This window comes from Rattus norvegicus, chromosome 7 (assembly GCF_036323735.1).
Source record: "Rattus norvegicus strain BN/NHsdMcwi chromosome 7, GRCr8, whole genome shotgun sequence".
Classification (NCBI taxonomy): Eukaryota; Metazoa; Chordata; class Mammalia; order Rodentia; family Muridae; genus Rattus; species Rattus norvegicus.
In genome coordinates, this window is record NC_086025.1 from 29,555,688 (window position 1) to 29,813,187 (window position 257,500).

At 44.7% G+C, this 257,500-nt stretch overlaps 2 protein-coding genes and 4 long non-coding RNA genes across 14 annotated transcripts in view; 2 read left to right on the plus strand and 4 right to left on the minus strand.

Moving 5' to 3' along the window:
• Positions 1–15,294: 15,294 nt before the first annotated feature.
• Positions 15,295–121,926, plus strand: Cdk17 (cyclin-dependent kinase 17). 4 transcript variants are annotated; one of them, NM_001108082.2, is made up of 17 exons: positions 15,295–15,630; positions 62,702–62,848; positions 66,291–66,455; positions 70,871–71,004; positions 72,108–72,233; positions 75,869–75,925; positions 76,684–76,798; positions 77,673–77,767; positions 78,189–78,251; positions 80,151–80,274; positions 84,863–84,983; positions 87,525–87,622; positions 88,102–88,207; positions 89,081–89,123; positions 89,950–90,040; positions 91,017–91,094; positions 91,639–93,409. In NM_001108082.2, exons 2-17 carry the CDS (start codon positions 62,731–62,733, stop codon positions 91,674–91,676), a joined length of 1,572 nt encoding a protein of 523 aa, NP_001101552.2. In that variant the 5' UTR covers positions 15,295–15,630; positions 62,702–62,730; the 3' UTR covers positions 91,677–93,409. The 4 variants fall into 4 exon arrangements, 3 of the variants coding, with proteins under 3 accessions (NP_001101552.2, XP_006241315.1, XP_017450324.2); XM_006241253.5 differs by lacking the exon at positions 15,295–15,630 and adding an exon at positions 60,935–61,539; XR_001838688.3 differs by lacking the exons at positions 15,295–15,630; positions 91,639–93,409 and adding exons at positions 93,766–93,865; positions 94,186–121,926.
• Positions 99,989–162,476, minus strand: Elk3 (ETS transcription factor ELK3). 5 transcript variants are annotated; one of them, XM_006241265.5, is made up of 5 exons: positions 162,061–162,476; positions 135,271–135,479; positions 116,063–116,860; positions 107,102–107,224; positions 99,989–102,697 (listed from the first exon to the last, which is right to left on the minus strand). In XM_006241265.5, the coding sequence occupies exons 2-5, from the start codon at positions 135,475–135,477 to the stop codon at positions 102,599–102,601; spliced, it is 1,227 nt and encodes a 408-aa protein (XP_006241327.1). In that variant the 5' UTR covers positions 135,478–135,479; positions 162,061–162,476; the 3' UTR covers positions 99,989–102,598.
• A 619-nt stretch (positions 162,477–163,095) lies between these two features.
• Positions 163,096–170,792, minus strand: LOC102548950 (uncharacterized). The gene is made up of 3 exons (XR_355389.5): positions 169,193–170,792; positions 168,414–168,508; positions 163,096–167,253 (listed from the first exon to the last, which is right to left on the minus strand). It is a non-coding gene; the product is annotated as an uncharacterized LOC102548950 (long non-coding RNA).
• A 45,034-nt stretch (positions 170,793–215,826) lies between these two features.
• Positions 215,827–232,914, plus strand: LOC134479659 (uncharacterized). Its single transcript, XR_010053235.1, has 3 exons — positions 215,827–224,948; positions 229,560–229,713; positions 232,633–232,914. It is a non-coding gene; the product is annotated as an uncharacterized LOC134479659 (long non-coding RNA).
• A 412-nt stretch (positions 232,915–233,326) lies between these two features.
• On the minus strand, positions 233,327–250,257 carry LOC134479660 (uncharacterized). The gene is made up of 2 exons (XR_010053236.1): positions 234,798–250,257; positions 233,327–233,808 (listed from the first exon to the last, which is right to left on the minus strand). It is a non-coding gene; the product is annotated as an uncharacterized LOC134479660 (long non-coding RNA).
• A 6,991-nt stretch (positions 250,258–257,248) lies between these two features.
• The window catches only part of LOC120093554 (uncharacterized), a 12,626-nt gene continuing 12,374 nt past the window's right edge, over positions 257,249–257,500 (minus strand). For both annotated transcript variants that reach the window (XR_005486852.2, XR_005486851.2), the window contains one exon: positions 257,249–257,500. This exon is cut by the window's right edge and continues 76 nt beyond it. This is a non-coding gene — a long non-coding RNA (uncharacterized LOC120093554).

The following is a 257,500-nucleotide window of genomic DNA, read 5'->3' on the forward strand; positions in this document are numbered from 1 at the left end:
GCCGCAGAATCTCGTTATTTTAACATACAACAGACGCCTTACCGGGCACCCAGGAACTGCTAGACATCTTGCTGGGCTGGGAGGATTGGGAGATGAACAAAACAAGGAATTCAGAAATGCAAATATGATTCTTAGAAAAAAAGCTGCCCCACACCCCACAAGCTCCTAAGGGCTTGTTGACCATTAAAAAAAGAAAGAAAAGAAAAAAAAAGCAGCATCTATTAATAATGCAAAATGTTTTTAAAATATCATGTACGTTGGTCTTTTGCCTGCATTCATGTCTGTGTGAAGGTGCCAGATCTTGGAGCTACAGACAGTTGCGAGCTGCCATGTGGATGCTGGGATTTGAACCAGGATCCTCTAAAAGAGCAGTAAGTACCCTCAACCATTGAGCCATCTCTCAAGCCCCTACGATGCAAATGTTTGAAGCCTTGGACTCTGAATGGGGACAACCATTTCTGATAAATATCCCCAAGGTGGAGCCCAAGTCGCCATCGTAAGATTTGGGGGGGACTCTGGGTTTAGAGTAAAGAGGGCAGGATTCTTTTAAAACATGGCCCCTTCCCCCAAAATATTTCTATTCATTTCCCTTCCAATGAATTCCACCCCCCCCCCCAATATTCTATCTTTACCCGTTGGCTGAGAATCATGCTTGCTCCTCTTATTCTTAGCTTTTCACCCACACCTCTCCTTCTACCCCATATTGCGGGGTTACAGAGCCTCTGCACTGCAGCCACAGACCTGTGGGCTCCTCCGCTTCAGAACAGCTACCATTTCTGTTGCTCAGAGAAGAAGAAGAGGAGGAGGAAGGGGAGGAGGAGGAGGAAGAGGAAGAAGAGGAGGGAGGCAGGCCATGATCACATGGAGAGAGGGGGAAGAGTCAGAGGAGAAGAGTAAGAGAGTGAGAACCCCTTTTATAATGAGTCAGGCATACCTGACTGTTGCCAGGTAACTGTGTGGCAGAGCCTAGACAAAATGTCAAAAGTACCTGTCTCACAAGGCTGTTAGGAAGATTAAGTGGAAGCCAGGTGTGGTGGCTCATGCCTGTAATCCCAACACTCGGGAGAATGAGGCAGGGGGATCACTGAGTTTGAGGCCAGCCGGAAGAGTGAGCCGTAGGCTATGGTATGAGAGACCAAAGTGTCAAGATACCAAAACCAAAAGGAAAACCCGTAACATCAGCAGAGGAATTGGGGAGCTATCCGTGTCGGTCCAGTTAGTTTATATCAACAGCTGACATAACTATTTTGAGATTCTCTATTTTCACATCCAAATGGCACACAATCTTTTCGAATTCTGCTTGTTTATTCTTTCCAATATTCTGTTTCATTTTAATATATGACTCACTCTCATACCTGAAATACTAAAAGAATTTTTTTTTAAATATCTTACGTTCGGATCTGAAGGTACGCAGTTATAGTGTTGGAACTTGAAGGTTGAGGCAGAAAACTTGAAGTTCAGTACTGACTGGACTTGGAAACTGTGTGTGTCTGTCTGTCTGTCTGTCTGTCTGTCTGTTGGGCATGCTAAAGGCTCTTGGTATCTGAAATGGGAAAGAGCTACTTCTTCACAGTGAAACCGCAGTTGCAAACCCAACGTTGAGGCTACAGTGCTTGTGCAGCATTTGGCCGCACACCCGGTTTTTCTGCTTCGATGAAGAAAGCAGTTCACTGCCTCGCTCTGAGTCATAGCTTACACATCACCTAACACAGCACACCAGTCCCTGCCAACAGTCCCAGACTGAGTCTGCCTATAGCCACAGAAGTCACTGATTGCTCCAGACCCTAGACTTGGACTTACTGCCACTGAAAGAGACTCGCCTCGAAATGTAAAATTCATACCTCGAGAAATTCTTCAGGGAAGGGGTGGTTCGTTGGTTTATTGAGTCACGTATTTTAAGGTTCCTGCTTTTGTTCCATAGAGAAGGTCCTGAGTGGCTGTTTGGGAAACTAATCTGGGGAAAAAAGGAGTGTTGGGAGTGGGGGGAGACAGACAGAGACAGAGACAGAGAGAGAGAGAGAGAGAGAGAGAGAGAGAGAGAGAGAGAGGGGAGAGACAGACAGACAGACAGGCAAAGGAAGGTAATAAGCCAGGAGTACTTTTCGTAAAGTTGTCACCATGAGATTGATAAGACAATTTACCCAAAACTATTGTCACACTAGGGAGATACTAGTTCTATTGAAGACCGAGGAAATATGTCTACCTTTCAGGAGACTAAAGTCAACAGACATTAGAAAAATGTAGCATGCCTCTGAAGGTTTAGTGAGGTTTGACCTCAAAATGCAAACCCTGTCTGCATCTTAGCCTAGCCCTGATACAGACACAGATGCTACAGACTTTGCAAAGATGGCCTGAGTTTGTAGATGTGAAGATAGAGGGAAAGATGCAGCCCCAATAACGTAAAAGAGCTTCTTTTTAAAAACAAAACAAAGAGTTTTAGAGAATGCCATCGTGTCTGGACCCAGCCTTCCCTTTTTGCTGTTATTAAAATTGGAAGATTCCAGGCTTGGTGGCATTTACCTTTGACCCCAGAACTCAGGAGACAGAAGGAAGCAGAGCTCTATAAATTCAAGGCCAGCTTGGCCTACACAGGGAGTTCCAGGCCAAAAAGGGTAATGCAATAGCTTTTAAAAACTCATATTCTAAAACAAAGGACCAACATATTACCATCTAAGAACAGACCATGATTTCTCCTCATGTCAAACAAGAACTGTCTTGATATAGAAAATCACTTGAGGAAAAAAAATTTTTTTCTTCTGTATTTATACATCTGTATTCCTTATCAATTGCTTAATTTGTGTGAATACGCCAGGACAAGGAGTATAAAGTTCTTCTCTGTGAAGCAAATCTATTTTCAGTGAGATCAGATTAAACGTATGCCAAAGTTGAAGAGACATTTAGGACTATTCTCGTGAGGATTTGTTGTGTTATAGCCATTATATTTCCTTGGTGACCCATCCCATATGCACCTAGGAAAGTTATTGGGAATCAAAATAAAGCAAAACAAAACAATTTAAGAAAGTAACACTCAACCATCAGCTTTCTGTGAAAACAATGTCCTTTTTTCCCAAATGCATGCCTCTCAAATTCTCCCCAGTATGAGGCCCCACCTGCTGGCACCTGTACCAATTGCCAGCTGCTTAGAGTGCCCGCCTGCCACCTATGGCGCCTTGGTCCTGCTTGTTTTTCTTTGATGACAGATGTCCTGGGTTCAAATCCATAAGCAGATTTAAACATCTTAAATAACTAAGAGTTGCCTTCAACTGGGGGGTGTCACTATAACCTGAAACCAAAGCCCGGGCTTTTCTTCCTGTGTCATTTTGCCATTGTCTGGACTCTGTGTGTAATTCCTTCAACTTGAGTTGGTTAAATTCTGGTAGGTATAGTGCGGGGACAGACTCTATGTCTTAAAGAAGGGCGTGTGAACAACCTAAAGCTTTTCATTGAGAATACTGGAGGATTGAATGGATAGAACAACAAGAGTTGAGTTGAGATTTTTTGACTGTTAACAAGGAGTTCCCGTTCGCCATCTTGAAGGCAGAGTAAACTGTTTGAACTAGGCATGCTATTGATATAAGGACAGCTGGACTCCCTCCGAGCAACGTTAGCTTAGAACAACAGCCGTCTGGGAGAAGAGAGGAAAACAGAAGCCCCACAGGAAGTCAGTGGTTTCTAGAGAAAATAGCAGTCACAGTGTTATAGTTTAGACCTCCAATGTCTTTCAAAGGGCCACGTGGTAAAGTGCCCCCCTCATCCCACACCCCACCCTTATCCCCACCATCCACCCACTCACTCCCCACACATACATACCCCATGTTATTGGTAGCTGAGGCATAGTGGTCCCTGGAGCCAGGCTCTCAAAGGTGTTGGTGAGATTCCTCTCTTTCCCTTCTTTCTTTCAGTCACGACTATGAGGTGAATGATTTCCTTTCCCACAGGCTCAGAGCATGGTGTTCTGCCACCGACACAGCAACAGAAGCAATCTTTCATAGAATGAACCTTCAATACTGTAAGCCATCATAAACCTTCCCTTTCATAAATCATTTCCTCAAGGGTTACTTGCCTATGAACATGGCAGCATCTAGCAACAGAGAAAAGGAATTTGATGAACTCTATAGTAGTTGACTGGGCAGGAACTCAAGCATGTGATAACGTTTCCCTAGCAACTGCCCAGCATACTTTGGGGAAAACTTCAGAGACGTGTGGAAGAGGCCCTTGAAATGGGTTAGAGTTGTAGATAGTCAATGATTGAATCATCAAGACTCTCAGAAAGTGAATAAATGTTTATGATCACTGAAGAAGGTAATATAAATCTACTTGTGTGCTCTCGAAACATGTAAGCATGAGAGTGCTGGGCGTGGTGACACGGACCTGTAATCCCATCAGGCTGGAGGGAGAAGTCAGAGGATCAGATGCTCCAGGTCAGACTTGTTAACATCCCTAGTTCGAGGCCACCCTGGACTACATGAGACTCTATCCGTAAAAGACAATAAAGTAAGACAAAATAAAATAACTAAACACAGTACAGTAGCTAAAAAGAAATACTCAAAAAGAGGAAACTACTGTGTTGGAGTAGAAGAGTTATGGGTGACTTTATTTAATCTCTTTTTAGGAATTCATGTTATGATTGAATAATTTTTAAAAGCATTTACCAGAAAGGAGGCAAAAGGAGAAGATGTAATCGATAATATGTAATAGTCTATAAGAAAAGTAAAAACATTTATTAGAATCTCTCTTTCTCTCTCTCCCTTTGGTCTGTTTTTCCTCCTTTACTAGTCTTTCAGAGTTGACTTTCAACCTTCTTCTATTTCCTCCTGTTGGTTGCCCTTTTTAAACAAAACCAATCACTTCCCCTCAGGCTAAATGATGGTCCAGTTTGAGACTCTAGTATTTTGCTGGCTCTGAGTCTCTTGCATGAGCCCTTCAGACTTGCCTCCACTAGAAGAGTTAGAAGTATCTGACCCACAGAAGGAGATGCCCAGTTTTAAAACAGCAGAAGGCGTGAGTCAGATGCACAAGGAAAGCTAGTATTACCCGGGGAAGTCAATCGATGAGAATGAGTCCGTTTGATGAGTGCTGGAAACTTCGATGGAAGTTGGAATGGAGTATTTAACAGACTTATGAACAGCATTAACTTTATTTATTCCTGAAGATAATTTTAAGGTAGGTTGTTAAGGATTTATGGAGACTTCAGTATTGTGAAATAAAATGCTTAGCCTTGATAATAAAAAATTTTAGGAAGCGCAAGGCCCTGGGTTCGGTCCCCAGCTCAAAAAAAAAAAAATTTAATACCTGACTTATTAAATATAGTACACTTGACCCAAATTCTATGACTGTGTAGCCACTACTGTGCTTGTTTACAAGGGTGTGAGCAATAAGCACACAGCTCTTTTAAATTTTTAGTTTTCAAAATGCTGCTTGGTAGCCAAGACTCATGAAGAGCGCCTACCCCACGCATACTTTGGCAAAGGATTCAGAGGCTCTGTGGAAAGGTCCTGGTCTACCTCACCTCCCTTTTCATTTTCTGTTTAACAAACCACTTATATAAAGAGACGGGGGCCGCCTCTCACTTCACATGTGATTCGCTTGCTGCTTTTAAATTTTGAATTATATTTAATAACTGAGTTACTGTTAAAAGAAAATTGGTGTCTGGAGCAAACGCATCAGGAGAGATAAGGAGAACTACAAATAGGCCTCCTGCCTTGCGAGTTCCCTTTGGTGTTGGGGTATTTGCTCAGCGCATCCCATGCTGTGAAGCCAGGGGTGACCACTGTACTGCTGCATTCCCCATCACTCTATGCTATGTTCTTAGAGTCACCAGGTGACTTGTCAACGTAGTTGGCTTTGATCTTTCTCCTTCCTCCATCTCTGCCAGCTTTAAGTTGCCCTCTCTGACTCCAAAAACACGTCAAAATTTCATCGTAAGACCTTGGCTTTCTCTAAACTGTAGCTGGCTGGGTCTTCTTTCTTGATATACTCTAAATCATTGAGGATTGATGCTCTCTGACTTTTGCTTACCAGGCTCCGTATGTTGAACACAAGTTGGTTCGAGGAAGACTAGGATGTAGCTAGGCAATGGAGGTGGTGCACTCCTCTAATCCTAACACCTGCAAGCAGAGGCAGGCACATCTCTGAGTTCGAAGACAGCCTGGTCTACAAAGTGAGTTCCAGGACAGCCAAGGCTTTTATACGGGGGGAAAAAAGGCTTGAATGAAATGGCAAGTGGCACTTGAAAACTAAATGTAAATATTGGGGAACTAGAAAGTTACCAAACCAAAAATGGCACGAGTATTTCTGGTAAGATTAAAGATGCGTTGTTTTTCTTGAAAATGTAATGTATCTAGAAAGCAGGTAAAAGGTGCTAATATGATTTATTCTCTGACAACAAAATCCATACAGATTACATGTTTTTTCCTTTTGTCACACTAGCTATCATAGATCCTTCACGTTCTGAAATTTAATGCTAACATTATAATGGAAATATAAACATCCATATATTTGTCTGAATGGAGCTGCTAATCATCCCAGAAAATGTTTATTTTCCCCTGTTTCTTTCTTGCTAAATATTATAGTACTTCTCCACAGAAGACAGATTATTTCTCTGGAGTATTGTAAACTTAGATCTCTGCCTTCCTCAATGCATTTTCCTCAAAGTATTTTTCCACGACTTTTATAGTCATGATGTGCTGGGGTGGAAGGAAGAACGCTAACATTTATTCATTGCTCGCTAAGTGCCAAATACTGTGTCAGGCACTTTTATATTTAGCATCTTGTGGAGAAGCCTTATAGAACACATGCCTGTGCTGTGTAGTAAGGGGCTGAGGCTGAAGATAACTACCTTCCTCCGTGTCTCACAACAAGACAGTAGAGCCCAGATCTAACCCCAAGGCACGCTTCGAATCCTGTAGAATTTCTATTGCATCACACTAAAACCTTTGCGAACACTTGTGCAAGCGGAAAAAGAAGGCCCTGGAGTGTTTTCTACATCCTGCCTGGGAGTAAACAGCATTAAGAAGAAACAAAGCAGGAAGCATAGAGAGACAACCGAGGACTGAAACAATATAACAATGGCTCTACTCACAACAATGCGAGTTATTCAAACACAGACAAACTAGATTTTGACAGACAACATTCTTTTACTTTTTGATCACCATAAAGACATTGTCTTTCAAACAACAACAACAACAACAACAACAACAACAACAACAAAAAGAGACTCTATAAAGTGTCTTCCTAAGTCCAGGTGTACGAGAGATAATAGCGAAATATTCAGCATATCTGATGCCTCCCAATCAAACTAGAATTGGAAGATAGGTAATTTTATGAGCGCTAGAAAATAATTCTAATGGTAATTGTCCAAATAGTCCTGGGTATCAGAAGTACTGGGTACTAGAACAGGGTATCCTACCCCATGACAATTCCCTCTTGGATCTCAGGGAGATACCCCATAGATCACACAGATTATATACACTTCAGGTCAGAACTATAAGCAGCCCGACTACTTATATTGCATAAATTTATGCAGTGAATGTCACTTCATACTGTTTGGATGGTTGCCACACTGAGGAGATCTCAGGGAAGAAGCTAACACTTACCAACACAAATCTGCTTTAACTAACCTGCTGGACATCTCAGCTCGGTATTTTATATAAGGTTAAGTGGTTTTCAGATGTGCCGAACTCACAACTGATCACTGCTCTACACTTTTGCCCTGTCGGGAGGTATCCATCAGAAGAATGGAACCCAGTAGGTAGCTTTTATTAACCTCTTCTTTGACCCTGAGCCTAGAGACCATCTACGCATTAAAGCTTCCCTTTTCAGTGCTGCCAGAACACTCAGGCTTGCACGGACAGGTCAGACAACAATGTTTTTGTTTTGTTTTGTTTTTATAGTAATTTTCTTGTTTTTAACAGTTCTGTCCAGGCATGATCACATACCATAAACTGCACACATTTCAAGCGTCCTATTTGATATCATGAAAGTATCAGCCGGATCTTTTTTTTTTTTTTTTTTGAGATTTTATTTATGTGAGTACACTGTAGTTGTCCTCAGACACACCAGAAGAGGGCATCAGATCCCATTACAGATGCTTGTGAGCCACCACGTGGTTGCTGGGAATGGAACTCAGGACCTCTGGAAGAGCAGTCAGTGCTCTGAACCGCTGAGCCATCTCTCCAGCTCTACGGTCATTTTTTAAAAGGACAGAGAAGAACACATTTTATAATGACTGTGAGTGAATGACTGTGAGCGTCTTCATGCCCTTTTGTAATCTTTGCTTCCTCTAGACCCAAGGAACTTCTGATTATTTTTTGTCTCCTATAATTGTATAAAAAACGTAATCATATGGGAGCTTGAAAGATACTGCAGTCAGCAAAATGCTTGACTTTAAAGCACGAGGACCTGAGTTCAGTCCCTTGAATTCAAACAAGCAATCAAGCAAGCAATCAAAGAGCTGAGTGTGGTGGTGACCAGCTATGGTTCCAACACTGGGGATACAGAGACAATGATGGATCTACAGAACTTGCTGGTCAGCCAGCCTAGTGACCCTAGTGCCTTTTGCGCCAGCAAGAGACCCTGTCTCAAAGAACAAACGAAAACCAAACCAAAACAAAAGAAAAAAAAAAAGAAAAAAAGAAAAACAAAATAAAAACCCCAGGGAGACAGAGCCTAGGAAATGATATCCAAGGTTGTGTTTTGGCTTCTACATATGCACATGCAGCCTCTCACACATGTACCTGCATACACACGAACATTTATACACAGACAAAATGTAATCATATAATATTCTTTTCTATTATTGATCATCTATTTATCTATCATCTATTTATCATATCAATCATCTGTATATCTATCTACCATCGATCCATCTATCTATCTGAAATCTATCTCTTATCTACCTTGTACTTTGCCTTTCTTTCCCCAGCACAATGGATTTGGGATCCATCTACATTGCTTTACTTACTGATAAGTCAATTATTTTTCTTCTTTTTTTTTTAAAGATTTATTCATTTATTATATGTGAGTACACTGTGGCTATCTTCAGACACACCAGAAGAGGGCATTGGATCTCTTTACAGATGGTTGTGAGCCACCATGTGGTTGCTGGGAATTGAACTCAGGACCTCTGGAAGAGCAGTCAGTGCTCTTAACCGCTGAGCCATCTCTCCAGCCCCTTCTTTTTCTTCTACTTGTTCTTTTCACGTAGCTTTCTTTTGTCCATTTTTGCACTTCGCTCTCCTTTATCCAAATTACTTCCTCTAGGTTTCAATATTCTGATAGTACTCATGGCATAAACTCAGGGATGGGAGAGACTTGTGGTCTCTGACTGCCCTGCACTTTTTTCCCTCTTTGCTTAATAGCATATTTTTTCCTATCCGTTGGCTGTTTTCATCATCTTGCATCTTCTACACTACCCCTAGTTTGATGCATCTCTTCTGATTACATGATGGACACAAGACTCAAGGTTGGCATCAGAGCCACTCTTAGAATTTTCTGAATGGAACTTCCTCCCTTTAGGTCGGAAACTGGCACTAGTCCCCTTTTAGACTATTTTGATAAAATACCTGTGGTTATCAGCTTAAAAGGCTTTTAAACTTTTTTATTTATTCATTTTTTTTTGCCTTATGGCATTGAATATTTTCATCCATGGGCATTTTGTTCTGTTGTCTTGGGCCAGGGACAGCATAGTATATTATGGACAGAGCACAAAGCGAGGGAGGCCTGAGCACTTCGTGGCTGTTAGGAAGGAGGGGGCGGAGAGATGGGATATCAATATCTTCTTCAATACTTCATTCCAGAAGGCCCCACCTCATAAGGGCTTCAACATATTAAAGTACTAAAGGCTGAAACCCGAATCTTTGATCTGTGAGCCTTTTCGGGCACTTACTCAGACCGCTGCTGAAACTGTGAGCTCGTGACTCCAGAGTGCCTGTGAAGTTGTAAAGAAGTGGGGTTTGTTCGCTGACACAGGCCTGTGGTCTCAACTGCTCTGGAGGCTGATGTAGGAGGATAGCAAGGTCAGAGGCAGCCTGGGCAACTTAGGAAGACCCTGCCTCAAAAAAAAAAAAAAAAAAAAGTTGAGAAGTGAGGCTGGAAATATAGCTCAGTGGTAAAGGACTTGTCTAAGGTACGAGGCCTGATGTTTAGTACTAACATGAGTGAATCAACACCAGAAGGAGAGGCTCGTGAGAACCAGAGCAAATGTGTTCCAAGGCTGACTTCATGGAGTTGGCCGACAACGGGCCGCTCATCCCTAGCTGTTGGAACTTTAATTAAATGAGGGCACTGCATCCACTTTCCTACTTACCAGAGTGGCTAATCTTTTCTTCCTTAGGGAGGGGCTCTCTTTCTGTTATCTGCATGCTTGTCCTTCAGGTAATACATGTTTTTTTTTTTTCTTGATTTCAGGGGTCTCGATGACGGCCTTTGACTGAAGCCGGCTAATTTGTTTATCCTCCTGGATACTGGCGTTTCTTTTCTCTGAGGTAGGACCCCAGATGTAAAGAGCTACCCATACCGAATCCATGGGTTGGCTGACCTAGTTCGGAATGAGCCAAGGGTCCTGATGGCATTAATCGAGCTGTCTCTGAAGCTGAGACTACCCTTGGCCCAAATCTCCTTCCAGTAAATATTCACGTGGCATATGACAGAACAATTCACGTGGCGTTATGGCATTGTCTTCTTTAGTCCTTTTAACCTGGCAGGTACTTTCATGGTCCAAGTTCATATGTGGGAAAGCTCTTTAGTAATCTATGGACTTGTCCGACTGGCACGATTGGAAGAGGTTGGAGCTGCCTGGATCAGCTGTAATACATAATTGCTCCAACAGTGCTTCAGGCTAGACCTCTGACCTGCTCAGCTTCAAGTTCGCTGATCTTTTGCGTGACATTTAACGCTCCTGACGTTTGTAGCTTTATTGCTGAAAAAAAGTATATTTGTAGAAAAAATAACCATAATTAAAAAATATATATATTTGTCTGGTTTGATTCTTTTTCTCTTTTTCACCTACTCCCTCAATTTCTTTCCCTATAATCTCTCTAAATACCAGATACTTTCTCTAGTCTACTCTTCACCCTTCTCATCAACTTTAAATGCTCCTGGATCATCGTGAGCTTGGGCATGAAACTTAGTTTACTGAAAAACAACTTTTTTTTTTTTTTTGATGAATGCTCAAAGATTAGAAGATTTCCAATGAGTCTGTTATGAGAACACACTGAGACGAATTTCAAGATGACAGACCACAGACCACTGCTGTTCCTTGCTTCGTCTCATTCTTAAAAAAAAAAAATGAAAAAAAAAATTAATGTCCATTGATTATTTTCTCCTGGGAAGATTGCCGACCGCCATACCATCCTTCATTTACCGAACAGGGAAAACCAGTGCGCATCCTTTTCAACCATATTTAGTAAAAGAGAGGATTTGGGGATGGAGAGATGGCTCAATGGGCAAAGCGCTTGCTCCAAAAAGCTTGACGACCTGAGTTCAGATCCTCAGACCCAGAGGCAGGGGCTTCGAATTCCAGCACTTCCGAGTTGGAGATGTGAGGGTCTCGGAGGCTTGCTGGCCAGCCAGTCTTCCCATTCGCTGAGCTGGGCTGTAGTGGTGTAAGCCTTTAATCACGAGAGGCAGAGGTAGACAGATCTCTGGGTTCAAGGTCAGTGCCAGGACAGCCAGGGCTACCCAGAGCATCCTCTGCCTTGGGGTGGGGGATGGGGTGGAGAATGACAAAGGAAGAACCTTGTTTGTCTCTGGCCTCCACAGGGGCAAGCCAGCAAGCTTATATGCAAAAGTATAACACCCAATAAAACAAAAGGGAAAGAATTTGTTAAAGCTGGCATCACTTTTCAGGGGACTCTTAGATAAGTTCTTTTGTTTGAGGTCTCCTGAGGCTCACACTGACCTCAAGCTCAATTTGAGAATGAGTTTTTTGTTTTTTGCTTTTTGTTTTTTTTCCAGAGCTGGGTACCGAACCCAGGGCCTTGCGCTTGCTAGGCAAGCGCTCTACCACTGAGCAAAATCCCTAACCCCGAGAATGAGTTTTGCATTTCCTTTTTTTTTTCTTGCCGCCACTTCCCTGGTATATTCCACCATGCCCTCAATTTTAAATTTATTTTATTTTCTTAATGGCCCACTTCTGATTTTTGTCTAAATTGAGTATTGTCAGTCTAGGGAAGGGGAGAAAGAAGAGAAAGCAGAGAGGACAAGCTATTTGATCTCCCCTTAGTCTTGGTACAGCCTTGCAGCCTCCTAAAAGCCAGGAGCCAAACCTCTCCAAAGCATTTTGTCAGTAACTAAAGACCAATTTCGTTTCTGCCTCATTTTATTCCATGTTCAATGCCTTTTGACTCTCTCCCCAGTATTTTCATGTATGCCCCAAGGATATTCCTTCTCTGTGGTCAAAGCAGCCTGGCATACATTAGCCTTACTGGAAAGAAAATTATTTTTAATCTCAGAACCTCTCCCAGCTTTCTGTATATAACTGTGCACTGTGACTTTCTGGAAGAGACAAATGTGGCATTTTCCAAGTGGATTTGAACTTGGAATTCTTCCACATCTCTCTCCTTCCCAAGTAGCAGGGAGATTTAAAAAAAAAAAAAAAACCTGCTTAACATATTTAACTGCAGTTTGGAAAACATTCAGAGTTTAAAAAACTATTCTACATTTAAAAATATTTTACAAAGCTGGGTATAATGGTGCATACCTTTAATCCCAGAACTTGGGTGGCAGAGGCAGAGGCAGAGGCAGAGGCAGAGTTTGAGGTCAGTCTGGTCTACAGAGTGAGTTCTAGGACAGCTAGGGCTACAGACTATAGAGGTCTCCAATAAATTTAAAAAGGAAGGAAGGAAGGAAGGAAGGAAGGAAGGAAGGAAGGGAAAAAAAGAAACAAAAACAAAACCAACCAACCAAAAAACCCCAAAGTATAATCCCTAAAAATTTCATATCAGCATTTACTAGCCTCTGATCATCTTCCTAGTTTTTCCTCATCTTAAACACCTCAAGCGGGGCTGGGGATTTAGCTCAGTGGTAGAGCGCTTACCTAGGAAGCGCAAGGCCCTGGGTTCGGTCCCCAGCTCCGAAAAAAAGAACCCCCCCCCCCAAAAAAAAAACACCTCAAGCATCCTGCCACCTCCTTCCTCAATCTCATCACCATCGATGTTTGAGCTTGTTTGTCTCTCCTGTTTATGCATTAACTGATTGGTTCCTTAAGTGATCTGCTTATATATTGCTCATTTCCACTGACAGAGTTCAAGGGCAAAACTACCTTCACCTCTGAGTCTTTAAGGTCTAGCATGGTACCTGGGCCAAATGATGCAGTTAGCAATGTTTGTTTTTAAATGAAAGAACAAATAGGTCAACCAAATAATCATCTAGATTCCACAGGTCAGATTTCTTCTATGGTGCTATGGTAGAGAAGATATTTCTTGGGAATTTCGGCTGAGGCAAAATAATCTTTGATTTCTAATGGGCTAATTTCAGTCCAGCGATGTGAAGGAAGAATTCTAGATGCCGAAACTCAGGCTGCAATCATGTAGATTCCCTTTTTACTATTTTGAATATTTACTAAGATAACCAAAAAAAAAAGTATACAATTGCTTTTTAATATAAGGCAAGCATGTGAAAATATTTGGTATGAAAGTAGGTCATGTATTAAAAATATTTTTTCTTTAACTTACAAAGAACTCTGAAAATGTTGCTAATTCTTACCATATTATAAAATTGCTTGAGTTAGTTTTTACACATGTAAAAAATTATTAGCTGCTGTTTAAAAGTGCATACTCTTTTTTTTTTTTTTTTTTTACTGGAGCTGGGGACCGAAACCCAGGGCCTTGCGCTTGCTAGGCAAGCACTCTACCACTGAGCTAAATCCCCAACCCTGCATACTCGTTTTTAAAGGGACGCATTGTAAATATGGTCATTCTTACATGGTAAATACGTGTTAAAGTATTTGTAGAGAATAACTATTATTAACTTATAGTTCTGGTAATATTGGAGACACAGGAGAGATCTGGTTGACATGTATGAACCTTGGGAGTTGCAGAAAATACATCCAGCTTCGTCCAACAAAGTAGTAGAAAGAAGGTAGCAGAAAGTATCTTCAAGGAAAAAGTACAGCAATCTGAAAAGATACTACTCAGAAGTCCTTAGGAAATAATGAGATTTGAAATTGGACTTAAAATATATTGTACACTTCCTGGTGTTGAGAACGGAAGAACAAAACATAACAAAAAACCCCAACCTTCACCCTAGGGGCCTTTTATATGGTTAACTTTTTCTTGGTTAGGGTGTCCACATCCGGGGCCCCATCGTCTTCTTTCTGTTCTCTCAGTATCTCCCTCTGGAACTTAAGTCTGCTTTAACTTTATGCTTCTATCCCTACTTGTGGAAAGAAATGGGCCAGTGTCACTTTAGTTTGTCTACACATCAGTTGTTCCTACCTGGAAAATAAGAAAGCAAAAGGATTTACAGAAACTGGGCCAACCTCTTTGACTCGCCTCCTTCAAGCAACAGAATCTAACTCACTGCAACAGTATCTCTTTCTGGGTCCTATAACATAGTATTGACCCTCTCACAACACGGTTTTATTCTAACCATTTTAGTTTTTGTTGTTGTTGTTGGTTCCCCCCCCCCCCCCCCACGGAGCATACAGCCAACAGTGTAATAACATTTAAAAACACTGTGGTTGAAATCAAAGTTTCGTGCGTGGGTGACTACGCACTAGCAACGCACAACCAGTCACAGAACAGGAGAAAAGTTGGGGCAATCCACCGAGATATTTCTTTGTGGGTCATTTGACATCAACTCTCGAAAGCACTTTGGCAGGCATCCTGTGTACAGTAGCGCCTGGAATACTTCAGTGTTTTACAGTTGCGAGGGGGACAGTGAGGGATTGATTTATTGTGATCGGTTCCTCACCAATCGTGGTGGACAGGCACAGTGCAGCGTTCTGTCCACCGACAGGGTCTCCCTGCTCTCCCGATGAGTTTGAAGTGAGGCTTTGGGCGCGAGTTCCCTGGGAATACCCCCGCCCCGCCCAGACCACGCCCCGGCCATAAGCCCCACCCCCAAGTAAGGCCCCGCCCCGCCCTGTCGCCGCCGCCGGCAGGGGTCGCGCTGCCCCAGGCGAGCCGTGCAGGCGGGGGTGGGGAAGCTCCCGCAGCCGGTCGCTTTTCTCCGCCGCCGCTGGTTGGATCGTTTCAATAAAAGTCTTTTTTTTTTTCTTTTCTTTTTTTTCCCTCCCCGCTCTTGCTCGCTCCGGGGAACAGGCGGAGGCGTTAAGCCGCAGCCTCCGAGCGAGAGAAAGCAACGCGCACGCAGACGAACGAGAGCGGCAGCTGCGGTCTCCCCAGCGCCCGGCGGTCCAGCAGCCCGCGCCCCGCCGCCTCGCTCCTCCCCGGCTCCGCTGCCCGGAGTACTGGGCCGTCCGCGAGGCTCCGCGGCCCGGGAGCCATGTTGAGCGGGGGGCTCGGCCACGCGTGAGGCGGCCGGCGGCCCTCGCGGAGCGGAAGGCGCGAGAGGGGGAGGCCTGAGCCTGAGGCGCCTCGGCGCGTCCGCCGCCACCGGACCTGCATCCGCTCGTTCTGCGCGCCCGCCCGCCCGTCCGCCCGGAGCCCGCGATCTCCGCACTTGCTGGTGAGTTGGCGGCGGGGCTGGGCAGGGATCGCGACGCCTGTCAGCGGGCGGCTCGGGTGGGGACCGTGTCGGTCGAATGTCCACGCGCGACGTGGGCTGCGGGAGTGCCGAGCTGATTGGGGGGCCTGGGGGGAGGGGCTCCCGTCGCCGCCGCCGGAGTTCGCGGCGGATCGGGGCTCCCTGGGAGGCTGGTGGCCCCGCGGGGCGGCGGGAGGGGAAGAGGCGGAAAGTCCCCCCGAGACACAAAGGTCCCCGGGGTCCGGGTGGAGGCGCGGGCGGCGGGAGTGGGCGAGGACGCGGCGCTGCGGGCTCCTTGGAGACGCGGGAGGCTGCGCGCGGGTGGGTGGGCAACTCCGCGGGGGAGGAGCCCTCGCGTGGGGGATCGGGTCGACACAAAGCTCCGGGCAGCCCTCTTGCTGGCGGGTCACACCCCTGAGTGTCGCTCCAACCGGAGGCGGAGGGACTGTGGGAAACCCAAAGAACCCGGGAAGAGGGGGGTGGGGGTGGGTTCCACCGTTGTCTCAGCCGCAGTTGCTTTGCTCCGTGTTTATGTTCGGTGCTTCTGTTCCCCATCTCAGCTAGGTGGCCCCAGTTTTCTCCCCCACAACACCCCCGCACTGCCACATCGCCTTCCCCTGTGGTTCCCCACTCATTCTCTCCCCTACTTTTCACCCACTCCTTCTGGGGTAAGCGGTATTTTGCCTTCAGCTAGGGGAACGTTTGCTAATGACAGGATGCCTGACTTGTTCTGACCCTGAACTGCCTTGAACTCTTCTCTCTTTTCCTCCCACCCTTTCCTTTCTGGGATCTTCTGTGTCACGTGGCCATTAACAATTAGCTTTTCTTCTTCAAAAATGGCAAAAGCATTTAGCTGAAATCTGTGGCGCCTTTCCCTTCTGTGAATGTGGCCATCGAAGACGTGTCAGTGGCCCTGCTTTATCGCCTCCTAAGTCAAATTGATTCTTAAGACACAAGTCTGAAAATTTTGTTTTGAATCTTTGCCATTCCTTTGGCCAGCAAAGTGTATTTCTAATAGCGGACCCCCTGTCACTTAACAGGAAATGCTTGACTTAAAGGGAGACAATTCTTGCCTCCCAACTTTTACTGTTTCTTTTTTCCTGATCCTTTGTTGGACTTCTTTTTTAACAGTATTTGTGCAAGAGTATCAAAGTCACAGATTTGAGTGACTGTTCGAGATTGACTTTGTTAACCACCGAACAGAAGAAGATCTCTGATAAGTCGAATTGACCCAAACCTTTGAATCTAGAAATATGTGTAAACTGAATTTTATGAGAAAAAAAAATTTGCTAGTGGTAATAGAATAGGTTTTATTTTGTTCTTTTGTGAGTGTGAGGAGTTGGCTTATGTATTAAATGTAGTGTCACCTGATTGATGAAGTCATTTCAGTTTTTGTTGTTCTGACATCTGCATAATTCCATAAACAGTGGGTTCAGACAAAAGAAAACAACATGACTAAGGACGTCTTTAATTTTAATTTTTTATTTTTAATGTTATGAGAGTGAATACAGGAATGTGAAGAGTGCTGCTCTTTTATCTGGCAAGCCATCTCATAGGCCAGAAGCATTAACTATTTGAATGCTGCGCTTCAAAGAAATATTGCTGACTCTTTGATTTGAAGCTGCTTTAAAATTCCAACACAAGTGCCAGCAAGATGGCTCAGTTGGTAAGGCTGCTCGTCTCAGGGCCTGAATTCAATCCAGGGGAACACATGCAAAGATGGAAGGCAAGAACCCCACAAAGTTATCCACGATTCCCACATGCATACACCACACACATCTCATCATCTTCATCCTCATCATCATCATCATCACGTCCGTTGAGTAATAAATAATAACAACAAAAATACCTATTTTAAAATTCTTATGCAAGCATAGGAGTTTCAACTATTTTTACAATGGAAATGAAAATATGAATAGGAAGAAAGTAAGAGTAAAATCCGTTTATTGTAGGTGCAGTAATGTTAGTGTGGCTGTAAGGACATTCACATCTAACAACATGCTGTCTTTCAAGTATCGACACTAAAATTTTAGGCATTTCAGCTACAGTCTGCATTTTTCAACTTCTTCTCTCCCTGTCAGTGTTTAGAAACCTTTGTGAAATTAGCAGGTCACATTATTAATTGATGCTTAATATACTTATCAAAACCTGTGTACCTTTCTTTTCACCCCTTTTAGTACCTACTTAGATAATAAAAATTTGTGACACCAAGAAAATGTATGCCCAATCAGTGTTTATGAATTGTGGGTTGTTCATTTTTTACCTCTATTTTTCTAAATCTTCACATTCCTTTTACAGCCAGGAAAAATGTAGAATTAAAGTCTTGTTAATAGCATATTTTTTGTATTCCTAAAATAGGGTTTTGTCAAATATGTATTCCCATCTTCGGATTCAGGCCTAAGGAAGTAACTTTTGGTGTTAACTGTGTGACATAGTGTAACCTGCCCTATACAAGTTGGATATCAAAAGAACAAAAGAGATATGTGCACAGTAAGGAAAGATGAAATTAGAGGACTTAATTTAGTATGTTAGCTTTAATGCTTATACGTCATTGATTCTACAAAAACTAGAAGACAGAAAATCTTTTGTCCTGTTCTGTTGCTTACAGCGGTGTTGACTAGAAGCTGTGTTGGCTGCAGGGATTTGAAGGTCCGTTTCGATACATTTAGTTTTCAGATACTATGTAACCCTACCATTGTGATGGGAAGGTGCAGGGTATAAGATCATTTGCTTGGCTCTGACAAGGCCTGTTTTCAACCCTCAACTTCCAGCAAAACTGTTTCCTTTTCCTTCCATGATGAAATGGGGCTGCGAACTGAAAAGCAGTGGGATACCTTATTGTGAAGAGTACAGAAAAGGATGGTGGCAACAGAGGAAGCTATTCACAAAGGGAAGACCATGTTGTCTTCTAATATTAAAAAGCTGTCTGAACACTGCATTGCTTTGCCTGTTTCCTTTGTTATTGTCTCATAGTCTTGGATACTTACAAGAGATCACAGTCAGTATCTTTATTGTTGTTCTTTAGTCTTTGAATAATTATAACTTCATGTTCTGACATTCTTCTACATGGGTTTTTTTTTTTTTTTTTTTACTTCCAGAGTAGATAATTACTGAATAAATATATTTCTCTGTTGGCAGGAAAAAGCTATTATATGTTGAACTCTACTTACAGAAATAGGCTCTATGTTCTTTCAGAAACGATCTCTCCTTTTTGTACATGCAAAGGAAAAGTAATTTTGAATTATTTTGAATTTAAAGGTTATTTTGGCTCAAGCTTTTTAATAATGTATTTGACACATCTTTTTATAAAAAGGATGATGACATTTTTAATTTTTAGGGTTGATGTAATGGTATTTAAAATGTGCTTTCCGTAGCACTTGTAAATGCTAGAAGATTCATCCCATAGGTCACTAGCGGATTCAACTTGTGATGTTGCCAGTTTCTTTGAACTCTTTGGAGAGAGGACTGATTTGACTGTCTTTTATGGATTCTTCTTGTCTTTGGTGGGCTTGTTGTCCTTTTGCTCACAGTATAATCACTCGGTGTTTAATTTTGTTCGCATATGCACATGTGCGCATGTGTGTTTACATGTGTGTTTACATGTGTGTTTACTTTTGATGTCTGCAAAATATTGACCTGGAAAAAGGAATTGTGAAAAGCCTGAAAAAACTGTTTTGGGGTATAACTTTCTCATTCTGCCATGTTTTGCTTCTCTCTGCTGGCCAACTTGGAAAATCAATAAACCACATCTAGCAGTAAATCTAATGTTTTGTGGCCTACAGTAACATACCACCCCAAACACTTGTTTTTGGGAAGCTGATTTTTAGATCAGATCCACAGTGTGTCAGGATAGCTTGCCTAGCAGAGGACACAGTTAACATTTAATGACTTTGTTTTCTCATAGTTCATATTGTATACTGATTGATTGCATGGCCTCCAAATTCACGTGGTGGAGACCCATAACCAACTGGTTAAATGGTTTGGAGATAGGCTTGGGGGAGCTAATGTAGATCTAGTGAAAATTTTCTAAAGAATCTTCAAAAATAATTTTTGAGAAACCTCATCTTAGACCACTTCATCTTCCATAACAAAGCACCACCTACTGGGTGGCTTTTTAAAACAGTGTTTTCTCCTTACTTTGCTGGATTCCTGAAGTCTGAGGTCATAGTGCCAACTTGGTTAAATTTTGGTGAGGGCTCTCTTTGTTTGTAGATGCTTGTCTTAACTGTGGTTTTCTGGCTTTTTGTTTGTCGCCTGCAGGTGGAGAGGAAGGATGAGAGAGAAAAAAGGGGGGGGGTGAGGGGGGAAACGGAGGAATAGAACAAGGGAGAGAGGTTTTTCTTCTTATAAGGATGTAACTACTATTATAAAGGCCTGCCCTCTGGACCTTGCTTAAATCTAACTAGATACCCCAGATCACCTCTAGAAGCCATTGTACTGGTAGGTGAGAGTCTTAACCCATGAATCTGAAGCCACTCAGACGTTCAGTATATAACGCAAACTGTGAGCTCCTCAGTTGTGCCTGGTGCCGCACCAGACACTAGTGTTTGGTTAAGTCCTCACAGGAAACCTATTGTAGTGGGTAAACCTTTTTTTTTTTTTTTTTTTTATTTCCTAATAAGGAAGCGAAGGCCTTGGGTTAAGTAATTTCCCCCAGGGTCCTACCACTGTAGTGACCCAAGATCCAGTTTAAGCATTCAAAAATGCTGTGCTCATAGTGTCTCTACCAGGATGGAATGCTGAGCAGCTTGCTAGCTAACACAGAGGCAGTGGTCAGTCAGAGAAGAAGGCACAGGCAGTGTGTGTACAGACCGTTCCACAGTCCTCCCCACCCTGGTATCTTTTGTGGATGCTTTAAATGCATTTGCTTTCTTTTCAAAATGTCTATGTTCATTTACATTGACTTTACAGAGATTGGAATTATTGAATTTATATCATTTAACTATAGTGCTTTCATTATTAGAGCATAGGCCATCTGTTTTGGCCAGCTTTATACGCCTGTCACAGAATACCTGAGGAAAAGAAAATCACCCTACAGGGGGAGGCAGTTATTTTGACACTTGTTTCAGAGGTTTCAGTCCGAGGTTATTTGGCTCCATGGTTTCTGGGCCCGTGGTCAGGCAGAACATCATGAGGAGCACACATGCAGTAGAGCAAAGCAGGTAATCTCCTGTTGTGAGGCGAGTAAAGGGAGACAGAAGGAGGGGCCTGGGATAGAGTATATCCTTCATGTTTATGTCTTCCAGAACCTGCCTCCTTACCTAGTCCTTCCTCCTGAAGTTTCCACTGCCTCCCGATCACTCTCTAGGTTATTAATTTATAAATACCTTATCTGTTTGTGAGATCAACACCTTCATGGTCCAGTCGTCTTCCAGACGGGGCCACTGTCTGAACACGGTTGCATTGAGAACTGCTTTTAACCCTTGAGGTTCTGGGAATATTTAGGAGCCAATCCATAGAACCATCAAAGTGAAAACTTCAACAAACACACGCACCACCTATTGTTTTTTTATCTTGATATAGCTTACTGTAAGCAAGGTAGAAACTTTGCATATTTTTAATCAGATATCCACTGAGAATAGAACTATAATATTTTTCCTGTTGAAAATTGATCTTTAGGATAGAAAAACCTATGAATTACTATTGTTAACATACATTTCTTACTTAATGTAAAGAATAGAAAATGTTGTTTCCTGAAAGGTGTTCCATTAAGGTGAAAAGGAAATTTCCCCCCATTAAGGCTAATAATAAGAATCATTTAGCTAATCATATTGGTACTTACCTGCAGTCCCGGTACTGAGGAGGGGGAGGCAGGAGGATTATAAGGAACTTTAAAGCCATTCTGAGCTATACATTGAGATTCTGTCTCAAAAAAAAAATTAAAAAAGACAAGGCTTTGTGCTTGGAAGTGTGTGTGAGGGAGTTGGGGTGTATATGTGTGAGCATGCTCCCATGCATGCCTAGAGGTCAGAGGTCAATATGGGGTGTGCTGCTGTTCTCTACTTTATTATGGTTTTTCTTCTTTCCTCTTTTTCTTTCTCTGTTTCAAAGATTCTCTCATTGAACCTGAGGTAATTTTTTCACCAAGGTTGGCCAGGCAGTAGGCTGAGTCCCCTGCCTGTCTGCCTCTCCAGCACAGACTATAGACAAGGGCACTGTGTACAGCTCTTCACATGGGTTCTAGAAACCTGAACTCAGGGCCACGTGCCTAGGGAAGCCTTTTATGACAGATCTTTCTCTCTAGCCCTCTCTTTTCATAACGTGTTTTTTTTTCCTTTTATGTACTTGTTACTGTATGTTCAAGAATTTTCAGTTTTATAAGTGTAAATAATGAAGAAAATATTCGAAAGTATCTTTTCCCTGTATCCTAGATTATGTGGTCATTTTGTTTTTCTCGAAGCATATATCTAATGTTGCGCTGTTTTTCATTGATGGCTGATAGTTGTTTTTAGCACACATTAATATAATACTCACTAATAAAAGCAAAGGTTGATTAGATATTTGTGAGAAATTACCAACCAGCAAATGAAACTGAGACAGTTCTTTTTAAATAACGTGTGTTTTATTTTTTTCCTGTTTATTTTTTTTAAAAGGATAGGGAAAATGGCAGTGTATATTAGAGCTGGCTTTCAATGGTGAGGAAACGTGGGTGTTGATATTATAATGCTGGGAGACTTGGAGAGAACTTCTCAGTTTTGAGGCCAAAATGCCAGTTCCTGTGACATCTTCTTTATTCTGGTCTGACAGGGTTGTGGTGATTACGTTATTTGGAACATTTATGTCTACTGTAGTGCTGACTTTGTTCTGCTGTAGGGAATGTTTAAGTCTCTCCTTTGACTTCCTGCTCTGTTTTCCTTTTCCATGATCTCATCCGCACACCCAGTATACATTGTTCTCTTCAGTGGACTGGGAGCACTGGGGAACACCACACTGATATATTGTTCAGTTCAGTGGACTAGGGGGTGGGGAGACTGGGGAACACCACACTGATACATTGTTCAGTCCAGTGGCCTGGGAGCACTGGGAAACACCACACTGATACATTGTTCAGTCCAGTGGCCTGGGTGCACTGGGAAACACCACACTGATACATTGTTCAGTCCAGTGGCCTGGGAGCACTGGGAAACACCACACTGATACATTCATTGTTCAGTTCAGTGGACTGGGGGGAGGGGAAACAGGTCACTGAGGTTGTAAAGTACTATCAGCGTTGCTGGCCTGGAAACAATAGAGTAATTTCAGGTTTTGAATATTGGAGAATACCGTGTTGGCAGTGTTTGTGTGAGAGTAATCTAGAAACCAGTTATAGGCCAACTTAGAGGGGTAGTAATTTGGCATTTTGAGACTTTAATTACATGTGAGCTGTACTGACTTGTTAGAGAAAATGAAGAGAAAAGGCTTGTGGTCCTCAAAAATGGTTGTCTTTTAGACAAACTAAAAATAACGAAACTCGCATATTTCTACATAAAATACTTAGTTCTAAAGATCTAAAAACAGTAGTCAGTACTAGTAATTTTGTTTAACTGAACAACTTTGATTTTTGATGAGGTCTAGTTTTTTAGGTGTGTATACAATGCCAGACTTGAATGCACGACATACAGAGTTGTGTCAAAGGATTGAACGGGGCTTTAATATTGTTCCTGCAACAAATATATTTGTTTTCCAGTATAATTAAAATTTAAAAAAAGTTTCACTTTTAAAATTAAGGACTGTTAAAGCTGAATCTTAAATTACACCTGTTTTGGTGTAGGTTTGTTGTAATTAATACATTTATTTTACAAACCAGTGGTTATGGTCTGGCAACATCATGTTTAAACATGTAACATTTAAAAATGAACTTTCCCAGTTTATGAGATTTAGAACTTTTCAAATATCTCAACTTATTGTATAGCCTTGATTCATTAACTTTTCTGTCATTTTTTATTTCAAATTTTTTTCATATTTTTTATTCTGTCATTTTTTTATTCTGTCATTTTATATCAAAATTATTACATGTATTACTTCAGAAATAATGGAGTGAGAACTGTATTTGGTAATATAATAGATCTGATCTGTTCAGGTTGATCAGTGATTTATAAGGACAAAGATCAAAATAGTATGGGATTTTTAAATTATTCATACCTCTTGGGTTTTTCTAAAATGTTTCACTGCTCTTGCCCAGTGTGAAAATTACTCAGTGTGCGTGAGTGTGTGTGTGTGTGTGTGTGTGTGTGTGTGTGTGTGTGTGTGTGTGTGAAGGAATGCAGGATTAAGTCGTCTAGGATAATCATTGTTGTTTCACTTCCTCCCCTCTCCTCTCCCTCTCTCCTTCCCTGTGTGTGTCCGTCCGTCCTTCCTTCCTTCCTTCCTTCCTTCCTTCCTTCCTTCCTTCCTTCCTTCCTTCCTTCAAGACAAGGTTTCTCTTTATAGCCTTGGCTCTCCTAGAACTCTGCAGACCAGGCTGTCCTCAGATTCACAGAGACCCACCTGCCTCTGCCTCCCAAGTGCTGGGATTAACACTGTGCACCACCATGCCAGGATCATTGCTGCTTCATATTCAGCAGTCCAGGAACAAAGAGGGCATTAACCTTGTGCAAGCACATTTTGGAGTAAGTGTTTCTGTAGGGCCAGGCAAATTTCCTTGCAATTGATTCCCTTTCCTTAGCCTTGTGGGTTTCCCCTTGTTTGGCATCTAAACATTTGAGACAGTGTTTATTCTTGCTAATGACCCCTGTATGCCACTCTCAAGGCCTTTAAAAAACAAAATAGAATAATTAGTCATGAAACTAATTTAAAGACAAATTGACCTTTCCTTTTATTCCTTGTCATGAAATCTGCTTAGATGCATGCTGTTAGGGTATTCCTCTTAATTATCTTTTGTTCTAGGCCAGCGGATTTAACTTGAACTTCAAAAATATTCTTGTTGATTAGAAGCAAAAAGTAGTGTGTGTGTGTGTGTGTGTGTGTGTGTGTGTGTGTGTGTGTGTGTGTGTCTGTCTGTCTGTCTGTCTGTCTGCCTGCCTGCCTGCCTTCCTCCCTCCCTCCCTGCCTGGCTATATCTGTATATGAGGGTAGTCTCCATCTCTCTTCCAGAACAACTGAATCAAAATACCTGGCTTGAATTTCTAGTGTTCTATGTAATTCTTGGTGAGTCTTGAATTTTAACATCCTATTAAGAGAAAAAGCTACTAATAATAATGCAAATTGAATTTAGAATAAAGACAAAATGATTTAAACTACATCTTTCAGTCTTTCGTTAACTCAGAACCTTCCAGTTTTGCCAGCTTTTGGTGAGAGAGTTAGGAGCCTTGCTTATGTGTGGAGCTGTTTTGTTCTATTTTCGTTCTTTTGACGTCACATAGTGGACCCTCCTGCTCTTACCAGGTCTTCCTGTGGCTGTCTATATGGTCTTAATTACTATGCTTCTGAAAATTAATTTTGAAATGCACAATAGTGTAGAAACTAGACAGTCTGAATCCCCCAGTGCTCTTCAACTTCAGATAGTCCCAGTTGTCTTCCTTTTCACAAATAGTTTTGTATTTTTAAGATAACTTCTGTAACATAACATTTTTGTAAGGTAGCAGATAATTCTTAAGGCTGTGATTTTTACTTTTTACATTGATCTGTCAAAAGAGGTTTAGCTATTTCATAGTGTTTGACAAATGCTTCCATTTCATATTTCATTTGTTTTCTCCCCCGACCCCCCATTTGTTTTAGGGCATCTAGATATCCAGAAGTGGCCATCTCAAATGGAAGCTTAGTATTTTTCTGGTATTGCCTACTGTACCACTATCACCAGTGACAACCCATGTTAGTGACACTGGTTGTTACAGCCCATCTTGATTAGATTGAGAAATAGGAGAACATTAGTAAAGACACACCCAGGGATGTGTCTGAGTGTTTGCAGAGAGGGTTAGATAATGAAGGCCGTGACCTAAGGAATGGGTTTAATCCATTTAGATTGGTTTAGGCTATTGGGCCATAGTGGACCTATGGTAAGTCATGCCTAGTTGGAAGAAGTAGGCCTCTGGGGGCATAATTCTGGGTGCTATGATTTGCCCTGACCACTTCCTGTTACATGTGCACTCTGGTTCTGGTCTGCCTTGGTGTGAGCTGCTCCATTACACCCTTCCGGTTGTGATCTAAATAAACTTCTGAAACCACGAATTTAACTCTTTACCCTCCGAAGTTGTCTATGTCAAGTATTCTGTCACAGTGATACAAAAATCCAGCCTATGAATAGATACAGTGATTTTTGTTGTGGCTTATCGAGTAGAGCACATGCCATGGAAGTGTGAGGACCTGAATGCGAGTCCTCAGACGCCCTGTGAAGCCTGGCACTGTAGCTTGCTTCTGCGATCTCATTATGACTGTGGTGAAGTAGGAGCTGCAAACAGGAGTCCCAGGAAGCTTGCAGGCAGCTGGTCTGATGTCTGCTTCTTCTCTGTGTCACACAGGGAAAAGGTGACTCCTGGGGTCCTCTGACTTCCACACATGTCCCATGGCACCACACCATGCATCCAGGAACCCATACGCTTTCATACATTGGCTTACAGTCAGGTATCCTTTGTATGAGGTGCAGGGATGTTGGATTTTTTTCTTCAATCCTGGAACTCTTTAAAAAAAAAAACAACTTACATTTTGTTTCAAACTGACATGCACCCATATGGATTCCTGGGGCTCTGAAATCAGCCAGGCTAGGCTGCTGGGAAACTCCAGGTCAGGGTGAGACTCTGTCTTGGATGGACGGACGGACGGATGGATGGATGGATGGATGGATGGATGGATGGATGGATGGATGGATGTCTAGGCTTGTTGGCAAGCTGCAGGCCAGCAAGAGACTTGGCCTCAACAATAAATAAACAGATGGGTGGATGGCAGCCTGATAAACCATACCCAAGGTTGCCCTCTGGCCTCCATGGGCCATCACTCAAGTACATATATGTTCACTCACATGCATGTATATCAGCACACACATAAGATAGTGTTGTTCTTCCACACAGCTCTTGACTACAGTGGGTATGAAGAAAGAAAGGTACCTTGTGAGGGTATTGAAGATGAAGTCAAAGAGAGACAAAAGAGACATACCCCAGTGTATTAGTTATTTTTGCTGCTGTGATAAAGTACCAGGACCAAGGCAATATACAGAAGGAAGACTTTATTTGGGGTCATGTTTCCAGAGGGAGAGTTCATAATGGTAGGGGGACACACGGTGGAAGCCACACTAGGAAGGTGAGAGATTACACCTTCAGTCACATGCAGAAAAGCAGAGAGCAAACTAGAAGTAGGGTCAAAATGACGAACTGTGAAGCCCATCTCCTCTGCAAGGCTATACTTCATAAAGGCTCCATAACCTCCCTGAACAGTAACATCATTAGCACTAGACTACGCGTTCAAACTCCTGAGGCTGTGGGAGACAGTTTCTGTTTAAACCACCATACCCAGCAAAGAGCGTAGATTTTATTCAATTATTGAAGTAAACTACATGTTAAACCTTTTGTTTGTTTTCGTTTTGTTTCATTTTCGTTCGAGACAGTGTTTCTTTGTGTAGCTCTGGCTTGTCCTGGAACTAGCTCTATAGACCAGGCTGGTCTTGAACTCACAGAGATCCTCCTGCATCTGCTTCCCAAGTGCTGGGATTAAAGGTGGGTAGCACCACTGGCACCTGGACGTTTTCTACAGTGACGTTCTTGGGAAGGTTTTATGAACAGTTGCCGACAGGCCACTTGGTGGACTTGGTGGGCTAGATACGGTATTGTGACATGTAGCCATTCAGAAGCAACTTCAGTGGTCGCATTTCATATTGACAATGCCATGTTTGCTCCAGCTTACTCAACTCAGAGACGTGAAGGTTATTTTACTGTCTCAGGAACACTTGGAGAAGAGTATTTAATTTGCAGACACTTTACTTCTTAATCTTTTATTAAAATCATGTTTCCCTGTTAGAAATCGCTGTTACCATTTTTTTTGAGGGGGGTAAACAATAGATTTACAAAAATATAGACGTGATGGGTCCTTTTATTCAACTGTAAATGGCCTACTTTATGATAAGGAATACAAATTCTGCGACTCTGTGCATGATTATCTCCCTGCTAATACAGATATTGCTACTCTGCCTGAGCAATACCGCCCATTCAGTACTGGCTCAGTTAAATTGTATTTGGGACCTAAAAATAAGCCCGTACGCCATCTGCGTGCATGTGAGTGTTTTAAATTCAACTTGAGCTTGACTCGAAATACCTTTGCTGCATTCAAGTTTATGAGGAATGTTTCCGACACGCGATATAAACACATGAATAATTTATGCCGGAGACCTGCACACAGTTAGGTAATTTTTGTATTGACAGCCCCCTCGTATTTCATTCTGTAGCTGTGCTGTGCTCTCTTCCTTTGGACTGTGTGGTTCTTAGCTCTTCCCTATGTTTTGCTTTCATAGTGTCAGATAAGCAACTGTGTATGTGTTGATGATCAAAGGTAGCTTCAGAGGGTTGTAATCCATATGGAGAATGCTGTTTTTACTCTCTCTGCTTCTGTCTGTCTGTCTGTCTGTCTGTCTGTCTATTATCTGTCCGTCTGTCTATCTATCTATCTATCTATCTATCTAACCAGCCCTTCTTGAGGAAATGGCTGAATTCTTGGTCTGGGGGAAGAAGTGAAAATTTCAGGTGACGCCATGGCATCTTAGAGTGCCGGCATGTAAGAAATCCTTAACCACCCTGAGTTATTTGTTAGCTCCCTGCTGGGAGAGTCTACAGTGGCCAGTACCAGGATAATGGGGGACCAAAATAAATTGGTATGCAGCTAGCCAGAACCTAAAGTTATACTGTGAGTTTATACTGATAAAAATCTCTGCAAAATTCCAGTCCATAAATGAAGCATGTGTAACAGTTTCTTACTTCTTTCTGTTTTTGTTTTGTTTTTGGTTTTCAAGAGAGAGTTTCTCCATGTAGCCCTGGTTGTTGTGGAACTCAGTCTGCAGACCAGCTGGCCTCTAACTCGGAGGTCTACCTGCCTCTGCCTTCCAAGGGATGGGAACAAAGGCACCACATCCTGCCTGATTCCTTACTTCTCAAGTGTAAACTACACATGGCACTTTTCTCTAAAGAGTGCATGATAATATTTTGGGGGGAAGAATAACTTGGGTAGAACAAACCCGAGAAACACTAGTCAGTCAGGTGGTCAAAGCTAGCTTCAACAATTATAAGCGTGTTAGTGATATTTTGTTGTGAGAATATACTTTGTTTTTGTGATTTTTTTTTTCTGTCCTGCACATTATAACCCTTGTTTAATTGTAAGAAAACATTAGTCACATTCCAATTGAGGAACATTCTATACAGTGCTTGAATGGTGCTGGTCAGGTTGTTTATGTCATCATAAATGGGGAAGTCAGAGCCTGTCATAGCCAGGAGTAACCTAAGGACATGTTTTGTTGCAGTACATTATAAACTGAACAGGATCCTAGAACTGAAAGAGGGCATTAGATTACAACTAAGGAAATGGAATTAAATGGTGGGCTTCACTAGCTGTGACAAAGGTGCCCCTCCAGTGTAAGATATGAAGAGCAGAACGTTGTATATGGGGTGCAGGAGAACTCCGTGCCCTACGTTTGCAAGTTTTCTGTGAATCTACAGTGATTCTAAAAAGCTTATTTAAAAATGGTAAATGCTTACATCTTTCCAATAGATATTGCCCTGTTGCCATCTGGAGCCCTGATCTGTCTGGAGCCGGACTTCCGGAATTTGCTAGTTTGGTAGATGAGAACTGGTGGAAGGAATTCAGACTGCCATGTTGTTCATCTTATCAATGATGTGGATAGTTCATTTCATAGGCTTATGGGGCGTCGTCCCCTCCCCCATCCACAAACCCTTATGACCTTCGGTTTTCTTCAGGGACCCTGGTCTTTCTTTCCCTTTTGGCTCTGTTCTCTAGAAGATCAACCCTTTATGTGTGGTCTGAACTTCAGCTGGTTTGTTTGTTTTTTAAAGATTGTTTATGGACTTTACACGGTGATTTTTTTTCTTTTATGTTTACTATTTAAGTATAATTAGGAAATCTTTCATCACAACCAGTTTTTAAGTGAGTTGTTTGTTTTTGCCCTCTGTAGTAAAGTTTCTGTTTCCTTTAAGTTTCTCTTTGTTATTTGGGAGTTTGAAAAGTACACAGAATAGAGTTTGTTCATATTCACCCCACCAACCCCCGTCAACTTCCTGTTCCTCTATGTGTGTGTCTCTCTATGTCTCTGTTTCTTAAATAACCCACTGAGTCCCATTTCTGCTGCCGGCGGGTGTGGTCCACCTACTGGAGCAAGGTGGACCTACCAGGGCCACACCCTTAAAGGAAGTGACTGCCCCTCTGCCAGCAGGCTTCACCTGTCGGCAGCCTGCCAGCCAGCAGCGGGGCACTTTCTCTTTACACTTTAGAGTTTAAGTTCCAAATACTTCATTTAGTACTTTGTTGTCTTTAGCACTTACGTTCTTTATTATTAATGTCACATCTGTGTATTTGTGGTGGCAGGGAAAAGAGGGGCGCCAGGGAGGTCAGAGGACACCTGGGAGAATGTTCTCTCCATCATGGCAGTCCCGGGAACTAGCTCAGGTTATCAGACTTGCTAGCAAACCCTTTTGCAGAAGAGCCATCTTTCCAGTGCTTCGAAGCATTTGAAATGTTAATGCATTTATTCTTTATTTAGATTAATCTTTAAATTATATGAGTTGGGGGGTAGGGAGGGTATACACACATGGGTGCAGGTACCCCAGGAGGCCAGAGGCTTTGGTACCCCTGAAGCTGTAGTGACCGGGTGACCGGTGGTCGTGAGCCACATGACATGGACGCTAGTGATTGAACTTGGGTCGTCTACAAAAGCAGAATGACCGTTGAGTCACCCTCTCTACCCCGTGTTTTGTGTTTTTTGACATAAGATCTAATGTAGCTCAGGCTGGCCTCTAAATCATAGCAGTCCTCCTGCCTCAGCATCCCAAGTGCTACAACAGGCTTAGATCACGGCATCTGGTTCCGTTTATTCTCCTTGGATAGGCCTTGTTAACATTCTGTAGAAGACTTGAGGGGGAAACTCTCTCAGTTGCGAATCACGTTTTATACGTGGTTTTACAGTTTCTTTCACTGTTAAATTGTACCGTATTTCCTACCTAGTATTTTTCCTCTGTTGATTACTACTGTGGGTGATTATGTATTCTATTTTTCTGTATTGTGTTTCTCAGATTATTTTTCCTTTCATGAGTAAATTTGTCTCTGATGTGTTTCCTATCTTTCTTATAAGTCCTCACGCATATCCATTGTGACATTGTTAGTGTATTTGATAATTAGGGATTTAATTGGTGAACCAATTAACTCTTTTATTAAGACATGGAAGCTAGTTGTGCGGTTGGATGGTGTCTAACGTAGGGTGATGATCTAGCATAACCTTCTATGAAGGTATTCATATTTTCCAACAGGGCTTGTAATGAATCCAGTATTGCTGAGCTGAATTCTTAATAGACATTCGGGAAATTGTCCAGTAGCGCTGTAGGAATGTTTGCGCCTGGAGAATGGTACCAAAAATAGGCTGTTGCGTTTATTACTTATACCAGTAAAGGAGTGCGTCTTTACAGAACTGGGTGTGTCTGTGGGTGGGGTGGAGTAGGGGATGGGATGGTGGGGGCAACATGGCAAAATGATTGGCGTTGACTGTCGGGAGGCTGGTTTACAATTCGTAGCTCAGTACTAGGCCAGATTGGAATCCCTAGGCCAGCTTAAGGATCACGATGAAGTTTAAGTTTTGACTGACACAGGCAGCAAGGCGAGCACGCTGTGGGGGAGGTAGTCCAACCGCTGGAATGCGAACAATCACTTACTGCTATTTACTGAAACTTTGAATAGTCTGATGTCAGTTTATGTGAGCTTTTTGGGAAGTTCCTGAAATGAACAATGAAGTTATTTGAAACTCTTTATCTCCCCGTTGGAGGTTTCCTGGAATAGTGAATATTTGACTGCAGACAGATGACTTCCGGGGGTTGGTGTAGCCTGACTTCAGTGTAGACAGTTTGGATTGTTAGTGACCACTCCGAACCAGTACAGACTTGAAAGTGTGTTTATAAAAAGTCAGCCTTTTGGTCCCATCTATAAAGACCTTTTTGATCGGTTCTTTGATACTGAACTTCTCCCCCTCGGCAACAAGGTCCAACTTTAACCTGGCACTTCTGACCCCCAAGTGGGCAGTTGCATATGGGTTTGTAGCCAGAAGAGTTCAGAATCAGGGGAAAAATTAGGAAGTTGTTACATAGATGCTTTTTTTTTTTTTTTTTTTGGTTCTTTTTTTCGGAGCTGGGGACCGAACCTAGGGCCTTGCGCTTGCTAGGCAAGTGCTCTACCACTGAGCTAAATCCCCAACCCCTACATAGATGCTTTTGAAACCATTTGCCTGGATGGGTTTGTCTAAGAAGGAAACAGTAAGAAAAAATTGTGAGCTTTAAGGGTTCTAGTATTTAATGGTTATATTGGGGTGTGTGTGTGTGTGTGTGTGTGTGTGTGTGTGTGTAGCTAATAATGCAGAGAGAATGACAGTATAAAGCTGATAGAGTGGTGGTTGGATGTTAGGAAATGTGCTTTTAAAATCTTATTTTATGTGTACTGATGTTTTACCTGCATGCATGTCTGTGCACTGTATGCGCGTGCAGTGCTCAAGGCAGACAGAAGAGAGCAGGGTCTCCTGGGACTAATGTTAGGGACGGTTGTGAACTACCATGTGGGTGCTAGGGTTAGACTCTGGTCCCCTGGAAGAACTGCCAGTGTTCATAACTGCTGAAGCATCTCTTGTCTCCCCCCAAAAATGTTTTTAAGAATGATGAAGAAGGGTTGGGGGCATAGCTCAGTAGTGCTCACCTGCCTCGCCAACATGAGTGTCTGAGTTCGATTCCCAGAACCTACGTTAAATTAAAAAAGAAGCCAGGCCTGGTGTGAGGTGTCCCTTTGTAATCCTAACCTTGGCGGGTAGAGATGGTCAGATCTCTGGGATTCATTGACCACCCAGCCTAGCCTACTTGGCAAGAACCAGTTCAGTGAGAGACCCTGGGGCCAAAACCAAGGTGGATAGCACCTGAAGAACTGATAGCTGAAGTTGTCCTCCTGCCTTCACATCTACCCCACATGTGTGTCCATGTGTACATACATAGGCAGCATGAAGAAAGAGAGGTCAAGCACTCAAGCAGGGAAGGAGACCCGAGGCTGCAAGTTTAGGTTTGCTGAGGGGATCCTTTCTCTAAGGCTTCATTTTGAAGGTTAAGTATGGGAGGGCATGTTGGTGTATGTGTGAGTGTGCTTGCACACACGTAGTCAGTTGTGGTTTGGGTAAAAGGTCATCTCTAGTTGGAGGTAGGATTTAATTAGTGATTAATGGGGAAGGGTCCAGCCCATTGTGGGTGGTGCCCTCCCTGGGCTGGTGGTCCTGGGTTCTGTAAGAAAGCAGGCTGAGCAAGCCAGGGGAAACAAGCCAGTAAGCAGCACCCCTCCATGGCCTCTGCATCAGCTCCTGCCTCCAAGTTCCTGCTCTGTTTGAGTTCCTGTCCTGACTTCCTCTAGGGATGGACTGTGATCTGGAAGTATGAGCAAAATTAACCCCTTTCTCACCAACTTGCTCTTTGATCGTGTTTTTGACCCTGATGTTTGTTTCAGCAATAGAAACCCAGATAAGACATCCTACCATAACTCTACCTCAGGTAGCAGGATGGGGTCACCTTCTGAGAACCATTTTGCTAGTAGGTAGGAGGCTTGGCTATTGTCCAGGCGCCTGTTGTGCTTCCACAAACTAGATAGGGTCAGTCAGTTACTCAACATGGCTTCCTTTTTATGTGTGTGTGTCAGCAGTGTGCATGGTTCATGGCGCTCTCTCTCTCTCTCTCTCTCTCTCTCTCTCTCTCTCTCTCTCACACACACACACACACACACACACACACACACGTCATTCAACACCTTCTTCTACTGTATACTTCCAAAGCAGGAGCATCAAATGTACATACTGCCACAGAACATAATTCTTCTTTGATCTCACGTTCTTCTGAGGTTGTTGTTGGTTCTTTCTTTAAAGGGGGAAGAGAGCACAGTTTTCTCAGCATCATTCTTTGCTCTCCTCAGTGTCCCAGCGAAGGAGACAAGAATCAAGTGTTAGGTTAGGCTTACTCTAAAACCTACTCTCAAGTTCTGCTTCTTCAAATTTCTTGTATGCTGTAAAACTTTCACCATTACTGCCAGTTACAAATGTTTGTAACTAACATTTCACCAATGGGAGGGATATGTTAACTTCTCAGATTTTAGGGTCAGCTGAACAGGTAATGAGAAACAATTCTAGGCTTGTGGAGACAATTACTAAGCTGATTTCATTTAATTCTACTTAGAAAGTTCAGCCAGCCAGAAGTATCTTGATCAGAGTTCTGGTTAGTTTAAGCATTACTCCATCCATCCATCCATCCATCCATCCATCCATCCATCCATCCATCCATCCAGGATAGGGTCTTCCTAGGTAGCCCAGGCTACTCTCTCATTATCTTGTTTCCAGGCTAACCTGCTCCACTTCCTGAGTTCTGGGATTACAGGTGTTATCATCCTCAGCTTCAAGTAATTCTACATGTTTTTCCTGTGTCCTCATAGGACATTTTTCTGTGTATATTGAAAAAGCTTTACTTTTAATATACATGTAATATTTGGACATCTTTGCTTTATTTTATACTAATCTGACCCACCACTTCACTTTTCTCTATTTAACCTTCAGAAGTTTCCTAAGAAAGTAGAATTGGTACCACAGGGTACAAGTAAATTAAAACTGGAAACAGAAACAAAGAGTTGTGGCTGTTGAATTTAGCCAGACACAAATTTTCTTCTTGCTCTCTTGGCCTTTGTTATAGGCCTTGTGGAGGAGTGCGCCCATTAACTGCCGTCTTGTTTGCTTTCTCCCTCTCTGTTTTAAGGTTGGTATGTGAACAATTCCTAATTTTCTGCTCAGCAAGTAATGTGGAAGGTTTGAGCTCACCCTGCTCCGAATCATACCCACATTTCCCAGAGTGAGTGTCGCTCTGTAGTTTTAAGGGCAACTGACACAGTCTTTGGAAGGACAGTCCAATTTCTTTAGAACATTACAAGCGATCTTGTCCTACTGAAAAGCGTTACCAGAAGACTGGAGAGTGGGGCTTCCCGTGGCTGAGGTGGGTTGGCCGCTCCTCAGCAGTTTATCTCACATAGGCTTTACTAAAGGGTTAGTCTAGCAAAGGCACCATCACTATTGTCAAAACTTACCATGCACAGTTGTTCAGTCCAGATGTGTCTTAGAGACAAAGGGTAGGTAGAAAGCTGTCTACGTGGCTTTCTTTGTTCCCTCCAGTGAAACTGACATAGGAATCTTGAAAATAGTTTTTGTGAGATGTACTTTAAAAATATATATAGTATTGTTAATTAAAAAAATGTGGATTCGTGTTTTATTAAATTTTTTAAATTAGGAGTTTTGTAGAGCATGTTTTAATCACACTTATCTCCTCCCCTAACTCCTTCCAGATTCCTCCCCCTTCCCTACCCACCTGACCTTTGGTCCTCTTCTTTTTTTTTTTTTTTTTTTTGACCTATCAAGTCCAATTTGTGTTGCCCGTCGGATGTGGAGGAATCCATTGGAGCACGGTGGTATCAGGGTGACACTCTTAGAGAAAACCCAGTCTCCTGTCCCTGGCACTTTCAGTTGTCAAAAGGCTCCTTGGCTAGAGGCAGGACTTCATGTCAGCCCCTCTCAGGCTGGGTTTGGTCTGGCTTAGAATTAGTTCCTTATCCAGTAGCTGTAATATGGCCTTTAAAGTATGTAAACATGTAGCATTGCTTAATTTTCTTTATTAAAATTAGGCCCTCTTTAATCTCTTACTGTTAGTGTTTAGAAGTGATTAAATCTATTCCTAAAAGATGCATTATTTTTTGTTTGTTTTTTTTGATACAGTGTGTCACTTTGTAGCTTTGGCTGGCCTAGATCTCATTATACATTTTAAATTATGTCTGTTTGTGTGTGTTGATATGTAGGTATGTGTACATGAATACTGGTGACTACAGAGGCTTGAGGTATCAGATCCCTTAGAATACTTAGCTATGATCCACCAGACATAGGTGGTAGGAATTGAACTCAGGACCTCTGGAAGAACAGTGTGTGCTCTTAACCGCTGAGCCATCTCTCCAGTCCCTTAAGAGGTAATTAAAAGAATGACTAGATTTCGTCAGATATGCTTACAACATTATATCATAAGCAGTCTTTTCAGCTTTGTAGACCGACATGCTTTAGTTTGTCTTAATGTGATACATACTCTAGGAACGTTCATGCGAATTAGGAGTTAGACTAAATTTAAACATTGTGCAGTGAACGGGGCCTGGTAGCACAGGCCAGTTTTACCGGCTATTTAGGAGGCTGAGGCAGGAGGATCATAAGTTCAAAGCCTGTCCAGGTGTATAGTTGGAGATCAAGAACATTCTGGGCAACTTAGTAAGGTTCTGTCTTGAAATAACAGGCAAAAGGAAAGCTAGAGAAGGATAGCCTAGTGTTTACCTAGAGCGTGCAAGTGTCATCTTGCTGCCGGGACCCAGGAGGATGAAGCCAGTAAGTGAGGGGACTAAAGTCTCACGTGCTGGCCAACTTCATTTAGAGCCTCAGGCAAATTTATACTTTTGGGGTTAAGAAGGGTCACCTGAGTTAAGTTCTCACGCTGTCCAGCTGTATACAATCACAAGGACAAGCTGCAGCTGACAAAACCTGTATGTCAATAGAGACAGTGTTGTGGCTATTCCTGGTTGTCAACTTGACTACATCTGGAATGAACTACCATCCAGAATTGGAAGGCTCACCTGTGATCCTGATCTTGAGGCTGGGAGATGCAAGTTTCTGACCTGGATCTTGAGGCATAGTGGCTATGAATCCCTGGAGACTAAGGCAAGGAGATCTGAGTTCAAGGTCACCTGGGACAGAGCAAGTCCCAGATCCAGGCGTGGTGGTGCACACCTTTAGTCTGGGCCACATCTTCTGCTGGAGACCTACATATGGACACTGGAAGAAGGAAGATTCTCTCTGCTTTGCCCGCTTGCCTTGTGGGACTGAGCAACTGCTGGATCCTCGGACTTCCATTCACATCTGCTGCTGAGCATAGTTGGGGAGCTGGACTACAAATTCCCTTACTGTGTAGAGCCTACCCATAAGTTCTCTGACTAGAGAGCCCTGACTAGTACAGGCGTGTAAGGGCTGGTTCCAGCATTTAGTTGAATAACAGCGCAAGCAGTACTGAGGGATCTGAAGTAAACCCATTGCTATCATACCTGGAGGAGCAGCAGAACACAGGCAAAGAACACTTCCGGGTTTTGAAGAAACGGAAGTCACAAGACTTTTGTCTTGTTTTCTTAGTTTTCTCACAAGCACTCAGAATTCTCCTCATACGACTCCATTCCTGGACTGTGTTCCAACATATAAGGTTCCAGGTTTGACAACTAGTACTACCAAAAAGTGTATAGCTATACATGTAGATATAATGAGAAAAAAGTCTGGCCTGGTGTCTGTCTGTCTGTCTGTCTGTCTCTCTCTCTCTCTCTTTCTTTCTCCCCCCTCCCTCCCTCTCTCTGTCAGTGGTAGAGTAGCTAGCGGGGGCACGAGGATTTAGTTTTAAATGTTTCCATCCTTAAGTAGTTTATAATATTGTGAAAGCTTTCATTTATACAGCCCAGTTAAATAAGTCAGTCCAGAAGACCAGATTTTGGATTTGAAGATTGGTTAGCTTTAGAGAAGTGGGTTTTCAGTGGGTTTTTGTTTGTTTGTTTGTTTGTTTTTTAGTCGGAGACTTTATATATACTCTTAACCCATTTTTATAATTTTTACTCATTAAAAAATTCATTTAGGGGTTGGGGATTTAGCTCAGCGGTAGAGCACTTGCCTAGCAAGCGCAAGGCCCTGGGTTCGGTCCCCAGCTCCGAAAAAAAGAAAAAAAAATTCATTTAAAATTTTCATGAACTGTATTTTCCTTCCCCCAACTCTTTTCCAGATCCTACCCCCCACACCATGCCATTCATAGTCTTTCTCTTTCTAAAAATAAAAATAACAAAAAGCCCCCCCCCCATACATAAAAGCAAAACAAAACAAAAGCAAGCAAAAGAAAGACAGCGCTCCTTTGTGCTGGCGACCGTTGCTGCTCCGGGATGTGGTCGGGATGCCCAACATCAGCTCCACTGGAAAGCCGATTCCCCTCTCCCTGAAGGGATCAAGTGCAGGTAGCGCCTTGGTTGGGAGTAGGAGTTTGTGTCCACTTCCTCGCCTCCTCCTGTGCAGGACACGTCCGTGCTGCCATAGTCTCTGTGTGTGAGTTCCCGGATGCATCAGCCCTGCTGTGTCTAGAGACCTCCTGAAGCCCTCAGTCTTTCTGTTCCCCCTTTCCCGTAGATCCCTGAGCCTCGAGGGGAGGGATATACACATGCCACTCGAGGCTGAGTACTAAAGTCTCTAACTCCTGCATGATGTCCAGTTACAAGTCTCTGTGTTATTACCTCCCAGTACACGAGGCAGCTTCTCTGCCGAAGGGTCAGGGATACAGCGATGGACAGCTCTGACGATGTTGTTAGGAGTCGCTCGTCCACACTTATTGAAGACCCTTAGGAGCTTTTGTGTACATGGGTTGTGTCCGCTTGATTATAAATGAAAACAAAAAATTTAAATAATAAGGGGATATAACTTACTGGAAAATAACAAATATTAAAAGCTCACAAATATTTTTTTAAAAAAACTTTTAAAACCATATAAGAAGAGTCCCATTATTTACTTCCATGGAAGTCTCAGTAAAATCTAAAGCCAGCTAAATTGCCACCTCTCCGGGCGTACTTTTGCGTTCAGTCCATTGAAATGGTTTATGGAACGTACGTTGTAGAAAATCCTACTGTGTGACTGCGGGAGAAGCATGGGAAAGCGAAGACATTCTTAGCATTATTATGAAAACTGCTTGACCCCCGTGCAAAGATTTCCTACTCTGTGCTTTAGAATCTTTGCTTTAGAGGACTGGTTCTCAACCTGTGGGGCATGACCTCTTTCCGGGTCAATTGATTCTTTCAACAAGGGTCACCTAAGACCAAGACACAGGCATTTCCATACAATTATGAAGTAGCATAATTTTTATGGTTGGGGGTCACAACAACATGAGGACCCGTATTAAAGAGTTGAAGCATTAGGAAGATGGAGAACCACTGATTTAGAGCAAAATGAAATCAATCCTTACCCTCTTGACTTGCACACCCATGGGCCTTTTCTGCCCTTTAGTAGCCACTCACTACACTTTATTTTTGGAATTGACCGTCATAGAGTAAATACATTTAGTTCTGTGTAGACTCGGTTTGGATGTGGTGAAGCCTCCTAACTATGTAACTCTGATTAACCTGAGTCACATTCTTTGACTTGGGATGTATTTGCTTATGTAAAGTTGGAAGAGCAATAGCAATCTATGAGATTTTCATGGCAGTAAAATAAAATAATTAGCATACATTTGTGAACCATATCTCTCTGGTAATAATACTACCTGAAATGTTACAATTTTTGTCACATGTATTTTGGGGTATGTGATGGCATTCTTGGTTGTCAACTTGATTATATAGAACTAAAACCCTTAAATGGAGGACGTACCTGGGAGGGAGTTTTGCTTAATTCGAAGTAGGAAGATTCACTTCTAATCCTGCTCTTTGAGGCAGGAAGACACCTTTAATCTGGGCCATACCTTCTGCTGGAAGCCTACATGAGGCCATGGGGGACGAAAGCTCTTGCTGCCTGCTCTCACGTTGACAGCAAGTCCATTCCTTCACTGGTGTTAGCGCTTACTTCTTTGGGATTCCCACTGAGACATACACTTCCTGGACAGAGCAACTAGTGGATTTTTGGACTTTGTGTCAAAAATCTGCCATTGTTGGATTACCTAAACAGTAGCCTGTAAGACATCTCAATAAATCCCTTTTCTATATGTAGAGAGAACTTCTTTTATAAGTTGTTATTCTAGAGATCCCTGACTAATACATGGTAATTTGGGTACATCTGTAAAATAATAGGCAGTGATTATAGTGTGTGTCTTGTTTGCAAGTTACTTCAGGAAAGTGGTTTATTTAAAGTTATCTCCCCTTTTTTGTGTTTTTGTCTAGTACTTATATAGGCCCTCCAGCAAAGTATCTTTCATCTCTAAGGTGCTCAGAATATGTGGCTAATAATTAGAAACAGGAAGTGGCACTGTATGGATGCATATGAGGCCGAGTTCACAGGGAACACTAGTTCTAAGTAAAAACAAACTTGAAAAAGCAAAGAAACCAGCTGATAGTTTTATATTTATTGACTTTCTAATTTATTTTATTATTTATATTTTAAAGAGATTTATTTATTTTATTTATATGAGTACACTGTAGCTATCTTCAGAGGGCATTGGATCCCATTACAGATGATTGTGGTTGCTGGGAATTGAACTCAGGACCTCTGGAAGAACAGTCTGTGCCCTTAACCACTGAGCCATCTCTCTAGCCTGTCTTTTTTTTTTTTTTTTTTTTTTTTTTTGTGACAGAGTCTCTCAATATATACCCCTGTCTTGCCTGGAAGTCACTATGAGACCAGGTTGTTCTTAAACTCACAGACAGCTACCTGTTTCTGCCTCCCGTGTGCCACCCCCGTGCCTGAACTGTGCTGAATTCTATAACTGCTCACAGAAAGAAAAGGTTATAAAGGACCCAACCAGTTCATGCTTGTTCACTGAGCAAAGGTGTGTGCTAATTCTGTTCTCTGCCATCCTATTCTAGATGGTACTATGTGGTGGTCAAGTCTCTGGGCTCTCAAACGACTTCTCTGCTAACTTGTCGTAACTTGCTCTAGGCTTTTAATTCTTCACTTGGTAAGTTTCTTATGTATAAAATGAGGATAATTTCAAAAATATTATAAACCATTAGTGGTTGAATGAATTAATATGTGTGTGTGTGTGTGTGTGTGTGTGTGTGTGTGTGTGTGTGTGTGTGTGTGTGTCTTGAACATTCTGGCATATAATACCACCCGGCTGCTTTCCCTGTTACAGAACACACTGAAAAGTGCATAGACATTATTCTGTTGATAGTTCTAACTTGTAGCACTCCCATAGAGATCATTTTTTTTAAAGTGACTCCTGAAAAGTTGTAAGAGGAGAAGTTCGTTTGTTCACCTCTTGGCTCTTTAAATCATGTTTTATCACCTTGACTTACACCAGAGAAAACTGATAAAAGACCAGACCTGACAGTCTTTATTCTTCCTAAAATCACATTTGAAATGTCTTTTAATAAAATTTGTAGGTGCTTGTATGAAAAATTAATGACCATGAAAGCTTCTAAATTTAACCTAAAAATCGTTAGCATGAGTTGTGTGGAATAATAGCTTTATCTTAATTTTTTTTTTCTGCTTATTTTGTGAGTTTGGGAGAGCTTGCTGGAGTGCCGAGTGTGTTTGAGGACAGTTAGAATTGCTGGTTGTTACTTTCTGCTCCACTTGGAATCTCTAATTCAGGTTGTCAGGCTTGAGAGCAAGTTTCTTTGTTTGTTTGTTTGTTTGTTTGTTTTTGAACCCTCTGAGCCATTTCCACATACCCTATAATGGGTTTCATGATGACATTTTCACACATGAATACAGCGTTCCTTGATCATCTTGTCCCTAGCTCTCTCCTTCCAGTCCTCCTTTATGAATGTATTTTGGTTTTTTTTTCAGACAAGGTTTCGACCGACTGTCCTGGAACTCACTACGTAAAAGAGGCTGGCCTCACAGAGATCCTGCCTCTGCCTCCTGAGTCTGGAATTAAAGGTGTGCACCACCCCGCCTGGCTTAGATTGTTAGGGCATTTTCATTTCCCTCTTGATTTTTGCCATTGCCCTCCGGACACTACCTTTCATTCCTCAAGGTGCTTGAAGAGTTACTTTGTTACTGATCTCTGTTCTCATCCCCTCATGGTCTGATGATAAGAAAGTGTGGCAGTTCCCTTATACTAAGACTTTAGAGCCTGAGATAGGATGTATTTTGGAGAAAGTTTCATGGGCTCCTGGGAAGAGTGTGTGCTTCAGCTTTGGAGTGGAATATCCCGTAGGTGCGATGTTAAATTTTTTGTATGTAGTATAATTTAACCGAACTTTTGTTTTGTTTTTTTGTTTGCTTTTCACTCTGGCTTGATCTGTCCTTTGAGGAGAGTGGAATATTAAGGTCACCTATATTAACCGTAACTGGACCTATAGGTCCTTCTGTCCAGTAATTTATCTTATGGACTTGGGTATGCTAATATTCAGTACATATATATTTGCAATCATTGTATCTCTTTAGTGGAGCTTTCCTTTCATTAACATAGAGTGACCTGTGTATCTTCTGACCTAGCTGGGCCTTGAACTTGGCCTAGTCGGTTAGCAGTCTAGTTACTTGGGCTTGCTTTTAAGTTTTCATTTACTGCAAACATCTCCTCTCCATTGACTTTCAGTCTGAGTGTCTTTGCCGGTGGGCTGAGGCTTTCTTTTTTTTTTTTTTTTTTTTTAGCAGACATCAAAGGCTGTTGTTTGTGATCCAGTTTGCCTTTTTTGTTTTTATCTTTTTTTTTTCTTTTTTCTTTTTTTTTTTTTTTTTTTTTTCGGAGCTGGGGACCGAACCCAGGGCCTTCTGCTTGCTAGGCAAGCGCTCTACCACTGAGCTAAATCCCCAACCCCTTGTTTTTATCTTTTAACTAGACCATTTATAGTTAGAGTTGCTAGACCAAGTTTGTATGAATTTCTTTGTTCTTCACCTTAAAACTTGGCTGGCTTACGTTTATTAACCGTGCGTGATCCCCGTCCCCCCCAATCATACACTCTCCCAGTACAGTTGATGATTTCCTGAGCTCTCCCGAGTGCTGGCTTAGTGATCACGAATTGCCTCACGCTCACAGAAGGTCTCTTGGATTTTAAAGGTTGGCTTTGTTTGATGTAGTAACCTTGGGTGACAGTTTTGTTTCATGACGTGGCCCATGCCCTCCTGGCCTTTGGGATTTCTGCCGAGTCTGTTCTTCCGATTGTTTGCCCTTCTAAGTCATCTGACACTCCTTACTTGTGGCTTTCAGGATTCTTGTTCTTCCTTTGTTCTGCACTCTTGGCGTCTTAACTACAGTAGGACATGGGGGTTTAGATGCACTTGTGTTTGGACGTCTGTTTCATTCCTGAGATTTCTGACATTTTCTGTTGTAATTTCATTGACTAGATTTACTGCGTTGCTAGCCTGGTCTTAGCTCACCGTTCCTCACGACTGATTCATAGGTTTGGCCTCTCAGCACTGGCTAAGAGTCTTGGTCTTTAATGCCGTGGCCATTTCCGATCGCTTGCTTTTTAGATCTCTCTTACCTCTCACTGTCTCTCTAGCTCTGTCTCCCCATCCATTTCCTTCTATCTCTTTCTCCCCATCTCACCTTCTCCTTTTTCCTGTTTATACTTCAGTGTTAAAATTCCTTGGCCTTTTGTCTGGCCTTGGAACTTTTTCTTCTAAGAGGTCTAGCCTCTTGGTGGTTGGCTTGAGTTTTGGATTGATTTTGAATTTTTAAGGATTTCATATTGTCCCACCAGAATCTTCCTCTTTGTTGAACTTCTCATCCAGATGTTTAGATTTCTCACTTAGATCTTGTATTGACACCTTTACTTCATAGATTGGTTTATGAGTCTTCTTTAAACTCAACTTTAGAATTCTTAGCATTTAATCTGTTTCACTGCTTGTGGATTCAGTTATTAAAGAGTCACACATCTTTGGAGGAGTAAACTTGTCTTGCCTTTTTAATATTTATCCTTCTATTGTGATTTATCCAGATGTTGAAATTGATGTCTTCTCCATTTTATATTACAGCCTTGTCATGGTTTTTGAATGAGAATGGCCCTCCTAGGCTCTTATTTGGATGCTTGGTCCCTAGTAGGTTGGGCTGTTTAGGGAAGGATGTAGACCTCCTAGAGGAGGTGTGTCACTGCGGGCAGACTACCAGTCATAGTCACTGTCTTCTCTCTGTCTCTGTCCCTCTGCCTCTTGTCTCTCCTTCAGCTCTTAGCTACTGCTCTAGTGCCTTGCCTGCCTGCCGCCATGTTTTCTGCCACAGTAGTCCAGGACTCGCCCTCTGAAACTATAAGCAAACCCCCAGTAAATGCTTTCCTTTCCAAGTTGCCTTGGTCATGGTGTTTCTTCACAGCGATAGAACAGTGACTAAGATCTTAGGTAGTGGGGCTGGGGATCTAGCTCAGTGGTAGAGCGCTTACCTAGGAAGTGCAAGGCCCTGGGTTCGGTCCCCAGCTCAAAAAAAAAAAAAAAAAAAAAAAAAAAAAGATCTTAGGTAGCATCCTGCACAAGGGCCCAAACCTCAGCACTCTTCAGAAAAGAAAAAGCAAACCACTATTACAGTAACAACAAAAAGAAACCGGACACAGAAATACGAGAAAAACACGTTAAAGTGAGCTATCATTCTACCCATAACTGTCGGGGGGAAATGGCAAAAATGATGCAAAGTAAGCTCTGATGTTAAAATGTATTACAGAACTGATCTGAGGAGGGGAGGGGAGGGTGCAGCAGTACAGCTGAGTAAAAGACGACAAAGAGCAGGGAGCGCATGTGAGGAAGACGCAACAATGGTGATGGAGCTCACCCTATCAAAGCCAAGTAGAAGGTAGCTAGGAGAGAAATCTATTTTCTTCAGAGGACTTAACCCTGAGTTTGTCAGCTACACACACCCCAGGGCAGGCCTCAAGTTCAGCCTTAGTTGAACAACACAAACCATTCTCCATGTTTTGTCATTTTGTTTTTAAGAGATCAAGAACACGAAGTTGTGTGGTGGGGAAGTGGGAAGGGAAAAGTGTGGTAAAAACATATCATGAAATTCTTAAAAGTAAAACCACTATATAAACAAAAATTTAAATAAAAAGAGTGAAAAGAAAGAAACCACGTAATCAGAGACCTTTTCTTTAAAAATCCTCTCATATTAGACTAAGCCGTGGCTGGAGGCTGGGGGCTGGGGACTGGGGGCAGATTGGGTTGTCACTGGAGTCTGTTGTTTCCCATGTTGTTCTCACTGTAGATAGAAGTTGGTATTGTGTAGTCTGAGGGTCAGGCCATCAAGGGACTGCACCCATGTAGATAATTCCCTTCTCTGTGTGCCCCACTGCCGGCCCAAAGGAGCTGTTTGGCCTGTTGGCAGGCAGATTCTCGCTCGCTCCAGAGGCCCTTCAGTTTGTATAAGGGCGGTCCAGCTTGCCAGTGGCGAGTCTGCTACAGTCGGTGATGTGAGGAGCACAGTTTCTGTACTGCAGGGAGAGAGCTGAGGGTCTCACTGATACAGCCCAGCAGCAGACCACTGTGCAGGAGGAAGGACACCGTGGAAACTGAGGAATACGTCAGATATGGCCTCTACACTGCCTGTCCCACCCAGCAGCAAACTGTCAGTAAGGCAGTTCTGGAGGCCAAGCCCAGAGCTGCCTCCATCTCCAGTGTACGGCCAGGTCCTTACCACAGAGGGCAGGCCCACCAACACCTCATCCTCCGCAGCCTGGGATCTGTGCTGCTTAAATATTTGAGCTGGTTCAAGCCTTACCCTTCCCCATCCTTATTTCTTTTGCTACTTCTCCTACCCAGATGCAGTGGCTGCCGCCCCTTGTGTTCGTGTCTGCGGTAGATAGACAGACACAAACACTAGACCTTGCTGTTGTAGCATTGGCTTCTACCCACTGGGAGCCCAGGTTGGAGCTGGGACAATTCCCAGTGTTTCGGTGCACCACCTCTGTTTCTCTGAGCCCTTTCAGTGTCTGGTCACCTCCTTCTTATCTCCAGTGGTCTGTACTTTCCTCAAAATATAGCCCTTCTCATTTATACAGTGCTACTGGGGAAACTTTGTCTTCCATTGTACTTCTGAAGTCTAAAACAATATCTAGAGTACCTCAACTTCATTCTCATTGAGAGAAAAACTGTCTGTTAATGGCTCTAGATACTTATAACTTGTAAGTAATTTTTTTAGAGTGAATGCAAATTTTAAATTGTATTTTTTTCTCTACTGGATTCAGAAACAAACAGATATAATTTAAGAAAAATGCTTTCAAATTGTTCTGCTTATCTCTCATATATCTGCTTAAAGGTTACGGGGACTACTGCATAGCCTGCAGGCTGTCTGGTTAACTTGTAGGGCATTGCATGTAGTTCAGTACTGAGCCTGCTTTTGGTTGTCTGAGGTACACTGTTCTGGGTCAAGTGTCAGGATAGCATGCCATTAATATTGTTCCATTCCAGGTCCAGTGCATCTTTAAGTTTAATTCTTCTGCTTACAGAAGAGAATAAATAAGAGTAGAAACCTGTCTCCATATTTCGTGCCATTGAGGATATGGGGAAGTAGAGCAGTACTTTCGCAGAGGTGGAAGTCGCGTCATAGGCAACGCACAGCAGCGCTCTAGGTTGCGCTTGGCTGGAAGGGGATGCCCGTAGCAGAGCTCCTGTTACCGTTCCGTGCCGAGGTTAAAAAAAACGATCAAGTCTGCATCAGGGGGAAAGGGCCATGTTTTCCCTTTTGCTTAAAACAACAACAAAATGTGCTTTTGAAAGCAATTAAAACCACAAAAAAAGGAGATTGACATCTTGGGGAGGGATTTTCCTAATTCACAGACCTCTGAGGTCTTCTAACAGTGTTGTTACTGCGCCTAACTAACACCTTCTCTTCTGATATGTGGGTAAATAAGACAGTTCTGGTCATACTACTCATGAGTCTGGAGAACTTTGGTGCGTGTTCTCTTCGTGCTTGGACACCCATCCTGATCCTGACTTGTATCCTGATCATGTTTGAATCACAGTTTCAAAGGCTATTGTACCAAACAACATGATAAAGACAGACTGACCTTGTAACATCAGGTCAGACTTATGGTATTTTTACTACTATATAAGGTAAGCAGTAAATACTGTATTTCAAAGATACCCATTGTAATCATAAAGTTCTTGAGATTCATAAGTTAATTTTTTTTGGAAAGGAAGTCCTTGTGGGATATATCTTTATTATATTAAAGATGATGGACAGATAGGCATATTACAACTTCAAGGAATATTGAGTTTGGTTTCTTTTCCCCTCTTTATCCCCCTTTCTACTATATCATTTAAAATCGCAGAGATCTTTGATGACTTGGTCATCAGCATTGCAGTAGAAAGTTTAAAACATGCTTATTCTTCGATTAAAAGATTTGTTACATGTTTAATTTTTTTAACTGTTTTAGATAGCGTTAGTGACAAAGGGCAGTGATCACCGGGGACATTATTTTCAAAGTGAGATGGCTCAGAGGTGAGATGCTTCTGTCCAGCCCGCTGGCCTGAGCTCAGTCTCTGAGACCCATAGTGGAAGACAAGGGCACCCACAGCTGTGCTCATCACTACACACATGCACACGTAAATTAGGGGAGTAAAGATAACTATGTGAGTGAGGTGTAGTCTCCAAGTCAGTATATGGCTGTTCCTCTGTAAGACTGCTGCCTCCAGCATATTGAATGCTAACCCTCGAAGAGACTTCTGTCTAGTTTGACGTTCATTTTTTTTTCCTGTTAGTTGTTCATACGATGATATTTCTACGGCCGAATCAAGCACTACCTAAACCAGTGAAGTGTTAGTGCATACAGAGTCATTCCTGTGAAGAAAGTCTTGGAATCGGATTGAGGAAGACTTCTGAAAGTCTGCAAAGTTCTAAACACCCAAGAGAGTTTGGGATTGGTTGTTTCAGGCCTGCCTTCAAGTTTCCCCTTCACACTTAAATCAGCTAGAAATGGTGGGTGTTTGCTGATGTATAGTTTATTTATGTAAGGAATTCTTATTGGGGACCCAGGCTTTCGTCTAAGAAAGCACTGACTGGTAAGCACATTTGAATACTTCATTATTCTTTTTAAAAGGTTTAGGATGCGCACACACACATACATGCACACACACATGCGAGTGATACACACTGTGTTTTCCTGAACTACCAACTATATTAGTAGGCTGTCCTAAGTTAGTTGCTCACTAAATTCTTATTTTTAGTGACTATACCTTCTATCTTGCATTTTTTTAAAAAAAAATCTGACTTAAAAATTTAACAGTAAGACTGAGGTATCTTTTTTGAGAACTTTAGCGTAGACTTTATAGCAGAATTGGAATACTACATTGATTTTTGGAGTTAGTACACCTTACAGTTTCTGCAACTATTTGTGCTGATTTTGTTGTCCTTTTGGGTTTTTTTTAAGGACTTTGTAGTTTCCTAGGAGTTAGGGACTTTTATATTCCTTTCCATCACCCTTCTGAATGGTTTTAACCATTCAGAAAGGGAAATAGGCTTCCTCTTATATTTTCTTCAGCTGATTTTTCTAGGGTAAACTTGGACTTCCTTGCCTCTTGACTGAGTATAATGGCTTCATATAGAAATATAATATTTCATTTTTGAGTGCATATTAAAGCAGAAAACACTTCCATTGCTGGAATATAGAAGGAGGCTATTTTCTATTTGTTTATTTTTCTTAATAAGTCGAAGAGTGGAAAACACCCTCTAGGACCAAGTGGTACTGGGATTGGCTTGCACTCAGACTGGGAGGCACAGTGCCCAGAGAGGGCTCCGAAGCTGTTTTGCTGGCTGCCCGCTCTGAGCAGCTGACTAACCAGCTGCCGAGCACATTGATCTCGTCATGACTGCTTTCATCTTAGAGCAGAGCAAGTTAACACAACTTAAATGGAAGCCACATGAGAGGCTCCTGACCTCAGGGTAACCTCCTTTCTTACCTTTGAAAGAGAGGAGTGTTCTTGTCACTTCCCAGTTCTAGCCACAAGATGCTTGGGAATGGATAGCCACATAAAAAGAGCGTGACATTTCAGCGATTTCTGAACACAGGCAGATCTTACACGGGATCTTCTCGTTTTCCTTTAGTGTAAAAGGAGCATTATTCTGAGCCTGCTGTTACATGTTGAGTAGAGAAAGAGTTCTGTTCTTCCCTCTTCTTCTTCCTTTTTAATCCTTACTCTAGTCTTCCTGGAGCTGCTGTAGATGCAGCTGGTAAATTAGACCTAGGACTGGTCTAAACCTGCCCTTTCCCTAAAACAGTATGCAGAGGAGCAACAACTCTTTTCCGATAACAAGCCATTGTTTCTTGGTGTGTGTGTGTGTGTGTGTGTGTGTGTGTGTGTGTGTGAGAGAGAGAGAGAGAGAAAGAGTGTGTGTGTGTGTGTGTGTGTGTGTGTGTGTGTGTGTGTGTACCTGAAACTGACATTTGGTTACTTCCTCATTGCTCTCACGCTGTGGAGATGAGGTCTTATGAAACCTGAAGCGTACAGTTTGGTCAGCCTGCTGGGTCCTCACCCCCGGGTTCCGTTACAGTTGTCTGCTGTGCAGCTGGCGTTCATGCAGGCGCTGGGGATCCACACTAAGATCTTCACATTTGCTCAGCGGAGTTACCCACTGAGCACTGCGCCCCAGCTGTGATGCACGCATTCTTATACTCATAGGAGTATACTTCTTACTTCTATTTCTTGTTCATATGTCCCTTGTTCTTGCTCTTGGACTGTTCCTTTACTCGCTACAAAGGTTTAATTTAGTTTTTCTTTGTTTGCTTCTTTTTTGAGACAGAAAAGCACTCTGTAGTCCAGGATAGCCTAGAACTACCCAGGATAACCCAGACTACCCCTGAAGTCACAGCAGTCATTCCTCCAGCCTCAGCCTCCCGACCGGCATTATCGGCACGGGTCACTGTGCCCAGCTCTGCACTTTCTTTTGTAGGCACTTCGACTTTGTTCCTTCTCTGACTTGCCTGAGAGTGTAGATCCTCCACCTCCAGAACGTTCTGAGTTGCTCTGTTGAAGAGCAACTGAAAATGGTGGTCAGTTTCCAAGTTATAAGTTATATATCTACTTTCCCCCATTAATTATTTAATTATAGAGTAACTAACTCTAATCGCTCCTAATTCATTAAGCATAACTCACATTTATTTAGTGGTTAATAATAAATTCAGGGGCTTATAATGTGATTATAATTAACCATAGCGTTCAAACTGCTGTTTTACTTGCTTAAGTTTCCCTGGTACCGAAGAAAATGGTATGCCAAAGATCTGTGCTGGACTCCTGAAGGACATACTTAGAGAAAAAGAAGAAGAATAGAAAACATTAAAAATAGGAAGGAAAGGAAATAAGATTAAAAAATACATGTAGGTGGTTGGTTACTATTGATGTTTTGTTGACTCTGTGGAATTAATCTATTTTTACTTAGAGGTAGAGAGGCACCCAGATATTTCTCTGAAGTTATGTGAACTTCAGTTATCTATCTTCTTAATAATTGATGGTGCCTTCCTTTGTTTCCTGTTGCTGTGATAAAACATTGACCAAAAGCAATTTTGGGAGGAAAGGATTTATTTCATCTTGTATTTCTAAGAAATGGATCAGTCCTAAGGGAAGTCAGGGTAGCAGCCTGGAGGCAGGAACTGGAGCAGAGGCCATGGAAGGGTGCTGCCTACTGACTTGCTCTGCATGACCTGTTCAGCCTGCTTTCTTATAGAACCTAGGGCCACCTGATTAAGGGTGGCCCTGCCCATATCAGACTGGGTCCTCCTGTATCAGTCACTAATTAAGAAAATGCCCTATAGACTTGCTTGCAGTCCACTCTGTTAGGGGCGTTTTCTCAGTTACTGACAAGAGTTTGTGTCAAATTGACCAAAACCTAACCAGCACGGATGTTGTTCAACCACTTACAATTTTGGCTAAGCACTCATATAAGGCCAGTGATGTATACTTAATGTTTCTGATTCCCTTAAATACCTGGTTGAAATTATAATTGAGAGAAATATTTTTATGTGTGTCTATGTGCATGTATATGCACATGCATGTGAGTGCTCACAAAGGCAGACAAGGGCATTGGATCCCCTGGAGTTGGTGTGGGTGCTGGGAACAGAATTCTGGTCCCCTATAAGATCAGTTCTTTTCACCACTGAGCCATCTTTCTAACCCTGTTTTGTTTTTGTTTTTGTTTTGTTTTGTTTAAGAAACAAAGTTAAATTTTGGCAGTCCAATATTAGTGTTATGTAAGCCTAGTATGTGTTAATGCATGCCTGTAATTTCAGCATTTGGGAGGCTAGGGAAAAAGAATTGAGTTGTAAGATGAGCCTGGGCTACTGCTACAACCGGAGAGCTTAACCTTAGAAAAGATGAAAATCCTTTGTGAATTTCTCTAGGAACCACTAAAGGGGTGATGGTAAACGACAGAACAAGCCTATAAAACATCTGACAGCACAGAAGTACGCTACGGGGTGAAAAGGAGGAGGCAGAGGAGGAGGATGACAATGATGACAAAGATCAGAGAATGGGACAAACAGCAAATAGGAAGATATGCAGTCGTGCAGTTAATGCAGAGAGGGAAGATTCGTGCTAGGGACATAGCTCATTGTTGGAGTACACACTTAGCGTGTACACAGTTAACTGGCTTTTAAACTACGACTCTTTATAAAGAATAAGTGGAGCATTTACAGTAAAACGAGGGGAAATCACACCATGTGACTGTAACCCAGAGAAGGCTAAAGTGGCTGAGCTCAGATGAGCGGAAAATGGGGTGTCTTCACAGCATGGACTTCAGGGAAGCAGTGAGAAACCACCCAACAGCAGAGCGGCCTCAGAGTTATCCCTAGTAAAGAAGCAGCTGCAGCAGAAACGCAGTTCAGAATGACAGAATGACGTCCTAAAGAAACCGTTTTGAAGTAGGGTCTCAGGCAGCCAGGGCCAGCCTTTAAGCGCTCATTATATGGCTGCTTGGACCCCAGCACCATGAGCTTCAGTGTTGTTCAGAGGTGCAAGGCTGAGCAGAGTCTTGTGATTTTTATTTTTATTAGCTAAAATAGCTTATGTAAGTAGACTTTTATGGAACCTTTGACTTACTATGTGGAACCCCTCTTAACACCCTTGTCTTGGAATTCTAATTATTATATTAATTATTATTATTATTATTATTATTATTATTATTATTATTAATGCTTATTGGTGACATATTTGATTCTACTCAAAACTAGAGGGGTTATGAACTCTGACTGTGTTTGAAAGAGTGTGTCTGTGATCCATTCTCATGATTGCCTTAACATATAAGTGTATTCCGAGGTTATATTCCCTTAGCACTACAATAGTCTATGACTGTGAAAAAACAAAACTTCACTGACTCTTAAACGTCTGTGAAAGGACCCCAAACATGCAGCTTTCTTGTATAGCGTTTTCTTCTTGCCAGTTTTTGCAGTAACGTTGTGATCCGTAATTGGTGATGCCTTAGGTTTTGTACAGGATATGCTTAAAATGACAAACACTAACTGTTAACAGAGAACGACAACCTTTCAGCCAGTGAGAGTACAAAGATGAATAAGGTTTAGATTAAAGGGAAAATGGCTTAGGTATGAAAGTAACGCACTACCTTTCACTAATCCTCATTAATCTTTTTCTTTGGTGTAGGCCGAGTAGGTGGGAACTTAGGGTTTCTATGCAGATGCCAGATTAGGACTTACTCAGTTTTTCCAGTTCTGATTTTGAATTTCTGATTTTGTTTTATACGATCTATAAAAGGTTATTTTTTTCAAACCTCATTTTTTTTAAAAAGTGTTTGCTCTTATTTTAGTATTTAGTATTGACATAATTACTTCAGAATTCATAAGAAAAATACCAAATGTTCTTAACTAGATTTTTATTAACTAAATATTTGCAAACCATTACTGCAAGTACATAAAAATGAAGAAATAAAGTCATGCAAGTGGTTCTGGCTATTAGTCCGATTTTTAGTAGCCTCTGACACAGGCTAAATTTGTGCCCTGTCGAGCAGGAGTCCTACAGACTGTTTGGAAACTTTGCTCCGTCCCTTGTTACATTCTGCCAAGAGAAAGTGTACCTGGGAGAAGTAGGAGAGGGCAGAGGGAGAATCAAGAGAGCCTTGTCTACTTTTCCTCTCACTGGCAGCCAGAGAGCTCTACCCTGGCAGGAACAGAGTGGCAGTTGGTTCCAGTGCACAGCCTCTGCTTGCCTACAGACCATCCTCTTCAAAGCTCCGTTTAGATGAGCCAGTCATGTGCTCCTCAGAGAGCTGCGTGTGGTCATTGCCGAGCGAGCCCCTTGGCTTGAGCTCTTGGCTTCTAGTGTCCTGCTAACAGCTCCCTCCTTTCAGGGGTTCAGTTCGTAGGGTTTCTGTTTGAAGGCCCAGAGTTGTAATAATTCCAACTACTTCCTCTTTGTTTCTTTCAGCTCTGTGCAATTCCTGCTTCCATAATAATCTGCCTCTTCCCCTTTTTCCTTTTCAATTCTCCAGTTCCTGGCTAGCGATTTATATTAAACTCTTGGGGCTGATGAGATGACTCAGTAGGTTAAGGTAGGCGCCACCCGGTCCCAGAGATCCAATGGCGGAAGAAGAGAACTGACTTGTGTAAGTTGTCCTCTGACCTCCGCAGGTGTACCTGCTCACATACTCACACACACATTCACACATACATAAATGTAATAAAATATTTAAAAAAAGGTTAAATTATAGGTGTGATACTTGTCTTTTTATCAAAGCCCGACTCATAAATTTGTCAAAATGCCGTTACCCACAGAGTGCCAGGAACAGTATGAGGCTGTCTTCCTGTTGTAGTGACCGAGGCTCTGCACAGTGGAGACTCTTCTTTCCCTTCTGTCACCCTGCCAGCTAGCCTCTCCTGTGGCCCAGAGGTGTCTGAGCTCGGTGTCATAGTTCTGTTGTTTGCTCTTCTGCGCTTCTTATTGCAAGGGCAGTGATGCTGGCCTTGCTTGTTCTTGTTTCTTCTCTACCTCGTCCTTAATATAAGATCTCTGCACACAAGGTCCACAGTGAAAGTTTTGGCTGCTGAGCATGCCTGTGGGCCCTTCTGAAGGGCAGAAGGCACCTGCTAATGGGATGGACCTCACTTAAACACCTGGCACCTAAACTTCCTCACCGGTGGAAGCCAAATCCTGAGGTCCTAAGTCATATAAACATCCTCCAGAATCCACATCCCTGAGGCTTGACTGGGCCTCTCCACCTCGGTGGCTCCTGAGATCAAAGCTGCTCCTCCTTCCTGGCAGTTAGTTCCTCACCAGTTCGTGTAAGGAATTCCAGAGAAGAATCACAGCAGTCTGTCTGGATGCAGTAAACTTTCTTAGGTTTCCGCCTCTTAGGCTTTCCTTTCAAATAAGTCTTCCAGCTTTCCCTTTCTGATCCTCGATTAACTCTGTGTTCTTTGATGTATCTGGAACCTTCCCCAACTGGTTTCCAGGAGCTTGAAGTTGTAGGAATTACATCTTGGCACACACACCCTTGCAGATTGCTCCATAATGATCTGTATTATGCACTTAATGTCTTTTCTGTTGGGCTCTCCATTAAGATGGGTACCTCCGTCTAACTATAAATAAAACAAGTTTGCCATTACTGTGTTGGCTTCCTGGTCCTGTTGCAGAATGTTTTAGATATTTCAGGTTTGTGTTGGCTCACAGTTTTGGTGGTCTCAGTCTGTTACTGGCTGCCCCTTTCTTTTAGGCTTATGGTGAGGTCATCCATCCTGGTGGGGACACTTGGTGAAGGAAGACTACCTCATGGCCAAGTGTGAAAGAAGAGAGAGCAGGAGAATGGTTGGTGCTATCCTTTCTACAGCACGACCTCGGAGACTTACGTTCCTCCTACTAGGCCCCACATCTCAGTTCTGCCCACCCCACCCCAACCCCAGTAGAGCCAGTGGCTTGTAAATTGCTAGGCCTTCGAGGGACCATTTAACAACCAAACTAGAGAGAATTACTTCTCAGTTCCTGCTTTTATTTCTCTTGTTGATCTGTTCATCTACTAACTAGATAACTTGAATCACAAATTTTGGGGTCTTAGGATTCAACATCTCAGTTCTGCCCACCCCACCCCAACCCCAGTAGAGCCAGTGGCTTGTAAATTGCTAGGCCTTCGAGGGACCATTTAACAACCAAACTAGAGAGAATTACTTCTCAGTTCCTGCTTTTATTTCTCTTGTTGATCTGTTCATCTACTAACTAGATAACTTGAATCACAAATTTTGGGGTCTTAGGATTCAAAGGAGAATTTCTTTGAAATTCTCATATGTCTGAATAATAAGATATATTCTCTCTTCCATCCCCAGTGCTGGGTAAACAGACCAATGCCTTCCCTAACCCAAGTTGCTCCCAACTACCTGGTAACTCTACAAGCAGGGGTATCTGACATCTCTGACCTCTGCCAGCATGTGCACACGGCCCCTCAACAGATAGATGGGAATCACATAATTAAAAATAATAACAAAAGCAAATCTTAAAGGAAAAAAAGCCCCACTAAGTCAGTAGTAGCCTGAGATTATAGTTACTTGGTAGCAGGATTGAAGAAAGTAAGCCTGGCCTTTTGACCTTGATCATTAAAGTGTGTCGTTTATTCCTTCAGCTTTTTACTGTTAACTTTTAATTATGCCTGTCTATTCCCAATATTTCATAAACTTATTACCATTGTTTTTGCTAATTTACACAGAATTATGGTAGTCACAATTCATGGCTCATGATGTACGTTACATGTTGTGAAGATATTGTTTATTCTTTTTCAGTCAATAGAAACATTATATACATTTATCTACTAAGTCAGTGGTTCTCACCCTTCCTCAGGCTGTGACCTTTAGTACAGTTCCTCATGTTGTGGTAACCCCAACCATAAAGTTATTTTATTGCTAACTGCAATCTTACTACTGTTATAAATTATAATCCACGTGTTGAGAACATCTGATCTGAGCAGTATCTTGATGTTTAGTTTTATGAAAGTATTAACCATCCAAGGCTCTGTCTTGATAAAGACATCCGTCCGTCTTGGGCAGGGATGTTTCTTGGATTTTGCTGTTATGCTTTTCCTCAGATTTCCTCTTCCCCTTGCTCTGCACGGGGCCCACAGGTCAAGCCTGTGTTCTGTGCTGCGTTTTCATCACCACGACTTTCTGGTTTGGAACCCCACACATACCCAAGTGGCTTCCAGGTCTTGAAGTGATTAGTCAGCAGTGAAGTGCATTTGATCCTCAATACCAAAGAAAAGGAGGAGAGCTGTATCTTTGAATTACAATGGAGGGATTTATATTTTCATCAGAGTTCCGTAAGTGGTGATTGCTTCTAAACTGAGCAAGTATTTTCAAAACAATTTTTTTATCTTTCAGTAAACTCCTGCTTTTATGATTTAAAATTACTTTTTGAAAATAAAATTAATAATAAATTTTACTCTTTATGTGTACTGGTGTTCTTTCTGCACATAGATCTGTGGGTCATAGGTGTGCCCAGTGCCCTTGGCTGGTTGGGATCTGCAGCCTCGTAGGTGGGGGGTGGAAACTGAATTCAGGTCCTCCTAACCATCGAGTCCCCACAGTAGCTCCTAAAGTCATGGTTGTTTGTTTGTTTGCTTGCTTTTAAGCCAAAGAGGATTTGGCAAAATGGGTGTAGCTGGAGCACATAATTAAAGGGAAATTTGTTAAATTTGTTTCATTTGTAAAGTGGGGTCCCGATGTTCCTTGTCCTGTGCTACTTTCTGGATGTGCTGTTCTCATTTGTCTCACCCTGCACAGTTACAGTCACCCTTTTGGTTCTGTCCCGTGAGACTGTGATGATCAAAAGCATCCAGTGACTTTCCTAGTAGATTATTTTCTGAATTCCCTGAAACTAAGAAGCTGTTTAAAACAGAATCCCCTTTGTGGGGATTTATCATCTGCCAATCAACTGATTATTCATGATGAGAAAGTAACCGCATTTTGAAGATTTTTAAAGTCAGATTTTAATTCTATTTAAAATTTTAACCTACTGACTAGTAAATCATATATCTGAAAATAGCTGCTGAAAAATTTGCTTAAAGAAAATCATAAACTTCTTGTAGAAAAAAAAAACATTATCTTTTAAAGTCCTGAGGAGTTGGGGTTGTGATTTGTTTAACTTATTGGGGGCTATGCTTTTAGAGAAAACTGACCCTTCTCCTGGAAGCTGAGGCTTACCCTTGACCAGGGGTAGACCGTGTATGGCTTCCCTCTTCCCACTGGATCTCTTGGTCTGCTTTAGGCTCGTACAGGTTTTGTGTATGACGCCGTAACCATCAGAACCAAGTGTGTAGCTGCTCCACTGTGTCCAGCAGACTCTCTCCTCCTAATCATCTGCCTCTCCTGGCTCTGACGCGCTCTCTGCCTCCTCTTCCACAATGAGCCTGGCACATTGAGTATGGCTGTTCATACTGTAGTCACTTATTCCCCATAGCCCCTCTCTCTACTTTACCTGGCTGGCTGTGGACATGTACTGAAAACAGGCTTCTCTGATGAGATGCTTCAATCAGTGTGTACAATGAAAGGTCATTAGGCGTTGGTTTAATACTGTGTCCACTTAGCAGAACACGTCTCGCCAGGCTGATGGTTACTGTAATCCACTGGGCAGTACTGATGGTTATTTCCTGCTTTGAGAGCACGCATCACATCTTTCAGCACTGTGAAAGCCAGCCAGAAGAGATGACGCTCCCGGGACACTACCAGTTTGCTTTCTCCATATGGCTGGCGTCTTCAGCAAGAAGGTCTTATCTCAAGTTTTGGAGGACAACCAAGAACACTGGCAATAGTTCGTAATGCTTGAAGCCTTTTGGGCCCTGGGGGTGCGTGGCACACTTGGCATGGTACATGGGTGAAGAAGGACAGAGGACAACTTGCTGGGCTCAGTTCTTTCCTTCTCTCACATGAGCTCTGGTTCAGGTCATCAGGCTTGGCGTGGCGGAGAGTGCCCTTACCGGCTGAACCGCCTCACCAGCCCCAAGAACTTTTTGGTTTTCATGACATGGTTTTAATGCTGAGGTTCAGATATACCTATTTGCTTTTGTCTATTTTTTTGAAAAAACACAATTGGACTTTTGATTGGGACCATATTGAATATGTAGATCCCCTTGAATAGTAGAAAAGTCTTAATAGATTTATCTTCTAGTCCATGGAAAGGGGATATATTTTCATCTACATACATTTTTTGAGCTTTATTCAACAGTATTTTTTAGCTTTTAGCATATACTTGTTATCTCATTGGATAACTCCAAAGGATTTATCTTTTTAATACTTTTTAAATTACTATTATAACTGTTTCCCTTCTGTGTGTGAGTGTATGTGTGTACTGTATGTGCACATGTGTGGACATGGCCTGGAGGTCAGAGTTCAACCTTGGGCATTGTTCCTGAAGAGCCTCCTAGCTTGCTTTTTGAGAAAGAATCACTTGAATGCCATGGCTTGTGTGTGGCAGTAAGGACAACCCTGGGGGTCTTTTCTTTCCTTTACCCAGTGTGTCTGGAGGATAAAATCAGTCACTTGGCTTGGCAGCAGATCCGCTGCAGATGTGAGCCACCTCACTCTAGTTGGTATGTCTTCTAAGTCAGTATAACATTTTCAAAGAACCAAATTCTGTCTTGTGTATCTCCACTGTCTTTCTTGTATCCTTCTTTTAGTTAGTTTTGGGTTTAATTGGATCTTTGCTTCCTAATTCCATGAAGTGTACCATTTGGATACTAATTCGAGATTTTCTTTTTGATGTAGACAGTAGAGCTAGAAGTTCTCTTGACACTTAGCTGTACACCGTAAGGTTAGGTGTATTGTATTAGTGTTTTCCTGTGTCTCAGTGTGTTCTGTGGTCTGTGTGAGTTCTTCTGTATGGTATTAGTTAGGGTTGTTTTATTTTGTTTTCACATATTTGTAAGCTTGTAAGCTTTCCTTGTTTGATGCTTAGTTTCATTTTATTAGATTCAGAAAAAGACAGACAGAGAAGCGCGCGAGCATACACACACACACACACACACACACACACACACACACACACACACACACACTTCTGCTAGGAATATATCTCAGTAGTAGAGCCCCTGCCTAGCCTATATATACATGTCCCTGGGTCTAATACTAAAAAAGGAAAACCATGTTTTCAGTTTGTTTTGTAGTCTTGCGGTCTGGTCTGCAGTATGTTCTGCACACTTGAGAAGAGCTGGTGTGTACTGTTGTCAAGTAAAGAATCCTGCATGTGACTTAGGTCCTGTAGACGTTAAATGTGCAGTGTTTCCAAGGTCTGTTTTGTGTGCTCTTTCTAACACTTGCTGTAAGTTGGCTGTTGAGGTTTTCGGTTCCTCGTCACCCTCCTTTTACTTTGCCCTGGAAGCCCTTCCTTCCTGCTGTTCCTGTGTGTGTGTTGGGGGGGGAGGTCTGTTGGGAGCAAATGTCTTAATTTCTCTTTCATTTCAAAGTAAAGTTTTGTGGAATGTAATATTCTTGTTTAACATTTTTTTCTTCTAATATTTCAATGTGCTGTTCCTGGCCTTTTAATTTCTAAGTATCATCAGCCGTAATCATGTTTAGAAACCCTAGTGAAGATTAAATAGCCCCACACTGGCTGCCTCATGATTTCTTTCCTTGGGATTTCTATGTCTTTAACGAGAAGTATCTCGGTGTGGATCTCTTTGTATTCCTGTTGGTCTTTGTGTATTCATGTCTTTGTCATCAGAGCGGGGAACTTTGAGGTCAATGTTTATTTTTAAAAATGCACTTGACTTCATTTTGCTGTTTTTCTAGAACTTACAGAGCCCTGGTATTCATGCGTGTACTTGTGTGACAGGGTCCCAGATGTCCGTTGCTCTCAGCTTTTTATTTTATTTGCTAGGATTTTCTTCATTGTTTGTAGATTATGAATAAGTGGATCCTTTCCTGTTGTGTGCTATTACTCAAATGCACTCAAATATAATAAGAAGTTATTTGTATCTCTCAGCTACTTAAGCCCACCAAGATCTATTTAATGCTCTGTGTTAGCACATTTCCCTAGAAATCTCCAGCGTTTCCACTGCTCTTTTCAATCTCTAGAGGTCTTTTTCTTGGGAACCAGGAATTCTGTATCTATTAATATTCCCACTTTCCACCCTTCCCTAGGCTCTGGGACTTTATTTTAGTTTTGTTTGTTTTGTTTATGATTTTGTTTACGGTTATGAAGATATTTTTACAACCTTGTTTTCATGCCAAATGTATATTTTACATTTGCAGCAGAACTCCATTTGGACTCATCACTTCGTAGGTGCTCATTAGCCACATCGGCCTATATTTTGGATAGCCAAATTCTGTATGGTATTATAATACAGCATCTATATGTAATTGATCTGTGCTATCTGTGATTATTTTATCCTCCTTTGTCCTTCTAGAACAATAGGCAAGACTTGTGGCCAGCATAGTTCCTTCAGGATTCTGCAACGATACGTATGCTTGGATAGACAGGAGGGACCATATGAGTACGTTAAGAGACAATGGTGGTTGAAGTGTTGATAGGCTTTTGATCTGCTGTGGGGCTGAGCTTCGCGTGGTGCCTAGCCTGTACGAGGCACTGGAAATCATTATCTGGTGTGACTGAGTCTAAGGTTTATAGAGATACTCATCACACATGCAGTATTTCAAAGGCTTATAGATTTTTTTTTCTCACAGATGAGGTTTTCCTCAAACGATGTAGGACCCAAGCCTGCATAGTTACTCCTCTGCTGGGCCTGTCACTGGTTTAACCTTAGAAAGAAAGGCTTCTCTGGTGTCTCTTTTGTTGCTCTTGTTCTGTCAATTGACTTCTGAGAAGGCCTCACTCTGTAGCTCCAGTCTATCTGCGAATTCACTGTGAGGCCCGTACTGTCCTGGAACTAGCATCAGCCAACCTCCCAGGTGCTAGGACTATAGTGGGAGCCATCTTGTCTACCTGTAGCATAAAGATTTAGAGAAGCAAAATGGTAGTTGGAAGTAATGGAGTTTACCTTGACTCTCTAAGGTAGAAACAGATATCCTGCCTTAGTTGCTGACTGTCACAGCAGAGCTCTTTTGAAGGTGCAGCTACAGGAATGAAGCAGATAGATGACATTTAGGACATGTCTGCAGTTGGCACATTTAGGGCATGTCTTACAGTTAGCACGTTTCTTTGGAATCAGGTTTAGCATACCAGGCTGCTTCCCATTGCCATCTGTATATTACCTTGGCTAACACACAACCGAAGCTTCCATTTAGCCTATGATGGAATAACTTTAAGTAAACTGAAGTCCTGCTGAAACTATTAGAAATACCCAGGGGAATGAGAGTCCATTTTGAAAGTATGTAAGACTCAGTCTGTCCAAACTTCAGGAGGGCAGGGAGGGAGACACAGTATTCTTCATTTGCTGAGTTAGTTAACAGCCTTTGAACTGTTCACAATGGAAGGATAAAGTTTGAGCAGGGCATAAGAGAAGAGCAAAAAGCAACCGGGGACTGTACAGAGCCTCCACTGCCCTGTCTTTATTTTTATTTGTATATTTTATTTTTAATATCTTATATATGTAATTATTACATATTTTACTTAACAGCCTCCGCTGCTGTTATTCTGCCCTAGATTTACTAAGTCCCCTGAAGGACCTTACTGTAGCAGGGACAGTAATGTGGGAGTGGGTCAAACTGTCAGTGTTCGAGGTCAGTCCCCAGCAGTCTCTGTCCTTCACCAGGTTGTATTTAACTGCTGATCTGCATCTGCTTGAATATTCAGCTAGGGACAATAAATAAAGCCTCCGTGGAGGAAGACAGCTGCATGTGGAACCTCTACGTTCCTCCAGTTTACCTCGTCTTCATGTAGTGTCTGACAGCCTGTAAGCTATCCACACATCAAAGAGAGAGAAAAAGCCAGCAGCAGAAGCAGCCTGACGGCTTATACAGACTGAGGGGTTATAGACAGGAGTGCCCATTAGCATATTCATGAAGATAGATGCTGGAGCTAGAATGCTGCCAGAGAGCTGGGATCTGCAGAAAAGAATCAGGTGGGGGTTCTATAACTGAAGAAATGGGCAGTGCATCGAGGAGATGGGTTTAGTCCCAGGCGAGACACAGCGAGGAGGATGACCGGTAAACGGGATGGTGAGTTCCCAGACACTCAGCACAGACTTGTCTGCTCGGTATCAGGACTGACCCAAGCTCTGCTGTGGTTGCTTCTTAGACTCCCTAAACAGTATGCTTTACGATTGGAGCTTGGCGATGAAGAGAAACGATGCTAGATTATAGCTGCAATGCTGCCTTTTCACATGTGCTGTTTCATGTTTTAGTATGATGTTTTTAAACTTACAGTAAATACATACAAGGGAGTGATCAAATACGAAGTTATCTGTTATAATTTGTATTTGTGTTCTCCAGACTTCCAGCAGCAAACCCTTTCTATGAGTCTCCTATTTAGTAAACCTAGAGTATACCGTAAGAGTGAGAGGTTGAGCAAAACACAGATGGAAAACATACAGCAGGATTTATTTTAGCACCAGGGCATGGTAAAGGGCTTGTTTTTATCTAGGATGGCTTGCAAGGCGCTCCGGTAAGTTTGCTTATTACATGTAGGTCATAAAGAGCCATTAGAAAAGACATTATGGTAAATTATTGAGTTGCGTAAAGGGGCAATTGACTTGTTTCTCACTTAGTAATGCTCCTCTAACTAATAAGACAGGAAAAAGACTGCCAGTTACATTCGATGTCTTGTAAATTGTTACGTGCATCCTGATTTCAGAGATGTTGAAATTAAAAGAAAAAGTCAATATTAGCCTTACCTCTAAGTCTTTAGTTCTGTTGCTCGGTGTTTGATGGTTCGCTCAGGGAAGTTCTTTGAGCATTTTCCTACCTTGAAAATGGGATAGGCCATGGATCTGGCTGGTTCTGGATGGTGGTTGACACTTGTACATAGACGTAAGCATCAAAGTAACAGCCACTTGGAGTTTGCAGAGGGCAGCAGGGTCTAGGGACTTTTATCCCTTCTGACCTCTTCATTCTTAAGGTCTCACTGTTGAGTTCCATAAAAGTTTGCCCTCTGTCGATACAGCATTAATAGTGCTGTTAACAAGAGCAACTAAATAGAGCACTAATCAGACTATATAATTTTGAACAAAACATTTAGATTCTGAGATATTTGCTGGAAATGAGAATTCCTTAATAGATCGATTCCCATTTTAAAGATAAACTCTAAGCTCAGAGTGACATTTTTCTTCAGCAATAAAATATTTAAAACTAGAATTTTTGTTTGTTTGTTCTTTACCTTCAGAATTTTTCAAGCCATATCCAGCTGATAGGATGAAAAAGTTTAAGAGGAGACTGTCCCTCACGCTCAGGGGAAGCCAGACTATTGATGAGTCCCTGTCGGAGCTGGCTGAACAGATGACCATAGAGGAGAGCAGTAGCAAAGACAACGGTAAGTCTCTGCAGGGGAGAGCCTTCGTTACCTTACAGACACACTTCCATCTTCTCTCAGGTAAGTTGACGATGCTATTTTTGTTTATCCACGTCTTTGGTTTCCTGGACTCCTCTCAGCTGGGAATGGCCACCTCACCCAGGAGTACCTTTATGTTTTGACTAGCTCTCAATTTCTTACATATGCTATAAAATTAGACTGATTGTTAAATAACTATTGGTAAATTATCATTTAAATATTTGTATTAAGTATCCTGAGTTACTGAAGGATAGTGAGGTTGTGAAGGTCCTGTCCGTGGCATTATTATATAGTCTTAAGCATTCTAGGTGTGTATTGGCTGTCTATGTATTACAAGGATCATCAGGTGTGGAAATTTGCTATTTTCTTATTTTGTGTCCCACAGTGTGACCAGAGTATTGAGAACTCCTGTGACAGAGACAAAATCATTGTTTCATTTGACAGTGCTTTTTACAATGCAAAGTAGTAGCGCACACATTTTATTGTAACAATGTAAAGAGTTTATTAAATTGAACTAAAATGTCAACTTGGTGAAAGTTTTAGAACACTGTTGCCAAAATAAACCGAGGAATGTCCCAGTGATCAGGAGGGAGATAAAAACAGCCAGCAATGAGCGAGCCATGATTTTCCATGTCTGGGGAGTTCCCTTGCCTGAGCTTGAAAATCTGGTTCGAGATATCTGGCAGTGGCCAAAGCCTGATCAGCTGCTTCATTGCAGGGGAAGGCTTGTGGGGTGAGAGACGCAGTATCGTCGTGCGTGTCAGCAGCCATCATATGGGACTGCAGGTGCACAAAGGCACTGAAGTACTGCTTCACCCATGGGGAGAAGTCGGTTTATCCAATGCAGGTTTCACAGACCTTGCCTTTCTTCCTCAGACAAATCATTGCTTGCCGAACAATGCCCATCTTGTTGGCAGAGTCCAGGCGACCTTGGGTCTGTTCTCATGGTCTGTCCTGGTTTTCCGATGTTTTCCTTGATGGTCTGATTTTTGACAAGAACAGAGAAAAAATTTTGACAAGAGCTCAGTCAGAAATTTAAGACAATAATTTGGTTATCATTCTATATAGGGGGCAAAAATTTACATTTGTCTCAACTCTTGAAGATGATTTTGTAATATTTATTCCTCTTTTAAGAGAATCTGCTCGATACACAGAGCAGAATTCTGCTATTCTCAAAGATTCCCATTGGATCCTTGGTGGTTAATAATAGTTGAATCCAGCTTGCTTATTCTTGTGCTAGAAATTCTGGCCAGTGTGCTTGCCAGTGATGTTCAAAGATAGAAGAGGCACAGTGTACCTCACGGTCAGTGACTTCTGGAATGCATTCCTATGAGTATTTGATTACCAGACAAACGTTTTCTATTAAAACTGAGTCATGGACGATGCACTGACATTTTAGAGCTACTTAATACTAATGGAGTGTTTTCTGGAATATTTTGGTAATTACTTTAAAACCTGATTAATTTGTAACAAATGATGAGATGTTAAAAATAACCAATATTTTGGAAATGGTGTAAGTTATTTATTTGTGACAAACCATAGGAAGGAAAGACTAAGAAAGGGTGTTCCTCCTCATCAGAGTGACCTGAAGTCGTTCAGAGATAGACCTTAACTACCATAGTCACTTGCTGCTTATTCTCTCTGTGTAATGTGGATTTCATCAAAAATGAGTCTCTTTTTGCTCATGTCAATGCCTAATGGCTGTACTAAACACAGTTTTCCCCTTGGAGAGTTTAAGTCTATTCGTTTTCCCTGTTTTGTTTTTAGCACAAGAACTACGTAACGTAGGCTGCACACAGAGATAGCGCCCATGGCGAAGCACTCTGCGAATGTATGTAGAGCGTGCTATTTACAAAGCTTACCCAAAACAGAATCAACTTACAAAGCAAAAGTGCTTTGTCCAGTTTGAAACAGTGAACATTCTAGATTAAGAAATAAGTGAAGTAGTTTGTTATTTCTCCGAGTAAACTGCCTCACACCAATTTTTGATATCCTGTCTCTAGTTTGATTGCATGGGTGGTCAAGACATCTGTTATGCTTGCGTAATATGAAGACATGTATACCGTAACATAATGGACAAGTACACACTTGCAGGGTTGTAATTCTGTAAACATCTTAGAAAAATTAAATGCACGTGGCACTTGTGGTTATCTACGATACTCCTCCCAACTAGAATCTGAGAGGTTTCTGTACTTTTAATAACCATATCACACTTTAAAGGCAAACTTAAAATGTTGTGCTGTAATTGTAACTCACAGTGCACTGTGCAGCTGTGATGTTTGCACAGTGACTGGTAGATCAAATCTAGAAAAGAAGAATCTTGAGTTTTACTTACTGAATTGGTAGTCAGAATGTAAAAATAAGCTTAAAATTGATAATCTTGGCCACTTTACACATACCGGCCCTAATTTAGAGCAGCTTTATTTAAATATAAATTGAAAATTTATAAGTGGAAGAATAAGAAAGTATTCCTAAAATATTTTCTAGGAAAGATGACTAGAAATTTTTAAGTTTTTATTTTTATTTACTTATTTATTCATTTATTTATTTATTTACTTATTTATTCATTCAGTCAGTCAGTCAGTTAGTTGTTTGTAGTGTGAGAATTCGACTTGGGGACTCACACATGCTAGGCTATCACTGTATCACTGAGCTATGGTCCCAACCCTGAGCCTTTAGTCTTTTTAAATTGTCAAATTAATTTATTTCTTTGTCTCTAAAAGCCTAGCATAGAATTACCATATGGACAAGCAGTTTCACTTTTAGGAATGTACTCAACGAAATTGAAGTAGGTATTCAAGCAAAACACGGCTAAGAGACTTCCTCATTCATAGCTGACTGGTTATCAAGTATTATCATCCTGTAGGGTGTCTCTGGTTGTTTAAAGGTTCTTATATAACAGGATTCCATATTCAGGGCAGTAATCTCAGCCTCCGTACGGATGCACACTCAGTATTTCTGTTGTACTCACTCACTGACACACCTTTCTGAATGTCTAGTAGTAGAGGTACAGATGAGATGCCTTTTGGTAAGAATTACGTGTGTTATATTCTACGGCATATTTAACGTTGTGTGCGACAGACACATGGTAGTCACGTTAAGACAGCACATGGAGGACTGGTTTGCAAATAATTTTAAGATGTGAGTAATTTGATAATAAGAAACCTGGGGGGGGGCGTATTAGTAGCTGTTAAACAGCTTTGGTCACTGGACCAACCTAAAATGTTAAGGTCTTTTCTATAAATGTGTTTTCATAGAAATCCTTTCTAACTGTTGCACTTTGAATGAGTCGCCAAAGAAGTGAGCTTACCTGTAAACGATCTCTGTTACAGCCTTGTGTTTTGTTCTGTTTTCTTAACCCTTCTCTTGTGATCCTGACTCTTGGGATGGCTGTGGAATGATTCTTGGATGCCATGAACCACAGAGCCCATTGTGAAGAATGGCAGGCCGCCAACGTCTCACAGCATGCATTCCTTCCTCCATCAGTACACAGGGTCCTTCAAGAAGCCCCCACTGCGAAGACCCCACAGCGTTATTGGAGGAAGCCTTGGTTCCTTTATGGCAATGCCCAGAAATGGAAGCAGATTAGGTAACGTGCTTATTGGTTTGCTGTGTTTAACAGTGTGCTTGGAGGACATGCGCGCTGGCGTGAGTGTATGAAGAAAGCCGGCCTCTTTCACTGTCAGATCTCCTCCAGTCATGTAGAGCCCAGGAAGGAAGATGGGGTGCTAACACCGCAGAAAGTGATGCTTCCGTGTCTGTTCATCCAGAAGAGTGGGTACCACTTCAGCGTGCTTCGGGTCACGACCGCATTATCACAGTACAAGAAGTAGTTACCAGCTGGCTTGTTACTCTTTTGCCTTTATGTGCTTTTGAAATATCCAGGAAAGATACCTGCGAGTTTGTGTGTATTTTATGTCTCGCGTCTTTTTTGATAGTGGAGAATTATGTTTTCATTTTAGAAATCACTTTAAATAGAGCTGTTTCATTACCCCATTAGATAGATGTATTTACTACAGTTCCCGAACGTCTTACTCCACCGTTTGCTTTATTTCTTGCTACAGTAGGTTACTTCCGGTTCTTGTCCCTAATTTTAAGACTATGAGCCTCTCTACAGTGTGGCTTCATCTGTGAGAAATGTGCCTTTATCCCTGTCAGCACAGCACAGAGAGTGGCGCCGGAATCATCAGCCTGGTTCGTGAGAGATGAGTGTCATAGTCAGAGAGACGAGTTGTTAAACATAGCTATGGTTGTAGTTTATATTGCACAGCTTTAGAGTTAAGCTAAGTTAAAAGCCAAAGGTAATGAGTGCTCCAGAGTCCTTACCCCCTAACTGATTTCCTGTTACGGTTGTCTACTCTCTGCGATGATGTTATTTGCATCATGTGTCAGTACTGATAACACTGTGTGATGGTGCACCATTGCATATGTCTGGACAGTGCAACCTGTCCAGTCATACTGTGCCAAAAATCTGAAGCCAGTCACGAGGGAGTATTTATCTTCAAAAAATCAGGTCTTGGCTTGTAATTTTGTTGGCAGTGTAGTCAAGAGTTAGTTATGTTTTAGGTTGTATGGACTGGAGTCTGTTGAATATTCTTTTTCTGTGTGTAGTAACCCTTTAAAATTGCAAGAAACGGGGTTGGGGATTTAGCTCAGCGGTAGAGCACTTGCCTAGCAAGCGCAAGGCCCTGGGTTCGGTCCCCAGCTCCGAAAAAAAAAAAAAAAAAAAAGAAAAAAGAAAAAAAATTGCAAGAAACATTTCTAGTTCAAGAGCAACATAAAAACATCTGTTCTTGAGACTCTTGGTCTCGAGTTAAGAAAGTAGCATTGAAAATGTTAGTAATGTTGATTGGATTTATCAGTGTATTGTGTCTTTGTCAGTTTACTAGTAAGTGGTACAAGCTTGACTAAGCAAGTATTCTCTAGTTCTTGATACGCTTCCGGTTTCCTCAAAGTTCTTTACCCTACTACAAGTTCGTGAGGCTCTGACATCAGCCTTCACTCTCAGACCTCACTTGTACTCTGAAGGAAACAGAAACAGTCGTGCTCATTACCGTGCCTGAGTCTCCTGGCCGAGTCAAACGGTTCTCAGTGTTTACCCGTACCTGAGATGGACACCTTTGCTTGGCAGTCCTTGTGGGACAGGGCTGGCTGGTTTTGGTCGCTTGTTAGTCCTGGGGAACTGAATCTGCTGCCTCATTAAGGCTTGCTTCAGAAATGCTAAGTCACTGAGCTCGCATGGCCTTTCCAGTTGGTCTAGGCAGGTCTCGAACTTGTGCACTTGCTCTCAGCAGAGTTTTGGTACTTTAGAGAGCACAGACTTAGTTTTGCCGTAGATACCCAGCGAGTAATGCTTGGAACTCAAGGCAGCGTCTTGCTGTAGCCTCAGCTGGTGTCTTCTGCTCCATCCTGTGCCTTAGTTCCAGGTCACAGGCATGCGCCACCACTTCTGTCTTGCTACGGATGGGTAGCAGCTTTTGAAATACTTTAAGACTGTCCTATGAGTGAGTTCCATTTTTGTATTGACCTAGTGATACATTTAACCAGAGAATAGGTGTAAGAAGTAAAAGACCAGGCAGGTTTCCACCCCAGCTGTGCGCCTCAGCTGCCTGGTCTAGAAGCCGGTTACTTTTAAGGCTCTAACTCCCGGCATCTGGAAAATGAGTGAAGTTACAGTAATTCTCAAGAACTCTGTCAAGGCTGTAATTTTATTCAAGTCTTGATAATAACTTGAATTATTTTTCTTGGAACAATATTCATAGTTTGAAAATGTAAAGGGATTTCCCTCTCCTACCTCTGCCTCCCTAGTGCTGGGGTTAAATGCTGTGCCACCATGCTTGATGGATAGCTTGCTCTGTATTGCTGAAACCATGGTCAAAAGCAGTTTGGAAAGAGGGTGTTTTCTCTTTCTTTCCTTCTTTCTTTCTTCCTTCCTTCCTTCCTTTCTTTTTGTTTTTGTTTTTTGACATACATGTCACAGTCTGTCACTGAGAGGGAACCCAAGGGAGGAACTCACGCACGGCAGGTACCTGGCGACAGCATTTGAAGCTGAGACCATGGAGGGTGCTACTTATTCCCTTGCTCCAAGTGTCTTGTTCAGCTTGCCTTTTCATTCACCGCTGGGTCCTCACATGTCAATTATTAACCAAAAAAAAAAAAAAAATCATCACATGCTTTGCTTGCAGAGCAGACTAGTGGAGGTGTTTTCTCAACTGACTTTCCCTAGTGACTCTAACTTGAGTCAAGTTGTCAACCCTTCGTCACCTTGACAGACACATCACTACTAAACCCTAACCTTTCATGTTTCCCCTAACGTATCATACTAATGTAACCATTATATAACTCTAAAACATATATATCTTTGAAAGTTTCATGGTTTTAAAAGATATTAAAAAAACTTTAAAAAAAATTCAGTCTTTAAAGTATCTTAAAATCCAAGGTCTCTCCACTTGAGCTTCTGTAAAGTAAAAAAAAAAGTTACACATTTCTTGTTCCAAGAGGGAAAAGGCACGACACAGTTACATTAAATCGGATGACATCCAGCCTTCAACAGTGTTAATGAAAGCTCATAGCTATGTTCAGCATCTGGGACTCACTCACTCACGATCCTGGGGCTCCCTCAGACTCGACAGCTCCCCCAGCTTTCCTGTTGTGCCGACCACAGCACAAGCAGCTAACCTCACAGGCTCAGGTTGATACATTTAGTGAGAGAATAGGTGTAAGAAGCAGAAGACCAGGTTTCTACCCCAGCGCCATACCTGCTGTCCTTGGCGGTTTTCCCACAGTCCTGGGCTCTCCAGGACTTTGGAGTATCCATGGTAACTGGGCTGTACATTCAGCATGGCATGCTCCTCGGGGACTCTCCACACGGGGCTGAGCCCCGGCCTCTCTCCAGGAGTCCTTCAGTCCTAGGGTTTACACCGCAGCAGCTGAGACTGCACATCCACCAGTAGCCTACCCTGGCCTCTCAGAGTGCTAAGCCTCAGCCAAGCCTTCAATCCTGCAGCCCTCATGCTGCCAAGGCTAGTAACACATGGGGGACCATTACACATCGCCAAAACTGCGTGCCAGCTTGAGATGAGGCTTTGGCTCCCTCTGGACCACAGCTTATTGCGGTGACCCCGAGGAAGCACTTCCCAGATTTCACCTCCGTGGTGCTGAGGTCTCTTCATAATCACAGCTGCTTTTCACTCTCAGCTGACAGAAGCCACAGACTCTCAATTCAGAACCTTAGAAGCCCGATGAAGCGTTTGCCTCCCTCTGAAACAACACGCCAGGCCTCCACCACCTGTGTTCCTCCACCATCTTCCCTTCCAGCTCCCAGTGAATTCCCCCACCAAGCTTCCAGCACTAATGGCTTTTCCAGTTCTAAAGTCTCAAGCGTCTTTCCCCAAAACAACATGGTCAGGCCTGTCACAACAGTTTCCCACAATCCTGGTACTGATTTCTCTATTAGCTTGCTTTGTAAGAAACACCATAATCAACTTGAGGAGAAAGGGTTTATTTGGCTTACACATCTCTCTCTGAGGGAAGCCTGGTCAGGAACTCAAGCAGGGCAGGAACCTGGAGTCAGGAGCTGAGGCAGAGACCGTGGAGAGGAACTTTACTAACTGGCTTGCTCAGTCTGCTTTCTTACACAAGTAAAGACCCATAGTGGTTGAGCTCTCTCACAACAATCACTAATCAAGAAAATTCCCCACAAGCTTGCCTGCAGGGCAGTCTGATGGTGGCATTCTCTCAGTTGACTTTTCCTTCTTTCCAGATGACTCTAGCTTGTACCAAATTGACCAAAACCTAACCAGCCCACCTGGCCTGAGATTTCTTGTTTCTCCTGTAAGGCATTTATGTTTTGTTGTTAACTGCTTGCATTCCAGCACATAGGTGTCTTTCAGTACTGTGATTTCTGTTTGCCGAGTGTCTGTCTTTTATTTGTAATGTTAATGAAGTATACTGGATAGTAAGAGTTTCTTTTAAAGGTGACCAATGCCTCCTTTTCTGACACAGATATTGTTCATGAAAATCTGAAAATGGGATCAGATGGTGAGAGTGACCAAGCTTCTGGGACATCATCTGATGAAGTCCAGTCCCCTACAGGTGTTTGCCTCAGAAATCGTATACATAGACGGATCTCGATGGAGGTAACCAGTGAAGAAAATGGAAAGATAACCTTTGTACAAATATTTGTGTTTGTGAAGAAACACACGGTGCCCATTTGAAACATCATGACGGCAAATGGAACGTAGACGAGAGCTGTTTCTTAACCTTAGTGAGCTGTGGTCTGAATGTTTGTTGTTTCAAATTACTGTCCCAAGGCAGCTATCCATTAACTACAGTTCACATTCTGTAATAAACCTTTCCTTAGCCATCCTTTTTGGTGCTCATCCGAGCACCTCCTTGTTTATATATGTATGCTTTAAGAGGTGTAAATCAACTAGGCCCAGCTCGTTTTCTTACTTGGCTGGTTTCTCCTTTGTGGTACACTGTATTTATTTATTTCTCCATGTAAGAAAGAGCTGGGGACTGGAGAGACGGCTCAGCAGTTCAGAGCCTTGCCACTCCTACAGAAGAACCCAGGTTCAGCTCTCAGTGGTTCCAGGGGACCCAGTGCTCCCCTCTGGCCTCTGAGGGTACAGGACAGAGATGGCTCCCATGTACACATGCTGACAAAAAAAATCATGCACATGAAGAAATACTAAAATCAACCCTTAATAATTCATTTCTTTAAAGATGTATGTTATAGTTTTATGGACAGAAGTTCTGTTATGGCTGTTATTATTTCAATATACCCTGTAAGTTAAAAGCTTTCTGTGAAGATACTGAACACACTTTAAAAGAAAATTTTAGGGGGCGAAAGTGATGGTTCTGCAGGTGACAGCGCTTGCCAGCAGGCCTGGCAACCTGAGTTCGGTCTCTGGAGCCCAGGTGGTGAAGGAGAGAGCTCACTCCTTCCTGCAAATGGTCCTCTGTGATCTAAGAGATCATGTTCTATGGCAGACTGCTTATTTCTGCATGGAGAATAATTTCAAAGTAAAGTTCCACTTAAATTTGCTAAAGAAACGATTGAGTCTTTTTAAAACTATTTATACAAACCTTGTTATCCACCTTTGGTTATAATGAGTGTCTTTGCCGTAAGTGACCTTGTAACCGCCAGCCAGCTTCGGTTGTCTGTCACTAAAGAATAAGGGGCCTGGGCCCATGGCTTCCCACGCCTAATGCCCTGCTCCCTTATCTATCCGCGTAGGACTTGAATAAGCGGCTGTCGCTGCCTGCAGACATCAGGATACCCGATGGCTACCTGGAGAAGCTGCAGATCAGCAGCCCGCCCTTCGACCAGCCCATGAGCCGCAGGTCCCGCAGAGCCTCCTTAGTAAGTTTCCGCCTTGGCTGCGCTGTGAGGAGCTTGCTTGCTTTTCTGGATTGTAACTCCTTTTTCCTTCTTGTCCTTTTGTCCCTTCCCTTCTTCTCTCCCTCCTCTTCTCCTTCCCTTCCTCCCTTTCTTTTCTTCCTTCCTCTCCTTTTTGCCCTTTATAACTTTCTCAAACCCCAGGTTTGCATGCATCAGGCAAGCGCTCTACCAGTCGGTGGCACCCAGCCCTGAATTTTATTTTATTTTTATATGTATTTTTATATGTGCTTAGTTTTAGCACATTATTGGCTACTTACCGTCATTTCTCATACTTAAAGGGTGTACTGGAACAGAACTTGAATTACAGCTTACTTTTGAATGTATCTGCTGGCTAGATGTGCAGCCAGACGATAATGCCAGACTTTGAGCAGAGGACTCAGACTCTAGCTTTACAGCTCAGTGTGTTTGTGGTGTTGTCACACTGTGTGGCCATTCCCCAGTAAATACATGAAAGCTTTAGACACTTTCCTCTTTACTTAAGACACCTCATTCCTCAACTTACCCAGAAGCCCCGCTCTCCGATAGCAAAGATAGTTTTACACACATGTCATACTGTGTCAATTATACTCTTTTCGTAGTATGATTTTATATCTGAGCCTTATTATTCGTAAACATTTCATATTGTTTCTGAAGTATTTAATACTTTATTTTTATCGAGAGAGGGTTTTGCTAGTCTGGAATTGACTGTGTCAATCAGGCTGGTCTCACATCCCACTTCGCTCAGCCCCCTTAGGGGCTGGGATTACAAACCTGTTCTACAACACCCGAATCTGTTTCCTGTGTCCTCTCACTTAATCTTTTGAGCTTTGTGTAGTTGTGAATATATGTTATAGAATGTGCTTATATGGGGGTTGGGGATTTAGCTCAGTGGTAGAGTGCTTGCCCAGGAAGCGCAAGGCCCTGGGTTCGGTCCCCAGCTCCGAAAAAAAGAACCAAAAAAAGAAAAAAAAGAATGTGCTTATACAAATATGCTAGACGTTTGTATATTATATGAAGCCTCTGTACTATTATAAATTTACAGCCTGTCTGTCAGTGTGCAAACGCACTTCTGTTGTCACCTCGTGTTCAGTGTTAAGTCTGAGCCTATCTGTTTTGTCGCATGTAGTCGTGGTCTGCCGGTTTTCATTGTATGGTGCACAGTTGTTAACTGTCCTTCCTTTCTGAGTGTTACACCCTGTCATCCTCGTGTCATGGTCTCCAAGCTTGCTTTTAGCCTCTTGTCATGTCAGCTTCTGTCACCATTCCTGTGTGGATTTTGGTTCACTAGATCCAAAGTAAGCTGCAAATCTCCCATAGCATTTGCTACCTAACTTTCAAGTTATGCTATTAGAGGTTGGCTTACTATAAGTTGTAACTTATTTTATGTATAATATTTTAATATTCGTATGCCTTTGTTGTAAGGGTCATCTCACCAGGAATTTGCTTAGATTGTGAAAACTTATTTCTTGAAGTAATGGAGTCACAAAATAAATTATTCTCTTGGAATGAATTACTATAAAAATCTTTTATTTGTATACAGACCAAATTATGGAGTCTTGACAGTGTTATAAAATGTAAGGTTCTATAGCCATTTCCAATAGTCTGTATGATGTCTGTTAGTTTTTTATATCCTAACATAGTCCAGGGTAGACTGAGTATGCATTGTTAACTCAGGATAGCAGGGATGGCGTCTGTCTTCTCCGTGTTCTCAGCACCTGGCAGTGTCCTTGGCAAATGTGGAATAGATGAGCCTTGTTTCTCGTCCTCTGAACGATTTCTGTAGGAGAGTCAACACGCTGCCGACTGATTAATAAATCTGTCAATGTTCGACAGATGCCAGTGCAAGCAAAGTTTTCTAAAAATTACATTTAAAACTTTACCAATTGCTATTTGGACATAGTCATTGAGTCCACTAAGTTGAAAATTCTGTGAGGGGCTGGGACTAGTGTGTCTGATTCTCTGAATCTGATGGCCACTTCACTGGTATAAGTCCCTCTGTCTGAATTTCCTGGCCAACCACGTGGATGGAACTCAGTAATGTCATTTATTTTTTGTATACTAACTACTTGTCCAAACATAACTGTAATAATTACAATTTACCATTCACTTTTTCTTCTAGATATATGTTTATTTGTAACTGGCATATTCTGTGTATTTATCCGGTACAGTGTGTCATTTCATTACCTGGGTACAGTATGCTTTGACTAGAGGAAGCACCATATTTATCAACAAGGATCTATATTATATTACAAATATCTGTATTTATATTACATATCTGACATTTACAGTTATTGTTGGCTATAGTTTTTTGTGTGTATATATGTATTTAAATGTGCATGTGTGTTTGTGAACTTGTGCACATGGACATGTATTTGTGTGTGTGGTATGTACTAATAATGTCACTATATTTCATTCTCTAAAGAGCAACTCTGTAATATCAATTTGGATGCATCTGTTCCACTTTGTTCCACATGTACTTGGAATTATAGTAATTTCTAAAACATTTTCTTTATATAGCCCTCATTTTGTTGATAGTACTTTGTATTATCCTTATAGCAGACCTCAATATTTTTGTCATAATCACTGCTGGACCAAATGTTTCCAGAGTATGGTAGCATTCACTCACTCTAACAAGATGAGTGAAAAAAGAAGTCACTATTCCTGAGAGGAAAATGTTTAGCTTACACTTGACATTTTCCCATGAGCTATTTTAAACTATTTCAGTGATGTTTACTGTTTTGTTCATAGTACTTTGAATTTATTCTCAATGTAGTGTTGCTCTTTCTGTAATAGGGAACAAGAAAAATTCACTGCCATTTGAATTAAAATATCTGAATTCTAAGGATGCCCATGTATAAATAAAGCATTTTGGTATAGTTTCTATGACCTTGGTAATTAGCGTTTTACATAAACTTCTTGCATAAAAAAGAATCCAGAATCCAGCTGTCACACAATGACGTACCTTATATAATCCTTAAATGTTTACTGCATTTTCTAGACTGAAACTTAAAGCTTCACTTGTATTGGGAACATTTCTGTTGTCATTTTACCCAATGTTTTCATAGTAAATGTTTTGATAGTAAAAAGTAAGGCCTTAATGTCATGCATACGGTAGACAGAATGACTCTAAAACTTTTAGTATCCTATTTTTTTTTTCAGAAAAATACCGTATACATACAAAAAAAAAATCATTAAGGGTGGAAAAAAAAACCCACTAAATCATTCAATAATACCACCTGTGACTAAAAATTGTGGTTTTCTAAAACCACATTGCATGGTGTTGTAATGTGTCTTTTAGCATGACATGTATGCATCATTGTATCAAAACTCTGAGAACAGTTCTTGTGAGGAACTTCTGCAGACTGGTCAGGGTTTAAATGCCTGTGATACTTAAAAGTCTTAGAGGTTTAAATGTTCACCAACAGAAAATTAGCCGGTTCTTGTACAGACTATTTTAATTATAAACTTTGATGTTTTTAAACCTTCTGATGTTTTAACATCGCATGTATTTTAAAACTTGACAACTGTTCAATAATTTCTTACTTGTTAGAGTTAGAAGATAAAGAAGAAGTAAAGTTTTAAGACTAGATGCTAAATTCCGAATTGTTTGCTTTCAGTCAGAAATTGGGTTTGGGAAAATGGAAACCTACATCAAATTGGAAAAGCTTGGAGAGGTGAGTATACTCTCTTATTTGTAAAAGTAAGGCATTTTCTTATTATTTAAACTCTCAATTAGGCCATAATTTTTTCCAACTTAGGAAAATAAAGGTTCTAGATACCACCTAAAAGATTATATACCTAATTCTGACAAGAACCAGAGGAAATTCCGCAGGCTCTGGCTTCCTCGAGCTTGCTTGCTGCTTCTGCGGGAACTGCTGTTAGTTTATAAATGGCCCGCCTTCCACAGCAAGGGAGGGCAGGAGAACAGTAGGCAAGCCCTAAGGGAGCTTCTTACAGGAGAGCCAACATGCTCAGATTATTGAGGAACATGAAGGTCTGAATCAGGCTTTCATAATTGAACATCATCATTACGTCTTTATTGCCAGTGCTCAGCACCCTGTGGTTTTTATGTCTCATGACCTAAGTGCCTTTGATATTAAATCCATTGATCCGGTTGTTAATCTGAAATAACACAAGAATAAATATTTTGGAATCACCATAGTATGGTAGGGATACGGATTTTGCGTGCAGGGAACTAAGATGATTTTTCAAAAATAAGACAGACTTTAATGTGCTTAGAAGGTAGAAACTGAGGCTAAGGCCCTTTGTACTATTTTGAGCAGAACCTTACTGTGTAGCCCTGGCTGCCCTGTAGCTCACTATGTTGGCCAGATTGGCTCCCTCTGTCCCTCAAGTGCTGGAAGTAAGACATGCTGTCCCATGCCTGGCAACTATCACGTTTTTAAAATGTTCCTCAAAATATATTTTATAGGGCACATATGCAACGGTATATAAAGGGAGAAGTAAGTTGACAGAGAACTTGGTGGCATTAAAAGAGATCCGCTTGGAACACGAAGAAGGTGCACCCTGTACAGCTATAAGAGAAGGTACAGTATTTCCATAGAACTTTGGGTCTCAGTCATGTTAAGAGTACTGTTTGTAAAACGGGCTCAGTTAGAGACACACTCAGTCCCTGGAAGTCATTCTTGGATCTTTCAAATGTTAGTTTTTAAAACCAAAATACTCAACAGAAAGGAATTAGTCAATTGTATTATTGTCTAACTTAGAGTGAAATGCTTACGAAGCCGTTAAAATCTCTGACAGATAAATATAGACTTAAGAAAAATTTCTATATCGTTATGGCAACTATAAATTAGCGACATCAATAAGTTTAACTGAATATAAGAAACAAATAGCATAGAAACATGATCATTTTGTTTTTAAAAATCAGTTTTTTTAATTGAAAATAAATACAGCACATACAATGTATTCTGATTATGACCCCCATGCCCATCACCCACCAGGTCCTCCCCACTTCTTCACTCACCCAGATCTACACTGCTTTTTTTTTTTGTCTCATCAAAATACCAGTAAACATTTAAAAATAATAAGATAGAATAAAAATAAACAGGGAGGAAAAAGAACCAAAACGAAAGCACAAAAAGCATGGAATAAAAGGCACGCTGTGCTCTATATGAAAGTTGGCGTCAGAATTTCAAACAGCGGACATGAAGTTAGGAGATGCCTGGTTGTACCATCGGGGAGTTTCAGGAAGTACAATCTCAGACCCACACCACACAACCAGAGAAGGAACCCCCGCTGCCTCCACCATCAGTCCTACGCCTTCACTGCCTCCACTGTCAGTCTTGATTTCAACTTCGAACTTTATCTTAGACACAGTCAACTTTGGTTCAAAACTTGGGGTTCTTATAGACTGGCTATCATAGACTAAATAATTCCCTCTCTTGTCTTGTTTCCCAGTTTCACTGTTAAAGGACTTAAAACATGCAAATATAGTAACGTTGCATGACATCGTTCACACGGACAAGTCTTTGACTCTGGTCTTTGAGTACCTGGTAAGCATTTAATACAATTTAGCATTCTATTTTGCTTTGATATAATAGAACGTTGGATCTTTCAACAGCCTCAGGGACATTGTTGTTTAAGTATTGGTGCTTAAATGTGGTGTGATGAATTCTGTATGATTCCTTGAAAAGCAACTTCGTTCTAAAATTAACCTCCGTTGGGCTGGGCAGATGGCTCCATGGATAAGGGTGTTTACCACCATGACTGACAACTTGAGTTCTGTGCCTGGAACTTAACATAGAATAGAATCAACTCCCTGGAGTTGTCCACGGATCCCCGCACGCATGCCGTGGCACATATGTGTGCACCCCCAACATATAAATTAACGTTTTAAAAAAGAAAGCTCCCCAGTTAGCCAGCCATGCCTTCCCAAAGGCATGGTCAGCTGAAGTGCCGTACGTGTCTTTCCAGGACAAAGACCTGAAGCAGTACATGGACGACTGTGGGAGCATCATGAGCATGCACAACGTCAAGGTAGGCCTGGCCTGGCGCGAGGCGCAGCGGGCTGTATGGCCCGGGCAAGTAGGCCGGCCCCGCACGTGATTTCCCGTTGGTGTCTAAGCATAGTTAGTCAGCGTCTGCTGCTGGATGTACTAAGCTGTTAAAAACCAGACCCTGTGGGGTGCTGCTTCCTTTCCAAGGTCTCTTACATTTTGACATTTTCTTTGAGAGCAATCCTTTATATGTAGGATGGATAGCCAAGTATATTCTGGATTAAAAAGCCCTTAAGATAAATGATAAAAAGCCCTTAAGATAAATATAAATGGTGGGTTTGTACTGTGAAAGGTCCTTTTTAAGGATAAACGTCACTAATATATTTAAAGTAGCATTTGAAATAGTCAACTGGACAAGGTCAGAAACTTATAGGTATCTTGATAGCTGAGCTAGAAATATTGATCTGTGTGATGAGAAGAAAATGGGTGTGTTCTCTTAGCATTAGTTATCTAAGAGGTGACGCTGGGGAAGTTTGCTAAGACACCTACTGCTGGATGAGACTCAAAAGTTACTTAAATAAAATTAGTTTAACATGGCTGAATTTTCACAATAGACGTCTTTGACCAGACTGGCATACCCTAAATTTATCAAAGACTTATTTATGCAAAATTAACAGTTCCTGGAAACTTATTTTGGAAGAAGGCACTGTGCCGTGTGTGGTTGAGACATTTCTAATTCTGTAAATAGTAAATTTAACTTTTTTTCTTTAAATAGTAACTCGGTGGATCCAGAGGAAAGCCAGTTTCTGTTACTAACAGAATGCTCTGAAAACAGGCAGAACAGGGCTTTGAATGGATTTCCATGTGTTCTAGGAGGGTTTTTTTAAAAATACTTTATTATATTTTATAAGATATTATGAATAACATTTGTGAATTTTTGTTCTGTTAATTTTGTTTTCTCTGCTTGAAGCAATAATTTGGAAACAGAATAGAGTTTAACTGTCATAATTGACAAAGGTTTGCAAAGTCCGTGCATGCGGCCGCATATGGCGGCTGTAAGGTGGAAAGAAAGTGTTTTACTGTCTGTCTGTTAAAATCACACTTCACGTTTCCCACGGATAGAAAGTTCAGATACTGAGATAATAATTGTGGAGTTTTCAGAACAGAGCAGTGGCAACTCTGGAAACAGCGTCTAAGAATTCTTTCAGGCCCTTCCGCATCCTCTGCAGTGGATGCACGCTGCGTCCTCTCTATGCAGTCTCTTTCTGCTAACCACAAAGAACCCAAATGCTTTCCTTCTTCTAAAATACATAGAGCCCTTGGCCATTAACCTTACAGTAGTCCCTTTTCTGTCATTCAGAGTACAATAGTGCCAGGGCCCCTTTCTGAGTCACAGTGGAGCTTGAAGAGTGAGTAGGAAGCGCTCAAAGTCAAGTGCCCAGGCAGTGCGGGGGAAGCCACTTACTCTTACAGCAAATGGCTTGCCAGGGCTACACAGCACCTTTCTCTTCTGATAGCTTGGCTCTTCTGAAAAACCACCAAATATGGTGCCCTTTTAAGTTGATGCTGCCCCAGATCATCAGGGAAGTGTGTGTGTGTGTGTGTGTGTGTGTGTGTGTGTGTGTGTGTGTGTGTGTGTTTCTTAGAAGGAGGAAATCAGTGGCGGGGTTTGGGGGTTTGGTTGGTTGTTACAATAGAATTTTATAATCAAACTCTAGGCCCCTAACCACTGAACTTATGTTGTTCAACATTTTATTTGTAGTATTTATTTTCCTGATTATCATTAGGTTAAAAGCTAATCGATTAAGTTTTACATTGAACAGTAAACAGTCAAATTCAGAAAATAGCCGTAAGATGAAACTATGTCACTTTAACTGGCTTTACTTGATTTCTCTTTGTAGTGAGACCCGTTAAGACTGCTTTTCATTTGTTTCTGCAGCTGTTCCTGTACCAGATTCTCCGTGGTTTGGCATATTGCCATAGAAGAAAAGTGTTGCACCGGGACCTGAAACCACAGAACCTCCTCATTAATGAAAGAGGAGAACTAAAGCTGGCTGACTTTGGTATGGAGAGACAAGATGTTCAGAAATAACTTGCAGGTGGCTAAGCGAGAAAACCACCATTGTCACAGTGCCATCCCTTTTCTGTGGGTTTTGACGTGTTCTCTGTAGCTCAGAGATATGTGATAGAATTTAGGTGGATGGTTCATTGGTGACAACTCTAACATGCGAGTGTTCCCTAGCATGGTTAGACCTCTAGTAGACTTCCCAGGGTCTCAGTGGGATTCCCAGTGTGAATTCTACTGTCGCTCCCTGCTTTTTCCTGAGTCACTCTTTGCACTGAGGACTCAATACCAGTAGGAGGTAGAGTCACCCGTTCCTCTGCGTGTTGGGGTATCCAGGGCAGGGCCACGTGTAGTCTTCACTGCTTACATTTTTAGGGGAAAGTGTCTGTTATACTTGGGATACGTGATACCACAGTACCATTTGTTTTCCTAAATCTTGAGCCTAGAGTATAAGTCTTTACAGTATTTCTTGTGATAAAACGAAGACCATACATAAACCACAGTGGCCTCACAGAAACAACAGTAGTCGAAAGAGGAAGATTATTAAGGGCTGCTTTTTTTTTTTTTTTAAAGAAACACCATTTTACTAGGAAAATTTGGACCAGTAGACCAATTATTGAGACTTTGACATTTGGTTTTCTGAAAAATGAATTGTCCTTTAGTCTGAGGTAGGCATCTATCTGTTGATATTTCATGGGTGTAGCTCCCCTGACACTTGTGGGAGGTGTTCTCTCCACAGATTTCCTGTTCCGCAAGCTCCTTCTTCTGCCCCCTCTTGGGAGACGATCCCTGAGCCTTAGGTGCGGGACTGTGCTGTGGATGGGTCCGTGGGGACTGTGGAGCCATGGCAGGGGCTGTGGTATAGATGGATCAGTTGATGTGGGGCCACGTGCTCACTTGTTCTTTGCATTTTGATCAGTTGTGCGAGTTTTATATTGGAATCATCTGTTCCAAAACAGTTGGGGTTTTTTTGTTTTTGTTTTGTTTTTTGTTTGTTTTTGTTGTTTTTTGTTTTTGTTTGTTTGTTGGAAGTTTTGAGCTACCTTACTTCTGTGGGTATAAGGATAAATAGTTGTGATGCAATTAGCAATTGTGCTGGCTTAGTAAAACGGCAGCTACAGGCTCTTCTTCAGGATCCAGATCATGGTAATAGGCAAGGGGGAAGTCTCCAGAGACTCAACTCTAGAAGAAAACCGCAAGTCACTAAGGAATCTCGGGTGTGGGAGAAATCATCTTCCCCAGGCAAGAGCCTTGCTCCAAGTTACCCAGGACCAAGTGATTGTGGTCATATATGTCCAAGTACCATTATATGAGCTGAACAGACTATGTTTATATATTTAGGAATATACCTATGTAGACGTATGTGTGCGTGCATGTGTGTGTGTATGTGTTTTAAAGAAAAAGAGGCTCTGGATTGAGATCTGAGAGAGCAAGTGTCAGGAAAGGTGTGTAACATTGGAGGAGTTGGAAAAGGAAGAGGGAACAATGTGATTTGTATTTTCATTTCAAAAAATTAAAAATGAATTGCCATTTTAATAAAAAATTAAGTTAACATATTTATCTATAACTCAGTATATTAATATAACACAAATATATAAAAAGGGAAAACAACTAGAAGTATTTTTGTTGATATTATTCAAGTTTTCTTTCTTCTTTTTTTTTTTTTTTCGGAGCTGGGGACCAAACCCAGGGCCTTGCGCTTGCTAGGCAAGCACTCTACCACTGAGCTAAATCCCCAACCCCATTTATTCAAGTTTTCAAACAAAATTTAGTATTTGAAAATTTGGACCTGCTACTTTGGCCATATTTACTAACTTGTTAGAGACAACACAGAGAGACGTACATGTGAACTGTGGATACTTTTAAGGAATACATAGCTGTTTATAATACATATCTCAAAGATCAGTATTTTCCCAATTACCAGGAAATGATACTACAGAGTGTGCACGGATAAACATGTAATTACAGCACCAGGCAGAGCAGTGGGCTGCAGTGGAAGCAGGAGCAGGTCAGCGTGGCACTCCTTTTACCTACGTTTTACTAAGGCCGCGGTCTCTCCGGCTCTAGCACGGCCACAGACGATGGTTCGTGGCTTCCCTTCAGCAGAGGCGCTAGGGTCCTCCTTTCTCTCTTGGTCTCTGTGTGATTTATTCTTGTCATATGTATGCAAGTGATTACAAATTTGATGTGCTGCCCTGTATATACCATGTATATCAAAGAAAATATGGAATCCAGTTATCCTTTATTAACATGACATTTAAGATAATAAGAATAGAAGACTTTTTTTTTTTTTTTGCCTTGGAAAGTAACTTTTTATAGAGATGATATTGCAGACAGCCTATTGTGACTGGCGAGCATTTGAGGATCGAATTGTTTCTGTTTTTGAATCAGGATCTCACTGTGTACTTGCATTGTCCTCAAACTCATGATCATCCTGCCTCAGTCTCTTGAATTACAGGATTGTAGGACAGGGTCGCTGCACCTGATTGTGTCTTAGTTTTAATCTGTAAATAAATACTTTAAGTTTTATCCCTTTTGGGTTACAGATACAGTAAATATCAATGATCCATGTAAAATAAAAACACTTCTTAATTTCGAGATGCTTACTCCAGATCTGAGAACTAGACGCTGCCCCTGGAAGGTTCCAGTCCCCCAATATGTCACCCACCATTTGACTGCTGCTGTTGTCTGCTTGGTGACTTGACTAGCAGCTCCGTCTATCCCTTTAGCTAATCTGATTTTATAGGATTTGACAGTAAAGTCCAGTAGCATGCTCTTCGCTTCTAGGAGTAAACCTTTTATATTGAAAGAACATTTTTAGAGTTAGCTTTGATTTTTGTGTTACATGCTTATAATTTGAATTATTTTAATAAATAAATTATGTTAGCGTTTGGGTTAGGACTGTGTGAAACATTTCACAAATAGGAGATTTTTTTTCAAGCGTTTTCTTAGTAACAAGTTAAAAACATGCCCTGGCTATTCCTAGATATTTGTTTATGTAGGACTTTTGTGGTTTGTTTGAAAGGGATTTGCTGTTGTCTACCTGAGATTGAAGCAGACTATTTCTTGAGCATTGTTTACGGTATTTCCCCTATAATCAGCCCTGCTCCCCTCCCCCCTTCATGCCAAGCTGTTTTTCATGCAGCTCGCGTGGAACCATGCAAAGGGTGTGTCACGGGCCATGGAAAATTTTTATCTGAGAATTCTTTGAATCTAATACTTGAACATTTTGCTTTTAACCTCCAGAAAGCAGATCTCACAACACAGTCATCAAGTTTCTGGTCCTTGGCTTGTGTTGTTGTTGTTGTTGTTGTTGTTGTTGTTGTTGTTGTTGTTTTTGTTGTTATTGTTGCTGTTGTTGCATAGTGAGTACATAATATGGCTTCAAGTAATGAGTGTTGTTTAAGTTTGAATATTTCCACTGTTGGTTGACCCCCGCCCCTTGGTGGTATTGGGGATCAAAGTCAGAGAGAGCCTTGAATATGCTAGGCAAGCACTGTCTCTCCACCATATCTCTACCCTTTTGACTTACTCTCTATTCCTTTGAAAATTCCAATGTTACTACTATCAATGAAATTCACAAAAAAACAAGGTCACCATGGTATAGTGACTAAAAAAAACCAAGGAAGAGGAATCAGAGCTGCCCTACATCTTGCTAATTACTAAAATGTGTGGAAGAATAATTTGTTGGGCATGACTAAATCAAGCTGGCATGCTACGGTAAATTTAAATAATGTCAGCATTATACCAGTTTAATGAAATGTTGAATTACTGTTTATGACATTTTTCTTCCTTAATATTTTTTAATAAGATATGTAAAGTTTTTACATAGCAGCAATCTTAGCCTAAGTGCTATTGTTACTTGAAGCAAACTGTATGGTAAAAATAGGGATCTGTTTCTTCAGATCTAAACTCAGTGACCACAATCTAGAGGTTATGGGGAGCTAATCCTCTACCAGTGGCAAAGCAAGAAGGTTGGGAGCCGACCTTGTGTTTCTGGACGCAGTGGGGTCCACTCGAGGCTGACAAGGCAGACTTTTCTCTACAGCAGTCGGTATTATCCCAAAGTATCAAGGCCTCATTCTGAAGTTATTCATATGCCTTATGTCATTACAAAAGGAAAAAGACCGCTCCAGGGAAATCACCAAATAGGTCCAAGGAAATCGCCAGTAAAATCCAACCGGTCCTATACTAATGATTTTTGTGGTTTTAATTTAAAAAAAAAAATAGTATAGCAAATAAATGTGTCATTTGAGTTAAAAAAGTGATAGGTAGTTTTTATAACTGTAGCAAACGAACCGTGCCTCAGTGTCACTGACCGTTTTGGGTTAACTCTAGTCGGAAATCATCCTGGCACCATGACTCCATCACGACCAGCTTAGTTTCCCGTTGTATAACTACTGTGTTCAGTTTATATAATACCGACTTGGCCCAGAGCTACATACACTCAACAAAATTTGTAGAACCACTGTTTCGAAGTTGCAGGATGCATCTCTTTGAATGGTCGTGTGACACTGGGGCTAAGACCTTCAGCGCGTTGATGGATCTTAGTATATTTAACTCTTCTCTTTCCTTTCTCTGTAAAGGACTAGCCAGAGCCAAGTCAGTCCCCACCAAGACCTACTCAAATGAAGTTGTCACGCTGTGGTATCGGCCCCCTGACGTGCTTCTTGGTTCCTCGGAGTACTCAACTCAGATCGACATGTGGTAAGTAGAGACGCCGGTGCCGTTTATAGTTTTAAAGGAGTTAGCCATTAACGGGGCATACTGACAAATACTTATTTATAAAGAGTTAATATGCCTTTGAGCAGTGAGTAAGAATCGAGGCGTGGAAATAAAACTATTTAGATTTAAATATCAAGGCAACACTAACGACTCCATTAGACTAACCATCTCATTCACACTAGTAGCCTGTGCCTCCATCTCCTCCTTTAAGGAGGTGGGCACAATTGTGATAAAGTCCAGTAGATGCTGTTAAGACTGAATGGGCTAATGCGCAGAGAGCACTTGTGAAAAGAGTATGTGGTACACAGCGATTTCAGACAAGGATTGCGTCAGTGTGGAAAACATACCTACTTAAGTTGGTCAAAAATAATAGAATTTCAAAGACCTTTCTTATGCATTATGATGTCTGTATATGTGTTGCAGATATATGTACGTGTGTGTGGTGTGTGTGTGTGTGTGTGTGTGTGTGTGTGTTTAAGCGCACTCGCCTATACATGCATGTACAAATGGAGGCCAGAGGTCAACAGGAAGCACGCTCAGATACCACTTTTCACTTTAAGGAAAAGTTACTCATTTATTACTTCTCTGAGACAGTCTTTCACTGAGCCTGGATAGGCTAGCTGGCCAGCGAGACCTGGGCCCTACCTGCCTCAGGCCGGTCACGCTTGTGTGCATACAATCTGGACTCAGCCTCTCATGAGCGCTGTAGCCACTGAGCCACCTCCCAGTCAACAGATACCGTGACGCCCTTGTGCCCGGTGCTGACGTCAGCGTTGCCCATAGGATAAATTACATTTACTGCCTATAGGATAAACTACATTTACTGCCTATAGGATAAACTACATTTACTGCCTATAGGATAAATTCCATTTCCTTTATCCAGTAGTTACAGAGTTTTGTAGACGTCTATAAACTTCCTTTTCCAACTCAACTCAGCCTATTTCTTAATACAGATCTTGTCTTTTAGCAGCGTTGCTCTCCTCGCTGTTCTTCAAAACAAGCCTGACTGGGCTCACCACGGTCTGCCCACTTGGCTCTCCTTTGTCCCTGCAGGCTCGTGTTTGACAGTTCCCCGGGGCTGGCCATCAGTGCCTTCCTGGGCATGCCCTGGCCGTCAGAGGCAGCTCTTTCTGAATCATGGCTGTGTTCATTATGTTTGTACTCCTCGTGTCTTGATAAGTTAGTGCTCGTTTCTGCTACTGTCTTGAGCAATTACATAGAGTTTCATTTGTAGGACTTTTCCCCTTAAGTTCTGATAAGATGTCTAAGATAAAGTTTATAATTTTAACTAGTCTAATTGTGTGGTTTTGAGATAGTAAGTTTGTTACATTATTGTACAACTATCGCTGCCATCCATCTTTTTAGAACTTCAAGGCTTTTTACTCTCTTAAATTTTTTTTAAAAACTGAGATTTTACCTGTTAGGCAAACCATTCTACTGTTTTCATTTGGTCCTGGGAATCAGGACACTACTGCTTGTCTCTGAGTTTACCTGTCCCAAGCAGCTCATGCAAGTGAGGTCCTGCTGTATCTGTCTGTCAGTCAGTCACTGACGGGCTTACTCAGCCTTTCTCGGTTACCATAGCGTCGTTACGGTCCGTCAGCACTGCGTGTAGTTAAGTTTCCTTGGTCGTTGAGTGTGCACACCTCGCTTTGTTTACTTGTTCAGCAATGGGGACACGTGAGCCTCTTCTCTCACCACTGTAAGCGGTGCTTCCTTGACGGGTGGACAGTGTTTCGCCTCGTTAGTTTCTCGTGCTTATTACCCAAAACGGAGATTGCAGGCCATAGCAATTATATTTCAAAATGTCTGAGGGATTATCGTATTTCCTATAACAACATGCCATTTCATTTTCCCTGTGCTGTTTTCAGTTTTCTCTACTTCTACTGGCTGTGAGCTCTTATGGACGACTGTGTCGCAACCTTGCATATATCCTGTAGTTCCTAGATGGTGATGCCTGTCCCTTGTCCCCTCTCCCTCCCTTACACACAGTCCCCAGTGACAGCACTCTGCTGTAGTAACTGCTTCCTGCATCAGTCATGAATCACTCATTCCCTTCTCTCTGAGGAAATCATTCATTCCCTTCTCTCTAAGCAAATCACTCATTCCCCTCTCTCTCTGAGTGAATCATTCATTCCCTTCTCTCTAAGTGGATCACTCATTCACTTCTCTCTGAGTGAATCACTCATTCCCTTCTCTCTGTGCTGCCGTAGCCACCATTACTTCCCAGTTTACCACAGTGATAGTTAGCACTCCATTACTAGTAAGTGTTGTTTTATTTTTTGAGAGTCCTACATAAAAGAAGTCTAGAGGTTTTAAGTGGGGAAAAAGGATTAGTAATGTATAAATTGAGACTGTAAATTTAATAAATTCATTGGATTCAAAAGTATCTTCACAGAAGATTTTCTGGGAGCCCAAAAATTTTTCAGAAAGGCAATCTTGAGAAAACATATCTTCTGCTACCCAATGTGTAAATGGACTGATTTTTTCTCTCTCTCTTTTTTTAAATGATGTATTTTGAAGGGGAGTTGGCTGCATTTTCTTTGAAATGGCTTCTGGAAGACCACTGTTTCCAGGGTCAACTGTGGAAGATGAACTGCACTTAATATTTCGACTACTAGGTAGGAGAGAAGTCTTCTCCCTGTGATTCACACCTGCAGTTGCCTGGTTAACTTAGGACTGTGTCTGTAAGGCGTCCGTACACATGCGTCCCATAGCTGTCACCATAAGAACCGCAGTTGGCTTAGATGCTACAAGGGGAGATTTTTTCCAAGGTGACTCATTTAGCTTCATTTCATAAAGATTTCATGAAAGATTTGACCTTAGACATATTATTAACAGCTCTTCCTAGTGTAGGTGATGTCCTATGGATAGAAAGGGGATTTTATCATATTTAAGATATATTTGAATGGGCCCCAATCCACATGTATGTATGTAGTGTCCCTAAGTGTATACACACATACAATATTTTAATTTCAATTGAAAAGTTAAATCATTTAATAAGAGCATCATGTTTTTTAGGACAGTTCTTATGCCTGTTGATAGGGGTTTGCACACATATAATTTAAATGCTTATCATGAATTTATTCTTTTAATTCAGGAACTCCATCTCAGGAAACTTGGCCAGGTGTTTCTTCAAATGATGAATTCAAGAACTACAACTTCCCAAAATATAAGCCACAACCTCTAATTAATCATGCACCCAGGTATTTTTTTTTCTTTTTAAGTGGGAAGGGCCAGGCCCACGGGACTCGTCTCGTTTGGTGTCCTTGCACAGGAAGGGCTCGGGACTGATACAGGGCAGCTTTTCATTACTGTGCAATGTAACTTCAGTCAGCCTACCCCTTCCTTTGACATAGTAACAGCTTACCCCTTCCTTTGACATAGTAATTTTATAAATCAGCGGCCAAGAATCACCAAAACATTCGAATAGAATTGAGCTGTGAAGAGAATACAGAATGCACATATCGGAATTCTAGAGCTTACGTGGATAGATCCACAGAGGCCAAGACAGCACTGCTGCCTGGCGGCCATTGGCTGCGTCCCTGAGCTCATTTCTGTTACTGAAGTTTCCCTAACTCAATGCTGTACAGTAGCCATTGCTTAGCAGGCTGTGTTTATATAATTTTGTTGATGGCTTGTGTCTACTTTGAACCCCATTAATATATGTTGGGATCACTGTTGCAATGTTTTTACCTCTATGCTAGGACAGCGATATTCCGGTGAGCCTGCCAACATTGGCACACCGAATACTTGTACCCTTGTAGCCTGTTTAAACTTCCCCTGAGTAGAGCTTACTTTGGGGATAGAGTGCTAACTTCAAACGTTCTACAGTGTTAGTAATTTTTCTTAAATATTGAAATTTCGAGCGGCAGTCCGTTCATGATTTGTCCTGAAGCAAATGACAAGATGAGCTTTTTAGGGCTGAAACAGATCTGGGTCTTTGAAAGCAGTAAAGATGGCTATTTCAGGGCACTTGGATTTGGTAAATGGAAGCATTTGGAAAATAATTTTATCCGAAAAGTTTCTATCATAAAAGAATAAATGGACACTTGTTTTGGTTTATCTTTTGTTTCTAGGTTAGATTCTGAAGGAATTGAGTTGATAACAAAGTTTCTTCAGGTAAGCCACGTCTTATTTTGTGACGCTAAATGGATCATTAAGTGTCTCTTCCCTCAGGAAAATAGAATCAGTTGTACCCCTCAAATACTGTTAGCGACAATGGGATGGTTACGGTCTTTCGAGGCTGCTTCAGCCAGCTCACAGTCTCGTTCTTTGCGGCTGTTTCTCCGTCCTCTGCTCCCTAGTGCTTGCTGCCTTGCGGCATGCTGCCCTTTCAAGTAGCGCTCCGGTTTCCCCAGAGCAGGCAGAAGAGATGGCAGGGCGGGACTCGCCACATTAACTCCCCTACATCCCAAAAGCATAGGCTTTTCCCAAGTCTCCTTGGCCAGAACATTCACTGTAGAAACAGAACAACACAAAGAGAGTCTGGGAATTGGGGAATTAGCCTCAACCTGCAACAGTCATGGTTCGTGATTTATCTGTTGGAGCTGGAAGCATGAACATCTTGAATTTGCAAATCTAGGTTGTGTCATTTAGGAGACTTGCAGTGGGCTTTATCTGTTGAGATCGTTGGGCCTAAAGGCACTAACTGGGCGTGCTCTGTCAGTACACTGCAGTTCACAAAGGAAAAGAGCACTAATGATTGAATACTTCGGGAAAATACAAGGAATCTAATTTTTATGAGGAGGCTGAGCTAGGAAGTGTGGAATTGAGATCGAATTATCTTCATGCTTTGAGTGTGTTGGGAGGACTCTAAAGTGATGTTAAAAAATTGTCAAGTAATCAAGAACTTTGTTAAGTAGTTCTAAGTACTAATTTATCCTTCTTCAACTTTTTACGGTAATTTGACAGAAGGTTAATGAAATGGCTTTTTGCTTTTTCACAGTATGAATCTAAGAAAAGGGCTCCAGCAGAAGAGGCCATGAAACATGTGTACTTCCGAAGTCTAGGGCCGAGAATACATGCTTTACCAGAAAGTAAGAAGCCTCCAGTTCGTTCCTTCTACTCATTTGTCTAGGAGTGAGCATCGGGAGGTTTATAGAGTTTAAAAAGAGGTGGTTGTTGATTTTTATACCTAAGATTTTTAGTCCTTTTTTTTTTTAAATCAAATCATAATTTTTCCAAGGAAGTTTTTCTTGACTGGTTTTTCTTGTTCATGTCTTGTAATATTGAGTATATATATATTGTCTCTACTCAGTGAGAAATGAGTCATATTTGAGTGTGAGTCATTAATCTTCCTTGATTTAAATCAATATGCTGGCACCATCATCCTCAGCCCTAGTGTGGCTCAATTTCTTTGTTAAAAGTGGATTTCTAGATTGGATGGGTGGGCGCCATGCTTGCTGTGCAGTGCAGACCTGGTTCGGGTCCCCAGGCCCCTGTAAAAGCACTGTGGAGATTAAGGACGAACAGTCACTAAGCAGATGCTTCCCAGGTGAAAGTGATTTCCTTCCTGAGGAGATACAAAGAAAGTCCCCCTTTCTTGCAATTGCTCTGGTGACATTGTCCCTACGAAGTTAGTGAGTCTGTTATCAAAATCACCAGAGTAGAAAACTCCCCAGGCCTGAGGTAGCTATTTAATTTTGTCCATCCTGTCTTAAAGTAGTCCAGTGTTTAAAGTGGGCTGAGCAGGGAAGGAGGACAGCGTTTGGGAAGTCAGCTGTGAGGGCCATTCCTCAGTTCCCATTCCCTTTCACTAGGTAGTCCTTGTTAACCGAGGGTCATGGAACAGTCAGCAGCAAAGCCCATCAGAAAATCCACAGGACTTCTCCCATAGAGTTTGGCTTTCTGTCTAGAACATGGGGACAAATGGGCAATCTTTCCATGGGGCTATAACTTTTGGGGGCACAGTATGGATGTTTGATGTTGAATAATCGTTTTGTGCTTTTTGAATAATTATGGTTGGTCTAGATTTGTCATTAATATCTGGTGATTTCTGTCTGTTCATTTCAGGCGTATCAATATTCAGTTTGAAAGAGATTCAGTTGCAAAAGGACCCGGGTTTTCGAAATTCTTCCTATCCAGAGACAGGTGTGTTTGTCATAAACCATTTCACATGTCGATCATGAATTTTTTTTCGTGGAGCCAAGCTTTGGGTTTATAAATCGATCAGTAAAATTATTGATGTAAAAAAAAAAAAAACCAACAATGTACAGTGCATCCCAAAACTCTGTATTTTTAGAATTGCATATACTTGCTGTTCTGTACAATGTGGGCAGCGCAGTAAATCTTCAGAGAGAAATGTGATTCAGTCAAGTCAGGGATCCTGCGAGCTGCAGATGGCACAGAGACCTTTCACAAGTGACCTGGCTTGACCACTGCACACGCCATCCCTGGTACCCGAGGCAGAAGACACGGCTTGTGCTTACCTAGCCATCCGCTTCGTCACTCGGAAGCCTAGAAGCTGTAGACTGACCCCGTCAACACAGAGGCCCTTTAAGACAGTGCCGACCACTCTTACCGTGGAATAGTAGCGTTTGCTGGTGGGAATGTTAGCCTCCTAGAGTCACCAAATACTGTATGTGGGATAATCACTGAGCCTTGAACTGCCTCATGAAATGACTTTATATTTTAGGACATGGGAAGAACAGAAGACAGAGCATGCTCTTTTAAGTCTGGTAGCTTGGTCTCAAGCCCAGCCCCAGCCTTTCTTACCAGCCATGGACTCAGAGCTGAAGGCAGTCATTTCTTGTGCTGGACTTGGGATCTCCGTGTGTCTGCACTGTCCTCTTCCCAGTGGAGTCTTTTTATTTCAGACCTACAGATTGTTTTTATATTTCTTGTCACAGTGTGACAATTTTTTTTTTTTTTTTTGTACAGTTGGTTTTAAGGTCTTCTCTGCCTGTAGAGCCAGGAGGTTACAGCTCTCAATGTAACTGTGGCTGCAGATTTGTGCAGGACTGAGAAACACAGTGCATTATTTATTGTGGAATCATTGCTGCTAAATAACTACTGTCTGTTTATTTAACACAACAGTTGAATGCCTGAAGAAGTTGCAGTGGCTTTATTAGATGTGAACGCATCTGTTTCTCCTCACAAATTGTTTGACTGCTGCATTTCGTTGTTGTTTTGTTTTGTTTGTTTGTTTGTTTTTAAAAAAAATTAAACTGCAGTGTTTCCTGGAATGTATATTTAGCTTTGCTTAGCAGTAAAATAAGTGAGCCATCGTGAACACTCGAAGTTCGTGCTACTTATAATTTCTTAGGAGCATTGGCCAATAGAGTAGCTGAGAGAGGGACAGCACCGTGTGTTTGGGAAGCGTGTAATGTGAGGGGCTGAGCCAAGCAAATGAATAGCAGCCATTTTGGGTTCCCACATCAGACACCAATCAACTAAGAACACCAAGTTATCCATTTTTACCTATTCCTCACCTGAGAGATGTCTACTGCCTCTTCGTATGCCTACACTTGATTAACTTTTACACTGTGCTTTCAGTTAACATTTAACCGTAGAGGTCATTCAAACAGGAAAAGCCTTGCTGCTGTTTGTCTGAAGCACGTTTCTTTTCCTAGATACTACTTCATTTTGAGGAACAGTTTCTTTCACTTGGGGGCTGTGTATGTTTCAAATAACGTTCACTTGGAATAACCAGCTGAAAGCTGGACTCTGTCTTTAAATGGAGCCATGATGAATTAGAAATGAGAAATAAGAGCCCAGAGGACTGCCTTAGCATTGTGGGTATTATCTGCTCATCAGAGACACTAACAGTGTAACTTGAATTATGCATGTCCTTGACCATCACAGACACTCGGTGTTGGTAACCGTGTCTTAGGCATTCGTGTTCATCGTTAAGGACTATTGGTTAGTGCATCTTACAACTAGAAATCTTAATTGGTATACTTTGAAATGGTCATGTAAGTTTTTGCCTTATATCATGAAAATAGTTATAACTTAATTTTTGTCCTGCCATTCACTGTAAAACATTCAGGGTCCTCTCATTTCTGTTCAGGAAATCCTGTAGTTTATTGTTTGTTATTTAACAGTATTAAAGTGAGTTTTTGTATATTTTCATTTTAACTTTATTTGTGAATAGTGATTGTGGCATGTTTGGGGATGTTATTTTAATATTTCACAATACTGAAATTTTAATTTTTTTTTTTAAAAAAAGAAAGTTCTGGAAGAAACAGATTCATGTGTAACAGTGAATATTGGACCACTGCTGCTTTTCACGATTGTCAGCTGGTTTTATGTTAAGCCCCGTAGCCTAACTGCTGTTATTTCTAACTGACAGACATGTATTAATATTGTACTTTGAAGGTTATAAATATTATGTGAAAATTCCTTCCTTCGTTTTGAAATTTATAATAACTAAATCTCTGTGTTATATAAAATGTGATCTTTGTGGAGTCACCGTTCTTTCTTGGGGAAGAAAGCCGTGCACACCGGGGCCATTTTCCTTTTGTGGTATCCCTATAGAGTGAGAAGACGTCACTGCTGAAGGTGACAGCCGCCTCGCTCTTGCCCACCCTCCGGTTAGTCTCTCGTGATCTCCCGAGATAGAATTCTTTACTGGTGGAGTATCAGATTTGTCCGTTTGATTTGCAAACCGGCCTCAGCTGTCAGTGAGCTTGATTCTCGCGTATAAAAGCTTATAAAAAGTAAGGGGGCATGATTTAGAATTCTTTCTAGGGGTCCACGGACTTTAAGAAATTCAGCAAACAAATAGGCACGCATAGGTTGCTTTTGTCTGTTAACGTTTCAGCCCTATCCTGATCCTGGAAACTGCAGAGAAGAGACTTAAAACTCGGAAAGACTGAACCTGGAATTCTCACAAGCCCCTTAAACTGACAAGGCCTCCGAAGGTAAGAGGTGCTACGTCACGCAGCGTGTCCAGGGTCCTATGTTACCAGCTGAACTTGAAAGAATATTTACGTTATAATCCATCTTTCAGACTCATGACTGTCCATGTTGGCTTTTCTTTATGCCTTTATGGTATTAACGACATGACGATTACATTATTTATTTCCAGACGTTGAACTCACTAAAATATTCCATTTCTCCCTCCCAGCTTCTCATAACTATTAATTTACTCTCTGTATCTGTGAAGTTTCCTATTCTAGATATTTTCTGTCCTGGCAACCGTACCATATTTATATTTTACGTTTGGTTTATTTCTTTCAAGGCAATATCTTCAGAGTTTCTCTTCATGGCCGACTGACGTTCCCTTGTGACTGAACAGTGTACATGCTGTTGCGGTGAGCATTGGTGAACACACATGCTTGAGTTCCTGTCTCTATCTCTTTGGAGTGTGTGCATTAGAAGTAAAACTGCTGGTCAGACCTCACCAGCAGCTGCTCTATTAAATTCCTGGTAACGTGGGAGAGAGAATTCTTCATCCTTCAATACTCAGTCTTGTCAGTACCATCATCATGTCCCTTCTGACAGGCGCACACCGAAGGCCGCATTGACATTTACTCATGATTACCTACCTCAAGTGTCTTTTGTTTGTTTGGGTTTTGTTTTGTTTTTTTGCCTTTTGTAGACCTGCTTTAAAGAAAAGTTCTTCACGGAAAAATGTTGCCAGTTTTAATAACAGAGTCGCTTTGTTGAATTGTAGGGATTCTCTGTGGATTCCCAGTCTGCCCTTACAAAGCACATGATTTTCAGTACTTCCTCCTGCTCTCTGGTGACCTTTCACTTGCTCGTGGGAGCGAGGCCGAAGTGTCAGTGTCACTTCTCACTCACCTATTCCGTTGCCAGTGCCTTTGGTGTCAGATTTTACAAACCTATTGTCAGTTTTCTAAGACTGCAACTATCTGAAGTTTTAGTCTGCAAGTTCGGTTCATACAAATCCAGCTTCATTCTTTTGAATGTAAACAGTCGTTTTTCCATCACCACCATTTCTTGAGGAGGTGCCCACATTGAATGATCCTCACAACCTTATCAAAAACCAGTTTGCAGTAAATGCAAGGGTTTATTTCTGGACCCTCTGTTCTACTCCATCAATCCATACATCTATAGTCTGGCCATTCCAATTTTACCACAGGTCTTTTTTTTTTTTTTTTCCTCAGTATAGCTTTTGGGACAGGGGACAAATTTTGAAATGAGGAAATACGAGTTATCCAATAGATATGTCCAGCCTTTTGACAGTTATATATAAAATGAACTACAAACAGAATCTCACAAGGTTTTAGTTGCTCAGGATTCTGGGTTGGGTTATAGTCGTAGCCATCCTTGGTCCCATGCAGCAGGCAGGCTGCAGGTTGGGTGTTTTGAGAGCTTGAGGTTACCTAGCATCCCCCGAACCTCTCCAGGTGAGTTTAGAAGAAGACAAACAATAGGCCCACATTGGCATCTCAGTGAGGATTGCACTGAGCTTAAGTCCCGTCCCCAAAGGTGGGCACTGCTCTCTCAACGTTTTTCCTGGTCCACAAGTTCGAGGTGTTCTCTGTTTATTTAGGTTGTCTTTAATGCTCTCAGCAATGGTCAGTAGTTTTTAATGTAAAAGTATTCCCCCTCCATGGTTGAATTTACTTCTCAGTATTTATTGCTGCCGGTGTAGGTGCGATAGCTTTCTTAGTTTCTGTTTGATTTTTCTTTTCATTGCTAGTGCTTGGAAATACAGATAATTTTGTTTTGTTTTGATTTTGTAACTTCCAACTTTGTTGACTTTTTTGCCTTTTTAAAGGTTTGTTGCTGTTGTCCATTCTTTACCTCTACGTACAAAATTACATCATCTGTAGGAAGAAATAGCTTGACTTTTTCATTTATAATTTGGATGCCTTTTCTTTCTTCTCTGTTCCTTTTTTTCCCCTTCATAATTGGTCCTTTAGAGCTCCAGTGTTACTGAGCAGTGAATGAAGGCCAGTAACTTGTGTTCCTGGTCTTGGGAAAAGCTTTCAGCCGTCCGTCTGTCCGTCCACCCGTCCACCACCCCTGTAACTAGGTGGGTGTGCATTCAGCCCTTATGTTTAAGGAGCTTCCTTCTCCCTAGTTTCCTGCGAGCTTTTACCAGGAGGTTACTGGTCGGTCGGCTTTATAGTTGAAAACGTTCTCGCAGTCGTTTGTGATGGCCGTGCTGTTTTCTTCACTCATTACCTTGATTGATTTTTTGTGTTACATCAGCATTTCGTTCCTGGAAAGAATCCCACTCGCGATGAAGGAAAGTTTAAGCATCCTTTTATGAAAACATTTGGGACCAAACGTGTCTCAGATTTCAAAGGGGTTTTTTTGCCCCCAGTTTGGAATATTTATTTGCCTGTGGTAATTGAACATCCCCGCTTCAAAACAATAAATCTGAAATGCTGCAAAACAATCTAAAAATGTTTTGATCATTGTTACTCTAAAAGTTTCAGGTGCCAACACCCTTTAGGTTTTATATCAGGGACGCTTAAGTTGTCATTCTTTAAACACGCTCTCCAATTTGCTAGTATTGAGAATTTTTGCCTGTATTTATAACGGGTCTGGCCTGCACTCTGCTTGCAGCATCTGTCTCCATTTAGTGTTAGCATTGCTGGCACCTGAGGTGAGTGAAGGAGTGTTCGCCCCCTTCAGTTATGTGAAGTGACTTAAGATGGCTTAGTTCTCCTAATCCCATGCTGCTTTGCATCTAGCTGTTTTTTATAGTAGGCCATCTTGATGCCTTTCCTTCCTTTCTTTGTGTGTGTGTGTGTGTGTGTGTGTGTGTGTGTGTGTGTGTGTGTGTGTGTGTAGTTGTTTTGATAATATATATTACAAATATTAATTATTTTGAGTTTGTGTTGTCTTAAGAGTTAAGAGTTGTGTTATCCCCTAATGTCATCCCCTTTTATTATTCTGTCGGTGACTCTAGTTCTTAAATTTTAATCTAGATTCTTAATTCTTTCTTTGTTTTACATGTTCATTTGTATCAAAATGTTAAGTGGCAATACAAACTCACAAACTTGGTAGAATTAAAAAATTTTAATGTGTTCCTACACACGACGAAATGCGTATTTTCCTTCTGGAATGTTTTCTAATGCTAAGTTCAGACCCTGGGCCTCAGGTAGAAGGTTTGTTAGTCGAGAGTTTAGTTTCCACTTCTGACCTAAGAAAACTACTGACAACATCCGTCCATCCAAAACAAGAAGAATATAAGTAAATTACTGATTAAAAAACTACTTCGATGTGAAAAGAATATGAGTTGACCTACACGTGTAACTATATTTTAATAAACTTGATATTTTATTGAAAAAAAAAAGAGTTGACCTACGATGGTTGGAAGGCCTTTTCAAACTTTCCAGCTTCTCTCTAAGAGGCCAGGCTTTTCCTAATCTATTGGAAAACTAACATTCTTTTAAAGCTATCACTTGACAGACTAACATGTACTCTTGTGAGAAAGACAGGCGGACAGTTCTTTCACAGCAGTGGCTGTGCTGTCCCTACTGCGGTGCAGATACAGGATTGCCTGGGATACTGAAAGATGCTTCACTGGGCTGTGGACAGGACAGACAGACTTGTCTCCCTCAGACTGAATTCCTAGAACAGTGCTAGTGAAGCATTTCAAGTGCTCCAGCCCCTTTGGCAGCTGTAGTGACAGTTCTTAGTTAGGTCTTCCAGTCCCCCCACCCCCTGGGCTATTACATAATGATTCAATGAAAGGGCGGGGGTGTGGGCTATAGGGTCATTGTGGAATGGTGCTCATGCTTCTTTTGTTTTTATCTGGAAACACTGGAACTCGTTAGAAAGATTGCCTTGGAAGCATTCCAGCCATTTGGCTCTTCCAGACCCCAGCCAGCCAATCTTTCAGGACTTAGCTATCTGGGGACCCCTCCCCATCTTTCTGAGCTTATGCTTTATTGCTACTAATTATTCTATGTTGCTTTCTCGTACGATTTACTCACCCCGGTGTCTTCTTCTCTTGCCTACGCTTGAGTCTCCGCTCTTTCTTCTGGAAGTCCTTCTCTGTACCCTACCCTACTACAGATTGGTTTATGGGCCCTCCAGTTTTACTTCCCTGATGTCTGTTGTCCATGTACTTCAAAATATAAAAATACTTAATCATTTTTTATCATCACTCAATAACCCATAAGCCCTGTGAAGAAAAGGATTACTATGTCTTGGACTAGATAAGAAATAGTATTTGTTGATTAAGACACACGAAATCCTTGTTTGTAAGTAAAACTTACCACTTACATAACTTGGCCTTGTCTCCTTTCTTTGAACTAGAGATTAATGCAATCAGGAAACCTAAGAACTAACTCATAATCAAGTTGTTCTACCTCTACACACACACACACACACACACACACACAGAGATCTCACATAGGACTAGGAATAAAGTCAGTACAGAAGTCCAGGCAGAACAGTCTATAATTACTGGGAGTCTCCTAGGCAACAGTGGTGTGTGCTTGGTATGGTGTAAAGACATAGACTACTAGTTCTTAAACTTAAAAGACTTATCTTTTAAGCATATTGACCAACATCATGGCCTCTTCAATCAAAGTATAATTTTAAAAACTGACCAGCTGTTTCTTTGAGTCAGTTATTTAACTAGAGTTGGTCTCAGTTCCCTTTTGTAAAATGATGTATATTAGTCCTTCCTTCGCAGGGCTCTTCCCTCACAGGGCTTGGACTTGGAGCTCTGGACTCCAGCTGTTTCTTTGAATCAGTTACTGAAGTACCATTGGTCTCAGTTCCCTTACTTGTAAAATGATGTATATTAGTCCTTCCTTCGCAGGGCTGTGTGAGTTCTCTGGACTTGGAGCGTGGAGCAGTGCTGCACACTTGTGAAGTAGTGTAGAAATAGTTCCTATCAGTAACTGAACCTGTCACGTGATGGGATGAAAATGGGGCTTAGGTTCCACGGTCATTTAGAAGAAGGTACCAGAACTCAGTGGCAGTTCCGTATTGGGCGCCAAACAAGGGAGTTCTGATGCAGAGATGCCATGCCTGAAGGTTTAAACAAAGGGCACAGGACCACACGTGGCCTTGCATCTCCTTGGGTAGAAGCAATGTTTCTGCAGTGCTTCCTGGAAACACGGTTGGTTTTCAAATGCTTCTTCAGTAAGTGAATAATTCCCTACCACACCTACAAATATGTTATAGCTTATATAGCTATGGATGTACCCCTTTTAAAATTGTACTGACAGTTAACATCAGTCTGGGTCTCTGCTTATCTACTATTTCTTCCTTCCTACACACACACACACACACACACACACACACACACGCACGCACACACACACACACACACACACACGTCTTCTGAACCAAACCACCTGTTGACTGCACTGAGCTCATTGGAAGTAAAACAAAGAAGAATAACCTTTGCCAACAAGTCTGTAGTTCATACGTCCTTGTGTCAACAAAATGGCTAAAAGGAAAAAATTAGTTTCTCCCCTTTTCATTTTCTTGCCTCAGTATAGAGCAAATGACTGAACTTGGGTAGTGGTGGCAGTAGTGTGTGTGTGTGTGTGTGTGTGTGTGTGTGTGTGTGTGTGTGTGTGTGGTGCACAGACACAGAGACTAGATGACATCAGCTGCCCCACTCAGCACTCTGCCTTACTTCTTTTTGAGACCTAGGCTTCTCCATTTCGTCTAGACTGGTGACCTGCCGGCCTCGGGCTTGTCCCTAAGCCTCACAGTGCTGGACTTAGAGACCCATGCACAGTTATGCCCAACATGGGTGCTGGGGTCCTTCTGCTCCCTTACACACCAAGCAGCCACATGTCTTAAGATCAGGAAACCATCTGAAATCCATTTTACTATTCTCCCAATTCAACCTCAGTGGCAAGGAGTGTGTGTGTGTGTGTGTGTGTGTGTGTGTGTGTGTGTGTGTGGTGTACTGGGCTTTAGAGTCTCACACATGCTAGGCAAGCACTCCTCTACTGCACTATAATCCTTATGCACACAGAAAGCATTCAATGTGCCATGTACAGAGATAGGATTCTGTATTTATCCACCTTGTTAACGCAGAAGGAGCCATGTTGGAGTCACTGTAAGTAAATGGAAATGAACAAACCCACTTGCCTCTTAGCACTTTTTTTATTACAAAGTATTTATTCAACAAAACAATATGACAGTAAAAAAACGACACCCATGTGGCAGCGGAGGAAGCTTCTCAGCTGTAGGGAAGCTGCGCAGGGACTGAGTTCAGCTTCCACAGTGAGGTTCTAGAGCTCCAACGGCAGCTGCAGCAGCTGAACACTGATTAAGCAAGCATAAGAGCCGGGGATGCTTTTTGCAGCCTATTTTCTGGCTAAATTAATCCTGTTAAAAACACAGAAGACGGCGAAGCTGTTATTCTCCATCTTCAGTTCTCCCTTGAGTATTTGGACTCACCAAGAATGACACAGTGTATCTAGAATACAGGATAATCACAGTAATTGGAGGACAAGGAAACAGCAGGCAGACTTACAGTCACATGAACATTTCCAGCCAGCATTTATAGTTTAAAAGTCTACAAAAAGTCATTCTGTTGAGATTCCTGCACACTCCTTGTTCCTTCCTAAGAATCTTGCATATCAAACGCACCCTCATCAAGCAATTTTCAGCACTCCAGCCTGATGTTTCCGTAGGTGTTGAACCACTCCCACTCTACCCTCAGTGAATGCTGTGGCCCCAGGCCGCTCCCTGCCTCTCACCTGGTTCTGTGGGCCTGTCTTGACCGGAGAACAGCGGAAGCACGCCCTCTGAAAGCCCCTCCCAGCTCTGACACTGCGTTCAGTAATTATAGTCCCCTGAACCAGATCCTTTTTATTTTAGTACACATTTATTCTTTGCCATGAGGGAGTGGCAGGGTGTCTATTTATGGGCTTGGAGCTGTCTTCATGGCCTTACAGTCAGAGGCTTTTTCTCTTCTCTTAGTAAGCACACACCCCTTAGAAAGATAGTCCCATTCCGGTACTAAGTCTCAATTTGTAAGTATCTAAACATAATTTTAATTGTTTAAAATTCAGATTTTTTTTGCATAAACTTTTTTTTAGCCCCCTTATGATTTGTTATTTATCTATTCTGTTGAGGCACATTTCAAATTGTACTTTGGTTTTTGTTTTTGGTTTTTTTTAACTACTTGTGGATAAGTAGTGTTTCAGCTCACCTGATCTTAAATTGAAAGCACTTTGAGTCCATAGTCTTACATCAGGACTTCCCCTTAAGCACAAATGTGCTGCTACCTTCTGGGTTTTACCAGATGAGGGCCTGCCGCCTTCACAGCCCTGACCCACGGCACATGAAGCCTTCCCTGCAGAGCATCCGAGGAGCTGCTGCCTCGGATTCAGAGTGAGATTCCTGAAGAGTTTTCCTTTATCGGATTGCCTTCCTTCTCGCCACCAATTGAATACAGAAAGCAGTGTCTCTCGGGCGCTCATCTTGAGAAGCAAGGCTTTCAGTTCCTCCAGATCTTAGTAACGCATTTTGCTTTAATCCACCAAAAATTACCTATACACAGGAAGTATATCTACAGAAAGCTGGTATTATATAATCGTTTCTTTGTTTGAATTCGCCATCTGTGAGCATCTCTCCAAAACATTCTTAGTTTGTCTCCCAGCCCCCTCTTTGGGAGAGGCAGGGAGACAGATTCCTGGGGTTTGTACCCACTGCCTCAGCACATGCAGGGCACACATTCTACTGAGCTAAGTCCTCAGCCCTACAACATTAGGTTTTAAATATTAATTGCCGTGCCAGGAATCTTAAGAAACCTTAACTCCCAGCAGTGATAAGATCCCAGATGGCTGTGGTTGTAGGAAATGAAGAAGGCAGGGCTAGTCTTTAAATTAAACACAAACCTGGGAAGTCCCCTCGAGAGTTTGGCTGGCATGGACTTAACATAGCCTTAGCAGCCCAGACTTCTGCCGGGGGGTTAGAAAGGCCTCTATAGATGACTAAGCCACTGGCCTCTCAAAGTTCTCCTTTTAAAAAATGCACTTTGGAACATGTTCTTTAAAGAATGTTTATTGTCTAAATATGGCTTCGTTCATTCTTATAAAAACATTACTTGGACATTGTATTTACTGGATTTCAGTTCAAAAGAAGTCCTAAGGCAGTTCTTAGTGATAGAAGTACACTTTGATGGTGTCTACGTGAGAAAATAGCACTCTACTGAGAGCTGTTTGATGCCAATGCGTCCTTCAAACATTTCCTCTCAATACTAGAAATACACAAGTTCATGTACATAAAACTAAATGCAAAGGAAGGCACAGCTGGTTATACCGTGTATACAAGCAGAGCTCAGCATATGTAGATTTAAAGCGATAGAAAGCTTCACAGCCTTATTAGTTACACTGAAAACATTAAGAAAGGCTCCTCACTGTCAGTGTTCAACACTCCAGAGCTAACAGGATAAAAAACAAACATTAAAATCCACTTGATGCAAAACAGACTTCCATAGAGAGCTGAAATATATATATATATATATGTATATATATATATATATATATATATATATATATATATATATAAAACCGTCTTTTAAAATGGTGACATACATCTAGATTATCCGTGTTATGAAAAGTGCAAACCAAATTGACCGGGTTTCACGACGTCCTTCTCATGACACAGGTAAACTAGCCCAGAGGGACAAACTGGCATCATCAGTTCTGTGAGTCCTTAGTCGCTGACAGTGGCGGTGGCTGTCATCATGATTTCTGAGAGCTGGAGGACAGCAGTACTGGAGATGGGGCTCTATCCAGACTGGGGAGCGGCATGGGCATGTGACCATTGAGCAGTGTGGGGAACTGTGAGGGACAAGAAGCAGTCAGTTAGTAACTGTGCCAAAGCCATTAAGGAGCTTGCATTCCTTAGAATTACATAGACAGACCAATGTAAGTTGTTCTCTGAGCCCAGCGATGGGAGCTGGCTGCTGAGCTGTTTACAAAGGTTACATAGAGCAACAGAGCCCAGAAAATGCCCCCATTCTGTGTGTCTAAGGCCCCAACGTGTCCTTCACATGTTATGGTAAAGTTTATTCTACTAATTTTTAAGGTTCTACGCTAGTTTGCCGATTTGCCTTAAATATTGAGGGGTGAAACTGAAAACCAAGACTCTTTACAAATGGGTCAGTAATCTCAAATTGTGAAATTTGCTGTCAGTTTCCCACAGCACATCAGAGATGTCTGTCAGTTCTTGTTCAAAAATGAGGAGCTGTTACTAGTGCTGACTGCTCTGTTGACAGAGGGCTTGAACCTTGATTCCAGCACCCATGTCCTCTATCCGAACTATCCCAGTGCCAGATCTGTTGTCCTGGCCTCTGTACATTTTTCTAAAAGAAAGATGATCTTAAACTTTCCTGGAGGTGACAGAACACTTTCGTTGATCTAATATCCACTCATTCAGTCACCCTTGCCCAGGCGAACAGTGAGATCTCTTGTGTTGTTGGTAACGAAAATGGTAGCTGGCGGAACGAAAGCGCTGGATTTCGTAACTGGAACAAATACTTCAGCTGTGATCCCAAACGAAGAAGGGCGAGCAGAAGCAACCTTGCAGATGTGCTGCCCACTCACGGCTCGCATCCTGCGTTGCCAAGGATGCAGTGTGGCCGGCTGACCCCCCCCCCCCCAACCAGGTACTCTTGAAGCTTAATCCCCGTTTAGTCCAGGAAAGTTAAATATTAAACCTGAGTACTAAATATCAAACTGCAGGGCCTGGCACACGTTAGAGGTACAATAAATATTTGTAGAATGAGTAAATACTTTCCCCCCTGAACTATTTCGGTAACGTTCAACGCCTTTGCTTCTCAGGGGCTGCCGTTTCACTGGGTCACCAGGAACCCAATGAAAGGTTGGGTAAAGCCACCTTTGTTATCAACACCTTCATAAGTGAGAAAAACAAGTCCAAGAGCAGATTCTGGTTAGCTCAAGGTCGTAGCTCCTAAGCGAAGGCAAGTTTTATCTCCGGCTATTTATTTAATGGTAAGTGGCGTAGGCAAGGGTTTCTTGTCATTTGGGCTCTTTACATTTCGTCTGACTTTGTTTCTGTCGAGTTACCGGATCTATCCGTAGGCACTTAAACCTTTCTAACCACACCCTTAACCCAACTCATCCCATGTTGACTTCAGGTGAACTGCAGATACTCTCTGACCGTTTCATTGGTGCCTGTGAAAGAATCTTCTTTGGTGTTTTTAGCTCATTGCATGTGTTAGGATGGATTGCCGCCCACTCTGCGTACACTCATTCGCCACATTTCTCTTGATCAGCTTGGGTCCCCCCAACCCCAGAATGTTTATTGGCTTTTCTCTCACCACAACTGTAAAAGTGGGCCAAGCCAAAAAGTTACATAGAGCACATTCTCAGTCGGAAACCAAGTCTTCTCTGCCCTGTTTCCACACAGACCTGCCTGTGAGAAATGTCCCAGTGTGTTCGTAGGGCAGGCTCCAGATTCAAGCTCGTCTTTGGCACCTCCCTCCCTTTACTGAAGCATTTTGCAAATACAAAACCAGACCTCTCGCAGAAAGATTAGTGTCTTTGTCTGTTCTCTCCTTTGCTGAAATTCTGCCATATCTGCTGTAATCTGCTCAAAGCATGGTGTACACTCCCAACATTCAGGGGGCCGAGGCAGGAGGACTACTGTGAGTTTAAGGGCAGCCTAGGCTACAAAGCGAGTTGCAAGCTAGCCAAATCTACAGTGTATGACCCTGCACCAGCCACTCTCCCTCCAAGACAGCCCGACAGACAGATCATTGTCTCAGGAGATCTGTGCAGCAACACCCCAGCCCCAACCAACTCCTTCCGGAAGGATTTCAGTTCGCTCATGCAGGAAGCATGCCCACTCTGCTCTGTAGGTTGTCTGATCATTCATTCGACGACATCCAGTGTATGTAAATGAGGCTCACTGTTCTTTATGCATTTTGAAGGGGCTCAGTGGTAATGTGCATTCTGAGGAAGAGCTCGATGTCTCGATATTTTTCCTCAGAAGTCTCCTTCCTCCTGGGATGTTTGCTCTTTCCCATTTTTGAAACTGCCACCTCCAACTTCTACAGGACCCGTTGCTCTCTTTTATGAAAAGAGTCATATGTTAAAAGGTACGGAGTGGTTCCCCTTTGCACGTGGACCCAGCCATAACTTGAGAACTCCAGGCCACACGACCTGCCAGCCATCAGAGGTTGATGTTGCAACCCCCACTTCCAACCTCCATGGCTGTTTTTCGAAAGGCTCTTGGATTGAAAAGAGGTCTGTTTGCAGAAATTAAAATGGAAAACTCTTTGCAGATGGCTTTTGTGTGCAGTAACCTGCAGAATTCTAAATGTAAACTAGGAACCCTAGCCTGCACCAGTTCTCAGAATGTGGTTCCTACCCTACAACATTGTGAGAAGTGTGAACCATTTTTCAGACCATGCCCAAGACCCCGTGAATCAGAAGCCCCAGGGTGGGCCTAGTTAGCATCTTTACTTGACACACTACCCATGTGACCCACATGCATGCTGACTTTGCAGAACCACTGAATATGTGCCGTGGACATCTCCCGGCTCCCAGAGATCCTGCCTGTCAGTGCACTGTAGGAATGAACTCTTTACTGTTGGGAATCCTGGAATAGGAACAAAGTTCCACTGGCTCCTTGTGGCTTTCCTAGGAGGTCTTTAAGCCCCTGTACCAATCTGATGGCAGAACTCCCCAAAACCGTAGAAATCAGAAGCTGTTTTTCAAATATTCACTGAGCTCTGCAGAAGCTCCATGTTTTAGACTCTCTAGTGGTGCGGTCGGTCCTACCCACAAAGGGCTGATGTATTCACACAACTCCCTCCTGCTACGCTTCTACTAGACTCCGCCACTTCAGGTTAGAACGATAACAACATGTTCACTGTGCCTGACCAGAACTGAGCTAGGACGGGACAAAGGGCCAGGGAGAGAAGGAAACTCGATTACTCCCGGTAGTAGTCACATCATGACACCCTACTCCAAGCCTGCTAGGAAACCAGACGCAATCGAACCCTCTGAGGCCCCTCCACGCTTCCAATGAGATCCTAAATCCTATTGTGTTTACACTGTGTTCTTGCAGAGACGTGCTCAGCAAATACTAACCTCGCTAAGCAAAGTGGCCAACTTAGAGGACAGACGGGAGCTCATAACGTCTTATTGACGTGTGTGCTTTGGCATCATGTTGCTAGGCCTTCAGTAGCGGCTGGCATTATTGTGACCATCAACATGCTAGAAACTGGGAAATAGCACAGTACATAGTTTGGGGCGAGCCATCCTAGGGCAGGGTAAGCAGGCCGGGTAAGATCAAGCTAGACGGGCTGGAGAGATGGCTCAGTGGTTAAGAGCACTGACTGCTCTTCCAGAGGTCCTGAGTTCAATTCCCAGCAACCACATGACATAGTGGCTCACAACCATCTGTAATGAGATCTGTTGCCCTCTTCTGGTGTGTCTGAAGGCAGCTACAGTGTACTCATATACATAAAATAAATAATTCTTTTAAAAAAAGATCAAGCTAGACATTGAGGGACACAGAGCTGGCAAGGTGTCCACCTTTGCCTCATTCCTGCCCTGCCTGTATTCACATCCCCAAGGCTGTAACACCTTGAGTTGATGAGTAGCAATCTTGAGGCTCAGGAAACACTGATCTCCACGGGATAGTGAGTAAAGGCTTCCTGGAAGATTCCAGAAGAAGAATGAATAATGAAATGTGTTCGCCTAACTCAGGGAGGTCTTCATTTTTTTTTTTAACCGTGTGCTGCACAGTATTTTGTTACAAAATCTGAGCTTAATTATGACCTATAGAATGATGCAGGTAACGTGTCTACTCCAGTTTGCAAAAGCTGTTCACCGTTTTTTTTATTTCTCGATGTTTTTCATGTGGATACATTGGCTAGTTGGGTTCCTATTTTAAAGTCTTTTATTGAGCTTTTACGAAAATCATTTTTAAATATTAAATCGTTTCTGCAGTCAGTTTTCAGCTTTCTTAGTCATGTGGAAGTGTCCAGAACACAGAGTCTATGTTCGGATTCCTAATGTAAGCACTTCTTTTCTACCTCAGTGAAAATGTCTGTCTGAAAGGCTGTGCAACCCAATCCTTACAAATCCCCCTTGGAAACTTTAACTTAGTAGCTCAGTGGCAGAAGGTACCATCAGGGCCTTTGTGGAGTTTCGAGAAAAGCCATCCCTTGGATGACCTGTGTTTAAAAGCTCATTTGCAAAAACACTTACCTGGAAAAGTGTGTTTGGCCCTTGCAGCCTAGCGGGACTCAGCGGGGCGACCGGACTAAGGCTGCTCCAGAAATGTATGCTGGGGAGCAGCGGACTTGGGGTCAGAAGCAGTCCACTTGGCGTCTAGAAGACAAGGCAACAGGCAGGTCTTGATAGGGGTTCACCTAACACCAGCCATGACCAAAAGCAGCGGAGTGGTTAGGTGTGTGGGCCACAGACAGTGAGGCACGCCTTGCCTTCTAGGGAAAACTGGGCAACTTTAGTTCTGTCGACATGACTAGGAAGCAGTTTAATTCTCCTCAATACTAATTTCATGGGCAATTCTTAAGCAAGTTACCCTGCTTAAACAATCTGGTTGGAAAAGTCAGGTTTGTAGCAACGTGTCAAGCCGTTCCTTCAACCCCTTCCCCCTGCTACCAGGAGACACATGTCCAGACTGAACAGGATCCCTGGAAAGGACTTCATTTCTTATCAAACTTTTTGGCCACCGTGGATACCGATCACACCCAAAGTGTACAACCCCCAGGGGCACACACGTTTGTATAAAGGTCATCTCAGGCTTCACACGCCATTATCAACAGCCCTGTAATCATTGAAATTCTATTAGCGTGGATCGCAGCCGCCTGTTCAGAAGCCCCGAGCTGATTTCATGGACTTCACTCTGGACGTGGGGCCGGAAAGAATCCGTCGCCCTGGCAATGGGAAGTAGAGCGGTAGAGCCAGAACTCGGCATTTCTTAGAAGTGACGGGACTGGCATTTGCTTGCCCACACTCGGCAGGAGGCCTGGCCCACAAGCCAGCTAAAGGGCAGGAGAAACAACCCGCCCAGGCCAGTAAATCTGCACGGCCTTTATTCTCAGCAGAGCCAAGCTCTCTGGCCCAGGGTGTCTGCACCTCTGGTGACCAGAAGGAGCCCCTCAATGAGACTCTTTGTGTAAGAACACAGCAAAGGCGCCAGCATTAAAGACCGCCCCACGCTGGATGCTGCCGTGTTATTTTTTCCTAGAACTGGCCTCAGCAGCCTCAGTGGTTATCAAGAGCATTTGAGCTTAAACCTAAATTGAAAGGCTTGCTCTGTTCAGCGGGAGAGGGACAAACATCCAGGGGTCTTCCATCCAAAGTGCTGAATGGTAAACAAATTGAAACCAAGTTCTTTGAGTCTCTGGTCCCACGGCATTTCCTTCTACATACTGAATGGCCTGCGAGGTTACTAGGATAAATATGTGTTTTGAGTCAGTGCTCCATTTTTTTTTTTCCTACTTGGAGGCAATCTCACAAGTGTGCTAGGTCAGCTAGCCTCACGGTTGAAAATGAATGGCTAAGCATGATCTGCTGGGGTCCCCATGTTCAGAAGCTCTACTCGCTGGCTTGACAGCCTCGGCCGAGCAACCTAGCGTCTTTGGGCCTCAATTTCAACCTGTTAAATGGGAGGGGAAGGGAAATGCAGGCTGTTATTGCAGGGTTGCTGGGAAGACAGGCAACTCACCTGACACTCTTAATATATTACTATGCATTAATTCTATTAATTTTATGTAGTAATATAATACACATTATTTTATATATTTTATCTTCTATATATATAAGATACTATTTAAAACATAAATACATAGTTATATACAACACACTATAATATAAAAGTATATATAATAATATATAGAAGACCAATACAAAGAAATGTCACGTCTAAGTGACAAGTCATTTGTGAACCATTAATAAATATAAAATGTACCTGATGTACTCATTAAGTGGAATCTATCCATCCAGGGGAGAATTCTCAACTGGATACTGAAAAGTTCTCGTGGGTTGGGCCCCAGTCCACAGACCAGGTGATAATGAGATATTTCCGAGCCAGGTTCAAACCACAGTGTGTCACATGAACATTTCATAGCCAGTGCCAGAGCTTTCTGGTTCTTGTCAAAGTCTACACAGTCTACTAAACCATAAAGGGCAGCCTTTTCTCATCCAAGGCCAGACTCACACCTCTGGGCAGCACCTGAAGCATAGGATTTCTATTTCCATAGTCTATGGTTTGCATCCCCGCCTCTGGACCTGAGGTGCTCGCACATTTGTTTCCAGGGAATACAGGATGCACACAGAATGCAATGGCCTTCTGTTTCTCATGGTTACTACATTTGAAATGTCTTCTATAATATATGCAAATAAACATTGTGAAATGACTTCATTAACTCTTCCTCCCACGGCTGTGCTCCCCGGAGATCCTGCAGCCTTAAGGGAAGGACTGTTTGGGAACTTGGAAGGGGAGCCTTCCTAAAGAGCCTTGCCTGGGTTATTCCGGGACATTGCAAAGCTGTCAAGATGTCTCTGCCTGACCTCCTGGAGGGAGGACCAACTGCAAAGGGTAGACACCCTCCCTCCTCAGTCGTCTGACATCTGTGAGATTCAAACCCAGGACAAGTCTCACTTGGTACCTGTGGCTCCTCCCAGCACTTCTCAACCTGTCCCCTACCCTAAGTCCCTCCCTCCCAGGGGTTGGGCTTCACACACACACACACACACACACACACACACACACACACACACACACACACACTCCTATTCTAACCCAGTCATTGAGGCTACACTGGTCTCTTGGTCCTGTCTGTTGCTCCCCCTCCCTGTCTCTCCTCTCAGCGTCCGGTTTAGTCTGCCAGCCATGTTTAGCCTGGGCTCTTCCTTCTGCCTGCTTTCTCTACATCTACAATAAAAATCTCCTCCATACGTCAGGAGTAATCCCGTCCTCCTCCTATTTTATTTTTCTTTTTATTCATCTTCTCCTGAAATGACCTGCATGTTCAAAACCGAACTCATTTTTCATATCCACCTCTTCTTAAGACTTCCATTTCTGTTGGCAAGCTGTGTATCTCAACATACATACTGACTGAGATGGAAAATATTTGCAGAAACAAGAAGAAAATAAAACATGCTTTCTGCACACATGGCTGTCTCTACCTACCACTCAGCATCCCAGGCACCAAGACAGAAATAGTACCTTCCTTGGACTCATTTTCAACATATCTCTCCACTTCCTTCTGGGCTGTGTTTAGATCCAGTCAGCTTACCACCGGTGATACAACAGTCACCTGGACCAGTCTGCCTGCCTCACGTCCCCTATCCAGTACACAGTTCCACACAGTCACTCTAAAACACTTCATTCAAAAATCCATTCAGGTGCAGGGGGGAGGCCTCCTCAGCCACAACGCTAAATCCCCTATACTTATTAAACACCTTGTCACTTCCCTCTGTCAACCTTGCTGCTTGGCCTTGTTTCCTGGGCTTATCACCTAGGGATTCATAGACTTACAACTCTTCAGTCTTTCTACACACTCAACTTTGCTCACTCCCCAGGCACCGTTCCCATGGTTTTGTTTTTTGGTTTTTGGTTTTTTTCCCTTTTTTTTCGGAGCTGGGGACCGAACCCAGGGCCTTGAGCTTGCTAGGCAAGCGCTCTACCACTGAGCTAAATCCCCAACCCCCATTCCCACGATTTTAACCTTGCCTCAGGTTGGTGGCTGAGTGTGTCATGGCTTCCCTGATTTACCATGGTCCCGACCTATACCCTTTTCTCCTGCACCTTCCCATCATCTTTGGGTTCATTCCCTGGCTCACACTCACCCCTCGAGTTAGTCACCGAGTCCTGTGTCTGATAGTCTCAATCTCTCAGATCCAGCTCCTCTGGCTGTTTCTGTTACAACCCAGCATCTTCTGGTTAGCTGGAATGCTACACAGTATCCTAACTGGATACAGTGGCCCCCTTTGTATCTATGCCGTCACACAGTTCACACTGTCCCACACCTGCTGCCTTAATCTGCTCCCATCTGACTAAACTCCAACTCTTCCTCTAATACCCAGAGCTGTTCCTCATCCTTACCTCTTCCCAGCCCATAATGCTCCCCTCCCATCTGCCAGAAAAATCTCGGCTGCTCCCTCAGCTCCCCACCCAACTGTGACTGCCCCTTCCATAGCTACTCTCAACATGTCACTCCTCTGGGTAAGTTCTTCCCTTCTTCAACATTCTTTCTGTGTCTCCCAGGGACTCTACCAGCCAGGCTTGTACCCCTATTACCAACCACAGCAGCATACACGGGTGTGTGTGGTGTGTGTGTGTGTGTGTGTGTGTGTGTGTGTGTGTGTGTGTGTGTACATGTAAGCGCGCGCCCATCAGGTTTCAGAAATTGAGCCAAATGTTCTTTCTTGTGCTGCTCGGGTCTCCTCTGTAGGACATAACTGTCTTGTGTGCATGCATGTGTGTGTTTCCTCAGGGATAGGTCCTAAGGTTGTAAAAAAAAAAAAAAAAAAAAAGGTCACTTCTTATGTACTTTTCATGTCTTGCAAGAATTTATGTTCAGTGGTCATTTATTAACTCTCATGAGGAGTCCATGTTCCACTTGGCTTATGCCTCTAAAAGTTGTTAATTTCCTATCAAACCATGTCTCAACTTCTTGGGCAGAAGAAATTATATTTATATTATATTTGTCCCATATTCTTTACCTTCTGGGAAGGAGCTGTAAGTTCACAAGAACATGAACCGAGTCTATATACTAATCCTGGTATCCCCGGGGCAGCAAGTAAGTGCCTGGGAGTTCAGTGACTAGCTCCAAGTGAACTGATTAGCAAAGAGGCCAAGGAGAGAATGGGTGTGGCCTGCAGGGTGGCAATGAGTAGATGTCCTTGCTGGTGTCTTGAGTGGGTGCCGGAGACATTAGAAAATCATTCAGACTTCAGAAACAGGAAAGGAGAAACCCTAACACATATACCTTAAAAGTGGCATAGAGGCCACCAGACTCCATGGTAATGGCACTCCAGCTATTATTTTCAATAGCTGGGCTGGGGTAAAGGCACTTGCCAATAAGTCAGAGTTTGACCTCAGGGACTCACATGGTGGAAGAAAAGAACCATCTCCGACAAGTTGTCTCTGACCTCCATACATGTGCCATGGCCCACATGCACACAATAATAAGTGAGTGTGTGTGTATGTGTGTGTGTGTGTGTGTGTGTGTGTGTGTGTGTGTCTGAAGTGACTGAATCTCTAGAAAGCCATCGAGTTGTTTTAATTCAATAAAAACACAATTTTAAAGGCTTCAATAAAGGAATAGAATCCTCCAAGAGTTTTGTGCAGCTCCAGTCTGAGGTAATGAGGTAAGGAGAGTCTCTTCCATGCATCTAATAGAAGCACTGAGAGTGATGGAGGCAGACCGGACCACAGGCAGTCAATAGAAGGAGGAGACGGGCAGCAGGGGACCCCGGGGCACAAGGAGAGATGGCATTCCCTTTATTGTTTATTTGGTGCAACCCACAACTTGGGAGCCAAGAACCATCCTATCTTCTACTGAGAAGACCTACAAGGAAGTTCTCTGCCTGTAGAAAAGGTAATTTTGAACGGAGAGGGGGAAAATGTGTTTCTTCTGATGATAATGGTAAGAGGTAGGAAGACGGGAATCACCCCAGAAGTGGGGTGTGGGGGACAGGATGCCCACACTCTGGCACTCTGGTAAAGCTGTCTCGCCACCCCATAATAAAAAGGAAGTAGGCTTCAGCATTTCAAACCTAGCAGGCTGTCTCCACTCAGCTACTAATCCCAGGCTGCCGCTGAGCAAACACCCTGAGGCATGCATACTCAGACTATGATGGAGATGTGTGCCCCCCCCCCCCCCCCCCCCCGTGCTAAAACATCTCAGATTTCAGCATCTCGCAAAGCACAGGTGAGGTGAACAGGAGTCTTGGCATAAGTGAGAAATACAATGCCTTGGACTCCGAATTAACTTCACCACAGGGAGACAGGAGCGACGACGGGAACACAGATGGTGAGTGGCAGAAAGAGGGACAGATGAAACCAGTGTGCAGAAGAGTGGCAAGTTTCAGTTGACACCTCGGCTGCCAAGGTGCCTGGCTAGAGACCAGGAGGGCTTCACACCCCAGCTCCTTCCTCTCTGCCTTACATTCGGGAGCTTGTGCCAACAGGGACAGCAAGCGCCTTGCTTTTTCAACAACATTCAGGTGGGACCTCGGTGGCTGACCTCTGATGTCATCATTTCTCTGTACCTAGTTGACTTTTGCTTGAGTTTTTCAGCCCCCCTTGTTGGAGAAGTCCCTGCCTGGGCACTATTAATTACAAACTTTACACCAAGAGAGATGTCCTCAGCTCTGTGTAGCTCCTGTCGGAGGCTTCACCAGTGTTCCTGACGGGAGGTGGCCCTGGCACTTGGGGGGGGGGCACAATCATGCTGGCGCTTTCTTTTCTGCATATCAAGTTGAAGATGGAATTTTCAAATCTGGATGTGGACCCCCATGACATGTGCGGAAAAGGACAGTGATCGTGTGACATGTTTTGTCAAGGCTCCTCATTTACAGGGGACTGCGTTAGTAGAGCACACACTTCCTCTCTTGTAAAGAATGCTTACCCTCAGGGGAAAGGTCGAGGGGGCGTTCTCACAGAGCACAAGATGCTCCGAGCCACCTCACCAAGCATACCCTACAGGAGAAAGGAGTCTTTCCATGCGTAAGGGGAAGTCCTAAGGTAGGCCGGGAAGCCCATGATCCGTTCACCAGGTCTGTTCATTCTGTTTCTAAACCCCAAGACCCAAGAGGGAGCACTAAGGGTGAGTGGGAGAGCTAAGGGTGGGTGGATAAACTTCTGGGGGACCCCTGGGGCAACCTGTTGGGGGAACTTTACTGCTGATCTAAGTCTTCACTGACTTCAAGCATAGCCTAATCCTGTAGAACAGGAAGCTTATCATGATCGACCTGAGGGGTCTGTCTGGTCCACGTTAATCCACTGATGGCTGAAAAAAGGCATGTGTGACTGAATTTTACCAGATCTCTGCCCTTCGCTCCCTCTCTGTTGGCCACCCACAGCCACAGGAGGAGCAGGGGACACATTCCAGGAGCACGAAGTCGAAGTCTCTGGTGGCATTTAGGTCCTGAGGATTACACTATGTCCCCAAGGAGCCTCTTTTACTTCCTGTGTGACACAACTATCTCTCTCTCTCTCTCTCTCTCTCTCTCTCTCTCTCTCATTCTCTCTCCTCCCCCTCCCTTTCCCTCTCCCTCTCCTCTCCCTCCCCCTCACTCAGAAAGCCTGTGCCCCATTTTTGGATTTCTTGGTAGTCACTCAATGAGAGTGGCGTCCTCTCAGCTCGCCCCCCACATGCCTGAGGACACAGGCCCTCTGTTCCAGAAACCATGCTTCCTAAGCATTCTCTCCAGGTTTTAGGCCATTCCGGTAGGTTCTATCTCTAGGGATTAACTCTTTGTCCACATGTTAGGATCCCAGGTCAAGGTCCCTCTACTCCTAGCCCCTGCCCTGCCACTCCCAGTCCCCACTGAGTTCACAGTATCTAGGACCAAAGCCACAGTAGCAATTTTCCTTGAGATAGACAGGGCTTGGTGTCAGCCCCACTCTGCTCAGAGAAGGGAATGCAGGCTCATCGAGAGCACAGGTGCTGAAACCGGGGGTGACCTTGGCCTGACTTTAGACCGCTCTCAACCTTACAGTCATAAACACTAAGGCCAGACTCTCCACCTGACTGCTCTTAACTCTCCTTACTTGCCTGAGCAGCTACTTGAGAGGCTGATTTCTTGCCTGTTGCCAGGCACCCTTGCTTTGTTAGGGAATGCTAATTTGGGAGTGCATGTGCCCATTCCAACCTATCACAGGAGTCCTGGGCCTCTCCTCAGTAACGAGTGCGGCTCCTTCAGCCTCTTCACAAAAATAAGCTGTCACGTGACCCCTGGGAAGCCTCACAAAGCAAAGTAGCAAAGAATTGCTGGACTCTGGTCTGCAGACCCCACGGACTATTTATTGTCACAACAAGAGTGGCCGGGTCTTCTCCCCAAGGGATGGCAGAGACTTTTTTAGCTTCAGAGTGGATGCAAAGTGGGTCCAAACTCATTCTTCCTACTTCCGGCTTTGGATCCAGGTCAAGGTACTTCACCTCTGAACTCCAGTCACCTCAGCCAGGCAGTTGTAATGGCAAAGGTATCCACACCAGAGGGCGGGGGTGGGGCTGCCGAGACACAGGCCGCAAGGTGTGTGATGTTGTGGCAGGTGTCTGGCACACGCAAAGAGTTTGGTGTCTACTGTTGGGGCTGACGGGGACAGCTATGAGAAGGCCGGAGGCAGGGCTGGGAATTCCAGGCCCCTTGCAACATAACCCCGATTAGAGCCTCAAAGCTGCAGGAGGATAACGCCTGCCAGTTCCTTGGAGCTGGCTGGGTAGGGTAGCATGTCCATCATCGGAATGGATTGTTACCGTACAGCATCACGCAGAGAGCCTACTGCCCCACACCTCGGCAGCTGGGAAGGCAGAAGCAGACTCTAGCCCAAGGCTGCTAACTTCTACCACCAACATGCATCTGCTTGGATCTGGGACCACCTAACCAGTCTGCCCTGCAGCTGAACCAGACACCACCTGGAGGGACACTTCTGAAGGGAAAAAGGTCACCTTTACCAGGGGCTCAAAGCAGCTAAGACTCACACACTCCATGAGTTTTCCCTTCTTTCCCCATGGGACCTGAACTTCCCCACAGCAGCCCTGCTTTTGGTGGGGACTTTCCATCTATGTGTTGCCCCTTCTACGCCCTTGTGTTTCTTATTAAAGGTCAGTGTGGCCCACGCAGCGCCACACTGACTATCTGTGAGCATGAATTTTCTTATCAGGAAGCACATGGCGTATGATTGCCTCCCCCAAAAAATATGCCTTAAAAACCTCCTAAGGCCTAAATTGCACCCCCCCCCCATCCCCCAAGTGCCGTGTTCCTAGAGATATCCCCACCCTCCGAGCCTAGTTCCTCTGGTCACAAAAAGCAAATGTCCCTCTGTTGCCAGGATACCAAGCCTTCCCTCCTGTATGCCCCTCTGTGTACGCAGTAATGTTGGGGCACTGGCCAAGGGATATCTCTCAAGGAGAATAGGGGTGGTTCTTCCTGCTAACAGCTAGGATCATGGGGAAAGCGTTTGTTTACCTGTGCACTGAAGAAAGCTGGAGTGAGGGATCCTGAGGGGAGGGCTGGGCTGTTGAGGGCGATGGAGCCGATGTCGGTGCCGGAGAGCAACAGTTGGGGCGCGGAGATTTCCAAGCCTTTGGGTTTTTTGCCTTTTGGGGGAAGAGATGGAGACTTGGTTTTGGAGCCCGATGACAGATTTAGGGGCTCCAGAGAATCCGCGTCATGGCAGGCTGCCTCCAGGAAGAGGCTTCTATGTTCGGAAGGGAGGGGAGAGTTGGGGGACAGGGATGGGGACCGAGATGAAGAGGGTGATGCAGACGAAACGCTGGCAGCATTTGGCAACATTAAAGAGGAGATCTTGGCTGAAACAGACGAGGCCAGGAAAGCGGATGCCGCCGCGGCGGCCTCGGATGTGGAAGGCAGGGACACCACAGGCCTGGTGATGTGCTTGTCGGTTTTATTGGTCACAAACCTGATCACAGTCCTGACTTCTTCCACAGGGGGGCTGTCATCACATGGCTCCTCCAGCTTCTCTGTCTTGATGGCCTTGAAGGCCTCTGGAGCGTTCTGCAGGGAGTTGATGGTGAAGGACGAGTACAGGCCTGAGTGGATGTATTCGTTGCGGCTCGCGCTTTTGAGGGAAGACAAGCCGTGCTTGTGGATCTCTCGGCCTTCCGGGGACACCTTACAGTCGCTGTCCTGCAGCAGGAGGCTCTCCCGGCTGATCTCTACCGCGTGAGGATCCATTTTTAGGATATCCGGGAAAGAGACGAACTTGTACACAAACTTCTGCCCGATCACTTTCTTGATAATGTTCTGTGAATGCAAAAGCAGACATTGCAATGGGTAAGCCAGAGACATGGAAGGAGGGTACACAGGCCTGACAAATGCTGGCAGCAGCTGAAGCACCACCGATATTCCTGACGCCCACAGGGTGCCTACGAGGAATGACTCACGTTTGCATTTGCACTGTGGTCCTGCTGACCAGGAATAGTGACTGAGGTCTCCAGCCTACGGCAACTTTCTCATCTATTGTCTGTGATAATTTCGTAATAGCAAAAACTACCACTGAGTTAGCACTTAACTGTGTGGCTGGGATGATTCAGACCTTAGCACGGAAAATTTGCACAGTAATCCTACAAGCAGCTTTTGTCATTTTTGTTTTGCAGTTAGGAGAGGGAGCTAGGGAGATGGCCTAGCGAATAGATTGCAAGCATAAGACCTGAACTCCGGATCAGCAGTATCCATGTAAAAGGGTTAACAACGGGGATGCCTGGGACAAGCTAAGATGTCCAGGATGACTAGGACGGCTAGCTAGATCATCCTGAATCCATGAGCTCTGGGTTCAGCAAGGGTTCCTGTCTCAGGAAGTAAAGTGGAGAGTAATTAAGGAAGACCCCTGACGCAAGTCTTGTGCCTACATACACACATGCAGGCGTGTGCACCCTTGCACCACATATGCCCGCACATGCATGCATGCATACTACATAACATGCAAAAAAAACAAAAAGTCTTAAGAATTAGGAGATAAACTTTCAGTACTGCAGTGCCCCACATGGCCGAGGTTAAGCAAGAAGTGGCAACGGAGGACTTCCTTCACCCTAACATGGTACTGTCTTACCTGCCTCTGGGAACCAGGAGAATACACTGAAATACTAACAGGGAAGCACTCTTTGGGAAGCATCCAAGAATCTTAAGTTACCGCTACCTAGCAATGCAACGTTTTCTTCAGTCAGGCAGCCATTTCTGGCAAGAGAGCCACTGGAGAGGAAGAAATCGCCCGTTTGGATATTTATGGCATTTGGCTCATATTCTTAGTCGCTGGTGTCTGCTTCTGGCTCTTCAGCTAAGGTTCCATCCCTCCAGCATCAGGATATAAATGGAAAATGAAAATTGCTCTGAAGGCAAAAGTTTTCTCAGCCCATGAGCGAGTGGGTTTTATGTGGAAGGTTGTGTGCTGTTCTTAAGGCTAATTGGGCTGGGAGAGCTGTCCCTGAAGGACCTACCCAGTTCCATGTCTGTCTGGCAAATGCTTGCTGCAGGGCTCATCCTGTGGTTAACTTGCAGTCCTAAGTACTCTGGGGAAGAAAAAGATGGCTTCCCTCTGGCTCAAAAAGCCAGCATTATTCTATGAGAAAGAACCCTATAGGTTTCTTTACAAACTCCTCCTCCTACACCTTGTAAAAAAATCAATCACTTGAGGGAGAAGCATTGTATGGATAGAGTGCCCTACAAGTCCAGCCATCTGGTGTATAAATCCTACAGTAGCCCCCATGGAGGGAGGAAGGTAGCATCCTTCCACTGCCAAGACAAATGTGGAGCTAGAGCCACAGCCACAGACTGCCAAGATCTCCTGGCACTGAAGCCAGAGCCTTTCCACACTTCCTCACAGCGGGGAAGAAAGCACAGTACCCCCTGACAGAGACATCTCTGTCATTTCTGACCCTCCTTGGGTGCTCAGGGCTTGTTCTAGCTATGACCATGTTAGACTTTCCCGTCCTTTCCTACAACATCAGAGAACCTAGTTGCCACGTTCAAGAAGAAATTCCTCATTGTGGGATTTTACAAGAGGCATGTAAGGGAACCCCCTCCCACCATGAGCCCCAGAGAGAGCCCTTGTCCAGCAAAGCACACAGGTGTGCCTGTGCCAAGGGACAGGTCAGACTGAACCTAGTTAAACAGTCCCACGGCTGCTGTGCTAGGGTTCTCTGGGCTGCAACTCACCCCACCAAAATCCATGACTCTGGTCCCATGGTGACTCTAGCTGATCTCACCCCCATGCTGGCAAATCTTCAGAGGAATGGGGGGGAGGGGCAAAGAAAAGTTCCACCTGCTGCTGAGGGATGGTATCTCTCTTGAGGAGAGCGCCAGGCCTGGGTGGAGACCATGCCAGGAAAACCAGCTCCCCACAGGAAAAGACTAAATCAGGGAGTCCAGGGCCTGCATGACCCAAAGCTATTCCTGTTATAAAGGAGTATGTACTGTGGAGCCTCCTCTGCTAAAACTGCTGGTTCTTTTTATTTATATCCTATATATTACATTTTTATTTATATCCTATATATTACATTTTTATTTATATCCTATATATTACATTTTTATTTATATCCTATATATTACATCTTTATTTATATCCTATATATTACATTTTTTTCTTACTTATAGCTGGTACTTTCCTGTTTGGCAGAAAACTTTTTTTTTCCTTCTCAACCACTTTAAACACTCATCTCAATTGAGTGAATCTCTTAAGCCTAAGTAATTGCACAGATAAACCGTTGCTTCAACTGACCAGTCCCACAAACTAATTTTCTTTAACGGCTGGATCAGAGAGATGATTACTATATTTGTGAGTTAGCCAACAAGCAGCGAGGGACTGTTATAAAGTGTGTTTTAGGGTCCAATGATATCGCTCGGCGGTTAAGGGCATAGACTGCTCTGTGGGAAGACCTGAGTTAGCGTGCTAGCATCCATGCTGGGTGGCTCACACTTGCCTGGAACTCACATCCTGGAGGATCCGATGCCCTCCTCTGACTTCCTTAGACATCCGTACATGGGGAACATATTCACACAGGCATGCAGACATGAAGCAAAAGCCTTTGAAAAGCACTTTAAGTCTCTCCTCAAAAACTTGGTTGGGGTTTAAAAGCCAGTCATGGATGGAGAGCCGCCGGGCCCTGACTCACAAGCCTTCCAGCTGACGAAGGACAGGAAACTGATACAGACTTAGGACGGAGTATTACGCAACACCAAAAAAGCAAGAAGGGCAGAGACATGCTACGACAGGATAGGAGTCATCGTGCTAAGAGACTTTAAAGGCTGTCTATCATATCGTCTGTTTATATGAAATGTGTGGAGCAGAAAATATCCATCGCAGGCTGGCGTGGTGTAATCCTAGGACTCTGGAAGCCGAGGTGGAAGAATGGGAGGTTTGAGATCAGTCTGGGCTGCACAGCAAAACCATCTCAGAAAGCCAAAAAGAGGAAAGAGACCATTTAATCACAATGTGGATTACAGGTACCCAGGTGTATCGGCCATTTCCAGGAGACACTTTTACATCACTCTTTTCCAAACTCTGGCTCTTGTCTTCCCACCCCCTCAGCCACCATTTTTTTTTTTTTTGAGACAGTGTCTTATTGTATAGCCAGTCTGGAACTTGCTGTGTAGACCGCCCTGTCCTGGAACGCAAGAGAGATCAGCCTGTCTCTGCCTCTTGAGGACTAGAATTAAAACAATGTTCCACCACACCCAGTGCCCTAAAACCTTCTACATAGATGCTACCTACATAGAGACATGCAAACACCTCTACAATGTCACACATCCTTTGAGAGTTTCTAAAACTTCTGTCTCACCAGTTTGTGGACTCGGTAAATGCTAATCATGTATGTGTGGAACATGCTTTACCAGGCTAGCACTTCAGTGTTGACCTCAGGTAACATGTCTGGATGTCATGCCCTCCGACTGCTTAGCCAACTCTCATTTTCTCAATGGGTCTCCCATCCTTCTCTCTGGTCCAGCTCTCCCACGCTCCGTCCTCTGAGGGCTCCCTGGAACTGCAGCCTTTTACCCTCTGACCTTGCCCCACCCCGTCCTGTGCCCAGCCCAGAGGGAAAGTTGTAGAGAGGCCTCCTGCACCACCAGCTGGGGCTTTTCTCAGCCTTGTGCTGAGAGCCCAGCTGGGAAAGGGGACAATATCAGAGGACCTTTCCCAGAAATATCTTCTTGATACTACTGCAAGGCCGTGCTTGGATGAAGTCCTCATCTGTAGAATGGGACCGACCGACCCACCTAAAGCTTGCAGCCAGATACCCAATAAATCCACACGCGAAACACCGTTTATCAGCTTTAGCGTAACGTTCTTATTCTCTGCTCCCATTTAGCCAGTATCAACCCATTACCACTACCCACTCTTGGCCCGGATGACAATTTAATAGATAATATAGACCTCCTAGATGGCTGCATGCCTTCTAGAGTTTTTCACAGTTCTGGGTTAAATAGCCCATGGCTCAGCAGGCACATCACATCTGGTTTGTATATCTCAACCAAGCCGGGGAAGCATGGTGCTTTACTAAGTTGGACCCACACAAGAAAGAGATGTGAAGTTTACGGTATATATTCACCATGGAGAAAAGCTCACACGACCCAACTAATTACCAGGGCTGTGGGGAGGGGACAAGAGCACTGGCCCTCGGGGACCCATTACTAAATTGAGGAGTCTCGGGATTCGCAGCAATGAGGATCCCAGCCTGTGGCAGGGACACTGCACACTAGGTCCTGTGCAGAGGCACAGACAAGAACCAGACACCCAGACGATGCCAGCAGCTGCTTGACGCCTCTTGAGGCAAGAAATGTGCTGCCAGACAAGGAAGAATAGCCTGGCGTACTGACGGTGGCCACGGCTCCGAAGGGAGATCACCGGAGGCTGCTGGCCCCAGGGCCTGTCACCGAGGTCCCAGGCACAGGGAACCAGGAGCTTGAGCGCTGGCACACACAGGATGATAGGTTTCCGTGGGGCGCCTTCTCACAGCAAACGTTTCATACAAACTGAGCTGTGGCAAAAAAGGCTAAAGGAAGGCCACCAGCTGCCAGGAACACAGCCACCTTACAAGGGACACACCACCCAACCGCTTTAAAGATGGAGCTGTCAGGAGTCGCTGTGTAGACAGGGAGGTTTGATCCAACACCTCGTCGTGGAGAAGTAGGTTAAGTATTTCAGAGAACAGCAGCATTCTGACTTCCTATGTCTTTACATAGACTTTAGGTGAAAATTATAGTGCCCATGGATGTCCCCAACATTAATGAAATAATGTTAGTGTGTGTGTGTGTGTGAATTCATGCTTAAAAGAGAAATTAATCAAGATGAATAATAAAACGTAATAGTGATTATAGTATTTTCTTTCATCTGCATTTTCTACACAATACCTATTTACTATGTGTTACCTGAGCCCGAGTCACTGAAGTCTAAACTGGACGTTCTCAGCTAGGCCTCAATGACTCAATGACCACACCCCTTCCAGAAGGCGGCCGCTCTGGCTCCACAGGCGGTTACTAAGGTTAAGGCACCAGAACCCAGGCTTTGCCTTTCAGAGCAGCAGTGGGGCTTGCTGACAGGGACCTAGGAACTGGCTCCTTGCTGAGGAAGTAAGGTCCTTCTGAAGAAAGGCTCCTTCTCTCTCCCTGAGAGGAGGCTCGCATCCTATAACCACAAGCCTCCCATGCCCGTTCTGTCCATGCCTGGGGCAGGGAGGCACCTGCTTTGATGGGGACACCCCGGCATGAAGCACTGGGACCCCATAATCATAACCTCGACCAGCCATCTACAACCAACCTGTAAGTGTATACCACCTAAGAGGAGTGGCAGAAAACAAACATGGATCACACACGGCTCGATGTGGCTCTGTGACCAACACAGCGAAGACCAGCACCGAGGGACTGGCATTACACAAAATAACACTGGTACGGCAGACCTGGGTTCAAGCTCCAGCCTTTTTACTCAGTATAGCCTGGGAACGTTATTTAACTCCCACGGGCCTCAGTCTGCGGTCTCTGGAACGGAAAGAAAGATAACTCATGAGGTAGTTTGCTCTTAGGGGCTCAAATGCATCGGTACTCTGCTCACAGGGTCCTTGAAACAAGACCGGGCACAGCTGGATTCCGCGTGGCCAACAGTGATCATTGTAACACACTTCTATTATTTTGCTGCAGGCCCACCAGGAACCCTTAGCTGGCACCTCACTATGAGGAAGCCTGAGGAAACCTCACCACTCAAACGCCCATTTTACAGATGAGGGACCCAGTGCTTTGAGCCGAGTTCCCACAGTCTCCAGCGGCAGGGAGTGGCGTGTCTCCAAGTCACTGGCTTCCCAGCCAACACCCCACCATAAGTTCATCATCTGAGGTCATGTCCAGACTGGAGGCTGACTCATTCTCCTGACACAGATCCCGAAGTGTCCCCTCTCCAAAGTTAGAATATAATGCCTCCAGTAGGCATGCTCAACGTTTCCTTTCTTAACCAGCTAACTACCCACAAACCCGAAGAGACTCTTCCCTATGGAGTCGTCCATGCTCTGCAAAACAGAACCAGAGTGAGTCCAGTAAGTTGCCAAGTGTTACTGTATGTGAGCAGTGTAGGCCCCGTCTCATCTCGGCCTGAGGCCCATGGCTGGCAGGGGCTCTAAGCAGCAGGTCAAGTTCTATTGGAGTCAGCTCTGAATGTTTCAGGCCAGGTCGGGTCGCATTTGCCCCCAAGGAGCACTTATATAAAGGCTCCTTGACCCCATTCACCTGAGCTACTTTTAACAAGACAGCCTTCTCTACTCCCACAGTGTGGTGAACTCCCCCCCAGAACTCATGCCTCCTCAGAGGCTCAGAATGTGGCCTTATTTGGAAATAAGATCTCTCTGCAGATGAAATTGGCCAAGGGCGTTGAGATTTGGGTTGAGCAGGAAGTACAATGACTAGTGTCCTGTAAGAAGAGGACAGAGAGGGGCGTTCAAGAAAGAAGACCGCACAGATATAGACAGAAGCAGAGAATGGAAGATGCAGCTATGGGGCATCGAGGACTACTGGGAGCCGCCAGGGCTAGAGGCACAGTATCTTCCTTGAAGCCATTCAGGGGCCCAGCTGACACCTGACTTCAGAATTTTGTCATTCTTGGGGACAATAAAATTGTGTTACTTTGAGCTGCCAAGTCTGGGGTTATCTGCAACCGCAGCCTTGGGGGCCTTCTTAAAGTTGCCTCTGCTCAGCAGAATCATTGAGTGCCTAGTTCCACACTGGGTGTTGGTCTGGGCACAGCCCTTTGTCTAAATCTTAAGTTTGGAGCACACACACACACGCACACATGTGCACACACACCATCCCAAACTTCTAAGAATAACACACCCTAAATTTGGCTCAGAGTCGGCCTGCTCCACCAGCTCCCGGCCTCGAAGTTTTCTTGTGGTTTGGGTTAAGATTTCTTTGTTTTCTGGCATCAGTCAACTGCAACGTGAATCAGCTCGCCCAGTGTGGCCGCTTGACCAAGGGAGAGCTGCTCAGACTCACCTGAGCCACCGTGGCATCCTGAGGCTGCTAGAAATGAGGAACTCTTCTTCTTGCTGGTCGGGCAGGACACCCTTCCCTGGGAGACCCAAGCTTTATGCTAAGGGTATCTTTCTCCCCGGCTCTCTTTGCAGCTGCTTCTTACTGGGTTCAGCTCTAATTTTACCCTGGCTCCTTTAAACATTCCTCCAAGAGTGTTTGTCCTTAATAAATTGAACCATAAGACTATTCTGCCACCATAAGCCTTCCCGGACTGTGTTGGGGGAATAACTACGATGGTTCTCCATTTTTGAGTGGCCAACTCTAAACGATGCCAGTCAGCATGGGGACATCAGAGCCACAGATGGACAGAAATACACTCCCACCCTGTCTTTGCTGTATGGATTTTTGACATTCCATATTGGAGACAGAGCCTTGGGCTCAGTCTCTGGCGCTGTCCTCGTTTATTTTTTTTGTCTATTTGACACAAGCTAGAGTCATCTGGGACAAAGGAACCTTAAACTGAGAAAACGCCTCCATCAAATTGCCTGTTGAAAATCTGCAGGGCATTTTCTTAATTAATGATTGATGTGGGAGGGCCCAGCCCACTATGGGCGGTGTCACCCGTGGGCAGAAAGTCCTGAGTGGTACAGAAAAGCAGGCTGAGCAAGTCATGGGAAGCAAGCCCGTAGGCAGTGCTCCTCCACGGCCTCTGCATCAGCCCCTGCGTCCTGGTTCCTGCCCAGTCTTCCCTTCATGACAGAAGTAAACCCTTTTCTCCTTTTGGTCACGGTGATTTATCACAGCCATTGAAGGCACACTCAGACAAGCACCAAGCCAAAAGAGCAAAAAGTATGACATATAATAAGAATAGAAGTACTCTCTCTCTCCTTTTAGGATGCTTGCTTGCTAGAGGTGTGGGGCAAAGTGGTTTCTTCTGGTCTTTCTGGTGTTGGCATTTCCCCATGACAGATTTCCTCCTATGCTAAGGATGCCTGCTGGCTCCTTACTCACACTTTCTACAGTTCTGTGGTTACAGGAAGCTACCACAGCAGGCACTGTGGAAGATTATAGTGGTGTTAAGAAAAAAAACGTGGGGGAGTCACAGAGTGGGGGCAGTAAAGTAGATGCAGTGACGGGAGAGGGGAGGGGGCACAGAACAGGGGAGGCAGACGCCAAGCAGGGACTGGCAAGTTTCAGTCAGAGTTGAGCAGCAGATGTGGCCTGAAGCAGGCAGGCAAGATAGGCAGGGCTAATGCCGAGGCTAAAGGTAGGAGTGTTCAGAACCAGTAAGTAGAGGGAGGCCAGATGGTAAGGACAGTTTGGGGTTTTCCCAGGGCCATTGGGTAGTTACTGTGGTACAAAAACCTATCTCCTTCTTGTCTGTGTCTGTGTCTGTGTCTGTGTCTGTGTCTGTGTCTGTGTCTGTGTCTGTGTCTGTGTCTGTGTCTGTGTCTGTGTCTGTGTCTGTATGTGTCTCTGTCTCTCTGTCTCTGTCTCTCTCTGTGTGTCTCTCTCTGTCTCTCTCTCTGTCTCTCTCTCTGTCTCTCTGTGTCTCTCTCTGTGTCTCTCTCTGTCTCTCTCTCTGTGTCTCTCTCTGTCTCTCTCTCTGTCTCTCTCTCTGTCTCTCTCTCTGTCTCTCTCTCTGTCTCTCTCTCTCTGTCTCTCTCTCTCTCTCTCTCTCTCTCTCTCTCTCTGTCTCTCTCTCTCTCTCCCAACTTCAAACTCTTGTCTGCCTCATCTCTCCAGCCCTCAGTCTGGTCTCCTTCAGGAAGCATGCATTCTCTGGGGCGACCAACCAACACCTCCCATTCACAGCTAGCTCAGAGCACCTTCCCACACAGAGCTCAGAGCAATCTTTCCACTGACCACTTGAGCAATCAAGTCCTTCCCTTGGTCTACGTTAAGAGATACTGGTCAGTCATATGAAGGATGAAGACTCCAGCCTGGGCCTCCAGCAGTCTGCACAAACTACAAAGCTGAGGGCAAAACTTCTAGGGTGAATGCTTGACCCTTGAGTGTGTTATTTAACTCCATGCACCTGAGACTCGGTATTTCTGTCTCTAGAATGGGTCCATCACTGGCCACAAGGCCAGATGCCTTAGGAGTTAACAAATGTCCAATGCCTAGCACAGAGCCTCACACAGCATCACACACACACACACACACACACACACACACACACACACACACACACACACACGTGAGCGTCCCTCCTGGTGTTACCATCTGGGATAAGAGCTGAGCCTGTGAGGAAAGTGGGAAGAGGCAGCCCAGAGGAGCAGCTGGCGGCTGGTGGGTGGTGGGAGGTGTGATGTGAATGTTGGCAGTTTTTGTCAGTTTGTCTACACAGTCCCTAAATTTTCCCGCAGCTAAGAGCCCAGAGCAGGAATGCTGGTGCCTGCCAAGGGGGACTCGGTGTGGGCAAGGGCAAATGCAGCAATTTGGCGGGGCTGTGGGAGCCTCGGCATCTGAGTACCACGCAGCAGCCCCATCAACATGCTAAACTGTGCTCTCAAGACTGCCTCATCCCGTCTCTTAGCAACCAGCCTATTTGGAGGAATGTGGAGTGCTTCGGGGACACCGGACACCGCCTTGGAAGCATGTGCAAGACAGGAAGCGCCCCCAAATAACGCCTCCAACCCCTTGCACTCCCACGGCCTGCCACCTTATGCTGGTTACCATCTCCTGGGACGAGGGGGCCAGCTTAGAAGCCCTCCACAGCGGAGTTCGGCTACCAAACAGGTCTGTAGGCAGCTTCCAGGGCCAAGTTCATACAGGAAAGTCCTGCTTACACTGTTGGCCTCTGGACAAGAGCCCAGGTACCATCTGTTGTCCTCCAACAATCTGAGTGGCTGACATGGAACAAAAAGACACCCAGCAGAGGGCTCAGGCTCTCCATACGCAGGCCTAGGGCCAGGCAGAAAGGTTCCCAACCATACACGGAGCGCCCTGACAAAAGCCCAGATGGGCATTCGAGGAAGTTCCAGGGTCGAGACACCCGCTGGACTCATTCTTTCTCCACTCTGAAGATATATCATTTTACCTTCTCAGCAATTTATTTTGGGGGTTATTAAAGGATCCCACCAGGGCCGAGGCTTTTCGGCACGGCCAGCTGATTCCAGACACACGTCATTAATACTAACATTTTCTCGGCGCGATTGCATACCCCCATTTCAAACAAATTACTCAATTACGGCTAAGAAGGTGATGCATTCGACTTCCTGGGATTTGGTGCCCGTGGCTCTGGTCTTGACTGCGCTCCCCTAATTTCCCTCCAATTAGGTAAAGATCCCGAGGTACCCCTGTGAGGATCAGCTGGGAGGTTGCTGTGGAGACCGGAGGACCGTTCCTCCTATTGCCAGATCCATCAGTGACTGAGAAGGGAACTGGCAAAGTTTCCAGTCTCCCCCTGGGAGGAGCGCTCGCTCATTGCCAACAGCAGAGACAATAGGTCTGTTGGATGGGAAAGGATACAGATTTAATAAGCTTCCGGGTCTCCTCAGCTTCCCAAGAGCAGCTGCACCTAGAGGAGTGCCAGGCAGTGACACTTTCCTTCCCTGTCCCTGGGGTTGCGTGGGGGTAGGGAGTCGGAGGGGTGCAGGCCTTGGCTCTGATGTCATAACCGGCCAATCCACTCAGTGTGGGCCACGCTTTCTCAGTAACTGGCCAAGGGACCATCAGAGTGGTGGCATCTGAGGGTGAAGCCACCGATGCCAAGAAGCCCAGGAGATGTGGATTTTTATTTTCCGAAAAATTCAAAGTGAATCGCGGCTCCCTCTTGCTTTTCATACTTGGTTGGCTCTCTCGAGGAAGTGCCAAGCACAACATGAGGTGCTGCTCCAAGCTTCTCTCCCAGGGTCTTCTCAACCCCTTTCCCTAAATAAATACTCTGCACTTGGAAAGGTCAAACGCTCACACCTCCCATCTGTCCACACGATATTTGTTCTCCACTTGGATTTCCTTCCTAACTTCTCCCAGCCTGGCATCAGCTGAACTCAGGTTCAGCCCAGGAGCCCCTGGTCAACCAGTATCTTAACCAACCCCCACAACCCAGAAATCTTCTCTCTCCGTCTCTACTCCCCTTCCTCCCTCCTCTGGAAGGCTCATCAGCACTTTCCATAATTTAGAGTGTGGAACGGTTCATGTGTCTGTCCCCAGCCCCAGAGTGGCTGAACCACGCAAGGTGAGGGAGGGACATTTTCAAAGAAACAGCTGAGGGACTTGACATGGGAACAGAGGTGATGGAGAAGGATCTTCTTGGTGTCAAGCTGTAAACACTCAAGAGTTGTTAAGCAATTAATGAATGGAGCTGGGGTGGTGGTTCAGAGCTCTAAGAGTACTGACCTGGCTTTTCCAGAGAAATGGTGTTAATTCCCAGCGCCTACATGGCAGCCCCAAACCATCTGTGACTCCATTCCCAGGGACTGACGCCCTCTTCTAGGACCAGGTACGCATGTGGTACACAGATATACATGCACATCAAACACCCATGCACACGAAATAAACTCATTTTTTAAATGGATTGAAAGCAGTACCACCCCCATGGTTCCCGGAGGAGGGGCGTGGGGAGCAGCTACATTGACTGCTTATCAGTTCCTCCCTCCTCCCTCCATTTTAAACCAAGCACGCCTAGTATCGTGGAGTAAAGGTCAGCTCACTAACAACATCTCCAAAAGGCATCCTTTTATTTCTCTAAATATTTATTTATTATATATGAGTACACTGCCGCTGTCTTCAGACACACCAGAAGAGGGCATCTGATCTCATTACAGATGGTTGTGAGTCACCATGTGGTTGCTGGGGTTCGAACTCAGGACGTCTGGAAGAGCAGTCGGTGCTCTTAACCACTGAGTCACCTCTCCAGCCCTCGAAGAGGCATCCTTATAATTGCATCATCACGTTTAGCTTTCTGGGGTGATGCTTTAAAACTAACTGGGGCTGGGGAGGGGGCTACTAAACCCTTCAACTCATCAGAGCTGAACTGAGAAACTCATCCAGAGAAGAACTGAACACCAAGCTATCTCAAGAAGGTGAGTACCACCCACAGCAGTCATTCTACCGTCCTGCCATCCACTGCCCAATGTCCAATAGTCGCTCAGTGCTTAAGAGTTTCTGGCCAGGGGCTCCTCAGCCCTCGCCCATCTACCCTATCCTTCAAACCCGCCCCACTACAACCTTCCCAGAAGTAAAGCATGTCCCTCTGTCCTGGAATGGTACAGGGGTCTGCCCAGTAGCCTCTCCAAAAGCCTCGGGTGGGCTTTTGCTGGTGCTCACCATTGCAAACCCTGACCCCCACCCCCAGGTTTTCCTATCATAATGCGTGTGTCCGTGAGGATATCCAGAGATGTGCAGCTGGATGGTGTGGCCACCCCAGAATCTGAGCCCTCAGGCACGGTTTTCCTCTCATCCTCAGTCACCTTTCAGAGCCCTCAGTGTCAGAAACACAGTGTGACACACATGCCGTTGACTCTAGTGTCATCCCTGTTACAGCATTACGCTTTGGTTGAGCTGCATGGCGAGACTCAGTCTCAACGACAAATAATCACAGTAACGTGTGGTTCTGGGAGGAAGGAAGGCCTCTAAATAACCAACCTGTGTTACCTAACGCATTAAGACTCACAAACATGAACGGTAAAATGGCGTGCATTCCTAAGCATGTACGACGCAGAGGCTAACCCTGTCAAGTGCCGGGTGCACATCCTCAACTCCGGATCTTCGTGTGATCCAGGAAGGGGAGGTGCTGCTAAGGCTGCGCTCTGTGGTAGTGGAAGTGAAGCAGCTGCCCTCCAACCTCCTTGGTCCTGAATCCAAAATCTTGATTCTAAGGGAACTAGAGATGGATACCACGTCACTCCCTCTAAGTGCACCGGGAAGCGTGCTGGCTCTGACCCAGAGGGACAGGATGGGTGTAGAACTGTGGGAGAATTTTCAGAACAGCCTAACCGTGTAGAAAACGCTGACTGACAAAAGTCGCTGGCCACTCTCAGACACTGTACGGCAGGGCAAAGGGGGCCATCTTCCCATCCCCACACGCCCATCCCAAGGGTTGGTACAAAGGTTGATTTTCCTTCTCTGCATTCACCCACATTTTCTGCATTTTCAGTTTGGAAAGTAGTATGATCATCCACACTGTGACTCTGGCCAAGGCTTCATCTTAAGTTTCGAGTAGTGGGCACTGTGTCTAAGGTGTACAGGTGCCCCTGAAACTATTCTCCATGGGCCTCTGAATCCATCACCCTCAATATGCATAAAAAGGAGAGGGTACTTGCCTAGCATGTGAGGGCCCTGAACCCAATCCTCAGTTCTCAGAAAAAATGGGGTGTGCAGACAAAGCTGGAGAGATGGTTCAGTCAGTGAAGTGCTTCTGAAGTAAGCAAGAGGAGCGACCTCGGGTCTGGTCTCTGGTGTGTGTTTGCCATCTCAGGGCAGGGAGGTAGAGTCAGGAGGATCCCTGATGCTCACTGAGAGACCCTGACTCAAAAAGAGCAGTGGAGACCTGACATTGACCTCTGCCTCCACATGCATCCACCCACACACGTGCACACAAAAATGAACACACACAAATGCACTCAATAAATAAATCAATTTTAAAAGGAGGCCAAGGCCCGGAGAGATTGCTTTTCCCACAGCTGGATTCTAGCCCAAACATCTGGTCCAAAGGCCACACCATGCCCACCTTTCTGTTACAATCCGTGGGCTGGTGGATACGTGCTTTGAAGGGACACTGAGTAGAGCCCTTCACCCTGCCTGATGTCTTGAACACATAAAGTTATTTTTCTTCCATGTCTGGTTGTATGGCTTTTTTTTACACATTTCTTTTCTGCCCACTGTTAATGTGCTGGAACAAGCTAAAAATACAATGTATATAAAAATAATGCCATCCGCAGGCCTGTCTGCTCTGGTATAGAAACTTCCCTATCAGGACAAACCAAAGGATGCACATTTGCAGCCGCCAGGGAAGGGACGCACGCTAGAGAAGGCCAGAGAAGGCAACAGAGAAAGCTACCATGGTTTGCAGAGTGAGCCGACAGCCACAGAGTTAGCCCGCTCACAGGCTGAGTGTGAGGGAGGAGGGAGGGGGAAGAAGAGGACGTCTGACTGTCACACCGAGAAGCAGAAGGGACCAGCCTGAATCTGCCTGTAAAACAGAGCAAGACCTCACGTCCATGCCCTCGTGACCCAAGGGCTTCATATCCACAGAGGCTCTGATCCGAGCTGCCCTTCCAAGTGAGACGTCGGACATTTATGTCGACCGTGATGGCCAGCCTAATGTTGTCAGAGTTAAACTCGTTTAAACCAGTTTAACGGACGCAGCTCTCCAGAGGGCGGCTGGCAAAGCTGGAAGCGTTGGCCAGAAAATAGCTCAAAATAAATGATCTTAATGCCTCAGTGGCCATTTTCTTCCTGCGTTTCCCTCTTGGCTCTTCTGTTTCTCCCTTCTCTCTTCCCTTTCGTCGTCCTCCCTTCTCTTCCCTCCCCCATCCCCTCTTCTTTTTTCTAACTGTATTGAGACTCCGCAGTCGGCCATGGCTAGACTGTGTCCCCAGAGTTCCCAAGTTGGAAGCCGAGTCCTCAGTGTGGCAATGCCTTTTAGAGTCGGGGACTGTGTCCTGTGACCACACCTTTTAGAGTTGGGGACTGTGTCCTGTGACTACGTGGCCTGTCCCTGAGGGTGTGGGAGAGATGCTCTGGCAGGGATGGACCTTATGACAGTGGGTTGTTGTAAAAGTGTGAGTCCCATCTCAGTCTCCTCGAGCATGTTCCCGCCATGACGCCAGCCTCCTGTTATGACACGGCCGCCAAGCAGACCCTTACCAGAGCCACTGCTGTGCTTCTGAATCTCCAGAACTCCTTTCTTTACACAGCCAGCCTGGTGTGTTTCATAATAGCAACAGAAAACAGGCAAATGCAGAGTCTACTGTGACATCTGTTTGGACTTGTTTCCCCTTGATTAAAACCCTTGCTAATAAAAACTCCTGAGCTTAGAACAGCATATGGGCAGCCTACCTGATCTCAGAAGTGCCAAGGCAGAAGTGAATGAAGGTTTGTGTCCTAAGGAATAGCACAGGGCAGGTGGGTCCCCGGGCCCTGCCACCCACCGGCTGCATGGGCCTCAGTGATCTCCCAGCCAAATGCCAGTGTTCTGCTTTGTATGGGAGGTTTTTCTGGTGCAGAACCTGCCTAATGGAGGTGCCATCTAGTTTAAAAGAGACCACAGGAAGTGCTTTGGACAGGGCATTAAGCTCCTAACAGACAGATGGCTACAAAACTACTTTAAAAAAAATGTGTGTGGGCATGCACATGTTTGTGTATTATGAATTACACTTGTGTGTAGGTGTGCGTGTTTGTGTATATGTATATTGTACTTGCATATACATGTGTTTGTGTGCATACGTGTGTACTTGTCAGTGTATGTGAACTTGTGTGTGTACATGTGTGCACATGTAGGTATGTTTGTGAGTATGTATATTGCATTTCTGTGTTTATGTGTGTGCTTCTATGTGTCCATATACATATATATATGTATATATATATATATATATATGACCATGCATGTGCACATACACACACACACACACACACACAGAGTATATGTATATTTGTGTATATTTGTACAAGTGTGCACATGCATGCAGAGGCCAGAGGACTTCAGGTGGCATCCTTAGGAATGCCTTTGTGATAGGAACGTCCTTTGTGGCAGGGTCTCTCTTTGGCCTGGAGCCCACCTATTAGGCTAGGCTAGCTGATCAGTGAGCCCTGAGGACCTACCTCTCTCTGCTTTCTCAGCAGTGGAATCCTGAACCATTGTGCCCAGCCTTCCTCCAGGGGTTCCATGAGATCAGAGCCCTCTGCTTGCCGGGGATGCACCTTACTGTCCGTCTGTCCAACCTGAAACTGTTCAGTCTAGGGAGCACACGTGTTTGTCCAAACAATGGCTGTCAGCCACTAACAATCGATCCCCATTCCAGGACACAGATCCCTTCATGCTGATAGGACACGAGCTCAGGTTCAATGCCCAGGACTTGAAGAGGTGACTCTAGTCCCAGGCACAGAGGCAAGCCCTCTTTCTTTGACACCTGATTTAAAACAATAGAAAGGCCAAGTTTCCGGGCTCTCTGCCAATGGGCGAGGCAGACTGCTTTCCTGCCGGCCCCCGATTCTCAGGGCAGAACACAGAACTTGGGGAAAATGCAAAGCGACATGCCATCTGCTTGGCTTCTGGACAGTGTAATTAGCTGAGAAGTGCCTTTACATCTTCGTAGGACTGCATTAAGTCAGGATTAATTAATTGCTGTGTTAATGGGAAGCACCTTTAGCGCTCCAATGACATAATCAGATGCAATTAGAAGCACAGAAAGGAGCCCTTTATAATTAATGACGTCTTCACTTCCTGAAACATGTAATCCTTCTGTCCTCAATTCCAAAGAGGTTTGCAGACAGAAGGCACTAAATATAGATCCGGAACCAATGTTTAAATCACTTTAAAACTCACCTTTCCATAAGAGTAGTGAACCCAGAACAAAAGCTCACTTCAGTTTCTAGGATTCTGAGCCCTTTTGTCCGTCGGGTTAAACAGTCAGCAAGCATAGGTTCAAACAGTAATGGCCAATAATTACGGGTCTGATATATTTAACCTACACCGAACGAAGTTTGCCCTACCAAGCATACTAACTTGAATTAACTCATGCCAATTGTCCTTGCTCTGATTCACCTTTAAAAAACACTCTAGGAGCTGGGGAGACAGCTTAATGGTTAAGAGCACTGGCTGCTCTTCCAGAAGACCCAGTTCAATTCCCAGCTCCCACATGGCAGCTCACAACTGCTGCAATTCCAGTCTTAGGAGGGCCACCGCCATCTTCTGGCCTCCATGGGTACTGCATGCATGTTACACATACATATGCAAGTGAAACACCCATATACATTATATATATACATTATATATACATATACATGTGTGTGTTTTATGTATGTATATATGATATGTATATGTATATATAGTTATATAATTATATAGTTATATAGTTGTAGCACTCTGTCCCTCACCTCCATGATGAAAAAATGAGACTGGCTTTGCTTCTAATTCGGGAAGTTAATAACCAGCCAAATGTCACGCACCAAGCACAGATCTAAGGACTTAGCATGCAGAAGCTCAGCGAATCCTCCCAGAGACCCTGACTGTAGAACTGCTGTTTTCTGTTTCACAAACAGGGATGCCGAGGTACCAGATCCCTCACAGCAGTACTGTGTCCGGGGCCGAAAGTATAACTCAGTATTAGAGAGCTTGCCCAGCATGCACAAGGCCCCAGAACATAATACCCAGCACTCAGGGGATGAATGTGGTCCCCCAAATTACCATTTCCCTGGAAAGGCCTCTCTGACTTAACTCTTGACCAGAAAGAAAGACAGACTTTTAGACTGTAATTATTTTTTGATTGTTTGTTTTGTTTCTTGTTTTTTTGTTTTTTTGTTTTGTTTTGTTTTGTTTTGTTTTTTTCTCAGTGTAGCCCTGGCTGTCCTGGAACTCACTCTGCAGACCAGGCTGACCTTGAACTCAGAGATTCACCTGCCTCTGCCTTCCCAGTGCTAGGATTAAAGGCGTCCACCACCATGCCCCGGCTCAGACTGTAATTCTTATTGTCTCCAGAGGCAGTTGACATCTTAGACCTGCGGGCAGCCCAATGCCCACCTTCACCAAATGACATATGAAAGGAAGGGGGAGGGAGGATACAAGAACTGAGCCCGAGGAACATACCAAGGGTTCCCTCAGAATTCAAGCTATAGATCGCCAACCTTATCTCGTGTTCTCTGCGAGTCGTTTGTACACATGTTCACGCGCTGGCACGTGCACAGAGAAGCCAGGGGACAACCTCAGTCAGCATTCACCAGGTTCCCCATGTCAGCCTTTTCGTGAAACAGAGTCTCTACCTGGCCCAGGGCTTGGCAATTAGGCAAGGCTGACTGGCCAGTGAGTCCCCGGGATCCTCCTGTCTCCACTTGTCTGGCTCCGGGGTACCAAGCGTATTCCACCACACCCTGCCTTTGTCGTGGGTTCCAGAGATTAAGTTCACTAACCGTGCTGCCTCCTAGTCACTGCTTCTGTTTTCTGATTGGATGCACAGCACAAGCACATCTGGCCTCCTCGATGAACTAAGACAGGAGGCCCCTCCCTCCCCCTCCCCTGCACAGGCCGCCAAGGCTTGCTTTACCTTGTCGTAATAGTATCTCAGAGCCCTGCTCAGCTTGTCGTAGTTCATGTTTGTCTTGTTCTTGCGGAGGCCCCACAGTTTGGCCACTTCTTCAGCCTTGAGGAGTTTGAACTCGCCATCGTTAGACGTCCAGCAGATGAGGTGCTCATGTTTCTGGTCCAGCAGCAAGTGCAAAAGGAACTGCCACAGGGTGATTGCACTCTCCATACCTGGGAGGGGGGGCAGGAGGCAGGCAGGTCAGAGCTCGGGTCTGCAGGCCAGGGGCTGTGTGGGGCTCTGCTCCATGGCTCTGTTCCACAGAGCATAAGACAGAGAGAGGACTTTCCTCCCCCCATCCCAACGGACTACCAAGTCACACACAGGCTTTCTGGTCGCAAGTTTACAAGCAGCTTCGATCCAGGAACGTGATGGCAGTGCCCTGGAGTCCTGAAACTCCCTAATCACAAACCCGCAGAGACCTCCCTGTGCTGGGAGCTACTGGAATAAACTGACTAAAGGAATGGCTAGCTTCCTCTATTCCCGCCCATCACATCAACTGCATCTAGCCATCACTTGCTGGAATGTGGCCATGAGCATCTGCTAGGGCTAAGTGAAGTCACGCAGGGGCCTGGGGTCATGAAGCCATAACCCCCCCTTGGTTGAACTGTCCTTTCACCCTACCCAGCCAGCCTTGCATTGCAGGGAGGGGAACTCAGTTATTCTTTGCACTGTCAATGTTCTCAGGTCCCAGGACAGTGTTTGCATAAAGCAGACATCCAGTCAGTAGATGCTGGTTAAACAATCAGTTGTTGCCAACTGAAGGAAGAGACGGTCAATTTCCCAGGCACTTGTGTAGTCGCCCAAGCCCCACGGTCTCAAGCACACTGACAGGAAGTGTTTTTCCCAACCAGGAGAGGAAATCCCATAAAACAATGCTATCTTTCTCCTTTGCCTGTAGCACAAACTCTGCTATTCCTTCCTCCTAACATAGTACTCGCTACTTTTTAGAGTCCAGTGGACTCCCGCTTTTTCATATGAAAGCAGGTCAAGTGGGATCGCTGGACTGTCATGATCTGAATTTTGATCGCTTGAATATATTTGGAAGAAATTACCCCTTTGTTCTATTACACTTATTTATTGCGTGTGTGTGTGTGTGTGTGTGTGCACCCATACAAAACATGGCTTGTGTGTGAAAGTCGGAGGACAACTTGTAAGCGGTCCATTTTCTTCCACTGAGTCCTGGGGATTGAACTCAGGTAGTCAGGCTTGCTGGCAGGCACCTTTACACCCGCCGAGCTAGCTTGCTAGCCTTACCCGTTGATTTTACTAATGCCCGTGTAATTAGGAAATGCCTTCCTCCAGGTTAGCTGGTGAGAGCCAATACTGCAGGTGTTTTGATCTGGGCAAATACATGGAGCTGAGAATTGGATGCCGAGTCTGGGAGGCTCAGCAAAGATCTGAAGGTGGGGTTTAGGGGGGTCTACCTCAAGACACGCAAAAGTCAAGCCGTGAGGTGGAGACAAGGATGACAGGATGAGGAAACTCCATCTATAGCAAGGAGACATTGGGGTCTGTTTGGGATAGCCCAGGGTGACGACAATAAGGACAGTGAGGAAGATGCCTGGAAGACAGAATAGTGGCCATGAGGAGTTTTCTACAGTGAGTCCCCCTCAGTGCCTGTTTTCATGGCTTTGCATTGAACAGCTTCTAGGTGTCCTAGGAGCCAGAGCAAGTCAGGCAATTCCCTTCTGATAGACCTCAAACTGCCTGACATCTTTCTGTGTCTTCAGGCAGGTCCTACAGGACAGGAGAATTGCTCAGCGGCGAGCGCTTGGCCAGCATGGGCCCTGGGTTCCACCACAGCACCACAGGAAGCAGCTTTGGGATCCTGTCAGCAATACCTCCAGACCCCCCTCACACTCCCCCCAAGCCCCATTGCAGTATGAAAACCCCCAGTCACCCCTAAGGAGCATTCATTCCTGCTTCCTCACAGGCCCAGCCAGAAGAACCCTATTGTTTCTCTGAGCACCGTGGGTGCCACCCAGTGTCTGTTATAGAAGGTCCAGACTAAGAATGCGCTACAAATCTCCACGGGGTGTTTTATTTATAACTCTTTAAACGGGGTATCCATAAAGAGATCACCCTTCACCACAGTGGTCACTGGGTCTGTGAGAGTCAGCCCCGTTGCTGCTGACTTCAAACCACACCAGCAACTCTTGAGCTCTGAGAAGGACTCCTGGCAGGACGTGCAAGCCTTATGGCTCCAGTTCCTAATGAGCCCAAATAAGCCACACACGGTTCAAATTCACGGGTGTCTGCAGCCAAACCTTCTGGCAACGAGTTTTTAAAATATCTTTGAAACTTAGTGGTCACTCAGAGGAGCCTTCCTGGAGAGGCAGAGAGATGCCAGCCAGTTTGGGGTTCTGCAGAGAGGGAAGTGCTCAGCCTGCCTCTCTCGTCCTGGCTTTACTCCTTTAAGGGGCCAGGCAGCCAGCAGCACACTGAGATGGGTCCCTATAACCCTCAACACACTGAGAGTTGGGCTTAGTCAGTGAAATACTGGCTTTGAAGTGATGAGATACATAAAACTGACCTGAATTTTCTCAAAGCCTGGCACAGAAGTAAAATAAATGCCATCGTGAGCCAAGGATTCTCAGGACCATTTGTTACATAGCATCAACACAGCAAAAGCTAACTGCTACAACATCACACATATTTGTTCCTTCCTTCACCAGGATGCCCTTGGGAGCTCCAGGAGGTATGAAAGGGCAGAAAGGGAACAGGCCTTTGGTGGGGATGGGACACTCAGCTTCAGGGACTCCTACATTTCTGGAACATCCTGAAGCAGAAAGAATGGACCCACAGAGGGCCAAGGATAAGGACCTCAAAGTCACCCAACAACTCTTAGGACAGAGGCCAGTCTGTGAGGTGGCAAGCAGCAGCATGGATCACTCAGAGTTGCTGAGAGCAACCATGCTCCCCGGAGGTGACTAAGGGCTCAGGCTTCACGTGTGGAAAGCATCCACCCATCACAAACCTGCTCTCCTTCCGAGCTCGCGCCAGCCGCTGCTTCGCCCTACTCGACGCCCCAGTTTTGATGACTGACTCACACAAAGTTCCACTTTGGGTTGGAAGCCCAAGCCACACATTACTCAGTGGTGAATATCAGACATGGTTCTCTTTTAGCCAGCTCACAGTCCCACGGTAGAAATCATCCTGTAGGAGGGGTGTGTCACAGAAGCATAAGGCGGTTCTGACCGCCCCCCCCCCAACCCCTACATCCACATCAAGTGATATTACATGGAGCCACAGAGCCAAGACCAGGCTCAGGTGGGCCACTCCAGGAGGACACTACACTTGTGTCCTCCCCTCAAGGGCACAAGCTAGGTTTCTTTGACTCCATTTCTACTGTTCCTTTAATTATGGCCGCATCAAATGTTGTAACTTGTAGTTGTTTTCATATACAACCATCCAGCAGGTCACCCCACCTCCACCCCTAATATCTGTCAATACCAGTCATTTAGAATGTCCAGCAAGAGAAAAAGTAATGACTTATGTACCTGGAGGTGTGTTCTAAGAACTGTGACTGCTGTACTTAACTGTTTACTGTGGGATTCACCAGGAGGAAGAAGTCACGAAAGCCTTACAACCTGGGCAGGCTGTGGGCTCCCTTAGGGGAGCAACTGTTTGTACAGATACATTGTATCTATGAGACTGTCGCTGTCTTGGTAGCAGAGCTGGCTTTAAGTTACAGTGTGTCATCAGCTGACATTCATTTGGCTCGTTGCCCAGACGTGCTAGCTTCCAATGACTAGAACTCTTGAAAGCAATGCTAGAAATGTGATAAATGCACTGACATCCGTCCCCAGGTAGTCTGGGCTTTTAAATGCTCCTCCCCACCCCACTTTGGGTTTTGTTGGTTCAGGATGTATCCGCACGCACAAAGGGTACCCATCAAATCAGGATGGTGGGTAGTTTCCTCTCTTTGTTTTTGGAGCCTCAAACTTCTGTCTTTCAGAGCTCTGTAAGACAGACAATAGACTACTGTGAAGTATATGTTCCTAGGTCAGAACTTGCTCCTCCAGTTGTATACATTGGCCTCTGCCCCTTTCATCCAACCCTCCCACCCTCCCAGCCCCGAGCAACGACTACAAAGTCACTTTTTAAAGCTTCCACATATTGAAGAGAACACACAACACATTTGTTATTGTTTGTCTGATCGCTAATGAGAACATGCTTCTCTTGCCCTGCCCAGGATATATGGGATTTGATCAGGTATTTTAATGCCATCTTTTAAAAGATTATTATGAGGGGAGGAGCATGTGCACATGGTAGCACAAGAGCGCATGAATGGAAGTCAGGGGAAAGCTACACGTAGTCGCTTCTCAGGGATGAAGCGGGTTCCCAGACTTGCCCGCAAGCACATCGTCTGCTGGACTGTCTCACCAGGTTGAGTCTCCTCAGACTATAAATGTTTATGTACCGAATGTACGAATGTTGCTGATTTGCTTGTACACAGTACCCAAGTATCAAAACATCACATCACACCTCATAAATACATACGATTACCATGTCAATTAAATGATTAAAATAAAATAAAATGGCTTATTGGATCTGAAAAACCTCCTTTAAAGAGGCAGGAAGAAAACTGATGACTGGCCAAGTTGACAGCCTTCTTTTTTTTTTTTTTTTTTTTTAATTACACGTTTTACTATCATCTTTCTTCCAAGCAAAAGGCAAAGCTGGGTACTAAAGGCTCAGGCCAGGCAGCTCCTGACGGGTGAGACGGAATTCAGAAGCAAAAGCCGATGTTCTCTCCGCCTGTTCAGATTAACAGCTAGCTTCACACGTGGCATATGATGTTTGCCGAAACCTGTCCACCTCTCACAAAACAAGACAAGACAGGGCCAGCAAGACAGCGAGGCCCTTTCCTCAACAGCCTGGCATCCTGACTTCTATCCCCAAGATCCACATAGTGAAAGGAGAGAATCAAGTCCAACAAATGACCCTCTGGTCGCCACATGTACGCCATAAGATGTGTTCCCAGATACATACGTGCCCGTGGGGGTGGGGGGGAGAGCAAGAATAAGTAAATGTAATAAAAAGAAAAAAGAAATAAATTAAAAGCTGCGATGCTCAGTACATCAATGTAGGCTCTTTTAAATAAGATGTATATAATATATACTATACAGTATTATATATTATATTATATATTATATTATATATAATATATATTATATATTATATTATATTATATATTATGCTATAACTAACTGGAAACATCAATCTCTCCATTCTCTTGCTCTTGATTCCTTTGCTTTGCTTTCTTCTCTCCTCTCCTTCCTCTCTCTCTCTCTCTCTCTCTCTCTCTCTCTCTCTCTCTCATGCCAAGATGCTGTCTAGCTACTTGGAAAACATCAGTAAACAAAAAGACGTATGTCCGTATTGAGCTCACATGTCAGCAGAAGAGACAGGCTGTGAACAACAAAACACATGATGAATTAGGCACAGTGTGTTGAAAGATGGGGGTTATGGAGAGTCATTAAAGCTGGACGAGGGGCTGGGGGAGCAGGATGTGCATGCAGATCCAGGGCAGGGGTCCAGGGGTCAGAGAAGGCCTTGCTAAGACGGTGATAATGAAAACATTTCTTTGTTTAAAAATGGAGTTTTTGAACAAGGATTAAAAACCACAGTTGCCAGAGGGATATAAAATGAACACAGGTCAAAGATATTCTTCTCTTATTAAGTCTATTGTCTACTCACTTTGTCTATTAAGACAAAGGAACTAGGTAGGTTTTATAATGGCAGCAAAAGTCTTAATAATGGGGCATTTACAGATGAGGAATAATGAAACAAATAGGCAAACAGAGGCAAAAAAACAAAATGAGGGTGGGAGAGAAAAAAAGAAGCATTGTAAGACGGGCTGGGTATCTATGGACAAGAATTATTTCACAGCCAGAACCTAAATAACGAACAAAGCTGTAAAAAGCTTTCATAAAAATCAGAATTCTAACAGCCACAGGGGTCTTCTCCAGATCCTAGATGCCGCCCGACTTTACCTGAGCAGGGTTCTTTTCTATACGTTTAAGGAATACCCATGCACACTGAGAGGGCTACTCGGCAAGCGAGAAGATTCTGGGCCATCTTTGGGTTCATCTCTGAGCATTTGTCCTGCCTGCCTGTCGTGAGGGGTGTCATTCACCTTTCTGTACACGTATGTCCTCACAGGTAAAGTGATGGTGGTGGTGGGTTTAATGCGGAGGTGGTGAATGGAGATTAAAAAATCACTACCCTGCAGGGTTATTGTTCAACATTACAAAGTCGCTAACAAACTCTATCTGGGACAGAGCAAGTTCTATTTAAACAATGGCTGCTGTTACTTCTTAAACAAGGAAAGCTCTTCGCAGATGCTGCTGTGACGTCGGATGGGCTTTCCCTAGTTCAAAGGCACCATCCAGATGCTGTATGTACTTTGTCATTAGGCAGTGGCTTCAATACAGTCACCAACGTGAACGTTAAGGGACTGTGCATGTTGGCTTACAAGGTGACAGGGACTGTAACCATATACATTGTTAGGACTACAGGCAACACAGCACCCATCCTTCCCCGCTAGCATAAGGCCTCCAGGTTGGGCAGATCAGCAGAGAGCGACCCCTGCTGTTCATGCGGCCCCTGGACATGCTTTAGGTCCCACGGATCTCACAAGAGGCCAGGAGGCCAGGAAGTCAAGAGGATGAGAACTGCTGAGTTGGGCGAGGAGGATCTAGAATAATAAGTCTCTGTCTGTGGGTGACATAACCCAAGCCAGCTGATTAGCGCGACAGACAGAGCAAAGACGTGGAAGGGGCCGCTGGCACTGTGGAGGAGGGACATTTTTGTGGACTCCCCGTGAGTACTCTCCGCCTCTGTGTTTTCCACACTCAGCTTTTTACAGATGTAAGCATGAGATGTTTTTTTGTTTTTTTTGTTTTTTTTGTTCTTCCTCATCTCTCTTGCTTAAGAAAAACTTAGGGCAGAATGACAAAGGGAAAGATGCTGTAGACAGAACAGACTGACTACTCTTGCCGTCAGCCCCCACGTACCAGGACATTGCCTACTTGAACAGTGTGGTCTTTGGACTTTCAGAGGTCCCATCTCCCTGATATCCTCTCCTCTCAAAAACTCAAGCCCTCTACCTTTCATCTGCCACAAGGGGGCGCCAGATGTCCTCCTGTGAGCTGGCGGCACACTCCTCACCCACAGCCAGGCGTTTGAGCTGCTTCTTAGAAATCCAAAACTTCTTGCAGTCAACCATTGAACTAAGAACGGGGTCCCCAATAGAGGAGTTAGAGAAAGGACTGAAGGAGCTGAAGGGGTTTGCAACCCCATAAGAAGAAGAATATCAACCAACCAGACCCCCCCTGCACACACACACCCCCCCCCCAGAGCTACCAGGGACTAAACCACCATCCTGAGAGTACACTGGGATGGACCTATGGCTCCAGTTGCATATATAGCAGAGGATGGCCTTGTCAGGCATAAATGGGAGGAGAGGACCTTGGTCCTGTCAAGGCTCGATGCCCTAGTGTGGGGGAATGTCAGGGTGGGGAGGTAGGAGGAAGTGGATGGGTGGGTAAGTGGGGAACACCCTCATAGAAGCTGGAGGAAGGGAGATGGGATAGTGGATTTCTGGAGGAGAAACCAGGAAAGGGGATAACATTTGAAATGTAAATTTAAAAATATATCCAATAAAAATACCAAGAATGGCAAAAAGAGAAAAAAAGACAGAAAGAAATCCAAAATTTCACTTGCTTGTTCTCCCCCCCCCCCCCCCCCCCGTTAACTGACACCTGATGTTTCTGTCTGCACGCTGTTAGCTTTGCTTCTGGGATTGTACGGAGGTGTCAGCTAAGCAGGTAAAAGGATGCTCTGGTTGTCTTTCTTTCTCCTTTGACTTGAGACAGGCACAGGGTCTCATTAGGTAGCCCCTAGCTGTCCTGGAACACACTATAGACTGGGGCTGACCTGACCTGGAACTCACAGAGATCCGCCTGTCTCTACCTCCTGAGTGCTGCGATTAAAGGTGTGCCCCTGTTGTCTGAAAACAAGGGATGTTCCTGTCTCGCTGACATTTCTCCTGGATGCAGTTCCTGGTCAATGAGGAAGGGGTTCAGAGCAGTTCACTGCTGCCCAAGGGGATGGACAAAAGCCACAAGCCCACTGAAAGCAAGGAACAGGAATACATTTAGGTCTGCCAGAACCCAGAACAGGCAACTTTCAGGCATGCAAGGGTAATTTGCTAAGCACATGAGCACAGGACACCAACAAATTCTGAGGTCTTTTTGTCTTAGGCAGTGGTCGGTTCTCAGCTTTCCTAATGCTGCAACAGTTCTCAGGTCGTGCTTTTGTTACTTTGTTGCGACTTCATAACTGAAACTTTCTACTGTTGTGAATCGTAATATATAATAATAACAAAAATAAAAAAAATAACAAATGCATGTGTTTTCTGACAGCCTTAGAGAAAGAGTCATTCAGTCCCCAAAGAGGTCATGACCCCGAAGGCTGAGAACCTCTGGTGTGTATTTTTTTCTGGGACCAGCCTGACATTCTTACAATTCATTTTCAAGAAATATTTTAGTCATTGCTGCTGCCACAAGTGAGAAGGAACGGTATAAAGTCCTTCACGGGGTCCATGTTCCTCAAAGTTCTTCCCACGGGATAGCCAGGGTCTGTAATTTCATTTGTTCTGTAAACAATCTACAGGTCGCTCATGTTTTCAAAAGGAACGAGGGAAGAGCAAAGAGAAGCGGGCGCTGCTTGACCTAGTGATTTATCCTCTGAGACCATGCGAGACGGCTTGCCACGTCTTAAAACTGAATCTTCCATTTGAGGGGAAGATTTTCAGGAGAAATTACCGACCCGATGGCCACTCGGTCAGAATGGAATTGCAACTCACTGTGTATACAAAATGCCCAACTCTCCTGGAACTCTGTCATCCATGGCCTGCTGGTGGCCCACATACAAGGGTGTTTTCTTTGGAAAACTAAATGGATAGATACCTTGCCTCCACTGGGACAGTGTCTGTGGGCCACTCTGCTTCCTCCGACATCCGCAAATTCATCCACTTCCCGCCCCACCCTAGCAGGGCACAATCCAGCCCTATCTTATTCCACCTTTTCAGACCTCTCTAGACGGCCTCACACGGGTCCTCTTTGATCTCCAATGTGGCAAAGTCCCAAAGCTTCCTCAAGATACAATGTGTTCTTTCTGGGCCTGGAGAAAAAAGTGAACCACCTAGAGGATAAATAAATATCTAGTGTCTCAGAAGCACACACCTCTATGTGCCTCAAAGGTGCAAGTCACTTGTAATTGGGATAGCCAGGGGAGAGCTCGGAATAATAGCCCACTTGCTATCGGGCTGCAGCAACGCTCACGCACATATCTTATGATATCGCCTTATAGGAAGTAAGGCTTGGCCAAACAGGCTGAGTGTTTTTAGCCAGAATTCCGTTAGTATCCCCTGCAATTCCAACATAGCACACGATGGGAAAGCACGCTAAACGGCTGTATGAATGCTCCCAACTTTTTTTTTTAACCTTAAATTCTTTCTGGTGGAATTGAAGTGCTTTGGCTTTATGGATGCTTCACAAAAGCTAAAGATCCCAGCCATTTTGCAACCGCTCCCTTGGGAGAGATGCAGCATGGCCCACCTTTTCCAGTGTCTTCTGATCACCTGAGCCCTCTGTGCGCCATGACTCTCTAGGTAACCAACAACAGAGCCTGCAAGGTATCTTCGACGCCCAAACCTCCATTTAAACTCTTATTGAAAACATCAGACCACAGTGTTATGGGACAGCTCGATCAAAGAGCCAAGAAAGAAACCCAACTAGGCGCCTAGATTTCCCAACAGAGAGGCTGCAGCCCCTGGGTTGTCTACAGCTACCGCTCTGAGCAACAGTAAGTTCAGGAGACAGAGGGAGAAACCACAGCGCTTGTGAGGAAAAAATCATTCCAGGTAACCAACTGTCTTAACAAAACTTGACCGTGTCTGGAAAGACAAGCCGAGCTGTAAAGCGCAGAGGTTCCTGCGTGGTGGGTACAGCCGCCCCACCCCCAACCCCCTGCCCCAGGGATGGCGAGAATGTTTTTCTTTAAACAGAAGGCCGTTCCTTTCCAGACGTTTCTGGAAGAGAACCTGACCATTTACTTTCTGCGCTATTGTTTTTATTGTCCCGGGTTCTTTGCGCGACTCTTATTTCTGGCTGGCGGCACAGCCCCCCATCCGAGGGCTCTCCGGCTTGCTAACACTGAGCTTCCTCTTCTTCTGCAGGTTGCAGGCAGGAAACTGGAAAACGGACCACAGGAAACCTGACCCTCCCACATCTGTCCCACTTTGTAACTGCAGCTCTGGTTTCACTCGGTCTGTGTGTCAGCTCTATTTTAACCCTCCGCACGACGGGCCCGAACCGCTCTCTGAAAGAACAGCCGTGTGCCTGCGGCTCAGAAGGCTCCTGTAGGATTTTTGGCTTCTCCCGAGCAACCAATCCCATGAATTCAATCGCCTCTCCAGTGAGAGCTTAAGACGATTTCATAACATCAGGCACAACACAAGTCATTCTGGGTAAGTAGATTTACAGGCTGCCTGATGAGTTTTAATTTGCCAGGCTTTGATGCATAACAGGAAAGGGAACTGTAAATGTGCACCTCATCAAATAGCCGGTCTCATCGTGAGGTTATTCCAAGTCGTGTTTCCCCACAGCATCGGGATCTACCAGGCGGAAGGACATGAAATTGTTGTTCTTATGGATGGAAACTGTTAAACAGCAACAATCTCATATATTCCACCTAAAACATACAATATCACATCTAAAATAAATGTGAATACACACATCATCCCAGGCACAGGGAAGGAGCTTCTTGTGCATTTGACCCATGAACCCTTTTTGAGAACTCCCTGGGGTAAAATAGTCTATCCATGTTTCTTCATATAGATCTAAACGTGTGTATGTTTGAACATAGGTCAATAGGGTTTGTAGGGCTGGAGAGGTGGCTCAGTGGTTAAGGGCACTGGCTGCTCTTCCAGAGGTCCTGAGTTCAAATCCCAGCAACTACACGGTGGCTCACAACCATCTGTAAAGAGATCTGATGCCCTCTTCTGGTGTGTCTGAAGTCAGCTAGCTACAGTGTACTCACATATAATAAATAAATACGTCTTTAAAAATATATATAGGGTTCGTAAAGCTCTATGAGAAATCTATACGTTCCAAATCAAGACTCCTGGTCTGGGGTGCTGGAGAGATGGCTCAACGGTTAAGAGCACTCACTGACTGCTCTTGCAGAGGATCTGGGTTCAATTCCCAGTACCCACAATGACAGCTCACAGCCATCTGACACCCTCACCACCTGCACACAAGCAGGCAAAACACCAATGTACATAAAATAAAAATAAATATAGACAAAGACCCAAACCCCCACCCTTACAGGAGCCTTCCCTTTAAATGCTAATATTCAATGGTCATTCAGGCGCCCATGAGTTTACTGCATTGAGTACACGTGTCAAGCTTACACTCTCGGCCATCCCCAGCCACTGTGAGGCCATGACTTAAAAACATGAAGACAGGTAAGTGTGGACCCAGGAGCCAGAACAGGGAGACCCCAACCCAGGAATATCTGCTCCCAAGTCCAGGTCCCTAACCACAATGCACACGGTCACCCTGGAGCAGCAATTCTCAACATGTGGGCTGCAACCTCTTTCACTGGCGGGGGGGGGGGGGGCTAAGACCATCAGAAAACACGAATGTTTGCATTACGATTCTTAACGGTAGCAAAAGCTTTGCGAAGCAGCAGCAAAAATGATTTGGTGGTTGCTGTTCGCCACAGCGTGAGGAACTGTATTAAAGGGTCGCAGCGTTAGGAAGGCTGAGAACCACTAGAATAGAGGTTTGTTTCCCACATCCCTCTGCTACTAAGGCGGGAGGTGGTACAAAGGCAACTCGGCGGGATAAAGTCGGGACGTGTCCTTCATTTCCGGGAGTTCACCACTCTGTGACTCCAGGCACTCAGACCGGGTTCTGTTTGGTGAAACTGAACTGAGCCCAGGGGGCACAGGGAAGCAGAGGCAGGCAGATCTCACTGAGTTCCAGCCTGGTCTACAGAGTGAGTTCTGGGACAGCCTATGCTACACAGAGATCCTATCTCAAAAACTAAAATTAAATTAAATTAATATGAGACATGCTGCCACATTTCTTTTGGCCGGTTTCCTCAGTGAACAGAGACAGAGGAAGAGAGACAGAGTGGCAGGTTAATGAGGAAGGACAGAGAGTCAGAGAGAAAGACAGACAGACATGCCAGTTTAGCCCAACAGGATTTTTTAAAGACGGGGGGGGGGGGGGGAGATTGAGTCTAGGAGTCACACCAGACCAACAACTGTTAATAGGTGGGCTATAACCTAGCTCCGTTCATGTTTTACATCTTTTTAATACTTTTTTAAAAGAATTATTTATAGGGTTGGGGATTTAGCTCAGTGGTAGAGTGCTTGCCTAGCAAGCGCAAGGCCCTGAGTTCGGTAAAAAAAAAAAAAAAGAATTATTTATTTTGCTTATATGAGTACACTATAGCTGTCTTCAGACACACCAGAAGAGGGCATCAGATCTACAGATGGTTGTGAACCACCAGGTGGTTGCTGGGAATTGAACTCAGGACCTCTGGAAGAGCAGTCAGTGCTCTAAACCACTGGGCCATCTCTCCGGCTCTGCGCTTTTTTACATTTTTGAGTCAAAATCTGAGTAAGGTGCAGGCTGATCCAGAATTCTCTGTGGATTCTGAGTTGACCTTGAATTTGCAATGTACGTGCGTGACACAGCCTCCTGAGGAGCTGGGATTTCAGGCCTGTGCCACCAGGCCTAGCTCGAGGTTGGCTCTTAATGAAAACTCAGGACACGAGGCTCTGTGAATTCCAGAACTGAGACTTGGAAGGACTGGTCCTTTTATTTCACAAGGATTGTGGAACCTGACGATGGAAGCGAGACCTATCCCCAAACACCAACGGTTCGTGGTACTCAGAATTCAGTCAGGAGAATCGTTCCTTCGGTGGAGAACAGCCTAGGAGCCACTGGCCTGTGTGTGGTCACCCGTGGAAGGGACCTGGTACACAGAGCAGCCTTGGTAACTTTTCATCACACAGAGACAGACAGTTTAACTTACTAGAATCTCTCCGGCTGTCTTTAAATTTGCGCTTCACTGTAAAGAGGTGGGCACGCCTCCCCGCAAACAACACTGGGTGTCTTTCCTTGGCTGGGCTGGTAAACCTTTCTCCAAATTTCCTAGCTTACAATGTGAATAAGTCCAGTCCTGTGCATTCAGGGGGGACGTAGGGACCTCTATGCTTGATTTAAGATTAGGGATGGCTTATTCACTTTGATACTTGAAGATGGTTTTACATTAAAAAAAATAAACTAAGGGCCATCTTCTATGCTACTTCTGGGAGACGGAAAACTGGCGTCTCTCAGAAGACTTTTTTTGTGCTAAAGAGGCGACTGGTGGAAGTAAAAAACACAAGCCCCGTGCACTGAGATCATTTCTGCAGGACACACAGTGATGGCGGTTTTTCCACATCCAGCAACTGGGGCACTTCCTGCCAGAGCATCCTCCAACTCTCTCATTGTGTTGAAACTGTAAAACCTTTCTAAATCAGGACTTCCTTCTATTATGTCGCAGAGGCGGCTTTCTGGGAAGGGGGAAACTCCTGAGGCAAAAAGGTAGGAATTCTTATAGCACCACCCAGTGGAAACGTGGCGGGGAGGGGGGAGTTGCGGGGCAGGGGTTTGTGTGTGTGCAAACTGAAACATTTAGTAAAAATGGTCACGTCAGCTACTCCAGCTAAAAGTCCAGGCCCTGAGTCCCATTACTGTTCCTTTTCCATGGATGGCACCCTGCTTCCACGTGATCTCTCCCAGCCCATCTGCCCCCTCTTTCTCCTGTGCACACACAGGCCGAGCAGGGTCAGGAAGCAGGGTGCAAGCCCAGGAAGGAAGTGGTCCAGGTGTGATTAGGTACGAGTTGCCACCACTGCCCAATCCCTTCCTCTTTAAAAGACCTCAAGGGATTTGGGGCATGGGAAGTCTGCACAGCTGTGCTGGACATCCTAGATCTGATACAGGGACAGTCAGGCATTTCCTGAGAGAGAGAGGTACAGCCATCTGGATCCCTTCCTCTTCTCCTGGCAAGATGCAACCTGGTCTGACCACCTCTAACATTGCAGTTAGAGATTCCTGGAGACAGTTATTGGTCCTCTCCTTTCTCCTGGGTCCTGTCTCCATATGAACATGACTACTCTTGTCCTTCTGAGGCCTTTGTGGATGTCACAGCCAACCGACAGGTGGTTTAGCTCCCTGTTGTTAACTGCCATCACCAAAGCCCAGCTTTTCATGGGGATCTGCTTCTCAAACATGTGCATTAGTCCACAGTTTTCTAGGCAATGGACTATTCTAGCCATAGGAATCCTTGACCCCATCCTTCAAGATTCCTCCACAGAAACCCTGGCAAAGGGGAAAGGCCATGTCTAAGATTAGAACTTTCTTGTCTTCTCCATAGAAGTTAAGGCAATTTCTCAATGGCCAAGTCTGTCTCTGTCTCTGTCTCTGTCTCTCTCTCTCATACACACACACACACACACACACACACACACACACACACACACACACACACACACACCACCACCACCACCACCACCACCACCCCCACCAACATCATCAACAGAATAATCAGATGCCTGTCTCAGACAAACACCAGTTCTCCTAGAATAGCAATCTTTCTCCTGGGACTAACTCCACTGCAAGTATTTTAAAGCTCTTGGTTCTTAATGGTACCTAGATAAAGAGGTACAGAAAAAAGAAATCAGCTGGCTGATCTCATCTCTGTTCAGAAGTATACGATTATGATGAAAATGATTTTATATGGCACCTTGGAACTGCCGATATTTTTCTGGTAGTTCCAGGGGGCTTAGTAATATTATAATTCTTTTGCTATTGCTTAAGTAAACACTTGCCAGTGTCGCGACTGAAGCAGGTAGAGCTGACATTAGCTGGTCTCTGGTGTTCTTTAAGACAGTTCTCTCCTGAGGTTGGGGATTTAGCTCAGTGGTAGAGCGCTTGCCTAGCAAGTGCAAGGCCCTGGGTTCGGTCCCCAGCTCCGAAAAAAAAGAAAAAAAAGAAAAAAAAAAAAAAGACAGTTCTTGCCCATAAAATGGTTACGTGCTACTGGTGTTGATGAACAAGAGGAGGCTGGAGACATCGCTTTTGGATTTTTGAGAAGCGCAGAGAGCCCCTCACAGAGGTTATCTGTGCCAGGAGCTGGGTGCTTCTGGATTCTGAGGTGCTGATCATTCAGATCCAGTGTCACACTCAAAGCAAAGCTCTTTCATAGCTCAGGAGATGCAAATTCCAGGTCCAAATACGCGTACCTCAGTCTGCTCTGAGGATGTTCCTTGGCAGTGCAGCTGGAGTGTTCAGTGTGTCTTTGCCTGCTCATGTGGTGGACATGTGTGGGGGTCTGGTCACATCTTAAGTCAGGAAGGTGGCAACGGGCCCTATCCGCTTCCCCGACCAACATGCACACGTTTCTCTTGCAGCATGGGCGTTACGTCTCCCCAGATGTGATCTAGCAACTGTTTCTCGTGCACAGAACTTCTCCCAATGGTTAATGACTTCCAACAGAGTGCTTTTAACACGAAGTAAAAACCCAGTGGCACCAAGGTAAAAGTAAACCAGAGGCCACTCATGTGTGGGGAAACAACAGTAAGTGAATTAGGACAGCTAGTGGGACACATGTAAAATAACTTGGTATTCTTGGTAGATGCTGTTTTGTTTGGTTGGGTTTTTGTTTACTTCAAGACAGGGTTTCTCTCTGTGGCCCTGGCACGTGTCTGGAACTTGTTCTGTACACCAGGCTGGCCTCTAACTCAGAGATCCACCTGTCTCTGCCTCCTGAGTGCTGGGATTAAAGGTGTTCGCCACCACTGCCTGGCAGGTAGACACTGTTATTTATAAGGAGAATGTTGCAAAAATACACAGTGCGTGATGTCAAAACAGAAGCCTTCTCCAGTGTCTTACTATTAAAATCTTTCAAAAATGAATCATCCAAATTCATTAAGAGAACAGTGTCCCGGAAACTGCTGCCAACACCCATTCACTCACATCATTCAAAGCATCTAATGGCCGAGATAACAAGAGAGGCAAACATGGACCCTCATCCCCAAGCGGTTTCACCTCCTTGAACTCCTACGCAGGGATCTGCCATCCATGGGGTCGGCCCTTTCTGAAATACCACATACAACTTGACGCCGTATCTTTTCACCCCATGAATATTTTAGCTATAAAAATAGCAGCCACGTTCTGGATTTAGATTATACTTCCTCCTTCCTTGAGAAAAATGATCCTTTTAAAAAGTGAGATAGTCTAATCCCATAGCGAAGATTTATAATCTTCTACGGAAAGGTCTAAAAGTGCCTGTCTGTGCGCGCGCGCGCGCGCATGCGCACATGCCAGAGGCCAGAAGGCAACCTCAGGTCATTCTCAGAGACAGCACCCACTTTCTAGACTGAAGACTGATTGGTCTGCGAGCCCCAGGGTTTGGCCCGTCTCTGCCCCAAGCAAGTGCAGCCACACCCAATCTTTTATGTGGGTCCTAGGGATCAAATGAGGTTATCTTGGTTGCAAATCAAGCACTGTAAGTATTGAGCCGTACCCCCAGGACAATTTCTGCTCTTTAAGATCAGAATGCTAGGTCTAATGCTGCTGCTGCTGTCATTTTGATACGGCGTTCTTTTTAAGACAGGGTCTCATGTAGCTCAGTCTGGGCTTGGAGTCACTGCGCAGTCCAGGATGATTCTGAGCATCCCGATCTTCCTGTCTTCACTTTCAGAGCACCGGGATTACAGAGCTAAGCTACCGCGCCTAGTTAATGAGTTGCTAGGAATGGAACCCGGGGTTTCATGCGTGCTGGGTAAGCATTTTCCCAACTGCCTATGTCCTAACCCAACTCTCAACCTTCTAAGAACCACAGAACCCTTGGATCACTCTATTTGATTCCTGACTCCACCATCTTGGATACAACATATATATGTGTGTGTGTGTGTGTGTGTGTGTGTGTGTGTGTGTGTGTGTATGTATATATATGTATATGTATGTATATGTATGGTATGTATGTATATGTATGGTATATATGTATATGTGTGTATATATGTATATATACACATATACACATATACATACACATATATACACATATATATGTACATATACACATATACATATATACATACACATGTACACATATGTATATATGTATATATACACATATATGTATATGTGTATATACATGTATACATATACATACATGTATGTATATGTGTATATACATGTATATATACACATATGTATGTATACACACATATAATTTGATTAAAATAACTAGCTTTAAGGCAATTTCAATATTATGCACATATCACAAGTTCAGGAAAACTAAATAAGTGAGTTTAGCAAAACCTAGGGATACCAAGTGGCAGGCTGACCATTGCTTTTGCCTCAGCCATCAAAGATGAAGCATTGTCTGCCCAAGGCCATCTCTGAGGCGCTGGCTATGCACTCCAGGTGTGACCATGCACTTCTACCTAGGAGCATTTGAAGGCACAGTTCTAAAAGACAGTTTTTTGAAGAAGTAAGAGAAGTAAGAAAGAGGGGTTGGGTAGAGACAGACAGAGACAGAGGGAACCTAATGGTTTCTGGTCTAAAAGGCCTCTGAGGGTGAAGCTTGGAGAACAGAGATGGATGCCGACAGACATGACTTCCTTATCAACGCTCCCGAGTCCTCGATTCTAAGAGTTTGAGCCCCAGATCATACAAGTAAACTAAGGCGGTGGATGTCCTCGGTTAACCTTCCAGACAGCACTCAGTGCCTGGGTGCTTTCTTCATATGCTCGGAATGGGACTGGAGGGCATGATTGGGAACCCAAGGGTTCTCCTTTCCTGAAAACGACAGAGTAAATTCAGGCTCTCGGCTGACTTCCGATATTGAAACAATGATTCTTCCGGGTGGAGAAACTCAGTAAACAACATTCCCCCAGGCACCACCCTAGGCACAGAAGGAAGGCTCAAATCCCAGCCAGGCAGACTTGCTCCCCTATATCTGAGGAGTTGTTTTGGTTGGTCTCTTTTTCTAAGGTCACATTCTGCCCCTATTCTCTAAAGACTCAAGCTTCAGTCCAGCAGCCACGGTCTACCTAAGCAAGCACACATGTGGACCCCTGCACACCCTTCCACTAAATCTCTTTCATTTCTAAAAATAAATGCCAATACACAGAGCTTCTATTCCAGCCTCAAAAGTCAAATCTTCCCAACTCTGATTCGGGGATAATACAGGGACACTTCAGTTCCGGCTTAGTGAAGCCTAGCTGCGAGGCATTACTTCAAGTGGTAGATAGTCGTCAGACATCAACACTGCTCCCCCCCCCCCCCCGTTTCTGTTTACAGTATTCCTTAGGTGAATATTTTGGGTGCCCATGACATCATTTAGAGGATTACAAGCTACAGGGGTGGGCAGTGCAGTCTCCCAGTCAAGCCTTATATCTAATAGGGAACCAGCCCCGAGGTAAATCTTGACGCTTGTTTTGTTGTTATTTTTGGTCACTATTTTTCCTGATAATTAAGATCTCGGTGGCCGAGCTGAGGGATTAGCTGCTTGGTCAGACACTCTGGTTAAGCTAGACTTGCCCCCCAGCAAAGGGCTCCTTGGCAAAACCTAGGTGACACTAGTTAATAGAACTAGTCTCCCTCTGCCAGAACAGAAACAAAACAAACAAACAAACAAACAAAAAACCCAAGCTGGTCTTTAGCCCATCTCTCCTGCTATTTTAAACTCTAGCAGAAGCATCGCTGGTTTCCAAAGGTTATAGACAAACACTGTCTCTGCAGGCAGCTGTTCCAGGGGGAAGAAAGACTTTCAAGAACGAACAGGCAGGACTCCAAACAGGTTATCCAGGGCATCTGTGAGAAGCTTGTCGACCGAACTCTTCCACAGAGGACCACGGCGGCCACAGAGTGACCAGTTCTGACAAGAAAGAGCTCCGTAGAGCCTTTCGAACGGCAGCCGGCCATTCTCCCTCTAACACTCATCTGAAAATCAGGGCCCAGGCTGTCTCAATGCTAATAAACAAACCCGATTTCTGAACATTCGCTTTCCTCGGAAGTCTAATTAAAAACTGCAGCAATGTCAAAGGACACAGACATCTAACCAGGAGACCTGCCTGTTAGTAACTCAGTGGGGGTGCTTTCTAGTAAAGGGCTGGGTTTATACACAGCAAGGTCCCTAATCCAGCCCAGCCTCAGCAGATAAGGCTTTTTCCCTTTCTTTTGTTCTAATTCATCCACTGCCAGGTGTTGTACACAGTGCTGGGTAGGCGCGAGGATGACAAAACCAGATGCCGACCCGGAGAGAGCTCCCAGCGGGATGGGCGCCACAGATGTGGAACGCATCATGTGGCATGCACACATCTGCAGACCCCTCACTCTCTGAAGCTACCTGGGTCATGGGTCTGGACAATCTATTATCATATTGATATCATATATCTATTGATCTTAGTGTTTGGGTGATTAGGACTAATAGCCAATCTCCAGAAATACAGACCAAAAACTATCCAGCTCCTGGGTTCAGACAGTCAGAATTTGAGTAATGAGGAAAGCTGGAAAGAAAGCCACGAGAAGCTCAGGAGGCCCAGGGGACGGCTGAGGGCCAGCAGGTGTGACAGGTGAATTATAAGAAAGCTAAAGAAAGAAGAGGAGCGTAGAGAGGGTAGCGGCGAGACAGGCAAGGTATCATGTTTTCTTTCATAAGCAGAATGCTAATCAGAGGGCAAGAGAAGAGAAAGCAGGAGAACTATTGGAAAGGAGGACCAGTTGATGGGGAAGAGGATGGAGGAAGGCTGGAGAGGGGAAGGTGAGAATGGGACAGTGGTCCCTGGGCAGGGATATGACTCGATGAAACCAACTACTCTGTGTACTAAAGAGCAGCAAAAGTTAGTAAGTTCACCTCAAAAATAAAAATCAGGGGGTTGGGGATTTAGCTCAGTGGTAGAGCGCTTGCCTAGCAAGCGCAAGGCCCTGGGTTCGGTCCCCAGCTCCGAAAAAAAGAAAAAAAAATCGGTAAAGGATGATGGTTGATTATGATCCTCTGCAGAAGAGAGTCCCAGGAGAATGCCCGGTGGCAGGAGGCTCAGTAAGCCCGTGAGGAAAGGACCACATGTTGACCTGACTGGACACATCAGCAGTGCACAGGGCCCAACCCACATCAGCCACTAGGACCCCAAGGATGAGAGTGCGAAGGTTGTGAGCAACGGGTGAAACGCTCAGCTCTGTCCTGGAGCTCAGGGACAAAGGACAGAAGCTGGGCAGGTGGCACAGTCTTCCTTTGGGTCCTCCTAATCCAACACAGGGACAAGTGAGATCCGCATTTGTTCTTAGGTGGCAGCAAAAATTCTTAGCACCTTTCCACAAGGTCAAGTATGTCCTCCCCAAAAAGCTAGAGGACTTGGGATGCGAGAATCGAACCTCTCTATTTCAATCCATTACCATCCAGCCAGGGAAACTGAGGCACAGAATGATTCTACACCATCCCAAGAACCCAGTCAGTGTTAAGGCAATACTTTCATTTTTCCTATAACACTGGTAAAATATTTTTTACATCTGCTAAACTAGAAGACCCCCCTTCCTAAATAATGTGGAAATCCACATATCCTACTGATTTGTTTAACCAATCAAATAAAAGACAGTAGTATTTTTATCAAGGCATTCTGGAGTTTAAGAATCTGCTCGGCAGGGGTTGGGGATTTAGCTCAGCGGTAGAACACTTGCCTAGAGCGCAAGGCCCTGGGTTCGGTCCCCAGCTCCGGAAAAAAAAGAAAAAAAAAAAAAAAGAATCTGCTCGGCAGAATCACGACGCTGTCCCCACTGGGATAAAAAGCTAATGCTCAGGGAATATTTGGAAGTGATGGGAATACATTCTTTATTCAGAGAGGGTAGATACATGGATGTACACGATCATACTCAAGACCTCTGTGTTAAAAATGTGTGTAAGCTAATGACCTTTTTTGGTTTTGTTTGAGGCACTATGTAGTCCAGGCCTCAGTCTCAGAGAGGTTAGCTTGCCTCAATGGCCCAAGCGCTGACACTAAAGATGTACACACCATGCCCAGCCACACCTCTTCTCTTTCCATTAAGGTCAAAATGATGGCATTAAGATTGTTGCATTGGGGGTTGGGGATTTAGCTCAGCGGTAGAGCACTTGCCTAGCAAGCTCAAGGCCCTGGGTTCGGTCCCCAGCTCCAAAAAAAAAAAAAAAAAAAAAAAAAAAAAGAAAGAAAGAAAGAAAAAGGAAAAAAAAAGATTGTTGCATTGGTTTTTTGTTTGTTTGGTTGATTGGTTGGTTGGTTGTTTGGTTTTCCTTTCTATTACTGAGAGCCCTACCCAACCTAACCAGTCTTGAGACAATACATCCAGATACTTGTGTTTTACACCTACCCCATGATTTCTATCAGATTCGTGGTTAAATGGGAGCACCTTGCTCCAGTAGCTTTAAACATACTTAAAAATACTAAAAGCCTCTGAGCCACTTGGAGCATGTGGGTAAATTCATTTAACTACAAATGTGGTATCACAACCAATTATCTTTGTTACTTTTAAAATACACAAGTAAAACTCTCAGCTAAGTTATAAATGAATTCTACTTAACTTTTCAAGCAGGTTACTAATTCTTCCCAGAAAAAAATGTAACTTGCTACATATCAGCAAAGTAACCAGAGCTCATTCCTGGTAACAATGCAAATCACATTTGGCTGACATGACCACTGCAAAGTTTACTCTAAATGCTCCTGACCTTTGTGTGAATTTCCAGGAATGAGTACAAGGCTATTTTAATTCTGATCATGGAAAAGAATCACAGATAGAGTTAAATATTTGAAGAGCAGTTTCTTAAAAGGCAGAAGAAGCCACCATCTTTGGGGGCCTACAGGATTTGTTCACGGAGAGCTAAACACACAAACACAGGGTAATTTAATTTGCTAGCGCTGTGCTCTCAGTGGCAGAACAGAGAGTGGTCACGGTATCCCTGTCACTCAAAAAGCTGAATGACCTCAATTCAAACTGGCCACGGGCTATAGTCGTATTGAGCTTTGAAAAAGAAAAAATAAATTTAAAACAGCAAAGTTTGGAAAGTGTGGATCCAGCAAAAACAAAACAAAACAAAACAAAAGTTGAGTACAGCTGGCTCGACCTAAGGTGTACTTTTTCTGTTGAACCTCCATTCTCTTTCTTTATCTAGCATTCTGTTCTGGTGTGTGGTGTGCCCTCACTTCCTGTCACTACAGCTCGATACTCCACTGCAAATCATGACTCACACTTCAATCATACAGAAACTCATCAAAGTCCCAAATTTCATGGCACATAGGAACCCGGTCTTTCAAGAGGGCAGCATTCTTAAGATATTCCAGATGACAAAACACCAAACCAGTTCCCTCAGAAATCATGTCACCCTAAATAGAAGCTCCCTGTCTGGCAACTTGAACCTCAGTATTCATCATTAAAATGCACTCTGTGGGGGTGCTCTTTTAGAAAAAGTAGGACTGGACTCTAAATAAAACCTTCCAAGTGAGCACACATGGCACGTTTTAAAAGAGTACAAAAATACAAACAAAAGGTTAGCAGCGGGGTTTAGGGGGGTGATGTTTATTGTTGTCATTGTGGCTTTCTATGTTTTCCTAGAGTAATTTGTGATACTCTTCACAACCAAGGAAAATAGAAAAAAAAGTAACTTTGAGAAGACGTCTTGTGACTGGTGTGGTTGCAGCCTGCTCTAAGTCACCCTGCGAAAGCCAAGAGGAGCTTTGCCAACTACTACATTAAAAATGTCCGCCTGCAACATCCGAGGCTATGTGATGCTTGCGAGAGCCTTGGCGACACCCATGGACACAGGTGAGTAAAGGCAGGCTGAGGAAGCTGTCGCCAGCGCAGAATCAAGACAGACAGAGAGCACATTGCTTTTTATGCATGAGGAGGAGTCTGAGGTCTGGGAAGCAAAGAGGACAATGTCATTGCCTGGACATGCCAAGGACCCAAACCATCTCTTAGTAAGGGGTAACTTACCTTTAAAAAGAAAGAAGGCTACTCCAGGAAATCACATCTGTGGATAATTCTTTAATTAAGTGCTCTGGGCTTATCAGTAGGTTATGTGTTGTGACATCTGACAATGCTATCTATATAAACATATATTGTGTAGCATAGAACACCCAAAGTCCTGTATCTGATCGCTGGAAAGGAATATTTTAATTTATACACACTGCCTGGAAGTCCTTTAAGGCCAGTTTCAGGGAAAGACTTAAATTCCAAAAAGTTATGACAAACATAAATTTTAATGTATGACCTCAGGGTTGCACTTACTGTAGATTAGCCGTCTTGAATTAATTGGTTTCTTACGGAAGAGGACAAAGGGGGAGGTTTTAAGTAAATGCTTAGCTGTCCTCAAAATTCAAGTGCTTCCCCCCCCCCATCTAAATACTGCTCTGAAAGGCATCAGCTCTGGTTGTGTGAGAAGTCAGTGCTGAGGGAAGTTCAAAAACTCAACTTATGAAAGTTATACCGTCGCAATGTCAGCATCTGTCACTCTATCATTCTGTGGCGCAGAAAAGATGGACAGGAGGGAGGGACCAAGAGAGAGAAAAAGACAGACAGACAGACAGACAGACAGACAGAGTTGTCAAAGGAACAACTGAAGATGTTAATGCCCACTGGTTGAATGAATGCCGGAGAGAGTTTATCATCATCACTAAGGAGAAAGAACTGCTTGGTGTAAGCACCAGAGACTTGCAGATTATTGGTGGGGAGCTGTTCTGGAGATTGGTTGAGTACCTGCATCCCTCCTTTATGTCAGGTGGACTTAGCAACCCTGCAAGTGCTCCTTGTAGGAAGCAAAATTCCTCCTGGTTGAAAACCACAGAAGCAGATATCAGGCATCATCCACAACCTGGACTCTGATGCCCTCCTTCTGATCAAAGTGGTGATTCTCAACCTGTGAGTCGAGACCCCCCTGGGGAAATCGCACATTAGATAATCCTGCATAGGAGATGTTAACATGATGGTTCAAAACAGTAGCAAAAGTTACAGTTATGAAGCAGCAACAAAAACGTTATGGTTGGGGGTTCGTCACAACATGAGGAACTGTGTTAAAGGGTCCCACTGTTAGGAAGGTTGAGAACCACCGGGTTAGAAGGAAGTGTTCACAACCTTATGGAGTTCTCCTGCAGGATGATGCTAGTGCCTGGAAGGTTTCCCCATCAGCTGGAGTTCTGTGGTCCAGCAACACCAGCAGTTTACTGACCACCCACTTAGGACTAGGAAAGGTATGAGGGACATCTTGGAACTCTGGCCCACTGATGCACCTAGGGTGGGCTGGCTGGGTTGTTTTTAGGACATATTCACCGCAGAAGTCTTGGCAACATCTTGGAAGTCCTCAAGAGAGGCAAAATGTCCTCATCAAGAAAGAAGCCCTGTGCTTCCAGTGGGGTTCTCTAAAATTCTTTGCCCTTTTTAGTAACTCTACACATTTCTAGTCAACATTTAGAAACAGAGAGAGAGAGAGAGAGAGAGAGAGAGAGAGAGAACCAAAAGGAGGCCTGCTCTATATCTGGCATTGAATCCCTTTGCATGCTCTGGGGGTTTTGCAAGCAGTCATTACTGGAAGCTCTAAGTACACTTATGGACAGTCTCCCTAACTGTCTGACCTACATACCCTCCTAACACAATCTGTAATTTTATAATCCTCATAAATTCAAACTCATAACTGACCTTTTCCGAATAAATGTGTGCCACAGAAAGGGAGAGAAGGAAAGAGACCAGAGAATATTTTGTTGGGTAATAAGGCTCAGAAATCGATTTAGGTTCCCTAATAGATACCTGATGCCTGGAACACGCTAGGTTTCCCAGCTTGATCCGAACCCCCCACCCTCAACCCCTACAAAACCGAGGCACAGATGGGAGAGGATGGACAGGCATGTGTGTTTGTGTAAGAGTTGATTGGACAACAGAGAACAAAACAGAACATACACAGAACACACACACACACACACACACACACACACACACACACACACACACACACACACCCGCGGGCCCCCAGAGGAAAAGCATGTTTCCTTGAGAACCAAAATGGCCAAAGGGACTTCCAAATTTTTTGAGACTGTGCTCTAGAAAGACTGGCAGGGGTGGAGAAGGCACCTCTAAGTCAATAAAGGCTGTGACTCGCCTAGCTCTGCAGGCGGACAGTGGCTTGCACAAAACCCCTCCTGTGCGGAGTAGCGGAAACTCCCAATGAGATTAGTCGGGGTGTGTGTGTGTGTGTGTGTGTGTGTGTGTGTGTGTGTGTGTGTGCAGACATTACTTAGCAATGACTAAAGGGCTCTCTCTTCCTGCAGCAGCCAGTGGAAAATTCAAGGAACATTTTTCCCCCTGCAGCAGCAGGATCCCTTTAACCCTCTCCCCAGCCAACTCCAAAAACAACTCGGCCTCCCCCTCATACACACCCCCCGACTGCCCCCACCTTGGGCAGAGCAGTGTCGGGAGTTACAGGCGCGGCAAGGGGCTTTCAAAATGGGGAGGGCGGGAGGGGGCCGGCAGGGAATGGGGGGGGGACCCTCGAACACTACAAAGGAAACTGTAAAAGGCACAAATACATAAACCTGAGAAGCAGCAAGCCACAGTTTCTTTGTGAGCTCCTCAGTGAGTCATTTTCAAGATGCTGTCTGCAGCCGGTTTCAAAGCGGAAGCGCACGGCAATTAGTCTTGCCGTTTCCAGACAAGCCAGAAACTCTCCCGACACTCTTTTTTTTCCCTTCTAAAAAGCCCCTTTTGCAGTTTCTGAAATAGCCTTTCTTGCTTCCACCCCCACCCGCCGCGTAACTGCAGCTTATCCTCAGAATGATTCGGTTCAGAAAACATAACAAAACAGAGACCATTTAATATTTTTTGCCTTTCCCCCCCACCCACCCATTTAATCCCCACTCTTTAAAAAAAAAAGTTCCATTAACATTATAGGCCAGCAGGCAGTTGGAATTTAAAGAGCTGAGAGTTTCAAGATCATCCCTTGCCCGGCCCATCTCCCCATCTCCCCAATCCGAATCTGGACTAGCCTTCTCGGCCGGCTTTTAAATGACCATTTGACTGGGCGTGCGCCTGGGGCGGTGACCTGGGCGGGGGTCACCTGCCCAGCGAGAGTGGACCTAGCCCCGGGCCCAACATCTCCATGGCCCAAGTCCCCCGCTCCCACTTCACCCTGTGCCATTCCCTGGATCTGAACACTCGCGCCTCGGTGCCCATCCTGAAGGGAACCAGACCGCAACCCCGGCTGGAGGTCAGCGACGATCCAGCCTCCAGCCACACAGCTTGCTACGGCCACCATCCCCAGTCCCAGAGCCCCGGAGCCTCGCTGCAGGGAAACAGGAGCTTGCACTCCAGGTGTCCCCTTCCCCTGGCTTCCCAGAGCAGCCCCCAGGCCCGAGCTCGAGCTCCCCGGGTGGCGCCGGTGGCGGCGGCGGCGCGCAGCATCCTCCCCCTCGGGGACGCACCCCCATCCTCCCCCAACACAGTCCACAACCCACCCCACAGCGCCCACAGCCCCACCCCCACCAGCCAAAGAAAAGAAAAGGGGTAAAAGGAAAAAAAGAAAAGAAAAGAAACTAGCCCGAAGAAAACTTTGCAAGCGCCAGAGCAACAGGCAAACAGTCCTGCAACCTACCCAGATGTGGGGGAGCGTTTGGGAGTCTTCTTGGGGAGATTTCTAGGAGGACCCGGGCGAAAGCCCCCGACTTTCCATGCTGACAGGCGTCTGCAGACGGTCTGTTGCTCTTGTAATGAGATCCTGATTTTCCCCCCTCTTTTTTTTTCTTTCTCTCGCTCCTCTTTTTTTTTTTTTTCTCCCTCCCCCCACCCCCCCTCTGGTGTGTGTGAGAGCAGGAAGTTGGAGCAGTCAGGCCGAGCCTGCTCACTTCCTTTACTGCATTATTCCCCAGGCGGTGTGCAGTCTGTGTAAACAGGCTTTTCCGCCCCGCGCCGTGCGCCCCGGCCGCGGCTGTGCGCCCGGGCTGCCCGCCCAGACCCGCGCATACCCCCGGCGCCGGGCCCCGCGTCCGCCCGCACGCCCCGCGCGCCCCCGCGCCGTGCCCGCCCCGCTTCCTGCTCCGCCACCCCAGGGGAGGAGCCTGGGGACCCGCAGGCCAGGCCGCCGCCCCTCCACTCGGCAGGGGCTCCCTTGGCTACTGAGCCCTCGGGTCCCTAAGTTGGACATGACCCGGGGTTCGTGCCCTGCTGATGCTGCTCCGAAAGGAGGTCCCTGGCCTGGGCGAGCTGTTCTCTACCCATAGGTATAGAAGAGTTTGGAGACAAGAGAGTTCGCGAGTGGGGTTCAGAGCTTGGATACTCTCTGGGGACCCGACTGCTTTCATTGTGGACCGGAGATGAGGGTGAAAAATGTAGGATGTGCACAAAGGGAGATGGAGTTTTTCTAGAGATGCTGTCGGATAGAGTTACTGTTGGGGACATATTTAACAGCAGCACTGTAATTAATATTAATAGTAATAATTTGAAGGCAGTTTTAAAGTTGAGGTCCTCTTTGGGGAAAAACTTTCTTAAGAGCCACAAACTAGGCGCTGGGTGTCTTAGGCTGGGTGAAGCGGCTCTAACAGGCACCACCGTGCCTACTTAAGAGCTCCAGGTGGCTCGAGACTGGGGAGGGGCACCCTGTGGTCTCAAGACAACCTCCCCCCCCCCCGCCCCCGGGGCACTGGCCAGGATCTGATTGGAGAGTTGGGCATTGCTCTGAGGATGCAGAAGGGAATGAGTCTCTTATTAACAAACCATCTGGTTGGGTATTTAGCTCAGTGGTAGAGCGCTTGCCTAGCAAGCACAAGGCCCTTGGTTGGGTCCTCAGCTCCGGGGAAAAAATAAATAATAATAATAAAAGACTCCAATAATTAAAAAAAAAACATCTACACAGTTCTCCCAGGCCCCAGCCTTCCAGAACCTTCCAGTCCCATGCCCTCACTCTTTGAAGCTTTCAAACCAGTGGTTTTCAATCCAGAATGTTCAACATGAGGGTACAGGGCTCATTTAAAACCCTAATTGCCCTTACGCCCTCCCCTCAATGTGTCTGGTGTGATCGTAAGCTCCCCAATAATAGAATCACATTGAGGTAAGGGGTGCTTTGAAAACTAGCCACAGCATACGCATCCCAGACCACCACCCAGTCTCCAGGTCAGGAGGACCACATTCTGACATTTCCTTGCCTTTCCCCCCTCACTTCTAGCACTTGCTATCTCTCTGAAAGATTACTTGTTTATGAGTTATCTTGTTACTCTTAAAGGTTCTAGATTGGATTCAGGGATGCTAATACTCACACCCCCCCCCCCCCCACACACACCTGCAGGTACCTGTCGGAAGAGGACCAGGCTCCCCAGTACTCTGAGAAGAGACAATGGTGTGGGGGGAAAGCAGGTCAGGGTAAGATGTGAAACAGGAGGAATTATGGGGAAGGGGGCTGTCTATCAAACCCTGATTTTCCACAGCTAATTTTCTACTTTGGAGACTTTCATTTAAAATCAAGTTGGCTTCTCCTGTCACTCAGCAAAACTGAGACTGTGTCCCTATAGTGTCCAGCTGTTGGTGTGAGCTGAATGCCGAATGTAAACTTCAGAGAATCATCCAATTCAGAAGCTCACACACTTATGAACACATGTTGCTCTTTATTTTAGAAAGTATCCACTTGAGAGAAGCTCCTCTGAAGGGGCTACTTGCTGTAGGAGCCTACCTGTTCCAGAAAAGGCAGAACTATTGGGGCAGTGAGAAAGTTGTGGTCACCAGGGGTTGGGGGACAGCCATGAACTGCTCCATATGAAGCTATACTGGTGGGTACCTGTAATCACAAATTACCATCAGGAATGAGCCATGAGGTGAACCATGGGTTTCAGGGGCAGTTTCATCAAGAAAGGTTCATCATGTGTGAGTGGTACAACACTCTCTTGGGGAAGATTGGAGGACGTCTGTACAGCGGCTCAGAAAGCAAGCTCTAGAAATGAGATGCTCAGGTCTTCTTAGAGATTTAGCTTGGGGGTAAAGTACTTGCCTCGCTTGTACAAAGATGTGAATTCAATCTCCAGCACTGAAGAAGAAGAAAAAAAATTCAAAAAGGGAAAAGAATTGAAGGTAGATAAGAAAGTATGATTAGTGTGGGAGAGGAAATCAACCTAAAACATTCTAGAACAAAATAATTATTAGACACTTGAGCATTAGTCATTCTGGAGAGAATGTCTAGCCATCATTACTTTGAAGAGGTTTCAGTATTTGGGGTGCCTCAGGGATTGGTGTTTGGGAACGGAGAGGCAAACGGACTGATGGAAAGGCAGCCCAGACTGGGGAAAGTGTTCACTGAAGGACCCTTCCGGCTTCACTGAGCCTGGACAAGCAACAGTTTCTACCAATTTCTTTTTTCTTTCGGAGCAGTGAAAGCCAAGTTTACTTTAAGACAGGCTGCATTATGGACTAGGGTTTAAAAATGTTCATGGATTTCATTTCAAAGCACATTTAAAGGAGTTTCCTAGACTTGTGGGTAGCCTTTCAGGAGCTGGCCTTCCCCACTCCTTGCTGTTAGAGAACTTGCTGGGGATGCTGAGAAGCATAGATTTGGACCGTGTCAGAGTCTACGGCCTGTTCCTGTGTATCGAGGCTGAAGAAGACTCTCTTTTTCCTTTGTAATTATAGTTTGAAAAAAAAATAACAAGATCTGCCAGGCTTAAGCGGAAGAATTCACCTCTTTTTAATTGTAGCTTTGAAAATAACAGCAATAAGATGTACCTGTTTTAAATGTCTGGTTCAGTCCTGTCACGGTGTGCTTGCTTTGTTAGGAACCTAATCCCCACAATGCTTTCATCTCGTAAAACTGAAATTCTGTAACCATTAACCAGCCTTCACCCTCACCCCTACCCCACCACAAGCCGTTGGTAAGTCTCCTTCTACTTCTTGCTTCTGTGAATGTGATGAGAGGCTTCATGTAAGCAGAGTCATTCAATATTTGTCTATCCTCGGCTGGCTTGTTTCACTTAGCATAATGTCCTTCAGGCTAAGACTGAATGCTTGCCCAAAAAGTATGTGTACAGCGCTGGTAGGCATTCGAGTTCGTTTCCATCTCTGGGCTACTGGGAATAATAAGAATTTATTTACTTTTCTTTATTTTTACCATGCTAGGGATCACGCCCAAGGCTTTGTGCATATTTGATAAGCATTTGCTTATCTCCGTATAGGGATTTATCCCAAGCCCAAGAATCTATATTTTTAAATGGTTGAAAGCAAAAATTTTAAAGAGCAGCATCCTGTAACATGGGCACGCTGCATAAAATTCTATTTTAGGGGCTGGGGATTTAGCTCAGTGGTAGAGCGCTTACCTAGGAAGCGCAAGGCCCTGGGTTCGGTCCCCAGCTCCGAAAAAAAAAAACCAAAAAAAAAAAAAAAAAAATTCTATTTCAGCATCCAAAAAGTTTTGTTGGGAGATAGACATGCTTATTCGTTTGTACGTTCATTGTCCAACATTGTGTTTGTTCTACACTGGAATGGACTGAAAGCTGTGACAGAGACCATATGGTCTGTGCAATCCAAAGCATTTACTTTCTGGTTCTTTACAGGAAACAGTTGTCTACCACTGGTTTAGCCGGAGGAAATTATGCATCCTCTTTTGTTGTTGTTTTGGGTGAGTGTCTTAACATGCTTTGTGTCTCACGTTTGCTTTGCGGGGACGGTTTTGAGACAGCATTTCTCTGTGTAGCCCCTGGCTTTCCCAGGCTGTAAACCAGACTTTCCTCGAACTCAGAGATTCACCTGCCTCTGCCTTTTGAGTGCTGGGATGAAAGGTGTGCACCACCACACCCAGATGCCTTTTGATTTTTGAGGTAGGTTCTGGCTACAGAGCCCAAGTTCACCTCAGAGTTCTGATTCTTCTTTCTGCCTCCGTGCTGGGATCATGAGTATACACCACCATGCTGACGGTGGCTTGCCTTTTAAACTGTATCCCTTCTTCCGCAGAAAGCCCTTGCCTTGTCAGATAAAAATCTCAGCAGTTTTAACAGCCTTCGCATCCAAGAATTTTATCGTCAGGGTAACCCAAAAACTGTGCTTCATTTAATTCTTTTTTTTTTCTTTTCTTTTCTTTTTTTCGGAGCTGGGGACCGAACCCAGGGCCTTGCGCTTGCTAGGCAAGTGCTCTACCACTGAGCTAAATCCCCAACCCCCGCTTCATTTAATTCTTCTGATTAGCTGAGAAATAACTAGCTCGCCCAATCACAGCTCCAAGATGTCCCCTCAAATGTCTGTTCATAGTCTCTCAACGGACCTGAGCCTCCTGACTGGCCCCTAATTCCAGTTTCACATCCCAGCTGCATGCACAGGGCCTCATCCCTGGGAGGCTGATGTCAAACCTAGGAATCTGTATTTCTCTGAAGTTCCACCCAGATCACTTTGTCCTTGCAAACACTTGTAAAAGTCTTGCCCATCCTTCACTCACCTCAAATCTAGCCTCCTCCAGGCAGCCTTCCAGCATCAACCAGACGAAACATGTCTTTTTACCCACAAGCTATTGTGTTTGGACCTGGTGGGGACAGACTGAACAATTTGTTCCTACAAGTCCAATTTGTCTCTGCCCAGTAGGTAGATTCCTAGAGTGGGAAATGGGACTTATTTTTGCTCTTGTAGATGGTAGCCATCACATCTGAGAAATTGTTCCCCTCCTGTTCACACTCTGTTGCCAGTCGTGATGTGTGGTCTAACTATCATCCACTGATCTGTGGGATGTGTGTAGTAACACTCAGCCATTCATACTCAGGCTCACTGTAATGATCCAGACTTCATAACGTGTCTCCTCCTGCTGTGCTGGTCCAAAGCGTCTCACCTGCATCGAAACAAAGGTAGCACAAAGCCTGTTGTATGGTACACAGCTGCAATACCTGGAACCAGGAGGCCAAAAATAGCTGTCTTTTTGCTACTTTGTGGATTCTTTTTCCCGGGAGGCCAAATGTAGCTATCTTTTTGCTACTTTGTGGGTTCTTTTTCCTTCCACCCTTCTCCACCCCCTTTTCTTCCACCCTTTCAACCCTCTAACACTAGATAAGAGAGAAAAAGACAGAGAGGAAAGGAAAGAGATCCCTGAATAAAGTCAGAGGTCAGAAAGGGGGCGATGTTATCATTAGACTACTTCCTGCTGATTAGGGGTGTCCAGATCCTTGGGGCAAGTTTGATCTTTACCATCAGGATACCTAATTTCTTCTTCTTGTTGTTTCTTCTTTGTGCATGGACTACTTAACAAACCTCAATCAACAGCAGCCAACTATGACACCCAGTACCCTAGCATTTACATACCCTCTGAAAAGTCCCCACAATTTCCAACATCACACAACACAGAAACTATCCGAGCTGGCAAAATCACATCCCTGCTAGAGTACGAGACAAATCATAGTCAGCTGTGGTCAATCTGAAGCAGCACCGTATCCTACTCCCAGGATTGAAACAAAACCACATTCCTCTTTCTGTGGGTTTTGTTTTGTTTTGTTAAGAAACACAAATTCTTGAACTGAAAGATGGCTCAATAGTTAAGAGCACTGACTGCTATTCCAGAGGTCCTGAGTTCAAGTCATAACAACCACATGGAGGGGAATCTGATGCCCTCTTCTGGTGTGTCTGAAGACAGCCACAGTGCACTCATATACATTAAATAAATAAATCTTTTTTAAAAAAAGAAAAGAAACCCAAATTCTCATTGCAGCTAGTGAGGGGCAGATGGATCATGAGTCTTAGGAGCCAGACCTTGTTTCAACAAAAAAAATATATACACCACATACACATACATATACACCACATACACATATGTACAAATATATTATGCATTATACATTACATATTACACATTATACATATACATATACATATCAAGCACAGGTAAAGCGAAGCATCAGATCCAGAGACCAGCAAAGGATTCGACTCATATTTGACTAGAATTGTGTGATTATGATCAACTAGGAAATAACATTTTCAACTATACCTTCCTGCACATACCAGAACAATCTCGTTAACTATTACGATGTTTTGACTTCTGTTTTCTGTCCATGTCAGCACAAATACCCAAGGATGAATTCTTCAATTGAATGCATCTGAAAGAGAAATTGTTAGGTTGATTCCATTATCGCTCTGAGTTACTTATATGAGTCACCCTCCTATGAATCTATATGAATCTATAACCTTATCACCTACTCAAAAAGTGAAAATTTAGCTTTTTTTTATTTATTTGCTGTGCGTCTGTGCGTGTGTGTGCATATGTGTAGTTTAGACAACATTTTAAGAGTCAGTTCTCTCCTTTCACGAATCAGGGTCTCTCTTGTAGAATCTCGTATTGCTCTGAAGACGCCAGGCCGATGTCCCAGTGAGATTCTGGCAGACTCGCCTGTCTCTGTCTTCCATTTTACCAGAAGAGTGTCAGGATTACAGGACACGCCACGGTATTCAAATTTTTACCTGAGTTCCAGAGATTAACTCAGGTTATTGGGCTTACAGAGCAGTCACTTTTACCCGGCTGAGCCTTCTCCCCTTTTACCCAGCCAGCCACGTCCCTGGCCAGGCTAATTTCCTTGTATTAACCTAGAGTTTATAAGGCCAGGAATGGTGCGTGATGAAGTTTTACCATAGATGGAGTGGTACATGTGAACCGCCTTCAGAGGGAGAACAGCTAATGAGAGGGTTAAAATAATTTCAGATTATTAAATGTTTAAATCAGTTAGTACTCTGTACTCTCAGCGCCCCTCCCCCTGCCCCGCCCCCAAATCTACATTCATTCTTACCATTAGGAAGAAGGAAGAAAGAACATGCAGCAATAGAGTATTGCAAATCCCTGAGCTGTGAATCACTGCCACCGTGTCCAGGACAATAGAGAACCTGCCCCGACTAGTCAAAATCACTTCCTACATGACAGAAGTGTGGTAAGCCCAGAAAATCGCAAACGGGCTCAGCCCTCAGCGATGCTGTGCTACCCGGGCTAACAGCCGGTTTGGATGGGTAAGACAAGAAGATGGAGGATTTTTCTCTTTTGTTTTGATCCTAGAAGGTGTCGGATCAGGCTTTGCAGGAAACCACAGTCTCTCCCACCCCCACCCCCGCCCCGCCCCCTCCTCTCTCCAATTACCGGAAGCTCAGGAAATGCCACGGAAGGCAGAATGTCATGCCGTGGGTTCAAGGCAAAGATGGATCAAGTCTGGTTAGAAGTTTCAAGACCAACACTTTAACGATGGAAAAAGCTAAGGGGTTCGAAGTTTGGTATCCCGTCGCGCTTCAAAGATTCTTCACACTCAGGTGACATCAAGCAGTTATTTAGGATGATTCAGGAAGACCTCTGGGCCAACCAGGCTGGCCCAGATGACGGGCTTCCGAGCACAAAGTCCAGGCTGATGGAATCCTTCCTCCGCAGCAGCCTGCTGGGACTGGCTCAGTTGTCCACGGTGGCAGGAGCCAAGGGAGACGATCCAAAGTAAAGAAGTCACTACCCCGTGAGACGTAATAGGTAGAACCAGGCCCTGCTCTTTGGGACCCAGCACAGAGGTGAGATGAGAGCGTTTTCTTTACGCTGACATTGTAGAACCTGGTCTTCTTGTCATTTGGAAATAACTGGAAATAACTACAAAAGAGGGAGGGAGGGGACTCAGAATGAGGACTAGAGTTTGGATCCCCAGAACCAATGGTGAAGAGACCTTACCATAATATATAAGGTGGGAAGAGGCGGAGGAGGCCACCTGATGCTAAGTTTGGGCCTCAACACATTCATACAGAAATTCACCTGCACACACGTGGGACTGTACGCGCTCACGCACGCGCGCGCACACACACAGACACACAGACACACAGAAAGAGGAGGTGGACAGACAGACAGGCAGGCAGACAGACAGACAAAGAGATTTGAAAATGAAAAAGAAATAACTCTGAAGACTGTTTGGGGAAGGCAGTTATTGAGTTCCCACGACTGCGTATGTTGGCTAAGTGATGTCATAACGTTGCCTCAAGCCCTCTTCTGTACCTGAGACACAGACGCAGCTACAGCGTGAAGGAGAAGAGGATAACAAAGGCCACTCTGTAGGCTGCCCGAGGGTTACAGGTGAGGGTGCTAGGCTGATACTGTGCTATTAAATGAACTCCCTTCCTAAGCCACTGGGAGAGGTCTGAAGGCAGAACATTGTAGGGAGTGAGTAAAATTCTGAGTGAATGTATGTTGTTTGTCATGGGCATGGCAATGGCAAGGTCCCGTGCCTTCGATGTACAAAAAATGGCCTTCCCTGGCCCATGTGTGGATATGATACTATGTGCAGAAAGTTATCCTCCATAGTCACATACACACGCGCACACACACACACACACACACACAACACACACACAACACACACACACACACACTCACACCATGTTTATGTTTATGCCTTGAGGACCTCTCCCCTGCAGACACTGCCCCTACTGAGATAACTTAACCCCACCTCCTTGTTCAGCTGTATGCAATACCCACACATCCTCACTCAATTGTATGCAATTAAAGGCTGAGTTTCTGGGTCACTGGGGCTTCTCCATCCGACAGCTGAGATCACCCAACCTCAGCTTTCCTGTGCCTGTGTGTCTGTCATTTCTTTATTCCACTATCACCCTTAGTCAGGGCTCAAGGACCCAAAGAGATCCCATGCAAAGAGATGACAGGAGATGCTGGGGTGAAATAGAGACATGACCTCTTAGAAAGGGTCAATGAATGCTCTCAAGAGGGTGAGCCTTGGCGATATGGCATTCCTTGAATAAATACCAGGAGCAGGTACTTAAGACGTCATTATTGGAGATTACGTGTAATATCCACACTCTAAATAGTTCCATGGAATTGTTGAACTCCATGGAGACCTGAGATTATTAAATCCTGCTTTACTTCAACCAAGGAGCAAAGATAAAAGTTTTGAATTAAATGTCACCCGGTTAAGGAATAAAGGAGTTGAGATTAAAATCCAGGGTTTGGGGGTTTCTACCTAAATCTAAATCTTTTCTTTTTTGCCATTTTGTGCTATATCACAACAGAAGACATGAATGCAAAAACAAGGGTTCTGGTTCCAGCAGTAACTTCTATCGTCTTTCTCAGGTTCAACCTCTTTCCCTATAAAAGGAAAAGCTACATTTTCCATAGGCTACACCACCCATCCTCTGCCAATAGAGGATGCCATGTCCTATGTTACCAATTTGGACTCCATTAGCCAAAGCCACATCCATGGCTCCAGGTTCAGTTCTGACTCAGGTTCAGGTCCCCCAAAATACCAGACCCCATGAAGGCCCCAGAGTAAGGGCCCCTGACTCCCATCATGAGGACAAGATTGATGTGATCTTGGGCTGTTCTCCATGGGGCTGCTGTTCTTCCAATACTGTTTGTACAAATAGTGTTGGGAGAAAACAAAGTTCTGGTAGATCTGAAATTCTGACCCTTCGGGGTGGGGCCACCTCTGAGGCAACCCTGAAGTATATGAGATAGTACCAGAAAGAGGATGAGAAGTGAGCCCCTTCCCCAGTAGAATGTCCAAATCCCGTCCCCCCTGGGCCAGTACACACCTTCCCTTTGGCACAGCATGTCCCATATAGTCCCTGGCACACAACAGCTGCTCACTGACCAATGAGGATGAATGAATGACCTGTGGGACAAGTAGAGCTTGGGAACTTGCAACTTGATGACTCAAGGGGAGGCACCACTGAGTCATACAAGGTATTTCCTGTGGGGCTTGCTGCCCTCCAACCTCAAGTTGCTGGAGCAAGTGACACTCCAGTCAGGTGTGGTGCAACTCGCAATCCTTCGACTGTGGATTCGAACCATCTAAAGTGCCTACAGCACCCCCATGTCCCTGTGTCCTATATAGAATGGCATCTAAGTTCCTAGTGTTTGATGTCATCTTTGAGTATTTATTTATTATTTGTGACTCTTCCTTTTTGGTGCTGGAGTTCAAACCCAAAGCCTTGTACATGCTTAGCTGATTCTCTGTCATTGAACCTGGGTTTTTTTTTTTTTTATGTTCTGTATGGTTTTTGTACATGCACACATTAATAAATCTGTTGTGGACTTCCCCCTGTTAATCTACTACGATTTTTATTTTACTGACTATGGCTTTGAGTCCTTCAGAGGGAATGTTTCAATTTCCTCCCATTGGGAACTGGCAGTGATTTAAACTATAGAGCAGTGGTTCCCAACCTTCCTAACACTGCGACCTGTTAATCTGGTTCCTCAGGTTGTGGTGATTCCCCCAGCCATAAAATGATTTTCATTGATAACTTTATAACTAATTTTGCTACTGCTATGAATTGTAAGTATCTGTGTTTTCCAATGGTCTTAGGCGACCCCTGTGGAAGAGTCATTTGATACGCACCCCCCCCCCCAAAATGCGGTCTCAACCCACAGGTTGAGAACTGGGTGCTCTAGTTGGTCCACATAATAGTTTGGAAAGGAAATAGGTTAAAGGTCAAGGGTGAGACGACGGAAGCTTCGTTTAACCCTTGTTTCAGTTCTTCGCAGCAAAGCCTAATACACAGCATAAACATCATTCAGATCAGCTCCTCTAAGGGCAGTAGATTGGTTTTACAGTGGTGGCGACCAAAGGCTTAAAATCCATGAATTAACATGTCAGCCACTTTAGCTGCTCATAACTCTATGGGTCAGAAATATTGACTGGTTCAGTTGAGCGACTGTGCTGCTAACTGAGTACAGATTACTTCCTTACCAGTGTTCATCTGGTGAATTAAGTGGGGTTGAATAATGCAAGGTAGTCTCTCCCATATCCAATGGTTGGTACAAGCCATTGTCTGAACCTCCTTTTCCTGATCTTTCAATCTCAAGGAGACTAGTTGAGGCTTGATCTCATCTCATTCTGCAGTGATAGAAGCCCCTGTAGACGGAACCTCTGATTGCTTGGAGCAGTGCTTCTCAACCTTCCCAGCGCTGAGACCCTTCATACAGTTCCTCAAGTTGTGATGATGATGATGATGATGGTGGTGGTGGTGGTGGTGGTGGTGGTGGTGGTGGTGTGTGTGTGTGTGTGTGTGTGTTTCAGATAGTCTTAGGCAACCCCTGTGAAAGGCCATTTAACCCTCAACATGGTTGTGGCCCATGGAGAACCACAGGCTTAGAGTACCTCTTGTATTGCGTTCTTTACACCACATTGCATCATGGGACTAGCCCTGACTTAAAGGGACTTCCCTCCTCTTGAGATATTACACCTCTTAATAGGGGAAAAGCAAAACTGGGTAGCACAGACGGACAAGCAAGCAATGACAGGAGGATTCATGGCCATCTTTGCAGAGGGTCATGTAATCTAAGGTAAGCAAGGTTGAGTTACCATGACCAAGACATACATAGGTTAAATGCTTTTGTCAGGCTCACAGAGAACCAATGTCACTCCCAGAGTGGGAGCTCAGGTCTCCTGATTTTCAGTCCAGGGTACTTTCCAGGGCTTCGTCCAGTGTGACCTCTTAATTTGTCCCAGCCCAGTGACCAAGCCAGTCCATTGAGCCATTTCACATCTCAGGGTTTCTCCTTCTGCTTAGCCATATGGTACAAATGCAGACTTAGAACAGAGCACCGGAGCCCTATTGCCGAAGCTGGCTGCAGCATGGTTGATTCTAGGAAACTCCTGCATCGAAATGGGGGTTCCACTTCCAGGGAATTCTTCTAGATTTACAGCCAAATCTCCCTTCATTGAGTTCTGTTGTAGGCATTTCACTAAATAGAGCTTTAGTATACGTGATTTTTTCTTCTTCGTACAGTATGTCTGTGGTACACCCTGGAAGATGTCTCTCAGGTGCGGTAGACACTACAGTGATCTGCTCAACTGAATTGCCTCTTAGAGTTTCAGCCCCAGCTCCTACACTGGATGGCTCACAACCACCTGAAACTTCAGCTCTAGGGGCGGGCGATCGGACCCCTTTTCTAGCCTCCGAGGGCATCACGCTCATGTGCACAAACACACATACAGATGTGCACGCATACACATAATTTAAACATGAAAAAATAAATCTTAAAAGCAAACCCTGTTCAGTTTCAGGGCACCACGAGACGCCAGCTCTCCTATAAAGTCCCTTCTTTGGGAAAAGCCAATGCATCCCGACTCGGAGCTGTTCTGAGTGTTTCTTTCTGGCTTCTCCCACACTTACCAGCTTGTGCGTTAATTCAGTGTTTCTGTGCTCACATCCTCTACAAGGCCGTGTGCCCCGAGGGCAAGAACCAAGTGTGCTCATCCTCCTGTGTCCAGGGTGTTATATAACAGTAAAAGTCCACATTTATGGTTTCCTGAACTTGTGTCAGTTAGTTTTCATCTGTCACCATTACTGGGGTGGTTTGAATGAAAATGTCCTCCATAGGTCATAGGGAGGGAGTGGCATTATTGGAGGTGTGGCCTTGTGGGAGTGGGTACGGCCTTGTTGGAGGAAGTGTGTCAATAGGGGTGAGCTTAGAGGTTTCAGAAGCTCACACAGGGCCCAGTGTCACTCTCTCTTCCTGCTGCCTGCTGATCCAGATTTAAAAAAAAAAAAAAAAACTCCCAGAATTTCTTCAGCACCATGTCCACAGCCATGCTTCCCACCATGCTAACAATGAACCAAACCTCTGAACTCTAAGTCAGCCCCATTGAAATGCTTTCTTTTATAAGAGTTCCCGTGGTCGTGGCATCTCTTCACAGCAGAAGAGTGACTGACTAAGAGGCAGTCAACTGCTCGAGGCAGTCAACTCAAAAGAAGTCTTGCTTTTTTCCTCACAGTTTTTCAAGTTGCGGTTCGTGGGGAGTTGGCCCTGTGGCTTAGGGACCTGAGGCAAGCCAGCACATCATCGGAGGGAGTGTGCAATGGAATGTTCTCAGCACTAGCTAGAGAGCCAAGGAGAGGAGGTGGAAGGGCCACTCAGTCCCTGTCAGTTGCCTCACAACCCTTTTACTATCTCAATCTCCTTGAAGGTTCCAGCATCTCCCAATAGCACCACCATCAGGGCAAGACTCTTAACATCTTAGTCTTTAGAGAACCATTCGAAGTCCAATCCATATCAGAACTAACTGTCGAGCTAAATTTGGGTCTAGGGGATATTTCCAATTTCCCGAGCAAAATCAGCGAGCTTTACTGAGACTGCCGCATGTCTTCCAGAGTTTCTGTGGAAGTCATTTCTATTGTGTTCACCTCCATTAGGGGGGCTGCAGGCAGAACACCCCTGAACGCCTTGCCTTAGATCTGTCAGCAGCCACAGCTAAGCACATAATGCACTTGCTTATGTTTCTAGTCATCCCGTCCCCTTGCTCTGTTTTATTTTTGTTGTTGGTTGGTTGGTTGGTTGGTTTTTTGAGACAAGGCTTCTCTGTGCAGCCTTAGTTGTCCTGGAACTCCCTCTTGTAGACCAGGCTGACTTCAAACTCAGAGCTCTACCTGTCTCTGCTTCCTGAGTGCTGGGATTTAAAGCAGGCTCCACCATCACGCAGCTACCTCGTTCTATCTTTGATAAGAGAGAGACGTCCGTGCATTCATTCACTTGTCAGTGCGTTCACCTGACAGGTGCTAATTGTGTACCGCCTTTGCAACAAACATTATTCAACGACTGGCCTCCACCGGCAAGGTATTTAAATGCTCGGGAATGACGACGTAGACATTGGACATATGATACAAACCCAGACTAAATAAGAACCATGAGAGGAATGGGCACATTGACAAGCTAGGAATTGACCCGCCATTGCCGGTGGGCAGTGTTACCTTTCTGAGGAGATGGCACGTGGACCAAGACCTATTGGATAAGAGAGTCACCCTTAAGAATGTCCAGGAGAGATTTCAGGAGAGGGTAGCTTCGTGGGAAAACACCAGAGAAGTGGGATGAGAAAGCAGGGAAAGATAACACTGGAGGTTAAGCCAGGGGCAGCTTTTGTGGTCTTGCAGACATGGAAGGATTTTTGATTTTGTTAAAAGCAAGATAAGAATGAATCTAGCAGGGGTTGGGGATTTAGCTCAGTGGTAGAGCGCTTGCCTAGGAAGCGCAAGGCCCTGGGTTCGGTCCCCAGCTCCGGAAAAAAAAAAAAAAAAAGAACCAAAAAAAAAAAAAAAAAAAAAAAAGAATGAATCTAGCAAAGGGTTTGATGCAAAGTACAGACACGATCTGGTTTGGTTTGTAATTTTTTTAAAAAGCTATCTAAAAATAATCTTGACAGAGGGGTGGGCAGAACGGAGACCTGGAGAGATAGCTCAGCAGTTAAAAGCACTTCTTGTGTTTCCAGTAGAACTGAATTGGGTTCCCAACATTCACATTGGGCAGCTCAGAAATACCTGGAACTTCATCTCCGTGGGAGCGCACACGCTCTACTGGGCCCTTCAGGCACCGGTACTCACGTGCACTGCTGCATACGTGCGCGCGCACGCACACACCACATCACATCACATATGCACATAATTAAACAAACTAAGTTGAAGGCCCAGAGAGATGGCTCAGCCCTTTAGAGCACTGGCTGCTCTTCCAGGTACTGGGTTCAATACCCAGTACCCACAAGACAGTTGACGACTATCTATAACTCCAGTCCCAGGGGATCTGACACCCTCACACAGACATACGTGCAGGCAAAACACAAATGCACATAAAGTAAAAATAAATTATTTTTTCAAAAATGTCAAGAAAATAAAATGAGAGAACAAAGGCACGATAAAAGATTATATTCTTGACGGGGTGTACTGGCAACTTAGAGCAGGAGCCTGGCTGAAGAGATGAGGAGAAGACCAACTGTTCTACGCCATTTAGCCTCCGTTCTTTCTGCTCTGGTACCATTACAACACTCTCTGTACCATGAAGGGGTTTCTTAGAGATGCCACTTCGTAGCCAGAGCCTCCACAGAAGTCATACGTTATACTCTGGAGTCTCCAGAATTGACCAGGAGCTTACCAACCTCCTCCTGCTGTTCCTTTTGACTCTGTCACACAAGGACAGCTCTACTGCTAAGCCATCCCTGTGGAACTCTGGGGGCACTGTCTGGGCCCAGGAATGCCTGGTGGCCAAGGAGGTTGTGGGCAGGGGTGGGTGACACCGTTGGTCTACCAGCTGCCTTGGTTCCCACTCCATTCCTCTGTTGTAGTCACAGCATTTTATCGTCTCGCTATGATTCCAAGCTGGGAAATTAACTCTCTTTGTTGCTGTTTTCAAGTGGATTTGACTGTAGTGAAAGAACTGAAATGCCCCGGATGCCTGCCCCCAACCTTTCTTCTGAGACTACTCTCTGGTTCCCAGTCCTTCAGCCCATCTAACCTCCAGTGGACAAGGCCTCTTCCTCCTGGGGGTTGGGGGTTTTTCCCATGCCTATCTAACCCCTCCTTCAACCCACAGTTCTAACACCACTTCCTGCTAGAAGCTGTCCCTGAGGGCTGTCTGCCAGTCTGTGTATGTGCCCTGATTAAATGCATTTAAAGCACCAGCGACCTTTCCTTCATAGGATTCAAGGCCGTCGCACTTCTGTGCTTAGCGAAATGGGAAAAACGTCTGAACCGCAGCACGAGTTGGCTAATTGGTCGTCTGACTTTTCTCATTTTTAAAATTGGGCTCCCCTCCTTCTGCCGTGGTGGGGTTGGGGTGGGAGAGACTTCAACTTGCTCTTAGAAGGTATCGGCCTCTTCCGGTTTAAAACAATCTGTTTCCCCTCACATAATCAGCTAATTCAGAGATGAAAATTCCTATCAGAGTGGCTTCCTGGCTTCCCTCCCTCCTCAGGCTCCAGGGAGGGACCTCTAGCTGCAGGGTCAGATGGTGACTGAAAGAGCTTTGGGCAGAGATTGGGTGGGCTGGGAGCGGTCACCTCTGCTTCTGCTCTGGGAGAACTCAGCACCTTCTTCTGCCTTGCCCTAGATAGGCCTGCAGCTTGGCCTTTCTGGCCTTCGAGCCCCTAAGAAGAGTCTCGGCCTCTGGGAAGTGTGGGACCAGCTTGGCAGTCAACCTTCAGCGAAGCAGGCGCACCGAGAGAGCGTGTGCTAACCACATTCGCGACCCACCAGCTTTTCAAGACCAGCATCTTCAGACGGCTTGAGAGAAAGAATCTAAGAGCAGGGTTCCTCAACCCTGTGGGTCGTAAACCCCAGAGGACTGAGCAACGGTCTCACAGAAATCACCAAAGACCACCAGAAAGCACAAATGTTTGTATTAGGATTCGTAACCGTAGCAAACTTGCGGTTACGAAGTAGCAACAAAAATAATTTTATGGTGGGGGCGGGGGTCCCCACAGCATGAGGAACTCTATTAAAGGGTCGCAGCATTAGGAAGGTTGAGAACCCACTGAGCTAGAGGACTTCTTTGTCTCCTACAGACCATGCGCAGGCCGAGAGCAAACAACAATCTAAGGCTCTTCTCGTTGGAGAGACTGGACTGCGGTTGCCCCGTGGGTTTATGGGATGCCATAGTTAAGAGAATTTAACTTCTCAGAAGACAACGGAGGTCAGCTGACCTCCCCACTGCTACCTGGATACTCCCCGATCCCCGAGGCTTGCTCAAGGGACCTGAATGCTGGGCTTCCAACCTCTGCCTTTGTTCCCTTTCCCTTAGACTTCATCTGCTGAATTACATGACAGTCTTCTGCTGCAAGAGACCTCATGCTTCCTCTCCCTGTAGAAAGGCAAGCTTCAAATATTAACTACCACCACCTCCCGCTCCCCATGTCCCCTCTCCTCCTCCCCCATGACCAGCAACATCCCATACACGGTAGTTTTTCTTCTCTTTCCCAAAGCCTGTCTTTAAGATTGACCCTAACAGCTGAGTAATGTGACCTCTGTTTCCTACCTGGCATCCACCCTCCCTGGACCCACCCACTCCAGGGTCAGGGTTGTCAGGGAAACAAAAGCCACCTCCACTTGCAGCCAAGCTCCTATTTGGCGATCTTCAGGCCTCTTAGTCACACCACCTACTTCACAGCTAACAGTATATTTTATCTCACGATTTACTTGGATGAGTTCATAGAGCCACAGAATGTCAAGGTTGCCAGGGACTACTTAGTACAGTTCCTTTATCTCACGAGAAGGAGCTGTTATGGTTCCTATAATACCCTTCAAGATTTGTGTTAGGAATCCGATCCCCAGACAATACCTCTGAGAGTTTAAACTTCCCTGAAGTGACCAGGTTGGGAGGGCTCTGTACTCAAGGGTAGATTTTTTTTTTAATTGAGAAAGTAAGTTCTTGAAGGAGCAACTTTCTCCTCCCACCTCTCTCTTTATGCCATGATATCATGTAACAAGAAGACCTATATCATATGCTGGCACCTTGATAGTGGCCTCCCCAGTTTGCAGGAACATGAGAAATACATTTCTATTGTTTATCTATTATCTTGCCTGTGGGGTTCTGTGATAGTGGGGACAAAGCAAATAAACAAATGGACACACACACACACACACACACACACACACACACACACACACAAAACACGGAGTAAATGAAAAGCCAGACCCTGGGATAGCTAAACCATCCTCATTTATGTTCCAAGTCACCCAGATGGCAGGTTTGGATCTTAAACCTCCAGTCTCCTCTCTTCCTGTTTTTATTACTCTTGTCCAAGTCACTGTCTTTGTGAGTGGCTGCTTGCTTGAGATCTCATCTGCCTTCGGCTCTTAGAGTAGAATTTGGGGTGTTCCAAAAGAACTGGTTACCTCAATAGGTCAGGTGACAAAAGCAGACCTTCCTTGTCTTTGGATTTTTTTCCCTTTAACCTGGCAGATGAATATAGACTGTGTCATTTTTAGAGTGGAAATGACTTTGATTTTTATTATTAAAAAACTATACCCTGCCATTCTATATAAAATTGTAAAGAGCCTATCTACCATGTTCTTAATGTTTAACCCAGTGACAATAAGCACTGAGTTCTTTTGAATTAACATTGATAGGAAAACTTTTTTAAAAAATCACATGTGATGGTATCACCCAGAAGGAACTATAACTCATACTTTAGTGTACATGCCTACAATTTGCTCATATTGCATACACACGATTCTTTAAATTAAAGTAGCATACTTCTGGAGCTTCCTGTGGTCTGCAGATTGTATCTTGGGTGTTCTGAGCTTTTGAGCTAATATCCACTTCTCAGTGAGTGCATGCCATGTGTGTTTTTCTGTGATTGGGTTACCTCACTCAGGATGATATTTCTAGTTCTATCCATTTGCCTATGAATTTCATGAAGTCATTGTTTTTGATAGCTGAGTAATATTCCATTGTGTAGATGTACCACATTTTCTGTATCCATTCCTCTGTTGAAGGGCATCTGGGTTCTTTCCAGTTTCTGGCTATTATAAATAAGGCTGCTATGAACATAGTGGAGCACGTGTCCTTGTTATATGTTGGGGCATCTTTTGGGTATATGCCCAAGAGAGGTATAGCTGGATCCTCAGATAGTGCAATATCCAATTTTCTGAGGAACTGCCAGACTGATTTCCAAGCTCAAGAAGAAGAAAGACCAAAGTGTGGATGTTTCAGTCCTTCTTAGAAAGGGGAACAAAATACTCACGGGAGGAAATACAGAGACAAAGTATAGAGCAGAGACTGAAGAAAAGGCCATCCAGAGACTGCCCCACTTGGGGACCAATCCCACATATGGACACCAAACCCAGACACTATTGCAAATGCCAAGAAGTGCAGGCTGACAGGAGCCTGATATAGCTGTCTCCTGAGAGGTTCCACCAGAGCCTGAAATACAGAGGCAGATGCTTGCAGCCAACCATTGAACTGAGAACAGGGTCCCCAGTGGAGGAGTTAGAGAAAAGACTGAAGGAGTTGAAGGGGTTTGCAACTCCATAGGAAGAACAACAGTATCAACTAAACCACGAACCAAAGAGGACACATGGAACAACCATGTGTTGCACGTGTAGCAGGGATGGCCTTGTTGGACATCAATGGGAGGAGAGGCCCTTGGTCCTGGGAAGGCTCCATGCCCCAGTGTAGGGGAATGCCAGGATGGGGAGGTGGGTGTGAGGGGGCACCCTCACAGAAGCAGGGGGGAAGGGGATGGGATATGGGGTTTCCAGAGGGGAAACCGAGAAAGGGGATAACATTTGAAATGTAAATAAATAAAATATCCAATAAAAAAATAAAAAATAAAAAAATTATAAAAGGTAACATGCACGCTCAGAACTCCCTTTGTAGATTCCTTTAACAAACCCTCCTAAATGAGCAAACCAGTAGTGGCTCATTCAAGGTCACCTTGGGGACTGCTCTCACTTCGATGATTTATTATTGCTGATACACGCAAGGCCTTGCCTTCAAAGTGCTAATTGTCTCAGTACGAGAGCAGACAATCATTCTCTGATGAAGTCCATTCTATAACAGTGTTTGGATAATGGCAGGAAAGTTGAGTGTTTCTATTTTAGATCAAAATAAAGTTTGAAAATAAAACCATGTAAAGTTCTTAGGAAAAGTGGCTCATACACTAGCTTTGGCAATTAGTCCCTGAAAGGAGTTTCCAAAATGCTTCCCGAAAGGGTGCACAGAGAAAAGATCAGGCCTTCAGAGGGGCCTCTCAGTTGCTGGCTTGCATCTAAAGCAAAAATCCCGGTGGTCGAGTTATAAAGAGAACCCTATTGGTTTATAATGTTTTCACCATGCTGGATGTTTGTAGGAAATGGTACAGTTTGGGTTCAAGGGAAGTCATATTCTCTCTGAGCAACTGTTGAAGCTTTAACTTGTCCACGATGGCTTTGCCTCGACTGCTTCTGGCCAGTCTCCTTAAATTTGGTCTTAGTTCAAGTTCAGGAGGGAAGTGAGCCCCCCTGATTCCTGCCATGCACTTCCGGACTCCTATAAACATGTGTTGTCAGAGTAACCATAATGACTTTTCACACTTGTTTAAGAAAGAAGAGTTGGGGGGCTGGGGATTTAGCTCAGTGGTAGAGCGCTTACCTAGGAAGCGCAAGGCCCTGGGTTCGGTCCCCAGCTCCGGAAAAAAAGAACAACAAAAAAAAAAAAGAAGAAGAAAGAAGAGTTGGGACTGGAGAGATGGCTCGGTGGTTAAGAGCACCGGCTGCTCTTCCAGAGGTGCTGAGTTCAAATTCCAGCAACAACATGGTAGCTCAGAACCATCAATAATGGGACCTGATGCTCTTGCCTTCTCATACAGAGATATACATGCAGATAGAGCACTTACATAAAATAAATAAATCTTGAGGGGGGGGTAGGGAGAAGTTAGAGTGATTTCTGAGTTCTCTTTAGTAGCATATGTTAATTATACCTGAAGGAACTCTGGCCAGCAGGAGTACAACAAACAGCTCTGTCAGGCTCTGCCCTTCTCCCCTAGTCTCTCTGCCTTGCTAAAAACCATTAGATTGCATTCCGAGAGCTAGACACCGAGGTCTATTCCCTTATCTGGCCACATCCTCCTCCTGAGGCTGACTACCAAGGTCCAGCTATCATAGTACGGAAGCCCAGCAATCCAAAGCCCTCTTTGGTTCATCTAACTAACATGCCCAGTCAAAACTAAACACCCAATTCTCACACAGAGTTCCCCCTTATAAACCACCATTGTCCTGTGGGCCACATCTGTCTCCTCTCTATCCAGAGGCCATCCTTTGTCCCCGGGGAAAAGTACTCCTTCCCCTTCTCCCTTGTTCCCTTCCCCTTCTCCTCCCTCATTCTCCATCTCTTGTCTTTGCTTCTTACTCTCTGTCTCTTATTGTCCCTCTGGGGCAAATAAATTTCCTTTGTGTTGAGAACTTGCTCTTGGGAACCCTGAGCCCATACAGAGACCTCTTACATATGTGATATTGCATTTTTCGGCTTTTCCCAAGTCTGTCTGATGTATCATGGATGTGTTATTCCCCATGGCCCCAGCCACTGATTCCTACCTTCTGCTTTCCAGTCTAGTTTTTCACTTTTGACCCTTGATAAGCATCATTTTTTATGAATAGTCTATCAGATGTCACAAATGTCCACGGGGCCCAGGTGAGTGACAGGTAAGTGACATCAGCAGGTGGGAATGCTTACATGCTTGGGAAGCAGCAAGTGCCTGGCTACCTTCATGTTGGGAGGCAGTAGGGAATAGTGGGGACTGGGAAAAGCCTGGGAGATTAGCTGACATTTGACCCGTCAAACATAAACTCATGGCTACTTACAACTTTTTTTTTTTTTAAGTCAGGACAAGCTGGAGAATTTGTCCGTCTGTCTGTCTTTCCTCTCCTGTTTGTTTGTTTGTTTTTTGTTTAGTGTCATCAAAGATTTCTAGTCGTGCTCTAGTCAGTAGCTCCTAATCTGGAACTAGGCCGGGCAGTTGAGTTTCTGCCTCTACCATATTTACCTGCCACTGTGAGCAGAAGATGAGACCCTGTGTCTTAGTTTTTCTCCTCTGTAGAACGAAAGTGACCATAAATAATACTACTTACATCATAGGTCCTTGATGAAGGATGAGGAAGTCAGCATGTAAACACTAACACACTCTTACACACACATACACACACACACTCACTCACACACACAGTCACACTCACTCACACACACTCACACAGAGTCACACTCACTCAACACACTCAAACCCACACACAGTCACATACACACACACTCAAACTCACACCCCCACAGTCATACACGCTCACACATTCACACTCACATTCACACTCATAACTCATTCACACACTTAAATTCTCTCTCACACACAGTCACACACATACACTCACACTCACACCCCACCCACACAGCCACACACTCACACATACTCACACACGCACTCACACACATATACTCACACACACACTCACACTCACACATGCACTCACACACACTCACACAAATACACTCACACTCACACCTCCACCCCACACAGCCACACACTCACATTCACACTCATACACTCTCATGCACTTAAACTCTCTCACACACACACTCACACACACTCACACATACTCACACACGCACTCACACACACACTCACACAAATACACTCACACTCACACCTCCACCCCACACAGCCACACACTCACATTCACACTTATACACTCTCACACACTTAAACTCTCACACACAGAGTCCCACTCACATAGCTACACTCACACTCACACATTCTTGCTCACATTCACACTTCTATACATTCACGCACTTAAACTCCCACACACATTCACACACTCACACACTTAAACTCACACCCACAGCCCCATACACAGTCACACACATATACTCACACATACACACTCATGACCATAGACATCTTATATACTCACATATACTACAAATACACACTCATACACACACATTCATACATTCATACACATACTCACAGATATACACACACTTACATAGTTTAAATCATATACACACACTCATACACACATACGCTTACACTCACACATACACTCACACACTTCATTCACCATTACACTCACATTCACACACACATATACTTACACACCTATACACACGCTCACTCATACACTTATACTCACATACACTTACACACACACACACACACACACACACACACACACACACACACAGAGCCTGTAAAATAAAAAGCTTCTGTATGGGCTAAACAAAACATGGTTTTACTGCTCTAGTCTAGAACCAGGAAAGGTTTGAAGAACCAAAGACAGTGTAGAAAATCAGACTCACCATCTCAGCCTTTTTCCAAAGCACACAGACATGTGTAATGATCTGTAAAGGTCACAGTGACCCTTAATAAGTCTCCAGTTTAGTAATAGGCGCACTGTCTCACTAGTCACACAGCCTGCCAACAGGAAGGGGGCTTTTCCAAGGTGTCTTGGCCGGGGCTGTATATGCAAGGCTAGACCTTCACATAGACAAGTATTAGGTCCATGCCATCTTGGCCAACTCTGCCGCTGACTGGGTTACACTAATCATCCAGCCTCCCCTGGGGGACCTCAGATTCGGTGTCCTGACCTGGCACCCTGATCAGCTATTTAGTATCCACACGGAACCAGGTGTTAAATATCTTATTTACCACCCCACCCCCATGCCTGGGAGCAACAATGTTTCGGATTTAACCAATAAAAGGTTTGTTTTTCTTAGACTATTATCCTCTCTGAGCCTTAGTTTCTGTATCTGTAGAATGAGGATGATATTAACAGCTGTCTGGTGAGTTGTTATAATAAACGAAGAAGCCTGTAACCTAAAACCTGGCATCCCCCTCACCATCCCCATCTACCATTAGGCAAAAGGCATGAGCTGGGGAAACCCTTCTGAAGGGATGCTGACCAGCCGTAAGCAGGGCTCTGGCAGGCCTTGCCCTTCCCCCATTCCCCTACCTTGCTAGAGATGTTAAGTTACATCCCTAGAGCTAGTTACCAAGGTCTATTCCCTTATTTGGCCACTTCTTCCTCCTGAGGCTGACTGCTGAGGTCCAGCTATCAAAAGCCCCACTTTGGGTTGGTCCTGATGAACCAAAGCTCCGGGATCTCCATGATGCACAGGAACAGTGGGACATCTGAGAGGAGTTCCAGGGAGGGTCCAGTGTTGATGGCGTAGCAGAAGAGGCCCTCAAGCCAGACCCATGACTCATTACAATGAATGTTTGTAAAGAAAGCTATGTGGCCAAAAGGGTGGACTGTGTGACACACCATGACACATGGCAACTTCCAGGGCAAGAAGGAGGGTTTTGTTTTGTTTTGTTTTTGTATTTTTTGGGGGGGTTGTTTTTTTGTTTGTGTGTGGATTACAAAGGTGGAGGGCAGATATTGAAGGACAGGGAAATGAATGTGGTTGGGGGGTGAACGATATGAAATTCACAAAGAATCTATAATTACGTTTTAAAATAACTGAAAATAACCATATTGTATTTGCATTATATTTAAAAATAAATATAAAATGATAATTAACTTCTTAAAAAGACCCCTTTGGCTCACCTGATCAACATGCTCAATTAAAATTAGACACCTTATGCTTACATGGGACTTCCCCCTTTACCTTTATAAACCGCCATTTTCCTGTGCGTCATATCTGTCTCCTGTCTATCCAGAACCAGTCCTTTGTCTCCCCCTCCCCAGGACAAATATCCCCGCACCCTCTCCCTCATTCCCTTTTCTTTCTCTCTTATTCTCCATCTCCTGTCTTTGTCTCTTATTTCCTGTCCTCTGTCCCTCTGTGGAAAATCTCTGATGTGTTAAGAACTTGGTCCTGGGGTCCCTGAGGCCATACTGTTCCTTCCACTTTCCCCACTAGGAAGACAGTCTGGGTCATGTGAACACACTAAGGCCTATGGACTTCATATTATTATGAAACAAATATAAACAGCCTTAATGAATTATATCTCAGCTTCTACATAAAGCATTGAAATGGAATTATTTAAGACAAAACTTTCAAGTGAACAGACTACATCTTGACCCTTCTCGTCACTGCCAGGACAGCATCCCTCTAAATTCAGGGCCCTGCCCATCTTGGCTATTGCTGTGCCTTGGTGTGGCCAAGATAAGTGCTCCTAAGAATCTGTCGAGTGGCTATGCAGGTGCCATGGATGGTGGAAGGGGAGACAACCCAGGCTGAGGGAAGAGAAGACAAAGCATGTTAGGCCAGAGCTTGGAGCAGGGTAGCAGGTACCAAGAGTCGGCTGGAAAGGCCATAGATCCATGACTCTGTTTCTGGAAAGGTACTATGGGAAGAGTGATGGAGAGCCAAATGCAGTAGTCTCCATTCAGACAGAAGAAAATGGGGTCTTGGTGTTAGGAGATGATGGAGCGAGTTCAGGAGTGTCTGCTTGGATGCTTTAAGGGTCTCCCACTCAGGAGCCCACTGGAGTCTGCGCATTATACATCACTGAACTCAAGGTATAGTGGCCTGACATGATCCCACACAGCTGTGGTGGTTACTGCCATATTAAAATGCCCCACGTGACACAGAGCCACCATCTGACAGAAGTGGCTGATCTCCTACAGTATGTTTATGAGGTATCTGGTGTCCTTTCTGATGAGGTGGGGCCAATGCCTTGCTGCTAAATATATTTAAGCCCACCCCTAACTGTCCTTAAAACTTAATTCAATGCCCAGCATCTCATATAAAAAATGTGCATGAATGGATGGATAGTTGGATGGATGGATGGATGGATGGATGGATGGATTGGTAGATGGATAGATGGACAGATGGATGGATGGATGGATGGACAGACGGGTGGGTGGGTGGATGGTTGGATGGATGAGTGAGTAGATGGATGGAATCAATAGTTGTTGACTATATGTAAGGGGCAGGAATATGATCTTTGTGTCCTATCTTCTAAGAATGCAGACCTTGCTTTCAGCAAAACCTCCTCATTCCATCTCAAGCAGCTTGAAACCCGCTTTATAACTTGAGATCACCCCGTTGGTATACCTGGAGCTTTTACTCAATATTCTCCTATCCCTCAGAGCTGTACACAAAAGCTTTCTGTAGTGAGGAGCATATCTCAGGAACAGGCCACGGTTTGCTTTACATACATAAGTGAAGAATTGGTCCCTGGTTGAACATAATGGTGGTCGTTTATTCTGGAAAAGACAATTCAGAAAAAGATATCCCTTAAAGAGCTATAGCAGCCCACTTGGAACTTCTCCACGAAGAGACTGTGAAAGACACTTGAGCTTAAGAGATGCTTTGAGGGGACAGAGGGTTCTTTAATTTCCCACAGTGGCGGCATCAAAGAAGTCTAACTGTTCCTGAAATGTGTGATCTGGTCTATCTCAGAAGTTATGGGTGCTCTTTTTAGTGCCTAGCAGCCCCCATTAAAACTATGTTAGAAGTGTCTTTGCAATTCTTTGTTACAGTTGCAAGGCTTTCAGTGTCCGGGAAAGTGGAGATAAATTCCCTCTGTTTAAGATGTGCCCTGCACAGACCACAGACCTCCCTTATTCTCCTTTAGCTCTCAGCAGGGAGACTGATGACTGATAATCTCTCTCTCTCTCTCTCTCTCTCTCTCTCTCTCTCTCTCTCTCTCTCTCTCTCTCTCTCTCTCCAGCTCCCCTAAGGGAGCCATTTTGGTTCCACACAAAAGGTTGGGACTGAGTGGAGGAGAGAAAGAGATTCTGAAGTTACTGTCTTTGTGTCGTGTTGGATTGCTAAATTTCAGATCTAGCAGTGCAATTGTTTCTTTCTGTTATATCTTTGCTTTTCCTAACCTTAAACCCAGAGTCACCATGCAGCTCCCCTTGGGAGCACAGAATACAGGCTGTGGGAAGGGAAATTCCAACCACCCTGGAACCTTTGGAAAGGACCAGGTTCAACTCCCCAAATGTTCTTAGGAGTGAAACTCAAAACCCATCCCCGGGCTAAACTGGGCAGCCCAACTAAACCCTTACCTTAAAAAGGGGGCACTGAGCTCTGGGCTTGTTTAAGCCCTGCTAACAAGCTCCCAGTTACCACATGCAGATCAGGGCGAGCTCCGACCCTCCCCAGAAATGACCAATGGAAAAGAAAGAACAGACTCCCGCTAGGCCAGGCAGGATACAGTCTATGGAAAGAGGTTGTTTTTGTCTCCATTGCCATAGAAAACACATCCTCTTGACTTACTGAGGAGGGAAACAGTTATGGTTGCCCTGCTGGAGGTTACCAAGGTGAACGGAGCCAAGATTAAAATCTGCCAGCCCAGAGATGCTCTGAAACACGGAAAGGCCCGGAGAGGAAATCTAGTGTGCTATTGGTAAATTTTTTTTGGACGCTGTTTACGTTTGAACTTTTCTGTTTTCCTGTCGAAACTTCCGTACCCGCTTCCTGAGTCACCACGAAGGCCTGGACAATGCGGTCCCAGCGCTGCGCTAGGACATGGGCAGGGCCCCACTTCCTCCTTCCTGCAGGGATATCCTTTCCTATAGAAGAGGTAAGAATGCAAGGTTCATGTGAAAATGTTATTATATTCCTTATCTCAGTCATTTCGGCCTCTGCCATTTGGCGACAGTAAGTCCGCCTGGCCACGTTCACAATAGAGGTCGCCCCTATTCCTCGCTTTGGCTCTTGCTGTTTTCTCAGCTGAAGAGGGCAAACAGGCTGTTAGAAATGTTGCTTGTTTTCCAGGATCTTATCAGGGGTTCATGTCTAAGGCCAGACACAGAAGGGAGGGCTCCATTTCTTTTTTTCCCTTCCCTCTCACTCCCTTCATTGTTTTTCATCGAACTGACAGGAAGTGAGAATCGTCCTCACCCCCCCAAGCCCCCGCCTGTCTCTCTGGGGGCGCTAAACAGATTCTATTCTGTTTTTCAGATATATCCCCTACCACCACAAGGTGGGGGACATTTCTGTTTACCGGTGAGATGAATGCGTCCTACATTTACACAAAGGTGGTCTCTCAGGATAGGAAATGAGTCCGTTTTAAGTGGAGACCTTTGGGTGTGACCACGGCTAGCTGCCTTATGGAAATGCTCAGTTCCACGGAGGAATGAAACCCCTTGCCCAGAGTTCACATAAAACAGCAGTTCCCACTTACAACTGCCTGGCAGTGTAGGTTGAACGTTGGTGTGGGACACAGACAGAAGCCACAGCCATATCTTAAGAATTCTAGTAATTGTGGCCGACCCCCTCCCTTCTACCTAATCAGGCCCAACCACTAAAGTTGATCTGACAGGATTGAGGCTCAGTCCAGGTGCTCCGTGTCCTATGGCAGTGACTCCAGATGATAACGTTTTAAGAGAGGTAGTCATTTCACATGTAAAACCTTAACACGGGAGTTACATAGAGCAGAGGGTCCTCGCTACTCAATATTACTTCATCTTGGTGCTCAGACTTAGACCCTGGGAAGCTGATCCTCAGTGGAGTCACGACACAAGTCGTTCCACTTAGATTACCTTCAAGAACACCAGGGTCAGAACGCAGTATGGCTCCACTAGACAGTAGGTGAGACTTTGCCAGACTCTATCAGCCAGAGCCCACTGCTCTGTCTCTGATCAAAGAGTTTACGCTCCTGCCTCATTTTCCAACGCTCAAGCTGCTGACTGCTTGGGTTCTCACGCGGCGAAAGGATATTTGTAACTGGGAGAAACCCTCCAGCTTCCTTTTTCTCAGGCTCTGTAGGATAGCCCTTGCTGTTAGATGTCTCTGCAGGTCCATACCCTTGGCTGTGTATGATAAGACCCTCCTACCCCCAAGCTTATTCTAGGGTACCCACTTGATGTTCCCGAAGAACTTGCCAAGGGTCTCCTCTGTAGTGTCTCCATGTCATAGCCATAGCCAATGTGGGAGCAGTTACATTTTTGCTCAAGAGTTAGGTCCTTGAGAGAAAAACTCTCTTGTCTAGGCCATACTTGTTCCCAAACCCTAATATTTCCTTTCTTTTTATTTTTTACTTGTTGCTTCCTTACAACCCGGGACAGTGGGGCTTTTCGGTATTGACCAGCTCTGAGAGAAGAGATTATAATACTCAGTTTTTAAAAACAGCCAGGAAGAGACTCTCCCCAACTTTTGTGTTTCAGAGGCATCGTCTAACAAGGAAGCTGAGAAGACCCACAGGAAAGGCAGAGCACTTGGCAGAAACGTCATGGATAAGCAGAGGTGTGAGTTCAAAGCCAGTCTGGTATACAGAGTGAGTTCTAGGACAGCCTGGGCTGCACAGAGAAACCCTGACTCTAAAACCAAGATGAAACAAAACAAATGAATGAAGTAAAACAAACAAAACCCCCAAAAGCAAAACAGGGGAGAGGGAGAGGGAGGGGAAGGGGAAGAGGGAGAGAGGAAGAGAGAGGCTGAGGGAGGAAGAGAGGGTGAGGGAGGGAGAGAGGGAGGGAAAGGGGTAGGGGGAAAGGGAGGGGGAGAGGGAGAGGGAAGAGGGAGGGGAGGGGAGGAGGAGGGGAGAGGGAGGGAGGGGAGGGGGGAGAATCCAGGCAAAGAAAATGTGTGATGGGGTTGGGGATTTAGCTCAGTGGTAGAGCGCTTGCCTAGCAAGAGCAAGGCCCTGGGTTCGGTCCCCAGCTCCGGAAAAAAATAAAAAAAAAAAAGAAAAAAGAAAAAAGAAAATGTGTGACGTTTCACCTCCAGGGTCACCCATGACTCACTCACAGCATCAGTGGTCACCTATGCCTGGGAACCACACCACTACCTTATCCTTCAGCATCCGGTCAGAACTGCCTTGGATATCTGATAGCAATTCTCCTCAATGACTGTTTAGCAAAGATGGCAACTATCCTGTCCCCAGACATGGCTATTCAGTGATTAGATTTCTACAATCTGGCCAACCCAAAAGTACAGTGTCTTGAGATGCTGGTAAACCCTAAAGGAATCTGGCACTGTTGGACCTCTGACAACTTAATGATGGGCAAGGAAGAGTTCTTTGTATTCACATTTGAAGGCAGAATGGACTCCCTTAAACCCCGCCCTTGTTAAAACTCAGTCCCACACTGGTCCTACTCATTAAAGAACGTGAACTATTTCCCACTGAACTGATCTAGCAGTCCACCCATATCATTCCAACATGTGTTGCATTCCTAGCCTATCACTTAATCGTGACATTAACACTCATCTTGGCCACTTTCAAATTTCTATATTTCCATATCCCTCACCCTAAAACACTGACCTCACAGCTCCTGGGGTCAGGGGTTTTGACAGGCTTAATCTCCATTCTTTACTGAGATCTTAGTCCCAGTGTCCTCACTACCACCTTCATCGTTAGCACTTCAGTTCCGTACCCCTCAGGCCCCAAGTGTTTATCAAACTGCATTCCTCCATCTTGCCTAAGACAGAGTGAGTTACAGTTAAAACGGAAGCCCAGGGACCACAGTGTTCACACCATAAAGAGGACATCCACCTGGGATGTGATGAGGAATCATATTAAAAGTTGAATATCTGGGCTGGAGAGATGGCTCAGCGGTTAGAGCACTGACTGCTCTTCCAGAGGTCCTGAGTTCAAATCCTAGCAACCACATGGTGGCTCACAACCATCTGTAATGGGATCTGATGCCCTCTTCCGGTGAAGGAAGTTACCATGTACTCATATAAAATAAATAGATAAACAAATAAAAGTCGAGTATCTCTGAACCAAAATGCTTGAGATCAGAAGTGCTTCTGAATTGGGACCTTTTTCTCCCTTTATATTTTGGAATATTTGTATATATAATGTTATTCTAGGAATGAAACCCAAATGCAAACTCTAAATTTATTTGTTTCATACATGCCTAATACACAGAGTCTAAAAAAAGGTTCACACAATGTTTTTGATGATTTTATGTGTTTGCTGACCCATCAGAAAGCATAAGGTCTTCATCGCAGCCATCCCTGTGAACAGTCTGTGACTGACTAACATCACTGTCGTTCCTAAGTCTCAGTGCATTTGCTTCCGACAAGCAAGTTTTCCTGTGTTTACTATTGCTCTGAGAGTGGCAGATCACAAAGGGTCAGGATGCAAGGACTGGTTCTCCTACTAACCTGTAGCTTCCCCCAAACTGCAAGCTCGCCAAATGTACTTTCATTAAGTGACAGAGAACATCATCCCAGATCCTCTTGATCTTCTGCGAAGAACGATCCACGCCACTTTCTGGTTCTCCTCAATGTCTCCCATGTGTCTTCCAGCAGCGCTTCATTGTCAAAGGATCTGCTTCATGAGTTTTCCCAAGAATTAATCCTGGAGACTAGAGGCTCAAACTTGGAAGTTTTTGTCGTTACACGCAATCTCTTAGTGTGCTGTTTACTTTTAAAAGATCCTGAATATTTATATAATTTCCCTGTGTGTATTGACGGGGAAGGGTTCCTTTCATGATGTACCATCCTTATAATGGCAACTTTTCTCTTCCTATACACACAGGTTTCTTTGGGAACCTCGTGGGAGGACACAAGATGTTTAGAGAGAATGTAAATAGGACTCAAATGACAGTGGCAGGGTGCTTGCATAGCTAGCTGTGCCATGATTTGTTGGTCTTTGCTTTGTTTAGAGAGGCACAGCAGAGAACTCCTAGCTTTCTGGCTGGTCCTTGTGGTTTCTGCTGACTAGTGCCAATTTGGTGGAGGACTAGTAGTTTCTGCTGGATCATGCTGCCATTGCTAATTTGAGTTTGGTGACACTTTTGAAGTGGACTCTTGGTATCCTGATACTACTGAACTGGACTGCTGGTATTCTGACAAACAGAGATCGGAATCACCCCCAAAGAACTTACTTCTAACCAGTCTACCTCCCCTTGTCCTATTTACCATTTTTTTCTTCCCTACCTTTGGACTATGGGCTAGAAGGGTGGGTAGACGCATTTGAGAACCCTTATTAAAATGTGCCAGAGAAGGGGCTGAGAGTTCTACATCTTGCTCCATAGGCAGCAGGAAGAGAATGAGTTGAGACCCAAAGCCCACCCCACAGTTAAGGCAATGAAAATTGACTTCTTAGCAGAGCCAGAGCCAGCCCGCCACCATGTCATCAGGACTGTGTTTTCTGTAAAGCACTCAGGTCAAGTCTAGTAAAGGAACTGATAGGCAACATGCGCTTCCAGTGTGGTACCATTTCTTTGGATTGAATGCTGGCTAGAATTAATGAAGCTTGCCTGAGGACCAGGGATTCTCTGTTAGGATACAGAGGGTTGTGTGGTAAGTTATGGTAGCTAGAGGTTTGTGGTTGCAGAGGAACAGTGTTATATAGAATATTTCTTCCACCAGTTGGTCCGGCAGTCACATTCATCTTCGGAACTTCATTGCCTGCCTTCTAATTTTTGGACATCTTAGGGCAAGTTATTCGACCTGGTGCTGCCCCCGTGTCTTTATTGATCAAGGGAAAATAGTGAAAAATGCCCACCTCAGAGGTCGGTGAGAGGATAAAAGGGTTCATTTCTACAATGGCTTGTTATCATTCTCAGTTTGACTGGATTTGGAATCACATGGTAGACACACCCTGGGTATACCTAGGAAGGTGTTTCCAGAGAGGTCTAACTGGGGAAGAAAACCCACCCTGTTTTCTGATGTGAATGGCACTGTACCATGGACTGGGGTACTGGATTGAGAAAAGAGGGGGAGGGGAATAGCAGGCCAATGACTGCTAGCATTCATCTCTCTTTGTTTCCTAATGACAGATGCAATGTGACAGGAGCAGCTGCTCCATGCTCCCAACACCATGATGGATTGTGCTCCTTCAAACTATAAACAAAAACGGACCCTCCCTTCCTTAAGTTCTTCTTGTCAGGTGTTGTCGTACCAATGAGAAATGGGACCATTGACAGAACGCTCCAGCTCAGAAATACCACTGAAGGTCACAGGCTTGATGGTTCTCATCATCATCGTGGTGTTCTACTGGGAAACACTGAACAGTAGAGACTGGATGAGTCCTGTATAAGTCCCTGAGATGGTTGAAGGATTCCAGGGAAAGGTAATTAAGGGGTTCACAGAGAATGAAGCAGCTATGACTATCTTAGACATGTTGGTTGGCTGGTTGGTTGGCTGGATGGATGGATGGATGGATGGATGGATGGATGGATGGATGGACAGATGGATGGTTGATTGGCTGGTTTTTTCCTATTCCAGAAGCTTTCACCTCACTCAACCCATTCAAAACCATGTTCAAAATAGGATTTGAACCATTGGTCAGGGAGGCTTCTGCTCATAGTGAGCTATAGTTTACATATATATGTATATGTGTGTATGTATATATATATATATATATGTGACTATATAGTTATAGTCAATGTGTTGAGAACGAGTGACTGTTGAGTGGCCTGCCTGAAGGGGACATCTCTACTACTCCTGAGAGACTTAGAGAACACTGTGGAAGAGGAGGCAGGCAGAAAGGGTGATAGAGCTCAAGAATGGAAATTAGCATGTAAAATGTGATACTCTAGACATGAGGTGGTTGCTGTGCCCACGAACTCAGAGCAGCAGCTGCTGCCTACACAAGACTCATATGTGACTGGATGCATCAACATTCCATCACGGATCAGAGAGGGGCACATAAGGCCTCACCTCTCCAGAAGAACTATAGATAGTTAAAAAGGTTGTGGGGTAAGGGGGTTAGTAACAGTCGTCAACGTTGCTGCTACTGATGCATTGGCGCTACCACTCATGCAGGAACCCTAAGGAAGTGCAGTGGTTCACACACACAAAGACATGGAAGGAGGGCTGGGGTTGGAGAAGACAGGATTTGGCAGAATGGGAGAAGGCACTAAGAGAGAATAAGGGCAAGGCTTTGATCAAAGAAATTGCAAAAAGGATAAGTAAATGGATGGATGGGAGGAAGATGTTCTCAAGAGAAGAAGGATCACCCTATTGAGCCAGACTGGTTTTGAAGAATTCCTAAGCTTTGCCTGTGGCCCACAACTGGCCGCAATGGCATCACCTAGCTCTTCTCTCTTCGTTGTCATGGGGTTTCTAAGAATCCAGTTTCATTAGTAGATAATGGAACAGAGGTGAGCAGTGGGGATATTTGGCAATTTTTTTTTGTTAGCTTTCTTTCTGTTGGTGTGATCACATTTTCCTGGCCTCCTTTGGAAGGTTGAATGAGGTCAAAATGGCTGCTTGTGGTTAACGAGTTGTCTGTAGTCAAGGGTGATGACTACAAGCTAAAACATGTAGTAGCCAACACAAGATCTATCAATGCTTTTTTTTCCCTCTGCCATGGAATCCAGCAATATTGGAAGTGGAGGCCGTACTACCAGCCTGCATACCTCAGTGAGGTTCATAAACGCTGGCCAGAGCTACCACAGGCCCAAACCCTTTCCAACCAATGTCTGGTGACCAGGTAGCATGAACAAGAAATAAAAGTTGTATGGGATAAAGCTGCCAGGTACAGTGGTGTGTGTGTGTGTGTGTGTGTGTGTGTGTGTGTGTGTTCTTGGCTTAAGACAGGAGAATTTTGATTTTGAGGCTATCCTGGGCTACACAGGAAGATCTTATCTTAAAGTCGACACAAACATGAACACACACATCCATGCATATGCATGCCTGGCATGGGAGCTGAGTGTTTGCCTACCATGAGCAAGGCCGTTAATGAAAGGGAAATCAGCAAACAGTGCACAGTGGTTAGACACGGTTGTGCGTGTTCATGGGCCAGGAGGTGGAGTGATCTCTCGTCACAGCATGACTCAGTCTCTCCTAACCGACACAAGATATTTTTGGCAAACTGCCGTAATGTAATTTGACTGTCCACAGGCAAATCTTTATGGTAATAATGTCTTTGTTCAGTGACTCATCTCACTCCCTGGTGTCGGTAAAGTTCACAGCCCCTCAGCCTTGCTGTGTGCCTCAAATCTGACCCTCTGTTCTAGCTCACAACTACAGTAGCAAACTCCAAGAGTTCTGTGCAACTGGGGTCCTTGAACATCAGGATGACCACTTCTCATCTGTGTGATGTGTGTCCTAGACAGGACTTCACCCCGCTGCTGTGCACTGCACTCCTGGCACCTGGCACAATACTCCTCAGCCGTGCCCTGCGCAGTTGTGTATAATGGTGAGAAAGACTGGAAAGGCCTGGACAATTCCAGAATGATCATTAGCAATCAACCCACGTGCCAGGCAGGTGTGAAGGGCTTCAGAAGAGGGGTGGTTGGAATTGACACAGACAGTGAAGTTTGTGTGCATGATTTACAAGGTGGCTCCTGTAATATGACCATGCTCACATTGCTTAATCTATTCTGTATTGACAGAACCTCTAGAAGTAATGGCCGTTGCTCTGTGTGGAGATAGAAACACCTCTACATTTGCTACGTTGGTCTTCACACGAGAAGCATTTTGTTACTTGCGTGATAATAGCATCAGTGCCTGCTGTGGGCTGAGTGCTTACTAAGGCTTTGGAGATATGAAGTTTGTGAGATAACACTCATGATAGAAAAGCCACAGAAAAGACTTCCGTGAACTCTATTCAAGAAAACCAATGCACTTAAGGCCATGCCGTTTGCCAAAAGTCACCATGCCAGCAAATATCAGCGTTGGGATTCATCCTCGGTAGTTTAGCTCCATGATGCATGCACTCTTAAGCGCTACATGATTGAAATTAGTAAGTGTGATTTGAAAGCCTCTTCCTCGAGGCATTTCGACCCACATGTTTGTGATGCCATTTCTGATTATATCGTTCATCCAACAAACATCTACTGAACACTTACCATGGACAAAAGGCCTGCTGGGGTATGGCCAAGAATACAAGTCAGTGTGGTCACAAGCTATGCCATCCAGGAGAGAGTATAGAGTGGAACACGTAGAAAGGCAATGATTCTGAGGGAAGGAGAGACACACCCAGCTCTGGAGTGTAGGGCGAAGCTGAGAGGGTAAGACCAGCCTCCAGAGAGCAGAGAAGCAGCATACAAGGCTGCTGGGCTGTGGAGAAGTCTCCAGCATCTGCCCAGGTATCTTCTGCCCTGACTGGAAAGAAGCATGGACAAGACCAGTGACTGGTTCAGAGGAGCAGCTTAATAGTCATAGAAAACACGCATCACAGGTCAGCCAGATGACATTTATATACAATCCTGGAATCTTCTAAACCAGTGGTTCTCAACCTGTAGGTTGCTACCCTTTAGGCAAACTTCTATCTCTAAAAAATATCTAAATTACAGTTCATAACAGTAGCAAAGTTACAGTTATGAAGTAGCAATGAAATAATGTTATGACTGGGGTCACCACAACATGAGGAACTGTATTAAAGGGCCTTAGTATTATCGAGGTTCAGAACCACAGCCTAAACAACCATGAGGGCTGCTGCTTGCCCAGCTTTACACAGAACTGAAGTCAATTCTAGTTCACCAGCACAGCGTGAACCTAAGCAACCTGGCCCAAAAGTCAACTTTAGTCAGCACTTACCTGTTCTAGTTTTTGTTGAATATATATATATATGTGTGTGTGTGTGTGTGTGTGTGTGTGTGTGTGTGTGTATGTATGTATGTATGTGTATATGTATATGTATAGAAAACAAGGAAGGGGCTGGGGATTTAGCTCAGTGGTAGAGCGCTTACCTAGGAAGTGCAAGGCCCTGGGTTCGGTCCCCAGCTCCGAAAAAAAGAACCAAAAAAAAAAAAAAAGAAAAAAAGAAAACAAGAAAGACATATGTATGTATATATGTATGTATATATACATATACATAACAAGTAGGACATATGCATATATGTGCATGTACATGTATATGCATATGGTGTGTGTATATGTGTATGTGTACATATATGTATATGATGTATATGTATGTGATGTATATGTATGTGCATATGTATATATGACTTGTAGGAGATGGTTTGGGGAGGGGGAAATCTAAAGGATAAGAAAATGGTTGCAATATTCTAGGTCACTGTCAAAAGTTTCCACAACATTTCATACAAGGGTTTATCTGGCCCGTCTTTCATTACTTAGCTTTCCACCTGGTTGTGTTCTCTTCTGATGGGAAAAAGTTGAAAGCACTTGGGAGGCAGAAGCAGGCAGATCTCTCTGAGTTTGAGGCCAGCCTGGAGCCTGGTCTACAGAGTGAGTTCCAGGATAGCCAGGGCTACACAGAGAAATCTGTCTTGAAAAATAAAAGTTGAAAGCAAGCAACCCATAACACATGTAACATCATACACACGCACACGCACAAACACACACACACACACATGCATTCATGCTCACATGCCCATATGCATGCACACACATATGCATGTATGTGTACACACTCATTTGCATGCATGAGCACTCATGTACCACACACATCACACATATGCATGCATACATATGCATGCATGACAACACATATACCACACACACACACACACACACACACACACACCACACACACACCATGTGCAAGAGTATTAATTAATAGCTTTTGACATTCTCTTTTCCTTTTATTCTGTAGAGACTCTATCTCAATGGCTTTTGCAATACCAAAGCACAATACATGGTGGCTTACAGTCTGAAGCCTTTCCAAGGAGCCACTGAGATACAGGCTCTAAAGTGGGTGGAGTAGCATTACCTTAACAAGAGATCAAAAGGTGACTGGATGATGTCTAAGGGTTCCTACACAAAGTCACACAACTTTTCAGCTTTAGAATCTAGGCTCAGACCTGGGTCTCTGATTCTGAGCCCAGTTGTCTTTCAAAAGTTGAAGAAAACTCCAGATTCCCTTAGACAATGCTTTTCTAAATTAAAATCTGTCTTATATTTTGTTTATATGAGGTTCAGTGTTTCAAGAAATTCCATCAATTCCACAAAATGGGTAGGCAGACAGTACTAGATGTACCTTTTCAAATGTTTTTATTAGCATATTTATACATAATTGGCTTTATTATGGCATTTATCCATATATATATATGTCATTGATAATTCCCCAATCTATGATATGTGAATGCAAAAATAAGTACTGTTTGGGAACACTTCCAGCCATCATATATATATATATATCCCCTCATACCCTTTCCTGTCTCTCTCCTACAAACAGTAATTCTCCCCCCTCTTTCCAACAAGGCTAGGTATACTTTTCAGGTTAGGTAACCCTTTGCATTTTTAGGGGATCAGAAGCAAAGTATGGACTAGTGGGATGCTGTCACCACCCACCACATCCCTTTGTGTCTCATCTTCTGGCACCTCTCATTTGAAGTCTCCATTAAATGCTGTTGCCCATGCATTCATCCATAAAGGCTTTGATGTTGGTCTGAGAAGGAGCTAGCATGCTCTCTGACTCACTTGTACTTGAAAGAAACTAATTATGAATCTACTCACCCCAGGTACTACGTCAGAATCTTAGAAGTCATTGATAATTCTCCAATCTACGATATGGGAATGCAAAAAAAAAAAAAAGTACTATTTGGGAACACGTCCAGTCATCACTCTTTCTTAAAGGAGGAGAAACACAGACCAGGAGAGGTGAAGCATCTTACCTCTCTAGCAACTAGCACTCGTAGTCACTCAGAACCAATGAGAGCTGAGCAGGGCCCGTCCCATGTCAATGACATAACAGTAAATGCACAGGCCAAGTTTTCTTGTTCTCAATCAGGAATGAGAAATCAGAGATTAGGATGTGAGACAGTAGGGTGTCAGGTCTTTAAAAACACTATGAAGAAAACCAAACGGGTGGAATGATGGCTAGTGGTGTGGCATAGACTTCGCACACAGTGCTCAGTCGGAAAACATCTTGAAAGGGACATTTGGAAGGCTGCAGGATCACACACACACACACACACACACACACACACACACACACACACACACACAGGATTTCAGCGGGGGGGTGACATGCATGGAGTGTGAAGAGTGTCCCAGGAGGGAAAGTTTAGAAATAGAGTGGCAGCCAGATCACAAGGTTTTATAGGCAGCCAAGAGGTATGGGTTGTTTTCAGATTTGACTTGAACTCAGTAAGGAGGTAAAGGCAAAAATGTCCCGATGTGTTTTTATAAAAGGCGGCTCTGGTGGCTGGTGGAGAGTGTAGGGGAGCGTGTCTCAGGTCAGAAGGCTACAAAGCACTTAGACTAGATGGGCTGAAGGACAAGTATTGATTGCAGTTCTGGAGACCGGGAAGTCCCTGGTCAGGGTGCTGAGAGATTCTGCTTGCACCGAGGGGCCTCCACTGGGCTGTCAGCAGGCCACACTATGTGCCTGTAGCCACACTGTGTGCCTGTGGCAGTACTATGCATTCAACAGGACCTCTCTTTTTGTGTCTATGAACTGAGAGCAGAGAGAGGAGACAAAGAAAAGGAGAGAAGAGAGAGGAAAGGGAGGGAAGAGTCAGGGAGTGGGGAGGAAGGAAGGGAGGAAGGGAGGGACAGAGACAGAGACAGAGAGGTCTCTTTTCCTACAAGACAACACATGAATCTTGTGAGCAACAAGACGAGTGAGAGCAGGAGAATGAAGCTCCTGATGAGACAGTGGGATCTGGATGAGTTTGGGGATAATCGGAGAGCAAGGGGTGGCCCAGTTCAGGCTGTCCTTTAGACTCGGAGTTCAGAGACAGACCCTCAACACATACACACGTGCGCTGACTGCCTTTCTTTTTCTGCTCTCAATCCCATGCGACGGTTTCCTTCATTCGCTGAGCCTTAGCCTAAGGTATCTCTGAAGTATCTGGCCTATTTTTCATTAAATAGACAGATATGAATCCTGTCCAATGCCAGATTGATCCAGATCCATTAAAAATCAAAACACTTTGAGGTGAGATCATGCAGTAGGGGAAACGCCCAGTGTCCTCCCACCTGATGCTCTTCCTGTTTGTCACAACTAATTCAGGACTCCTTTTGATTGATGGGTATGAGTCCCGCACAATGGCTAGCTCTGAGTGTTCAGATTTAAGACCAGTATATCCCTAGCTCTCAAGACTCTCAAAGACCAACAGAAAGGGAAAATGGGCAAGGTAACAGAATACAGTAAAAAAAAAAGAAGAAGAAGACGTGGAATGCTTTGGAATATATAGAGTAGAGGCACTGAAGAGCACAGGAGGGAGTTCTCTAAGAAGGAAGAGAAAGTCACCTGCAGCAGGTACCTGCTGTCCTGGATGTTTGGGAGGAATTGTTCCAGAATGGACACCAGACAGAGGCTTTCTGGATTGACAACAGAAAGCGAAGGAACAAACTGCATGTGCTTTCACCCACTCAGTACTGCCGGGGCATAGGAATGGGGACGGAGGCGACGACAAGACTGTCAGTGCAGTCAGGACCCAGACCACAAAGAGCCTAGTTTTCTAGTATGAATGAATAAGCTTGTATCAGACTCTGTGAGTGCTGGGGACTCAGAAAAATGTTCAAAACACACACACACACACACATACACACACACACACACACACACACACACACACGCACATGCACACACACACACACATGCGTGCGCGCGCGTGCACCATCCGATTCCATTCACTCGACACCTTGGCCAGACTCACCTTGAGGACGCATGCCTTGCTGTGCGTACTCGCTATGAATATTTGGGAAGCTATGTGAGAGACTTTTCAAAGCCAGCTACTCCCAAGAAATCATATATTTGGAGAGGGCGGAGAGCGGGGAGGAGGAGAGGAAAACTCACAGCAACTCCAGGAGTTATTTTCAACCCTCTTCTGGCCCCTGGGGAAAGACGGACATGGGAAATGTGCTGTCCGGGTATCTGCAAGGCGTCTGAGGCAAGCCCTGCTCCAGCACAGAACGAGCGATTCATGCTGAGTGTAAAGGAAAACGGTGCCTATTTTCCAGGGCTGCCATGCCAACTCTAGACACAGAAAGAAGGTGACAGGGGCCAGAAGGCTCAGCTGTGCCAAGATACATATTTCTAGTGGGTATACCATTAAGGCATTGCTAGTAAAAAAAAAAAAAAAACTCCTAATTTTCCTGGTTGGACTTCCACAGGGCTTGGCACCTTGGAGGTGAGGTGGAATGTGCAGTTCCCAGGCTGGCTTCGAGTCGGGTGGTTCACAGCATCCTGATGGGCTTACGGTAGTGTGGAAGTCTGCACCAGTACACATAAAACCAAAACCAAACCAACCCCCCCTCAAAAAAAACACAATTCATTACATTTTGATACATACGCTTATTGTGAATATGTATTAAAAACGGCACGTAAAATTTGCCCAAGTGCACGCTGCAAACTAAGGTTATGGGAGAACGGCTACACCTCGTGATGTCTCTCCAGTGCAGAAACCTGGGAAAAGTGAAGCCACACCTGATCCTCCCAGATGTAGGCATTTTGATTTGCATGCAGGAACTAGAAAGGCGCTCTTTGTATACGTTGGGTGGGCACAGCTGGCCGCAGGCCAAGGCTAGGAAATTAGTGGGGATCACTAGATTATTTGGGATGAAACACACCGTTTCTACTGCTCCTACAAAAATCTACTAAGTCTGTGTTGCCCAGTGATCTTTTAAGTGGCTGTATTTGTATTTAAACAGATTGGTGTTAAAGTTAAATAAAACGTAGAATTCCTGCTTCTCAGTTGCATTTGCCGCATTTCAAGTGTTTGGTGGCCGTGTGTGGCCAGTTGGCCATCTCTTCATGTGACCATTGACTAACCTATTGGATCAAGGCAGAGGTCTTTCCTGCTCAGCTGACGCAAGAGCCCTGCATGCTTTTTCCTCAGATCGCTGACTCCGAGTGCTGCTCCAACCTCGATTTTTGTGACAATAATGGCCGAATGAATTGTCCCGATTGCGTCCCGTGTCTTCAGACACCAGCTCTGTCTAGCATTGCGCTAGCCTCCGTCTGGTATGCTAATTGACCGAGAAGCTGATTTTCTCATTGGATCTCCATGTCCCGTCCTGTGTAACGGTGCCCTGGCACCACAAAGTCAAAAGCCAAAGCTTGCTGAACGCAAACTGTCTGTCTGGTATTTTGCACAGAAGCCAAGCTCATAGAGGAACCGATATGGGATCTTCTTGGAGATGCATAAGGTGGGGGGAGCAAGGGAAAAGTTGGAGGCAGAGAGAATGAGGCATGTCCTCCACAGTGAAGAGGAGTAATGACCATGGAGGCTTTAAGGTAGATATATTAGTTACTTTTGTTGCTGCAACAAAATGTCTGAGAAAAGCAATTTATTTTGGCTTATAGCCCCCCAAGAGAATATAATCTACAAAGGCAAGAAAGGTATGGTAACAGGGACAGGAAGCAACTGATCTCGTCACGTCTGCAGTCAGGAAGCAGATGAATGCTGCTGTTCTGCCTTTGTCCTTCTTATCTAGTCTGGGACCCCAGCCCGGGCACGGTGTCACCTACAGTTAGGATGGGTCTTTCCTCCTACTCCAGAAAACTCCCTCACTGACATGGTCAGGCATTTGTTCCCATGGTGATTCTAAATCCTGTTGGGTTGACAACCAAGATTAACCATCATAGTAGCTCCATGCTAAAAGAGAGGAAACAATTACATCTGTGCAAAAGGAGGACGTTTGGCTGCACAGAATGCTATCATGGGTACTAGGGGTATGTATCCATAGAGGGACATCACAGGTGCATATGCCTGGAGGGACATCACAGGTGCATATGCCTGGAGGGACATCACAGGTGCATATGCCTAGAGGGAAAGTTGCATAAGTGACCAGCACAGTGGCAGCAACTATAAGTCAGGAAACACTTCCTTCAGAAGGCACCAACCATACTACTGCCTTAATCTTAGGCCCTCAGCTTGTAGAGCCAAGAGAAAATAAATTTCTGTCATTAAACAACTGTAGTCTGAGCAGCTTTGTTATGGCAGCCCAAGACATTCAGCCCATTCCTCTTCCTCCTCCTTCTCCTCCTCCCTCCCTCCCTCCCTTCCTCCCTCTCTCTCCCTCTAGATCCGGCAGCACATTCAAATGTCCTTTCGATCTAGCCCAGTGTTTCTCAACCTGTGGGGTGGGACCCCTCTTGGGGATTGAGTGACCCTTTCACAGAGGTCACATATCAGATGTTTACAAAATGATTCATAACAGTAGCAAAATTACAGTTACGATGTAGCAACAAAACAACTTTATGGTTGGGGGTCACCACAGCACTAGGAACTGTATTAAAGGGTTTGCAAAACCGAGGAAGGGGACTCAAGTGAGCCGCAGCCATGGTAGACGAAACAAGATGAAGACAAGTCCGAGTCTGTCTTCCTGGGATAACAATTCTGCCTTCACCCTTGACCAGTTCTTGGAGCTAATACGGCACTTCGAGACAGACCCTGACCCTAACGAGGAGGCTCTGGAGGCCTTGTCTCACACACTCAGAATGACAAGAGAAGACATTAGGACTTGGTTCCTATATCAAAGGTATGAGGTGGAACTCAAGCAGTTGCCCGAGCCTCACATATCTGAGCTGGAGTCAAGGGGACATACTCAATTTGTCAGAAGCTATGGGTCAAACCTTGGCCTAGGAATTACTTCAATGTACCTCAGGCAAAAGGATTGGGAAAGGCACAACACGCCCATGGGGTTCCGCAAAGCAGATTCCCCAAGGATTCCTTCCAAAATGGCCCAGGACTCCCGGAAGCTTTGGAAGCCTTGAAGAGTCTCACACTCTCTTCTGGGTACCAAAGAGAAGATGACATGTCACAGGGTTTCTGACTCCCTAGCGTATCTAACCTACGCTCTTTTTGTTAAAGGTTTTTCTACTTCCTTGTTGAGCCAGGGGGCTGTTGAGTCATGCCTATCGATGGGACATTAATAATAATCCTAGTTATATAGTTATACCCAAGGGGGGATAAAGGTTTGCAGCAATAGGAAGGTTGAGAGTCACTGATCTGGATGCTGTATGCTTTGGCCATGTGTTACCGAAAGGCGTCATAGGATGTCACAGTAGTCGCTTGCTATGCTAATGAGATGCCGCAACGGAGGCAACATTTATAAAAGAAAGCATTTAGTTTGGAGCTTGCTTACAGTTTTTTTAGAGGGCTGGTCCAAGTTCATCACGGCAGGAAGCAGACAGGCATAACACATGAATAATAGCTGAGAAATCAACATCCTGGTCTGTGAGCAGCAGGCAGAGAGAGAGAGAGAGAGAGAGAGAGACAGAGACAGAGACAGAGAGACAGAGACAGAGACAGACAGAGAGAGACAGAGAGACAGAGAGACAGAGAGACAGAGACAGAGACTGAGACTTGGCCTTGCCTGTCTTTTGAAACTAAAATGAATGACACACCTCCTCCAACAAGGCCACACCTCCTTATCCTTTCCACTAACTGAGAGCCACGTATTCAAACCTAGGAACCTATGGGGACCACTCTCATTCAAACCACAACAGAACAGAAGGGGATCCCACTGTGCTTAGAGTAAAGCTTCCAGGAGATTAGCCTGAGGAAAAGAAGCAAGCCACTGGAGAAGGATGGGCAGGACCTGATTTTATTATGAGCACACAGATGTGTATTGAAGGCAGCACACACAGAGCGGTGTGAACTGTGCTGCTCTTGGATTCAGCCGAGAGGTCAGGAGCCTCCATAGCTATCTGTATACTCTCATAATCCAGGGTCTGGGTCTCTGAAATGAATGGAGGAAACATTGCTGTGAAGTGTGCAGCTGGAGCTGCTGATCCCTAGAGGTGAGAGTGTAGCTTCACATCCTGGTAAGACCCAGAAACGATTGGTCCTTGACATATCATGCCATCCGTGGGATGGTGATCACAGACAAATTTAACTTTATCCAACAAGAACCAAGTCTGGATGCAGTGTGGCTAGTGGCTAGTGGGTAGAGGGCTTGTCTAGCAAATAAAAAATAAAAGCCCTGGGTTTGCTCTCCCCCGACCTACACCCCAAGCACTGCATCAATTGAGAGTAATGGTGCACCCCTATAGTTCCAGTGCTTGAGGAGTAGAAGACAGAAGATCAGAAGTCCAAGGTCATGAATGTCATAGTGACTACAAGGCCAGCCTGGAATACAAGAGACATTGTGAAGACAATCTCTCCCAGCATCACTTGTCAATAAAAATCTGATGGCCAATGAGCTGAGGCAGGATTAGAAGGTGGGACATTCGGCAGAGAGAGAGATGGGAATTCTGGGAGATTCAGAGGCAGTAATTAGAATTGTCACCAAGACTCTGAAGAGACAGACGTATGAAACTGAGGAGAGCTAACCAGCCATTTGGCAGACATAGAATAGAATAAGTGGGTTATATAAGTTACAAGCTAGTTGGGGAATAAGCCCAAGCTTATGGCCTTCATAAATAAGCAACAGAGTTATTATTTGGAAACTAGTGTATGGGTGGAAAAGCACAAAACATTGTCTCAAAACAAAACAAAACAAAACAAAACAAAAAAAGAACCAATTTCATAACCCCCTTCACATTTAAATTTGTGACACTCATCTCACAAATTTAAAGACCTGTACTTTCTGTGTGGGTCTGAAGCAGAGTCCATCAGAAAATCCAAGATACAGTCAAGTGATGATACTGAACATGAACTGTTTGTAAAGATGTGGGTGGGGCACGGAACAAGCCGCAAGAGATGAGAAGTCTGAGGCCTCCATAACTACCCGAGGAAACTTGGAACCTGGAGCAGCTGGCAAGGTGACCCTTGGTATCTGAAGGGATCCTGGACCACCTGAAGCTGCTGGAAATGGTCATAAGGTGGCTGAGATCATGATAGAAGGTTGAGCGGTCATTGCCTCTTCCAGGGCCAGCAGGAAGAAGTACCCCAACACCATTCTCTCATCTGCTGATGTTTAGAGGGGACAAAATGGCTGAACCCAGCACAAGCTCACGGGTAAACGAGCCCAAGCCATGCTGCATCTACATAAGTCATCTTCCCACCGTGTGATAGGATAAAGGATAGAGCGGTCTCCTTCTGCAGATCCCCACACCACCTTCTTGCTATGCTGGGCAGCCATTCTTTTTTTTTTTTGGTTCTTTTTTTCGGAGCTGGGGACCGAACCCAGGGCCTTGCGCTTCCTATGGGCAGCCATTCTTAGTATGTGCCTGTTGTGAGCACTGGTCTGCGTTCATGAGCCGAGCCTGACCAATGAGGGATTTCCATGTCTTTGTGGTCTGCGCTCACGAGCCGGGCCTGACCAATGAGGGCTTTCCATGTCTTTGTGGTCTAGGTTCATGAGCCAGGTCTGACCAATGAGGGCTTCCCATGTCTTTGTGGCCAAAGCAACTCATTCAGCCCATTACGCTCGTGTCCTTTCATATGTAGAGCAGCACAGATTAGGGAGGAGTTCAAATGCCTTGCCTCACTGGACTTCAGGATAGAATCCCTACGAACACTGTCACTTTGCTTCCCCCATGCCCAGCTATATCTGCAGTACTGAAAAAGTAAGTGTTCAGTGTGTGTTTGTTGAGTAAATGCATTCCTCCAAAAATCACACGGTGCCACGTGATAGATCTGAACCCAGACTTCCTAACAGCAAAGCTCATCGGCAGCATAACACCCAGATCCCTTTTCCTATTTTGAGTTTGTAGATCCACTCAAGTCTCAGAGTTTGAGGACCATTATTAAGTGTGGTGGGGTTTGCGTTTACATTCTGGCAACAGTGTTAAACTGCTTGTCAAAATGACAGACCACTAGGGTCTGAGAAAACACCTCCCTCAGGTTAGCCTGTAGCCAAATCTGAAGAGCATTTTCTTGATTGATGGTTGTTGGAGGAGGGTCCAGCACACCATGGGAAACGTCATGGCTGGGTAGGTGGTACTGGGTTGTATAAGAAAGCAGTCTGATTGAGAGACTCTGGGGACCAAGCCAGTAAACAATGTTCCTCCGTGGCCTCTTGTTTCCAGGTTCTTGCCTCAAGTTCTCTTCAAAGTGGGATGTAACTCGTAAGCCAAGCAAACCCTTTCCTCCCCAAGCTACTTTTGATCATGGTTCTTACTCTTCACACCAATGGGAAGCAAGCTAGGCCATTACCTATCCCAAGAATGGAGAGACAGTGAGAGATTTTTCATGGCCAACTCCCGGTTTTTATTTATCGTCCTATTGGGACAAAATGGTGCCACATCCATTACCCAAGACTTATGTGGAAGGAGTAAGGTGAGACACCTTAGTTCCTGGGTGACTTGCGAGTGATGCCTATGAAATCCAAGTGACATCACAGAATAACAAGAAAAGCAGGTGGTCACACACAGAAGGGCAGCCACCCCAGAGGTCAGAGTTCAGCCTCCTTGTGATCAGGGTCAACACCAACTCACGTCCTTGCTCTTAGGCAGAGCTGTGCTGCTCATGCAGAGGCTTCTCGCTCGTTTCGTTTTTTTGTAAATGCAGTGTAGGATTTTCCAGTTGCCTAAGAGCTTAGTTATAATTTTATGATTAAAGAATTCGGAGCAACGCTCAATTTAAATCTACCCTTTAAATGTTTTCATTCTCTTTAAAAAAAAAAAATCCCGAAGAAATTGCCCAAGCCTAGGAAAAGCCTGTGCGATACTGCAAAACAAGGTTACGAATGACTGGTGACAGAAACCTAACGGAGGCGGCTCAGGCCTAATTAGGGGTGTTTATAGAAAGAAACTCAGAGCTGGAAATGGTGAATATTTGTTCAGCGTGGGTTGGTTGTCCCTTTTTGTCTTTTATGAACCCCTTCTCGGGTCCTCCTAGTGACTTTGCAATGTAAATGCTATTTGCCCAGTGTGCAGATGAGGAAGCTGGGACTCACGGAGGCATGCAGCTCATCTGATAACACGCAACTTGAAATGAAGACCAGGAGTCAAGCCCAGTCTATCCGGCCTTCACAACTAGACCCTTTAGCCCTTTCCTGGCATCGAAAAATAATTTTTAAGACATAGAAAGGATGAAAACATGTTTTTAATGTAGATTCCATGAATAAAACAATGTAAGTTCTTTCTCTTTTGAGACCTTATTAATTGATGACAAGGGATACTCTTGTCACCTCCGGTGTATGTCATCCTGTTAGTATTGACGGAAAAACTCGCCATCCCAATGTGAGCCATAAACGGTCTGGGAACTGTCGATTACCAACATGAGCTCTCACGATTAGGCTGCCGTGATTTTACATCTCAAGCATCTTTGACTCTAGCTTCCCTTCCCCCTACAAAGTATTCTGGTTAGAGCATACATGTGTCTGTTGAGCCTTGTAGTGTCGTGGACTATAGCTCAGATGGAGGGCGTAGGAGTTCAGCCTGAGGTTGATGGAGCTGGGGTTGCTCTCAATCATTGTGGAGATCCACCAAAACAAGGTTGGGCCATCCAGGCTGGCAGACAGCATGGTGGGCAATCTCCTGCCAGAGACAACCATGATGCAGTCTTTCAGGCAGCTGAGTTCTCCCTCCTCATCCCTCACCAAAATCCACGTGCCTTTTTATGTTAGTCTCAGTTTAGAGACTAGAAGACTGAGTCTCATAAAGGCTAATGACTTGTGGAAAACGCATTCAGGCCAATGGCTGGTGCCATTGTGAGGCATGCAATGGGCGCTCCATAAGTACCTGCTGATGCATGCATGCGAGACTTTGTGTTTGCTTGGGGCAGAAGCAAAGGAGAGGGAAACACTGCAGAAAATAATTGCTACGGAGCTAGCAAGAGGCATACAGGAACCGTCTGGTTTCGACAGGACCGTCTCCTGTTGTACAGCAGTCTTGACATTAAGAGAAGCAACCCGTGTCCTGAGAATGGAATTTGAACACGTTGCCCACTTCCTAGTTTCAGGACACTATGCCAGAGTCGTTTAAGCACCAGGAGAGTAGACATAAAAGTAAATGGGTTTTTTGTTTGTTTGGTTTGCTTTTTTGTTGTTGTTTTTTCTTGCAGAGTCTACCTGCACAGCCCTGGGTCTTAGCTAACCTAGAAATCCCTGAAGGGTCAGTTTGGAAGAAACCCAGTAATCACAGACCCAAAGGGACAGCCAGGAGGCTGGCAAGCGTATATGCATACGATTTTTTAAATACAGCATTTCGATGCTCCGGTCTTTTGTGATGTGCTCGTCCCCCCCCCCCTTTCAGCCAACTTTGCTTCCTCCTCCGATCAGACATTTTCTTTACTTTTATGAATTTAGTTAGAAAGTACGATTTCAGAGCGGATGAGACTCTGTCTTCCAGAATGAAGCTGAGGACCTCGCACTCCCCTTCAGAGACTGTTTCCTGAGATGGACTTTTGAAAGGCATCCAGAGCTTCCCAACATGCCTGTGGCTGTTCACACGGCTCTACTGTTTGTCTGCATCTCCATCGAGCCAGGGACAAAGCGAAGGTGACAGAGGCTGTATGGTTCAGACAGGAAGCTCTGCCCTTTTGACCCGAGAAACGGAAGAGGGAAACAGTAAAGAAGCATACCAGGAGGAAGTTTGATTTGTGGACACCTTCCATGCTAGCCCATAGACCTTTTGAAGGTGGAATTGGTCTTTTTTTTTTTAAGTGAGACCCTTGTGAATTCCACCCAGTCAGCACCCTTGTCATAAAAACTCCTCTGCACATATAGGACCAAGGCAAGCAGTTCTAGCAGACAGGTGGGAGGGTTGACATGGCGTCCCTTGCTATCCCACACAGATGCACTCTCCACATTGGAGTCTCTCATGTCCCCTCTTTCTTCATCCTGTATGACTTCTCTTGTCTAGTTCTCACTTGCCTTCGTGGGCTCCCTTCTGCTATTCTTACGGCCTCCCGCCTCCTCCTGCTCTGTTCTCACTGGTTACTCCTGCGATGATGAATTTCTCATTCTCTGGGGGCTTTCAATTCCCAGTTGTTCTCAGGAGAGCCAGGGAAGCAATGTCTCCTCCTCTTCTGGGTCTGTGGAGTGAGTTCAGAGTCATGGATCTAGGTGGACAGCCCACTGATGCTTGGGACTGACATAGGCTAAATCCGCATCTGCCACCTGATTCCTCTGTTCTTATCACCCACACTGTGGCTTCTATCACCTATCTGATCCCTCACAGAGTAGGTTTTTCCTTGTCCTGCCAGGCTGCCTACCTTAATCTCTTCTCGAACTGTCTGAGCCTTTATCATTTCTTAGCTGGCCATTTTAGACCTTCTGATTCTGCTTGGATCCCACCAGCAGTTTCCCTCCACCGTCAAATTCAGGCTCTAGACTGCTGATTAGATCACCTAACTTCCCTTGGCTTTGAGATCTTCCATAGCACCCAGTTCCCGAGAAAAAGTCCACATTCTATTGCAAGACACCAAGCTCTTGGCCATTCAGTTCAAATCTGCTTTTCCTGGCCATCATGGGTTTAAATTAACAAAGCATTTTGTCTTAAAGTGCTTTGTCCCATAGCAGTAGCGGGGCACATTGCCAAGGTCCCCAAATTAAAATACACAGACTCTTCACCCAGGCTGGGTCTGAGTTGCCCATCTGAGTCTTAGGCAGGTACCGAATGTGAAAAGGTTGTGTAAACGCTGGCCAGGCCTGTGGGCCACACCTTGCGTATAATCTTCCTTCTTACTATGATGGGGTTTACATGACTTCATATTTAGCTTCCAGAATTAAAAGATGATGGGTAAGATTAACAGACTCCCCAAGTCAGCTGACCTTGCTACGTCACCTTGCACAAGCTCTGGCTGGTCAGCTGTGCCTATCTGGAGCTGTCATCTCATCCAGGGATGACATCAGACCCTGGAAGAAATGACTCATGCTGCTCTGCCTGACGCCGAGTCAGATTTACACGAGAAAGCTCAAGGCAGACAACTCCCATCTTTAGCCCAGTACACCTTTCCCTTAGATCAGTGGCCCAGGTATATTAATACTTTCTCAGAGTTCTTGGTTGTGCTGGCTGGCTCTGTGTCAACTTGACACAAGCTAGAGTCTTGTGTCAGAGGAAAAGGAGCCTCCGTTGAAGAAATGCTTCCTTGAGATCTAGCTGTCAGGCAGTTTCTCAATTAGTGATCGGTCGGGAGGGCCCAGATTATTGTGGCTGGGGCCATCCCTGCACCGGTGGTCCTGGGTTCTATAAGAAAGCAGGCTGGGCAAGACTTGATTAGCAAGTCAGTAAGCAGCACTTCTCCATGGCCTCTGCAATAGCTCCTGTCTCCTGCCCTGTTTGAGCTCCTGTCCTGATTTCCTTTAATGATGAATAGTAGTGTGGAAGTGTAAGCCAAATAAACCCTTTCCTCCCCAACTTGTGTTTTTGGTCATGGTTTTTTATCACAGCAATAGAAACCCTGACTAAGACATTGGCAAGTCACACTAGGTATCAAGAGATTGGGTGTATGGATTTAGAATAAGAAAGCCTTGTGATTTGGAGGCCATTGTTTCCTGTTGATTCTCTTTTGTCCTATGTGACTGTTAGGAGGGTTGAGTTACACGTAAAAGAAATGGCCCTGGCTTTAAAAAACTAAGAAGGGAAGCATGGTGGTTTGAAAATGCTTGGTCCTAAGAGTGGCGCTCTTAGGAGGTGTGGCCTTGTGGTAGGTGTGGCCTGGTTGGAGGAAGTGTGTCGTTGTAGGGGTTGGCTTAGAGACTCTCCTTCTAGCTGCCTGGAGGCTAGTCTTTTCTTGTCTGCCTTTAGATCATGATGTAGAACTTTCAGGTATCCCCATACCGTGCTTGCCTGCACACTGCTATGATGATGATGGACTGCACCTCTGAACCTGTAAGACAGCCCCGATTAAATGTTGTCCCTTACAAGAGTTGCCTTGGTCCTGGTGTCTTTTCTCAGAAATGGAAACCCTAACTAAGATAGGAAGGTTGCTGGAACCAGGCTAGCTTAGAGCTGTCCCTGACTGATCTGTCTGGAGGCCTGCTCAGCTGGGCTCCATCCTTCCAACATGCTCATCATCCTTCTGTGGGACTTTTGTCACCTGTAATGAGCTTATTGATGTTTTTATCATTGAGTCTTCCTCATTAGACTGTGTACTCCACAGAAACAAGGGCATTCTCCTCCTCCTTCTCCTTCTCCTCCCCCTTCTCTTCCTCCTTCCTCCTCCTCCTCCTCCTCTTCTTCTTCTTCTTCTTCTTCTTCTTCTTCTTCTCCTCCTCCTCCTCCTCCTCTTCCTCCTCCTCCTCCTTCTTCTCCTTCTCCTCCTCCTCTTCCTCCTCCTCCTCCTTCTCCTCCTCCTCCTCCTCCTCTTCCTCCTCCTCCTCCTTCTTCTCCTTCTCCTCCTCCTCCTCTTCCTCCTCCTCCTCCTTCTTCTCCTTCATCCTCTTCTTCCTCTTCTTCCTCTCTATCTCCTCTTCTTCATCCTCCTTTTCCTCTTTTCTCCTCCTCTTCCTCCTTGTCTTTCTCCTCCTCCTCTTCCTTCTTTTCCTTCTTTGTTCTTCTATCTGCAGAAATTCCAATAATGCTCGGCTTGCCTAGTATTCTCAAAAAGATATACAGGTTTAATCAATGCGTGGGAAAGAGTTGAAAATTTAAGTTCCAGGAATGGCTGCAGATTCAGAGCCTCAGTAGCAGGACCTTCTAATGATTCTTTGTGTAAACCTGGCTGAGGATGAATTTGGATTGTGTTTGTCTGTCTCTGCTCCCATGCTTTGAAGAGCAAATCAAGTTAGGCCAGAGGAGGATGACAGGTCCATTCCAGAAGCTACACATTTGAAGTCATGGGATTGTCAGAAACAGAGCTAGCTTCCTTTGGGCAAAAAAGGAAGAGTCAGGTAGCCCCCCCCCCCAAAAAAAAGAATAGACGCCAAGCAGATTCCCTTACTGTTCCACCATTGCGATCATGGTAATTCTGCTCTCTAGAGGACTCACCACACGATTTACCCACCAATGGTCGATTTCTTTGTTTTCGTGATCGAAAGTCTCACTTGCTCCAAGTAGATGAGCACGCCAGGGGGCTGCCGACTTGAGCTGCGCATGCCTTCTGAGCGCATCTCCATACATTTGTTTCTTATTTCCTAGCTCATGAATAAAACATACCTCTATTCTACATTCACAGAATATGTTTCCACTTACCCCAGTCTTTGTTCTATAGAAACCTGAATTGGGATCACATTGTCATGGCTGATTCTGTTATCTACCCAATAGCCACCTAGGGCTGCAAGCCATTGACTCCTTCGCTTAGGATTGGACTAGAGATAAGACACACTCAGTTCTAGACTAGCAAAAACAGTGCCAGGCTGACGAAGGGCTCCCCTGAGGAGTCTCCTCCTCGTCGAGTAAGTCCTACGGGGAAAGAGAGGATATGTGTCCTTTTTCATTGCTTTTCCTTCTTACTGTGTTCTTTGCGTGAGAGGCTCTATGGCCAGGGCAATCATATTATACACACAAGGTAATACATACAAAAATGTATGAAGAAGGTGGCTGAATGAGAAAGTAAGAAGGTTTAGGTCCATAATGATATTTTGCAGTCTGTAAATCGACTCTGGACTCTGACGTCAGTGAGAGATCCCCACATGGCTTGATTATTCTGTCAGGTTTATTCGTGAAGTCAAAAGTGCCCTCCCTCATATCCCATTCTCCTTACGCTTAACCCTTGACTTTAGCGTATCCGAATGTATCTCTTGTCACTGTGAAGAAAGCTTGAGAAACAAATAAAAATCTACATAGAACCATTATAAGTGCACGTACACACACACACACACACACACACACACAGAGAGAGAGAGAGAGAGAGAGAGAGAGAGAGAGAGAGAGAATTATTATCTTATTTTTATTTCTGTTGCTGTGATAAAAACAGCCTAATCACAATCAACTTGGAACGACAGGGCTTTCTTCAGTTTACAATTCCAGGTTACAGTCCATCACTGAGGGGAAGCTAAGGCAGGAACTCAAGCAGCTGTCACGTCACATCCACAGAAGAGCGATAAGGAATGAATGCGTCTGCGCTGCTTGCTGCTGCTTCTGCTCAGCTCGCCTTCCTGCTCTTACACAGGTCCGGCCTGTGACATTGCCCCTCCCATATTCAGGGTAGGTCTTCCCACCTCTGTCAACATTCACAAAAAGATCCTCCTGTACCCAGAAATGCTCTCGGGCCAACCTGTTCTGGATCATTCCTCCACCAAGATTCCCTTCTGAGAGGATTCCAGTTGAGGGCAGTTGACATTTAAAACCTGCAAACGTAGAGGCCATTTGGAATGCCTGAAAGAATGCTGTTTAGGTAAATGTTTCCTATACACTTGTTAATAATGAATCATTTAATGTGTTTCCTATACTGTTGGGATGGGTCAGACAAACCACACCAGGCCAACATGGTCTCATGTGGAGGAGGTTTATTGGAATGGCGGAGACAAGGGGAGGTAAGAGAGGGAGGAGAAAGAGAGAGAGAAAGAGAGGAAAAGAGAGGAGAAGAGAGGAGGGGAGGGAAGAGAGGAGAGGAGAGGAGAGGAGAGGAGAGGAGAGGAGAGGAGAGGAGAGGAGAGGAGAGGAGAAGGGAAGGGAAGGGAAGGGAAGGGAAGGGAAGGGAAGGGAAGAGAAGAGAAGAGAAGAGAAGAGAAGAGAAGAGAAGAGAAGAGAAGAGAAGAGAAGAGAAGAGTGGAGCCATGAGCACTGGAGAGAAGGGACAAAGGGGCAAGAGGAAGCAAGGGCAAGAGAGAGTGAGGAGGGGGCAAGCAGTCTCCTTTATAATGTCAGGCATGTCTGGCTGTTGCCAGGTAACTGTGGGGGTAGAGCTTAGATAGAATGCTAACATATACACTTGTTAATAATGTATCATTTGACTTTAAAACTGCTCAGTTATACTGTAACAGGCCCCAATCTAGTTGGATTTTAGAATCTCTATACAGAGGGATTCCTGAGTGGGAAGTGGAAGGAGGTGTTGAAAAGGCATTTGCATTGTGCTATGAAGGTTGAGATACTTGAGACCATCCCCATGGAGTGAGGGGACAGCCAGGCAGTCCCACATCCCCACTGCCACCTTCTCACTAAAGTTGCTTCTCTCCGGACACCAACTCGTTTGTGCATTTTAGCATCCTCTTTGGGAAGCCCTTGTGGCACAGGCTTAGAGACTAGAGACTAAGTCACTTTGCATTGCCATGTTGACTTGTCTCTCACATTTAACATGGGGGTCAGGGTGACTGCATGAAGCATATAGCTAGACAGCAGAATCGTGTCCACGGTCTTGGTCTCCTGGTTGCTTCCCTTTGCTCTGAGTCTGTTGTCCTCAGTTTAGAAGTAGAATAGAGGGGTTGGGGATTTAGCTCAGTGGTAGAGCGCTTGCCTAGCAAGCGCAAGGCCCTGGGTTCAGTCCCCAGCTCCGGAAAAAAAAAAAGTAGAATAGAGTGGCTGAGAAGGACTCCTGGGCATGGAAAGGAACTTTTCTGAGAACATACACTTTTTCCTACCAGAGAAGAGGAACAGAACACTGGAGAGCTGAGGAAGAAATGACCACCCTTCACTCAGAGGATCTGCAAAACGGTACCCACAAGGCATCCCTCTCCTTGCCCTGAGCATGTATGAATCCAGTGCAATAATCCAGTGCCCTGCTCTTCTTCAGTTGCCTGTGTGAGCTTGATCAGACGTCACTTAGACCAAGCCCACCAGGAAGAGCATTAGATCTTTGAGAAGGAAGGACAAGAAAAGAGATGGCCACTATGACTCTCTGAATGTGTGAATAGAGACTATTTCCAATTTCTCAATCAGCAGGTAAAAGGGAAGGATATCTTCCGGGATGGGCTGGAGGACCAAGCGAATGGAGCTGGGGCAGCATGGTTGTGAAGCCCAAGGGGGCCTTGGGTTTTCCAAGTTCAAAGGGAAAGCAGCCTCCAGAAGAAACACGGGAAGTTAGAGCAGGCCTCAGTGGAGAAGAGATGCAAGAAAGTGAAAGAAAAACTCGTGTTGACAGAAGGACAGACGGAAAGGTTTACACATAAAGAGAAGGTATTCTGACTTCTCTGCTCAGGACCAGGATAGTGATGTAATCTGTGTGCCTGAGACACAGTGGTCTGGCAAGTATGGCAAGAATGTGGGCCAGAGGGCCCTAGGTTACCTCAGGTTGCCATGGTGTTCCGCCAAAAGCAACAGAGTCAGTTAGAGAAAGAAGGTAGCTGTGCTTCCCAGGGGTGTCAATGCCTGCTCTGAGGACCAGGACAAAAGAGTCCTGTTCTTTCCTTACTGTGTTGGCCAATAAGTAGAGTGAGTAGTCAAATGTAGCATTTACAGGTATTTAATGTCTGGGAACAAATCAGACATGCTAGGGTTCAATTCCCTGCTCCTCCATTTCCTTGCTGTGTGACATTGAGGAAACAACCTAACCTTTCTGTGCCTCATAGTTTTCATGTCCACAAGGCTCCTTGCATTTCTCACTCAAAGTCAGCTGGGTATCAACGCTGTGCTCTGAGGGAAGAGGGTGATGGGGAGAGGGTCTACCTGAGGCATCTGAAGATTTCCTAAGAAGCCAGAAAGGCAGAATCAAGCCTGGGAACAGGCAAAGCCATTACTTGGCAGTAGAACAAAATCATGCAAGACATCCAGGGAGGGATACAAAGCCAAGTGAAGCTTGGCGCTCAGTGGTGGGGAGGGTCACTGGGGACAGGATATGGAGCAAATTAGGGCCCAGGTCACTCAAGAGTTATTCTTGGGGCAGGGCTTGTAAAGGAAGGTTTTACTCATTCAATGTGAAAATTTGGAATCTCACTTCAACCTCAAATCTTCAGAGCATAAATGCCTAGCCCTTCGGTTTTCTCGTAAAACACTTAATCTGTGTCTCCTAATCTCTTTTGCTTTCCTTCCCTCCTGCCCAGCCTAGATACCATTGGTCATTAGTTTGTATTTCACTGTTTGCCCAAAACTCTCCAAGTCCCCAGATTTCACTCCACCAAAAGCAGCACCCCCACCCAGGCCACCAAGTACCCCTGATCAATGCCTGACCCAAAGCCCTGTCACTCGGCCTCCTACTGAGCCAGATGAGGATCTTAAAATGCTCCTGACTTTCTGTGCCTTCACATCTCTGAAGACCCTTATTCCTACCTTTGGGAATCATGTTCCGGGTCTCCTTGTAGGGCTTCCTATTTCCAGCAATCTTTTTGTCTTTCTGTATCTTTAACTCTTCCCTCTCTCCCCGAGTATGTCTGAAACCTTAGGCAGATCCACATTTCTTTCACCCACCTTTTAAGAAAGGAACCTGCAGACCTGGGTGGAGGTGAGAATGTGATAATACTCAGGGTGCCGAGGAAGGAAGGAGAGAAGTCAACCAGATAAGGAAAACAGGCTACAGCAAGATCCATTTTCCACTGCCTGGGACCTTGGCGAGAGAAATCCCATGGGAAAGCAATGGAAGAACAAAAGGACAAAGGGTCCGCACAGGCAGGATGCCTTTTCCACGAAGGATGTAAACTCCTCTGGTGCCCTTCCTGTGGGTAGGGCCACTTAGCTCACACACAGTGTAGCTTCAAGCTCCCACATCAGGTCAGTGAGATGGTCGGGGAATGAGATGGGGCTGGAAAGTGAAGCCTTGGGGTCTTCAGGAGATGTTTACACCAAGCTAAGGTGGGGCCAGTCTCCAGCCAGTGACTGCAGCAGGCAGGTGGGAAAAGGGCTGAGCTGCCTGGCAAGAGATAGCATCTGCACTGAAGGAAAGAAAAAAATGCCATCGAAGCAGATCTCTTCAAACCCAGGAGGTCTATAGAAATAGACTCATCTCAAAGACGAAATACTGCAAAAATGATGCTATTAAGCAAAACATTTGCGTGGCAACAAAGCAGGAGGAAAAGAGTTCTCAGATAAAGTCAGATAACGAAGGGGCGTGGCCCTCGCAGGAACAACGACACAAAAAAGGACAAAGGACACAGGAATAGAGTAGGTCTGAAAGAGCCACGAAAGTAGGTGAAGCCAGCAAATCTTACAGGCCTTTCCGTGGACATTTATCAGTGTGCAGCCTTCAGCCCGACACTCCCCCCATTTTCTTTTTTTACATAGTCCTACCTCCCAGGATCCTTTGCAGGTATGGTAGGACTCACACCTGAAGGATCATGGGAAGGTGCCTTGGAATTGATGGAGCCTCTGCCGTTACTGCTGGCGAGAGCAGAGGCTGGAAGAGACTCGGGTAAGCCACTGTCCCGGACTCCGTGGGGTCAAGTGGGCCCGAGTACCATGACGACAAGTCAAGAGGATATCAAGGGTACGAGAGTAACGTGAGGGCCTATGTCACCAGGGGAAGTGAAACTCTGAAGAAAGGAGATGAGGAGGAACAGCTTTATAAAGACACACGAGGGAACTGCCCTTGGCATGAAGGAGGCATTTTTTTAAGGTCAATGCTTGCCGGGGGATTCTGTATCAGGGGTTTTCCTCTCCTCGGTGGATGACAGGAAGATTTTATTTAAAGATTATGCAGTCCATAGCTGGGTGTGGTGGTTCATCCTTCTGACTACAGCACTAGGAAAGTAGAGACAGGAGGATGATAAGTTTAAGACCAAGGCTGGCCCCCTGCCTCAACAAACAAACAAACAAACAAACAAACAAACAAGAAAACAGGGCTGGGGGTGTGTAAGCCTGTGCATGCCCTTGGCTTCAATCCCCAGCGCTGACAGGTCTCATAAGATGAGATTTCCACTTTGTAAACGGGAAAGGATGATGAGACATTGCCAGTCACATGAGTTTACTTAAAAAAAAAAAATACACCCTCAGAAGAGGGTGCTGCATGTGGTGAGGGAGAAGCTGGCTGAAGAGGCTCCTGGGTAACTGTGTGCTGCTTAATCCACTACAGCCACAGAGAGACCACTGTAATATGACTGTGATCAGAAAACAAACAAACAAACCACGAAAATAGGTCCTATCCTTAGGCAAATCTCAGCAGCCCTTTGGGTTCAAGGTGGGAGGGGATGTACCACGAACACTTTTATTTCGAACCAATGCAATTTGTGTCTGAAAAGATAAGATCAGAAGGGAAGGCTTATCCAGAACAGGATTCACAGCTGGAAGGTCCTTGGCGAGAGACGGCAGACATTTTTACTTGTCACAGTTGAAGACAGAAACACGGCTGGCAGATAGAGCACAGAACCCACAGCTGTCAATCATCCTACAGCATGTGGGACAGCAGCCTCCTACAGCAAAAACTGTAAGACTGGGGATAGCTTGGCTTGTTGTTCTTGCAAAGGACTAGAGTTTGGTCCCCAGTACCCATTCCCATGGTGGCTAACAACCACATATACCTCAAGTTTCAGGGGTTCTGATGCCCTCTTCTGGCCTCTGCCCACTGTTGGATTTCATTTTACCCTTTCCAAGGCTAGGAAATCCTGATGTGAACCAAAGCGGGGTCCTTGTCTTGCTTTCTATAGCATACACCAACATGCCAGGCCAGCCCACCTTCATGGGTGGAGTATTTCTGGCTCTGAAGCAGTCAGGGAGGCAAAATACTGGTTAGCGGCTCAGGTGTTAGTCTAGTGCTGTCAGCAATCTTTACCTGAGGCTGGGATGTGTTTGTGGTTCACAGAGGTCACCAGGCTTGGAGGATGTATAGGCAGAGGAAACGATACTCTAGAAACCCAACACAAAAGTAACTTTCCGAAAGTCAGAATGAAATCTTTATTAGAAGAAAAACTGGTAAGACTGGAGTACCCCCCACGGGCACCAGAGGGAACATTTAAACCCAGCTTGTGGTCAAGACTAGAAGGTCTGAAGACTGAGATGGGGTCTTTTAGCTTTCCTCAGGCTGAGGGAAACCATATTAAATAACACAATGTGGAGTTTTTGTGTTGTGGGGGTGGAGGGGAAGATAAAGTGAAATCTACAGGAAAGCCACACTAATAGCTTAAAAAATAAAAAAAAAGGTATTCTGAAAACCAGCAACAAGGGTCTTGGGTCATTTAACATGGGAAACAAGATAGCATCGTGCTCTTGTACGTGGGCACAAGAAAGACTAACACAGGAAGAGAAATGGCTAACTGTTTTTCATCTTCACGGAGGGGCAAATTATAGGAAATGGGATGAGATTGCCACAGAAGGGTAGTCAGGAACACAAAAGCATTCCTATTGGACCCTGGGATGGACACTCAAGTTCTGTTTGTTAAAAATAAACCACCAAGAATTGACCTGGCCACAGACAGAGGATAGATATGGTGACTTCTCACCACCAGACCCCTATTTTACAGTTCCTTCTGCTGATGCCTTCCCGTGGCCTGGCTAATTAGTAGCTGGAAGTGGAGGAGGCCATTGCTCTCCAGTGTCTCTCAATAAGGAAGTTTTCTAAATAACCCATTTGATAGATTTTCATCTCTTCCTTTATTAGATTGACTGGTGGCTACAGGGCTGTGTTGACGTAGCTTGTAATGTTATAGCATTTGTTTTTCTCTGTGGAGCCTTGCCATGAACCTATCAATTATATGATGCCTCTGGGCCACCAGGTAGGCCTTCTCTTGGCCATACTGTTTAACAGCTCCTTTTATGAGTGGACTGATAACCAGCACACATCCCATGTCATCCAAACCTGTCATGCAGATCAGAGCAAACGAGGAGAGGAAATGACCTCGGGCTTTGGGTTTACTTCAAGGGCGTGCATTGGACCCTTGAATGCCTGTGTGCGTGTGTGCATGTGTGCGTGTGTGCGTGTGTGCGTGTGTGTGTGTGTGTGTGTGCGCGCGCGCGTGCATGCATGTTTTCTTTCAACTTGAAGGTAAATGTGAGTTTGAACAGGGAGGAGTGTTGGACAAGGAAATGAGGTCTTCTGAGTTCCAGCCTTGCACAGAAGTCAGTCCCCTGTCTAAGTGACTCATAGATGAAGAAAGATGAACTCTATTGGAAGCCATGTCCTAGGCTGAAGGAGTATCAGGCTTTTGCACTGTTGTGGACTGTCTTGTGCAAGCGCTTTAACCTTTGTACAGTCATAGCTCCAGAGGGGACGGAAGTAGGATGGCTTCACCATTGACTGACTGCTTCATTTCTTTGTGAAAATAATTGCTCATGTCTGGACGTTCTTTCTGAGCATCAGTATTCACCAATGTCTCAGAGTTTCTCGAGGTACAGACGGTTGGTTAACAAAAAATCACAGATGTTCATAGGAAATGGTACGCGTTGGAATGAAATGAGTCTCATCAAAGGAGACTTCCATCCAAGCTTGGTCCTTTCACACAGGCTTGTCACCTAGGCAGTATGGTGGCTTGTCCCCTAAACCGGAAACCTCACATCTTCCTTTGATACTACAGGCCCTGACTCTTAGCCAGCTCCAAGACTCTTCTTCCTAACCCTTAGGTAATCAAGGGATGAGTTTTGACTGAAGGGATGTTAGTCAAAGAAATTACAGTGATATATGACGAATCCAGGCCATGACCTTAAAGACAAAGGCTAGCATCTGCGTCTTTCTTCTTTCCTCCCCCAGGGCTAGGATTCAGGCAGGAGAGCAGGGCCTGAGTAGCAACTTCAACCTAAGGCAGAGAGAGCTTTGTGAGGACAAGGAGACTCGGGGTGCCAGAAAACGTGGGTTTCTCTTGTCGTGAAGCCACTGTGTCAGCCTTGGAATATTTATGCTTTGACTATGTAGGACAGAAGAACAAACTTCCACTCGTTTAGAGAGTAACCCTTTGGGCACTATAACCTTTGGCTTAGGTGTCTCATTCTGTGTGTGTGTGTGTGTGTGTGTGTGTGTGTGTGTGTGTGTGTGTGCGCGTGCGCGTGCGTGTGTGCGTGCATGCATTCGGGGGGAGGGGGGACAAGCAACTCACACTCTGTAATGTGAAGTACATGCAACTCAAATTTTTCATTAATTAACTAAAGGTTGTTAAGCCAGATGATAATGGTCCTCTAGCATGAGGCTAAACATCATGGGCTCTGGAGAAAGACAGACCCACAGAAGGACCAGGTATTATCCAGATGGGCAGGTAGGTAGCAAGGGCCCTTCCCTTAGCAGATGCTGTGAGGGTCCCAAGAGACCATACAGGTAAGTGACTAAACACTGGGCATGTGGCACCCGCAGACACTGAATATCTATCAGCTACTGCAATTATGTAGCTCCTCTTTAGGAGCTGGTGGTGATGCTGAGGAACGGGGGTGGGAGGGTGTACTAGAATCATTCTAGAAATCTAAGTCACCTGCTAAGTCATCTGGAGTCTCATAGCAGTGAGCCACAGTCTCGGGTTACTGGCTCACTTCCCATGACTTACTTAACTTGGTTTTTCATACAGACCAAGACTGCCTTCTTAGCACCATCCCCAGTGGGCTGGGCCCTCACGTAGGTCAAGAAAATAACCTCTACATGCCTATAGACTTGCCTACAGGCCAATCTTACAGCAACATTCTCTCAGTTGAGATTCCATGTTCCCGGAAGACCATAACTTGTGTCAAGTTTACAAAAAAACACCCAAAAAAGCAAAAAACTAGCCAACGCATGTATCATTACATTATTACATTTCTGGTGATTGGTTTCTAGAGGAAGTTTGAGGAAGAAAAGTAAAATTCTCCATGCAGCTGTGGACTTCAGTTTCTCAACGGCACTGTCTGCTCTGGCTTCTCTTCGGGAAACAGGAATATGGGATTCTCCTCCTCTCTGACAGTCATCGTCATCCTAGCTCATGAGGGTGCCACCAGGGCAGATAGAGTCAAAACCTGGACCCCGGCAGCCTTAGTGATCTAGGCCCATCCCCTCATCCTCAATGGGCCAATTAAAGAGACAAGCAATATTAAAAGGCAGAGTATTTATTCCATGTGGCCATTGGGAAGAGAAACAGAGAGGTGCAATCCCACCCCCAACCCCCACCCTCACCCCTCAATCCTCTTCCTTCACCTTCTCCCTACCCCTTATCTTCAGTCCTGAAGGTTTAGGTTTAAACAAAGAGTTATGCATAGATAAGCAATCTGGGTCAAGGTTCCACCTGTCATTGTCTCTAGTCATTCCTTCCCACAAGGTGTTCTAATGAGTTGTCCGAACCCTGTCAAATCTTTTCCTGGAGACAAGCTCCTCCTCGGGCTGCACTAAGATTTAGCCCCTTTTCTTCTCCTAGTGTGAGAGTCTTAGGGAAAATAAAAATGTCTTGAGTTCCATTGTCTCAAGCATCTGATAGCTGAAAGGAAGGTAAAAATATCTCTCCTTAAATAGACGATCTCCACCCTGCAGGATTTTCAGTGATGGGTCTTGAGGAGGTAGAACTTTGAGAAATACACAGAGTTAAATCGTCCTGGCCCCTTCTTTAGCTCAAGTTTGTTCTAAAACTCTGTAGAGATCCCTTCATTGTGGGGTGTCAGGAAGGTGCCAATTCCAGGAGGCTCCTACCAAATTTGTAAACAAAGGAGGTAGTCCTTTGCCTGCTTGGGCTGGTGTCTTCTGGAATGTTCCATTGTGACCTTTGATCCTTCAAGGAAGTATTAGAATGGGAAGCTGCTCTCTTCTCACACACAATGACGATCCAGTGCTCTAGCCACTCTAAGACTGGCAGGGACATAGAGCTGGCCAAGTGGACCAGCTGCTGTCCAGACACTAAGCAAGAAGCTCTACTGGGTGCTACGGAAGAAACCTTTCCAGGGAAGGGTTCTAGAGCACGAAGAGACTCCTAAGGACAACAAGCATTAACAGAAAACGTACAAGAGGAAAGTCAGATTATCATCCCATCCCCAACTCCACCTCCCAAATCACCAGTTGACCACACGATGTCATCCAGAGGAGGAGAATCCAGTCACAGCTGTGAGGACACAGGGGTGGGGTGCAGGAGCGGGGGGGGGGGGGGGGGGAGGGTATGGGGGGAAGAGGACAGTCTGTGGGATGTAGGATGGGAGGAGATCAGGTAACTAATTAGCAAATGAAACGTTGCATTATTTTAATGAATTCGGTGGTGCCTGTGGTACTCCTCAGCTTTTTAAATTCCGTGAATGCTAATTTCCTATCCAAACACACAACTGTTTACTCTTTCCCTTAAAGAGTCTCCAAAACTGGATGGGTTCTAGGACTCAAGATATCTCTATCCCCAGAATAGAGTTGATACCTATACCAGTGAGGAGCACAGTTCTTGGTTGGACTTTTAAATTGAGATGGGCTGGTCATGTGGTGTGGAGTGGCCCCATTGGCCAGCTTCATTTGTTGCAAGGGACTTGGCCCCCCAGAAGCCCTGAGTGACTAATCCTTAAAATGGGAGTGCGCTGCTCACACTTCCTCCCAGCAGCTTCCTTTCTCAGTTTCGTAAATCTGCATGCTTACTTCCTGTGTGACTGCAACTAAAGTGACTATAGAGTCACTCACGGAGAAAATCATTTTTTGCTTTTGGCCTTTCTGGCTTCGAAAGCTGACTGGGGTGGGCCCCAGTTGTGTTAGTGGCAGAAGCCAGTGCCTAGGAGCCACTGCTACCTAAATGTCAGAGTTCCTGAGTCACAGGGTGCCGGAACAAAGCACAGATACATGGTTAGAAATGGAAACAGAGGCAGGTTATTAAGGAAGGGAAAGGGGTACCTAGGAAGGGAGTAGGCCGTAGACGTGGTTCGAAAGCCTTAAGACTCGGGACCCTTTACAGGTCATCTACCTAATGCTTGTCTGTCCCACACAGGTATCTCACAGGTATTATTTCTCTGTGCCCGATTCTTTGGATATAGACCAGGTGGAGGAAGATTCTAGTCTTTCTCTGCCAACTGGCTTCTATTACATTTTAATCTTGATGTAGATTCTCTACTGCAGCAACTTGGCTACCACAAAAGGACTCTTGACGCATCACTCATATAACACAAGCAACTTCCCAAGTGTCTTGTGCCATAGAAACTGAGGAAGTGAATAAGGTAGAGTTGCCTGGTTCTTTGTGTGTGTGTGTGTGTGTGTGTGTGTTCATGTGGAAGCCAAAGACAACTTTAGGTAGAATTCTTCAGGCACCATTCACCTTCTTTTTGAGGTAGGGTGTCTCACTGGCCTGGAGACTAAGTAGATTAGACTGGCTGGCCAGCAAGCCCCATAGACCTGCCCATCTCTGCACTGGGATTACGCTAGTCCACACCATCATGTCTGGCTTTTGTTCCAGTGGGTTCTGGGCCTTGAACTCATGCCCTTGTACTCACAAGAGAAGTCAGTACCTTACATGTTAAGTGACCACCTCAGTACAAGTTGACCCATTTTCAAATCAAGCAACGAGAATGGGCTGGTATAAATCTTAGCTAACTCTTTCAGGTCTTCATCCCTTAGCTAAGAAGCTGGAGAACATTGAGGAGAGGATGGGTCACAGGCAGAGGGATGAGGCTGCACGTGGACAAGTAGTCTTCACTGCTCTCCAGGCATCCTTCTTACCAGGGCCTTCTGGTAAACCTGAGTTTTCTAGTGGAGAATTACTCCTTGTCCCCTAGTCAGTCTCTACGTAAGACAAAGTTGCTTTAATGATCAGACCACATCACCCCTTTGCTTAGAATCCACCATGAATGTGAAAGTCACATTCTTCTGGCCTACAAGGCCATCCATACCCACACTGCTGCTTCAGCATCTGACGACATCAGCTAGGGCAGCCCAGTGCTTCAGTCATTCCTTGCCCCTCCCTTCCCCTCTCCTCCCTTCTCCCTCACCCTCCCTTCTCCTTCTTTCTCTATCTTCTCTTCATATATAATAGCTTCATTAAGATATTATTTATATGATGCACAATTCACATATAGCAGTTCAGTGGGTTTTAGCATATTCTCTGGGTTGTGACACCAATACCACAATCAATTTGAGAAAACTGAGACTTTTCTATGCATCTTTTTAAAAAAATGTTTATTTTACGTGTGTGTGTGTGTGTGTGTGTGTGTGTGTGTGTGTGTGTGCGCACGCGCTTGTCTATATGTATACCACATGCTTGCAGGTGCCAGCCGAGCCCAAAAGAGCATGGATGGCAGATGCCCTGGAGCTAGAGGTACAGGCTATGGTGAGCCATCCTATGTGGGTGCCAGGAGGTCAATACTGGTCCTCTGTAAGAGCAGCAAGTACTCTAAACCACAGAACCATTTTCTGGCCCTCTGACTCCTTGCATTACCCACCTTGCCTTGGAACAAAAAGTTAAGGAATGGATGAGAATTTGGCATCATATCAAACGGTCAAGGAGCTTCTCCAGCTCAGCAATGATGACTTTGCTCTCAGTCTGACATTTCCCTCTCCGCAGAGACAAAGGGCTGCCTCTTGGTTCGCAGCCACATTGGGATGATGAGAGAGCCCTTCCTCGTCCCACACTTGGATTTCTCTCTGTGCCTCAGGAATGTGATCCATAGGCCAAGCTTATTTATAAGGGTCCTACTCTATCTGCTTCAGTGGACATGGGGAGGGCATGGGTGGGCGAATCTGATCACAGCATACTTTAAATGTATACGAGTAAGAAAGTATCATAATGAAATTCATTGGCTTGTGTAATTAACACACGCTAATAAATGATGTCGATTAACAGCTGACTGTGGCAGCATACACCTGCAATCCCAGCCTGTGGGAGGTTGAAGCAGAGAGATTATGAGTTAGAAGACAGCCTAGGGTATAGAGTAAGACCTAATCAAAATAAAATAAGCTTTCTGATAATGATTCTTGGGGTTCTCCAAAAATCCTAAAGACAACGGTACAATTGTTCAAATGACAGTGGTTTGAAGCCTTACTGGACGCCCAAGTCCCCAGATGTTGTAATCTTGGGTTAAAAGCCAATACAAAATGTGGGCTGAGTAGAGTTGCTAGGGTTCTGGGTTGGGGTAAGGGCCGTGGCTCAGGATGTGAACACCATTGTGACCCCACCCCCACCCCCCATACCCCCACCTCCCACCCCCATCTTCTCAAAATCCCCAGCAAGCAAGAAGACAGGAGTGCTTCTTGAAAATTAACTTGGCTTTGTGAGTTTTCTAATTTCCCAGGGGCCAACACTGGTGTGCAAAAAGAAATACTGCTTCGGGGATGCCTGTTTTTTTAAAGCAATATTTATTTTAATGGAGTAGGAGGTATGAAATACTTGTTGTATCTTTTAAGCTCTGGAGTCAATTTTATGAATTGTGGCTATTTAAAGAGTTTTACTATGGTAAAATGGAAGGCTTGCTTATGATTAATTCCCATCAGAATCAACAACTTTTAAGTCTTTTTTATTTTTTAATGTTTTTTAAAGATTAATTTATTTTATATATATGAACACACTGTCCCTGTCTTCAGACACACCAGAAGAGGGCATCAGATCCCATTACAGATCATTGCGAGCCTCAATATGGTTGCTGGGAATTGAACTCAGGACCTCTGGAAGAGCAGTCAGTGCTCTTAACCACTGAGCCATCCCTCCAGCCCTATTTTTTTTTTAACCGCATTGGTAGATTTGCTAATTTCAATTTACTTTTCAATGACAGCTAACAAAGACCCTACTGTGCGCAGATGCTGACTTCAGCAATCTTACTCACTGCATTAATTGGCTGACTGCAAATTAACTGAAAAGAAAAATCCTGAATACTTCAGACATTTCAATAGAGCTAATTAAGAGCAGTGGTACACCACTGTGAGAGAAATTTGAGACTAGCCTGGGCTACATAGTGAGACCCTACCTCAAAAACAAAGAACACACATGTGCTACACACACACACACACACACACACACACATACACATGTGCTACACACACACCCATGTGCTGCACACACCCATGTGCTGCACACACACCCATGTGCTGCACACACACCCATGTGCTGCACACACACTCATGTGCTGCACACACACACACACACACACACACACACACACTCTTACGTTGTACAGGTGAGAATCTGTATGTTTTAACCATAACTAGTTATAATATTTTGTGAAGATGATTGGTAACCCCTCTGAGACTATTATTATTGTTCCTGAAACTCGAAGCTTCGTTTTGACCGTCACGGGTACAAGGTGATAAGTCAGGGGCCTTTCTGGACTGATGAACTTAGGGGGTTTGTCAGAAACTAGACAAGTCAGGGCTTCTGGTGGTGCATTTGGAGTTGACTGATTTATCATCAGAAGCAAAACACCACAATGTTAATGTCACCATCGGGAGCTAATTAAAACCGGCAAACTCTGTTTGCTCATGAAAATCTGGATTTCTTCCTGACACCGCTGGCCCCTGGGAGCAGCTGCCTCTCTCGGACCTTCCTGATTTTTCTTTACAGCTCACTGCCTCCCTTTATTGTCTTGGTTCAGCTCTCAGTCTGGTGTAGAGTTTCCAATCTCTACACCACTGTCTTCTGGGCTGGCTGAATCTTTACGTAGAGATGCTCAGGTCTCTACCTACTAGATAGATATCAGGGGCATTTCCCTTCCCCAAACGGTAACAACTGGAATTGTCTCCAGGTGTCACCAAATGTCTTTGCAGGGGCGAGTTTGACCCTAATGGGGAGCCATTAGGATGAGGAAGAGTGGGACCCACAGGTGCTCAAATTAGAGCTGCATACGGAGTCTTCCACCGTAACCCTGACAGCATGAATTAAGTCTCCTGCAGAACGGAGCAGGATCTGACAGCCCCAGAGGTGAGAAAGTAGACACTTTGCCTTTTGTATAGCTTGTGCAATTAGTGGGCTGATTCCACTTAAAAAAAAAAAAAAAAGGACTTGTCGCATTTCCAAACTTCTCACCAATTGATGTGACTATTCCAGGGGATATGGTGATTAGTTACCAACTGTATGAAAAGACAATGCACAGGATTTTAGACTTTGCATAATGTGAGGGGTAAGGGGTGGGAGGGAAGAAGCGCAGAGCCCAGATGCTAGGTTTACAGTTCCAAGTCTTCGTCTGTGTTAGGGAAACATTAAGATCCTAGACATGTAATTCTACAGCATCTTGCCCTGGGCCCACCACAGACGTGTTCCGGCTGAAGATCGAGTTCATCTCTCGGCTCCACCCGTTTCCATGGGAGCCTTGCTAATCGGAACTCCGGGACCTCAAACGGGTGCCATTTAGTCATCCAGATCCATAATCTTTCAAGCTTTCATCCATAACCACCCCATCTATTCTTCCCAGCACACCCAGAAGCTAATCTGAGGCAGTCACAGCTTACACGTGGCCCGTTGCTAGGGCGAACACTGTTCTACACAATTGTTGTTTTGGATGCCAAAGAGGATTTCCTCTTTCCAGGGCTGCCCGCTGCTGTCTCCTGGTCCAGAAGCGTACTTCCTGAGGCCTGGCAGCATCTGCCACTGTGACCTTGGGTTTTGGTTTCCTTTGTCTCTAAGAGCAGAAGTCCAAGAGTAGCGAGTCCAACCAGGGGGCAGGTGGGCTAGAGAGGCGGCTGTGTCTCAACTGGGGACTGCTGGCTGGTAGGATGTTCCGAGATGCTCCAAGCCCCGCTGGGGTGGGGGCAGGGCTCGCCAGACCACAGTGACCTTTGCCCCCACCCCATCCCCCAAGAGTGAGGGGAAGAGGAAGCCAGTTTTGCTGCTCTGGGCTCAGGACTTCCTGAAGGCGGGGCGCCTGGTCTTTGCTTTCCTCTGGGTGCGTGTGTCAGCAGGTCAGCAGCGGAGCTCAGATACTCACCGGTGGAGAAGGGTCGGAGTTTGCAACACCAGAGATTCTGGTAATGGCTCTTTCGGAGCCTTCTGGACTCTGAAAACAAGGCCTTGTTTATAGTTAGGGACACGGACACGGGACTTCCCTGGCATTTAATGTCCCTGACTGGGAAGCAGGCGCTCCAAAGAGCCGACCTGAGACCTGGGCCCATGTGAACTTGTCTAGCTTCTAGCTTCAGTGAACAAAATTCACTTTGACTCATTGGTCCCCCCCCCACCCACAACGTGAAACATGTCTTTTCCTTTGTCCTCATTTTCTGATTTCTTCTCTTCTTGTCTCCTAAGAGCACACTCAGTGCTGTCTCCCAGAACTATATCGGGTCAAGCAGTGGGCAGAGCCCCAGGCTTGGGCCCTCTACTCTAGTTGACCTAGTGGGGTGCCACCTCTCTTACTAAGCCAAACACAGGAACTATGGCCTTTTGGGTCACCTACATTTCTCTCATGGAGGACCCTTTTGTATTTGGTGGTGTCTAGGGTGGGGGTGGGGGTGAGGGTGGGGGAGGGGTGGGGGTGTGAACACAGCCCATCTTGTCTAATTCTCTCACTAATCTTGCCTATGTCTCTCATCCTGGAAGAACATATAAGAAGCCTTCACCCTCAGATGGTGGGGAGGCAATCACAAATGAACATTTCTTTTGAAGTTGATTCTCTCCTGTGGACCCAGCCACTGGGGCCTTTTGACTTCTTCCTTCGGGTCTCCCTTGTAGACAGTCCTCCATCTCCTGTCCCCAGCTCAATGGAAAACAGAGCCCAGGAGCTGAGCAAGGGACCTGGGAGCTAGGCTGGCCTGCCTGTCACGGCCAACAGCATTGCTTAGAGGAACTACTCTGTTCTCTCACCTACAAAGTAGGAACAACAGCAGCCATCTTGGAGGATACAAGGGCTTGCCGTATAGAGAGAATGTTCACAACTCTTGAAAAGGCAGCACTGTCCCCAAGTAGGGTTTCATCTTCTTGGCAGAGGTGGGCGGGACACACCCAGCAAGACAAAGGAAGGATTTGTTTGAAGCTCCAGGAAGGAAGTAGAGAGCCCAGAGGGACAGGAAACCCAACTCCAGAAAGGATCCTTCCCTAGGAAGATCCCCTCCCTCCGCCAAAATCGGAGTCAACTTTCCCCAACTAATAGAGTAACTTCAAGGATGGGGGCGATAAACACAGAGATGGAGCACTGAATTCTGTCTCAGGGAAACTGGGGGACCGAAATAGGAAAGCAGTTCAGGATGAGAGATGGTAGGAGCCAGGAGTGCCACGGGCTGTCCTGGGAAAGGGACTTGGAACATCAGAGGCCCCAAGTAGCACAATCAGTTTCAGGAATATTGAGGCACTAAGCTGGCCACCTGGTTGCACAGGCAAAATTGTGGATTAGTGCAATCATTCTGTTTCCTGATTTCCTGGGCCCTTTCTTCTCCATTTTCAGTCTCAGTTTAGACATCACTTCTCCCAGATTTCCCAAGTAAACTCAGGGCTCTTCCCAAGGATTCAGGAGGCAAGAGGTGTCTCCCCCGGTTATAATTGCTCAGAGGAGTATCTGGTTTCCTACTTGACTGATCACTTGGCAAGGTCAGAGGTAAATGGTTTATTCCACTGGCATAGCATCATTCGCCTAAGTTTCCAATGAAATCCGTGAATGGTGGCGGTGGGAAAAGTAGTCTTTTTGAATCTTATCAAGAGCAGGTTCACATCCCCATTCTGCCATGTAGAAGCTATGCAGTGCTGTCTGAGCATGCTACTAAACCTCTCTGAGCTCCACTCAACCCCATGAACAGATGTAGGGTATAGGGTCAGTCAACAGCCTCAGGGAGGGATGCTCAGGGGATGTTGGGTCCTTAGCCCATCTTCTGTGTGACATATCTGTTCCACTCCCACCTCCTTGTCACATCCCAGGTCCTGGCTCCCTCCCCTTTCTTGTTCCTGCTTCTCTTAGATTTGTGAAGCTCTTCCTGTGTGCCAGGTGGTGTTCTAAACCAGGAGCGGCAAACACAGCCTGTTTACCAGATCTGGTCCAGCACCTGCTTTTGCACTAGACTATCCATGAACTAAGAAAGGGGTTTTACATTTTTAAATGCTTGCAAAAAAAATTAAAAAATTTCATGACACATGCAAATGACTTGAAATGCAAATTTCTGTGCCCAGAAATAAAATCTTACTGGTGGGTCAGTTATATTCATTCCTCTTTGTGTTGTCTGTGGCTGCCTATCTTGTCCCTCTGGGGCTGCTGGAACAAGATACCCTAATATGAGTTGCGTATAAATGATAGTTATTTCTCACATTCCTGGGAACTGGGATGTTCCAAGCACCTGTATGAGGTGCTTGGTAAGAATTTTCAGATTCATACCTGTGGTGTCTTTCACTGTGTGCTCGCCATGTGGAATAGGTTACAGCTCTCTAGGGTCCCCCTTACAAGGGTTCCACCCATGTGTCCAAATACCCTGTCCCACCCACTCAATACTGTCATCTTGGGGATAAGGGCTAAAAAAAATTTTTTTGGGAGATAAAAACATTCAGATTCCAACTGGTGGTCATCTGAGAAAGAAGCTGTGACCCAATGAGTCAAAGGTATTATCTATCATCCAGGCTTGTAAGAAAAAAACAATTTTTTTTTTATGTTCTGAGCATTGGTCTCTGATGACCGCATCCCAGCAAGAACTGAGTGAAGTCACTGTGGTTATTATGAGACAGACGAGGGTCCTGAGGGGGAAACAGGTTAAGTGATAGACACTACAACGTTCCACAGTTCATAAGTTGTAGAGACGGCATCAAAGTGGGAAGCTGACTGGACAGGAGTTTAAGACAACAGTCCACATTGTCCTATGCCAAGTCGAGGAGTCTGGGCTGGGAACTTTCCAGATGAGGAAAGTGGTACAATGAGGGGAAATGCTAAGGTGGTCCCATATGACCTTGACCTGGAAGGAAAAGGGTGGAAGTGGAAATGGAAGCATCGGTTACAGACGGTGACAGCTCTCAGTGTGACCTGTTCAGCTCAGAGGATCCAGGAGCAGGGAGTCCAGGCTGGCCAGCAGCACTGATGGAGCCTCAGCTGCCACACCTCCCATGAAACAACTGTGAGGAAAAATAAAACCTTCTAAGTTGTTCGTGTCAGTGATGAGGTGATAAACTAAAACAAATTTGAGTTTCATTTTAACTTTTTAAAAGAAGTTTAAATTAAATTTTTAAAATGTAATCTAAATTTTTTAATTTTACTAATTTTTTTTAAAATTTTAAATTTAAAACTAAAACAACACCGAGCGTATACCTAACTTAGCAGTTCCCCAAGCAATTCTGATACTCGCTGGTCCTCACCCGTATCTGATTTATAGACATCCATTCCCACCACAGGTTAACAGTGAGTGTAGTTGAGTGTTGGGATTATAGTCTTCAATAAAAACTTATTAATTCTTATTTTATGTGTATGAGCGTTTGCCTGAAGGGGTGTGTGTGTGTGTGTGTGTGTGTGTGTGTGTGTGTGTGTACATAGCTTGTGTGCAGTGGAGGCCAGAACAGGGTGTCAGAACCCCTAGAGCTGGGGCTGCAGAAGGTTGGGAGGTGCCATGTAGGTGCTGGGAACTGAACCCAGGTCCTCTGCAAGAAGAGCAAGGGCTCATCACTGTTGAGCCATTTCTCTGGCCCCACTTTAATTTTTGTTCATCTTTTTGTTTTGCTGATATTATTAAAATTCTCCTGGGAACAAGGCAGTCTTCTTAACTGTTCCTCAGTGCTGTGGTATGTGAAGGATAGAAATTATGGTATCTTAATAAATGGATAAGTGCCTTAAGACATATAAAATATCCTAAAATTCATAAAACAGAGCCAGGTACATGCTGATGTTTAATATGAGTCAGTCAATATTGCCAGAACATAAAAGAATACACTCTTTTAATATAAAAAGCATTGTGGGAATAAGAAAACAAAGACAGGTGTGGTGGCACCTGCCTATAATCCAGAACTCAGGACGTTGAGGCAGGAGGATTACAGATACACAGCCAATCTGAGTTATATAAGGAAACCCTGTAGGTTGCTAGGATATCTTTAGTCAAAGCACTTGTGATCACCTGCAAGAGACTCATCAGGCTGCCTCCGTCCGTCCATCATGAGATGCAGGATGCTGTGCATGGGGCTGGAAGCAGGTGAGGATGACTTCAATAGCCAAGTTTCCCACAATCCATTGAGGAGACCTCAGTGGATCAGCTTCTTGGTCGTCCACACTGAGATAAGAATCTGTTGCTATAACTTCTGTAAGTCATCACTCACACTGGGCTGGGCTATTGTCAGTGATGCAGATGTGAGATTCACCCCAAGCTCTTGTAAGCAACCCCTGTAACTTTGATTTTTTTTTCAAAGTCTACTTCTAATGATGGTCTAAAATGCTTTAACCTCCCTTTTAACCCATCACCCACCAGAGGTAGTAGAAAAGAAAGGATGGGGGAGGAGGGGTGGATCTGTTTAGAAAGGTTCTTTGGAGCAACTCCCATCTGTGTGGTCTGGAAATCGGCAGTTCAGCTCACAGATTAGAAGTGGCTGCTCGGTCCACTCTCGAACACTCGCCATCCAGTTTGGGAGAGTCAGGATAGCAAACACGAATCAGCAGTGGTAGCAGTACCTAGCAGAGGCAGACAGGCTTCAGTCTTGGCACAAGTCATCAGGAAAGATCTGGAGGGACACCAGGGGTTCTAGGTTGTGCTTCTCTCAGCAAAACAAAGATCAGCAAAGATGCGAGACCAACAAGCACTGCACAGCAAGCTCTATAAGCAAGCCAAGCTCAGCCCCCATCACTGTCTGTCCAGTGCTTTTTTATACTCCCTCCAAACATCACATGTCCTTCCCGGGTCTTGCCTCAGCACGTGTGAGTCTGTCTCAGCTGACATCACTCTATCAATCAGCCTGAGTCCCGGGAAGCAGCTAGAAAACTGCAGCACACCACCCGAAGATTTTTACTGCCTTTCTGTCTATGGAGTCCCAACAAAAGGAACTCCGCTCCTTTTCACTGCTTTAGCAGAACATCCTTTCACCTGTGTCTGCTTCAGCTAAACATTCCTTCATGTGTCTGCCCCGGCAAAACACCATCCAACCAACTTTCCAAAGAGCCCTTAAGTTTCACTTAAAACTCCAATAAACAGACTAGTTTACCAAGCAGAATTTGAATGCAGTCCTTTCTTTGGTATGTGAGTGCCCTCTGTCTGGGATAAACTGATGCTTCTTTACATGTGTCCAGGAAAAAAAAAAGCCCATGAAACCCTATCTCAAAAAGAAAAAGAAAGAAAGAAAGAGAGAAAGAAAGAAAGAAAGAAAGAAAGAGAGAAAGAAAGAAAGGTCAAGGAGACCAGCACTCCATGCTTACCTGCTGTCATCAGTCAGATGGAACCCACTCCTTTTGCCTCTTTAGGCTCCTCAACACCTTACCTGTCCTCCTTGGGACTCTACAAAAATATGTGCAGACCCCTAAATTCTCCTAGTAAGAAACCAACATGGCTTTAACTTTAGCTTCACCCACTCCAACCTGGAACCCAGCCCATGTGGCTGGCCCCTGGAAAAGATGCCCAGCCTGCTAGCCTCCCTCTGGACCCCCTCTAGATACCCATGCAATCCTGGTAAGAGACCTACTCCCCTCAATTCCATCCCCTTGTGACTCTTCCAAAACTGCCCAACCTACTCCCTCAGTGTGGAACACTGGCCAGGTGGACTAAAACTTTGTATCAAAATATATGGTAAATATCCTAACTCTAGACGCCCAGGTTCCATCACAAACTTGCAAGCAAAATTAAAATGAAATAAAAACAAAACCCTAAAACCAAACAAACAACAAAACCCAAGACAATACGCCCCTCCCCCAAAGAATATCAGCCCCATAGTGTTTGTGTTCCGTGAGAATAACTTAGACAGAATTCAAAAGAACGATTATAAACATGTTCTAAGAGTTTATTCGGACAGCACATAAATCAACACTTGGACTGACTTAGAGAAGACAGGAGTAAACTCTTGAAAGAGGTTCAAGAACACACAACTGGGTAGATGAAATAATGGGGACAATTTGGTAGATTGAATTCAATAAGGAAATAGAAACACTGAAGAAGCCCCAAAGAAAAACAGAGCTAGTGATGAGAACTTCGAGAATTCAAACTAGAAAACAAACCAACCAAATTCAATGGAAGGCCTGACCAGCAGAATAGGGAGTGTAGAAGACAGGATATGTGGGGTTGAATACAAGGGAAAATTGAATCATTTAATCAAAGAAAGTAATAAATTTAAAACTAATGAATGGTATATGCGAGAACTCTCCTATATTTGTCTCTTTTCTTTGTGAAAAGACAAAAATCTACATATGTGCATAATCTACATAGGTGCATACTAAAACACGGAGTTGAATTGCAGATCAAAGGCATAGAATCTATCTTCAATGAAAGCATAGAAGAAACTTCCCAAATCTAGAGGAAAAGATGCTAATTCAGACGCAGAAGCACACAGAATGCCAAACAGACAAAGTAGGTGAAGAAACTCCACACAACATATCACAGTTAAAACATTAAGCATATGGGGCTGGAGAAATGGCTCACCAGTTAAGAGCACTGACTGCTCTTCCAGAGGTCCTGAGTTCAATTCCCAGCAACCACATGGTGGCTCACAATCATCTGTCATAGGCATCCTCTTCTGGTGTGTCTGAAGACAGTGACAGTGTACTTACTCATACAAATAAAACAAACAAATTTTAAAAATTTAAACATACAATATAGCAAAGAAGAAGGCACAGATAAAGACTGGTTCATCAAATTAAGAGCTGCTTTCTTTGTGTTTAAAAGCCAAAAGAGCTTAGAGCAAGGTGCTTCAAGTCCTGAGAGAACACGATTACTAACCTAGACTACTTTGCTTGAAAAAAAACTACCCGTCTAGTTGAAGGATAAATAAAAACTTTCCATGATAAAACCAGGCTAAATCAAACCAAACCAGACCCACAGAAGATACTAGAAGGAATACTTTGCTTGGAGAAGGGCAAGCACGACCAAGGGGCTAATGGGAAATAAATGTCCTATGCACAGTAGGACAAAGAAAACAAGCACCACAAAGTCATAAAATATCAGGAATTAATAGATATCTTTCAATGATAATTTTAAATAATAATGCATTCCTCTTAAAAAAAAAAACAACCCAGTAAATAGACAACAAACCACAGACGATCTGCAGAGAGACTTGCATATTGTATGGATATGTCACTTGTCAATAAAAAAAAAACCTATGGCCTATAGGAAAGGGTAGAATAGAAGGTGGGACATCCAGTGGGCAGAGTGAATTCTGGGAGAGAGCCAATGTGGGAGGATTGGCCCGGGAACATGGAGGAGGTCAGAGCATGGGAGATGAGCAGAGGAACCAGCCATGTGGCAGAGCTTAGATTAGAATTAATGGGATATTACGTTAGGATTGAGTCAGGGGATAGCCAAGGCTTATAGGCTAAGTATTTGTAACTATATTTGAGTCTCAGAGTCATTATTCCTGGGACCAGGAGGGAAAAAATTGCCTTCTACTATCTGATTGGATTAGCAAACAGGAGCCATCTTTCTTTGTCTAACACTTCCCGCCTTCAAGGACAGACACTGCCCTTGAGGGAAAAGATGCAAAAACGGATCCAAACAAATGGGACCTGGAACCAGGCAAGTGCACAATTCTATCTAACAAGAAGGACTTCGCTGCGAAAACAATAAGAAACATGAGGTCACTTCCTTTTGACGAAGTGGCGATCCTCAAGAGGACATTATAATTCAAAATATATACCAGACTCGGGTGCACCCGGTTTCATAAAGTAAGCAGGAGTAGGCACTGAGCTACAGATCAACTCCTTTACAGCAGTATAGATGAGGTCAGGTCACCCAAACAAGAATTAATCAGAAATATTGGAGCGAAGTCACTACAGAGCAAACATACCTAACAGATATTTATAGACTACTCTACCCAAACAGTGTGGAGGATACATTCTTCTCAGCAGCCCACGGAAGTTTCTCTACAAGAGACCACATATTGGGGCTCAAGGCAAATCTCAACGAATGTAGGAAAACTGAAATAATTCCATGTATTCTCTCTAGCAACAATGGATTAAAACTTGAAATCAATGGCGAAAGAAATGCCAAAAGAGAACAAATTTGAGGAGACGCGACAACACACTATTAAAGAATGAAAGGGTCACTGAAGAAATACAGAGGAAAACTGTTGGAGCGACACAAGGATGAAAGGACAACATACCTCAAACTCTCAGATCCAATGTTAGCAATGTTATGATAATGATAATAATAATTCAATAAGTAAATTATATATGTGACAGTTTCAGAACAAACACCTAACATTAACACATAACATCAAAGAAATCCCATATAAAAAGCAAGTCAGGGATGACTGTCCACTGTCTCCCCTCATATCAGGTATGGCGTGTAAGGGGAGGTTCTGATACTAATGGCCTGTTCTCCAGTTGGTTCTCGATTTGTCAGGAAAGAAGGCAGGCAGAGGGAGATAACAATTGCTGGGCAGAAGGTACAGGTGGAACTTTCAGGTCCCAGGAGAGGCAGGGAAGGAAAGAGAGGCTTTTTCTGCCATGCTCTGGAGGAAGAAGAAAGCAGCAATCATGTATGGCCTCCACTACAGGCGAATGGACAAGGATGTTTAGCAGGGCTGGGTGGGACTAGCCACTAAGCTTAGGGCAGATGGGGAACAATGGTGTCCAAAGTCTTAGCTCCACCAATAAGACAAGGGATGAAAAAAGGGGTAGAAGTAGGAAAAGAATGAAAGTTTGCAGGTGATGGAACGCAACGTGTAAGAGACTAAAACTCGGGGCTGGGGATTTAGCTCAGTGGTAGAGCGCTTACCTAGGAAGCGCAAGGCCCTGGGTTCGGTCCCCAGCTCCGAAAAAAAGAACCCAAAAAAAAAAAAAAAAAAAAAGAGAGAGAGAGAGAGACTAAAACTCCACCAGAAAACTCCTTAGAACTAATCAATACTTCCAACAAAGCGGCAGGGTTCAAAATTAGTCACAAGAACAACAAAAATTAGCTTTTCTATAGAGCGACATCGAGCACACTGAGAAAGAAATCTGGGGGCCAGTCCCACTCACAATAACCCCAAAAGAAAGCAAAACAAAACCAGCAACACAAAGCTCACCAAGGAGGTGAGAGAGGGATGTGAACGATGGAAAGTTTAAAGTTCCCAGTGAAGCTGAGGGAGGACGCTCCAAGACAAAATGGCCGTCCTTGCGCACGAGTGGTATAAATGCTGTGAAAGATGACCGTCCTGAGGAGCACAATGAACAAACTCAATGTCACCCCAGCTAAAACCCTCCCTAGGCCGTGCTTCACAGAAAAAGAAAAAAAAATCTTGAAATTCATATGGGAATGCAGAAAAGACCCTAGATAACCAAGACGAGGCTGGAGGCTTTACCAGACAGAGCCACTCTCAAGTTATGCCATAGAGCGGCAGTTCACAACCTTCCTGATGCCACGACTCTATAATACACTTTCCCCATGTTGTGGTGACCGCCCACCCCCACCATAAAATTATTTTCATTGCTACCTTATAACTGAAATTTTGCTACTGTTATGAATCATAATGCAAATATCTGATTTGTACATGGTCTTAGGTGACCCTTGTTGGGGTTTTGTCTGTTGCTATGTATTGTTAACGGTAAATTTTGTATCCCAAGATTCGGTTGTCTCAGAGAGTAAATCTCGAGAATGCTAGCTTTTGTTGCGCAAACCTTGTTCCTTAATTTAGAACTATTGATGGAATAAAGATGTCTATAGCCCTTAGTAGCAGAGGTAGGCAGGCCTTTGGGTCAGGGGCCTGAGGGAGAGACTATGGGTAGGGAGGAGAAAGAGTGAAGAAGGAACCATGGGGTAGGTGGAGTAGATCAGAAGCACAAGGCCAAGAAGACTCGTCCATTGGAGTAGCAGCAGCTGGGTGGGATGTGGCAAGGGCTATGTCCAGGTTAATGACAAGGAAGCAGACAGGGACTACTGTCAGAGAAAAGCATAGAGGGTTGATAACTGCCCAGCTCTAGTGCTTTAAGGCTTATTATAAATATAAAGGTTTTATGTCTTTTATCTGGGAAGTAAATGATCTAAAATGGTGTAGAAACTACAAAATAATATTTACCCTGTGAAAGGGTTCACAACCCACAGGTTGAGAACCACTGTTATCAAGCCATAGTTGAGGAAACAGTGTGGAGGTGGTACACAAACAGAAAAAAAAAAAACTGCTTTTCCATACACCAGTGTCAAACATACCCAGAAAAAAATCAGGGGGCGATCCCATTGATGACAGCCTAAAAAAAAGGAAACAAAGCAAATCCTAGGCACAACCATCACCCACGGGGAGTGAAGTGCACGTAATCACAAGCACCAGACAAAGATACCAGAGCCACGTGCTGGAGGAAAGGCAGCATCTTCAACAAGTAGTTTGGAGAAAACTAGAAATGTCCACATGCAGTACCGTGAAACTAGCCCATTGGCTGTCACCCTGCACCAAAATCAACTCCAAGTGGATTCGAAACTTGAACATAAAACCTGGTTTTCCGGAACTGTAGAAGAGATGGTGTGGGGAATGCCACAACACATGGAGGCATAGGTCAGGACTTTGTATATGGAATTCTGGTCGCTTCGGAGACAACAATGAGCAAATGGGACCTCATGGAAATGTAAGGCTTCTGTACAGCAAAGAAAACTGTCAATCAAATGAAGGCGGTGACCTAGAGAACTGCTATCAGGAGTATGCAAATGACTCAAAAACCCAATCTACCAAGAGGAAAAAAAAACAACCTCCCCCAAATAAATGAACTATAGAACTGAGCCAAAAATAATCTCAAAAGAAAAAAATAGAAATGGTTAATAAACACTTTTGAAAATTTCAACATCCTTAGCCACCAAGAAAATGCAAATGAAACTACTTTGAGATTCCGTTTTACCTCAGTCAGAATGGCGATCATCAAGAAATCAAATGAACATGAAATTTTGGCAAGGATGCGGAGAAAGAGGAAGTCTTTCTCACGGTTGGTAGGAGGGTAAACTGTGGCGGCCACTATGGAAATCAGTGTGGCGATACCTTGACTAGCCAAAAATAGAACTACCATATGACCCAGCTAGTCCACTCCTGGGCATAAACCCAAAGGCTTCTATAGCCTACGACAGGGACCTACTCATCCACATTCCTTGCCAATCTATTCACAGCAGCCAGGAAACGGAATGAGCCAAGGTAGCCATCTACTGATGAGGGGATAACCTAAATGTGGTACGTCGTACATCTGTGGAGATAAATGACAAGACGGGATCTGAAGTTGTATGGATGGAGGTGGGAAAAAAGTAATATGAAACAAGGGAACCCAGGAATGGAAAATCAAATGCTGCATGCTCTCCCTCCTATGTATGTGGATCTGAGCTGCTCACTGCTAACTTTAGATTTTCTGCTGGGTTCCTGTAGAAGCCAGGGAACTAGAACAAGGCCGTTGAGGGGGCCCATCCTAAGGGAAGACGGACCATGGGATGTAGGTAACCTGAGGAAGTAAAGCAGGGGGCTGCTGGGGGTGGGAAGGTTTAAGAAGGGAGTGAGTTGGGGGGTAAGGGAGAAGAGGAAGTGGGCAAAGGTTGACTCAATCAAAGAGGGTTTAAAAAAGCTCCGTGGGAAACTCTGCAACCAAATTAAAAGATATAACATGGAGGTGGAGAGATGACTTGTTGGTTCAAAGCACTTCCTGGTCTTTCAGAAGAGCCAAGTTCAGATTCGGGCATCCATTGTTGGGTGGCTCATAAAAACCTGTAGGTCAAGCTCCTAGGGATTGTGTAGACTCTCCTGGTCTCTGAGTGCAGTTGTACATAAGAGGCATGCACTCACACAAACAAACACACAAGTACAAATAAGATACACACAAATGTATGCATGTGTATAATTCTGCTAATAAATAATTTGGAGGGAGATGCTCCTCATGGAAAAAGCGGCGCCTAGAAGTTCTGGGTTAAGAAGCAAGACCTCCACAGGACTTGTAAGCCAGGAGGACCTCAGACTCCCAAAAACATTGCAGGTTCTTACCATTCCTCCTGATTGCCCATTTGATCCAGATAATACGTTTCTATTGCTGATATACACACATATACTATACATATATGGGCATCATATACATATACATCATATACTATATACACATACATATATGTATGCACGCATATACATTATATACACAATATGTATATACATCATATACCTATATACATATATACATACAAACATGTACATCATATACATATATATGCACACACACATACCCAGATATATTCCACATGCCTGATGTAGAAAACTCCGACAGGAGCTGAGCAGGAAGCTTTCTCCCCACTGAGAAGCTTCACTGTGCTGGAGGATGCTGTGCAGGCTGCTTGAGAGAAAAGCCTCAACAGTCTTGTCCAGCTGTGGACCTCACAAACAACAAGTCCAATGGGCAGTTAACATATGCCTGCTTGCACACTAGTAGCAAGACTGTTATGGTGGTAACCAGCTGCTTTCTAATTGGATAAACCCACTCCATGGGAGAAAATGCATGTCTGGTACCCTATGCTAGCCCAATCCCGGTGAAGGAGGTTGTGGGTTCTAAAAGGGAACAGGATACTGTGGTTTTGCTAAATGAACACAGCACCAAACTGACTGCTAGATATTTATGTTTTTGTTCCGTAGAAAAATGCTACTCCGAGCCCTAATCGTAGAAATCTCTCTTTCTGCAAATGGCATTGAATACAGACTCTTGGCTACCCAAGATGCTGGGGGAAATGGGAAGATGAGTGTTCAGCCCTCAGTAAAGCTCCGTCTCCATTACAGGTCTTAGGGAACACTGAGGAAGAGGGGATAAAGAGAATGCAAGATCAGAATCCAAGGGTGAGGACTGCGAAATGCCGTATGCCGTCTCCCGTCTCCCGGGCAAGACAGGTCCATTGGAGCCATGAACTCTCGCAGCTGAGGATGCCCGCACTGGGTCTGCACCACAGTCCATCAAAGTCAGGCATGAATGAAAGTGGGCTTAAAGGGCTGTCCCCTCACTGCTTAACTATGTTACGGATAGATTCAGGAAGAAGGGGAGTCATTGCCTTCGGGCGTGTGTACCCGCTGGTGACCCCACCACGCTCCAATCCACTGCTCACACAGGTGGCCTGGGTTAAACTAAATGGGTCACCAAACCAAACCAAACGCCAGGAATCTGGGAAAGGAACCAGTCGTGAGTAGGACTGGTAAAGATGCAGAGATTAGAAAGGGTATGGTCAGGGATGTCCTAAGAGTCTCACTCAAGCTGAACCACAAACTCGGGCCACATTCTCCTCTATAAAATGGGGAAATAGGCTCCACCTGATTCTCCTGTGGTGGAGGCAGGTCAAGAGCGATGACAGGCCTCAGAAAGCATGAAGTAGTATTTAGAAGCGGGGGAGACTTGTTATTGCTAGAAGAAGGACCGTACCACACTGAACAAAGCCAACCGGCTGCTGTAACAAAGAAATGTTAGCAACAGGAAGTGGGGGGTAGCTGGAATTCCGCTTCCGGCTCTGGGTCCAGACCAGAGGCTCCTCCCTGGCTTGTGGGGAGACTGAGCTTTGCTGAAAGGCATCCTGCAGTCCCTTTTCCTGTCAGATGGACTCTGCTTTGTGTGTGCACTTTTCTGTAGCCAATTTTAATATGCCGTGACTAGCTTAATGGTTGTTCACTCCTAAACCTTCCCCAGCTAGCAAGCACTCCCCTCCGGTACTCCTGAGTTAAGAGCGTTTAAATTCTAGATTTCATCTCTGCTACCCCAGGTCCAATCTGGGAAGTAGCCTGTAGCCACTTCACCTGATTCTCACAGGTTGGTGGGCCTTTAGGTCTGGTCTTTCTTCTCCCCATCACGGTGATTCGCCTCCTTCCTCTTTCCCAGTTCCTAGCCTGCACAAATCTAAAGGTTCCGCCTCGGTCTACCTGCCCAACCATTGGCTGTCGGCATCTTTATTTCCCAATCAAAACCAATTGGGGACAGGGACTTGCAGCGTCCTACAACCAAACCTGGGAATGGGAATACCCATGTAGTTTGGGAATCCATTAAATCAAGTCCCCAACACTTTTCTTCCCCTCTCCTAGCTTGTTTTGCCTTTGGCATCTCTGTAACTTTGCTTCTCAATAGACTATTTGCAGCCTGGTAGCTAATAGTCATTAAACCTTTAACAGCTCTCCTATCCCCTCCCCCAACCCGGTGACAGGAAGTTTGCAGTCTCTCTCCCCTAAATTCACAGTTGAAACCTAATCACCGATGTGACTACATTTAGACATGAGCCCTTAGGGAATGATTAGGTCATGAGAATAGACTCCTCGTGAATGGGGGTCAGTGTCCTTATACAGACCCCAAGAGCTGTCTGTCTTTCACCATTCAAGAAAAGGTTGCTATCTCCGATAGGAAGCCAATCCTCAGCAGACCTTTACCCGCTGATGGCTTGATTTTAGACTTCCTAGTCTCCAGAGCTATAAGAAATAACTTGCTAAATCAATCAAACAAACAAAACCTAAAGAAATGACCCAGAATGATATTCTGCTGTATTAGAAGACAGGAAGCTGGCATAACCATCACCAGAGAGGCTCTGCCCAGCAACTGTTGGAAACAGACGCAGAGACCCACAGCCCAACGTTAGCCTAACTCAGTGAATCCTGCCGAGGAAAGGGAGGAAGGATGGTAGGAGCCAGAGGGGTCAAGGATACCACGAGGAAACTCACAGAATCCACAGACTCTCAGTGGGGCACAGAGACTGAACTGACAGTAAGGGAGCCTGCATGGGTCTAATCTAATGTTATAGTTGTATAACTTGGTGTTTTTTATGGGACTCCTAATAGAGGAAACAGGGACTGTTTTGAGGTTTTTGACTGCTTTTGAGACCCCTGTCTTCCTACTGGGTGGCCTTGACCAGCCTCAGTGTGAGGAGAGGTGCCTAGTTTTTATTGCAACCTGATACTCATGTTTGTCTGATAGGGAAGCAGGGAAGAGGGGTGACTGGGAGGAGAGGAGGGAGGGGAAACTGCAGTCAGGATGTAATATATGAGAGAGTAAATTAGTATAAAAAAAGGAAGAAAAAGGGAATGAAATAACTCATTCAAAGAAAGAAAGGGAAGAAAACTGTCTGCTGTTTAAGATGCACAGTATATTTTAGTAGTCCAAACTAAGGACCGTTTTCTCAGACTATATGTCCTAACTTAGTTACTTTCTTTTTTTTTTTTTTTTTTTTTCGGAGCTGGGGACCGAACCCAGGGCCTTGCGCTTCCTAGGTAAGCGCTCTACCACTGAGCTAAATCCCCAGCCCCACTTAGTTACTTTCTAAGCAGGTCTAAGTTACTCTCTAAGAGAGAGATGCCATTTTATCAGTTTACAAAGTGGGAAATGGAGACACAGGGAAACTAAGTAACTCATGTGTGGCCTGTACCTAGTGGGCCTAGGACTCAAATCCCGATGGGCTGGCCACAGCTGTTGATGTTTTCAGCTACTGGAGTAATGAATGAGGTCAGGACAGCAATGCTGCCCCTGTACAGCAAACTCTCTATGCAGATGATTTCCTGAGTGCCTGTGTGTGCCGGCTAACATTAACCCCGGACTCTCTGAGGGTTCACCAGCCTAACAGATCCAGCAGTGGATCAGGCAGCTTGATTTCCACAGGCAGCCCTATCTGCTCTGAGGCCAAACTGTCTTGTAAGGGGCACAAACTGATAAAGGGCTCCCAGAAACCGGTGCTGAAGTTGGAGGTTGCCATTCATGCAGACTGTATTCGGAATCAGTTTCTTTCCCATCTCTGTCAGCAAGGGAGGATAACAGAGCACTTCAGTGTCCAGGGGCAAGCATCCCTGAGCTTCAGGGACTCTGGCCCTTACTGCAGAGAAAGCTTTCGAGCAGAGACGGCCCTAGTCATGGACGTGTGTGCTGCTCTGACAGTTTCTGGGATCCATTCTCCTGGGTCCTAGACTCTAGGATTTTGGGACAGCACATGCTCTGAAGGTGACTTTTCCTTGGACAGAATGTGATGTAACCCCACAAACTCTTGCTACAAACGGTTTACAGATTTTCCAGGGTGACTGTTTCCTGTGTTCTAAAGGCAGGTAGCGAGAACGTTTGGTCTGGGAATTGTGGACAGCATTTACAGAGAAGCTTCTGAGACGGCCACAGGTAACAGAAGCAGTCCAAGCAGGGTCATGATGAGAAGAAAAATGTGACTCATACATCTGATTTCTCTCTGGATAAGGTTTTAGCTGAGGAGGGACATAGCGACATGACTGCTGCTAAAGACCTCTTTTCCTTTCTCCTCTGCTTCATTTTAAGGCTAGCTCATCCCAGGGAATCAGAACTAGAAGTCTCGGAGTGTATACATTCTTCACCCCTAACAGAAGTAAGAGCATCTACGCTAAGCCACTAAATAAAAAGTACTTGGGCAGCCATGGAAGTGGTGGTGCAGACCTTCAAGCCCAGCTCTCAGAAGGCAGGTGCAAGTGATCTGTTCTACAGAGTGAGTTCCAGGACAGCCAGGGATACATAGAAAATCCCTGTCTCAAATAAAAAACAAAATCAAAAGGAAGGAAGAGCGAAGAAAGGAAGAAAGAAAGAAAGAAAGAAAGAAAGAAGGAAGGAAGGAAAGAAAGAAGGAAAGAAGGAAAGAAAGAAAGAAAGAAAGAAAGAAAGAAAGAAAGAAAGAAAAGGAAGAAAGGCAGAAAGAAGGAAGGAAGGAAGAGGGAGGGAGGGAGAGGAGGTAGGCAGGAAGGACAGAAGGGAGGGAGGAAGAAGAAAGTCAGCTTACCCTTCGGGCTGGATAGATGGATTAGTAGTTAAGAGAAAGACTGGACTCGCAGATACACAAGATCCCCAGCATCTACGTTAGGTAGCTCACAGCTGCCCGTAACTCTGGCTCCAATGCCTCTGGCCTTCAAGGGCTCCAGCACTCATGTGTAATACCCCATGCACAGACATAATTAAAAATAAAATAACAGTTTTTAAAGAAAGCCTGGGGCCTCTGATTTGAACATATAGGATCAGGTGCCCCGTCCTGAACCAAGCACCATGGCTGTGGGTCATGAGATGGAAACATAGGTTTCAATCAGTCCAAGCCTCCCCCAGGATCTGCAGACTTCGTCCACTATGGTGCTTTTCCCGTCTGACTTCTAACAAGGAATTTTCTGAAGTCGTTTAAAATACCAAGCGCGATTCAATGAGACAATAAAGGAAAAGGCAGCCATATTCTCTCAATCACTCATCAAAACTCTGAGGTGATTCTCGATGCCTCCATTGTCTAAGTGCAAAGCAGCCATAATAGCTCCCACGGTTCCTGACGATGCTACAGCTAGCATGTCTTTAAACGTAGGGTATGAGAGAAAGAGAGAAGCCAAGAATGACCACATTTTTTTTATGTATCTCATGTCTGCTCCTGCAGTCAGGCCCGCTCTCCTTACGACAGCCTCCATGGTCATACTCCTGAGGTCCTGAGCTGTGCAAGAGCCAGGAACAGTAGCACACATCTGTAACTCCACACCCGGGGGCTGGAGACAGACGGCTCTCCAGAGTTCAATGCCGGCCAACCTATCGGAACCAGTGAGCCCCAGGTTCAACAAGAGACTGTCTCCAAAAAGCAAGGTAGAAAGTGACCGATTAGGATACCCTTTGTGTACGTCTAGCCTCCACACGCACAAGCATACTCACCAGAATCCACCTGTGCACATACCCGCACAAACACATGCAGAGACATGCACAAAATAACCTGCAGAAATGAAAAAAGAATTCCACAACTTATTTATTTGCCTACGAGAGTGGGCGCACACACCTTACAACATGTGTGCTAAGGTCAGAGGACAACTTTTTTCCTTTTTTAAAATGACTTATTTATTTTATATGCGGAGGATCTGATCCCATCACAGATGGTTGTGAACCACCAGGAGGCTGCTGGGATTTGAACTCAGGACCTCTGGAAGAGCAGTCAGTGCTCCTAACTGCTGAGCCACCTCTCAGTCTCCAAAATGTATACTTAAATATATAAACTTTCAGGTCTAGGGTTGTAGCTCAGTGGAAGAGCACATACTTACCACATGCAAGGACCTGGGTTCTGTCCTCAGCACCAAGAAAACAAAACAACAAATGAATGAAAACCAGTCACAATGACACTAGCCAACAAGCTTCTCCATGGGGTGCAGAAACAGCCCCCAACGAGAGGCACCTCTCTGCTGAAAACTTTCCCCATCTGGGCTGCCTTCCTGTTCCTGACCAGCACATAGAACATTGTGCAGGTCCTACAATCTGTCTGCTGCAGCCTCACTGACTTCCGGGCTATTTGAGATTATGATGGGTGTGGCATTACTTGGCATCGTTGCAATCCCTCCCCTCCCATGAGTCTTCAGTGGTTTTTCTCCGGTGATCCTTTCTCACCAAGGCTGTGAGATCACTTAATCACTTCCTTTAAAAGAGCAATAGACCTCCCCCTATCTCTGCTAAACCCTCATCCATCCCAACCTCCTCATAAACATGTATGACTAGCGTATGTTTTATATGCATGCGTGTATATATGTATATGTGTTATGTGTATGTGAATGGTTTGATTTAATCGAGAATCTGTATGTACTGACACTGACTGGCCACTTCCCCAATTGGGCCTCAGGTGGCAGGGGACGGTGAGGAGTGCCCAGCCTTTGAGGTAGCCAAGGCATTTTAAAATTAACTGGCCTGTGTGTGCGCGTGTGTGTGTGTGTGTGTGTGTGTATGTGTGTGTGTGTTTGTGTGTGTTTGTGTGTGTATGTATTTGTGTGTGTGTTTGTGTGTGTATGTATTTGTGTGTTTGTGTATGTATTTGTGTGTGTGTTTGTGTGTGTGCTTGTGTGTGTCTGTGTGTGTGCTTCTGTGTGTGTGCTTGTGTGTTTGTGTGTGTTTGTGTTTGTGTATTTTTGTGTGTGTGTTTGTATGTTTGTGTGTGTGCTTGTGTGTGTGTCTGTGTGTGTGTCTATGTATGTGTATGTGTATGTGTGCTTGTGTGTGTGTCTGTGTGTGTGTCTATGTGTGTGTATGTGTATGTGTGCTTGTGTGTGTGTACGTGTGTGTGTGTCTATGTGCATGTGTGTGTGTGTGTGTGTGTGTGTGTGTACCAGCTTCTGCAGACAGCCTTCCCTACCTTGCCCCTGTGTATTTTTCTCTGGACCTCACTGGTGTTAGCCCTATTTTATTTATATCATCTTGTCTGTGACTGCTTCTGAGTTCACAAGTGCTTTCTGTGTGACCTGTACTATATCCCTAAATGGGCACCTGATGGCTATGCAGTGAATATTGGTCAAATGAAAGCAGTGGATGAGGGTGTATAGGTTGAGAGATTAAACAAATGACCTTACAGATTCTCCTTGACTTTCGATAGGGTATATCCTGGTAAACCTCTCACCAGTGATATTGGGTTTTTTTTGGGGGGGGGTATTCGATATTTTATGTATTTATATTTCAAATGTTATCCACTTTCCCGATTTCCCCCTCTCTCTCCCTGCTTCTATGAGGATGCTCCCCCTCCCACCCACCCACTCCCACCTCAACACCCTAGCATTCCCCTACACTAGGGTATAGAGCCTTCACAGGACCAAGGGCTTCTCCTCCTATTAATGCCAGACAATGCCATCCTCTGCTACATATGTGACTGGAGCCACGGGTCCCTCCATGTGTACTCTTTGGTTAGTGGTTTAGTCCCTGGGAGCTATGGGGGATCTGGTTAGTTGATATTGTTGTTCTTCCTATGGGGTTGCAAACCCCTTCAGCTCCTTCAGTCCTTTATCTAACTCCTCCATTGGGGTCCCCATGCTCAGTCCAATGGTTAGCTGCAAGCATCCTCATCTGTATCATTAAGGCTCTGGCAGAGCCTCTCAGGGGACACCCATATCAGGCTCCTGTCAGCAAGCACTTCTGGGCATCAGGAATAGTGACTGGGTTTGGTGGCTGCGTTTGGGATGGATCCCCAGGGGCCAGTCTCTGGATGGCCTTTCCTCCGGTCTCTCCTCCTCTTTGTCCCTGTATTTCCTTTAGACAGGAGCAATTCTGGGTTAAAATTTTGAGAAGGGTGGGTGACCCCATCTCCCAGCTGGGGACCTTGCCTAACCTCTGAATATGGTCTCTACAGGTTCTCCCTCCCCTTTGTTGGACATTTCAGCTAAATCCCCATTGGGTCCTGGGAGCCTTTTTCATTCCTGGCATCTGGGACTTTCTGTTGGCTACCACCAGTTCCCTATCCCCATTGCTACGCAGCTCTGTTCAAATTCCTGACCCTCTGTATGTCATACCCGTCTCCTCTCATACCTGATCCTGCCTCCCTCTTTCCCCCTTCCCTCCTCTCTTCCTCCTAGGTCCCTCCCAGCCTCTACCTCCTGTGAGTATTTTGTTCTCCCTTCTAAGAAGGACTGAAGCATCCTCATTTTGGTCTTCCTTCTTCTTGAGCTTCATATGATCTGTGAATTGTATCTTGGGTATTTCGAGCTTTTTGGCCAATATCAACTTATCAGTGAGTGCATACCATGTGTGTTCTTTTGTGACTGGGTTACCTCACTCAGATATTTTCTAGTTCCATCCATTTGCCTAAGAATTTCATGAAGTCATTGTTTTTGATAGCTGAGTAGTTCTCCATTGTGTAGATGTACTACATTTTCTGTATCCATTCCTCTGTTGAAGGGCATCTGGGTTCTTTCCAGCTTCTGGCTATTATAAATAAGGCTGCTATGTACATAGTGGAGCATGTGTCCTTGTTATATGTTGGAACATCTTTTGGGTATATGACCAGGAGTGGTATAGCTGGGTCCTCAGGTAGTACTATGTCCAATTTTCTGAGGAATCGACAGACTGATTTCCACAGGGGTTGTACAGTTTGCAATCCCACTAACAGAGGAGTGTTTCTCTTTCTCCACATCCTCGCTGCTGTCACCTGAGTTTCTGATCTTAGCCATTCTGACTGGTGTGAGGCAGAATCTCAGAATTGTTTTGATTTGCATTTCCCTGATGACTAAGGATGTCGAACATTTCTTTAGGTGCTTTTCGGTCATTCGATATTCCTCAGTTGAGAATTCTTTGGTTAGCTCTGAACCCCATTTTTAATTAGGGTATTTGGCTCTCTGAAGTCTAACTTCTTGAGTTTTTTGTATATATTGGATAATAGCTCTCTATCAGATATAGGATTGGTAAAGATCTTTTCCCAATCTGTTGGTTGCTGTTTTGTCCTATTGACAGTGTCCTTTGCCTTATAGAAGCTTTGCAATTTTATGAGGTCCCATTTGTCAATTCTTGATTTTAGAGCATAAGCCATTGGTGTTCTGTTCAGGAAATTTTTCCTTGTGCCTATATGTTTGAGGTTCTTCCTCCCTTTCTCTTCTATTAGTTTGAGTGTATCTGGTTTTATGTGGAGGTCTTTGATCCATTTGGACTTGAGCTTTGTACAAGGAGATAAGAATGGATCAATTCACATTCTTCTACATGCTGACCTCCAGTTGAACCAGCACCATTTGTTGACAATGCTGTCTTTTTTCCACTGGATGGTTTTAGCTCCTTTGTCAAAGATCAAGTGACCATAGGTGTGTGGGTTCATTTCTGGGTCTTCAGTTCTATTCCATTGATCTACCTGCCTGTGTCTGTACCAGTACCATGCAGTCTTTATTATGATTGCTCTGTAATACAGCTTGAGGGCAGGGATCGTGATTTCCCCCCACAAGTTCTTTTATTGTTGAGAATAGTTTTCACTATCCTGGGCAGCAATAATATTGTGAGTCAAATCTTCACTTCATCCACATAACCTGCTAAGCCTCACAGCTTGGCCTCAGGAGCCTATATTGAGCATGCTCAGAAGACAAAGCCCATTTTATAATGAAGTGTTGAGCATCCCCTGTAACTTACTGAGTGCTGAACTGAAAATGAAAAATGTCATGGTGGTAAGGGTACTGTAAAATCAAAACACTTGTAAATCAAAGCCACTGGAATATGTCAGGGATCATGTGAGTTTCAAACTTGCCTGGAACACCCTTCTGACAAAGCATGTCTACCTTCTGGTAGACAAGGCTGTTTTCCTCTGGACATGGTCCCCCACCTCCGCCTCTGCTTCTAGACTTCACATCTGGATTCTAGTTTTAGTCTCCAGGTATGATAATATTGTGATGGCTTCCTGGAAGCATCAATCTTTGTCCCCCTGCCTGCTCTCTACCACAGCCCCTTGACCTCTACCCTCCAAATCCATATCTTCATTCCCAAAGAGACTTCCCCTGATAGGCTTGTCAATCCTCCCGGCACAGCACCTGTGCCCAGGCTTTTCAAGTTTCACACTTCACAATGACATGTAATTCTTACAACCTCCAGCATATCTTCAGGGCATAAAATCTGTGTGTTCAGTCAGTTTAGATTGCTTAAGAGTTGAGAGTTAGTTACTCATCTCCAGTACCTTGTAATCAATAATCAATGAGCTGCTTTTCTCTGAATCTCTCCTGGCACATAGTGAATGGTCAGTCTTTGGGACTGTTACTACCAACTCTCACGTCTACACAAGGAAGACGGAAGTGAGCTTTGTGCAGATGAAAGTTGCAACATGTGAAGTCGGGCGGGTGGGTTTGGGGAGCATCTGGTAGGTCTAGGTCCTTATTTCTCACGACCTCACTGTGCCTCTTCCCATCTGTAGAAGGTGCCCCATGTTCTCTGGCTACACCCAAGTTCTGTAGCTATGGACATGCTCTTGGACAAGCGGGTTGAGCTTCCCACCCCAAGTACCTGTGTGTGGCTCCTTCCTGTGCCCATCACAAGAGCTTGTTAGACCATGTTAGACCATGGCCTGCAATGGCAAAGAAGATGCTTAATGCTCTTCATGCTAAACTTGAACCAATCTGGAGTGGAGCTGCTGGGTAACATTCCAGGCCCACTGGCTCTTCCAGGGGCAATTCTCCCTGAGGTATGTTCTCCCTGATCTTCCAGAAAGTCTCTCCTGGGCTTTAGTCTACTGGTGAAAACTATATCCTGAGCCTGCTCTTCATTCATTTCCTAACTTACTTGTCCCATCTTCCTGCTTCTGCTTTCTGGAATTGCTCTCCCAAGTGCTCAGATTCTAGTTTGGGAAGGACCCACCATCATTCCACACCCCCGATGAAACAGCTATCCCATTAGTTGGTTCGATAAAGCCCCACATGCATTCCATCCCAGGACACCTTTCCCATGGTCCGTCATCATCACTTTCCAGGCAACGGATGTGTCAGTGCAAGAGATCCCAGAGGGAAGAATCCTTGGCTTATCTGCAGGAATAAATGGTGATGCTTGGAGTTGTTCTGGGCTTTTCTCTATCTTCTCAGAAAATTTCATCAAGGAAATATTACAATGATGTCGAATGTAATAGATTTATTTGACCTATTGAAGGGTAAGACCCCTTATGAAGACTCTCATGTTGTGACTGTGTAACTCCGTGTTCTAGTTCTGGATAAATTCATCCAGGAAGCTGTCCTGAGTTTGCCAAGCCCGTTCTGTCTTCTCACTGAGCTCATAACTAGGTTACGAACTCTGGCCTCCTGGCATTTAAGGAATCAAAATGGAATGTCGACAGAATGGATGTATGCCACCTGGATTTTACAAAATGGAACCATAAAGATTGCTGAAAATGGGGTGGGAGTGGGGGGTACCCTCTAGAATGTATCAGAGACGTGGGAGGTGAGACTCTCAGGACTCAAAGGGAGGGACCTTAGATGAAATGCCCTACAGTGGGGAGAGGGAACTTGTTGAGCCACCTTCAATAAAAAGGCAGGACATCAAGTGGAGGGATGGGGTTGCCCTCCCACAGTCAAAAACTCTGACCCAGAATTGTTCCTGTCTGAAAGACCTTCAGGGACAAAAATGGAGAAAAGACTGAGGGAAAGGAGATTCAGTGACAGGCTTAACTTGGGATCCATTTCAAGAGGAGACTCCAAGGTCTGACACTATTACTGATGCTATGGTGTGCTTACAGACAGGAGCCTAGCATGGCTGTCCTCTGAGAGGCCCAACAAGCAGCTGACTGAGACAGACACAGATACTTACACCCAACCAATGGACTACAGTCAGGGATTCCTGTGGTTAAATTAGGGAAAAGCTAGAAGAAGCTGAGGAGGAAGGCAACCCCCATAGAAAACCCAGCAATCTCAACTGACCTAGAGCCCTGAGATCTCTCAGACCCTGAGCCACCAACCAGGCAGCATAGCTGGTAAGAGGTCCCTGACACATATACGGCAGAGGACTGCCTGGTCTGGCCTCAGTGAGAGAAGAAGCGCCTAACACTTGAGAGACTTGAGGCCCCAGAGAGTGAGGAGACCTGGCAGAGGATGGGGAAGAACATCCTCTTGGAGACAGAGGGAAGAGGAATGAATGTGAAACTTTGGGAGGGCAGACCGGAGCGGGTAAGGACTGGACTATAAAAAATAAAAATAAGAGTATTAGAAAAAAGAGCGCTGAAAATGCTCACAATCCTTTAAGGCAAAGGAAGAATTCCTGTAGAGGTGACTCAGGTGATCAGAGCTGTCTTTGATTTCAAAAGGTGGGGAGTAGGGGCTGTCACATCAGTTTGAATGAGCCAGGTGGCAGAGTCTTGGGGGTGTGACATCTGCAGAGTTGTGGAGAAAGGATACTCAAGGGTCTGGAAGCCAAGATCTCTGCCTCACTGGATTTCAAACCTCTGGTTGATGGAAGCTAAAATGTAAAACAGAAAGTCAAAGAGAATTGATTCCGGACCTTAACATCTCATGGAAGTTGCCTTGCTAGCATTTGAGCTTCTCGAATCCATCACACCATCCTCTATCTTACTTGTCCCTCCTAGAATGGAGCCACCCGTCTTATCTCTGCCCTTCAAGTATTAGAAGCACACAGCCTATTTGGTTTCATAGATTCACAACTGGAAAGACACTTTGAACTTCAGACATTAGTGTTGATGGGATGGGTTAAAGTTCTCCTGGTTGTACAGACACAATGAGTGTATTTTGCATATGTAAACAGCATGAATTGGGTGTGTCACAGCAAATTCACGTTAAAGAACCAATCCCCAGTGGAATGAGTTTGCCATACAGAACCTATGAAAGGTCATTAGTACATGGACAGTCATTAGTTCACTTGTCCAATGAATGGGATTAGGGCCTTTACCAGAAGAGACATGAGAAAAATGGCCTCTGTCTTCACTAGGTGAAGCCATAGCAAACCAAGGAGAGGATGCTCACCAAGAATAGAATCCATAGGTACCTTGACGTGAACAGCCCAGCCTCAGAATTGTCAGACACAAAATGCCTGCTGTTTAAGCCGCCTAGCTTATGTTGTTAATTATAGCAGTCTGGGTATAACAGATGTTCACGGCCAATTAATTAGTTAATTAATTAATAATGATACACAGTAGTATCTGACTTTTGGATGTTTCTGATTAAATCTATATTTGCATGCCGGTATGTATTTTTATGCCCACATTTAGGAAGATTTCTCCTCAAATGTTAACTGGTTACTTACTTCTGGATATAAAGGGGTGAGTTTGTAGTCAAAGCGCTTCCTGGGTAAAGGCCCAAAGTTGGCAGCTGTAATAGGCCAGGCTGTAGTCATCCAAACCACTATGTCAATTAAAAAGCAAGCTGCATCAAGAATCAGGGAAAGGCCAGTGCCAGGGCAAAACAATCAGGAGAATAAAGAGGTCCAGTCACCCCAAGTTCATCTTCAGGGTGCCAACATAAATAAGCTTTAGGCTTAAACAGAGAAAGGATTTGGCCAAGGGTGAATGAGTTATCTATAATTCAAGAGACTTGGTGTTTAAAGTGTGGATTAAAATCCAGAAGGCAACTACAGAGATTCCCACATTCTTGTGTTCTGGAACAAGAATGGGCCCAGGGAGATATGTATTTACATGCATACATATATACTTGTATGTACATATGTGTGTGTTCATATGTATACAGTGTGTGCATTGTGTAAATAGTTCATTAAGAAGGAGGAAGGCCCTTCACCTCTGAGGATGTGAGTAGGTTGGAGATCTGGGAAGGACCCACGCAGCCTGGTGCCTCTATGGTCCTGATCTTTCATTTCCATTCTCCCATGTTCTCATATCTGGGAATTTCTCCTCCTTACACTGTTTTGTTGCTGGTGGCAATGGTGGTGGTGTGTGTGTCTGTGTGTGTGTATGTCTGTGTGTGTGTGTGTCTGTGTGTGTGTATGTCTGTGTGTATGTGTGTGTCTGTGTGTGTGTGTGTGTGTGAGAGAGAGAGAGAGAAAGAGAGAGAGAGAGAGAGAGAGAGAGAGAGAGAGAAAAGAGATAAAGAGATAAAGGCATTTGTTTTTTTTCTTATGTTAATCTTGATGCTTGTTTTTCCACACCTGGCTGGTCAGGATGTGGTTTGGGTGGTCACTCACTGTGTTGGTTCTGTGAGGTGATCAAAGGAAGTCCTTATTTCTTTTCTTTTAGGGGGAGGTATTTTTAATTTATTTTTTTCATTTTTTATTGGATATTTTCTTTATCTACATTTCAAATATTATCCCCCTTCCTGGTTTCCCCTCTGGAAACCCCCATCCCATCCCTCCACGCCCAGCCTCCATGAGGGTGCCCCTCCCCCACACTCACCCACCACTCCCTTGCCTCCCCACCCTGGCATTCCCCTACACTGGGGTGTTGAGCCTTCACAGGACCAAGGGCCTCTTTTTCCACTGATGCCTGACAAGCCTTATTTCTTGAGGAGACAACCTCCTTCTCAAGAGATGCGCCTGGCCACCATATAAACTGTCCTCATCTGGAGG

What these genes read in the sequence shown, in the direction of transcription:
- Cdk17 (XM_006241253.5), top strand. An exon ending in GAGCAGTAGCAAAGACAACG is followed by an intron (nt 62,849 to 66,290) that starts GTAAGTCTCTGC and finishes CATGAACCACAG; the next exon opens with AGCCCATTGTGAAGAATGGC. An exon ending in TGAGCATGCACAACGTCAAG is followed by an intron (nt 78,252 to 80,150) that starts GTAGGCCTGGCC and finishes TTGTTTCTGCAG; the next exon opens with CTGTTCCTGTACCAGATTCT.
- Elk3 (XM_006241265.5), bottom strand. Translation starts at nt 135,477, where the DNA reads ATGGAGAGTGCAATCACCCTGTGGCAGTTCCTTTTGCACTTGCTGCTG. An exon ending in TGAGATACTATTACGACAAG is followed by an intron (nt 116,861 to 135,270) that starts GTAAAGCAAGCC and finishes TTGCATTCACAG; the next exon opens with AACATTATCAAGAAAGTGAT. An exon ending in GGCCAAACACACTTTTCCAG is followed by an intron (nt 102,698 to 107,101) that starts GTAAGTGTTTTT and finishes TGTCCCTCACAG; the next exon opens with TTCCCCACACTGCTCAATGG.